At 40.7% G+C, this 244725-nt stretch overlaps 1 protein-coding gene, 1 long non-coding RNA gene, 1 other non-coding gene and 1 pseudogene across 3 annotated transcripts; 2 read left to right on the top strand and 2 right to left on the bottom strand.

Moving 5' to 3' along the window:
- Positions 1 to 48830: 48830 nt before the first annotated feature.
- On the bottom strand, positions 48831 to 53924 carry LOC134485549 (ubiquitin-conjugating enzyme E2 variant 1-like; annotated as a pseudogene).
- An 11850-nt stretch (positions 53925 to 65774) lies between these two features.
- On the bottom strand, positions 65775 to 170644 carry LOC134485555 (uncharacterized). The gene is made up of 3 exons (XR_010063677.1): positions 170509 to 170644; positions 68971 to 69185; positions 65775 to 66722 (listed from the first exon to the last, which is right to left on the bottom strand). It is a non-coding gene; the product is annotated as an uncharacterized LOC134485555 (long non-coding RNA).
- On the top strand, positions 93259 to 96669 carry Eif4g2l1 (eukaryotic translation initiation factor 4, gamma 2 like 1). Its single transcript, XM_017595372.3, has one exon. It carries the CDS (start codon positions 93827 to 93829, stop codon positions 95927 to 95929), a length of 2103 nt encoding a protein of 700 aa, XP_017450861.3. The 5' UTR covers positions 93259 to 93826; the 3' UTR covers positions 95930 to 96669.
- Positions 120160 to 120313, top strand: LOC134486015 (5.8S ribosomal RNA). The gene has a single exon (XR_010064544.1). It is a non-coding gene; the product is annotated as a 5.8S ribosomal RNA (ribosomal RNA).
- Positions 170645 to 244725: the final 74081 nt, after the last annotated feature.

Raw genomic sequence — 244725 nt, forward strand, 5'->3', positions numbered from 1 at the left:
ACGGCAGTGGGGGTGCATGGCCCACACTCAGTGGTCAAAGATGAACTTTGCATAATTTCCAAGTGAGACTCTTCTTTTAAAAGTCTATAAAATATAAAGGTTATGTAACTTCCTTTTAAAGCTTAACTCATGGTTGTAACTTTGGAATATAATATATCATGGCTGTTGTCTTTGATTAGTGGCATTTTCTGTTGGTTTGTTATAGAAGACCCTTAAATTCTTGCAGATTAAATAGTGGACTGTGGTGAAAACACTGGATAATCTGCTCAGCTTGTCTTGAGTTTATAAGAATGGGACATGTACTTACATTTTACCAGAAGCCATAGCTATGGGTGCTTGGATCTGAAAATATCTGTATGGGCTGTATATTAGGTAAAGATGTTGATGGTTATTGGTCAGATAAGGAAAAGTTATTGGTGGGGTTGGTGTGGTGCTGCTTGTATTTAAATGCTCCCTACATACTGGCTCCCAAGATCTGGAAGCCGTGAGGAGCAGGTCCTCAGGTACCCCAAGTGATGCTTTGTAAAGTTTGCTTCTTAGTTTAACTCATCAAAAATGGATAGAGTCTGTGATTAGGCAATAGAAGAAGAAAGGTGGGACTTGAGGATGGAGTGGAGGGTCTCAAGAGGGAGGAGAAAGGGGAACAAGAGAGGAGACCAAGGGAGGAGGAAGCCACCATGTGAGGAGATGGACACTGAGCATATGGCCTGGAAAAACAGCAAGGAACAAGGGACATTGTGGCATGGAAATAGGTTAGTATAGCTGTAAACCTGCCCAATTAGGCTTATGACCTGTAAATAAAGTACCTGGATTGTGTGTCTTTTATTTGAACTAGTTAGAGTGTTTAATTCCTTTTATAATTGGTGCCCTTGACCCTGAGATTAAGTCTCATGCTCTATTGAAATGAAGTTAGATATTATACTGTGTATTTCTGGTGGTGCAATAACTTTGCTGTTTTTCATAGAGCATTGAGGTGTTTCAATATGTGTGAAAAAGAGGCACTGGGTAGTATTTTTAACTATGTGCTATTGCAGTGTACACAGAATAGCTTTGTTTGGAATTAGCTAAAGTGATAGATTTGGGTCTTGCTTTACTAACAGTGTTGTTTGTAGCAGAAAAAGTTCTATAACAGCACACATCATGCTTAACCTAATAGTATTATCCAGAGCAATGACCAATTTCTTTAATATACTTATCCATTATTAATTGACTTCTTTATGGTTCAGGTGCCGGGCACATTTATACATCTGGGTGAGATTGCAAATTTGGTTTGCATATTACAAATGCTGGTAAGCTGTTTTTCTATCGATACTGGAATTATGTTCTGTAAAGCAGTTACTACTGACAAAAATTGAGCTCAGGTTTTTTAGTTGAAGGTGCACTTGTTTCATGACAAGTAGAAAATAATGCTGTTAGACTGTTTTTACCTGTGCATAAAAGAAATACTTTAATGTTTAAGATAAAGTGTCATTATAGTATATAAAAATGTTTATATAATGTGCATATATTTGTGTGTGTGTGTGTGTGTGTGTGTGCACGCATGTATGGATGGATGTACTGTATAGATGAGATCATCTAGTTACACTGACTTAGTTTCTGGATATGGGAAACAGGAAACAAAACTTTCTAAAAATGATTAGTAAGTTTTTGTTTAATCAAATGGCTGGCAGAAACTTGAAATTTCTTTAACATATTAGCTGTAAGTTCTATAGAAAGTTCTTTAAGGAAAGAAAAAATAACCATTCCAAGAAACTTCTTTTCTGTTTTTCCTATTATAGTGAGCTGCATAGTTCTCCTAAGCAAGGGGGTAGACTTCATCCTCCTTACCACTTTCACCCTTGCCTACCCCAGGGACTGCCTGACAAGGTAACAGAATGGATTACATTTATTAAAACATGATACCGTGAGTTTACTGTGACGCGTTTTTCTCTGAACACTGCTGAAGAATAAAAAAACAATTATACTAATTTTTGTACTAAGTATAGAAATAATGGCCATTCGTGCAGGAGTTTGGAACCTAAATATTTGCACCTGAAAATAATAGAAACCATATTTCCTTAATAAAATTTAAGGAAAATATATTTTAACATAATGATTAAATCTTATTTTAATGCAGACCTAATATCAGATTCATCAGTGAGTAAGAATCCCGATTCTACGCAAAGAAATTGAATTGATTCTGTTTTTTTCAAGAGATGAAATTGCTTCTTGTGGTTATGAAAGCAGGTATGGAGAAGCTAAGTGAGTTCTATTTCTTAATGGATAGTTGATTTTTTTTTATATTTTTAGAAAGATTAAGCCTCGCAAGTCAGTTCTACAATTTCCACTTATGAAATATATATTACAAAGGAAATATTTTAGTCTGAGTCCTTCATCTATACTACCATGTAAAGAATTTTAAATAAAATAATAGTCCCTAGTGATCCTCCAGTTAAAACAAAAATAATAATAATAATAATAATAATAATAATAGTAATAGGCATTGTCATGTTTAGCTTCCTTCAGTTATAAAATGACAAGGGATTGAAAGCTACATTTTTCTTTTTCTTTTTCTTTTTTTATTTGAATGGCATTGGCACGGCCTTATTAGTCAGTCTTTACAAATAAGAAAAACTTGCCTCACATCTGTTCATACCTGTCCTTCTGGGCAGTATGTCTCTTCACGGACACAGTCACATACATTCACGAAACACACAGAAAACTCGATTTCCTTCTAAATTAAAAGTAAACGATTTTCTACCATTGCTGATGACCAATGTTGGCATCTGTGTGGTGGGTAAAATGAGTCCGGCAGCCTTTGGGGGTCAGTGCTTAAAGCTATTGATCGGGGTGGATCCAGATACCTATGGGGATGCTGCCACAGGCAGCCAGCGACTAGAGATGTTACTCAACAGACAGTTTTCTGAGGGAGCAAAGCTTAAGTCACTGGGGGCTTGGCACTCTCTCTGATTAGCGAAAAACCTATGAACTCTTAAGTCCTTGGGGTCAATGAGAAAGACCAGGGAAGAGAGAAAATTCACACACACACACACACACACACACACGCACGCACGCAAGCATGCACACACAGAGTTGATGGTAGAAGGAACAGTGTTCCAGCCCATCATACACAAGCCTTAACAGATACACATAGTTGATGGATGCCCTAACCCTTGTGCTTTATTCTTTGTTCCATCATTTATATATCCCAGCCAAATCTTTCAAGCATCATTAAATCGCAAGGTAATTGTTTTAGTTTTCTTCTAGACAAAGACAGGAGTAATTATTTCATTATTTATCCTTAAAAAGTATTCTTAAAAGACTCACAGATCTAACCACTTATATAAAAATCAGTCATATCTACTTTAAATCCTCAGAATGAGTATCTACTCAAGAGCAATTCTTAATAAATCTCATCAGGAAGCTGAGGGCAAAAATGTGTATAAGAAATCAATTGTTAGTGCCAGAGATGTTGGCCAGTGAGTGATTTGAGGCACCTTGAAGTTTTCCCATAATTCTTAGATTATGAGGAACATGCTGGTAGTGAACAGAGCAGAACTCCATAACAGCACAACAGCATCAAGTCCTCAGGACACATAGCTCTCAGGACACATAGTCCTTGGAGCTGTCACACTGAGTAACACCCACACGACTGTGTTAATGGGGGGGGGGAGAAGGTGCGGGGGGGAGGGAGGGTGCATACTACATCCTATCTCCATTTTAAACTTGATACTTAAATGGTTTATTTTATTTACATGAAAAATGCATGGAGCTTGGGATTTGCTTCTCAATAAGTTAAGAGGTTTCTTATTTGTTTGTAGTTCTCTGTGGTGACATGAATGTTAAGAAAATCCCAGAAGCCACTGAGTACTAACAGAGTATTATTTATTCTTCTGCTCTTAGCAAAAGGGCAAGAAACACCTGTAGCTGTTTCTTAAGCAGGAATATGTTCAGTGAATTTCTTTAGTGTTTTACAGTTTTCATGGCACACATTCCTTTGTCATATTTATTTCAAGTATTTTGTTGTTGTTCTGTTTTCTTTTAGTTTCTTGAAAATAGTATTGTCCCCATGCTTTCTGTGTTTGTCTTTTGTATATTAAAAAGGATACTGATTCCTGTGCTTTAACTCTGTGTTTTTCAACTTTTATCAATATTTATCAGTTCTAGGAGTTTTTTTTATGATTTAGTTTTTATGTATAGAATCTTAAAACCTGAAAATAAACATATATTGATTTCTTCCCTTCTCATTTGTATTTGCTTCATTAACTTGACTTGTTTAATTGCTTCACCTAACACTGTAAGAAGTTTGTTGAGAAGTGAGAAGAGTGAACATCCTTGTCTTGGTCCTGATTCCAACACAAGTACTTTGAATTATTCTCTCTTTTGGATGACTTTTGCTGTATATTGCCTTTATCAAGTTGAGATAAATCCCTTGTATCCTTATTCTCTGCAAGACTTTCATCACAAATGAAGGCTGTAATTTATCAAAGATCTTTTATGTTTGCCATAGGGTGGTACTTGTACTTATGTGGTAGATTATGTTAATTCTCATGTATTGACGCTTTCCTCCATCTCTGGGATGAAGTTGCCTTACGCCTAATCGGAAATCTGTTTGTGATACTGCATTTGGTTTACACATATTTTATTAATGCCTTGTGCCCCTATGGTCTTCAGAGATGTTGGTGTATGACTTTCTTCTCCGGTTCTTTGGTTTCAGCATCAGGATTAGACTCACAGTAAATGTTTTCTAACTGTTTTTGGAATATCTTACCTTTTCAACTTTGAGAATGTGGTGGCCGCCCTTTTCATACTTTTCTTCCCCTACCTTTATATCAGCTCAAATAGGATTCAGGAAGTAATATTGACCTATTGTCAACACAGATTACAATACTGTGCACACTGAAAAGGTATACTTCTTGGTTCTGAACCATGTATGATCTTGGTTCCATTACTATAGGCAGAAATATTTTCAGAACAAAATCTGCTTCCTAAATGTCATAGTTTAGGGCTCACCTGCTTTGTTTTGCAACATACCCTGTTTTTGCTTTTTGTTTGTTTGTTTTGTTTTGTTTTTTGAAAAACTGCTTTTATTTGTTGTAGCAAAAAACTGTTATTTAGCCTATTAATTTAAAATTAATATTTTGTAATTATATCCTTGATTTATATGAAAACAAGTCACTATACCATTTATTTCACTTCTTAGTGTGTTTTTGTTGAATTTCACCAGGTCCATTAATGAAGGAAGGACCATGGAAAGGAGTATATCTCTTACATATTCACAGAAGATGATGCCAAGCAGGAATACTGTGTATCAGACCTAAATTTCATTGGAAGAACCTGACTGAGGAAGTGAAAAGGAAAGGATGGGAAATAGGAAAACATTTGAAAATAAGGCTGTTGACAGGCTGGAGAGGAAGGAGGAGATTGAAAATTTAAATTGTGCTACCTGAAACAATGTATTTTCATGGATACAAATATGTCTTTGCCTATTTAAAAAAGTACTAGTTACTATGAGGTAGGATTTATCCATGTCAGTTATGGCACAATATGCTTTAGGAATTTAATTCCTGGGGACTTAAATTGAAAGTTAGTGGTATGGTTATTTAAAAACTCATTAAAAACAATTTAAAAAGAGATAATTTCTCTCTGTAATTGTGTACTTTTCTCCATTTCCATTGCTTATATAGATACGTATTACTTCTTACCATCTTTTAAATGATGTTTAGTTACTTATAATAGTTTTTCTTTATGTGAGCATAGTGATAAACACACATGATAGGATAAAATAATACAAAGAATAGTGTACTCTATCTTACTTATTTGTTTGTAAATACTCATGTGTGTGTGTGTGTGTGTGTGTGTGTGAGTGTGTGTATGTGTATTTTTAATGTGAGTGAGGCATGTGCTTTGAGAGTGTGGCAGTTGCCATGGCAACAGAAGCAAGCAGGTCTTTGTTACCTAAGGATGATGTCATTGCTGGATTCAGAGGCTAGCTGTAAATCACTTCTGATGACAACATACCTCCCTTTTTCTTATCATAGAGAGAAGAAAAAAAGGGGAAAATTGGAAGCCGATGCTAAAAGGGAAATAGGGGCTTTAGACCTCTTAAACTGCTCCCTGCTGTCTTGGAGCATTATCAGTTTTGGGATGTAGCTGACTTTCACCATCCAGGCCCACTTGATAGTTGTATAAAAGGAACTGTTTGACTTTTTGGTTAGAAAATTTTGAATTTGTCTTTGAAGGAATGTGGAAACAAGATTAATGAGGCAGGGAGGAAATAGTATCTCCAGGAAAATGGGGAGAAGAGGCATTAAGAAGGGCAATATCCTATTTCCATGTAGGGTTTTGAAAAACCCAGGAATTGGAGGCCTCATGCTGTTCCCTGCATTTCTGGATGTCTGATTGCAGCTGATGGAATGTATTTCTTACTGGCCCAGATTCGTTGACATAGAAACAGCATTCTTCCTGGTGAAACAGACAAAGACCACCTTCTTTAGCTGTCAGAACTCCTAGTCCCTGTCAGTTCTGAAGCAGAACTGATGCCAACAAATCAATCTTTTTCTGGATGATGAGCATGGTTTCATACATTCCTTGGAAATGGTTGCAAGCTGGGATAGGAACTTCTGGTATAGGGTTAGAGAAGTCTTCGGCCCTGCTGTTCCATTGCCAGCACCTGTAGCTACACATGCAACAACCAGCAATGGCACAACCTGCAGTGCCCTCTTATGCTGGACAGGAATGTCAAAAACTGGAATTGGTAGAGATTCTTTGCCATGTATTACTCCTAGTTCAGGGAAGGAACACCAGTGTGCAAACTCTTCCTGACCAGCTGGCAGGTAGGTGATGATATATACCAGTGACACAGAGAATTGACGTGTTTTGGACTGCAGGGCACTGCAGCAGAGATGGGGCATCAAGGATGGTGGATCTATTGCAGTCTAGGGAACTGAGTTTCCCTTCAGAACATGTCTTGGATGTCATAAAACTGTCAAACCAATAAGAGGGGTATAAAAAAGTATGGGGCGATGGCAGCATCAGAGACAGGGCAGCTGATAAAAGCTGAGGTAAGGTTTTTGGGCAGTATCACTGGAGACGCTGTAATTGGCAATTGTGAATTAGTTTCAGGGGGGTACTGCGTAGCTAGCAGTCTTTAAAGTGACCAGGTTGGGTGCCATAAGGAGTTGGTACACCAAGGTCAGGGTCTGAATCAAAAGGCTAAATGACAAGTTAGTACCATTTGTGAGGGGGGATGTCAAGGACGTAAGGACCCTGGAGGAGTGTTTGATTATTTCTCCTATTTTTCCAATATCTAGACTTTGGGAAATTGAACAAAATTTCTCTGGATGTGGATAGTACTCAATGGAGACCCTGCTTGGTTTTTACATTAGAGCTTACCAACAACTCCCGTTTTCTACCTGGGATTCCATGGGTCTGGTATATAGAAGAACAGGGTCTTGCATTGCTGACAGAAGTGATTGGTCCTTGATCCTAACGTATGTATCTGGAATGACCAATATGGGCAGCCCCCATATTTGTCTGGCCATTTTTTGCAATCATCTTTTGTCTGGTCAAAGAGGAAGCAGACAAAGAGAACATAATATGTAGAAGGAATGACAGATATAGGGATGACAGCAATTTGGATTGGCTCCCAGCATGGAGTGGTTTCCTGATCCTATTGGGAAAGTCTGTTTGTTATCAGTGGGGATTCCTTGAACCTCGAATCTCTAGATGTAAGTGATACCATGGATGGAAACGATCAGATGAGAAGCCCAGGTCTAATCCAGTGGAGTGGAGCGCAGATGCTAGAGTGGAGTCTCATTCTTCTGGGATTGGGGACAAGGTGGGTGATCTCAACATCTTGTGGAGCTTAAGAGAGCAGGGTCCATGAAGGACCCTACCATTTAGGAGAGACATCTAAGAGCTGCTGATCTGGAGGGGACAGAAGAACTTGGTCTCAAATGTTGATAGGTAGTGGACAGGAGACAGCGTGTGGCCTTAGTCAGTGGTGGTCAGTAAAGTCCCATAGGAGAGAAAGGGGGTGACAAAGTAATGGGGTAAGTCAATGGTCTAGGAGGGGAGTGCATTTACTTGAAAGACCAGGAATTAGTACTGACATCCATACATAAGTTTGAAAGGTGAGACAAAGAGAGGTCACTTGGGGATAGCTTGTAGCCTTAAATGAGCCAGAGGTAGGAGTTTTGCCCAATCGAAGATCCTGTGACAGTTTGACAAGAGTGGTTTTTAGGGAGCAGTTAGTTCTTTCTACCTTACCTGAAGATTGAGGGTGGTATGGAATATGAAAATCCCAGGTGATGTCTAGGGCCTTAGACAGAATTTGAGAAATTTGGGAAGTAAATTCGGGACCATTGTCTCACTGAAGGGAGGCTGACACCAAATTGAGGATGATCTCTTGGAAGAGGAGCTCAGAAACGGTATGAACCCTTTTGTTAGTTGTGGGATATGCCTCCACCCACCCCGAGAATGTGTCAATCAAAAGTAGGAGGTACTTGGCACATTTGGCATGTGGGTAAGACAAGTTGCCAGTCAGTTCCAGGAAGGGAACCTCTGGCCTGATGGGTAGAAAAAGGGGTGCTACAATACCAGAGGTTGAAGTCTGACATTTGACAGACTTTGGAAGAGGAAGTGATGGATTTTAAGAAACTTAAGTCATTAGGAATAGGCTTCAGGTGGGTTTAAACAAAATAAGACAATGCCTTGCTGTTAGGATGAAAGACGTGGTGAAGATAGGACAGAGTTTGACGAGTGTTAGGGAGTGAAGGTGGGGATGTGGGTTGCAGTGTAAAAATGTCCTGGGGAGGTTGAGACAAGTGTAGGCCCCTAAGGGCCGCAGCTCTGACTGCCTCTTCAGCTCTGTTGTTTCCCTTGGAGACAATAGAGTCATTCGTCAGGTGGGATCTGCAGTGGACAAATCCAATAGCTGTGTGTAGATTGGAGGCCTTTAGCATGGCCATAATTTGGTTTGCATTAGTTACTGATCCTCCTTTAGTCACAAGTACCCCATGCTCCTTCCAGTTAATAGCACGGGTCAGGATGATATGGAAAGCATGTTTAGAATCTGTGTAGATGTTGAGGGTTTGTCCCTCTGCCAGTTGAAAGGCATGGGTAAGGACTACTACTTCAGCCTGTTGATTGGTGGTATGAGCAGGAAGGGCCTGTGCCTCAGTGTCTGACACTATGGGGTAGCTGGCTCTTATGGCTCCTTCATGTAGAAAGGAGCTTCCATCTGTATACCAGGTATAGATGGTCTGAGGCAAATTGCCCTCCTGTATTTGTGAAGAGCGAGGTAATAATTCCTCTAAGGTTTTAGTGCAGGGGTGAGATAAGGAGTGGTTAGTATATGGTGGAGAAAAAAGATTGGAAAGGTGGGTGTGATTGAAAGGGTAGTGTGGAGTCTTCTATTAGTGCTACCTGAAGAGAAAGAACCTTGGAGGGAGGTAGATTCTGTAAACCTTTGAGGGTAGGAGCTGTGACATGTTATAAGAGGAGAAGACCATTATAGGCAACCCAAATGTTAGGTTTTCTTATTCTTGAATAAGGAGTTCAGCAGCTGCTAAGGTACAAACACAAGGTGCCATCCCTGCATGGTTAGATCTAATTTTTTTGACAGGTATGCTACAGGTACAAAGGAGGGTCCCAGTTGGTGACCTAAATTTCCAAATGTTGGTATCAGGAACTGCTTTTGCCTCCAGCAATGATGTCATCTGGTCACCTGAGCATCTTTTGTCAAGGCAACGGTCATCCATTTCCAGCATACATTTCATGTTACAGTTACACCACATTTCACATAAAAGACAGATCCTTTCTGCCCTCTTCCACTTGTCTCTCCTCTCTTCCCTTTTTCTCCTCTCTTTCTCTCCTACCTCTCTTCACCCCTTGGCCTTTGTCTCTACCATTCCAATAAACCTCTCCACGTGGAGCCCTGTTGGCCTGGTGTGGTTTGTCCAGACATGAGCCATAGAGCCTCTCTGTAAAAGACAATGTAACAAGTGGTATGTGTATGGCTACTTAAAAAGACAACCAAAAGCCATCAGTGACTGAACAAAGAAGAAAGTGAAAGGAAATGGATTCATGGTATTTCAGTCAACCTGATAACAATTTACAATTTAAGCCCAGGTTTCGTGCCATAGGAGAACAGCCTATAGTATAGTTGGTGACCTCCAAAGGAGCTGGGAGTTGGGTTGAATCTTGTGAAAAGATCAAATACAGAGAACTCATTCTGAAGCGTACAGATCCCATAGGATGCTTTATGCTAAGAAATATAATGTCAGTGCTGGAATATTGTTATTGGTTAAAACTTGGGCTTTAATACCAAAGTACTCATTTTGGTTCAAACTGAATTTGAACACCTGCAGCGTGAAATACCGAAGAGGGCACCATCCCATATTACCCCATGTATCAGCAGGTCACATGGCACCAATGGGTCATTTGGCCCTGGTGGGCTGTTCTCATCTTGACAGGCTTTCTGGCCTGTAGCTCCATAAATCTCTCTACCCAATTAGCTATGTCACTTTAGAAAGTCACTACCATGACAAACCTCAGATTCGATCATCCAAATTTATTGGCTGGCTGGGGGGTGGGGGTGGGAGAGGGGCTGTACCTATCTCTGGAAAACAGTTGAGAAGCTGTGTGAAGGCAAACACAAGGCAAACTTAGTTTAGAATCAACAGGTAATTCAATCACTGAGTACAACTACTAACATCCTTATTAGTAAGCCATAGTAAATGAAATCCTTCAGTGGCTGATCCTGACTGATCAGAAATCTAAGTGGGAGGCTCTAGTCCATTATATCACCTACCCCAGTTCTCCCACAATCCAACAATCCATAGGTCACTTTTCTCATCCTCTCTTTCTCCCTCCAACCTGGAAGTCTAACCTGGAAGTATATGTCCAGTGATTGGTGCCCTGAAATCTTTATTCATTAAGGAAAAGACCTTGCCACAAACACCCACCATATCAAAAACTAATCCAGATGAAATAAGCATGGGCATGGTTGATGTGGATACCACAGGTCACATGGTAAGGTGGAAAGAGAAAAGAAGATAAGTCTTGGATGCTTCTGATCAAGGTAGCCTTGACTACTCAGTGGTAGTAGCAATAGAGGTTACCCAGGACAAGGTAAGGGGTGAGAACCTACACATGAACTTTTCCTCTGACTTTCACATGTGTTTCCACACAAAAGGGTGTGCATTCACACATAAATATGTACACATCACACACATGCCACACACACACACACACAAACACACACACACACACACACAGAGACCACACACATTTATAAAGACAGATGTGCAAAAAAGACACCTAACACGTGAGTATATACCAGCCACACTTGTATATGTGTATATATGTAGGCATGTGTGTACATATGTCTACTTGAATATTATAAAATGTTTTTGAGTAATTTAGTAAATATGTAACTTATTTACATGTGTATATGGATGTCTGTCTGACACACAGTTAGATACACGTAATAAATGCATAGGTTCTTTGTATATTTGGTTTTGTCATGGAGTATATTGGTTTCTCCATCTTTGTTAATTGACAGTGTTGCTGGGTAGAGTAGCCTGGATTTGTGTTCTCTTAGGGTCTGTATGACATCTGCCAAGGATCTTCTGGCTTTAACAGTCTCTGGTGACAAGTCTGATGTCATTCTGATAGGTCTGCCTTTATATGTTACTTGATATTTTCCCTTACTGCTTTAATATTCTTTCTTTTTTTGTGCATTTGGTATTTTGACTGTTATGTGATGGCACAGATTTCCTTTCTGGTCAATCTATTTGGAGTTCGGGAAACTTCTTGTATGTTTATGGGCATGTCTTTCTTTTCTTTAGGGAAGTATCCTTCTAAAATTTAGTTGAAGATATTTATTGGACATTTATGTTGGAAATCTTAGCTCTCTTCTATACATACTATCCTTATGGTTGATCTTTTCATTGTGTCTTGGATTTCCTCAATGTTTTGGGTTAGGAGGCTTTTTGCGTTTTACATTATCTTTGATGGTTGTGTCAGTGTTTTCTGTTATCTTCTGCCGATGAGATTCTCTCCTCTATCTCTTGATTTCTGATTGAAAATACTTGTGTTTCTGACACCTGATCTCCTTCCTTCTTTTTCCATCTCCAGGGTTGTCACCCTTTGTGCTTTCTTTATTGTTTCTATTTCCATTTTTAATTCCTGGATGACTTTGTTCAATTCCTTTACCTGTTAGTTTGTGCTTTCCTGTAGTTCTTCAGGAGATTTCTGTGTTTCTTTCTTAAGGGCTTCTATTCCTTACTTGTGTTGTGCTGTATTTTGTTAAGATAGGTATTTATGTCCTACAAAGAATAATAGATTGAAAACTCAAACACAAGGAGGAAAACTAACCCAAGAAAAAGCACAGAAAAGGCAACAAAACCAAAGCAAGAGAAATATAATTCCAAATATAATTCCACCTCTAACAACAAAAAATAACAGGAAACAACAATCCTATTCTTTAATATCTCTTAATATCAATGGACTCACTTCTCTAATAAAAAGACATGGACAAACAGAGTGGATACTTAAAGTGGACTCAGCATTTGCTGCAAACAGGAAACCCGCATAAGTGACAGTGACAGACATTACCTCAGAGTAAATTGCTGGAAAGTAATTTCCCAAGCAAATGGTCCAAAGAAAAAAGCTGGAGTAGCCATTCTCATATCGAATAAAATCAACTTTCAACTAAAAGTTTTCAGAAAAGATAAGGAAGGACACTTCATATTCATCGAAGGAAAAGTCCAACAAGATGAACTCTCAGTCCTGAATATCTATGCTCCAAATGCAAGGGCACTTGCATTCATAAAAGAAACCTTACTAAAGCTCAAAGCATATATTGCATGTCACACAATAACAGTGGGAGATTTCAACACCCCACTCTCATCAATGGACAGCTCATAGAAACAGAAATTAAACAGAGACATAGAGAAACTAACCTAAGTTACGAACCAAATGGACTTATCAGATATTAATAGAACATTTCATCCCAAAACAAAAGAATATACCTTCTTACAACCTCATGGTACCTTCTCCAGAACTGACCATATAATTGATCACAAAACAGACCTCAACAGATATAAGATTGAAATAATTGCATCCTATCACATTACATGGACTAAGGCTTGTTTTCAATAACAATAGTGACAGAAAGCTCACGTATACATGGAAGCTGAATAACAATCTACTCAATGATAACTTGGTCATGGAAAAAATAAAGAAATAAATTAAAGACTTTTTTGGATTTAATGAAAATAAAGGTACAATGTACCCAAACTTATGGAACACAATGAAAGCAGTGCTAAGAGGAAAACTCACACCTCAAAAAGAAATTGGAGAGAGAGCATACATTAGCACCTTGACAGAACACCTAAAACCTCTAGAACTAAAGGAAGCAAATGCACCCAAGAAGAGTAGAAGGCAGGAAATTGTATTAAACTCAGGGCTGAAATCAAGCAAGTAGAAACTAAAAAAGGAATATACAAAGAATCCACAAAAGTGGGAGCTGGTTTTTTGAGAAAATCAACAAGATAGATAATAAACCCTTAGCCTGGCTAACCAGAGGGCACAGGATATCCAAATTAACAAATCAGAAATGAAAAGTAAGACATAACAAGAGAATCTGAGGATATTCAGAAAATAATCAGATCCTACTACAAAAGCTTATATTCAACAATACAGGAAAATCTGTATTGAATGGATAGTTTTCTAGACAGATACCAGGTACCAAAGTTAAGTCAGAATCACACAAAGCATCTAAACAGTCCCATAACTACTAAAGAAATAGAAGCGGTTATTAAAAGTCTCCCAACCAAATAAAGCCCAGGACCAGATGTGTTTAGTGCAGAATTCTATGAGACCTTCATAGAAGATGTCATACCAATATGGTGCAAACTATTCCACAAAATAGAAAAAGAAGGAACACTAGCCAATTCCTTCTATGAAACCATAATTATGCTTGTTGCTATTAAATACTGGCTGCGCCCGACCAGAAAGAGCACACCAAACCAATACCAACACAGTTCCATGTGGTGAGATTTAATAATTCCCTTATTAAATACAAGGGGAAGGGGCCAGAGAAAGAACAGAAAGGAGAGTGAGGGTGGAGGGAGTCTGCTTTTATTTGTACTGTGAGGTAAAGATGCCCAGGTGGAGGTGAGACTTGAGCCAAAATGTCTTCTGGGAATGTATGGTGTTACTGCTAAAGGCAACACTTGATACCAACAATGCTTATACCTAAACCACACAAAAAACCAAGAAAGAAAGAGAACTTCAGAGCAATTTCCCTTATGAATATCAAAGCATAAATACTCAATAAAATTCTTACAAACCAAATCCAAGCAACCATCAAAATGATAATCCATCATGATGAAGTAGATTTCATCCCAAGGATGCAGAGATGGTTCAATATATGGAAATCCATCAATGTAATTCACTAGAGGGGCAAGCAGTGAAAGGTACCCTGATTCCTGCCAGAGATAGGTTGAATCCCCAGGACACTTAAAGGGGACTGCCAGTGCCTTCCCAATTTCCCAGGATATCAGTTCCCCCCAAAGACCCCTTTATAGAGGTTTGAGACAGACCAGTCATGTAGGGCAATGCTGCAAGCCCCTTCTCCACAGGTCATGTAGGCTCAAGACAGATCAGAGGTAGAAGCAGGATCACACCTACAAATAAGTATATGAGGAGGTCTTCCCAAGCTCTCAGGACAAACCAATAGGAAGTACCTTCTGTCAGACACTGACCCATTCACAAAACTATTTAAGCACAAGGAAAGGCATGCAGGAATTATTCCATTGTCTACGAGCTTCTGTTATAAGAGTCACTTGGAGATGAGATCTGCTCTCTGGAAATCATCACAGCCAGAATCTCCCTTGCACTCCTCACTGCCTAGTCAGTCCCCTGCTGGTTCAGTCCAAAGTGGCAGGCAGTTGGGGTGGCAAAAAAATGTTCCCTCTCCCTGCCTGAGATCTTTCTCCCTTTACCTGTACCCACACATCTAGCCAGCCTGGTCAGAGATCACTCGGGCACCAGAGCCCTAAAATGTAGTGCTCGAACAATGATCAACAAAACTGCAGTGCTGGAAGGTGAGTCACCTCCCCCAACTCTGGAGACTAGCAACCTATCTTTTCCTGCTGAGTTTTCATCTCAAGCTTAGGTCAAGCTGAAGGGGAAACTGAAGGCTCCTGGCTAGAGCTACTCTCTGGGGTTGGCTGAAGGTCCCTCTAGCCCCTGTCTAAATCCTGACAGCCTGCAAAAAACCTGCAATTGGTTTTGGCAGACTCCCTATCTAACCTGGTAAAGCAGCAGACACTTAAAACCACAGGGCACCTGCTCTTTCTTTAATCTTCAGGAAGGCTTAACCTTTTGGACTTCTGTGGAATCCCCCAAGGCTGATAGGAAAAGGGAATGTTCCATTGGACAAACTGTTTCTCCTCTTTTCTGTAACAGACAGTTCACCCACACACACAAAAACACAACATTAAAAAAAAAATTCCTCAGTTCCAGCACCACCACCGCCCCCCCCCCCCCCCCCGCCGCCGGCAGTGTTCTTGCAGCTTTCCACAGCCCAACACCCACCCTGTGGAAGTGTGGGGTAAGTGTGGTCAAACTTTTAAGTCCTGTATCACCTAGGGGATGTGCCCTGTGGCTGAGCTGATGCAAAAAACCCACAAGGCTTCAAAGGAGACACTAAACAGACTGTCTGCTCCTCCCTCTCCCCCCATGGCCGGACTCCATTAAGAAAACTAAGGAGCTTCCACCTGCCTCTCCCCTTACTCCACCTCCTCCCATCCAACTAAGGAGATCTCTCCTTAGAGGTAGTGGTTAAAACAGCCAACCAGGTCCCCAGCTCCGAAAAAAAGAACCAAAAAAAAAACCAAACCAAAACAAAACAAAACAAAAACAAATCAAACAAACAAAAAAAACCAGCCAACCAGATAAAGACCACATTAGGACAGAAGATATCACCTATAAAGACAATGGAGTACCCAAAGAGACCAAGAACCCCCCCCCTCCAAATCAGCCCCAATTCTAAGGGCCACTGTTGACAGCACACCTAAAAGTTCTAGAACAAAAAGAAATAAATAAACTCAAGAGGAGTAGAAGGCAGGAAATAATCAAAATCAGAGCTGAATTCAACCAAGTACAAACAAAAATGTGTATACAAAGAATCAGCAAAACCAGGAGCTGGTTCTTTGAGAAAATCAACATGATAGATAAACCCTTAGACTAACCAGAGGTCACAGACAGTGTATCCAAATTAACAAAATCAGAAATGAATAGGGAGGCATAACAGCACCATCTGAAGAAATTTTAAAAAAAAAATTAGATCCTACTATAAAACCCTATATTCAAGAAAACTGGAAAATCTGGAGGAAACGGACAGTTTTCTAGACAGATTCAAAATCAGGAACAAATAAACCATCTAAACACCCCCATAACTCCTAAAGAAATAGAAGCAGTTATTGTTATTAAGAGTCTCCCAACCAAAAAGAGCCCAGGTCCAGATGGATTCAGGTCTGAATTCTACCAGAGCTTCACAGAAGACCTCATACTAAGATGTTCAAACTATTCTACAGAATTGAAACAGATGGAACACACCTAAATTCCTTCTATGAACTAATAATTGAATAATAAGATTATACAATTAATCTTATTCTGAAACCACACAAAGACCCAACCAAGAAAAAGAAGTTCAGACCAATTTCCCTTATGATTATTGATGCAAAAATACTCACAAATGTCTTACAAACGGAATCCAAGAACACATCGAAATGATCATCCATCATAATCAAGTAGGCTTCATTCCAGGGATGCAAGGATTGTTTAATATAGGAAAATCCATCAATGTAATCCACTATATAAACTAACCCAAAGATAAGAATGACATGGTCATTTGATTAGATGCTGAAAAAGCATTTGACAAAGTTCAACACCCCTTCATGATAAAAGTCCTGGAAAAATCAGAATTTCAAGGCCCATATCTGTGCATAGTAAAAGCAATATACAGCAAACCAGTAGCTAAGTTCAAACTAAATGGAGAGAAAATTGAAGCAACCCAACTAAAATCAGGAACTAAACAAGACTGCCCACTCTCTCCCTACTTATTCAATCTAATAGTCGAAGTCATAGCCAGAGCAATCAGACAGTGAAAAGAGGTCAAAGGGATACAAATTTGAAAGGAAGGAATCAAATTATCACTATTTGCAGATGATATAATAGTTTAGTTAAGTGACCCCAAAAGTTCCACCAGAGAACTACTTAACCTGATAAACAACTTCAGCAAAGTGCCGGGGTATAAAATTAACTCAAACAATTCAGTACTCAAAGGATAAACAGGCTGAGAAAAAAATTAAGGAAATGACACCCTTCACAATATTCCCACGTAATATAAAATATCTTGGTGTGACTTTAACCAAGCAAACGAAAGATCTGCATGACAAGAACTTCAGTCTCTTAAGAAAAAAATTGAGGAAGAACTGAGAAGATGGAAAGGTCTTCGATGCTCATGGATTAATATAGTAAAGATGGCCATTTTGCCAAAAGCAATCTATAGATTCAATACAATCTCCATCAATATCCCTACTCAATTCTTTATAGAGATAAAAAGAGCAATTTGCAAAACCCAGGATAGTGAAAACTATACTCAATATTAAAAGATCTTCTGTGAGAATCACCATCCCTGACTTCAAGCAGTATTACCGAGGAATCGTCATAAAAACTGTATGGGATTGGTACAGAGACAAACAGATAGATCAGTGGAATAGAATTGAAGACCCAGAAATGAACCCACACACCTATAGTCACTTGATCTTTGACAAAGGAGCTAAAACCATCCAATGGCAGAAAGATAACATTTTCAACAAATGGTGTTTGTACAATTGGAGGTCAGCATGTAGAAGAATGCAAATTGATCATTCTTATTACCATGTACAAAGCTTAAGTCCAAGTGGATCAAGGCCCTCCACATCAAACCAGATAGACCCACACTAAGAGAAGAAAAAAATGAGGAAGTGTCTCGAACACATGGGCACTGGGCAAAATTTCCTGAACAAAACGCCAGTGGCTCATGCTCTAATATCAAGAATCGACAAATGGGAAAGCTGCAAAGCTTTTGTGAAGGAAAAGACACTGTCAATAGGATGAAATAGCAACCAACAGATTGGGAAAAGATCTTTACCAATCCTACATCAGATACAGGGCTAATATCTAAAACATACAAAGAACTCAAGAAGTTAGAACCCAGAGAGTGAAATAACCCTATTAAAAATGGGGTACAGAGCTAACCAAATCATTCTCAGCTGAGGATTATCGAATGGCCAAAAAACAGCTAAAGAAATGTTCAACATCCTTAGTCATCAGGGAAATGCAAATCAAAACAACCCTGAAATTTTACCTCACACCATTCAGAAAAGCTAAAATAAAAAACTCAGTTGACAGCAGATGCTGGGGAGGATGTGGAGAAAGATGAACACTCTTCCATTGTTGGTGGGATTGCAAACTGGTACAACCACTTTGGAAATCAGTCTGGAGTTTCCTCAGAAAATTGGAGATTGCACTACCTGAGAACCCAGCTATACCTCTCTTGGGCATATACCCAAAAGATGCTGCAACATACAACAATGACACATGCTCCACTATGTTCATATCAGGCTTATTTATAATAATCAGAAGCTGGAATGAACCGATATGCCCTTCAACAGAGGAATGGGTTCAAAAAACTGGTACATCTACACAGTGGAGTACTACTCAGCTATCAAAAACAATGACTTCATGTAATTCATAGGGAAATGGAATGAACTAGAAAATATCATCCTGAGTGATGTTACTCAATCACAGGAAAACACACTTGGTAAGTGGATATTCATTGCTACCTATGAGGTCAGAGTCCAGGGTCAGTCCAGTCTTTAGGTAGTGGCTTAGTCCCTGGAAGCTCTGGATGCTTGGCATTGTTGTACATATGGGGTCTCGAGCCCCTTCAAGCTCTTCCAGTTCTTTCTCTGATTCCTTCAACGGGGGTTCTATTCTCAGTTCAGTGGTTTGCTGCTGGCATTCGCCTCTGTACTTGCTGTATTCTGGCTGTGTCTCTCAGGAGCAATCTACATCTGATTCCTGTTGGTCTGCACTTCTTTGCTTCATCCATCTTGTCTAATTGGGTGGCTGTATATGTATGGGCCACATGTGGGGCAGGCTCTGAATGGGTGTTCCTTCAGTCTCTGTTTTAATCTTTGCCTCTTTCTTCCCTGCCAAGGGTATTCTTGTTCCCCTTTTAAAGAAGGAGTGAAGCATTCACATTTTGATCATCCGTCTTGAGTTTCATTTGTTCTAGGCATCTAGGGTAATTCACGCATTTGGGCTAATAGCCACTTATCAATGAGTGCATACCATGTATGTCTTTCTGTGATTGGGTTAGCTCACTCAGGATGATATTTTCCAGTTCCAACCATTTGCCTACGAGTTTCATAAACTCGTTGTTTTTGATAGCTGAGTAATATTCCACTGTGTAGATGTACCACATTTTCTGTATCCATTCCTCTGTTGAAGGGCATCTGGGTCCTTTCCAGCTTCTGGCTATTATAAATAAGGCCACAATGAACATAGTGGAGCACGTGCCTTTTTTATATGTTGGGGCATCTTTTGGGTATATGCCCAAGAGAGGTATAGCTGGATCCTCAGGCAGTTCAATGTCCAATTTTCTGAGGATCCTCCAGACTGATTTCCAGAATGGTTGTACCAGTCTGCAATCCCACCAACAATAGAGGAGTGTTCCTCTTTCTCCACATCCTCGCCAGCATCTGCTGTCACCTGAGTTTTTGATCTTAGCCATTCTCACTGGTGTGAGATGAAATCTCACGGTTGTTTTGATTTGCATTTCCCTTATGACTAAAGATGTTGAACATTTCTTTAGGTGTTTCTCAGCCATTCGGCATTCCTCAGCTGTGAATTCTTTGTTTAGCTCTGAACCCCAATTTTAATAGGGTTATTTGTTTCCCTGCGGTCTAACTTCTTGAGTTCTTTGTATATTTTGGATATGAGGCCTCTATCTGTTGTAGGATTGGTAAAGATCTTTTCCCAATCTGTTGGTTGCCATTTTGTCCTAACCACAGTGTCCTTTGCCTTACAGAAGCTTTGCAGTTTTATGAGATCCCATTTGTCGATTCTTGATCTTAGAGCATAGGCCATTGGTGTTTTGTTCAGGAAATTTTTTCCAGTGCCCATGTGTTCCAGATGTTTCCCTAGTTTTTCTTCTATTAGTTTGAGTGTGTCTCGTTTGATGTGTAGGTCCTTGATCCACTTGGACTTAAGCTTTGTACAGGGTGATAAGCATGGATCTATCTGCATTCTTCTACATGTTGCCCTCCAGTTGAACCAGCACCATTTGCTGAAAATGCTATCTTTTTTCCATTGGATGGTTTTGGCTCCTTTGTCAAAAATCAAGTGACCATAGCTGTGTGGGTTCATTTCTGGGTCTTCAATTCTATTCCATTGGTCTATCTGTCTGTCTCTGTACCAATACCATGCAGTTTTTATCACTATTGCTCTGTAATACTGCTTGAGTTCAGGGATAGTGATTCCCCCTGAAGTCCTTTTATTGTTGAGGATAGCTTTAGCTATCCTGGGTTTTTTGTTATTCCAGATGAATTTGCAAATTGTTCTGTCTAACTCTTTGAAGAATTGGATTGGTATTTTGATGGGGATTGCATTGAATCTGTAGATTGCTTTTGGTAAAATGGCCATTTTTACTATATTAATCCTGCCAATCCATGAGCATGGGAGATCTTTCCATCTTCTGAGGTCTTCTTCAATTTCCTTCTTCAGTGTCTTGAAGTTCTTATTGTACAGATCTTTAATTGCTTAAAATCACACTGAGGTACTTTATATTATTTGGGTCTATTATGAATGGTGTCGTTTCCCTAATTTCTTTCTCAGCTTGTTTCTCTTTTGTATAGAGGAAGGCGACTGATTTATTTGAGTTACTTTTATACCCAGCCACTTTGCTGAAGTTGTTTATCAGCTTTAGTAGTTCTCTGGTGGAACTTTTGGGATCACTTAAATATACTATCATATCCTCTGCAAATAGTGATATTTTGACTTCTTCTTTTCCGATCTGTATCCACTTGACCTCCTTTTGTTGTCTGATTGCTCTGGCTAGAACTTCAAGAACTATATTGAATAAGTAGGGAGAGAGTGGGCAGCCTTGTCTAGTCCCTGATTTTAGTGGGATTGCTTCAAGTTTCTCTCCATTTAGTTTAATGTTAGCAACTGGTTTGCTGTATATGGCTTTTACTATGTTTAGGTATGGGCCTTGAATACCTATCCTTTCCAGGACTTTTATCATGAAGGGGTGTTGAATTTTGTCAAATGATTTCTCAGCGTCTAATGAAATGATCATGTGGTTTTGTTCTTTCAGTTTGTTTTTGTAATGGATCACGTTTATAGTTTTCCGTATATTAAACCATCCCTGCATGCCTGGGATGAAGCCTACTTGGTCATGGTGGATGATTGTTTTGATGTGCTCTTGGATTCGGTTTGCCAGAATTTTGTTGAGTATTTTTGCGTCGATATTCATAAGGGAAATTAGTCTGAAATTCTTTTTCTTTGTTGTGTCTTTGTGTGGTTTAGGTATAAGAGTAATTGTGGCTTCGTAGAAGGTATTCGGTATACACTTGACATTTTTAACTAACATATTAGCCTAAACCCAGGTTGTTGGGGTATTTTCTTTCATCCTCTACCTCATATCTCAGAAAGAATGAAGAATATTGGAACAAGGTCACTTGATTCTATTTCACGATGTGACTAAGAAACCTGGAATCTCCTAGTCGTATTCCTGATTTGGTTATAAAGGAGAACATTTTGTTTTATTTCTCTAGTTACATATAGTACATTTCAGTGTAGATGCCTATTCCTCCACCATGCAAGGAAAGGTCCCTATAAATCTAAGTGATACAAATACAAGTGCTACATTCTGGTCACCCTGGTTACACAATACCACTGTGGAAAAGTCTCTGGAATCTACATGCCCCATATTTAAGTTTTTTGATTCATCAATCTGAGTAATACATGTTCATGAGTCTGAACTTATAGTATCCAGTAGTTGTTTAGCTTATCTCTGCAAGACCAAGTTGCCTTCCTATGAACTATATACGTATTCTTCTTTTAATTCTCAATATTATGTTCTGTTGCTCTGTAATACTAAGCAGAAATTCCATGTATGTAATTTTTTCTTGCTTCAGAAAGGGGTGAAACAGAAGACACATATATATGGGATACTTTCTCTAAGTCTGGGTATGTATCAGCTTTACAGAATTCTTACCATATCTCATGTCAACCTATTTCCTTACTTTAATTTATGCATATTTTTAAGTCCTATATTTATAGAATTCTAATTTTCTGATTCTTTTAGGTGAGTATTTGCTTGGTTCTGCATGTGATTGCACACATGTGGATGACAGAGTACAATTTATGGCATTCATTTCCTCCTTCCATTGTGTATGTCCCAAGGACCAAATCAAGGTTAACTGCCCTGGCAACAAATATCTTTACCTACTGAGCTATTTCACTCTTCCTAGTATATTTCACAATTTATTGTTGCAAGACCAATTGCTACCCCATGCCAAAAAAGGAATGTTTTCTTGCTGGTGTGTGCTACAATCTAAAGCATTTCTTCAGATTAAGACATTGTCCTCTTTAATACCCTATTATGATACATATAATATCTGTGGGCATGCAGAAACACATATACACACATAATTTCACTGACATACACTGTCAGTGCCCAATGCCCGCACCGACATGGTCCCGAGAATCAGGTGAAAGCCTGCGGGATTAAAGAAAGACGCACACACAGGTTATTATTAGCCATTCTATTGTAAAATTTTTAATGATATCACTTCAATACATAAGTTTAGAGATATCCACCCACAAACTCTCACCTACAAACTATATAAGAAGGTTTTTTATCAACGTGATATAAAACTAGAGATAACTTGGAAGAAGAAATCTTAACTGAGTAAAAACTCTTCATAAGATTGTCCAACGAAAAAGCCTGTGGGCACTTTCTTGATCAATAATTTTCTTGGAGGGCCCAGCTCACTGTAGGTTGTCCCACTCCTGGGTTTATTGTTCTAGCTTCTAAAAAACACAGGCTGAGCAAGCCATAAATGTAGACCAATAAACAATCTTCTTCCCACGTCTCTCTAACATTTCCTGCCTGCTTAATCACTGGGATATCTTCCCACCCTACCTTATGCAACTAGGATTTGTTTTAGTGATTTTGTGTTTTGGACTGATGGCTGCTAATGGGATCATAAAATAAGATGTAAGTTGAATCTTTCAACCTCCTAGAAAATGTGTAGAATAATTTTATTCTAATACCCTCATCTTTGAGACACAGGACATCATATATGAAATGTCAGAAAGATTCTGCCATAAATATAGGCATCCTGAAAGGTTAATTCTTTACATCCAATAGGTCCAGGTAGATAAATATTAGCAAAATGATTGTACATTGTAAGATTAGTTTATATAAGGAAGTAGCCATGTTTGTAAATGTCATATAATTGAGGGCTAGATAAAGTAGTAATTCAAAGAAAAAAATGACAGAATGTATCACAGATAAAATATGCCCAATTCACATGAGAACAGCTTAGGAATAAGAGAATACACAGGAGTAGAGAAAGAGAGACAAAAATAGACAAAAAAAGACAGAGAGAAGTAGAGCAAGAAAGAGAAGTTGTGCTGTGTGGCATTGTCCCTGCCAGCGGGGACCCAGTTATTCAGGGTCCCGAAGAGGCTTTCTACCTGTGGGCCAAAATGGGGGTGAAGAGAAGAAGGAGACCAAGCAAAAGTTCTGTTGTCAAGGTCTCGTTTATTGAGAGAAATGTACAGCATTTAAAGCTCTGAGGCAGGAATAGAAGCAGGAACTGAAGCTTAGGGTGGGGGAGTTTGGGAAATGCCCAGGGATATAAGGTGAATCACTACACTGCAAGATATCCTCCTATAACAAAGAGGCAACAGTCTTCCGGGGACCACTGTGCTTGCCTAACAATAGATTTGGGGGCAGGTAACTCCAGACACTGCAGACACAATGGCTGCAGCAGTAATGGCTGCTACAATAGCAGTGAAAGTGCCAAGGTCTTTCCCAGGACAGTTCAGGATCTCTGGAACAACCAGCAGACAATGGGACCATGTCTGAGATCTGCAAAACCAGGGCAGAGTTCCCCAGTCCACAGCAGCTTCCAGCAAGCAGCAGTGCACAGAGGGTCGGAGCTCAGGCCGCGGTGGGACGGGACACAATGACTGCAGCAACGCCAGAATTTCTGTGATGACAAAAGATGAGTGGGAATCCTCCATATTCCTCCAAGGACACAGGAATGACTCCAGGGGCCCGAACCAGGAGAGCTGAATCTTCATGCTCCCAGGATCAGCAAGTCTCACCAGCCACTCAGGCAGCTGGCACACTCCTGTAGCATCCTGTAGAAAAAACACAAAGATTCCCTCTTCCCCATATAAGATATCTGAACAGGATCATGCCAATATGTGGATCTTTCTATTTCACCTAGGCAGAAGTCTGCCTAGTTGTAGGGTGCCATAAACTCAGAGTGTTCCTTGGCATCCAAATTTTAAAATTGAAATAAAAGGAGCATATTTTAGCATACAGGGATAACTCCCCTTTTTATTTATTAAAATATTGTTAAAATATTATTTATTAAGATAGGTCCTTGAGGATTAAATTGAGGACACTGAGCACTTGTATTTATAAATTGACTTTTATACCAAATTATTGTCTCCAGTATTATTGTTTTGGATATATAAAGAATGAGATTTTTTTGACTAACTGTTCCTATGTAAGGCCTATAATCTGCCTGGCACGTGATATAGTCACCCAATGCCAACAGTGCTGCCAGTTTCTCCCCGTTCCTCACATCAGGGTCAACCCGAGAGGAATACAGCCATTGCAAATCTGGCAAATGGATGTTACTCATAATTCTACTTTTGGAAAATTACAGTATGTGCATGTATCTATAGACACATGTTCTGGCATTCTACATGCCACCCCACTTACAGGAGAAAAAACAACACATGTCATTCAGCACTGCCTTGAAGCATGGAGTGCTTGGGAAAAGCCAAAATGTGTAAAAACTGACAATGGCCCCGCCTACACATCTCAAAAATCCCGTCAGTTTTGTGCTCAGCTGCAGGTTACCCACCTGACGGGCCTGCCCTACAACCCTCAAGGACAGGGAATCATAGAGCGTGCTCATCGGACGCTCAAATCATATTTAATAAAACAAAGAGGGGGAATTATGATAGAACTTCCCCCAACACCCCGAGTGGCCACTGCTCTGGCCCTTTTTTTTTTTTTTCATAAACAGAAATGTTATTTTATTTTATTTATTTTTTTTATTAACTTGAGTATTTCTTATATACATTTCGAGTGTTATTCCCTTTCCCGGTTTCCGGGCAAACATCCCCCTCCTCCCTCCCCTTCCTTATGGGTGTTCCCCTCCCAACCCTCCCCCCATTGCCGCCCTCCCCCCACCAGTCTAGTTCACTGGGGGTTCAGTCTTAGCAGGACCCAGGGCTTCCCCTTCCACTGGTGCTCTTACTAGGATATTCATTGCTACCTATGGGGTCAGAGTCCAGGGTCAGTCCATGTATAGTCTTTAGGTAGTGGCTTAGTCCCTGGAAGCTCTGGTTGCTTGGCATTGTTGTACTTTTGGGGTCTCGAGCCCCTTCAAGCTCTTCCAGTTCTTTCTCTGATTCCTTCATAGGGGACCTATTCTCAGTTCAGTGGTTTGCTGCTGGCATTCGCCTCTGTATTTTCTGTATTCTGGCTGTGTCTCTCAGGAGCGATCTATATCCGGCTCCTGTCGGTCTGCACTTCTTTGCTTCATCCATCTTGTCTAATTGGGTGGCTGTATATGTATGGGCCACATGTGGGGCAGGCTCTGAATGGGTGTTCCTTCAGTCTCTGATTTAATCTTTGCCTCTCCCTTCCCTGCCAAGGGTATTCTTTTTCCTCATTTAAAGAAGGAGTGAAGCATTCACATTTTGATCATCCGTCTTGAGTTTCATTTGTTCTAGGGATCTAGGGTAATTCAAGCATTTGGGCTAATAGCCACTTATCAATGAGTGCATACCATGTATGTCTTTCTGTGATTGGGTTAGCTCACTCAGGATGATATTTTCCAGTTCCAACCATTTGCCTACGAATTTCATAAACTCGTTGTTTTTGATAGCTGAGTAATATTCCATTGTGTAGATGTACCACATTTTCTGTATCCATTCCTCTGTTGAAGGGCATCTGGGTTCTTTCCATTTTCTGGCTATTATAAATAAGGCTGCGATGAACATAGTGGAGCACGTGTCTCTTTTATATGTTGAGGCATCTTTTGGGTATATGCCCAAGAGAGGTATAGCTGGATCCTCAGGCAGTTCAATGTCCAATTTTCTGAGGATCCTCCAGACTGGTTTCCAGAATGGTTTTACCAGTCTGCAATCCCACCAACAATGGAGGAGTGTTCCTCTTTCTCCACATCCTCGCCAGCATCTGCTGTCACCTGAGTTTTTGATCTTAGCCATTCTCACTGGTGTGAGATGATCAAATCTCAGGGTTGTTTTGATTTGCATTTCCCTTATGACTAAAGATGTTGAACATTTCTTTAGGTGTTTCTCAGCCATTCGGCATTCCTCAGCTGTGAATTCTTTGTTTAGCTCTGAACCCCATTTTTTAATAGGGTTATTTGTTTCCCTGCGGTCTAACTTCTTGAGTTCTTTGTATATTTTGGATATAAGGCCTCTATCTGTTGTAGAATTGGTAAAGATCTTTTCCCAATCTGTTGGTTGCCGTTTTGTCCTAACCACAGTGTCCTTTGCCTTACAGAAGCTTTGCAGTTTTATGAGATCCCATTTGTCGATTCTTGATCTTAGAGCATAAGCCATTGGTGTTTTGTTCAGGAAATTTTTTCCAGTGCCCATGTGTTCCAGATGTTTCCCTAGTTTTTCTTCTATTAGTTTGAGTGTGTCTGGTTTGATGTGGAGGTCCTTGATCCACTTGGACTTAAGCTTTGTACAGGGTGATAAGCATGGATCGATCTGCATTCTTCTACATGTTGCCCTCCAGTTGAACCAGCACCATTTGCTGAAAATGCTATCTTTTTTCCATTGGATGGTTTTGGCTCCTTCGTCAAAAATCAAGTGACCATAGCTGTGTGGGTTCATTTCTGGGTCTTCAATTCTATTCCATTGGTCTATCTGTCTGTCTCTGTACCAATACCATGCAGTTTTTATCACTATTGCTCTGTAATACTGCTTGAGTTCAGGGATAGTGATTCCCCCTGAAGTCCTTTTATTGTTGAGGATAGCTTTAGCTATCCTGGGTTTTTTGTTATTCCAGATGAATTTGCAAATTGTTCTGTCTAACTCTTTGAAGAATTGGATTGGTATTTTGATGGGGATTGCATTGAATCTGTAGATTGCTTTTGGTAAAATGGCCATTTTTACTATATTAATCCTGCCAATCCATGAGCATGGGAGATCTTTCCATCTTCTGAGGTCTTCTTCAATTTCTTTCCTCAGTGTCTTGAAGTTCTTATTGTACAGATCTTTTACTTACTTGGTTAAAGTCACACCGAGGTACTTTATATTATTTGGGTCTATTATGAAGAGTGTCGTTTCCCTAATTTCTTTCTCGGCTTGTTTCTCTTTTGTATAGAGGAAGGCAACTGATTTATTTGAGTTAATTTTATACCCAGTCACTTTGCTGAAGTTGTTTATCAGCTTTAGTAGTTCTCTGGTGGAACTTTTGGGATCACTGAAATATACTATCATGTCATCTACAAATAGTGATATTTTGACCTCTTCTTTTCCGATCTGTATCCCTTTGATCTCCTTTTGTTGTCTGATTGCTCTGGCCAGAACTTCAAGAACTATATTGAATAAGTAGGGAGAGAGTGGGCAGCCCTGTCCAGTCCCCGATTCTAGTAGGATTGCTTCAAGTCTCTCTCCATTTAGTTTAATGTTAGCAACTGTTTTGCTGTATATGGCCTCTACCATGTTTAGGTATGGGCCTTGAATTCCAATTCTTTCCAGGACCTCTATCATGAAGTGGTGCCGAACCTTGCCAAATGCTTTCCCAGCATCCAATGAAATGATCATGTGGTTCTGTCCTCTCAGTTTGTCCATACAATGGATCACGTTGATGGCCTTCCGTATACCAAACCATCCCTGCATGCCTGGGACGAAGCCCACCCGATCATGGTGGATGATTGTCTTGATGTGCTCCTGAATTCGGTCTGCCAGAATTTTATTGAGTATTTTTGCGTCGATATTCATAAGGGAAACCGGTCCGAAGTTCTCCCTCTTTGCTGTGTCTTTGTGTGGTTTAGGTATAAGAGTAATTGTGGCTTCGTAGAAGGAATTCGGTAGGGCTCCATCTGTTTCAATTTTGTGGAATAGTTTGGATAATATTGGTATGAGGTCTTCTATGAAGGCCTGACAGAATTCTGCACTAAACCCGTCTGGACCCGGGCTCTCCTTGGCTGGGAGACCTCCAATGACTGCCTCCATTTCCCTAGGAGTCATGGGGCTGTTCAACTGGTCCATCTGTTCCTGATTTAACTCCGATACCCAGCATCTGTCCAGGAAATTGTCCATTTCCTGAAGACCCCGAAACTTTGTTGAACACAGGCTTCCATAGCAAGATCCAATGATCCCCTGAACCTCCTCCGAATCTGCAGCCATGTCTCCCTCCTCATTTCCGATCCTGCCAATTTGGACGCACTATCTGTGTCCTCTCGCTAGTCTGGCCAAGGGTCCATCCATCTTGTTGATTTTCTCAAAGAACCAACCCTTGGTTCTGTTGATTCTTTCCATGGTCCTTTCCGTCTCCACTTGGTTGACTTCAGCCCTGAGTTTGATTATTTCCTGCCTTCTACTCCTCCTGGGTGTACTTGCTTCTCTTTGTTCTAGAGCTTTTAGGTGTGCTGTCAAGCTGCTGACACATGCTCCCTCCTGTTTCTTTCCGCAGGCACTCAGCGCCATGAGTTCTCCTCCTAGCACAGCCCTCATTGCGTCCCATAAGTTTGAGTATGTTGTATCTTCATCCTCATTAAATTCTAAAAAGTTTTTAATTTCTCTCTTTATTTCTTCCTTGACCAGGTTATCACTGAGTAGAGCATTGTCCAACCTCCACGTATATGTGGGCATTCCTCCCTCATTGTCATTGAAGACCAGCTTCAGGCCATGGTGGTCCGATAGCACGCATGGGATTATTTCCATCTTTCTGTACCTGTTGAGGCCCGCCCTTTGACCAATTATATGGTCAATTTTGGAGAAAGTACCATGAGGAGCCGAGAAGAAGGTACATCCCTTTGCCTCAGGATAGAATGTTCCACAAATATCCGTTAAGTCCATTTGGCTCATGACCTCTCTTAGTCTGTCGACATCACTGTTTAATTTCTGTTTCCATGATCTGTCCATTGATGAGAGTGGGGCGTTGAAATCTCCCACTATTATTGTGTGAGGTGCAATGTGTGTTTTGAGCCTCAGCAAGGTTTCTTCTACGTATGTAGGTGCCCTTGTATTTGGGGCATAGACACCCAGGATTGAGAGTTCATCTTGGTGGATTCCTCCCTTGATGAACATGAAGTGTCCTTCCCCATCTTCTTCGATGACCTTTAGTTGGAAATTGATTTTATTTGATATTAGAATGGCTACTCCAGCTTGCTTCCTCTGACCATCCGCTTGGAAAGTTGTTTTCCAGCCCTTCACTCCGAGGCAGTGTCCGCCCTTGTCTCTGAGGTGTGCTTCCTGTAGGCAGCAGAATGCAGGGTCCTCGTTGCACATCCAGTTTGTCAATCCATGTCTTTTTATTGGGGAGTTGAGGCCATTGATATTGAGAGATACCAAGGAATAGTGATCACTGTCTCCCTTTATATTCATATTTGGATGTGAGGTTATGTTTGTGTGCTTTCATTCTCTTTGTTTTGTTGCCAAGACGATTAGTTTCTTGCCTCTTCTAGGGTATAGCTTGCCTCCTCATGTTGGGCTTCACCATCTATTATCCTTTGTAGTGCTGGATCTGTAGAAAGACATTGTGCAAATCTGGTTCTGTCATGGAATATCTTGGTCTCTCCATCAATGTTAACCGAGAGTCCCGCTGGATACAGTAACCTGGGCTGGCATCTGTGCTCTCCTAGGGTCTGCATGACATCAGTCCAGGATCCTCTGGCCTTCATAGTCTCAGGCGAGAAGTCTGGTGTGATTCTGATAGGTCTCCCTCTACATGTTACTTGACCTTTTTCCCTTACTGCTTTCAACGCTCTCCCTTTATTTTGCGCGTTTGGTGTTCCGACAATTATGTTACGGGAGGTGTTTCTTTTCTGGTCCAATCCACCTGGAGCTCTGTAGGCCTCTTGCATGTCCATGGGCATCTCTTTTTCTAGGCCAGGGAAGTCCTCTTCCATGATTTTGTTGAAGACATTTACTGGTCCTTTGAGCTGGGAGTCTTCACTCTCCTCTATACCTATTATCCTTAGGTTTGATCTTCTCATTGAGTCCTGGATTTCCTGTATGTTTTGGACCAGTAGCTTTTTCCGCTTTACATTATCTTTGACAGTTGAGTCAATGATTTCTATGGAATCTTCTGCTCCTGAGATTCTCTCCTCCATCTCCTGTATTCTGTTGGTGAAGCTTGTATCCACAGCTCCTTGTCTCTTCTTTTGGTTTTCTATATCCAGGGTTGTTTCCATGTGTTCTTCCTTGACTGCCTCCACTTCCATTTTTAATTCCTTCAACTGTTTGATTGTGTCCTCCCGGAATTCTTTCAGGGATTCTTGCGATTCCTCTCTGTAGGCCTCTACCTGTTTATTAATGTTTTCCTGTGTTTCCCTAAGTGTGTTCATGTCTTTCCTGAAGTCCTCCAGCATCATGATCAAACATGATCCCGAAACCAGATCTTGCTTCTCTGGCGTGCCTGGACACTCCATGTTTGTTTTGGTGGGAGAATTGGGCCCCGACGATGGCATGCAGTCCTGGTTTCCGCTGCCTGGGCTCCTGCGCTTGCCTCTCGCCATCAGACTATCCCCAGTGTTACTTTGTTCTGCCATTTCTGACAGTGGCTAGACTGCCCTACAAGCCTGTGCGTCAGGAGTGCCACAGACCTGCCTTCCTCTCCTTCAGTCAGTTATGGGGACAGAGCGCTCTGCCCTCGGGCGTGCAGTCCCTCCTCTCTACAGGTCCTCAGCTGCTCCAGCGGGCCTGTGTCCCGAGTTCACCAGGCAGCTTTCTTGCAGCAGAAAATTTGGTCTTACCTGTGGTCCCGAGGCTCAAGTTCGCTCGTGGGGTGCTGCCCAGGGGCTCCCTGCAGCGGCAGCAACCAGGAAGACCCGCGCCGCCCCCTCCGGGAGCCTCAGTGCACCAGGGCCCCAGATGGTCTCTGGCCCCTTCCTCTGGCGTCCAAGATGTGCGCGCAGGGAGCAGTCTCCTCCGGTTTCCCAGGCTTGCCTGCCTCTCCGAAGGTCCAGCTCTCCCTCCCACGGGATTCGGGTCCAGAGAACTGTCCATCCGGTCTGTTTCCTTCAGGTTCTGGCGGTGTCCCAGGCAGGTGTCCTGCCGCTCCTGGGCCCTCCCCCACGGGAGCCCAGAGGCCCCATACAGTTTCCTCTTGGGCCAGAGAAGTGGGCAGGGGTGAGCAGTGTTGGTGGTCCCTTCCGCTCTGCAGCCTCAGGAGTGCCCACCTGACCAGGCGGTTGGGTCTCTCTCTCACCGAGTCTGGGAGCAGAGAGCTGCTGCGGGCCGGGATCCGCGGGTGTGGGACTTCCGGTAAACACAGAACGTGCCCGGTCCTAGAGAAATTCTGCTTCCGTGTGTCCCAAGCTCACCAGGCAGCTTTCTTGCGGCAGAAAATTTGGTCTTACCTGTGGTCCCGAGACTCAGTTTCGCTCGTGGGGTGCTGCCCAGGGGCTCTCTGCAGCGGCAGCAACCAGGAAGACCTGTGCTGCCCCTTCCGGGAGCTTCTGTTCACCAGGGTTCCAGATGGTCTTTGGCTTTTTCCACTGGCGTCCGAGATGTGTGTGCAGGGAGCAGTCTCTTCTGGTTTCCCAGGCCCGTCCGCCCCTCCGAAGGTCCAGCTCTCCCTCCCACGGGATTCGGGTGCAGAGAACTGTCCATCCGGTCTGTTTCCTTCAGGTTCTGGCGGTGTCCCAGGCAGGTGTCCTGCCGCTCCTGGGCCCTCCCCCACGGGAGCCCAGAGGCCCCATACAGTTTCCTCTTGGGCCAGAGAAGTGGGCAGGGGTGAGCAGTGTTGGTGGTCCCTTCCGCTCTGCAGCCCCAGGAGTGCCCACCCGACCAGGCGGCCGGGTCTCTCTCCCACCGGGTCTGGGAGCAGAGATGCTCTGGCCCTTTTTACCTTAAATTTTTTAAATCTCGATGAAGCTGGACAAACAGCGGCTGAGCGACATTGCTCAGAGCCCAAGAGGACAAAAGAATTAGTCAAATGGAAGGATGTATTAACAAATGAATGGAAAGGCCCAGATCCTGTTTTAATAAGATCCAGGGGAGCTGTCTGTGTTTTTCCACAGGACAATGAAAATCCCATATGGATCCCAGGACGACTTACTCAGAGCATCACAGCAAGTGATCAAGAAGGGACTGGGACTCCTGCACCTCCTCACTCTTCTTCCATGGATGCCAGCAACAGTGCAGGACGAGCTACAATGGGGAATAATGTCAACTTTTCCACTCCCGATGCCGGTGATGTACCACTAACAGGGATTTAGGGTTGGCCTATTTACCTAAGGATCCACAGGTTGAACGACTAAAAGAAAATAGGACTATTCCCCTTAAGGGCAGCCTTTGTTTTGGCATATTCAACAAAACATCTTTTGATCTCCCTTGCATTATGTTATATAATCAATCTTCTGCTTGGTTAAGGGAGGCCACATGGGGAACTGGTGAGGAGGACATTGTGGCTAACACCACAGTTCTCTATGGTGGTGGCCTTACATTGCGTTAATGGTAGCTGCACTGATCTTATGCCCATGGCGATGCTACTTGGAGGAAAGGGTGAAAAGGGACGGTTGTCATTTTCCTGGATGGGGAACATCAAACCTGCTGCCTCTGTCTGGACAGCTACTCATATAAAATATCGCAGTAGTTACCCGCATGCCTTGCTTTATCCCGATCCCTGTTGATGCCCCGGGGACCATGACATTATTTAGAGGAAAAAGAGATTTTGGTACTTCTGCAATTATTGCTGGCATTATTGCTACGACAGCAGTCGCTGCCTCGGTTACTGCCTCGGCATTGGATTGTCAAATTCAGTACAGACAACCCAAACTATCAATGATTTATCGGCCACCATCTCTGTGGCTCGGGACAGACAGGCCTCAGCCAATACTCAGATATAGGGAGGCCTTATGCTTGTCAACCAACGTATAGATCTGGTCCGAGAGCAATTAGACATTCTATGGCAACTGGCCCAGCTTGGCTGTGAGCAAAAACTCCCAGGCCTTTGTGTCATCTCCATATAATATGACAAATTTACCCGAGCTGCTAATCTGTCTAAGAGTCTTTCACAGCATCTGTTACAGAATTGGACCTCAGAGTTTGAACAGACACTTTGAGAGCTGAGAGCGACCATCATTCAAGTAAATTCTACCCGACTGGACCTGTCTTTGACGGAGGGATTGTCATCCTGGATCACCTCAGCAGTCTCTTATTTCAAGGAATGGGTGGGAGTGGGACTTTTTGGAGTGATCCTCTGCTGTGGATTAGTGTTACTCCTCTGGTTGCTTTGCAAATTGAGATCTCAAACAAGAAAGGACAAAGTAGTGATCGCCCAGGCGCTTGTAGCCCTTGAACAAGGAGCGTCAGCCGATATCTGGTTGACCATGCTCAAGCAACAGGTCGCCGGCTGGACAGCTCTTGCACTCCTAGAACCTCGGTTCATTGCACAGGATTAGAGTGTCCGGCTTGAGCAGCCCATGAGGGGTGACGAGCTTAGCATCGCACAGGGAAGTTCTACCAAATACGCTCCCTGGAAGGCATGTCATATTACATGAGGGTTTCTGCCCCAGTTTTCCCTCCCTAGAAAAATGGCAGTGCGACGGGTCGGGAGTGCCCTGGGTCCCAACAACAGCCTAAGGGTATCTCTCTTGTACAGGTTCACCAACTTTGTATGAGGATATGACCTCTGTCTTCACCCTCCTATATCTGGGTGTCCTGTTTGCTTAAAAAAACAGAAAAGGGGGAGATGTGAGGAGCTGTCCGAGGAGCTGTCCTCACGTATTTGAGGAGCTGTCCTCACAAACTCCATTACAAGATGGTACTGGCATCCGGCAAAACGCGCCTAGTAAAAAGGGCAATACGCAGGCGCCTGGTAACTTCCCTACTCAAAGGGACACGTACGTTTTGGTACGTCATCTGGCATAATTGGCAGCGACCAGTCAGAGAGTGACACGTCCTAGGCGAGGATAGTTTCCTATATAAGGGACGGTTATTCCTCACTCGGCGTCTCCACATTGTAAGCTTATGCTCTCCCTCTCAAGACGCATTAAAGCTTTTCTTCAGTAGGATTCTGTGTGTGCCGCGTCGTTCCTGCTGGCGAGACGTAGCGCGGGACACCTTGCTAAGGGGTCTAGGCAATCCAGTTTGAGTTCTTAAATGGCCTATAATGGAACAGTACTTAGTGCTCTTAACCACTAAGCCATCACTCCAGCCCCTCACCAGCTTTATTTACCTAAACATAAGCATTAATTAGAAATGCCAAATCCTGTAAATATTGTCCAGATTCAGTCGTACTAGAAATCCCTGAGCTGGCAGGGCGAGGCTGGGAATTGAAAGTAAGCAAATGGAGTCTTCCTCTTTTCAAGAGGGTGTGTTATCAACTCCATTACCATTTTCAAAGAGCTGGGTCTATGGTTTTGTTTAGTTGTCTGAGCCAGAGCACTGAAAGGACAGTGAGTTGTCAGACATTCACACTGAAATCATCACTCACTGATTTCAAGTAGAAAACCTTCCTCTAATGTAGCATTAAGTAATTGTAAAATTTGAGGGCTAGTAGTATCTAAAAAGGGAAACTTTTTAATCAACTGTAAACCATATGCCATACATTGGCTATCAGTATATGAATTAAAAGCTTGAATTTTTTTTTAATTTTAAAAACAGTGGCTACAGCATGTAATTTAATAATCTGTGCTGAAGCAGGAGAAACTCAAGAGAATAAACAAGTGATCCAATCATACATGTAGCCTTTTCATTAGATGAACCACCTATAAATAGAGTAAGCTCATTTCCTATGGGTTGCATGCACAAATTTATAGGAAATACAAAAGCATGCAAGGAGTAAAATTACCAACTTTGCCTGAAAAATTTGTATATGTGATAGGCCAAATATCAGTATTTTGCAATAGCCAATTTAATTGCTGTTTGGAATAACATATGTTTTACCAGGTTTCTCTCTTTTTTTTTTTTTTTTAAATACTTTCAAGACTCTAGCCTACAATTCTGTATTAACACAATTGAAGCTTTATCTCCATAAGCCTTGTGTTGCAGCGCAACAGCAGATGCCCTTGCAGCACCTAGCTGGACTCCGCCTTAAGATAGCCCTAAGTAATTCTCAACTCTCTTTTGTGTCTTACTAAGTCTTTAGAATCAGGATTCCAATCTGGACACTATCTGAACCTACACACAAAGGTCATGACTGCCTTTTAGAACTTCTAAACTTATACAGTTTGTGATCCCAGAGGCACAGTCCCAAGAAGTGTTAGGAGTAGTAACATAGGCAATGTTACATCATTTGCAATGGAAATCAAGCCTATCCCAAAGGAACCCAGGGCAAACCTGAAATTCTAGTTTCTCGAGCACACTCAAGTGAGCATTATAGATTTCCTGTAACAGCCACTAACAAGCATCCCAAGTGGGATGGTGAGAAAACAAGTAGAGAGTCCAGAAAATAGAGGTCTGCTGAAGAGAGCAAAAGCATTTAGTCACATAGAAAGACAACCAAAACATTAACAGACAAAAAAAACAAAAGTGTGCACAAAACAAAAAAGAAGCGGCCGCCACAAGATTGCCACAAAACTGAGCTGATTAAGATGGGAGCTTCCATGAGCTCAGCAAAGACAGATGAACAGGAGCAGATTCCACATTACTCCTCCTTCCCAACCAGAATCTTCCCATTGTCAAAGTCACAAGTAACACAAAACAAAGACCTAAGACACACAGACAAAGACCACTCTGGAAATACAGACAGCCGGAAAGGCGGGTCTTTTCTCCAATCCATGAGAATGGCTGAATCCTCACCGGCACCCAGATGGGAATCTCCCAGGCATCCCTGGGGTCCCTTCTTACCTCCTGGGACATCTCCCAGGACAGCGCAATCAGTGAGTCCCTGGCACATCTACCGCTCACATTTGCGTCTCTCCTGAGACACGATCCTCCCTCTCAGCCTGAGATGGGAGCAGCTGCAAAACCAGAACTCCAGAACTCGGGAGCAAATACAGATCCAGAGTTTAGCCAGCACAAAACACAAAGACACAAAGACACAGACACTACCTCCTGACTCAGAACCGCCTAGGATCCTTTTTCTTACAATAAGACATTTAAACACTTTCCAACCTTATTCCAACTATAGGAATTAATTTCTGCTCCTTCAATAATAAACCAAGGACAAGTTTCTCACACAAAGAGAAAAAAAATTCACTTAAAATTAACCAGAGACACCTTTCATCAATAAAACAAAAAAACTTGATTAAATCCTTTTTCTTAACTCTTAATCTTCTCTCCCTGAGTGAGCGCTTGATCTCTCCTATGAAACAAGCCTCCTAAATCCATACCTTCCCCATGGCAATTAGACAACAATTATTCGACTGGTCCTTACCTCCCTCTCCAGCGGACGCACGAGCTATACGGCCTGAAGAGTCCTCAATTCCCACTGCAGCTCTTATCTCCATCGTCCTGTAGTCGGTCTTGCTTTGGGGTCCCTGTTCAGGCCCCACTTGTCCCCGCCAGCGGGGACCCAGTTATTCAGGGTCCCGAAGAGGCTTTCTACCTGTGGGCCAAAATGGGGGTGAAGAGAAGAAGGAGACCAAGCAAAAGTTTTGTTGTCAAGGTCTCGTTTATTGAGAGAAATGCACAGCATTTAAAGCTCTGAGGCAGGAATAGAAGCAGGAACTGAAGCTTAGGGTGGGGGAGTTTGGGAAATGCCCAAGGATATAAGGTGAATCACTACACTGCAAGATATCCTCCTATAACAAAGAGGCAACAGTCTTCCGGGGACCTGTTCTTTGAAAAGGTCGAACCCTTCTTAGGAATCCGCTCAGGGACATCCGGTGTTTTGCTCAGGCTGAAACATCCTGTCATTGCTCCCAGGGTCTTCCTGGGAGAGGCTCTTAGTTCAACAATCTCAAGTCTGTATGGCAGTCATTTCAAGGTTAAACCTCTGTGGCCATGCAGCCCAGAATCAAGTAGCCACCTTGAGCTAAGCAGTCACAAAGCGGCTAGGCCCAAATCCAATACGGCTCACTGCACGGCATGTGTATACGGAAGTTTTCTGGACATGATTTTACAGATTCAGGTTCTGAGAGAACAAACTATTCACTGGGGAGAAGAGAAAAAGCTGGAGAATTAAAAGGATCCAGAAGATTGTAACACATTGTCCAGGTTAATGTGAGTCCAAGTAGAACAACTCATGAAGATGCCAAGAGAAACCATATTGAATCAGTCAGATTGGAAGGTTGGATTACATGGAGGCTAGAAGCTCCTAGTATTAGGTCTATAAATAGTAGAACAGAGGGAAAAAATGCTCTGGCCTCAGCCTAAAGGACGTATTTGCATAGCTTGGGTAAGACTCTTATCTCATCACTTTATCTAAGAAAAGAAAAGTGACATTCACTTAGAAAGACATACAGACAGACACACAGACAGACACACACACATACACAGAATCACACAAACACACAAACATACAAACATAGAGCAGCGTGGGGAGGGAGGGAAGAAGAGAGGGAAGGAAGAAGGGAGAGAGAATGCTTGCAGTCAACCATTGAGCTGAGAACAAGGTTCCAAAAAGAGGAGTTACAGAAAGAACTGAAGTAGTTGAAGGGGTTTGCCACCCCATAAGAACAATATCAACCAACCAAACCCCTGCCCTCGATCTTCCATGGACTAAACAACCATCCCAAGAATACACAAGTATGAGCCTATGGCTCCATCTGCATATGAAGCAGAGGATGTCCTTTTCAGGAACCAATGGGAGCAAATGCCCTTGGTCCTGTCAAGGCTTGATGCCCCAGTGTAGGGAACTGTCAGAATGGGCAGGTTGGAAGGAGTGAGTGGGTGAGTGAGGAACTGCCCTCAGAACAGGAGGCATGAGGGGAAATAATAGCCGGTTTCTAGAGGGCAAATCAGGAAAATCATATTTAAAATGTGAATTAAAAAAATCCCCTCCCCCAATGAAAGAAAAAGAAAGAGAAATGGAGAAAGAAAAAGAAAAACAAATGGGGGTACATAATTAAACAGATGCAGACTGGTGATGCAGCAGCGTTATTCCCATGATAGTCAAGCAGCTTCTGGGAAACCAAAGTCTTTGGGTTCCGGGGGAGTATGGTTGCAAAGCTGAAACTTAACGGAATTGACGGAAGGGCACCACCAGGAGTGGAGCCTGCAGCTTAATTTCACTCAACACAGGAATCCTCACCCGGCCCGGACACACGCAGGATTGACAGATTGATAGCTCTTTCTGGATTCCGCATGGCCGTTCATAGATGGTGGAGCGATATGTCTGGTTAGTTCCGATAACGAACTAGACCCTGGCATGGTAACTAGTTACGCGACCCCCTGAGCGGTCGGCGTCCCTCAACTTCTTTTTTTTTTTTTTTTTTTTGGTTCTTTTTTTCGGAGCTGGGGACCGAACCCAGGGCCTTGTGCTTCCTAGGTAAGCGCTCTACCACTGAGCTAAATCCTCAGCCCCGTCCCTCAACTTCTTAGAGGGACAAGTGGTGTTCAGCCACCCGAGATTGAGTAATAACAGGTCTGTGATTCCCTTAGATGTCCGGGGCTGCATTAGCGCCACACTGACTGGCTCAGCATGTGCCTACCCTACAAAGGCAGTCGCAGGTTAACCCATTGAACCTCATTTGTGATGGACATCGGGGATTGCAATTATTCTCCATGAACGAGGAATTCCCAGTATGTGCCGGTCATAAGCTTGCGTTGATTAAGGCCCTGCCCTTTGTACACACCACCCTTCGCTACTTCCAATTGGATGGTTTAGTGAGGCCTGATCAGCCCATGGCCCTGTCGGAGGGCTGAGAAGAAAGTCGAACTTGACTATCTAGAGGAAGTAAAAATCATAACAAGGTTTCTGTAGGTGAACCGGTGGAAGGATCATTAACGGAGAAGGCCGAAGGGGTGTTTGGTCCTTTCTCGGGCCTGTGTGAGTCCCTCTTCTCACCAGGAGAGGCATCCCCGGGTCCTGGTCACATTTCTCGCGTGTGCCTAGACCGTCGGCCAAGTGAGCATCTCGGGAAAGGCAGGGGTCGTTAAGGAGTGGTGCGGGGAGGGTGTCAGGTCTGGTTCGTCGAGGGACCTCCTCCATTCTCTCTCTCTCCCTTGCTCTTCTGCCTATGTCCTTGCCTCTGTGTGTCCACCTCTGCCTCCACTGCTGATGTCTCCGCCGCTGGCACCTCCCTTACCCGCTGGCCAGCCAAGGCCCTCGGCATACCGAGGTCATTCTGGCTCTTTCTGGACCGGCTCCGTGATCTCATCTCGTGTGCACGGGGGGGGGGGGGTGGGGGGTGGTTGGGGAACGGTAGGCGGTGGCCGGGACCCGCTCCCTCTCCTCATGGCACCTGCTGCCCCTCCGCCACAGCTGTCCGGCTCTGAAGGTGCCCGGGAGTCTCTGTCGCGTGCAGGGTGTGCCTGTGCCACGGGGAGGGGGGGCTCTCGCAGCCCGCCCCGCCTTCTGGGCCTCGCGTGTCTGCCCCGCTCCTGTCCGGGTACCTAGCTGTCCTGTTCAGGTGCGGAAGTTTAAAGACCTCCGGGGGGGGGTCGCCCTACTGCCCATCGGTCATCCGCAGGAGGGATTCCCGTTTCCTCCCTCCACCTGGTGCTCCCTGAAACTCAGTGGGCCCCCCTCTGGCCGCGGGCGCTTCCAGAGGCGGCGGTCAGGGGCCATGTCGCGGGCCCCCTCTGGGCGCCCTTGGGGTCCCGGCCCGAGCGCCCGACTTGCCCGCCCATTGGCTGGCCGCTGCCGGGTGCTGGGTGCGCGGCGTCCCGTGTACCGTGTGTTCCGCCTTTCTGTTCCAGACCCTGTCTTTTTCTTTTCACATGTATCCTTTAGTTTCCCGCTGACCGCACCAGCCGGGGCTGGTCTCAGGTACCTCTCCTCCCCCCATCCCTCTTATGGGGGCCGTCCGCTCAGCCGCCAGCTGGCGTGACGATGTGGTGTCCGTGTGCTGACGAGACTTGTCCCCGGGATGTGGGAGCTGGAAGGGATAGAGAGGTCGCCGCCCCCGGCCTGGGACCCCGGCACCCTCTCGCTCTCCTCTCCGTCCGTCCGCCGGCGGCCACGCGCGCCCTCCTTTCCTCCTTCCCCTGTCAACCGCGACCTCAGATCAGACGTGGCGACCCGCTGAATTTAAGCATATTACTCAGCAGAGGAAAAGAAACTAACCAGGATTCCCTCAGTAATGGCGAGTGAACAGGGAAGAGCCCAGTGCCGAATCCCTGCCGCGTGCCGTGGCGCGTGAAATGTGGCGTACGGAAGACCCACTCCCCGGCGCCGCTCATGGGGGCCTAACTCCTTCTGATTGAGGCCCAGCCCTTGGATGGTGTGAGGCCAATAGCGGGCCCAGGCGTGCCAGGCCTGGATCTTCCAGGAGTCGGGTTGCTTCGTAATGCAGAACACATCCCAATTCTTTGGTAGGCCCATGCATCTGGCCACCATACACTCTTTTAAACTCAATTAAGTTGCCTTATGAAAGAAAACATCAAATAATATTTTCTGATGCAATTGATAAGATACAATTTGCCAATCTAGATGGCACAAAATCCTGTACACACCCATCCCTTGAGAATATATCCTACCCAAAAATATCCTATGATTGAGAAACACCAAAATCCTATAATTTCTTGGAAATTAAAAATCCTCACTCTCCTATCTTTGTCTTTAGTATCCCATAATGGTTATATGTGGCCATGATGCAATAAATCACTTCATACTCAAGGACTTAAGCATGTTTTCCCTTCAGGACACTCGACGCACAATGTATGTGCTGCAGTAAAAATAAAAACAACAAAACAAAACAAAAAACCGGACAGAACTTGGTTCCCAGGTATACCCTAGCTGGCTCACTCCCTTAATATTTGTAGTGCCATTGGAAATAGCAATAATTTATCTCAGTTACTCCATGCTGCCCCCATCTGCTTTCTGACACACTAATCTTCCCAACAGGGCACCCTTTCAGGCTCTTCCTCCCACATCCACAGCCCTCTTGGTTGGCTTTCCACCACGCCAGGCAAACACATCCCAATTCTTTGGTAGGCCCATGCATCTGGCCACCATACACTCTTTTAAACTCAATTAAGTTGCCTTATGAAAGAAAACATCAAATAATATTTTCTGATGCAATTGATAAGATACAATTTGCCAATCTAGATGGCACAAAATCCTGTACACACCCATCCCTTGAGAATAGTCATAACAACCTATAATATGTACAGAGAAGGATCCAAACATCTACTGCCATGTTCTCTGTGCTCTCACATTCTCACTCTGGCTTCCTCTGCCTCTCTAAAACTTTTCTCCCACCCATCCTTCCTTTTTATCCAATGACAGGCCTGGTTCTATTCTGTACCTCCCTTCACCTTAATAATGACATCAATCTACTCTTTTACCCTTTTAATTAAAAAAAAACACAGAAACTTTTTTCTCAAATATAAGTTGAGCACAACTATAATCATTCTGTAATTTAAAAGTATAAGATGTACCTAACACCCAGCCCAACTTGTATCAGTTAAACAGAACATTTAGATATATTTTAGCTTTTAAAAGGCTTAAAATCTTTTATATCCTGGCTAGCTTATGTATTATCTAATAACTAGCTAATGAAATATGTATTCTCGGATTCAGTTTGCCAGAATTTTATTGAGTATTTTTGCGTTGATATTCAAGGGAAATTGGTCTGAAGTTCTCTTTCTTTGTTGGGTCTTTGTGTGGTTTAGGTATAAGAGTAGTTGTGGCTATATAGAAGGAATTCGGGAGTGCTCCATCTGTTTCAATTTTGTGGAATAGTTTGGATAATATTTGTATGAGGTCTTCTATGAAGGTCTGATAGAATTCTGCACTAAACCCGTCTGGACTTGGGCTCTTTTTGGTTGGGAGACCTTTAATGACTGCTTCTATTTCCTTAGGAGTTATGGGGCTGTTTAACTGGTTTATCTGTTCCTGATTTAACTTTGGTACCTGGTATCTGTCTAGGAAATTGTCCATTTCCTGCAGATTTTCAAGTTTTGTTGAATATAGGCTTTTATAGTAAGATCTGATGATTTTTTGAATTTCCTCTGATTCTGTAGTTATGTCTCCCTTTTCATTTCTGATTTTGTTAATTTGGACACACTCTCTGTGTCCTCTAGTTAGTCTGGCTAAGTTATCTATCTTGTTGATTTTCTCAAAGAACCAACTTTTGGTTCTGTTGATTCTTTCTATGGTCCTTTTTTGTTTCTACTTGGTTGATTTCAGCTCTGAGTTTGATTATTTCCTGCCTTCTACTCCTCCTGGGTGTATTTGCTGCTTTTTGTTCTAGAGCTTTTAGGTGTGTTGTCTGGCAAACCAAATCCAAGAGCACATCAAAACAATCATCAACCATGATCAAGTAGGCTTCATCCCAAGCATGCAGGGATGGTTTAATATATGGAAAACCACCAACGTGATCCATTATATAAACAAACTGAAAGAACAAAACCACATGATCATTTCATTAGATGCTGAGAAAGCATTTGACAAAATTCAACACCCCTTCATGATAAAAGTCCTGGAAAGAATAGGAATTCAAGGCCCATACCTAAACATAGTAAAAGCCATATACAGCAAACCAGTTGCTAACTAAATGGAGAGCAACTTGAAGCATTCCCACTAAAATCAGGGACTAGACAAGGCTGCCCACTCTCTCCCTACTTATTCAATATAGTTCTTGAAGTTCTAGTCAGAGCAATCAGACAGCAAAAGGAGATCAAGGGGATACAGATTGGAAAAGAAGAAGTCAAAATATCACTATTTGCAGATGATATGATAGTATATTTAAGTGATCCCAAAAGTTCCACCAGAGAACTACTAAAGCTGATAAACATCTTCAGCAAAGTGGCTGGGTATAAAATTAACTCAAATAAATCAGTAGCCTTCCTCTACACAAAAGAGAAACAAGCCAAGAAAGAAATTAGGGAAACTACACCCTTCATAATAGACCCAAATAATATAAAGTACCTTGGTGTGACTTTAACCAAGCAAGTAAAGATCTGTACAATAAGAACTTTAGGACTCTCAAAAAAGAAATTGAAGAAGACCTCAGAAGATGGAAAGATCTCCCATGCTCATGGATTGGCAGGATTAATATAATAAAAATGGCCATTCTACCAAAAGCAATCTACAGATTCAATGCAATCCCCATCAAAATACCAATCCAATTCTTCAAAGAATTAGACAGAACAATTTGTAAATTCATCTGGAATAACAAAAAACCCAGGATACCTAAAAGTATCCTCAACAATAAAAGGACTTCAGGGGGAATAACTATCCCTGAACTCAAGCAGTATTACAGAGCAATAGTGATAAAAACTGCATGGTATTGGTACAGAGACAGATAGATAGACAAATGGAACAGAATTGAAGACCTAGAAATGAACCCACACACCTATGGGCACTTGATTTTTGACAAAGGAGCCAAAACCATCCAATGGAAAAAAGATAACATTTTCAGCAAATGGCTCTGGTTCAACAGGAGGTCAACATGTAGAAGAATACAGATCGATCCATGCTTATCACCCTGTACAAAGCTTAATTCCAAGTGGATCAAGGACCTACACATCAAACCAGATACACACAAACTAATAGAAGAAAAACTAGGACAGCATCTCAAACACATGGGCACTGGAAAAAATTTCCTGAACAAAACACCAATGGCTTATGCTCTAAGATCAAGAATCGACAAATGGGATCTCATAAAACTGCAAAGCTTCTGTAAGGCAAAGGACACTGTGGTTAGGACAAAACGGCAACCAACAGATTGGGAAAAGATCTTTACTAATCCTACAACAGATAGAGGCCTTATATCCAAAATATACAAAGAACTCAAGAAGTTAGACCGCAGGGAGACAAATAACCCTATTAAAAAGTGGGGTTCAGAGCTAAATAAAGAATTCACAGCTGAGGAATGCCAAATGCCTGAGAAACACCTAAAGAAATGTTCAACATCTTTAGCCATAAGGGAAATGCAAATCAAAACAACCCTGAGATTTCACCTCACACCAGTGAGCATGGCTAATATCAAAAAGTCAGGTGACAGCAGATGCTGGTGAGGATGTGGAGAAAGAGGAACACTCCTCCATTGTTGGTGGGATTGCAGACTGGTACAACCATTCTGGAAATCAGTCTGGAGGTTCCTCAGAAAATTGGACATTGAACTGCCTGAGGTTCCAGCTATAGCACATACCCAAAAGATGCCCCAACATATAACAAAGACACATGCTCCACTATGTTCATAGCAGCCTTATTTATAATAGCCAGAAGCTGGAAAGAACCCAGATGCCCTTCAACAGAGGAATGGATACAGAAAATGTGGTACAACTACACAATGGAATATTACTCAGGTATCAAAAACAATGACTTTATGAAATTCGTAGGCAAATGGTCGGAACTGGAAAATATCATCCTGAGTGAGGTAACCCAATCACAGAAAAACACGCATGGTATGCACTCATTGATAATTGGCTATTAGCCCAAATGCTTGAATTACCCTAGATGCGTAGAACACATGAAACTCAAGATGGATGATCAAAATGTGAATGCTTCACTCCTTCTTTAAAAGGGGAACAAGAATACCCTTGGCAGGGAATAGAGAGGCAAAGAATAAAACAGACACAGAAGGAACTCCCATTCAGAGCCTGCCCCACATGTGTCCCATACATATACAGCCATCCAATTAGACAAGATGGATGAAGCAAAGAAGTGCAGGCCTACAGGAGCCGGATGTAGATCGCTCCTGAGAGACACAGCGAGAACACAGCAAATATGTTCTGCAGCAAACCACTGAACTGAGAACGGGACCCCCATTAAAGGAATCAGAGACAGAACTGGAAGAGCTTGAAGGAGCTCGAGACCTCTTATGAACAACAATGCCAAGCAACCAGAGCTTCCAGGGACTAAGCCAATACCTAAAGACTATACATGGACTGACCCTGGACTCTGACCTCATAGGTAGCAATGAATATTCTAGTAAGATCACCAGTGGAAGGGGAAGCCCTTGGTCTTGCTAAGTCTGAACCCCCAGTGAACTAGATTGTTGGGGGGAGGGCGGCAATGGGGGGAGGATGGGGAGGGGAACACCCATAAAGAAGGGGAGTGGGAGGGATTAGGGGGATGTTTGCCCGGAAACCGGGAAAGGGAATAACACTCGAAATGTAAATAAGAAATACTCAAGTTAATAAAAAAAATATGTATTCTCAAAGTTAAATAGTCTGAGTGGGTTATAAGATTATACTAAGTTTTCAACCCTGCCAGTAATCTGAGAATGATCCATATATCTCTAAATATAGGAAGCCTAGCATGGCTTCTAGAACTGAGACAGGTTATAGAGACAATTTTCTATTTGCACAGTCCCTTGTGAGCAACACGTGAGAGCAAGTCTTCAGCCTTCTGGCCTAGGATCGTCAGACAGACTTTTGAAACACTGAATTTTGAAGGGCTAATCATTCTGGCTTGGCAGAAATTTTCAGCCAACTTATTCTGCAATGTTTCCTTTTCTGGACAGTAATTAGTCTGTAGAAGAATTGGAGCAATTTTTGCATAGTGCCTGTCTGCCACAATAAATCACCTCACATGGAGGTGGAGATTTTCAATTTCTGCTTTGAATATACCAAAGGGGAGCTGGTGCGAGTGGACATGTCTCAATAAAAGTTAAAGAACATTAAATGTCATATTTTGTGGACTTCTGGTATTTTTTAGAAACCATCTAACTATATAAGTAATCTGAACTGTTGTCGATTAATTATCTTAATAAATTATCTTGAAAGCATTCTAACAATAAACTTAGAGACATGAATTTGCTATTTGGCCTTAAACTCACGTGCTTAATCAGCTCTGCTTCGTTTTTTAATAGCAGAAAAGGACTGGGTATAAGCCATCTATGCTGAAATGTGTTGTATAGGCACAATACGTGTACATCAGAGTAACAATATTAATTTTAAATCAATGAGAAATTTATATTAAAGAAAATCTTAAAAATCTAAATTTGTATCAAATAAATTCTGTGCCAATGTAAAAGATCATAATTTTAGTTTAGTAATAAATATAAAAATAATTATGTACAGCTTAAAGAAACCATTGAAGAGTTTTTGCCCCAATTTCCTGGACTTTGGGGGACTAAAAGTAGTTATTCTGAGGTGGTTTTCTGAGGAATTTAGAAATGCGTATAATTTAACAGGGAGGAATTAGGTCAAACTGATTATACATAATCTAAGTCAGTGAAAAACCTTGTATTTATTAGTAAGCTAAAGTTATGATCTTTTACATTTGAAAGTATATTATAATACATTACATTCTTTCCCATGATCTCTTACGATGATCTCTTAAACAGTGAAGAAAATTTGTACATCTTTTAAACTCATCTATTATTTCTAGCTTTATGTATATAAGCTATTTAGAATTTGTCTATAGAGATATTCTATCTTCTGTTAATTAAGTAACCATTTGTCCTTTCATACTTTTCTTTATTTTTATATAAAGAAATATACTTGCATGCACTCTACATTCTCTTTACCAAATCTCACCATATTTCCTATAATACATCTCCTGACACCATGTCTTCATCTGTTTACCTTTTAGATCTCATCAAAGAATCAGAATCTAGTGTCACTCGTGAAGGGAATCTATTGAAGCACAAGCAAATTACCAAGGCAATACCCCCCCCCAAAATGAATGATTCTTCATTCACCAGTAGCCATCAAATGCCAAAAGCCCCTCAATATGGCATTGGCAAGGGTTGGTCACCCCATCTAAGCCCTGACTCTAGCTGGCTTGATCATGTGAAAGTATTGTGTTAACACAGGTGCTGTGGGTTCATGAGTGTGATAACCATGAGCTGTCCAGAGGACAGCTTTTCATTCTCTGTACCGAACAGCTATCACAATTTTCTTGATACAATAGAGATCAATTCAATGTTCATTGCAAGAAGGCAGGAACATTCTCATCTAATTATGATGTAGATGTTATTAAAAATTTTAGTTTCTAAATGCCTTTTATTTATGTAAAATTCCAGAAAATTTTATTTCTGTTTATGGTCTGAAACATCTTCCTTTCATTCATAACAAACACAATGATAGTTCTAACTTTTGAAATGACATTATAATATAATGTATATGTATCAAACTTTTCTAAATTTGTGTGCATGTGTATCCCATTTTTAAGAGTATTAAGTTTTTTCATTCAGAGCCTGCCCCACATGTGGCCCATACATATACAGCCACCCAATTAGACAAGATGGATGAAGCAAAGAAGTGCAGACCGACAGGAGCCGGATGTAGATCGCTCCTGAGAGACACAGCCAGAATACAGCAAATACAGAGGCGAATGCCAGCAGCAAACCACTGAACTGAGAATAGGACCCCCGTTGAAGGAATCAGAGAAAGAACTGGAAGATCTTGAAGGGGCTCGAGACCCCATATGTACAACAATGCTAAGCAACCAGAGCTTCCAGGGACTAAGCCACTACCTAAAGACTATACATGGACTGACCCTGGATTCTGACCTCATAGGTAGCAATGAATATCCTAGTAAGAGCACCAGTGGAAGGAGAAGCCCTGGGTCCTGCTAAGACTGAACCCCCAGTGAACTAGACTGGTGGGGGGAGGGCGGCAATGGGGGGAGGGTTGGGAGGGGAACACCCATAAGGAAGGGGAGGGGGGGGATGTTTGCCCGGATACCGGGAAAGGGAATAACACTCGAAATGTATATAAGAAGTATTCAAGTTAATAAAAAAAAAAGAGTATTAAGTTTTTTCTTAATGTTTTCTAGCTGTATTAATACAATCATAAGATTTTCTTTTTAAGTAAAATAACTTATGCATTATTTTACTAACATAAGTCTTAATTTTATATCTCAAATATTATTTTCTATTGCATACATAGATGAATTTTAGTTGTTAACATTTGGTTGATCAATTAGTTCCTTGTTTATTAAATTGTAAATTTATACTTTTGTGTTGAAACTAACTTTTGTAAAGTTTGCATACATAATTTTCATATTTATTCAGTGGATATCATGTGATTCATAAAATTCTTTCTCTTCAAATAACTACAACATAGATTTTGATTAGTTTAATGAACAAAGACTATTAAATGCACCTGTAGAAATTATTGATTTGAATATTGATTTGAATAACTCTAGATAATAATTTGATATTAAATACTGAGTAGGAGTGTGGGACTGCATTTTAACTATCTGAATTATGCTGTTTCTAGGTTATGTTAAATGACTTTTTTTATAGATATGTACAGCATTAACATGATGTATATTCAAATCATTGTTCTTTATCCTTCATTTTCTTTTTGACTTTTTTTAGTTTTTCATATTTAAAAGCAGTTTTAACTATTTGCTTCATGCATCTGTACATGTGTGTACAAATGAGTACAGGTACTTGCAAAATGTAGGAGAGGGTACCCAATTTCCAGAGCTCGATTGACAAGTAGTAATGACCCACCAAGTATAGATACTGGACACTGAACTTAGGTTCTCTATGAAGGAAAACCCATGAGCCTTTTCTATAGGTCCTGATTTTAATTTTTCTTAAGGGTTTAGTTCTGTGTACCTTTCTTATTCACGAAAAAAACTTTGTCGAATTTGATACAAACAATTTTGTGTAAATATTCATCTTTAATTAATTGGGATTCAAAAATTTGGACTATATTTCCTAGTAAGATGATATCATACTGATATATACTATCACAAAATCCTGCATGAAGTCACCATGACTGAAAATAGGAATAGAGAAGGCTTAAAAAATTGTACTTCATTAAAGGTTGACATGTCCACGATTCCTCTCATTAAAGTAAACTCATATGTGGGAAAAGATACTTCAAATCAATCAGTTGAGGATTTGCATTATTCTTTTTTTTTTTTTTTTTTTTGGTTCTTTTTTTCGGAGCTGGGGACCGAACCAGGGCCTTGCGCTTCCTAGGTAAGCGCTCTACCACTGAGCTAAATCCCCAGCCCCTGCATTATTCTTATACTATCAACTCAGCTCATTTACATTCTACCACTGTGAGCAAATTCCCTCCCCAGGTGAATGCCATGTGGTTATTATCATTGTCTTTTTGAATTTTGCTGTACATATGGCTAGTTTGAAAAATTTGAAACTTAATGAGGCTTGAATGAACTAAGAAAGAATCACCAGTGTTTCATTTGCTCAGTCCTTTTTTTTCTTCGTTTGCAACACCTCAAATTGCCTTTATTTCAGTATGCATCCACATATCAATATTTAGTGGTCCTGAGCAGAGTGGGGAGCTTGTCAATGAGCCAGGAGCCAGGCCAACCTATATGCAAAGGATCTGTGAACATGGTGACACAGAGCTCCTCTGTGTCCCTGCCCAGGATCTGAGGAGCAACACTGAAACCCGAGTTGGCAGAGTCAGGGCCTCGTGCTCCAGCTGTCAGACTCTACTCCAGACCCGATGGGTGATCAGAGTGACTGAGAGCGCTGTTCAAACCTCTTCATCGTGTAAAAACAAAGCAATTATGGGAAAAGGAACCAACTCAGAACCATGTGCACCCAGGACTCTCCACGTGGCCTTTCTCTAGGCATATATCCAAGGACCCTGAGTGGTGGCCCGTCTGAGTCGCCCTGTGACTGCTCTGTTCACCTCTAGACCTGAGCTCAAAGCTCAAGAGCTGATGGTGGTGGCAGGGCCGCAGACCCAGCGCTCCCTTCCCAGGCTGGTGGCAGGTGAACAAGTGTGGTCCAGAGCTAAGGGAGGGAGGCCAGGCTTTTTCAAACTCATCTGATGGCTTCTGGCCACAGCAAGTGTTGGGTGATGATGGGCAACAAGGGACTTGAGGAGGGGAATGCAGCACCCCTTGATAAAGGTGGGGAGACTGGAAGCTCTGAATTCCTCACCCGAGGCCAATTTCAGGGGAGGGGAGGTTACAATCTAAGCTTTGACTAAGGGTGGGAGTGGAGGAGAGGGGACCATGGCTTGGATGGAGCAATCACTTAAGACTTAAGAAAGCATGGGTACACCCAGAGCACCCCAAGCCTAGTGGTGGTCAGTCCCACAGCTGCTACCTGAAACCTCCCCATCTATTCTAAGGGCCACCACATAGCTGTGGCAGAGGGCGGGTCGGGCAAAGGCATACCCAGGCCAAGTTCCAGCAGCAGGTGATTGTGTGAGACGTGTCTGTCCACAGTTGCGTTAGCTGTGCCCACTGCTCCCAAAGGAAACCAATTTCAACACATCTTATGGATCCCATAAGTTCAACCAGGCAGACAGCAGTTGTACTCGACAGATGATGTTACACAGCACAAATTAGGTATTTAAAATTGAAAAGAAGTTAGTATCAGAGCAGTGTCTCAGGATGAAGTGTAAGTGGGGCTTCCTCTCCAGTACTTTGAGGTCTACAGATGGATCTAGAAAATTCACTACTTTGGAAAATGAAGACTTGGTTTGGATGGGGAAGGGAGGCCGGGGCCTTGGTGACTAATGGCTGTAACACTGTCCTTCTGGTGGCTGTGGCAGCTTCATGTTCTCTTTTGACATCATCAGGCGCCAAGTTCCTGCAGGATGACTTTGATGCTGTGGGAATTCTGTCACTTTGCCAGCACTGCCATGGCTCGTGGATCCACCACTCCATTGGAACTGCTCACGCCGTTCATATTGACTCTTGTTACAAATCTCACAGACTGGGATGCTTCTGGATACTAGAGTGGCCCACACTCTATCTTAAGGCTGCATATTCGGTTTTCATAAATTGTTCGTGGAGGCCCAATTATCATGCCTGTCCATCTTGTGAGTGTCATGTCCTCATTGTCCTCCAGACCCTAGCTAACTGTGCTGTCGCCTACTCCTTTCTGGCCTTCTTCCAGCCCTTCCAACAGTCAGAAATCTCGAAGGACTTTTACTCCCGAGCCTGTGGTGGCTGCCATCTTGCATCGCTATCGCTCGAAGTCAGTCCTTCCTTTCTTCCTCTACCCCTAGGTCCCTAGCTCCCTCTCTCTCTCTCTCTCTCTCTCTCTCTCTCTCTCTCTCTCTCTCTCTCTCTCTCTCTTTTTACCACAGGGTCTCATAAACCCCAGACTTGCCTGAAGCTCACTCTATATCCAGTGATGACCTTGAATGTCTGATATTCACCAATAAATTATAGATACGAACAACCATACCTGATCTTGTACAGTTTTGGAACTCATCCAAGGGTGTCTTCAATACTTGCATGTAGCTTGTCAAATGAGCAACTTACCAAATCTCTTCCTGTTTCTTCCTTGTTCCCTTAGTTCCTTCGTTCCTTCCTTCCTTCCTTCTTTCCTTCCTTCCTTTGTTCATTCCTTCCTTCGTTCCTTCCTTCCATGCTTTCTTTCTTCTCTTCTTTTATTTTCCTTCTGTTCTTTCTGTTCATGCATTTTGTTTTCATTTTGATTTTGAAGTTAAAAGCTATTACTGAAATTTTCACTTCTTGAAACCAGAAAGCATGAGCTGTAGAGCATTTAGACTTTCATATGTAGAAATCATTGTGTACCTATAGCAAAAACTATATACATTAAAGGTGACAGAAGCATTATTGTCTCAAAGTACTGGCTCTGTTCTTCAATTATTGTTAGAAACTTTTATTATTATTAATAGTCCACATAATCTAATATGTATACTATGAACATCTGCATTTTGAAAATGACAAAGGGGTATAAATTTCATTTTCAATGCAGTAACACAGAAACAAGCATTTTTCTAATATTCTCATTCTAGAGTTAATATTTTATCTATCATGCAAATGTATTTTAGAGAAATTCATTAAGGATTCTCCTCTTGCTTAATTGTAGGTGACATTATCAAAACTTCTGAGAAAAAAGAAATTCCAATGTGATTGTACTTAATATCTTAAAGTTGAAATTGGTACAAAAAACAACACTAGGATGAATTTTCTTGTAACTTCTGATTTCATTGAATAGGCATGAGATTAGACATGGCTTGTGTCATTCTTAGAAGTTCTTACAAGAAAGTAACAGGAGAATTATTTTGGAGCTTCCATAATTCGTGTCATTATTTGAAGAAGATGCTTATCAGTTTTATCTGAGGTTACTGTCTAGGTGAGGTGTTTCCAGGATGTTTTCATCTTATTACAAGAAGTCACAGAGAGCAAGGTGACAAAGAAACTTTATTCAAAAGCAAAGTGAGAAACACTGGTATTCAGTGTAGCTTTAATTTGTGGACCTCTCGAGAAGGAGGAATTGTTTACTCAGAGTTCAGTGTGGATATTTCTGTTTTGATTGGCTTTTTTTGATTAAGCAAGCCTTAATTAACTGTGAACATCAATTTCCATGATGCATTTGATTTAATCAAATGCATATTCATTATCACTATGTATATGACATTAAACAGGATGTTTCCCTTGAAAGTTGTTCCAGAGGATTCAATACGACTTACTGAGTATATATTCTAAACTGTCTCAGGCCAGTTGAAACAGATTTCTCCCTCCATTATGTGGATATGCTCTTGAATACTTTTGAATGGAAGTTGATCATGAAAGAGAAGTTTATAAACAATTTATGCGCAGGGAGTCTTAGTCCATTGTTTGATACGTATACAGCTTCATGCAGGTGAGATGAGGTGAGCAACTTCATTGTTAGGTATATTTCTGGAAGGTAGATTTTTATGCAGCCTAAGTCAAGTGAAGTCCCAGGTTGAAGTGCTTTTCCCATACCTGTATGCCTCATTCAAGGAATTTTAGTGCTTTTGCTTGTATCGTTACTTAGGCTACAGTACAGCTCACTGTTTCTTTGATGTTTGCTCAGACTCAGCTCAGTCAGTGACTGCATCTTAGTAGCTGCTGGACTTATGTGGCTCTTGTTCTTTGTCTTCCAATTTAATGGTAACTTCTTCAAGGATCAAAAAATTTGGTCATTCTATGAATATTAATATAACTAGTCATAAGCCCTTATCAAATGATATCCAAGTCTCCTATGCTGACATAAAATGGAATTGTCACTCCAGAGGCTTGCTGAGCTTCAATATGAACTTCTAACTTCATGATGAGTAAATAACCTTCATCAATTGCTTATAAGAAATTCATTTAAATTTTGACAATTATGTTGGGCCAGCAAGAGGGAAAAAGGACTTGCAGAACAAGCTTAACACCCTCACTTTAAACATAGGAATCCATAGATAATGACCCATTACAGAAATTGGCCATCTGGCCTATAAACATGCTTTGGAATCAGAAGACCTACGTGAACACACACACATGCAACACACACACACACACACATACACACACACACACACCCCAAAATAATAAACTAATGTTTTTTAAAAATTCTAATATTAATATGTCATGCCCTTTCTTTATTCTGACAACTGATTTATTTTACATATGTGGATTCATGGTTCACAAAATAGTATTCATGATCAATGGCAATTATAAAGGTCAAGTGGACATATCCATGAGTTCAAGGTTATAATTTTTTAATTTAATATTCCTCAGTACATGACCACCAAGAATTAGTGTGTGTGATATGGTGTGCGTGTGCATGTGTGTGTGTGTGTGTGTCTGTCTGTCTGTCTGTCTGTCTGTCTATGTCTTCATGCCTATGTGTTCAAGCAGAAGACAGAGAAAGTAAATAGTATTCTCTTTTATAACTTTCTACACAATTTTCTCAATTCAAAGCTTTTCACTTATACTGATGCTATCTTGCCGTGCACAAGCTCCAGAAATCCTTTCCCTGTCATCGTAGCACTGGGGTTATACCTGTATACAACCATGACTGTTTTAAAGTGCGGGCACAGAATTTTTTTTTTCCGGAGCTGGGGAGCGAACCCAGGACCTTGTGCTTGCTAGGCAAGCGCTCTACCACTAAGCTAAATCCCCAACACCGGGCACAGAAATTTGAATTCTTCTTCTCTTCTTTCTGCAGCAAATTCTTTCCCACACTAGGTTATCTCTTATCATCACTTCTGAGTAATTCTGAAGACTGCTGTTTTCACTCTCTGTAAACTTGGTAAATTATATTTACAGTCAGGATTTGGAATTTCTGAGGTCTGACAATAAAACCTACCCCATGTCGACTAAGAGCTTTTAGAATGTGGCCATTGCTATTTACTTTTCATAATTTCAAATGTCTCCTCCTAAACAGAAATCAATGTGTTTTGATAATCATAATCTAGAATGTTTCCAACTGATTTAAAATGTTACTTCAAATTGTTAATTCATTTCTTTTTTTTTTGTATCATGACATGACTTGGGCTTCTGGAAGTTCAAGGAGAAATAAAAGTTTAGGCACACTGTATCTACACAGCTAAGGCTTAAGCAGCCAACAAGCATTTCTCTAACTGACATGTTTACAAAGGTGTCCTGTGAAAAAATAAACTAAAAAAGTCAGAAATTTTGCTAGTTCTGGGTACAAGTAGTTGAAATGACGGATCTTCTCTGTCAGACTGAGGATTTCCTCCCGATGTACTGCAGTGTCAGCAATCAGTGTTGTCTCTTTTCTCTTGATCCATCTGACTACTTCCAGATACCTGATCTAACTGAAGCGGTGATTTGAAATATTGCTGCATTCACTGGCCATTTCAGTATAGAAAGGACTGGAAATGATATTTAAAAGGAGAAGACTCAAACTGAGCAAAGCATACTCTAGCTAATGCTGCAAGGTAACATGGTGATCAACATAGTTGGTTTCGGACAGACCTGTGTTTCATCTGTGGATGTCTAAAAGTTATAACACTGTGAAAATCTACATATTTTTAGAGATGTAACATTCCTCCTCTGTTCACTGTGAGGATAAAATTAAATTGATCATGCAATAGTCGTAGTGGGAACTATGTCAAACTAATAACCATACATGATAGCAATTGTTATTTGGACTCTCTTCTTGATGCTGTTCTTTCACAGAAAGTCTGTTGTCAATTAGTATTCAAAATATAACTGAAAAGAATGCCTCTACTGAAAACAGTTGCTTATCTAAAACCTCATAGAATACATATTCTATGAAACTCCACATGACTTTTCCTCTTTTTCTTCTTCTTCTTCTTCTTCTTCTTCTTCTTCTTCTTCTTCTTCTTCTTCTTCTTCTTCTTCTTCTTCTTCTTCTTCTTCCTCTTCCTCTTCCTCTTCCTCTTCTTCTTCTTTTTCTTCTCCTCCTCCTTCTTCTTCATTCTTCCTCTTCCTCCGACTCCCTCCTCCCCTCCTCCTCTTCTTGCTCTCTCTCTCTCTCTCTCTCTCTCTCTCTCTCTCTCTCTCACACACACACACACACACACACACACATTCATATCACAGCTCTACTTGTTCAGTTTTCACAGGTAAAGACACTGTGTGTCATGTACAAAATCCCCATGCAAATTAATTTTAGCTAACAAACCAGTCAAGCATTTTGCTCCTTCCCTTTCTAATTTGTTTGGCATGCTAATCACTATACCACACTTCCTTGACAACTGTTTTGTCTTGCAAATTCACAGATGCACACTCAGTGTAATAGCAGTTGACCAGGAGAGATTTTGCTAAAGTGTGTGTTGTTTTGTTATATCCAGGTTCCTTTAATTAAAATTTCAGACCTATGATATATCCTTATGGAAAGCTGCACTTTGTTTACACTGAAAATACTATCTTTTAGAAATATTAAGGGTTGATGCTGAAAAGATGGTTTAGTCAACAAAGGGCTTGCCACACTACATCAAGACCTGAGTTTGAGCACCAGAAACCATGTGCTGCAGCTTGATTTCTATTACTAGGGCAAAACATCATAACCAATTACAACTTAATACAGAAACACTTTGTCTTAAGATTAGATCATCATAAGGGAAAGTGAAGGCAGAAACTTGAAGATAGAAACCAAAGCTGCCACAAAGAAACACTGCTTAATTGTCTGTTATCCATGGCATTCTCAGCCTGCTATCTTCTACAACCGAAGACAAACTGCCAAGGTGAGGCCCCACAATATTCCTAACATTAAAAAATGTATTCACTTAATAGTGGTATAAATGTGTGAATAAACAACCTCTTTTCTTTTACATTGTATTTGAGCCCCACTCTGTGAGACAGAATTCATATCTGACACTGATAAAGTAGCCACAAACCTGATAATATATATATATATGTATATGTATATATGTATATATATATGTATATATATGAATGTGTTTGCGTGTGTGCGTATTTTCACATACATTAAGAGAAAAGCAATAATTGTATTATTGTAAAGGAACATAGCAATAAAGTGATGGCTCCTGCTAATGTACTGTTGTTATACGTGTAGATCTGTGCCATGTTCAGCCTTCGTAAGAGAAGCTTTCTTTCAGTTGAAGGGGACTAATATAGAGTTCGGATAGTGATGGAATTTTGAGCTCTCTATCATAAGTGAGATTTTTTTATCATACCCCTTACCTAAAATGTCAGGCATCTGTATGGAAGAGGAGGCAGAAAGAATGAAAGAGCCAGAGGTAGGTGATGACTTCAAAGAAACCGTATTTTCAAAACACAATCATACAGATACACATATGAAGTCATAGGAACTCTGACAGCTTGCACAAGTTCTGCGCAAGCTCAAACCACATTAAAAAGCTAGCACTGAGAAGGAAACATATATACAAAGTCTCATCCCCAGGCAAGAAGCTGTTGGTGATTGAAACTTGCTGACAAAGTGAAAACCAATTTTCTCCAAAGGAGTATCATGGTATACCAACTTCACTCACTATAAAGGAAAAAAAAAAACATGCCCTGGAGTGTTGGGCAGCACATTGTTGACTCTACAATTCTTTGTGTGTCTCTGTGTATACCTTGTCTTATTTTGTTTGTTTGGGTATTATTTTGTCTTATTACTTTTGTGTTTATTTTTAGTTGATTTTTGGGTAGGCTTTATATTCTTAAGAAAGGGAAAGATAGAGTTCTAGAAAAAGCATAAACACGGATTTGTAGATAGGTTTGGAGTATTTGTGTAGATTTCAATGAGAAGAAAAAATATAACCAAAATGTATTTTCTGTAATTTTATTTTTTAATTAAAGAAGTAAAACTTTAAATAAATAAATAACAAATAAGGTAGGAAAGAAATGAAGAAGACTTTGGATGGCAACCTCTAGTTTCTACAGTCACCTATACCAAAAGGAATGCACACTAAGTAAACACTAAAATTCTACAAATAACAGTGGATAATAAAAACACTACACTCACAAAAATAGAAAAAAATTAGGGTCTATCAAGTAACATGGAGAAAGTATCATTGTATTGCCATAAAAATTTACTTAAAAATATGATAGTTTAATCGTGTATGTTTTAGAAAAGTTGGAAGGCATAAAAGGTTTGGCCTTTCAGGCCTTTTTTTATTTTTCGAAAAGAGTTTAATTTAAGAAACACGTCTATCTGGGTTGGGGATTTAGCTCAGTGGTAGAGTGCTTGCCTAGCAAGCCCAAGGCTCTGGGTTCGGTTCCCGACTCCCCAAAAAAAAAAAAAAAAAAAAAAAAAAGAAACTCATCTATCTGCAGCATGGTCTTTATACTGAAAGCACAAATTCTTATTTTATTCTTTTCATGGCTATTTATACTCATCACGGTGATTAATTTTGTTGTCAACTTGACAGGATCTAAAATCACCTAGGAGACAAACTTCAGGAAATATCTGTAATGTGGGTTCTGAATTTAATTGATTAATGGGGAAAGACTCCACCTATGTATAGGCAACATCAGCATTCACCTCTTTCTGCTTGCTGACAATAGAGGGTGGGTTACTAGCTGTGTATTATTACTTCTCCTGTGCACTGTATCATGAACTCTAATCTCAAATAAGCCATTTATTTATTAAGTAGTCTTTTTCAGATATTTTGGCATAAGAACAGGCAAAGGGAAAAAGATATTTCATGTATAATTTGTCATAATTATACAGATAGGATGTTAGAACGAAAAATGGTCCTTTGTCCTCATGTCCAGTGAAGACATTGGCAAGTTGGATCCTTAGATAATCCCAATTTGGTCCTAACAAATATTCCTTGGCCATAAGGTAAAAACTAACTTTAATCTATTTCTAGATTATATTTGATATTAAAAACTATATTGGACCCACAGATAAGTTTACATACATCTATTTCTTGCCCTTGGTTTTATCTTCTCTGTAAAGTATGGCATGGGTATGTCTGAATATATGTTTCCTCTTTATGTGGTAGAATCTTTAAATAGAAGAACCTAGCTTTATGATAACACATACTGCTCTTCTTTTTTTTATCTTTATTAACTTGAGTACTTCTTATTTACATTTCGATTGTTATTCTCCTTCCCGGTTTCTGGGTCCAAATCCCCCTAAACCCTCCCTGCCCCTTCTATATGGGCTTCCCCTCCCCATCCTCCACCCAGTACCACCCTCCCCCCAACAATCACGTTCACTAGGTGTCCAGTCTTGGCAGGACCAAGGGCTTCCCCTGCCACTGGTGCTCGTACAAGGCTATTCACTGCTACCTATGAGGTTGGAGCCCAGGGTCAATTCATGTATAGTCTTTGGGTAATGGCTTAGTCCCTGAAAGCTCTGGTTGGTTGGCATTGTTGTTCATATGGGGTCTCGAGCCCTTTCAAGTTCTTCCAGTCCTTTCTAAGATTCCTTCAACGGGGGTCCTGTTCTCATTTCAGTGGTTTGCTGCTGGCATTTGCCTATGTATTTGCTTTTTTCTGGCTGTGTCTCTCAGGAGCGATCTACATCCGGCTCCTGTCGGCCTGCACTTTTTGCTTCATCCATCTTATCTAGTTTGGTTGGTGTATATGTATGGGCCACATGTGGGGCAGGCTCTGAATGGGTGTTCCTTCTGCCCCTGTTCTAAACTTTGCCTCCCTATTCCCTGCCAAGGGTATACCTGTTCCCCTTTTAAAGAAGGAGTGAACACATACTGCTCTTATTTTGTGTGTGTGTGTGTGTGTGTGTGTGTGTGTGTGTGTGTGTTTGTGTGTGTTGTGTGTGTGAGTGTGTGTGTGTGTGTGTGTGTGTGATATACATGATAATGTCTGGGTATGTTTGGTGACAGAGGACAGAGGAAGTCCCCTCTGAGGACTGCAATTGGTTCCTAGAAGTAGGCAGCCTTGAACGATTTGAAGTGGGGAGTCTGACGTTTATGTTGTTCCTTTTGTTTTGCTTTTGATCCCCCCCACCCCCCATGCATCTCAGGTTGGCCTCAAACCTCATAATGGAGGATGATCTTGAATCTCTGATCCTTTTGACCTGACTGACCTGTGCTGAGATAGTGGGTGTGCAGCGTCACACCCTACCCATTTGTTGGGAACTGAACCGAGAGTGCAGGCTGACCAGGCACTCTACTAGCTGAGCCACAGTCTTTCTGGTGACCTTAGTTAGTAAGGATCGAAGGGCAAACTACTTAGACAACTGTTAAATAGTCTGTTTGTTCACACCATCAGACTTCTCTTTAAATTTTTAAAATTGTGTTTATGCACATGGGTCATATGCCTACACACGGTTGCATGCAGTGCCCATCGAATACCCTGGACCGGAGTACCTGCAGTTGTGAGCTGTCATGTGAGTGCTGGGAAATGAACATGGGTCCTCTGGAAGAAGAGCCAATGATCTCAACCAGGGAGCCATCCCTCTGCCCCCCTCTCCGTACCTTCTTGCAGGACTGTTTTATACTGTCTTCTCGACACAGTCCCACAGGATAAGTACAGTAATAACTTTATATCACAGAAGAGAAAATAATTTCCAAATCTGCCTTAAGTGAGGCAAAGTCACCTTAGAAGACATACTTTTCCCCTTTCTTACACTTTTCATGCAAGACACATTTTCTTTTTTTTTTAATTAACTTGAGTATTTCTTTTTTTTTTAATATTTATTTATTTAATGTGCATGAGTACACTGTAGCTGTCTTCAGACACACCAGAAGAGGACATCAGATTCTATTACAGATGGTTGTGAGCCACCATGTGGTTGCTGGGATTTGAACTCAGGACCTCTGGAAGAGCAGTCAGTGATCTTAACCACTGAGCCATCTCTCCAGCCCCAACTTGAGTATTTCTTATATACATTTCGAGTGTTATTCCCTTTCCCGGTTTCCAGGCAAACATCCCCTCCCCCCTCCCCTTCTTTATGGGTGTTCCCCTCCCTACCCTCCCCCCATTGCTGCCCTCCCCTCAACAATCGAGTTCACTGGGAGTTCAGTCTTAGCAGGACCCAGGGCTTCCCCTTCCACTGGTGCTCTTACTAGGATATTCATTGCTACAAGACCCATTTTCTGTACACGAATCATATAAGTAGTTACAGTTACAATCGCTGCGCTTTTTCTGAAGACATCTAATAAATAAGGTTAGCGTTTTAGTGTTCATTGTGGCTTTGGTGCTAGGTCAGTTCTTGGAGCCATATTCAAAGGAACTGTGAACTGGAGTGAAGTTGCTGTGAAGGATGTTTCTGATGATAACCTCACTATGAAATTACTGTTCTGCTGCTCCCAAGGAAAATTCAGCTGAATTAGCTAGCCTCTTGCAACAGAAAAAACAAACAAACAAACAAAACAATTAGAGCAAGAAGCATTTGCACTGAGGCTCCGAGGTCTTGAGGCTGCGGTGGGTCCCAAGTGTTTTAGTGTTTATTTGACATGAAGGTTACAGCCCCAAAGTGATGAGTTTACTACTTAGGATTCTCATTTCATTAGCATCATTTCATTAGAAACAGTCTTTGACAGTTTCCTTTTGGTGTCCATGCATGCGATACCTCTGTCTCTGTGTGTACCTGCACATGTGTGAGCACGTGCAGGCACACACAGACATTCATGCATGGCTCACATTTGTGTGGAGATGCATGTGTGTGCAGACCAGAGAAGAACTTTGAGTGTCATTCCTTAGTCACTATCCACCTTTTAAAAATTATGTATTTGTTCTGCGTTCGTGTGCATGGTTTGACACTGTGGTAGTCACAGCACAACTTCAGAGTCAGCTCTCTGCTAATCCCCCTTGATGGGGTCTGGGAATTGAGCTCTGGTCATCAGGCTTCTGAGGTAAGTGCCTTTAATCTGCTGAGCACTCTATCCAGCTCCCTTTCAAATCATTTCCAGGCACACCTCCCTCTGACCCAGTACTCAGCAGCTAAGCCAGGATTGATTGCTGGGTGACAAGGCTTGTAGAGTTGCCTTCCTTCTTATGGGACTACAGATCTGGGACTGACGGACACCATGACTGTTTTTGTTCAGTGTGTATTCATTCTAGGGATCAAACTCAGGTGCTTATGCTTGAATAGCAACTCCTCACACAACCATATTCCCAGCTCTTCCTTCAATTTTGCAGTTCTGGGACTTGAACACAAGTCCTCACGAAGGTTAGCTAAGTAAGTCCTTCATGAATGAGCAACACCTATAGGCACAGTAATTCTTTCATTACACATTCCAATTACCTGTGAAGTCAGGAACAAGGCAGAAAACACTTGAAGCAGTGGTCTTGGAAAACACAATCCCTCAGTCTTCATTTTCTAAGCTGTAGATTGACATGGTAGTGCTGACTTTTTAGGGTTGTCATGAGAAATAACCAAGGCGATGTGTTGTTCCTGCCATGTAACAATCTTGTGGTAGAACTCCTTTATGTAAGGACTTGGTTGTTTTATTTCATTTTATTCTCTCTCTGTGTGTGCATGTATGTGTATGTATTTGTTTACATGCTACATGTGAATATGTATGTCTACGTATGGTGTGTGTGTATGTAAATAATCTATGTTTATGCTGTATATGAAATTGTGTGTCTGCATGTTCATGATGTGTATGTATGTCTGCATTTGTGCATTATGTGTGTGTTTGTACATGTTTGTATGTGATGTGTGTGTCTGTGTATGGTTTATGTGTATGATGTGTGTATATGCATGATGTGTGTGATTGTATATGTGTATAAATATGTGTGTGTGACGTGTTTGTCTGTGTATGGTATGTGTGTGTGATGTGTGTATATGCATGATGTATGTGCTTGTGTGTGTCTGTATGGTGTGTTTATATGCATATGGTGTGCGCATGTTGTGTGTGAGTATGTGTGTTTGTATGGTATGTGAATACTGCATTGAGGCCACTTGTGTGTGCATGATATATATGTGGGGTGTGTGTATGGTATGTGTGTAGGACATGTATGGTATGTGGTTTTGTATGATTTATGTGTGCACGTAGCAGGGTGCACTTGCAGAGATTGGGAGAAGATCCTTCCACTACCAGTTCTCTCCTTTTACATGGGTTCCTGGAACTGAACTCAGATTTCAAGGCAAGGGATTTATTTACCTTTCGAGCCTTCTCTGGCCCTCTTTATAAGTACTTTTTAAATGCAGGGTTTTCCAAATTACTGTTTTTGGTTTTTTCCCCTTTGTTTTTCTTATCTTTTTGTAGGGGAATTCGGTAGGGAAAATTTTGTAGCTTTCTTGTTTTTTAACTTTCCCAAACAACCATATTGTTCTTCAGATATTGCCATAGGCTGAATGGGCTTCAGGACTTGTTCCATTCGATGAAGTTTTGAGCACAAGATGTGTTTTCAATTACTCCAGTGGAAGGCTCTTCTGAATACTTTGAAGACCCTGGGATTGAACTCTTGCTTTGATAGATTTTATTTTATTTTTGAGGTAGATTTTGGCACACACCAATCTCCTTTGCCTGGAAGATTCTGTGATCTCTACATAGTTTTCTTACATCTGTTATAGTAATATTAATATTAGTCACTGGAAATGATATCAGAGGAATAATATCTTTACAGTGTGAAATATTTCTGCTCTCTTCATTCCCTCCAGGATGTTCACATTGGGTGTGACAGAGTGTTCTACCTGGCATGCAAGAATGGCATGGTGCAACTGCATTACTAAAATGAACAAATGTACATTTAGTTAACATGAGATTTCTTAAACTGTCACTTCATAGAGCAAAGAGGTTATGGCCGGAAGATCTGAGTAAGGATGGGTACCGTTTTTTGTTGTTGTTTGTGTTGTTAGGGTTGTTGTTGTTGTCGTCGTCGTCGTCGTTGCTCTGTGTGTTTTTGGTGTCAGGGGAAGGCTGTTGTGTTCTCACTGGGGAGGAGGGTGTTATCCAGAACTCAGTTAGATAGTATGTTGAACGTTTTTGTTGATGAGGAATTTCATTTGGGTTGGAAGGACCACAGGAATGGAAACTGAGTGTGAGTGGTAGGAGAGCTTGCCCTAGTCTGGGCTGCATCCTGGGAGAGGGATGGCAGCGTGGAAGTTGCTTCAGAAAAGGATGGAAACATTGTATCTGTAGCCAGGAAGCAGAGAAAAATGGGTGTTGTTTCTAAGCTTTCTTTCTTCTTTGTATGCAGTGCAAGCCTGAGCCCAGGGAATGGTGGTGTCTATATTTAGAGTGGGTCTTCCCTCCTTAATTAATCTAATCAAGATACTTTATCAGAGACATGCCTGGTGACTGTTTCCTGGGTGGTTGTAGATAGAGTCAGATTGACAGCTAATAGTATGCATCACAGCTGGTCCCTGAATGCTTTAACATGGAATGGTGTGTGTTGAGTTGGTGCAGAGGTGACAGTTGTTGAGCAAGAACTTTGGATTTAGCGGGAGCTTTTAATTTAGGGATCTAGAGTCCACAGAAACAATACGTGTGTAATTTACCACATGTCAGTGAAGACAGAGAGGATAGAAAATAACTAGATATATGAAAATGGGTTGAAGAAAACTGCTTAGGTGTCCTTGAAGACTACATATGAAGGAGGATACACTATGCCATCGTGAAAGCATTAGGCATTCTCTTAACTCTGCAGTACAGGGGTGAATTTGGAATACCCCAAGCCCATCAGTGTCCCCATGGGAATGGGGAAAAAGTAACATACAACCAAACATTGGAGGCCAGAATCAGTGGCCTTACACCTCCAGAGAATGTGTCCTTAAGGAAGACTGAGCATTGAACTTTGTCCCCCAGGAAGGAATCACCTCATTTCTTATTTTGTTATCATTTTGGTAAGGCTGAATAGACAAATCCCTTGTTTAAAGATGTCATTCTGCTGGTTGATGTTTTACCCTTGTTGGATGATATGTTTGAGAAGCCTTTTGGTTTTCTGTCTGAACAGGAAACTGGAGAACTTTCAGCTGGGCAACTGTGACCTGATCCTCTTTGTACTGCTCCCCAACCTGTGGAGAGCTCCTCTCCTAGCTGGCAACTCTCTCTTTCTCTTTGGGGAGGTTGCGAGGCCATGACTCTTGTACAGGTTTTGGCAGTGCAACTGAGGGCTTACCTTCAGAAACGGTGTGGAGGACTCTTGGAAAACTTGTCTCTGGGAATGTGAGGGCCTTTCCCTTTGGAAGAGTCAGACAGAGGGGGTCTCTAAGGAGGGGCTTTTCAGGGCCTATGAAGTGGCCTCTTAGCGATTCTGTGTGGAAGTCTGTAGCCCTTACAAGGGGTTCATGTGTGGCAGATTTCAAGCAGCTCAACTCTTCCTTAATGTACTTTGGGATCATAAACTATATTAAAAGGAAGTTTTTGTTGTTTTCTCCTCTGTTATTTGCCTCTTTTAGTGGGGATGAGGAAATTAAAAACTCCCCATCTGAAGTGAGTGCTTCGCCAAAAGGTGACACAGAAAAGACATAGAGCAAGTAAGGCACTACATGTGCAGATCTCCAGGTTAAAAGTCAGGCTCTCCCATCACAGCCTCCTCACTTCTTACCAGACCTCCTCCCCACTGCCTTCTGATCTCCACATGTAGACAGCCCTTATCATATGGAATTTCTCAAATTTAGTACCTTGGTTCTCTCGTATCTTGTGAAGTTGATTGTGGCCACCATACCAGGAGCCTCCACAGTTGGTTATTTAAGGATGGGATTATTAGTTCGGCTTTTTATCTCCTACTTGAACTTTGTTGTGACTGAAATAAAGCTTTGGCAGCCTCTGGCCCTACCCTGACTGATGATGGATGATGCATGTTCCTTGTGTACCTGAGTTGGAAACTTAGAGGTTTTGACCTTTCTGGGGAGGGTCAAGCCCCGAAGATGACACACTTGAGGACTACAGCTGCAACAAATGTAGAATGTGGGGACTGAATTCATGAACTTTGTTTTGAAAAACAAGGAAGGTAAGCAGACTCTTCCATTTAGAGAATACAGAGGATCTACAGAGTTTTTTTTTCTTGAAGCCATATTAATATCTGCATTTCTTTGTCTTATTACCCAAACCTCAAAGCTGTACTTTAGCATTAACTGTCAGAAAGTTAAAAGTAACATTTGAGATGTTCTAGAACAAGGCAGAAAAAAACACAAGGACACATTCCTTCCTTGTATTCAGTTTTGAGGTTCTTGTTGTGTCAGTTTGTCTTGTTTAGCAAAATGAAGAGGTAATGATACCAATAAGTGATTTCTTTTTATTCTTGTCATCCACCTTCTTTATAAAGCGAGTATTCGTAAGAGAAATGTCTCCCCAGTTCCCTATTAAATTGTAAAGCATATATGATCTAGTGAGAAAAGCCAACTACAGAGTCTAAGACAGTGGAGCATCCCTTAACTAATTCTTTGGTGGAAGAAGGTGGTAGTGGCAGAAAAGGTCCCTTTGAAACTCAGTAAATGAAATATCAGGAAGTAATTGCACAGTCACCCTGGTGTTAATTCAGACTCCAACTCTCATCTAGGTCTGCTTTGGCTCCCACAGTGTTTCTCTTCATTCATTGGCTGCCACTGTGATGCTACCCTACCCAACTCTGATGTCTTGGACACTCTCCTTTTTCTGTGGCCTCTGCCACCATGTCTGTCCCCAGTCACTCTCCTAAAATTCCAGTCCAGGCTGTTTCTCTCTCCTATAATTCAGGCTCTTGGGGCCTAGTTTTTTGGCTCTGTCCTGACTGCAGCATCAAACATAATGTGGTTTAGCAGGTACCCAACCCCGATGAATTAATATTCAGATGAATTAGTGAGTGGAGGCCAAAGCCAAATCAGACAACCAACAGGAGCCAAATACATTACTGGAAAACCAACATAGTGGATGCCGAAGGATGGAAGGGGTTCCACAGGGAATCATAGTCCTCGATCCCCAGGAGGCAGTGCTTGTTGGTTAGGATTTTCTTGGTGCAGGGAAATATGGACACAGCATCAAAGCACTTAGTAGGAGTGGGGACCCTTAAACACTGTGTAGAGGGCTTAGTGGAGCTGATCCTGGGAAGGGAGATTGGGTCAGAGCAGGTGTCCAGGTATGGCTTGTTTGGTAGAGTTCAGATGACTGTCTATTGCAGCTGATGAACTGTTGGGTCTGGCTGGCTTCCACCATTAATCATTCAGTCCCTGGGTCTCTTTCTTCATCTGCAATGTGACAAGATAATTCTCATTGTAAAGAGATTGAAAGGGAAAGGGAGTTTGGCTGTGAAATAAGTATGGACGCCTTTTGATCAGCTGCTTCCTGACTGAGTATTGCCTGCAGTAGGCAATGGGTGGATGCATAGATGGATGGATGCATGTCTTGCTGGATGCACGGATGTTGGATTCATGGATGGATGGATGGATGGATGCATGGCTGGCTGACTGGATGCATGCTGGATGGATTCATAGGTGGATGGATAGATGCATGCTGGATGGTTGCTTAGATGGATGGATGGATGCATGCATAGATGGATGGATGCATGGCTTGCTGGATGCATGCTGGATGGATGCATAGATGGATGCATACATGGATGGATGCATGGATGTTGGATGCATGGATGCATAGATGGATGCATAGATGGATGCATGGCTTGCTGGATGCATGGCTTGCTGGATGCATGGATGGATGGATGCATAGATTGGATGGATGCATGGGTGGGTGCATGCATGGATGCTAATATGATATATGGATGTGAAAGCTGTTCAGACACAAAATAAAAACTGAGGGTATAGGAATGAGCAAGTCAATTTTGTTCCTTGTCCAGAACTCTCAAAAGAGTTTGGACTGGAGAAGCTTACAACCTTACCATTTTTAAATACACTGTTTTAATGTTATTTGTTGAGAATTTCATACATTGATATAGTATATTTCATTATATCCACTTGAATAATCCCTTGAATACAGGGAAGCCTACTCATGAGTGAGGGGCCACCACTGCAGCATGGTCCACTCACTAGGGACCATACCCCTAAAGAAACCCCACCCCTAGCAGTTCTCAAGTGACAGAATCTTCTCAGCTGCAGGCAGGGGCTTCAGTGCCCTACCACATCCATGCGGGAATGTTGAGTGCTTTGTTCTCCTGCTGGACAACAACTGCACTGAGTTTGTGAGTTCAACGACCATATCATGAGAACATGTCATTGTTTGGATCCAACTCCTTCTGACCTTTGGCTCTTAAACTCTTTCCACCTCTTTTCTTTCCAATATTCCCTGAGCCTTGAGGGAACTTGATATGGTGGGAGCTTCTGTGGCTGAGCTCTCCACAGAGAGTTCATTCTCAATACTCGGACTAGTTATGAATGTATATTAACTACCATCCACTGTATGAAGATGCTCCCCCAATGACCACCGAGAGTTGTGTTAATCTATGAGCTTGTAACTGGTATAGTTTGATAATATATATCCATTTAAGAAAATAGTAGTTATGGTTCACTCCCAGGGCTTATGAGCCTCTCTGCCATGGTTTCCTGACCAGATTTACAATGCCAGGTAAAAGTTTCCTCTTGTAGTGCAGACCTTGAATCCACCCAGAAAATGATTGGTGATCCTCATTACATTCCTGCCATTTATGGCCCACCCATGAGTACATCTTGCCAGGGCTTTTGTTATGTAGCCCTGAGTAGTCACAGTGGAGTGAGAATAGTCTGCATAGCATCTTCTAGCATCATAAAGGGTGGCTATCAGGGGTGGAAGCTTCCTGCTAAGTACTGTCCAGGCAGGTCTGTGTGATGTCTTCAAGTTCTTTGACCTACATGTGTGGTGTCATCAGCTATAGGATCTTACCATCACATTCTGATGGGTAGCCCTGAGCAATGAGAATTGACAACTCTGGTATCGACCAACAACTTGAGAGCAAGGTGTCCTACATCTAGCTCTGGACTTTCTGAGAACTTGTAGCCAATGGAAGGAGAATTACCCACCTTGTAACTTTTGTTGTAAGTTGGCAAGTAGCTTTTCATATGGCTTTTGTATTTTAATGTTCATGGACGTTTTACCTACTTGTATGTCTGTGTGAGGCTGTCAGAAATCCTGCAACTGAAGTTACAAGCAGGGGTGAGTTACCATGGGTGAGTAGGTGCTGGGAATTAAACCCAGGACCTCTGGAAGAGCAGCCTGTGCCCTTAACTGTCCGTCTCTCTGGCCCTTTATATGGCTTTTTCAAATATCTTTAGTGTTAGTTAGTTCTTCTTCATCCTCTTCCCTGCAATCCTAAAGATTTTAAACCAGTGTTTCATTTATGCATTATTTAACTATTGATCTAAATTGGTAGAAAAGATTAAGAAAAACACATGGTTTACAAAATTATATTTGTAATTTGAAGAGGGGATTCTAAAGGCGATTATGTTCAAAACCAACATGGGGAAATCCTAAAAAGGATCTGGCCTCTGCCCCCTTGTTGGAACACCTTACCTGTGTTCTGATTTTCTTCTTTTGTTTATTTCTTTGTTTAAGGGTGTCTGCAATTCCTTTTTGTCCACAGGTGAACACTTTCCAGGCCGTTCTGGCATCCGATGAATGTGATTCCTATGCCCTCTTTCTCTATCCTCCCAATGGTCTTCAGTTTTTGGAACTCACCCCAAAGAATCCTACATTGTCCAGCCGCAGCTTCCTGTTAAGGTGGGATTCTGCCAAGGGGAAGCAGATGATGTGAAGAGAAAAGCCCTGTATTTCAGCCTGACTAACAGTGAGCAGTCGGTGAAGAATCTCTACCAGTGAGTAATGTGGAGTGTGTGACTGTGGTATGCACTGGAAGGACATTTAGTAGGGACACTATCTCTACTGCCCAGAATCCATTTGATAATAACATTTAGTGGCTTCTAAGAAAGGCGCTGGTTGAAATCCAAGAGCTAAGCTGGACCTCTGGAGCTTCAGGCTGTCCAAGATTTAAAGATTCTTTCTTTTTCCTGCACTATCTGTCAGGCATAGAAACCAGAAACAGCAGTGATTATATGTTTTTGCAGAACTACTGGGGCTTGCTGTGAAAAACATTGTTCTTGGGGCTACATAAAAATATCCAGTCATAACTAACTGCCTCAGTGGATGCTTTTCTGGAGAGGAGGCATCATGATTCAGTCTTTCAAACAGGTATTGTTAAGGATTAAATTATGAGTAGTATAATGGGGCGGAGGTAGATGAGGCTTTTATTCGTCTCAGGTTTCTCCTGGCACCATCACCAGAAATCATGCTGACTGGTTTACCCACAGCGTTGCCAGAGACAAATCCATTTCTTAGACTCCCCAGTGGGTTATTCTGCTAGTGCTGCAATAGGCTATTCCGCAGGTATCTGTCCAGTTGGTGCTCCTAAGAGACTATAGACTTCAGGTGGGCTCTTTTGTCTTTGTATTTTGCAATACTAGCTTAGCTCACAGTAGTTACATTGTGGCTTCCCATAGTTGCTTCTCAGTCAAACTAGATCATGGGCAGATAGAGTGACAGATCAAAAATTTGCCAATCACTTTATCTGCAGAGCATTGTGATAAAACCCTTGCAGATATTATCTTAATTAAAACTCTCTCAACTTATAGGCGGTAAGTATAACTATCTTCCCAGTTTTACCAATAGTCTTACCAAAATTATGAAAGGTGCTTATGTCAGAGTCAAATGGCCGAGCCATAGTCAATACAGCTCTGACGTATGGATACAGGGGTAATCTCTTATGCAGAGTATATAGGGTGTTTCTTATTTGGATTTCATGTTACCTGGTTGTGTGTATTTTGGTTATTTTTATCAGTCACTCGGTTACAGCTCACTCTGCCCCTCTCCTGCAATTTTGATATTTCTGGAAAGCATCAAAGGAGACAGTGAAGAACCGGAGTGAATGGATGACAGTGTTTGTGTGTGTGTGTGTGTGTGTGTGTGTGTGTGTGTGTGTGTGTGTGTGCAAGCGCGCGTGTGTCCATGTGCGTGCATGTGTGTGTGAGCACGTGTATGAAGGCCTTTATGGCTCCAGTAGGGAAACACGACTTTCTCCTCACATGCTTTTTGCACACACACACACGTACAGGCACAGACACACGGGCATACACATGCACACACACATCAACTTCTTATGGCTATGCAGGTACCAATTCTCATTCTAATACTCTGTGATTCTTGGTCCTTCCCAGATTCTGTTTGTGTCCAGGGGCTTTGCCTTTAAAAATCATAGTATTTCAAGCACTCAGCCTTATTTCCAAGGGTTCTACATACAAGTGTTCCCTCCTGTTCTGTGATCCATACCGGGTCTTGGTCTCCATCTCACCCTAGTCTGTGTAGTCTAGACTCTAGAACAGACTTAGCAGTTGGCCTCTATCCTTTCTCCTCTAACCTCTTACCCTCTAGCTTAAACACTCTCTCTCCCCAGGTTGTACCTAGAGCCCCTTGGAAGGAGGGCTGAGTGCTTGAAATACTACAATTTTTAAGACACGGGCGTGTGCCAGAAAGGAGCAGCATGAGACATGTCCAGAGTGATTGACAGATTTGGTGTGCCTCACACTTAATAAAATGAGACAAACTACAGATAATGGAATAACATAAAATGCAAGTCAGAATTATCCTACCACTACTCTGAGTGACAACTCTGCTACCTCCCCTTTCAGCGTGGGCTTTGCCTCCCATTCAGTGTTTCCATACTTAACACTGTCTCCTACGCTTCTTTCCTCCAGAATCTGTCAGTTTCGTTGTCTTACGGGTTGAAACTGCATCACACATGCCCAGCATTGAGGACAACATTTGTAAACGAAAGTAGCTCAGGATCATGGTCCTAGCTCCCTCTGGATGCTTTGCTGTACCCCTCCAAGTAGAAGAACATTTTCCTAGTCCTGGAATCTCTTCCTCCAACAGAGGTCATACATTATTCATGTTTGCAGGCCTCTTCTGAAACATATGCATATTCAGGAAGGGAAGAGAGTAGTTCCTGGAAAGGGATTAGTCACAGGCAGGCCAGCATGTCTGTTCTGTTTTGTGATACAGTTTTTCTCTCTAGGAGACAAATTCTATCTGTGAGCATTCATAAACGACCTCAGTGTGGAGGGTAAATTAACTGTTTAGATTCCCACCAGGCACTGTGGCAAATGCCAGGATATTGATTTATGTCTCATTAGAAGGCATTTATTTAGATCCACTCTTGCATGATTTGTATTTCCTTACTCTTTGAAGCTTTGAAGCTGTCCACTTCCAAACTCAAGAGGTTTCCCAGCTGCAATACCCTGCTGTGGGATGGGCTGGGGCTCCAGGGTCTCTTCTTACTGATTGGGTTCAGTTTTTAAAATTACATTACTGTGTAGGAGTTGGGGGTTGGAGGCAGCTGGTGGGGAGGTGTCTGGGTCGGAATCCAGTTTGTCAGAGTTTGTGCTCTCCCCCTACCTCATGGATTCTGGGTATAGCTCTAAGCTCTCTAGGTTAGTGGCTTTCCCTGCTAAGTCATTTTTTCAGCCTGGAGTTTTGTCTTCTGTGGTGTGTTTTATTTGCAACCCTAATTTCTATAAGCACCAACTGAGGGCAAGAGTTGAAGCTCTGCTGATAGAACATTGCCTTGCAGACACAAAGCCCAGAGTTTTGACCTTGGTGCCACACAAACAAGGTTTATTATCACTCCTGGTATCCCAGTGTTTGGGAGGTGGAGGCAGGAGGAATAGAAGCTCAAGGTTATCATCAGCTACATGAGACTGTGTCTCAAAAAATGAAAAGAAACCTTAGCAATTGAATACAACAAATCTCAGAAGGGACGAACACTGACCTGATTGGAGAGGAGAGGGTTTATTTGGTTTACTGTCCTGGGTCACACAGTGCATTAGGGGAGCCAAGGCAGGAACTAAAGCAAGACAGGAACCTAGAAGGAGGTAGGAACTGGAGCAGAAGCCATGGAGGAACATTATTATTGGCTTGGTTCCTCTGTCTTACTCAGCCTGATTTCTTACAACCAGAGATGGTACCCTAGGGTGGTATCACCCATAGTGAACTGCTCTTCCTCCCACCAATCATTAACCAAGAAGACAGCCCTCCCCCAGACTTGCCTTCAGGCCTCTGTGATTGAGGCAATCTCTTCTCAGGTCTGCATCAGGTACTGTCCAGCCAGTACAGCAGAGTATCATGAATACACTTGGGTACAGGTAGTGGCTAGTGGACAGTGCACAGAATGAGATAGAGATAGAGAACTGAAGAAAACCTCAACTCTCTTCATCATTGCAGTAGAAACCTAGACTAGAATGATGAATACTTTCCCCAGTGAACAAAGATCTTGTTATATGATTCAGTGAATCTTAGTACCTCTTTTTAGCCATTCTCTGTTATTCTTGATTGTTGACTTTTGAGGAAATTACATAGTCTGGGATAATTTGAGTTTTGGTATTTTGTGCAATGTCGGCGCCAGCACCAACACAGTACCGAGAATCGGGCTAAAGCCTACGGGATGAAAGAAACACACATACACACACACAGTTTATCGTGTCAAGCCAGAAGAGGAAGAGAGGGAGACGGAGAGGGAGAGAGAGAGAGAGAGAGAGAGAGAGAGAGAGAGAGAGGAAGAGCGGAAGGAAGAGTGAGAGTGAGCAAGAAGAGTGAGTGTGAGGAAGAAGAGTGAGAGTGAGGAAGAAGAGTGAGAGACTCCTGTAGCTTTATTCACCACTTATATACCCAAGTCTCCAGGTAGAAAATAACTGGGAAGCACAGTGGGAAACCCTGTCTCCTGACTACCTGGCTCATGACTTCAGTAACAAAAGACCTACCAGGAGACCTGAATTAATTAGGGAGAAATCCCAGAAGACCAGCCTAAATCTCAAGGATAAATGCTGAGGAAGTAAAAGGCAGAAGTAAATTGACCACCACCCAGGTGTGGTCCAGGTGTGTCCGTTCCACATGCATCAGCCGGGCTCAGCAGAGGTCATGCAGTGGAGACACTGGGTGTTTACTACTTGGTCTTTTCTTCCTGTGCCATAAATACATGGGAGAGGCCTCTGTCCAACAATCCCATGACTTCTTAACTGTGGCCATGCAGTTACAAAGCGGTCAGGCCCAAATCCAATATGGCACTACATCTCCCCTGTTACTCTTTTATAAAAGACCATTAGGTGGAAGTAGTGGTCTGAGAGAGATCAGACACGCCTCACAGACTGCCCACCTCGGCCATGGCGAGCCACTCTTGCAGTTAGGACAGCACCCAAATGGCTAGGAATGAACTTATGCTGTAACACACCGTTCTGTGCTATAAGTGTGTGTTTACTGGGGGAGAAATCTGGTTCTACTGGGACATTTTCTGCAGGTTCAGGAGTTGTTTAGAGAAATAGTTCAGGAGGGAAGAAAACACTTTGTGTTTAACAGAGTATAGAGTAATAGTTAGGGTAGGACCGGTGTTGTCAAGTTTGAATCTTGGCCATGCTAAGGCAACTTATTTCAACCTCAGGTCTTTGATTTTCATTTATAAACGTATTGCCAGGATTTGTTATTAGTATATGTTATGTTTTGAGTGCCTGCATTAGTCTGTTCCTCAGAAGACAATTAAGACCATCATTACTAATCTTTAGAGGATTTAAAACATAGCAAACTGGAGGATGGGGGGGGGGAGTGAACAGCTGGGCTGGAAAACAGAGAAACTGAAAACAGAAAGTCTCATTAAAAAGCTTTTGCCTCCTGGCTCCTTTTCTGCTTGATGAAGTTTGATGAGCATTTGTTTTTGTTAAAGCCAAAGGCATGGATTTCTTTTAAACGTTCTAGAACTTTCAAATTCTTCTAACAATCTCCTAAAATATTCAGTGTGAGTTCTTTCTATCTAAAGAGATTTAAAGGCACGAATCAAAAGTTTCCTCAAAGGGATTTTGTGTTACAGATGTGTTTTTGAGTGGCCTTTTGTTGGGGGTTGTATTTTCCTGGCCCAGGAAGAGCACACAGTTATTGGAAAGTGGGTGTATGTACAGTTGTCTGAAACCTGAGGAGCGGGCTATGGCCCAGCACAAAACTGTAAACTGATCTAAAACCTTCAGAGAGTTTTCTTTTGCAATCGGTCATGGTTCTTGAATCGTGAACTTTGTAGATGACAATGTGTCACAGTGTCAAAGGTTGTACGTGGCTGTTTAAGAGCTCAGAAAGGCATGAAATGGAACCAGTCACTGGGAACTGAGGGTAACAGCATAACCCAGGAGGGACATGATCTGTGGTATTTAATCAGCTGCCAAATGTAGTCAATGCTGACATCTAAATGCTAGAATGCTTATGAAAAAGACATTCAGGGGGAGATTGTCCAACTGGAAGCTTTTAAGTCTTAGAGGAGAAAAATACTTTTAAATTTTATTTAAAAAAATATTTATGTGTGTTCATGTGTACAAGTTCATGTGTGGGAAAGCCTAGCCCTTAAGAAAGAATGTTTGGTGAGCTGTGTGAAGCATAGAAACATGTAATTGTTATTATTTATGTTCAGAGGAAACACTGGTGTCCCAGAGGTTTATCCAGCAGCTGTGGGCTTACTCTGGGCAGCTGTTGACATGGGGCTGAGACCTTCTAGTACCAGCTCAAGGTACGAAATGCGCGGCTTCTGGTAGTGGATGGACTTGAGTTCCCCCGCAGCTCTGTTGTGTAGTTTGAAGACAGATGCTGTTTGAACCTTATTTTCTGAATAGAGAGCACCCTTCTCAGTAAGTTTTAACTTCCCCTTTAAGCATATAGGATTTGGTTTCCTGAGTCAGGGAATTAGGATTTTGTTAAAGGCTCAGAAAATTTCTCTTCTTTTTAGTATTGTTTTCATTAGGGTGTGTGTGTGTGTGTGTGTGTGTGTGTGTGTGTGTGTGTGTGTCTGTGCATGCCTGCCTACCTGCCTGCCTGTGCATATGTATATGTGTTGTATCCACCCCATAGAAATAGGAATAGGAGAGGTGCTCTGAAGTGGCCTCAGGGCAGCTTATGCAGCATGATGGTATAGACAGGTTCCATGATGCCACCCTGAGCAGTGTTTCTTTGTCCTGAGAGCTGGCTGCAGCCCTGCTCATATTGGGAGCTTTCAATTCCAGGCTGCAGTAGGTTTTTGGTTGTCACAGCAGAGAGTATCTACATTCTCACCGCCAGGGAGTAGGACTCCATTTGCAGCGAGAGAGATTCATGGGGAAAGACTGCAGTGCACTTGTTAGTCTCAGTAGATTGAGCAGCTGTGAACTTTCCCTTCACTAAGGCCATCCCTAACTCAAGCCTCGGGAACTGTTCCCTACAGCTTTTACTCTGGACTGAGCTCACCCTCCCTGTTGCCTGCCCTGATCCTCAGCTTCTACCTGGTTCCAGGCAGCTACACACACAGACCAGTTCTTTTAGTCTGGGGCAGGGATTTTGTTGCAGCTTTCAACCTGGAGTAGCAAGCGCTGCTGAGGTGCTGGGGTCCTTGCAGCTGGGAGAACTGAAGTAGAGGAGGAAGGTGCGGCCCAAGGTCGCAAGCTCTGGGCCAGGGTGTGGTGGTCTCACAGGTGGCCATTTCTGAGTACCATCTCCATTGCTGTTTCTCACCCCCTGGCTTCTGATACTCGCAGGCCGCTTCTGACATTCCCATAGCGATGCAGGATGGGGAGGGTTCTGTGGGCAACAAGTAGACACACCACCCAATCCGGATCAGGCGACCCAAGGGTGTGTGTTAGCCCCGCCTTCGCCCTCTCCCCCATGTCCCACACCCAGACTGCTGCCAAGTTGCTCAAATGGTTCTAGCTGTTGGTGGGGTCCTACAGCTGTGATAGGCTCCCCCTCTCCGGCCCCTCCTCCCCACCCACCTCTCAGGCCCTCCTGGAATAGCTGTCCTCCTTTGGGGCCCTGCACTTGCTCCCAGCCATGGTGGCTAGGCTCACTGCTCTCCTCCTTTACCTAGTTTTCTCCTTCGCCATCCAGGTCCAGACATGTAAGGTGAGTGAGGGCTGGGGCACCCGGGCACCCCAACCTGGTGCCTGGGGGTCACTCTGTGCGTGAGCGACTTTGTCTCTACCTGGCTGGCCTGAGGTGTGGCGTCGGGGTAGGAATAGGGAGACCTGGCTGCTCTGGGCCTAGGGGTGAGGGTCTAAGATTTTCTGGAACTGAACCAACTCTGAATTGAAGATGAGGGATGGGACCTTCTTAGGGCTGGAATGCAAACACTAGGATGTTAAAATCCTAGCCATGTATTAGTGATAACAGCTGTCCCCAGTAGTGTACCTTGGGAAAAACCTTGGAAAAAGCAGTCATTTTGAAAATTGACCGTGAGGACACCTGCAGCAAAAGCATCTGGAGAGCATCCCAGGAGACTCTCTGGCCATTTTCATTGGGAACTCGGAGGGTTAGTAGAGAGACAAAGGGAAATTAGGGTGGGGGCGACTTGGACCTCTTAACAGCATCCTACATGCTTGTGGTGTCTGTCCCTACACTTCTAGAGACTCTGGTCATATTTTGTGGAGGAGGTGGACACAGAAATTGTGCTGATTCAAGGGAAAACGTTTCTTTCACCTTGTGCAACTCAATTTGTAGACCAGGCCTAAGTGGCTTTTGCAGTTCTCTGGTGGAACTTTTGGGATCACTTAAGTATACAATCATATGGTCTGCAAATCATGATATTTTGACTTCTTCCTTTCCAATCTGTATCCCTTTGATCTCCTTTTGTTGTCTGATTGCTCTGGAACTATATTGAACTCTCAAGAACTATATTGAATAAGTAGGGAGAGAGTGGGCAGCCTTATCTAGTCCCTGATTTTAGTGGGATTGCTTCAAGTTGCTCTCCGTTTAGTTTAATACTAGCTACTGGTTTGCTGTATTTGGCTTTTACTATCTTTAGGTATGGGCCTTGAATTCCTGTTCTTTCCAAGAACTTTATCACGAAGGGGTGTTGTATTTTGTCAAAGTCTTTCTCAGCCTCTAATGAAATGATCATGTGGTTTTCATCTTTCAGTTTGTTTATATAGTAGATTACGTTGATGGTTTTTTGTGTGTTAAACCATCCCTGCATCCCTGGGATGAAGCCTACTTGATGATGATGGGTGATTGTTTTGATATGCTCCTGTATTCGGTTTGGAAGAATTTTATTGAGTATTTTCTGTTGATATTCATAAGGGAAATTGGTCTGAAGTTCTCTTTCCTTGTTGGGTCTTTGTATGGTTTAGGAATAAGAGTAATTGTGGCTTCATAGAAGGAATTCGGGAGTGCTCCACCTTTTTCAATTTCATGGAATAGTTTGGGTACTATTGGTATGAGGTCTTCTATGAAGGTCTGATAGAATTCTGCACTGAACCAATCTGGACCTGGGCTCTTGTTCGTTGGGAGACTTTTAATGACTGCTTCAGATTCAATGCAATCCCCATCAAAATTCCAAGCCAATTCTTCATAGAGTTAGACAGAACAACTTGCAAATTCATCCGGAATAACAAAAAAGCCCAGGGTAGCTAAAACTATCCTCAACAATAAAAAGACTTCCGGGGAAATCATTATCCCTGAATTCAAGCAGTATTACAGAGCAATAGTGATAAAAATTGTATGGTATTGGTATAGAGACAGACAGATAGACCAGTAGAATAGAATTGAAGACACAGAAATGAACCCACACACCTATGGTCACTTAATTTTTGACAAAGGAACCAAAGAAAAAAGATAGCATTTTCAGAAAATGGTGCTGTTTCAAATGGAGGTAAGCATGTAGAAGAATGCAGATCTATCCATTCTTATCACCTTGTACAAAGCTTAAGTCCAAGTGGATCAAGGACCTCCACATCAAACCAGATACACTCAAACTTATAGAAGAAGAAGTGGGGAAAAACCTCGAACACATAGGCACTGGAGAAAATTTCCTGAAGAAAACACCAATGACTTATGCTCTAAGATCAAGAATCAACAAATGGGATCTCATAAATCTGCAAAGCTTCTATAAGGCAAAGAACACAGTTGTAAGGACAAAATGGCAACCAACAGATTGGGAAAAGTTCTCAGACTCAGGAAACCCCAACTATGTTGTGGCATTGGAGCGACCTTGTGTCCCAGCTCACGGCTGGTGTGGTACCTCTGGTTGCCTAGGTGTGCTTGGGGCTTGGGCAGGGAGCATCTCAGTTAGCTCTCTGTACACCCTTTAGACTCATGCTTAATTTCCACCCTGAAGCAGGTTTAGAGTGAAGCCCTAGTTGTTAATATTCAGTGGATGGGGGTGGATTTCCATATCGGGTTACTTTGGTTCTAAGCCAGGAATGGGTTTGTCAATTTGTTACTAAAATTTCCAACCCTAACAGCCCATGTAAAAGATACACAATCCAAATATTTTAATTATAAGTTATGTGCCTAGATTGGGCATATCTAATATAATGCTAACTTATTTCCCAATTCTAAGACACCTTATTACTTCTGGTTTCTCCCAGCCACATGATTCTGGTGCATAGTGGCTTCCTTCTCTCTTCTTCCTTCATTCTTTTTCTCCTTCTACTTGCCACTGCCTCCTGAGACTCCAGTCCCACCTTTCCTATCCACTACGCAATCATAGGCTCTAACCTTTTATTGACCTATTAAAGTGGAGAGAAAGTTCACATTGCATCACCTAAGTACATGATGCTCTGCTGGTGGGGTTGGGGCAACCCCTCTTGATGAACCAATATGAACAACAATATACAAGCAGCATCAAGCCAAACCACTACAGTTTACTCGTAAGATCTCAGTTTTTAGTACAAAATCCTATTGGATTATTATGTTAGTTGTTTAAATGTGTATCTTACTATATTTCTTACACAGCTGTTTTCCAAATGTGGGTTTGTCTGGTGTTCTGTACCAGCATAGAGTATTCATAGTTAACAGTGTACTTTCTTGCCACCAATACATGAATTTTTGTTGGATATGCTAAAGAGTCATAATGGATTTACACAGGAAAGCTAATTGTCAGAATTTTGTTTTGTTTTTGAGTCAGGGTTTTCTGTATAGCCCTGGCTGTCCTGGAACTCACTTTGTAGACCAGGCTGCCTTCAGACTTACACAGATGTGCCTGCCCTCTGTCTCTCAATGCTAGGGTTTAAGTCCTGTGCCGAGCTTGATACTTTTCTTTGTCATATTCTCTCTCTCCCTCTCTCTCTCTCTTTTTTTTTGCCCCAGGCAATGGATTTTATTTGGTCACAAGGTCACAGGCCAGGTATGGCCCCAGCCTTATTTGACCTTCTTCTTTGGGGCTCAGTTTGTTGGACTGGTCGAACTTCTTGTACCTGTAGACTACACTGTGTGCAGGCATGAGTAGCACTTGTGGCAGATCATCTTGTCACAATTGTAATTCTGGACAAGGTGACAAAGGGATGACTCAATGATGCCACTGTGCAGACGCAGCACCAGGTGCAAGGTGGACTCTTTCTGGATGTTGTAGTTGGACAGGGTGTGGCTCTCCTCCAAATGTTTGCCAGCGAATATCAGCTCTGCTGGTAGGTGGGATGCCTTCCTTGTCTCGGATCATTATTGATGGTGTCACTGGACTCAATCTCAAGAGTAATGGTCTTGCCCATTAGGGTCTTCATGAAGATCTGCATGTTGGCATCTGCTACTTGACCACCTTGTTGACGAGAAAGAGTGGTTTGGGGTTTTTGGGTTTTTTTGTTTCTTTGTTTTGTTTTTTCTTTTTATTACTTAGATCATTTTGTTGACTTCTCGGTGTTTGTTGAGGGATGTTATAAAATGCATTTTAAATATATTTACCTAGATATTCAGTGCTTGCTCTGTCTTTTATCTTAACAGGCAGGTGTACTTTGATTTGGGACTGAATAGACTTTTTTTAAATTGTTTCCAGTCTGTGTTCTTCTTTCATTGGCCTTTCATGAGTCAGTTTTTCACAGAATTGGCTGTCACAGTGCACGAAAGATTCGGCCAGAGCTTGAGACAAGAAGAAATGGGTGGCAGTTTTAGGACCTGTACTATCATATTTTGGAACACCAGGGGGATTATTAGAAGTACTATTATTAGAATGTAGTATTATCCTAATAGTTGGGTTATAATAATCCTTATTAACAATCTCTGGTTATTCTACGTCAGTAATTTTCCTTATGAGATAATATTTGCTTTCATCTCCATAAATATAATAGTAATGTGGCAGAACTAGTAACAGCTAATAATGAAAGAACAATTCCCTGTGTATATAGACTTTGTTTTTTTTATGAACTACTTTTTGAAATATGTCGAATTATAACAGCAATATTGTCGGTATCAGGAATTGCCTTGAGCAGCGACACCATTTGGTAACTGTTGACATGGAAACAGCCCTACATTCCCAGTATTCCTTTGGTCCAAATCCCAACTCCACATGGGAGTAGTTATGTCATATTCCAAATGAAAGGCAGACTTCTTCTACCCTCATGCTCTCTCTTCTCTTCATTATTTTCTCTTCTTTCTCTCGCCCCTTTCCCTTGTCTTGTTCGCCCATTAAATCTCACCAAGTGGAACTGTGTTAGTTTTTTGTGCTCTATTTGGATGGGTGTGGTGGGTACTTTATTACAACGAGATTTTAATAACAACAAGTATGATAATTTAAGAGCTTGGAAATCAGACTGACTGGAAATAAATTCCAATTTGGGCACTCACCAGCTGTTGAACTTATATTACTAATATAAAAGTTGTGGGTGATAGTAATTTTTCCTTATAGTGTTGTGAGAATTAATCTAACTCCTTGTAAACCTCTTGTGTTTTATTACTTATCAACAACATTGGGTAATAGTAGCCATTGTAATTGTTTCATTAAATAAAATTTGCAGAGTTGTGCAGAATGGAGTTTATCAAAGCTAAATAGGTGAAACTACACATAACTAAATTGTATAATAAGATTTATCTTATAAAATTATACTCTTAAAGGAAGAAGGTTAGAATGTAGAATAGGAAATAATGCTATGCTATTGTTAGAAGTGATTTAACATTCTATCAGAAAACTGAAGAAATGAAAATTCATCTATTAAGGTGGTGTGCAGTCCATAATATATTCTACATTATGTCAACATTATTCCTAAATGTGATTTTTTAAAGTTGACTAAATATGTTTTTAGTGAGAAGAATTAGTTTGGGTTTGAATGCTCTTTTTTTCCGTTTAGGCAATATGTCAGTATTGAGGGCACCCAGACATCAGACCTCTGGAAGGCATGTTGATACTGTTTTCTTCTTTGTCTCTTGGGTGTAAGAAGTATAACAGATCTTAAAGATCTGTATTCTTGTTTGTTTAAAAAAATTGATACATGAGAGAGAGAGAGAGAGAGAGGGAGAGAGAGAGAGAGAGACAGTCTGTGTGTCTGTGTGTGTGTGTGTGTGTGTGTGTGTGTGTGTGTGTGTATCTGAAATGATAGCAATATATTCTTTGGAAAGTATTTTGTTTTTTCTCAATTAAATTTATTCATTTGTTCAAATTGGCTACCCTTTATTATCACAGATATAGTGAAATTAGAATAGTAGTGCTTTAGTGTACGTTGAAATATACAGAGAAGAGTATCTTAAATTGAGGACTCTGTTATCTCACATAGATGAGAGGTTCTGGATATTTTCTATATCTTTTTATTGCTCATTAAGGGGACTTTTCTGCGATACTGTGTCTTCAGACTTTCTCTTCTGTTCAAATAACTCCTCCCTTAATGTAGGTAAACATACTAACTTCTGGGTTTTGGATAATTCTGTATCATTGAGTTGAGTCAACTAGGCAGTTTGTTTTGCAAATGAAATTTCAGGTTTATGTGTGTACTACTTACTCGTATTAGAAGCATTTATTTAGCATTTTTCTTTAGTTCTTTCTGGACAATATAGCTACATTTGCAGTTTCGTTTGAAAGTCAGTTTTTCTCTTATGTGAAAATACTAGAGAATTCTAGATACCCAACAAGGCTTTATTTTTGTTCTAGGTAGTTTTGACTCAGCTCTGAAAGGGATTTTTTGAATGTAAAGGAATTGATTTTAGGCCAGGGACACCTACCTTCTGGTCTACTGTTCTTTTGTCTGGCTTATGTGGTGAGGCAGGAGAGTTTGTGTGTTATATGTCGCTTTGTTCTGAGCCCCCTGCTCTTTAAACCTATTTATACCTACTTATACCAGAATTACAAAATTCTGATTGTAGTTTTTTGTCTCATTTTCTTCTCCTACAATCTGAACCTGGAATCTGAGTTGCCTGTTTTTCATTGTAAGAAATCAAAGGCCACAGAAAACTGACTCTGCTGCTGTTAGATTGAGTCAGTTCATCAGAGCCATGTTTGGTGGAGCAAGCTTTTAATCCTAGCAGGTGAACCTCTATGAGTTCCCGGCCAGCCTGGTCTACATAGAACACCTTTTCATCCTGATGCTAACCCCCAGCTGGAGTGGCATTATTACCAGAATAAACTGAAAGGAAAAGCAGGTGCACATAAGTTCTTTAAAGCAATAGTCCTCCCATGGATGGCATCTGAATGTTGGTGTTGGTGTTGGTGCGTTAGAAGTAAAAGTAGAATTGGAATAATTAGCTCTTTGAAGGCTTTAAGAATGCTAGTGACTGTAGAGAGAGTATCTTCTGTATTTGTATGGATATATCACCTTTCAGTTAAAAAAATTATGGTCTATAGGAAAGGATAGAATAGAAGGTGGGACATCCAGGAGGCAGAAAGAATTCTGGGATAGAGCCAGGTTGGAGAGATTTGACCTGGAACATGTGACCAGACAGCCTCGTGGTTCCTGAGCACAGGTAATGAGCCACATGGCAGAATGTTGATTTGAGTAAGTGCACGGAGCCATATTGGATTTGGGCCTAGCCGCTTTTTGACTGCAGGGTTCAAAGTGACTAGGTAACTCTGGGCTCTTTGGCCACAGAGACTCACCCCTAAGATGACTGCATTAAGTCTTAAGATTGTTGAATGAAAGCCTCTCCCATGAATTTACGGCACAGGAAGATAACATTCAAGGGATGCCTCAGCTCCCTTAGCAGATACCTGTTACCTCCTGAATCAACACCCAGTGTCTCCACCGCCTGACGTCATCGTCTACCGCCTGACCTCTTTGCCTCCAGCTATCACTGCCTATACCCTCATCTCCCCCCTCCTTCATATTTCACAAAGGTCACTCCCCCTCCCTGAAAGCCTCAAAAGCTGTAATGTTCATCCCAATAAACGAGACCTTGACAACAGAACTTTTGCTTGGTCTCCTTCTTCTCTTCACCCCCATTTTGGCCCACAGGTAGAAAGCCTCTTCGGGACCCTGAATAACTGGGTCCCCACTGGCGGGGAAAAGTGGCGCCCGAACAGGGACCCGGAAGCGAGGCCGACTACAGGACGACGGAGATAAGAGAGCTGCAGCAGGAATCAAGGACTCTTCAGGCCGCATTGCTAGTGCATTGCTGGAGAGGGAGGTAAGGACCGGTCGAATAATTGTCGTCTAATTGCCATGGGGAAGGTATGGATTTAGGAGGCTTGTTTCATAGGAGAGATCAAGCGCTCACTCAGGGAGAGAGGATTAAGAGTTAAGAAAAAGGATTTAATCAAGTTTTTTTGTTTTATTGATGAAAGGTGTCCCTGGTTAATTTTAAGCAGTGTGGGGCTAGCTTAAGTAAAACTTGTAATAAAAAAGGGACAAGGTAATGGTAAAGTGTTTTTGCATATGCTTTCTTTTAGAGTTATATTTTAGTCTTTGGAACCTGACTAGAGATAGTTTACACCCTAGACATGAGAGAGAATGGGTTTGGGAAAAACAGTCCTCCCGGACTCTCCACGGATGCTTTGGAGAAATAGAAAAACTTTTCGGGGCTCTCCTGGGAACAGAAGAAAGGCAGGAGATGCCCTGCCTCTCTGCTGGCTCCTATTGGAGAAATGCTTATTTCTGGTTCTGGGTTCCATAGGTAGGATATGTGGGTCCCTTTGGGTGGGACACCATCTAGTTTTTTCCCTCTATGTCTATTGTGTGTCCTTAGTGCACCAAGCTATTCATGTCTGTCAGTTTATGTCTGTGATTTTTGTTTCTCGTTGTTTAAATGTTTTATGTTTCGTGTTCAAAAGAAAAAATGGTAAAAACTTTATCTGCCAGTCGTTCACACCTTGACTTGGTTTTACCTCGTTTCAAGAAGAGAACAATAAATAAAAAACAGTTTCAATTGGCTTTTGGAACCTACATCTGTAGCTAGAAGCCTAAGTCTGCTGGACATGTATAGCCACTTCAATTTTGTTTCTGATTGGTTTTAAATGTATAAATATGCTCTACATGCCTTGGTTATGTACTATTGGCTTTTAAGTTATTAGATATGGTTAAAAAGGTGTAACATTGGTAACAGAAAGTTGGCTTAAAATTATAATTTAGATGAAGTCATTCTAGATAACATGTGACATGGGCCTGGTTGCCTTGTCACTGTTTGGCCTTAGCCTTAGATTGTAGGATCAAAAACCTCTCCCTGTAATTTACCTCACAAGAAGTTTACATTCATGGAATGTTTTCAGCCACAACAAGACGCTTCTGGGTCTCCAACAAGGTTTGACCCCTGCTGAGCCCTGCCCTTGCATGTGGAAGCTTTTTGTTCCCAACTGGCAGTCTGGCCAGGTACTTCTCACCTGAGTCAGAATTAGGCTGGCCTTCCTGGTTATTTCCCTAATTTATTCAGGCCCTTTGTTACCGAAGTCTCAGCCAGGGTTCCCCACTGTGCTTAGCAGATACCTGCTAAGTGCTGTACTTTAGATATATAGTTTGGTCCATAAAGAAACCAGAGGCCTTTTCCTCTTCTGGCTTGACAGGAAGAAAAAAAAAAAGAAAAAAAAAATCAAACAGGTAGAGATTGTTACAAGACTTACGAAAGATTGATGAGGTTTTAGAACTTGTGAGAGCATTACAGCCAGTTTGCTTACTCCAACTGCCATTTCAAGATAGATTTAGAGGACTGATTTTATACAATTTGTTTACGTCCTGGCCATTGTGAGTTTTCATTTCGTGAGCTTGCTTATAATTTTAGAGAGCCCACAAAGTGATATCATTAAAAATTTTACAAAAGAATGGCTAATAGCCTTATATTATGTAATTTTGTCGCTTCTTCAATGTAAGAAGTTAGAACTTTAAATCTTTAAGTGTATATAGAAATTTTTACTACAAACTTTTGCTCTCTAAATGAGCTTTAATATTTGGGGAGTAGCTGTTAGACTACTCCAGAAAAGAGTATTTAAAACTAATTTTAAGCTACTAAGGATATGTTAGTTGGCTATGTACCTCACCTTACCAGAGGACTTAGGTCTTTGTTTGTTATCCTTATTGGAGATAAAGCTTCAGTTGTGTTAATACAGAATTGTAGGCTACAGTCATGGAAGTATTTTAAAAAGCCAAACAACAGTTAATTGGTTATTACAAAATACTTATATTTGGCCTATTACATATACAAATTTTTCAGGCAAAATTGATAATTTTACTCTTTACATGCTTTTGTATTTCCTATAAATTTGTACATGCAACCCATAGGAAATGAGCTTCCTATATTTATAGGTTTAGGGTTAGAGGTGGTTCATCTAATGAAAAGGCTACATGTATGATTGGATCACTTGTTTATTCTCTTGAGTTTCTGCTGCTTCAGCACAGATTATTAAATTCCTGGCTTTAGCCACTGTTTTTATAATGTTAAAAAAAAAAACAAGCTTTCAATTCATATACTGATAGCCAATGTGCTGCTTGTGGTTTACAATTGATTTCAATTACTTAATGCTTTATTAAAGGCAGGTTTTCTACATAAAATCAGTGAGTGATTTCAGTGTGACTGTCTGACAACTCACTGTCCTTTCAGTGCTCTGGCTCAGACAACTAAACAAAACCATAGACCCAGCTCTTTGAAAATGATAATGGAGTTGATAACACTCCCTCACAAATAGAGGAAGACTCCATTTGCTTAATTTCAACTCCCAGCCTCACCTTGCCGGCTCAGGGATTTCTAGTACAGTATTTATAGGATTTGGCATCTCTAATTAATTCTTATGTTTAGGTAAATAAAGCTGGTGAGGGGCTGGAGAGATGGCTTAGTGGTTAAGAGCACTAAGTACTGTTCCTTTATAGGCCATTTAAGAGCTCAGACTGGATTGCCTAGACCCCTTAACAAGGGAGGACAATGATACCAGACAGATTATAGGCCTTACATAGGAACAGTTAGTCAAAAAATCTCATTCTTTATATATCCAAAACAGTAATGCTGGAGACAATAATTTGGTATAAAAGTCAATTTATAAATACAAGTGCTCAGAGTCCTCAATTTAATCCTCAAGGACTTATCTTAATAAATAATATTTTAACAATATTTTAGTAAATAAAAAGGGGGAGTTATCCCTGTATGCTAAAATATGCTCCTTTTATTTCAATTTTAAAATTTGGATGCCAAGAAACACTCTGAGTTTATGGCACCCTACAACTAAGCATACTTCTGCCAAGGTGAAATAGAAAGATCCACATATTGGCATGATCCTGTTCAGATATTTTATATGGGGAAGAGGGAATCTTTGTGTTTTTTCTACAGGATGCTACAGGAGTGTGCCAGCTGCCCGAGTGGCTGGTGAGACTTACTGATCCTGGGAGCATGAAGATTCAGCTCTCCTGGTTCGGGTCCCTGGAGTCATTCCTGTGTCCTTGGAGGAATATGGAGGATTCCCACTCATCTTTTGTCATCACAGAAATTCTGGCGTTGCTGCAGTCATTGTGTCCCGTCCCACCACAGCCTGCGCTCCGACCCTCTGTGCACTGTTGCTTGGTGGAAGCTGCTGTGGACTGGGGAACTCTGCCCTGGTTTTGCAGATCTCAGACATCGTTCCATTGCCTGCTGGTTGTTCCAGAGAAGAATGACCGATCCTGAACTGAACTGGGAAAGACCTTGGCATTTCTGCTGCTATTGTAGCAGCCATTACTGCTGCAGCCATTGTGTCTGCAGTGTCTGGAGCTACCCTCCCCCAATCTATTGTTAGGCAAGCACAGTGGGTGAACTTTCTGGAGTAGTTGCTAACAATTGGGAATTCTAAATTTTATTACAGGAGAGGCTTGACTAGGTCCTTGGTGGTATGGCCATAGCAGCTGAGGAGAACCAGATGAGGTGCCCACTACTTATCGGGAGAGGCTCAATTTCCACAATCTTTTATATTAATGCCATCTGGCTCCTGCTCCTTTGCCCCTGGGCTCAATCAAGTAAGAGGAATGAGAAGATGATACAATGTAGCTTTCCTCAGTGACGGGCAACTTCCTCTGACCCTTGACCAATCTAGACATGGAGCGTTGAGGGCGACAAGGTGGTCCTATGACAGAGAGGCTGGGGTTTGAGAGGTCGATCCTAAGACAGAGGTGGCTACACCCCGTTTAAACGTGCGGGCCGGTCAAAAGCTCCTCTGCCCAGTTTCTCCCCCAATAACACACACGTATAGCCCAGAATGGTGTGTTACAGCATAAGTTCATTCCTAGCCATTGGGGTGCAGTCCTAACTGCAAGAGTGGCTCACCATGGCCGGGCTGGGCACTCTGTGAGGCATGTCTGATCTCTCTCAGACCACTATTTCCACCTAATGGTTTTTTTAAAAGAAAAATGGGGGAGATGCACGGAGCCATATTGGATTTGGGCCTAGCTGCTTTTTGACTGCATGGTTCAAAGTGACTAGGTAACTCTGGGCTGTTTGGCCACAGAGACTCACCCCTAAGATGACTGCATTAAGTCTTAAGATTGTTGAATGAAAGCCTCTCCCATGAATTTACGGCACAGGAAGATAACATTCAAGGGATGCCTCAGCTCCCTTAGCAGATACCTGTTACCTCCTGAATCAACACCCAGTGTCTCCACCGCCTGACCTCATCGTCTACCGCCTGACCTCTTTGCCTGCAGCTATCACTGCCTATACCCTCATCTCCCCCCCTCCTTCATATTTCACAAAGGTCACTCCCCCTACCTGAAAGCCTTAAAAGCTGTAATGTTCATCCCAATAAACGAGACCTTGACAACAGAACTTTTGCTTGGTCTCCTTCTTCTCTTCACCCCCATTTTGGCCCACAGGTAGAAAGCCTCTTCGGGACCCTGAATAACTGGGTCCCCGCTGGCGGGGATAAGTAAGCAGGTTAGAATTTGTCAGAGAAGAGTCTAGCTCTATGGCCAAGGTATTTGTTAATATATTTTGAGTCTCTGTCTTATTTCTGGAAGCATGGGGCTGGGAGGAAGAACCAGGTCCAAACTTCTACAAGTGACAACATGAATCCAAACAAAATCTAAATCTGAGCAATGACCAGTGTATAGTTTTGGTTTCTGGAACTGGAGGATGATGTTCACCTGGAACTCAATCCCAACTTAGGTTGGGAGTGAAAGCATGATTTTTTCATATTAACTAGATGAGCTATTAGTGATGTGGCTTATGTCACTGTGCAGACACTGAAGTCTATGTTTTTCAGTATTTTTTAGAACTTAAAAGCAGACACCATGGTACCTAACCTCGGCTTTCAGGAGATGACACCAAGAGAACAGAACTTTCAAGGGAAGGCTACAGAGCAGGGAACCCCGACTCAAGGAAGGACACAACCACTTGTAACCAGAGTCTATGTGCCTCATTTGAGTGAGTTGGTTTCTTAGAAAAAATATTTCCCTAACTGTCTTGGAAAATTAGTCTCTTTACAATCACAAGATCTTCATTTGTTTTACTACCCTGCATTATAGTTCCAAAGAAATTGGCAAGTCTTTCCCATTGGTTTCCTTGTAGAATAAATTGTAAAACCACAAATATTAAAAAAAAAAATCATTGTTATAGGAACACATTAATGAGAAGAAAGACATATAGCACAGTAGAAAGGTTCTAGACTTTGGTTCTATCCCAGTTTCTTCTGTTTCCTGTTTTTGTCAGATTTAAAAAAAAAAAAAACAATGGTTATTTTCGAAACGACCCTGTTGAGGCAAAACAGAATCTGGTCATCTGGATTTCTTTTCTGAAATTAGTCTTTCTTAGTTGCCATCATCTGCTTACACGGTGCACTAGGAAGGGTGATTGTAGACGCACATTTATAATTCATATGTGTATCAGTTTTTCAAGTTTTTTAGGGTTCTTATTAGCTGTTAAATGTTTTCAGAAAATTTTGAGATTAGTGATTTGTGTCAGTAGATCTTGGGATAACTTCCTGAGCTTGTTGAGTCTTTGTTTCATTGCTTGTGGTCAGTTTCTTCAGCATACTTGTGTACCATGTTGCTTTTTCTTTCTGAATTTCCTACTTTGTATTATTAAATAGATAACAATTTAAGTTCTAGAAAGCAAGGGATGTGTAACTGAAGGAAGTACACGGTACGTGCCCCATGCTGAACACTAAGAAAATACTTAGTGATCATCTGTCAAAATGAGGGAAAAAAAAGTGTTGTGCATGTTTGGTGGTGTTTCTAAGTTCCTTTGTCGCTCAGTCTGGTGGGTAGACTCCAAGTCAGCTGCTTGTTTTAGTAGTCTGCATCTAGATTTTGACCTGGGTAGGTGCTTGTTCTTTGAAAGTAACAGGAAACTAATCTTCTTTTGTCTTGCTTTCCCTCACTGGCTGGCCAAGCATGGTTTGGCAGCAGAATATTTTCTTTGCTTACTTAATTAGCTGCATCTTATTAGCCACTGGATTTTCAAAATATTTAACATCCTTTTATAATTCATATCTTTTTCATTTCTTTTGGATGGGCCACCAGAAGTCAAATATTAGAGGAAATGTTTAAGTTGCACAAAATGAAATATTCTTTTCCTTTAAAAAAGTGGTCATAATACCTTGATACTATATTCTTGTTTTAACTTTATGACATTCATTTTTGTATCTTAAGGTCTTTGACCCATTTGGAGCCTGTAAAAGTATTTGCTAGATATAGAAGGACTAGATTGTCTTTTACTAAATTTACAGCCAAACCTGTGCCTAAAACTCCTTTTCCAATGCCTTTCTTCTACTTTTTTCCAATATCACATTCTCTGAGTCATTATTAGACATTGCACAAAAATTAAACGTAGTAAGAGTCATTTAAGAAGTTAGTATTTTTGACTTCTACACATTAGCTCTATAAAAATTAAGTCTAATATTGACTTGTATTGTTAGATGAAGCATCTTTCGTGTTTTTTGGAAACTGATTTCTTGTTCCTTATATTAAGAAATTAGGCCAATGTAACCAGAGCATTTGATCCATCTGTGACTTCCTTTGTGTGCTATTTCCTGAATCATCTCTTTGATGATTCTGTTTAGAGCTATTTAATCTCTGCACATGTTTCGGGCCTTTTACAAACCCTTCCTGGATTCCGAGGATGCAGATGTTTTCTATCCTGGTAGCAACTTTACTTTTCATTCTACAGGAGCAACAATTTAAATTCTATTAGTCACAGACTGTCTCTCAGCGATTTCTCTTTCACTATCTTGTGTCCTGGTCTTTGATTTCTCCAACTATTCCTCCACATCCTTTCGCCATGTGCTTGTCTAGTTTGCCCTCCAGTGAAGACCGTGTATCTTTGCATTTCCACAAATCTCACATAGAGTAGCTCACTCTGTTTGTGGAGAGGCCCATGTATTCTGCTGCACTTTGGAACAGGTCAGCTAGCCCAGTGAAGAGGAACTCTGGTGTTGCCTCTCAGGCCAGGGCAGTGGGGGTGCATGGCCCACACTCAGTATTCAAAGATGAACTTTGCATAAGTTCCAAGTGAGACTCTTATTTTAAAGTCTTTAAAATATAAAGGTTATGTAACTTCCTTTTAAAGCTTAATTCATGGTTGTAACTTTGGAATATAATATATCATGGCTGTTGTCTTTGTTTAGTGGCATTTTCTGTTGGTTTGTTATTGATGACCCTTAAATTCTTGCAGATTAAATAGTGGACTGTTGTGAAAACACTGGATGATTTGCTCAGTTTCTCTTGAGTTTGTAAGAATGTGACATGTACTTACATTTTACCAGAAGCCATAGCTATGGGTGCTAGGATACGAAAATATCTGTATGGGCTGCGTATTAGGTAAAGATGTTGATGGTTATTGGTCAGATAAGGAAAAGTTATTGGTGGGGTTGGTGTGGTGCTGCTTGTATTTAAATGCTCCCTACATACTGGCTCCCAAGATCTGGAAGCCCTGAGGAGCAGATCCTCAAGTACCCCAAGTGATGCTTTGTAAAGTTTGCTTCTTAGTTTAACTCATCAAAAATGGATAGAGTCTGTGATTAGGCAATAGAAGAAGAAAGGTGGGATTGAGGATGGATTGGAGGGTCTCAAGAGAGAGGAGACCAAGGGAGGAGGAAGCCATCATGTGAGGAGATGGACCCTGAGCATATGGCCTGGAAAAACAGCAAGTAACAAGGGACATTATGGCATGGAAATAGGTTAGTATAGCTGTAAACCTGCCCAATTAGGCTTATGACTTGTAAATAAAGTACCTGGATTGTGTGTCTTTTATTTGGACTAGTTAGAGTGTTTAATTCCTTTTATACTTGGTGCCTTTGACCCAGAGATTAAGTCTCATGCTCTACTGAAATGAAGTTAGATATTGTACTGTGTATTTCTGGTGGTGCAATAACTTTGCTGTTTTTCATAGAGCATTGAGGTGTTTCAATATTTGTGAAAAAGAGGCAGTGAGTAGTATTTTTAACTATGTGCTACTGCAGTGTACACAGAATAGCTTTGTCTGAAATTAGCTAAAGTGATAGGTTTGGGTCTTGCTTTACTAACAGTGTTGTTTGTAGCAGAAAAAGTTCTATAAAAACACACATCATACTTAACCATGTATTATCCAGAGACAATGACCAATTTCTTTAATATACTTATCCATTATTAATGGACTTCATTATGGTTCAGGTGCCAGGCACATTTATACATCTGGGTGAGATTGCAAATTTGGTCTGGATATTACAAATGCTGGTAAGCTGTTTTTCTATCGATACTGGAATTATGTTTTGTAAAGCAGTTACTACTGACAAAAATTGAGCCCAGGTTTTTTAGTTGAAGGTCCACTTGTTTCATGACAAGTAGAAAATAATGCTGTTAGACTGTTTTTACCTGTGCGTAAAAGAAAAACTTTAATGTTTAAGATAAAGTGTCATTATAGTATATAAAAATGTTTATATAATGTGCATATATTTGTGTGTGTGTGTGTGTGTGTGTGCGCGCGCGCGCGTGCACGCATGTGTGTATGGATGTAGTGTATAGATGAGATCATCAAGCTACACTGACTTAGTTTCTGATTATGGGAAACAGGAAACCAAACTTTCTAAAAATGATTAGTAAGTTTTTGTTTAATCAAATGGCTGGCAGAAACTTGAAATTTCTTTAACATATTAGCTGTAAGTTCTATAGAAAGTTCTTTTAGGAAAGAAAAAATAACCATTCCAAGAAACTTCTTTTCTGTTTTTTCTATTATAGTGAGCTGCATAGTTCTCCTAAGCAAGGAGGTGGACTTCATCCTCCTTACCTCTTTCACCCTTGCCTACCCCAGGGACTGTCTGACAAGGTAACAGAATGGATTACATTTATTAAAACATGATACCGTGGCCAGCAGCGAGCTGGAGCTCTATGGAGGTGGAGGCGGGTACCAGGTGGTGGCTGCAGCAGCTTCTCCTCTGAGCTGAGTTTCAAGCCGTCCCTGTCTCCTTCCTCCCCCTTCCCTCCCCCTTTTTTGTTTTCCGTTCTCCTTCCCCCTCCCTTCCCCGTCCCCGACGACCGGATCCAGAGGAGGCAGCTGAGGTAGCAGCTGCTGAGTTCTTGGTGAAGGCTTTTCATTTCTACCATCCCCTCCCCTCCCCACCCCATCCATTAATATTATTCTTTTGAAGATTCTTTGTTGTCAAGCCGCCAAAGTGGAGAGTGCGATTGCAGAAGGGGGTGCTTCTTCGGGCTGAGGAGGAAGTAGGGGTGCACCTCAGCACTATCCCAAGACTGCTGGCAACAGCGAGTTCCTGGGGAAAACCCCAGGGCAAAACGCTCAGAAATGGATTCCTGCAGGAAGCACTAGATGAGATGACAACTCCGCAGCAAACAACTCCGCAAATGAAAAAGAACGACATGATGCAATCTTCAGGAAAGTAAGAGGCATACTAAATAAGCTTACTCCTGAAAAGTTTGACAAGCTATGCCTTGAGCTCCTCAATGTGGGTGTAGAGTCTAAACTCATCCTTAAAGGGGTCATACTGCTGTTTGTGGACAAAGCCCTAGAAGAGCCAAAGTATAGCTCACTGCATGCTCAGCTATGTCTGCGATTGGCAGAAGATGCACCAAACTTTGATGGCCCAGCAGCAGAGGGTCAACCAGGACAGAAGCAAAGCACAACATTCAGACGCCTCTTGATTTCCAAATTGCAAGATGAATTTGAAAACCGAACCAGAAATGTTGATGTCTATGATAAGCGTGAAAATCCCCTCCTCCCTGAGGAGGAGGAACAGAGAGCCATTGCTAAGATCAAGATGCTGGGGAACATCAAATTCATTGGAGAACTTGGCAAGCTTGATCTTATTCATGAATCTATCCTTCATAAGTGCATCAAAACACTTTTGGAAAAGAAGAAGAGAGTCCAACTCAAAGATATGGGAGAGGATTTGGAGTGCCTCTGTCAGATAATGAGGACAGTGGGACCTCGATTAGACCATGAACGAGCCAAGTCCTTAATGGATCAGTACTTTGCCAGAATGTGTTCCTTAATGTTAAGTAAGGAATTGCCAGCCAGGATTCGTTTCCTACTGCAGGATACCGTAGAGTTGCGAGAGCACCATTGGGTTCCTCGCAAGGCTTTTCTTGACAATGGACCAAAGACGATCAATCAAATCCGTCAAGATGCAGTAAAAGATCTAGGAGTGTTTATTCCTGCGCCTATGGCTCAAGGGAGGAATGACTTCTTCCTGGAGGGACCGTTCATGCCGCCAAGGATGAAAATGGATAGGGACCCACTTGGGGGACTCGCTGATATGTTTGGACAAATGCCAGGTTGTGGAATTGGTACTGGTCCAGGAGTTATCCAGGATAGATTTTCACCCACAATGGGACGTCATCGTTCAAATCAGCTCTTCAATGGCCATGGGGGACACATCATGCCTCCCACGCAATCGCAGTTTGGAGAGATGGGGGGCAAGTTTATGAAAAGCCAGGGGCTAAGCCAGCTCTACCATAACCAGAGTCAGGGACTCTTATCCCAGCTGCAAGGACAGTCGAAGGATATGCCACCTCGGTTTTCTAAGAAAGGACAGCTTAATGCAGATGAGATTAGTTTGAGGCCTGCTCAGTCGTTTCTAATGAATAAAAATCAGGTGCCAAAGCTTCAGCCCCAGATAACTATGATTCCTCCCAGTGCACAGCCACCACGCACTCAAACACCACCTCTGGGACAGACACCTCAACTTGGTCTCAAAACTAATCCACCACTTATTCAGGAAAAGCCTGCCAAGACTAGCAAAAAGCCACCACCATCAAAGGAAGAACTACTTAAACTGACCGAAGCTGTTGTAACTGAGTATCTGAACAGTGGAAATGCCAACGACGCTGTCAGTGGTGTGAGAGAAATGAGAGCTCCAAAACACTTTCTTCCTGAGATGTTAAGCAAAGTGATCATCCTGTCACTTGATAGAAGTGATGAAGATAAAGAAAAAGCAAGCTCTTTGATCAGTTTACTCAAACAGGAAGGGATAGCCACAAGTGACAACTTTATGCAGGCTTTCCTGAATGTATTGGAGCAGTGCCCCAAACTGGAGGTTGACATCCCCTTGGTGAAATCTTACTTGGCACAGTTTGCGGCTCGTGCTATAATTTCAGAGTTGGTGAGCATTTCAGAACTAGCTCAACCACTGGAGAGTGGCACCCACTTCCCTCTCTTCTTACTTTGTCTTCAACAATTAGCTAACTTACAAGACCAAGAATGGTTAACCGAACTTTTTCAACAAAGCAAGGTCAATATGCAGAAAATGCTGCCAGAAATTGATCAGAATAAGGATCGAATGTTGGAGATTTTGGAAGGAAAGGGACTGAGTTTCTTATTCCCACTCCTTAAATTGGAGAAGGAACTATTGAAGCAAATTAAGCTGGATCCATCCCCTCAAACTATATATAAATGGATAAAAGATAACATCTCTCCCAAACTTCATGTAGATAAAGGATTTGTGAACATCTTAATGACCAGCTTCTTACAGTACATTTCTAGTGAAGTTAGCCCACCCAGCGATGAAACAGATTCTTCCTCTGCTCCTTCCAAAGAACAGTTAGAGCAGGAAAAACAGCTGCTGCTCTCTTTTAAGCCAGTGATGCAGAAGTTTCTTCATAATCATGTGGATCTACAGGTCAGTGCCCTGTATGCTTTGCAGGTGCACTGTTACAACAGCAGATTCCCAAAAGGCATGTTACTTCGATTTTTTGTTCATTTCTATGACATGGAAATTATTGAAGAGGAAGCTTTCTTAGCTTGGAAGGAAGACATAACTCAAGAGTTTCCAGGAAAAGGCAAGGCTTTGTTCCAGGTGAATCAGTGGCTAACTTGGCTAGAAACTGCTGAAGAAGAAGAATCAGAGGAAGAAGCTGACTAAAGAACCAGCCAAAGCCTTAAATTGTGCAAAACATACTGTTGCTATGATGTAACTGCATTTGACCTAACCACTGCGAAAATTCATTCCGCTGTAACGTTTTTCACAATATTTAAAGCAGAAGCATGTCAGTAAGGTTTCCTTCTGCATAAGGTTTTTGTAGTATGATGTCTTAATCATAGTCTACCATCAAATACTTTAGGAGTATCCATAATGTTTAGATAGAATATTAGCAACATGCAATAATTACATCCTAAGCTCTCAAGCAGAGGCAGTCTATTGCAAGGACCTTCTTTGCTGCCAGTTACCATAGGCTGTTTTAAGTTAGAAAACTGAATAGCAACACTGAATACTGTGGAGATGCACTTTGATCAGTAATACTTGAGTTGTTGCAATATTTGATTATCCATTTGGTTGTTACAGAAAAATTCTTAACTGTAATTGATGGTTGTTGCCGTAATAGTATATTGCCTGTATTTCTACCTCTAGTAATGGGCATTATGTGCTAGATTTTAATATCCTTGAGCCTGGGCAAGTGCACAAGTCTTTTTAAAAGAAACATGGTTTACTTGCACAAAACTGATCAGTTTGAGAGATCATTAATGCCCTTGAAGTGGTTTTTGTGGGTGTGAAACAAATGGTGAGAATTTGAATTGGTCCCTCTTATTATAGTATTGAAATTAAGTCTACTTAATTTATCAAGTCATGTTCATGCCCTGATTTTATATTTTATATACTTGTATCTATCAATAAACATTGTGATACTTGAAAAAAAAAACATGATACCGTGAGTTTAGTGTGACGCGTTTTTTTCTGAACACTGCTGAAGAATAAAAAAACAATTTTACTAGTCTTTGTACTAAGTATAGAAATAATGGCCATTCGTGCAGGTGTTTGGAACCTAAATATTTGCACCTGAAAATAATAGAAACCATATTTCCTTAATAAAATTTAAGGAAAATATATTTTAACATACTGATTAAATCTTATTTTAATGCAGACCTAATATCAGATTCATCAGTGAGTAAGAATCCCGATTCTACACAAAGAAATTGAATTGATTCTGTTTTTTTCAAGAGATGAAATTGCTTCTTGTGGTTATAAAGGCAGGTAAGGAGAAACTAAGTGAGTTCTATTTCTTAATGGATAGTTGATTTTTTTTTATATTTTTAGAAAGATAAAGCCTCACAAGTCAGTTCTACAATTTCCACTTATGAAATATATATTACAAAGGAAATATTTTAGTCTGAGTCCTTCATCTATACTACCATGTAAAGAAGTTTAAATAACATAATAGTCCCTAGTGATCCTCCAGTGAAACCCAAAATAATAATAATAATAATAATAATAATAATAAGAAGAAGAAGAAGAAGAAGAAGAATAGGCATTGTCATGTTTATCTTCCATCCGGTATAAAATGGTAAGAAATTGAAAGCTACATTTGTCTTTTTCTTTTTCTTTTTTTATTTGAATGGCATTGGCGGGGCCTTATTAGTCAGTCTTTACAAATAAGCAAAACTCGCCACACAACTGTTCATAACTGTCCTTCTGGACAGTCTGTCTTTTCACAGACACAGTCACATACATTCAAGAAAACACACAGAAAATTAAGCTGAAACTCGATTTCCTTATAAATTAAAAGTAAACGATTTTCTACCATTGCTGATGACCACTGTTGGCATCTGTGTGGTGGGTAAAATGAAGCAGGGAGCCTTCCGATGGGCGTCAGTGCTTAAAGTTACTGATGGGGGTGGATCCAGACACCTATGGGGATGCTGCAACAGGCAGCCAGCGACTAGAGATGTTACTCAACAGACAGTTTTCTGAGGGAGCAAAGCTTAAGTTACTGGGGGGTTGGCACTCTCTATGATCAGCGAAAAACCTATGAACTCTTAACTCCTTGGGGTCAGTGAGAAAGACCAGGGAAGAGAGAAAATTCACACACACACACACACACACACACACACACACACACACACACTCACACACTCACAGGCACACACAGAGTTGATGGTAGAAGGAACAGTGTTCCAGCCCATCATACACAAGCCTTAACAGATACACATAGTTGATGGATGCCCTAACCCTTGTGCTTTATTCTTTGTTCCATCACTTATATGTCCCAGCCAAGTCTTTGAAGCATCATTAAATCGCAAGGTAATTGTTTTAGTTTTCTTCTAGACAAAGACAGGAGTAATTATTTCATTATTTATCCTTAAAAAGTATTCTTAAAAGACTCACAGATCTAACCACTTATTTTAAAAATCAGTCATATCTACTTTAAATCCTCAGAATGAGTATCTACTCAAGAACAATTCTTAATAAATCTCATCAGGAAGCTGAGGGCAAAAATGTGTATAAGAAATCAATTGTTAGTGCCAGAGATGTTGGCCAGTGAGTGATTTGAGGCACCTTGAAGTTTTCCCATAATTCTTAGATTATGAGGAACATGCTGGCAGTGAACAGAGCAGAACTCCATAAAAGCATCAAGTCCTCAGGACACACAGCTCTCAGGACACATAGTCCTTGGAGCTGTCACACTGAGGTCGCACCCACAGGACTATGGTAATGGGGGAGGGGATGCGGGGGGGGGAGGACGGTGCATACTACATCCTATCTCCATTTTAAAGTTGATAAATAGTTTATTTCATTTACATGAAAAATGCATGGAGCTTGGGATTTGCTTCTCAATAACTTAAGAGGTTTCTTATTTGTTTGTGGTTCTCTGTGGTGATGTGAATGTTAAGAAAATCCCAGAAGCCACTGAGTACTAACAGAGTATTATTTATTCTTCTGCTCTTAGCAAGAGGGCAAGAAACACCTGTAGCTGTTTCTTAAGCAGGAATATGTTCAGTGAATTTCTTTAGTGTTTTACAGTTTTCATGGCACACATTCCTTTGTCATATTTATTTCAAGTATTTTGTTGTTTTGTTTTGTTTTAGTTTATTGAGAATAGTATTGTCCCCTTGCTTTCTGTGTTTGTCTTTGTATATAAAAAGGATAATGATTCCTGTGCTTTAACTCTGTGTTTTTCAACTTTTATCAACATTTATCAGCTCTAGGAGTTTTTTTTTTATGATTTAGTTTTTATGTATAGAATCTTAAAACCTGAAAATAAACATATATTGATTTCTTCCCTTCTCATTTGTATTTGCTTCATTACCTTGACTTGTTTAATTGCTTGACCTAAAACTGTAAGAAGGATGTTGAGAAGTGAGAAGAGGGAACATCCTTGTCTTGGTCCTGATTCCAACACAAGTACTTTGAATTCTTCTCTCTTTTGGATGACTTTTGCTGTATATTGCCTTTATCAAGTTGAGATAAATCCCTTGTATCCCTATTCTCTACAAGACTTTCCTCACAAATGGAGGCTGTATTTTATCAAAGGTCTTTTATGTATGCAATAGGGTGGTATGTGTACTTATGTGGTAGATTATGCTAATTCTCATGTATTGACACTTTCTTCCATCTCTGGGATGAAGTTGCCTTACGCCTAATCGGAAATCTGTGTTACTGCATTTGGTTTACACGTATTTTATTAATGCCTTGTGCACCTATGGTCATCAGAGATATTGGTGTATGACTTTCTTTTCTGGTTTCGTTTCAGCATCAGGATTAGACTCCCAGTAAATGTTTTCTAACTGTTTTTGGAATATCTTACCTTTTCAACTTTGAGAATGTGGTGGCCGCCCTTTTCATACTTTTCTTCCCCTACCTTTATATTGGCTCAAATAGTTTTCAGGAAGTAATATTGACCTATTGTCAATACATATTACAATACTGTGCACACTCAAAAGGTATACTTCTTGGTTCTGAACCATGTATGATCTTGGTTCCATTAATATAGGCGGAAATATTTTCAGAACAAAATCTGCTTCCTAAATGTCATAGTTAAGGGCTCACCTGCTGTGTTTTGCAACATACCCTGTTTTTGCTTTTTGTTTGTTTGTTTTGTTTTGTTTTTTGAAAAACTGCTTTTATTTGTTGTAACACAAAATTGTTATTTAGAATATTAATTTAAAATTAATATTTTGTAATTACATCCTTGATTTATATGAAAACAAGTCACTATACCATTTATTTCACTTCTTAGTGTGTTTTTATTGAATTTCACCAGGTCCATTAATGAACATAAGAGGAAGGACCATGGAAAGGAGTATATCTCTCACATATTCACAGAAGATTATGCCAAGCAGGAATACTGTGTATCAGACCTAAATTTCATTGGAAGAACCTGACTGAGGAAGTGAAAAGGAAAGGATGAAAAATAGGAAAACATTTGAAAATAAGGCTGTTGACAGGCTGGAGAGGAAGAAGGAGATTGAAAATTTAAATTGTGCTACCTGAAACAATGTATTTTCATGGATACAAATATGTCTTTGCCTATTTAAAAAAGTACTAGTTACTATGAGGTAGGATTTATCCATGTCAGTTATGTTAAATTGGCTTTAGGAATTTAATTCCTAAGGACTTAAATTGAAAGTTAGTAGTATGGTTATTTAAAAACTCATTAAAAACAATTTAAAAAGAGATAATTTCTCTCTGTAATTTTGTACTTTTCTCCATTTCCATTGCTTATATAGATACATATTACTTCTTACCATCTTGTAAATGATGTTTAGTTACTTATAATAGTTTTTCTTTATGTGAGCATAGTTATAAATACATATGATAGTATAAAATAATACAAAGAATAGTGTACTCTACCTTACTTATCTGTTTGTAAATACTCATTTGTGTGTGTGTGTGTGTGAATATATATGTGTGTGTGTATGTGTGTGTGTGTGTGTGTGAGTGTGTGTGTATGTGTACTTTTAATGTGAGTGAGACATGTGCCTTGAAAGTGTGGCGGTTGCTGTGGCAACAGAAGCAAGCAGGTCTTTGTTACCTAAGGATGATGTCATTGCTGGATTCAGAGGCTATCTGTAAACCACTTCTGATGATAACATACCTCCCTTTTTCTTATCATAGAGAGAAGAAAAAAGGGAAACAGGGGAAGCCAATGCTAAAAGGGAAATAGGGGCTTTAGACCTCTTAAACTGCTCCCTGCTGTCTAGGGGCATTATCAGTTTTGGGATGTAGCTGACTTTCACCATCCAGGCCCACTTGATAGTTGTGTAAAAGGAACTGTTTTGCTTTTTGGTTAGAATATTTTGAATTTGTCTTTGAAGGAATGTGGAAACAAGATTAATGAGGCAGGGAGGAAATAGTAGGTCCAGGAAAATGGGGAGAAGAGGAATTAAGAAGGGCAGTATGCTATTTCCATGTAGGGTTTTGAAAAACCCAGGAATTGGAGGCCTCATGCTGTTCCCTGCATTTCTGGATGTCTGATTGCAGCTGATGGAATGTATTTCTTACTGCCCCATATTTGTTGACATAGAAACAGCATTCTTCCTGGAGAAACAGACAGAGACCACCTTCTTTAGCTGTCAGGACATCTAGTCCCTGTCAGTTCTAAAGCACAACTGCTTCCAACGTATCGATCTTTTTCTGGATGATGAGCATGGTTTCATACATTCCTTGGAAACCGTTGTCAAGCTAGGATAAGAACTTCCTGTATAGGGTTAGAGAAGTCTTCGGTCCTGCTGTTCCAGTGCCAGCACCTGTAGCTACTCCTGCAGCAACCAGGAATGGCACAACTTGCAGTGCCCTCTTATGCTGGACAGGAATGTCAAAAACTGGAATTGGTAGAGAATCTTTGCCATGTATTACTCCTAGTTCAGGGAAGGAACACCAGTGTGCAAATTCTTCCTGACCAGCTGGCAGGTAGGTGATGATATATACCAGTGCCACAGAGAATTGACGTGTTTTGGACTGCAGGGCACTGCAGCAGAGATGGGGTATCAAGGATGGTGGATCTATTGCAGTCTAGGGAACTGAGTTTCCCTTCAGAACATGTCCTGGATGTCATAAAACTGTCAAACCAATAAGAGGTATATAAAAAAGTATGGGATGATGGCAGCATCGGAGTCAGGGCAGCTGATAAAAGCTGAGGTAATGTCATTGGGCAGTATCACTAGAGAGGCTGTAATTGGCAATTGTAAATTAGTTTCAGGGGGGTACTGTGTAGCTAGCAGTCTTTAAAGTGACCAGGTTGGGTGCCATAAGGAGTTGGTACACCAAGGTCAGGGTCTGAATCAAAAGGCTAAATGACAAGTTAGTACCATTTGTGAGGGGGGATGTCAAGGACGTAAGGATCCTGGAGGAGTGTTTGATTATTTCTCCTATTTTTCCAATATCTAGAATTTGGGAAATTGGACAAAATTTCTCTGGATGTGGATAGTAATCACTGGAGACCCTGCTTGGTTTTTACATTAGAGCTTACCAACAACTCCTGTTTTCTACCTGGGATTCCATGGGTCTGGTATATAGAAGAAGAGGGTCTTGCATTGCTGACGGAAGTGATTGGTCCTTGATACTAACATATGTATCTGGAATGACCAATATGGGCAGTCCCCATATTTGTCTGACCATTTTTTGCAATCATCTTTTGTCTGGTCAAAGAGGAAGCAGACAAAGAGAACATAATATGTAGAAGGAATGACAGATATAGGGATGATAGCAATTTGGATTGGCTCCAAGAGGAGAAGACCATTATAGGCAACCCAAAGGTTAGGTGTTCTTATTCTTGAATAAGGAGTTGAGCAGCTGCTAAGATAGAAACACAAGGTGCCATCCCTGCAAGGTTAGATCTAGTATTTTTGACAGGTATGCTACAGTTACAAAGGAGGGTCCCAGTTGGTGACATAAATTTCCAAATGTTGGTATCAGGAACTGCTTTTGCCTCCAGCAATGATGTCATCTGGTCACCTGAGCATCTGTTGTCAAGGCAACGGTCATCCATTTCCAGCATACATTTCATGTTACAGTTACACCACATTTCACATAAAAGACAGATGCTTTCTGCTCTCTTCCACTTGTATCTCCTCTCTTCCCTTTTTCTCCTCTCTTTCTCTCCTACCTCTCTTCACCCCTTGACCTTTGTCTCTACCATTCCAATAAACCTCTCCACATGGAGCCCTGTTGGCCTGGTGTGGTTTGTCCAGACGTGAGCCATAGAGCCTCTCTGTAAAAGACAATGTAAAAGGTGGTATGTGTATGTCTACTTAAAAAGAAAACCAAAAGCCATCAGTGGATGAACAAAGAAGAAAGTGAAAGGAAATGGATTCATGGGAATTCAATCAACCTGATAACATTTTACATTTTATACCCAGGGTTCGTGCCATAGGAGAACAGGCTATAGTATAGTTGGTGAGCTCCAAAGGAGATGGGAGTTGAGTTGAATCTTGTGAAAAAATCAAATACAGAGAACTCATTCTGAACTGTACAGACCATAGGATGCTTTATGCTATGAAATATAATGTCAGTGCTGGAATATTGCTATTGGTTAAAACTTAGGCTTTAATACCAAAGTACACATTTTGGTTCAAACTGAATTTGAACACCTGCAGCATGAAATACCGAAGAGGGCAGCATCCCATATTACCCCATGTACCAGCAGGTCACATGGCACCAATGGGTCATTTGGCCCTGGTGGGCTGTTCTCATCTTGACAGACTTTCTGGCCTGTAGCTCCAGAAATCTCTTTACCCAATTAGCTATGTGTCCTTAGAAAGTCACTACCATGACAAACCACAGATTTGATCATCCAAATTTATCCCCTGGCTGGGGGATGGGGGTGGGAGTGGGGCTGTACCTATCTCTGGAAAACAGTTGAGAAGCTGTGTGAAGGCAAACGCAACGCAAACTTAGTTTAGAATCAACAGGTAATTCAGTCACTGAGTACAACTACTAACATTCTTTATTGGTTAGCCATAATAAATGAAATCCTTCAGTGGCTGATCCTGACTGATCAGAAATCTAAGTGGGAGGCTCTAGTTCATTATATCACCTACCCCAAGTTCTCCCACAATCCAACAATCCACAGGTCCCTTTTCTCATCCTCTATTTCTCCCTCCAAACTGGAAGTCTAACCTGGAAGTATATATCCAGTGATTGGTGCCCTGAAATCTTTATTCATTAAGGAAAAGACCTTGCCGCAAACAGCCACCATATCAAAAACTAATCCAGATGAAATAAGCATGGGCATGGTTGATGTGGATACCACAGGTCACATGGTAAGGTGGAAAGAGAAAAGAAGATAAGTCTTGGATGCTTCTGATCAAGGTAGCCTTGACTACTCAGTGGTAGTAGCAATAGAGGCTACCCAGGACAAGGTAAGGGGTGAGAACCTACACATGACCTTTTCCTCTGACTTTCACATGTGTTTCCACACAAAAGGGTGTGCATTCACACATAAATATGTACACATCACACACATGCCACACACACACACACACACAAACACACACACACACACACACAGAGACCACACACATTTATAAAGACAGATGTGCAAAAAAGACACCTAACACGTGAGTATATACCAGCCACACTTGTATATGTGTATATATGTAGGCATGTGTGTACATATGTCTACTTGAATATTATAAAATGTTTTTGAGTAATTTAGTAAATATGTAACTTATTTACATGTGTATATGGATGTCTGTCTGACACACAGTTAGATACACGTAATAAATGCATAGGTTCTTTGTATATTTGGTTTTGTCATGGAGTATATTGGTTTCTCCATCTTTGTTAATTGACAGTTTTGCTGGATAGAGTAACCGGGATTTGTGTTCTCTTAGGGTCTGTATGACATCTGCCAAGGATCTTCTGCCTTTAATAGTCTCTGGTGAGAAGTCTGGTGTAATTCTGATAGGTCAGCCTTTATATGTTACTTGATATTTTCCCTTACTGATTTTAATATTCTTTCTTTGTTTTGTGCATTTGGTATTTTGACTATTATGTGATGGGACAGATTTCCTTTCTGGTCAATCTATTTGGAGTTCGGTAAACTTCTTGTATGTTTATGGGCATGTCTTTCTTTTCTCTAGGGAAGTTTCCTTCTATAATTTTGTTTAAGATATTTACTGGATATTTATGTTGGAAATCTTAGCTCTCTTCTATATCTCCTATCCTTAGGGTTGATCTTTTCATTGTGTCTTGGATTTCCTCAATGTTTTGGGTTAGGAGCTTTTTGCATTTTACATTATCTTTGATGGTTGTGTCAGTGTTTTCTGTTATCTTCTGCCGATGAGATTCTCTCCTCTATCTCTTGATTTCTGATTGAAAATACTTGTGTTTCTGACACCTGATCTCCTTCCTTCTTTTCCATCTCCAGGGTTGTCACCCTTTGTGCTTTCTTTATTGTTTCTATTTCCATTTTTAATTCCTGGATGACTTTGTTCAATTCCTTTACCTGTTAGTTTGTGCTTTCCTGTAGTTCTTCAGGAGATTTCTGTGTTTCCTTCTTAAGGGCTTCTATTCCTTATCTGTGTTGTGCTGTATTTCTTTAAGATAGGTATTTATGTCCTACAAAGAATAATAGATTGAAAACTCAAACACAAGGAGGAAAACTAACCCTAGAAAAAGCACTTAAGTAATCCTCTTGTAACAAAACCAAAGGAAGAGAAATACACAAATATAATTCCACCTCTAACAACAAAAAATATCAGGAAACAACAATCCTATTCTTTAATATCTCTTAATATCAATGGACTCACTTCTCTAGTAAAAAGACATGGAAAAACAGAGTGGATACTTAAAGAGGACTCAGCATTTGCTGCAAACAGGAAAACCGCATAATTGACAATGACAGACATTACCTCAGAGTAAATTGCTGGAAAATAATTTCCCAAGCAAATGGTCCAAAGAAAAAAGCTGGAGTAGCCATTCTCATATTGAATAAAATCAACTTTCAACTAAAAGTTTTCAGAAAAGATAAGGAAAGACACTTCATATTCATTGAAGGAAAAGTCCAACAAGATGAACTCTCAGTCCCGAATATCTATGCTCCAAATGCAAGGGCAATTGCATTCATAAAAGAAACCTTACTAAAGCTCAAAGCATATATTGCATGTCACACAATAACAGTGGGAGATTTCAAAACCCCACTCTCATCAATGGACAGCTCATAGAAACAGAAATTAAACAGAGACATAGAGAAACTAACCTAAGTTATGAACCAAATGGACTTAACAGTTATTAATAGAACATTTCATCCTAAAACAAAAGAATATACCTTCTTACAACCTCATGGTACATTCTCCAGAACTGACCATATAATTGATCACAAAACAGACCTCAACAGATATAAGATTGAAATAATTGCATGCATCCTATCACATTACCATCGACTAAGGCTTGTTTTCAATAACAATAGTGACAGAAAGCTCACGTATACATGGAAGCTGAATAACAATCTACTCAATGATAACTTGGTCATGGAAAAAATAAAGAAATAAATTAAAGACTTTTTTGGATTTAATGAAAATAAAGGTACAATGTACCCAAACTTATGGAACACAATGAAAGCAGTGCTAAGAGGAAAACTCACAGCTCAAAAAGAAATTGGAGAGAGACCATACATTAGCACCTTGACAGAACACCTAAAACCTCTAGAACTAAAAGAAGCAAATGCACCCATGAAGAGTAGAAGGCAGGAAATTGTATTAAACTCAGGGCTGAAATCAAGCAAGTAGAAACAAAAAAGGAATATACAAAGAATCCACAAAAGTGGGAGCTGGTTTTTTGAGAAAATCAACAAGATAGATAATAAACCCTTAGCCTGACTAACCGGACGGCACAGGGTATCCAAATTAACAAATCAGAAATGAAAAGTAAGACATGACAAGAGAATCTGAGGATATTCAGAAAATAATCAGATCCTACTACAAAAGCTTATATTCAACAATACAGGAAGATCTCTATTGAATGGATAATTTTCTAGACAGATACCAGGTACCAAAGTTAAGTCAGGATCACACAAAGAATCTAAACAGTCCCATAACTACTAAAGAAATAGAAGCGGTTATTAAAAGTCTCCCAACCAAATAAAGCCCAGGACCAGATGTATTTAGTGCAGAATTCTATGAGACCTTTATAGAAGATGTCATACCAATATGGTGCAAACTATTCCACAAAATAGAAAAAGAAGGAACACTAGCCAATTCCTTCTGTGAAACCATAATTATGCTTGTTGCTATTAAATATTGGCTCCGCCTGACCAGAAAGAACACAGCAAACCAATACCAACACGGTTCCATGTGGTGAGATTTAACAATTCCCTTATTAAATACAAGGGGAAGGGGCCAGAGAAAGAACAGAAAGGAGAGTGAGGGTGGAGGGAGTCTGCTTTTATTTGTACTGTGAGGTAAAGGTGCCCAGGTGGAGGTGAGACTTGAGCCAAAAGGTCTTCTGGGAATGTATGGTGTTACAGCTAAAGGCAACACTTGATACCAACAATGCTTATACCTAAACCACACAAAAAAACAAGAAAGAAAGAGAACTTCAGAGCAATTTCCCTTATGAATATCAAAGCAAAAATACTCAATAAAATTCTTACAATCCAAATCCAAGCAACCATCAAAATGATAATCCATCATGATGAAGTAGATTTCATCCCAAGGATGCAGAAATGGTTCAATATATGGAAATCCATCAATGTAATTCACTAGAGGGGCAGGCAGTGAAAGGTACCCTGATTCCTGCTGGAGATAGGTTGAATCCCCAGGACACTTAAAGGGGACTGCCGGTGCCTTCCCAATTTCCCAGGATATCAGTTCCCCCCAAAGACCCCTTTATAGAGGTTTAAGACAGACCAGTCATGTAGGGCAATGCTGCAAGCCCCTTCACCACAGGTCATGTAGGCTCAAGACAGATCAGAGGTAGAAGCAGGATCACACCTACAAATAAGTATATGAGGAGGTCTTCCCAAGCTCTCAGGACAAACCAATAGGAAGTACCTTCTGTCAGACACTGACCCATTCACTAAACTATTTAAGCACAAGGAAAGGCGTGTAGGAATTATTCCATTGTCTACAAGCTTCTGTTATAAGAGCCACTTGGAGATGAGATCTGCTCTCTTTAAATCATCACAGCCAGAATCTCCCTCGCACTCCTCACGGGCTAGTCAGTCCCCTGCTGGTTCAGCCCAAAGTGGCAGGCAGTCTGGGTAAGGAGAAGGACAGGCAGTTGGGGTGGCAAAAAAATGTTCCCCCTCCCTGCCTGAGATCTTTCTCCCTTTACCTGTAGCCACACAACTAGCCAGCCTGGTCAGAGTTCACTGCGGAGAGCACTCGGGCACCAGAGCCCTAAAATGTAGTGCTCGAACAATGATCAACAAAACTATAGTGCGGGAAGGTGAGTCACCTCCCCCAACTCTGGAGACTAGCAACCTATCTTTTCCTGCTGAGTTTTCAGTCAGCACCATCTCAAGCTTAGGTCAAGCTGAAGGGGCAACTGAAGGCTCCTGGCCAGAGCTACTCTCTGGAGTTGGCTGAAGGTCCCTCAAGCCCCTGTCTAAATCCTGACAGCCTGCAAAACAGCCTGCAATTGGTTTTGGCAGACTCCCTATCCAACCTGGTAAAGCAGCAGGCACTTATTGCCACAGGGCATGACCTTTTGGACTTCTGTGGAATCCCCCAAGGCTGATAGGCCAAGGGAATGTCCCCATTGGACAAACTGTTTCTCCTCTTTTCTGTAACAAACAGTTCACCCACACACACAAAAACACAACATTAAAAAAAAATTCCTCAGTTCCAGCACCACCACCACCAACCCCCACCCCGGCAGTGTTCTTGCAGCTTTCCACAGCCCAACACCCACCTGTGTGGGGTAAGTGTGCTCAAACTTCTAAGTCCGGTTTCACCTAGGGGATGTGCCCTGTGGCTGAGTTGATGCAGAAAACCCCCTAGGCTTCAAAGGAGACACTAAACAGACTGTCTGCTCCTCCCTCTCCCCCCAGGGCAGGACTCCATTAAAAAACAAAGGAGCTTCCACCTGCCTCTCCCCTTACTCCACCTCCCCCCATCCAACTAAGGTGATCTCTCCTTAGAGGTAGTTGTTAAAATAGCCAACCAGATAAAGACCACATTAGGACAGAAGATATCACCTATAAAGACAATGGAATAGCCAAGAAGACCCAAAACGCACCGTCCAAATCACCCCCAATTCTAAGGGCCACTGTTGAAAGCGCAGCTAAAACCTCTAGAACAAAAAGAAATAAATAAACCCAAGAGGAGTAGAAGGCAGGAAATAATCAAAATCAGAACTGAAATCAACCAAGTACAAACAAAAATGAGTATACAAAGATTCAGCAAAACCAGGAGCTGGTTCTTTGAGAAAATCAACATGACAGATAAACCCTTAGACTAAGCAGAGGTCACAGACAGTGTATCCAAATTAACAAAATCAGAAATATATAGGGAGGCATAACAGCAGCATCTGAAGAAATTAAAAAAAAAATTACATCCTACTACAAAATCCTATATTCAAAAAAAACTGGAAAATCTGGAGGAAATAGACAGTTTTCTAGACAGATACCAGGTACCAAAGCTAAATCAGGAACAAATAAACCATCTAAATACCCCCATAACTCCTAAAGAAATAGAAGCAGTTATTGTTATTAAGAGTCTCCCAACCAAAAAGAGCCCAGGTCCAGATGGATTCAGGTCTGAATTCTACCAGAGCTTCACAGAAGACCTCATACTAATACTGTTCAAACTATTCTACAGAATTGAAACAGATGGAACACACCTAAATTCCTTCTATGAATTAATAATTGTATAATAAGATTATACAATTAATCTTATACTGAAACCACACGAAGACCCAACAAAGAAAAAGAAGTTCAGACCAATTTCCCTTATGATTATTGATGCAAAAATACTCATAAATATCTTACAAACAGAATCCAAGAACACATCAAAATGATCATCCATCATAATCAAGTACGCTTCATTCCAGGGTTGCAGGGATTGTTTAATGTATGAAAATCCATCAATGTAATCCACTATACAAACTAACCCAAAGATAAGAATGACATGGTCATTTGATTAGATGCAGAAAAGGCATTTGACAAAGTTCAACACCCCTTCATGATAAAAGTCCTGGAAAAATCAGAATTTCAAGGCCCATATCTGTACATAGTAAAAGCAATATACAGCAAACCAGTAGCTAAGATCAAACTAAATGGAGAGAAAATTGAAGCAACCCAACTAAAATCAGGAACTAAACAAGACTGCCCACTCTCTCCCTACTTATTCAATCTAATAGTCGAAGTCATAGCCAGAGCAATCAGACAGTGAAAAGAGGTTAAAGGGATACAAATTTGAAAGGAAGAAATCAAATTATCACTATTTGCAGATGATATAATAGTATAGTTAAGTGACCCCAAAAGTTCCACCAGAGAACTACTTAACCTGATAAACAACTTCAGCAAAGTACCGGGGTATAAAATTAACTCAAACAATTCAGTACTCAAAGGATAAACAGGCTGAGAAAAAAATTAAGGAAATGACACCCTTCACAATATTCCCAAGTAATATAAAATATCTTGGTGTGACTTTAACCAAGCAAACGAAAGATCTGCATGACAAGAACTTCAAGTCTCTTAAGAAAAAAATTGAGGAAGAACTGAGAAGATGGAAAGGTCTTCAATGCTCATGGATTGGCAGGATTAATATAGTAAAGATGGCCATTTTGCCAAAAGCAATCTATAGATTCCATACAGTCTCCGTCAATATCCCTACTCAATTCTTTATAGAGATAAAGAAAGCAATTTGCAAAACCCAGGATAGCGAAAACTATACACAACATGAAAAGAACTTCTGTGAGAATCACCATCCCTGACTTCAAGCAGTATTACCGAGGAATCGTCATAAAAACTGTATGGGATTGGTACAGAGACAGACAGATAGATCAGTGGAATAGAATTGAAGACCCAGAAATAAACCCACACACCTATAGTCACTTGATCTTTGACAAAGGAGCTAAAACCATCCAATGGCAGAAAGATAACATTTTCAACAAATGGTGTTGGTACAATTGGAGGTCAGCATGTAGAAGAATGCAAATTGATCCATTCTTATTACTATGTACAAAGCTTAAGTCCAAGTGGATCAAGGCCCTCCACATCAAACCAGATACACTCACACTAAGAGCAGAAAAAATGGGGAAGTGTCTCGAACACATGGGCACTGGGCAAAATTTCCTGAACAAAATGCCAATAGCTCATGCTCTAATATCAAGAATCGACAAATGGGACTCATAAAGCTGCAAAGCTTTTGTAAAGGAAAAGACACTGTCAATAGGATGAAATGGCAACGAACAGATTGGGAAAAGATCTTTACCAATCCTACATCAGATACAGGGCTAATATCTAAAACATACAAAGAACTCAAGAAGTTAGAACCCAGAGAGTGAAATAACCCTATTAAAAATGGGGTACAGAGCTAAACAAATCATTCTCAGCTGAGGATTATCGAATGGCCAAAAAACAGCTAAAGAAATGTTCAACATCCTTAGTCATCAGGGAAATGCAAATCAAAACAACCCTGAAATTTTACCTCACACCATTCAGAAAAGCTAATATAAAAAACTCAGTTGACAGCAGATGCTGGGGAGGATGTGGAGAAAGAGGAACACTCTTCCATTGTTGGTGGGATTGCAAACTGGTACAACCACTTTGGAAATCAGTCTGGAGTTTCCTCAGAAAATTGGAGATTACACTACCTGAGAACCCAGCTATACCTCTCTTGGGCATATACCCAAAAGATGCTCCAACATACACCAAAGACACATGCTCCACTACGTTCATATCAGCCTTATTTATGATAGTCAGAAGCTGGAATGAACCCATATGCCCTTCAACAGAGGAATGGATTAAAAAGACTGGTACATCTACACAGTGGAGTACTACTCAGATATCAAAAACAATGACTTCATGAAATTCATAGGCAAATGGAATGAACTAGAAAATATCATCCTGAGTGAGGTTACTCAATCACAGGAAAACACACTTGGTATGCACCCATTGATAAGTGGATATTATCCAAAAAGCTCAAATTACCCAAGATACAATCCACACACCACAGGATGCTCAAGAAGAAGGATGACCAAAGTTCAGATGCTCCCACTCCTTCTTAAAAGGGGATATATGTGTGTGTGTGTGTGTGTGTGTGTGTGTGTGTGTGTGTGTATGTATGTGTGTGTATGTATATATGTGTATATATGTGTATATATTTGTATATGTATGTGTATATATATGTATACTAGATAAGATTGATGAAGTTATAAAATGCATCTTGAAAGGAGCCAGATATAGATCTCTCCTGAGAGACACATCCAGAGGATGTCCAATACAGAAGTCAATGCTAGCAGCAAACCACTGATCTGAGAACAACACCCTTGGAAGGAATTAGACGAAATATTGAAAGAGTTGAAGGAGCATGCAACCCCATCAAAACAACAATGCCAACCAAACAGAGCTTCCAGGGCCTAAACCAGTACCGAAACACTATACATGGAATAATCCAGGGCTGCAACCACATATATAGCAGAGAATAGACTTGTTGGGGCACCAGGGGAAGGGGAAGCCCCTGGCCTTGCCAAGGTTGGAACGCCAGTGCAGGGGAATATGGGAGAGGGATAAAGTGGATGTATAGGGGGAATACCTGTATGGGGAGGGGGATAGGAGGGAATGGGGGCTTATATACTGGAAATTGGGAAGGGGAATTATGTTTGAAATGGAAGTAAAGAAATATATCTAATACAAATTTTTAAAAAATTAAAATTTAGGAAACAAGAAGATGTCAATGCCAGTTCTAGCTATAATGTTTAGGTCCTGAGTTGGAGAAGGGGAGTTAACAAAAGTGAAGACACTGACCACCTTTTGATTTTCAGAAAAGTGGCCACAAATAACTTGAGCCTTCTATATTTATACAATGACAGTTGGGCTTACCCAAGCAGTGATAACATTGCTTACATTATTAAAAGAAATAATAATATCCACATTTCAAAAGCTCTATCTATACATAGATCCCCCAATAGTTTCCCTTCTCCTTCTCCCATTCCTTGGATCAGTCACCACCTAAACTTATTTTGCATTAAAAAGCACAATTTCAGCAAGACAAAAGAGATGTCTGGGCAGGCTGTCCTGTAAACAGGAAGACATACCAGTCTGGTAGCAAACATGGTTACATAGTTATGCATGGTGAGAGGCCGAATTAAACATTTGTTGGTAAACTATCTCTAGTTATTATCTCCTATCATAATTCCCTTTTAATTGCAGACAGACAAGTCCATTTTACAAAGCAGATCTTCTAGGCATCTTTCTAATATATAGATCTTTGTAAGATGTAATCATTCTAAGAGCCATTTTCAAGTCTCTATCAATCCCACATAATCTCTGCATTGTCCATGTCTCTACTTATCAGATATAGCTTCTTAAAAACAGTTATGTAAGCAGGACCTACCTCTCTCCACAACTGACACAGACTTGCTCAGTGTGACTGGGTACTTCTCAAAAGATCTGATTATAAGTCTCAAATTCCCAGGATTTATGGTAACATTTGGAGGATTGATAGATACAAAAAGAGGTGAAGAACATTTTATCCCTTGAAAGAGTTTTGAGAAAGATGTAGAATCGTCCACAGTGACTTAGACTGTGTGACTCCAGATGGCCTTGTCCATGACTGATGAAGTGATACAATTTTGATAATGACTATATGCAGTACAATGAAGGAAAGGAGAGCTTGTAGGGAATGCCAACTTGGTACTAAATATAAAGGCCACCAAATTTCCCTTGTCCACTGAGAAGTGGTTTCCATTGACTTGCCACAGTAGAATCCTGTCACTGAAGCACTCATATGCTATTCCTTGCAGCAGCTACATGGCCACTGCCAGAAAGAGGTAGCACCTCTGCTAAATTATTTCTGATATATGCATGAGGATCTGAGTGCAGTCTCCAGAGAACATGTAAAAAGTCATGGGACTGTGTTCCAAGCTAATCATCCTGGTGCCTGTGAAATGGAGAAGAAAGAAACCCTGTGGCTTGACAGAGCCCCAGTCTAGCTATATTGGTAATTCCATGGTCAGCTTGAGACCATGTCACAAAATCAATACAGTAGAGAGTGACTGAGAATGATACCCAGTATTGATCTTTGATCACCTTATTCACACCTGAGGACATGCACCTGCAGACATATGTACCCCCACATAAACATGTACACACAAAGTACTGCGACCTTATAAGCAGACTCAAGCCTCTTTAGAAAGTTTCATGTCATTTTTTACCCTGCAACATCTCTCATACATCACACTGTTCCTTATTTTTTGCACTTTATCTTTTTTTAGTTTTACATATATTATGCCCAATTGTCTATCATAATGAATTTCATCTTTAAAAATAACCTCAGAATCATTATATTCATTCAGCCTCCTTGTCTTTAGGCAACAGAAATCATTTTTTTAACTTATTTTTACAGGAGACTGGAGAGATGACAGAGAAGGTAAGAACATGTACTACTTTTGAAGAAGACCCATGTTAGATTCAAAGAACAAGATGACTCATAATCACTGGTAATTTCAGTTTCAGGGACCTAATACTCTTACTTTTCTAGTCTCTGCAGGCAACCCTAGACACGCAAATACTCACACATAATTTAATAAAGACACAGCACCCACATACACACGTTTACAATTTAATTTATTTTCTGGCCTTATTTTTTTTTTTTTACTAGGACAAAGAGGGTAAAATTATACAATCTACTTCAAATTTCTGAAGGGGAACATTTTGCCTTCTCGATAGGAGACAAACCCCTCCAGATTTAGAGGCATCTAAATCCAAGTTGACACAAGTGTCCATCATATACATTAATGTGCCTTTTGCATTGTCTTTTACTTTTCCATAATGGGTATTGCTTACAATTGTGTTGCTGCAGATTTGGTTTTACCACAGGCTTCTTTGATGCTCTGAGCTGCTTTGATTTTAATTTCTGCTCCTCTCTCTATTAGCTTCTCACCCTACATTGTTATTCTATCTTATCATTCATTTTATAACATCCATGCTCCAAAAATTTGAAGAAGATAACAATGGCTGCTTAAAGTGTACTTCTTTTCCTTATAGTCACTCTATTGAAAAACATAGACTTTTGCCTTTAATTGTTGTTTTGTTTCTTTGACACAAGCTTTTTCCTTGAGTATAATAATATTGTTTTACTCTTTTAAATTTATCCTTTCCAAGTAAGACAATAGAAAACTTGTGGGGGTGCTTTGTAAATGAATATGAGGATGATCCCTCTTGTCTATATTTTGATGTCTTCTACATTTGAAAAATGAGTGCTGATTCAGCAACTAAATCCTACACAGGCAACCACTGTGGAGAGTCCAGTGGAAGTATTCCAGGACTCCTGATGGATGTCAGCTCCCCTTGGACTCATACACTTGACATTTTTAACTAATATATTACCCTAAACCCAGGTTTTGGGGTATTTTCTTTCATCCTCTACCTCATATCTCAGAAAGAATGAAGAATATCATATTGGAACAAGGTCACTTGATTCTATTTCACGATGTGACTAAGAAACCTGGAATCTCCTAGTAGTATTCATGGTTTGGTTATAAAGGAGAACATTTTGTTTTATTTCCCTAGTTACATATAGTACATTTCAGTGTAGATGCCTATTCCTCCACCATGCAAGGAAAGGTCCCTATAAATCTAAGTGATACAAATACAAGTGCTATTGCCTGGTCACCCTGGTTACACAATACAATTGTGGAAAAGTCTCTGGAATCTACATGCCCCATATTTAAGTTTTTTGATTCATCAATCTGAGTAATACGTGTTCATGAGTCTGAACTTATAGTATCCAGGAGTTGTTTAGCTTATCTCTGCAAGACCAAGTTGCTTTCATATGAACTATATATGTATTCTTCTTTTAATTCTCAATATTATGTTCTGTTGCTGTGTAATACTATGCAGAAATTCCATGTATGTAATTTTTTTTCTTGCTTCAGAAAGGGGTGAAACGGAACACACATATGTATAGGGATACTTTCTCTAAGTCTGAGTATGTATCAGCTTTACAGAATTCTTACCATATCTCATGTCAACCTATTTCCTTACTTTAATTTATGCATATATTTTAAGTCCTATATTTATGGAATTCTAATTTTCTGATTCTTTTAGTTGAGTATTTGCTTGTTTCTGCATGTGATTGCACACAAGTAGATGACGGAGTCCAATTTATGGCATTCATTTCCTCCTTCCATTGTGTATGTCCCAAGGACCAAACCAAGGTTAACTGCCCTGGCAACAAATATCTTTACCTACTGAGCTATTTCACTCTTCCTAGTATGTTCATAATTTATTGTTGCAAGCCGAATTGCTACTCCATGCCAAAAAAGGAATGTTTTCATGCTGGTGTGTGCTACAATCTAAAACATTTCTTTAGATTAAGACATTGTTCTCTTTAATACCCTATTATGATACATATAATATCTGTGGGCATGCAGAAACACATATACACACATAATTTCACTGACATACACTGTCGGTGCCCAATGCCAGCACCGACACGGTACCGATAATCGGGTGAAAACCTGCGGAATTAAAGAAACACACACACAGGTTATTATTAGCCATTCTTTTGTAAAATTTTTAATGATATCACTTCAATACATAAGCTTAGAGATATCCACCCACAAACTCTCACCTACAAACTATATAAGAAGGTTTTTTATCAACATGATATAAAACTAGAGATAACTTGGAAGAAGAAATCTTAACTGAGAAAAAACTCTTCATAAGATTGTCCAACGAAAAAGCCTGTGGGCACTTTCTTGATCAATAATTTTGTTGGATGGCCCAGCTCACTGTAGGTTGTCCCACTCCTGGGCTTATTGTTCTAGCTTTTATAAAAACACAGGCTGAGCAAGCCATAAATATATACCAATAAACAATCTTCTTCCCATGTCTCTCTAACATTTCCTGCCTGCTTAATCACTGGGATATCTTCCCACCCTACCTGATGCAACTAGGATTTGTTTTAGTGATTTTGTGTTTTGGACTGATGGCTGCTAATGGGATCATAAAATAAGACTCAAGTTGAATCTTTCAACCTTCTAGAAAATGTGTACAATAATTTTATTCTAATACCCTCATCTTTGAGACAGAGGACGTCATATATGACAGGTCAGAAAGTTACTGCCATAAATATAGGCATCCTGAAAGGTTAATTCTTTACAACCAATAGGTCCAGGTAAGAACTAGGTAGATAAATATTAGCAAAATGATTGTACATTGTAAGGTTAGTTTATATATGGAAGTAGCCATGTTTGAAAGTGTCATATAATTGAGGGCTTGATAAAGTAGTAATTCAAAGAAAAAAGTGACAGAATGTATCACAGATAAAATATGCCCAATTCACATGAGAACAGCTTAGGAATCAGAGAATACACAAGAGTAGAGAAAGAGAGAAAAAAATAGACAAAAGAAAGACAGAGAGAAGTAAAGCAAAAAAGAGAAGTTGTGCTGTGTGGCATGTGGTTACGGAAGCTTTCTGGACATGATTTTACAGATTCAGCTTCTGAGAGAACAAACTATTCACTGGGGAAAACAGAAAAAGCTGGAGAATTAGAAGGATCCAGAAGATTGTAACACATTGTCCAAGTTAATGTGAGTCCAAGCAGAACAACTCATGAAGATGCCAAGAGAAACCTTATTGAATTAGTCAGCTTGGAAGGTTGGATTACATGGAGGCTAGAAGGTCCTAGTATTAGGTCTATAAATAGTTGAACGGAGGGAAAAAATACTCTGGCCTCAGCCTAAAGGACGTATTTGCATAGTTTGGGTAAGACTCTTATCTCATCACTTTATCTAAGAAAAGAAAAGTGACATTCACTTAGAAAGAATACAGACAGAGATGGAGACAGACAGACAGACAGACAGACACACATACACAGAGACACACAAACACACAAACATACAAACATAGAGCGGTGTGGGGAGAGAGGGAAGAAGAGAGGGAGGGAAGAAGGGAGAATGCTTGCAGTCAACCATTGAGCTGAGAACAAGGTTCCAAAAAGTGGAGTTAGAGAAAGAACTGAAGTAGTTGAAGGGGTTTGCCACCCCATAAGAAGAACAATATCAACCAACCAAATCCCTGCCCTCGATCTTCCATGGACTAAACAACCATCCAAAGAATACACAAGGATGAGCCTATGGCTCCATCTGCATATGAAGCAGAGGATATCCTTTTCAGGCACCAATGGGAGCAAATGCCCAAGGCTTGATGCCCCAGTGTAGGGAACTGTCAGAATGGGCAGGTTGGAAGGAGTGAGTGGGTGAGTGAGGAACTGCCCTCAGAACAGGAGGCATGAGGGGACATAATAGCCGGTTTCTAGAGGGCAAATCAGGAAAATCATATTTAAAATGTGAATTAAAAAATCCCCTCCCCCAATGAAAGGAAAAGTAAGAGAAATGGAGAAAGAAAAAGAAAAACAAATGGGGGTACATAACTAAACAGATACCAACTGGTGATGCGGCGGTGTTATTCCCAAGATAGTCAAGCAGCTTCTGGGAAAGCAAAGTCTTTGGGTTCCGGGGGGGAGTATGGTTGCAAAGCTGAAACTTAACGGAATTGACTGAAGGGCATGACCAGGAGTGGAGCCTGCAGCTTAATTTCACTCAACACAGGAATCCTAACCAGGCCTGGACACAGACAGGATTGACAGATTGATAGCTCTTTCTCGATTCTGTGGGTGGTGGTGCATGGCCATTCTTAGATGGTGGAGCGATATGTCTGGTTAATTCCGATAACGAACTAGACTCTGGCATGCTAACTAGTTACGCGACCCCCTGAGCATTCGGCGTCCCCCAACTTCTTAGAGGGACAAGTGGCATTCAGCCACCAGAGGTTGAGCAATAACAGGTCTGTGATGCCCTTAGATGTCTGGGGCTGCATTAGGGCCACACTGACTGGCTCAGTGCGTGCCTACCCTACAAAGGCAGGCGCGGGTAACCCATTGAACCTCATTCATGATGGACATCGGGGATTGCAATTATTCTCCATGAACGAGGAATTCCCAGTAAGTGCCGGTCATAAGCCCTGCCCTTTGTACACACCACCCTTCCCTACTACAGATTGAATGGTTTATTGAGGCCTGATCAGCCCATGGCCCTGTCGGAGGGCTGAGAAGAAGGTCGAACTTGACTATCTAGAGGAAGTAAAAATCATAACAAGGTTTCTGTAGGTGAACCGGTGGAAGGATCATTAATGGAGAAGGCCGAGGGGGTGTCTGGTCCTTTCTCGGGCCTGTGTAAGTCCCTCCTCTCACCAGGAGACGCGTCCCCGGGTCCTGGTCGCATTCGTGGCATGTGCCGTGGCCGCCGGCCAAGTGAGCATTTTGGGAAAGCCGGGGATCGTTAAGGAGAGGTGTGGGGAGGGTGTCAGGTGTGGTCCGTCAAGGGACCTCCTCAATTCTCTCTCTCTCCCTTGCTCTTCTGCCTATGTCCTTGCCTCCGTGCACCCGCCTCTGCCTCCACCACTGCTGCCTCCTCAGCCGGCACCTCCCTTGCCTGCTGGCCAGCCAAGGCCCTCGACATACCGAGGTCATTCTGCCTCTTTCTGAACCGGCCCGTGATCTCATCTCGTGTGCACGGGGTGGTGGGGGTGGGGGGGCGCAGTACAGGGTGGCCGGGACCCGGTCCCTCTCCTCACAGCACCTGCCGCACCTCTGCCACAGCTCTCCAGCTCTGAAGGTGCCGGGGTGTCTCTGTCACATGCAGGGGGTGCCTGTGCCACGGGTGGGCTCTCGCAGCCCGCCCCGCCTTCTGGACCTCGCGTGTCCACCCCGCTCCTGTCCGGGTACCTAGCTGTCCTGTTCCGGCTCAAGAGTTTAAAGACCCCGGGGGAGGGGGTCGCCCTACTGCCCATCGGTCGTCCGCAGGAGGGATTCCCGTTTCCTCCCTCCACCTGGTGCTCCCTGAGACTCAGCGGGCCCCCTCCGGTCGCCCTCCCTTCCAGAGGCGGCGGTCGGGGGGCCGTGTCGCGGTCCCCCTCTGGGCGCCCGTGGGGTCCGGGCCCGAGAGCCCGACTTGCCCGCCCATTGGATGGCCGCTGCCGGATGCTGGGTTCACGGCGTCCCTTGTCCAGTGTGTCCCTCCTTTCCGTTCCCGACCCTGTCTTTTTTTTCTTTTCACATGTATTCTTTAGTTTCCCACTGGCCGGCCTGAGGTGGAGCCGCCTCGCCATTGGCCCCTCTCTTCCGGTTCAGCAGGGGGTGCGGGGGAGCTGGTGCTGTTGTTAGCACCCATACGAGTCCGCTCACACCCCAGATACTGATACAACTCTTAGCGGTGGATCACTTTGGCCCGTGCGTCGATGAAGAACGCAGCTAGCTGCGAGAATTAATGTGAATTGCAGGACACGTTGATCATGGACACTATGAACGCACTTGAGGCCCCGGGTTCCTCCTGGGGCTACAGCTATCTGAGAGGCCTTTGAGGATCAATCGCTGCCACGCCCCCTGTAGTTTGGTTGCCTTGGTGGGGGGCGTCGCACGGCTGGGACTCTGCTCGCAGAGCCTCTCCCCTCGGCCCTCCGTCTCCTGAAGTTCAGACTGGGCGGCGTCCGGCGGTCGTCCACACCCGGTGGGTCTCCGTGGGCCTAGGTCTCCCTGTCCATCGGCGCCGCGGGCTGGCCACCCTTCTCGTGGCTCATTCCTGCTTGTTCCGGCGCTCTCGCTCCCGTCCTCGCCTGCTCTCCCCACCGTGGGGACACATCAGCGGGGGCTGGTCGGGTGCCTGGGCGCGAGAGGGGCCATGTTGCCCGGGTCGGTCATCCTGCCTCCTGTCTGGTGGGAGGCGGGCCCCGCCCACTGGGTCCGTGCATTCGCCGCTGCCAGGCACCCACCATTGCGCTCAGAGAGAGCAACCTGCCAGAGTCAGATTGGGGATGGGGGATAACGCACCCGCCTGGGCTGGTCTCAGGTACCTCTCCTCCCCACCTCCCTGTTGTGGGGCCTGTCCGCTCGGGCACCAGCTGGCGTGACGCTGTGGCGTCCCTGCGCTGACGGGACTTGTCCCCGGGATGTGGGAGCTGGCCGGGGTAGAGAGGTCGCAGGCCCCGGCCTGGGACCCCGGCACCCTCTCGCTCTCCTCTCTGTCTGTCCGCCGGCGGCCACGCGCGCCCTCCTTTCCTCCTTCCCCTGTCAACTGCGACCTCAGATCAGACGTGGCGACCCGCTGAATTTAAGCATATTACTCAGCAGAGGAAAAGAAACTAACCAGGATTCCCTCAGTAATGGCGAGTGAACAGGGAAGAGCCCAGTGCCGAATCCCTGCCGCGTGCCGTGGCGCGTGAAATGTGGCGTATGGAAGACCCACTCCCCGGCAACGCTCCTGGGGTCCCAAGTCCTTCTGATCAAGACCGAGCCCTTGGATGGTGTGAGGCCGGTAGCGGGCCCAGGAATGCCAGGCCCAGATTTTCCTGGAGTTGGGTTGCTTGGGAATGCAGCCCAAAGTGGGACTGTCCAGGAAATACTGCTGCTGCCCTAGCATGCTTTGCTTCAGCGCTGAGCCAAGCGGTGCCTCTTTAGGGGGGGCAAGTTTTCTGCCTGAAATCAGTGAGTGATGATTTCAGTTGTGAATGTCTGATCCCTTGCTGTCCTTTCAGTGCTCTGGCTCATGGCAAATGACTGAAGAAAACCTTAGTTAGACTCACACCCAGCTGTTTGGAAATGGTAATGGAATTGATAGCACACCCTCAGGGAAAGAGGAAGACTCCTTTTGCTCACTCCCAGCCTCGCCCTGCCAGCTCTGGATTTCTAAGTAAGGCTGAATCTGGACCATATTTACAAGATTTGGCATTCCTGATTCATGTTTAATGTTTAGTTAAATAAAGCTTGTGAAGGGCTGGAGAGATGGCTCCAAGGTTAAGAGCACTCACTGCTCTGTTCTTCCAGAGGTCCTGAGTTTCATTGCACAGAAACCATATAGTGGCTCACAACCCTCTGCAAAGGGATATCCCATGTACTCTACTGCCGTGTGTATATGAAAAGGGCTTTAGTATACTCATATAAATGAAAATAAATAAACAAACCTTTAAAAGAATGAAATAAAATGAAGCTTGCAAAGAAATTGAGCATCTTAAAATGCCAGGCACACCTATCCACTCCTTTTATTTTATTTCGTGTGTGTAAAACATAACCACAGAGGTGGTTCCCCTTTTATTAATCTCGATAGCACAATTGGGACAGAAGTGCAAACTATCATCTACCTATCTGGGAGTGGAGTGGTTGGATACAGGGAGATGGAACATTAGTAGTTAGTAAAGTTCTGCTGTCAGTTTTTTTTCCTTTCCTTTTTGGATAGATATCGGGAGCTTTTTTTTTTTAAAGTACAAATTTTGTTTTCTGTGCGACATTCTGATCATAGTTTCCCATCGCAGAGCTCTTGCCAGATCCTTCCTCCCCATCCACCACCCTGTTCTACCCCAGGCCTGCCCTTATATGTGATTGATGCATACCCAGGTGAATCTCCATTGGAGAAAGCACAATAGTCCCATCTCCTATGACTGTCAATGGCAGATGACTTAAATGCCAGTGACTTCGGACTTGACTCCATTTTTCCCTTGGAGAACTGGGTTTGGATCTGTTGAACGAAGGCAGGCCCTGGGTTTTGAAACAAACAAACAAACAAACAAACACACCAAAAAATATTTAAAGAAGGCAACAACTGCCTGCACTCCAAGACACTGTTGACTCCTCTTTGGAGCTAGTAAGATGTGAAAATTGCTTAATAAAGTAGAATCCACACAGCACAAAGGAACACTTTAACAAATTATGAGGGGGAGAGAGAGAGGAGAGAGAGAGAGAGAGAGAGAGAGAGAGAGAGAGAGAGAGAGAGAGAGATCTGTTTATCTCCCTCCTCTAGTTTTTCAGACTAGAGATTTCATCTTCCTCTGTCTATGGTGCTGGTGGCTGTACTACTGGTTTGGGGGGATTTGGATAGGGATATGAAGAAAAACAGTCTTGAGTGCTGATTTTAAACTCTCTCTCTCTCTCTCTCTCTCTCTCTCTCTCTCTCTCTAGCACTCTCTCTCTCTCTCCCTCTGCCCCTCTCCCTCTCCTTCTCCCTCTCCCTCTCTCTATCTACACACACACACACACACACACACACACACACACACACACACACACACACATACACACTTCCTAGGATGAAAGAAAAAAATGAAAAGGAAGGCACCCATTGTGATGCATGAGTTTGATCTCACTTTGGTCTCAGCACTGGAGAGGAAGATAGGAAGGCCTATCTAGATGCAATGTGAAGAAGGCCTATGTCAGATTAGTTAATGGCTAGGTAACTGTTACCTAGCTAGTCTGCCATTTTGTTGCAGTTACTAATATTATAAGGACACTTTCTCATTAGTTGTTTCTGCTGTTACTGCCGGAATTCATTACATATCCTGTTAGGTTCTTCTGTGTGATAACACACTCAGAAACCATACACTGTAGAAGTCAGTCTAACTGCTTTCTTTGTTGTGTAGTTACCCGCAATATTCTTGGACCTGTACCGAACACCCAGCAGCATTTCCCAAAACCATCCATGTATAAGCTTTTATAAGCTGGACCTCCAACTCTAGAGCAACAGTGCAGACAGAGACTATTTGGAACCGGACTTCCATTTTGAGTTTTTGTTTGTGTTCTTGTTTTTTTTCTCCTGTCCTGTCCTGTTCTGTCTTGTCCGTCCTGTCTGTCTGTCTGTCTGTCTCTCTGTCTCTCTGTCTTTCTGTCTGTAAATCCACACATATAGTTCTTTCCACGTCTTATATTTCAAAACAAATAATGCTTGTTGTGCTTCTCATTTCATTCAATGGTACTACTCTCTAGATCAGAGGAGCCCCCTTACAATTCTCCACAGGTAGTGATGACTGGGGTGTTCAGTGCGACTAAGCAGGAGTTATATGGTTGCTGCCATTATGCTTGATCTTACCCAAGGTAGGGTTTCGGGGCATGGTTGCCAAGATGGCTAACAACAGACAGTGATTGAAGTGATGGAAAAATAACCTACAATTCTCCCTCTCTGTCACTGTTTCTCTGTCACTCTCTGTCTCTCTTCCCTCTTTCCCTCCCTCCTCTCTCAGACCTGAATGAACATTGGAACTAAAGTAAATGTACAGTGAAAAGAAGCCAGGTGCGGTGCTGCATGTCTTTTATTGCATCACTTGAGTGGTGGAGGTGGGTAGAACCCTGTGAGCAGGCTGCAGACCTGATCCAAGTACTGATTTCCAGGGCTTATGTGCAAAGACCCCTGACTCAACTAAAGAAATGAAGAGGAAATTAAAGAAACAGATACAATTAACTTGGAATAAACCAAACAAACTAAGGAAAAGGAAAAGCAGTATTGGGGTGGCCTGGCTTACAGAGGAGGGGCAAACATTTATTTGCCAGTGCCTCCTCAGTTGAATACACACACACACACACATACACACACACACACACACACACACAAACACACACACAGAGAGAGAGAGAGAGAGAGAGAGAGAGAGAGAGAGAGAAAGAGAGAGAGAGCAATCAATCTGTTAATCTGTTTGTCTCCCTCCCCTAGTTTTTCAGACAGGGTTCTCTATGAATTCCTCTGTAGACTGATGGCTCAGAGGGCAAAGCTGCTGTCTGTTAAAAGACTAGGGAAAACATGAAGGCCTAGATGCAATGTGTAGGCCTGAGGGAAGTGTTAAGGCCTAGATGCCCTGTGAAGGAGGCCTACATCATGTATACATATATACACACATATTCATACATATGAATATGTATGTGAATGTGTATACACTCAGGTATCCTTTATTTTATTAGCTTATTTTGAATATAATTTCCATGCTAATGAAAAAGAGGAAATTTTCTTTGGCATCGGATTCTTCTTGAACAAAAAATGGATATAAATACTCACATATTCAGATGTTATGTCTAATATTGAGAAGATATTCCCAGATATGGTGTTAATCCATCATTGTCCATGTGTGAACACAAAACAGACTTAGTAAGAATTTTGGCAAGTGGATTTTAAAAACTTATATAGGGTTATTAAGAGCAGTAGTAACATTTTTTAACTTGATATTTTATATATTTACACTGCAAATGTTATTCCCTTGCCCAGTTACCCACTAGCCAACAACCCATCCCCTGCTTCCATGAGGATGCTTTTCCTCCCATCCACCCACTCGCACCTCCATAGCATACCATTCCCCTGCACTGGAGAAAGGAACATTCATAGGACCAAGGGCTTCTCCTCCTATTGATGCCAGACAATGCCATCCTCTGCGCCATATGCAACTGAAGCATTAGGCTTTTTCATGAGTACTATTTGGTTAGTAGTTTAATCCCTGGGAGCACTGGTGAGTCTAGTTGGTTGATACTGTTGTTCTTCCTATGGGTTTGCAAGCCGTTTCAGTCTTCCTTCACTCTTTCATTGGAGTCCTAATGGAGTCCGATGGTTAGCTTCAAGCATGCTTGTCTATATCAGTGAGGTTCTGGCAGAGTCTCTCAGGAGACATCCACATCAAGCTCCCATCAATAAGGATTTCTTGGCATCAGCAATACTGACTAGGTTTGGTGGCTGCATATGTGATAGATCCCCAGATGGGGCAGCATCTAGATGGCCTTTCCTTTAGTCTCTGCTCCACTCTGTGTCCCGATATTCCTCTCCCTCTTGAGTATTTTGTTCCCCCTTCTAGGAAGGACTGAAGTGTACACATTTTGTTCTTCCTCCTTCTTGAGCATCATATAGTCTATGAATTGTATCTTGGGTATTCCAAGCTTTGGACTAGTATCTACTAACTGTGTTAATTCACTCAGCATGGTATTTCCTAGTTCTATCCATTTGCCTAGGAATTTCATGAAGTCATTGTTTTGGAAAGTTGAGTAGTACTTCATGGTGTAAATATGCCACATTTTCTGTATCCATTCCTCTGTTGAAGGGCATCTGGGTTCCAGCTTCTGGCTGGAGGGCCTTTGCACTAGAACTCTTCCAGTCTGATGTCTCTCAGACATGCTCAAAAGTTTTTGTCCTGGGTGATTCTACAATCCCATAAATCTGGATATAATATTTTGTGTAAAATTACGAAAGCATTTAATTAAATTAACATATAGCAAAAGTTAAAAATATAGATAAACTCTCTTCCAGCTTAATCTTATCTTGGTTATTATCAGTATCTAAGATACATACTGGTTGACAACAGCAAATTAAGAATTATCCTGCAGTCCCTTAACCATTTTCTATGTATCTGTGGTGTTGTGTGTTGTAAGAATGTTGGTGGATATGAGTGTGTGGTGCATGCCTGTAACTGTGTGGCTTTACCCATCTGTGCATGTGTTTTTGGAGTTCTGAGAAGGATTTCAAGCGTCTTCTTTAGTGCTGTTCACTGTTCTTGACATAAGTTCTCTTGTTGAACTAGAAATTCAGTGTGGGATTGGAGAACTGGTCAGTGAGCCCTCAGGATTCAGAGGTAATAGTTATGTGTAGCTATCCCCTATGCCTGGCATTATGTATACATGCTGAATATTCACACCCAGGTCCATATGTTTCTACCCTCTGAGCAATTCCCCAGTCCTAGAGTGATGAATATTTGCTTAAGATTTGATAACAGACCTGAATTGTTTTCTTTTTTTGCTTTTGTTTGTAATTTTCCATCGGTAACAAGCAGGTGGATATTATAAAAGACACGTGAATAGACCAGAAAATAAAAATAGGAGTAGATGCATTTCAAGGGATTCTATAAAACCGTATTTTGCATACTTACCTTGTGAAGCACAGTTGATATTTCGAGGATTGCCTGTTATATAAACAGCATAGTTTGATATAAGGACAGTTTAGACTCTTTAAATAGAAAAGAATAAGAGAGATACATGTCTTGAAATAGTATAGAGAATGTGATACTTTATCACATGAGAATTAAAACTAAGCCACATAGCCTTCAGCAGAGGAAATGAGGGAGAAGTGTGTATATACCTTTTGTAGCAGTCTCTGGAATAAAACAAACAGGGACATTTAAATAAATATATAGCAGTATTTAAGACTTCATTTCTCTTCCAATATTTGCAATTACATAGTCAAACATTATATCTTGGAGTCATAGATCACTGTGCTATCTAGGATTGCACGATGAGGATGGCATAGTGGCAGCATAGCAAAATAACTGATAGGAAAAGCAGAGCAGTCAGAGGATTCATTCATATGAATTGCTGGGATTCCCTGCTGGGAACTAAGCAACAATGGGTGAAACTGTACAAGTACCTCTGTAGTAATTTGGTGTCTTGGGGTTATGTTCACAGGATATACAGCTGGAGCACATGGTGTTCAATTTATTTTTTGTTTGTCTGATTTGAATGTGATTGCTGTTAGTAAACATTTTTGTGATGATTGCTTGAAATTTATTTGCTCTTTATTAGAAATTGTAGAATCATATTTATAATTTGCAGTCCTGGGGTACAGGTGGTTGTACATGGGGAACAACTAAGTCAGCAAATGATTAAGTCAGACTTTAAGTAAAATAACTTATGCATTATTTTACTAACACAAGTCTTAATTTTATATATCAAATATTATTTTCTATTGCATACATAGATGAATTTTAGTTATTAACATTTGGTTGATCAATTAGTTCCTTGTTTATTAAATTGTAAATTTATACTTTCGTGTTGAAACTAAGTTCTTTAAAGTTTGCATACATAATTTTCATATTTATTCAGTTGATATCACGTGATTCATAAAATTTTTCTCTTCAAATAACTACAACATAGATTTTGATTAGTTTAATGAAAAAAGACTATTAAATGCACCTGTAGAAATTATTGATTTGAATATTGATTTGAATAACTATAGAGAATAATTTGATATTAAATACTCTGTAGGAGTGTGGGACTGCATTTTAACTATCTGAATTATTATGTTTCAAGGTTATGTTAAATGACTGTTTTTTATAGATATGTGCAGTATTAACATGACTTATATTCAAATCATTGTTCTTTGTCCTTCATTTTCTTTTTGACTTTTTTTAGTTTTTCATATTAAAAATGGTTTTAAATATTTGCTTCATGCATCTGTACATGTGTGCACAAATGAGTACAGGTACTTGCAAAATGTAGGAGAGGGTACCCAATTTCCAGAGCTCGATTGACAAGTAGTAATGACCCACCAAGTATAGATACTGGACACTGAACTTAGATTCTCTACTAGAGACCAAGGAAAACCCATGAGCCTTTTCTATAGGTCCTGATTTAAATTTTTGTTAAGGGTTTAGTTCTGTGTACCTTTCTTATTCACGAAAACAACTTTGTCGAATTTGATACAAACAATTTTGTGTAAATATTCATCTTTAATTAATTGGGATTCAAAAATTTGGACTATTGATTTTAGTAAGATGATATCATACTGATATATACTATCACAAAATCCTTCATGAAGTCACCATGACTGAAAATAGGAATAGAGAAGGCTTAAAAAATTGTACTTCATTAAAGGTTGACATGTCCACCATTCCTCTCATTAAAGTAAGCTCATATGTGGGAAAAGATACTTCAAATCAATCAGTTGAGAATTTGCGTTATTCTTATACTATCAACTCAGCTCATTTACATTCTACCACTGTGAGCAAATTCCCTCCCCAGGTGACTGCCATGTGGTTATTATCATTGTCTTTTTGAATTTTTCTGTACATATGGCTAGTTTGAAAAATTTGAAACTTAATGAGGCTTGAATGAACTAAGAAAGAATCACCAGTGTTTCATTTGCTCAGTCTTTTTTTTTCCTTTGCAACACCTCCAATTACCTTTATTTCAGTATGCATCCACATTTCAACATTTAGTGGTCGTGAACAGAGTGGGGAGCTTGTCAATGAGCCAGGAGCCAGGCCCACCTATCTGCAAACGATCTGTGAACATAGTGACACAGAGCTCCTCTGGGTCCCTGCCCAGGGTCTGAGGAGCAACACTGAAACCCGAGTTGGCAGAGTCAGGGCCTCATCTTCAGCTGTCAGACTCCACTCCAGACCCGATGGGTGGTCAGGGTGACTGAGAGCCCTGTTCAAACCTCTTCATCGTGTAAAAACAAAGCAATTATGGGAAAAGGAACCAACTCAGAACCTGTGCACCGAGGACTCTCCACATGGCCTTTCTCTAGGCATATATCCAAGGACCCTGAGTGGAGGCCCGTCTGAGTCGCCCTGTGACTGCTCTGTTCACCTCTAGACCTGAGCTCAAAACTCAAGAGCTGATGGTGGTGGCAGGGCCTCGGACCCAGAGCTCCCTTCCCAGGCTGGTGGCAGGTGAACAAGTGTGGTCCAGAGCTAAGGGAGGGAGGCCAGGCTTTTTCAACCTCATCTGATGGCTTCTGGCCACAGCAATTGTTGGGTGGTGATGGGCAACAAGGGACTTGAGGAGGGGAAAGCAGCACCCCTTGATAAAGGTAGGGAGACTGGAAGCTCTGAATTCCTCACCCGAGGCCAATTTCAGGGGAGGGGAGGTTACAATTTAAGCTTTGACCAAGGGTGGGAGTGGAGGAGTGGGGACCATGGCTTGGATGGGGCAATCACTTAAGACTTAAGAAAGCATGGGTACAGCCAGAGCACCCCAAGCCTAGTGGTGGTCAGTCCCACAGCTGCTACCTGAAACCTCCCCATCTATTCTATGGGCCACCACACAGCTGTGGCAGAGGGCGGGGCAGGCAAATGCATACCCAGGCCAAGTGCCAGCAGCAGGTGATTGTGTGAGACGTGTCTGTCCACAGTTGCGTTAGCTGTGCCCACCACTCCCAAAGGAAACCGATTTCAACACACCTTATTGATCCCATAAGTTCAACCAGGCAGACAGCAGTTATACTCGACAGATGATGTTACACAGCACAAATTAGGTACTTAAAATTGAAAAGAAGTTAGTATCAGAGCAGTGTCTCAGGATGAAGTGTAAGTGGGGCTTCCTCTCCAGTACTTTGAGGTCTACAGATGGATCTAGAAAATTCACTACTGTGGAAAATGAAGACTTGGTTTGGATGGGGAAGGGAGGCCGGGGCCTTGGTGACTAATGGCTGTAACACTGTCCTTCTGGTGGCTGTGGCAGCTTCATGTTCTCTTTTGACATCATCAGGCGCCAAGTTCCTGCAGGATGACTTTGATGCTGTGGGAATTCTGTCACTTTGCCAGCACTGCCATGGCTCGTGGATCCACCACTCCATTGGAACTGCTCACGCCGTTCATATTGACTCTTGTTACAAATCTCACAGACTGGGATGCTTCTGGATACTAGTGTGGCCCACACTCTATCTTAAGGCTGCATATTCGGTTTTCATAAATTGTTCGTGGAGGCCCAATTATCATGCCTGTCTATCTTGTGAGTGTCATGTCCTCATCGTCCTCCAGACCCTAGCTAACTGTGCTGTCGCCTACTCCTTTCTGGCCTTCTTCCAGCTATTCCAACAGTCGGAAATCTCGAAGGACTTTTACTCCCGAGCCTGTGGTGGCTGCCATCTTGCGTCGCTATCGCTCGAAGTCAGTCCTTCCTTTCTTCCTCTACCTCTATGTCCCTAGCTCCTTCTCTCTCTCTCTCTCTCTCTCTCTCTCTCTCTCTCTCTCTCTTTTTACCACAGGGTCTCATAAACCCCAGACTTGACTGAAGCTCACTATATATCCAGTGATGACTTTGAATGTCTGATATTCACCAATAAATTGTAGATACGAACAACCATGCCTGATCTGGTACAGTTTTGGAACTCATCCAAGGGTGTCTTACATACTGGAATGTAGCCTGTCAAATGAGCAACTTACCAAATCTCTTCCTGTTTCTTCCTTGTTCCCTTCCTTCCTTCCTTCCTTCCTTCCTTCTTCCTTCCTTCCTTTCTTCCTTCTTTCCATGCTTTCTTTCTTCCCTTCCTTTATTTTCCTTCTGTTCTTTCTGTTCATGCATTTTGTTTTCATTTTGATTTTGAAGTTAAAACTATTACTCAAGTTTTCACTTCTTGAAACCAGAAAGCATGAGCTGTAGAGCATTTAGACTTTCATATGTAGGAATCATTGTGTACCTATAGCAAAAACTTTATACATTAAATGTGACAGAAGCATTATTGTCTCAAAGTACTGGCTCTGTTCTTCAATTATTGTTAGAAACTTTTATTATTATTAATAGTCCACATAATCTAATATGTATACTATGAACATCTGCATTTTGAAAATGACAAAGGGGTATAAATTACATTTTCAATGCAGTAACACAGAAACAAGCATTTTTCTAATATTCTCATTCTAGAGTTAATATTTTATCTATCATGCAAATGTATTTTAGAGAAATTCACTAAGGATTCTCCTCTTGCTTAATTGTAGGTGACATTATCAAAACTTCTGAGAAAAAAGAAATTCCAATGTGATTGTACTTAATATCTTAAAGTTGAAATTGGTACAAAAAGAACACTACGGTGAATTTTTTTATAACTTCTGATTTCTTTGAATAGGCATTAGATTAGACATGGCTTGTGTCATTCTTATAAGTTCTTACAAGAAAGTAACAGGAGAATTCTTTTGGAACTTCCATAATTCGTGTCATTATTTGAAGAAGATGCTTATCAGTTTTATCTGAGGTTACTGTCTAGGTGAGGTGTTTCCAGGATGTTTTCATCTTATTACAAGAAGTCACAGAGAGCAAGGTGACAAAGAAACTTTATTCAAAAGCAAAGTGAGAAACACTGGTATTCAGTGTAGCTTTAATTTGTGGACCTCTTGAGAAGGAGGAATTGTTTACTCAGAGTTCAGTGTCGATATTTCTGTTTTGATTGGCTTTTTTTTTTCTGATTAGGCAAGCCTTAATTAACTGTGAACATCAGTTACAATGATGCATTTGATTTAATCAAATGCATATTCATTATCACTAGGTATATGACATTAAACAGGATGTTTCCCTTGAAAGTTGTTCCAGAGGATTCAATACGACTTACTGAGTATATATTCTAAACTGTCTCAGGCCAGTTGAAACAGATTTCTCCCTCCATTATGTGGATATGCTCTTGAATACTTTTGAATGGAAGTTGATCATGAAAGAGAAGTTTATAAACAATGTTATGTGCAGGGAGTCTTAGTCCATTGTTTGATACGTATACAGCTTCATGCAGGTGAGATGAGGTGAGCAACTTCATTGTTAGGTATATTTCTGGAAGGTAGATTTTTATGCAGCCTAAATCAAGTGAAGTCCCAGGTTGAAGTGCTTTTCCCATACCTATATGCCTCATTCAAGGAATTTTAGTGCTTTTGCTTGTATCATTACTTAGGCTACAGTACACCTCACTGTTTCTTTGATGTTTGCTCAGACTCAGCTCAGTCAGTGAGTGCATCGCAGTAGCTGCTGGACTTATTTGGCTCTTGTTCTTTGTCTTCCAATTTAACGGTGACTTCTTCAAGGATCAAACAATTTGGTCATTCTATGAATATTAATATAACTAGTCATAAGCCCTTATCAAATGATATCCAAGTCTCCTATGCTGACATAAAATGGAATTGTCACTCCAGAGGCTTGCTGAGCTTCAATATGAACTTCTAACTTCATGATGAGTAAATAAATTTCATCAATTGCTTATAAGAAATTCATTTAAATTTTGACAATTATGTTGGGCCAGCAAGAGGGAAAAAGGACTTGCAGAACAAGCTTAACACCCTCACTTTAAACATAGGAATCCATAGATAATGACCCATTACAGAAATTGGCCATCTGGCATATAAACATGCTGTGGAATCAGAAGACCTACGTGAACACACACACATGCAGCACACACACACACACACCCCAAAAATAATAAACTAATGTTTTTTTAAAATTTTCTAATATTAATATGTCATGCCCTTTCTTTATTCTAACAACTTATTTATTTTACATATGTGGATTCATGGTTCACAAAATAGTATTCATGATCAATGGCAATTATAAAGGTCAAGTGGACATTTTCATGAGTTCAAGGTTATAAATTTTGAATTTAATATTCCTCAGTACATGACCACCAAGAATTAGTGTGTGTGATATGGTGTGCATGTGTGTGTGTGTGTCTGTCTGTCTGTCTATGCCTTCATTCCTATGTGTTCAAGCAGAAGACAGAGAAATAAATAGTAACCTCTTTTATAACTTTCTACACAATTTTATCAATTCAAAGCCTTTCACTTATACTGATGCTGTCTTGCTGTGCACAAGCTCCAGAAATTCTTTCCCTGTCATCATAGCACTGGAGTTATAGCTGTATACAACCATGACTGTTTTAAAGTATGGGCACAGAAATTTGAATTCTCTTCTTTCTGCAGCAAATTCTTTCCCACACTAGGTTATCTCTTATCATCACTTCTGAGTAATTCTGAAGACTGCTGTTTTCACTCTCTGTAAACTTGGTAAATTATATTTACAGTCAGGATTTGGAATTTCTAAGGTCTGATAATAAAACCTACCCCATGTCGACTAAGAGCTTTTAGAATGTGGCCATTTCTATTTACTTTTCATAATTTCAAATGTCTCCTCCTAAACAGAAATCAATGTTTTGATAATCATAATCTAGAATGTTTCTAACTGATTTAAAATGTTACTTCAAATTGTTAATTCATTTCTTTTTTTGTACCATGACATGATTTGGGCTTCTGGAAATAGTAAGTTCAAGCAGAAATAAAAGTTTAGACATACTGTATCTACACAGCTAAGGCTTAAACAGCCAACAAGCATTTCTCTAACTGACATGTTTACAAAGGTGTCCTGTGAAAAAATAAACTAAAAAGTCAGAAATTTTGCTAGTTCAACACTCTGGGTACAAGTAGTTGAAATGACTGATCTTCTCTGTCAGACTGAGGATTTCCTCCCGATGCACTGCAGTATCAGCAATCAATGTTGTCACTTTTCTCTTGATCCATCTGACTAATTCCAGATACCTGATCTAACTGAAGCGGTGATTTGAAATATTACTGCATTCACTGGCCATTTCAGTATAGAAAGAACTGGAAATGATATCTAAAAGGAGAAGACCAAACTGAGCAAAGCATACTCTAGCTAATGCTGCAAGGTAACATGGTGATCAACATAGTTGGTTCCTGACAGACCTGTGTTTCATCTGTGGATGTCTAAAAGATATAAGACTGTGAAAATCTACTTATTCTTAGAGATGTAACATTCCTCTTCTGTTCATTGTGAGGAGAAAATTAAATTGATCATGCAATAGTCGTAGTGGGAACTATGTCAAACTAATAACCATACATGATAGCAATTGTTATTTGGACTCTCTTCTTGATGCTGTTCTTTCACAGCAAGTCTGTTATCAATTAGTATTCAAAATATAACTGAAAAGAATGCCTCTACTGAAAACAGTTGCTTATCTAAAACCTAATAGAATACATATTCTATGAAACTCCACATGACTTTTCCTCTTCTTCTCCTTCTTCCTCTTCCTCTTCCTCATTTCTTCTTCTTCCTCTTCCTCTAATTCTTCCTCTTCCTCTTCCTCTTCTTCTTCTTTTTCTTCTCCTCCTCCTTCTTAATTCTTCCTCTTCCTCCGCCTCCCTCCTCCCCTCCTCCTCTTCTTGTTCTCTCTCTCTCTCTCTCTCTCTCTCTCTCTCTCTCTCTCTCTCTCTCACACACACACACATACACACACACACACACACTTGCCCTTTCTTAGAAGATCTAGGGAAAGGCAAGCCTCAAATTCCTTATGTATGATAAAATCTTATCCTGATACCTGGGATGAACAGCTCAAGTCATTATATCTGGTTAAGTTATAGAAGAATGTATATCAGTGCCTTGTACATGCTAGGGATGCATTGTTCTGAAGTTTATCTCCAGCCCCCATCCACTTCCTAAAGCACAACATTTTCTAGCTTTAAATTTTTGAGGCAGCATCTCATGAACATTATGCTGGTTTTAATTTTACTGTGTAATTGAAAATGACCTTGAATTTCTGTTCTTTGCGTCCCTACTTCTCGAATGCTGGAAGTACAGCTGTGTGCTGCCACACTGAGTTTTTCTTTCTTCCTTGCCAGAAAAATAATAATGAACAATTCATCTAATGTACAAGACATGTGGAGGAGGAGCTGTGACTCAAGATATTTGAGACACACACACACACACACACACACACGCACACATTCATATCACAGCTCTGTCTATTTGTTCAATTTTCACAGGTAAAGACACTGTATGTCATGTACAAAATCCCCATGCAAATTAATTTTAGCTAACAAACCAGTCAAGCATTTTGCTCCTTCCCTTTCTAATTTGTTTGGCATGCTAATCACTATACCACACCTCCTTGACAACTGTTTTGTCTTGCAAATTCACAGATGCACACTCAGTGTAATGGCAGTTGACCAGGAGAGATTTTGCTAAAGTGTGTGTTGTTTTGTTATATCCAGGTTCCTTTAATTAAAATTTCAGACCTATGATATATCCTTATGGAAAGCTGCACTTTGTTTACACTGAAAATACTATCTTTTAGAAATATTAAGGGTTGATGCTGAAAAGATGGTTTAGTCAACAAAGGGCTTGCCACACTACATCAAGACCTGAGTTTGAGCACCAGAATCCATGTGCTGCAGCTTGATTTCTATTACTAGGATAAAACATCATAACCAATTACAACTTAATACAGAAACACTTTGTCTTAAGATTAGATCATCATAAGGGAAAGTGAAGGCAGAAACTTGAAGATAGAAACCAAAGCTGCCACGAAGAAACACTGCTTAATTCTTTGTTATCCATGTCATTCTCAGCCTGCTATCTTCTACAACCCAAAACAAACTGCCAAGGTGAGGCCCCACAATATTCCTAACTCCAATACTCATTCTTTACAAGGAAAAGACCCAGGAACCAGTCTTTTGGAAACATTTTTGTCAGAATCATAGTAGGAGGTATGCTTCAGATTATAGTCTGCAACAGTTTTGCTTTATAGGCGAAGCCCAAGAGAATTCATTTTAGGAAAGATTCCTGATATTAATATATGTTTCTTGTTATTATTAAACATATATAGCAATCATTAGGTACTAGCCCACCCCTTTTGAGCAGATAGCTGCAGATCTACAAAGATGTACTCTCTTGCAGTGATTCTATATAGACAAATAGATGACTTCTTAATTCTTAAGGATGATCCTACAAGAATTACTGAAATATCAGTGATTATTAAGCTCTCTTAATAGTAGTACTGCTAGTAGATCCCTTTCTGATAGTCAAAACTGCAATGAGAATTCTGTCAGTCTCCCATGTGTCACCAAGTAATTGATTGCTAGACAGTAACCATACTTTCTATTACTCAAAACACATTCCAAGAGATTGTCAAAACAATTAACTAAGGTCACGTAAAGGGAACTAACAATTTATTATAGGTAAAAGAAGATAAAATATTGTCTGGGTTAATCTATACAAAACTTCACTAATAGCTTAGTTATGGTTTTCAACTCTCTAAGAACCTGCGAACATGTCACAGGTGGTGGATGTTTAACTAGATAATTACTCCTAATGGCTATGCATGTAAACACTCTCAGTTGTAAACTTCTATGTCATTTATGATTTGCTTTTATGTGTGAACGTGTGGTGAACTTTTTAACATGTGATCATGTATTCTGAAAATTGTATATGTACTGAGGACAAAAAGATGCGAAAGAGAATTTTTCCCTTTTCCCATTCAGGATCTTTCTGCTTTCCCCCTTAGATAGCTTTCATAAGAAATGTTTTACAACTTAGTAATAAATATTATAATCACTTCTCAAAGTACCCTCCTTTTCCTGTAACTTCTGACTACCTGGTGGAAAGTTCTATCTGTGCAGTTCCTGCTGAGATAGCACAAAGTCTACTTACTTAATCCTTTGCTGTTTTAGGAAGAGGTGTTAAGTGCCAGAAACTTGCAGTTTCTAGGCAGTTCAGCTACAGTAGCAAGGTAATTTAGTCTCAGATAAGTAAATTTTTTTATTATTACACAGCAACCCTAAATATGTCATAAGACAAAGTCTTATCCCTGTATCTTGTAAGGAACAGTCGTATCCTCTCCCGATGCTCTTTCCTTTCTCCTCCTTATGAAAAACTAACAAGAAAGAAGACCCTGCCAAAGTTGGCACTGGGCACATTCTTTTTTCAGTTGAAGATTCCTCTTCCCAAATGACCCTAGTTTGTTTCAAGTTGACAAAAGAAAGTAGTCAAGCAGTATGCAATGTAAAAAGGAGGACAACTAAAAAATGTCTAATTCTACCAGTGAGAAAATAAGGAAGTTAAGCAGAAATAGCTCTTGTGTGCTAGGAATAGTCAGGTTAACCAATTTTCAAGATACAGCTTCTGTTATGAAAACTTATCTCAAGAAGAAGATATTTAAAGGAGATAAAGAGGAACCTTAATAAGAGGATTAAAGGGGGACAGGGATGAGGTGGTAGGCTATTATAGGGACTACTGTGACAGACAAGTAACTATAAACACCCCTTGAATATACATTTGGGACACTACCACTGTAGAACCTTCCTAAGCTACACACACACACACACACACACACACACAAACACACACACACACACATTATATGAAAGGAAGATAGATGGAGTCATCAAAGATGAAGTTCTAAATAGATATCATATGTCACCATGTAAAACGTTCGGCCAGGAATACCTTGCATATTGTTAAATCATTGATGAAAGACGATACCATAGATCACCCCTCCCATCACAGGCCATTCTTCTGGGTATTATTTACTCTCTATAACATGATCATAAATGTATAGTGCTGAGGATAACATACAATGTCAAACATGGAGAAGTAGATCCAGAGCCCAGATAAATGTTTCATTCCTACTGACTAGAGTTTATGATGCTGGAAGGGAAAAATATTTAGATATAAGCCCTATAATCTATAACAGTCAGTTGATTAAAAAATGTACTCACTTAATAGTGGTATAAATGTATGAATAAACAACCTCTTTTCTTTTACATTGTATTTGAGCCCCACTCTGTGAGACAGAATTCATATCTGACACTGATAAAGTAGCCACAAACCTGATAATATATGTATATGTATATGTGTATATACATATTTATATATATGAGTGTGTGTGTCTGTGTGTATTTTCACATACATTTAGAGAAAAGCAATACTTTTATTATTCTAAAGGAACATAGCAATAAAATGAATGGCTCCTGCTAATGTACTGTTGTTATAGGTGTAGATCAGTGCCATGTTCTGCCTTCGTAAGAGAAGCTTTCTTGAAGGGAACTAATATAGAGTTCGGATAGTGATGGAATTTTGAGCTCTCTATCATAAGTGAGATTTTTTTATCATACCCCTTACCTAAAATATCAGGCATCTGTATGGAAGAGGAGGCAGAAAGAATGAAAGAGCCAGAGGTAAGTGATGACTTCAAAGAAACCGTATTTTCAAAACACAATCATACAGATACACATATGAAGTCATAGGAACTCTGACAGCTTGCACAAGTTCTGAGCAAGCTCAAACCAGATTAAAAAGCTAGCACTGAGAAGGAAACATATATACAAAGTCTCATCCCCAGGCAAGAAGCTGTTGGTGATTTAAACTTGCTGACAAAGCGAAAACCAATTTTCTCCAAAGGAGTATGATGATATACAAACTTCACTCACTAGAAAGGAAAAAAAAAAACCTGCCCTGGAGTGTTGGGCAGCACTTATTGCCTCTAAAATTCTTTGTGTGTCTCTGTGTATACCTTGTCTTATTTTGGTTGTTTGGGTATTATTTTGTCTTATTACTTTTGTGTTTATTTTTAATTGATTTTTGGGTAGGCTTTATATTCTTAAGAAAGGGAAAGATAGAGTTCTAGAAAAAGCATAAACACGGATTTGTAGATAGGTTTGGAGTATTTGTGTAGATTTCAATGAGAAGAAAAATATAACCAAAATGTATTTTCTGTAATTTTATTTTTTAATTAAAGAAGTAAAACTTTAAATAGATAAATAACAAATAAGGTAGGAAAGAAATGAAGAAGACTTTGGATGGCAACCTCTAGTTTCTACAGTCACCTATACCAAAAGGAATGCACACTAAGTAAACACTAAATTTCTACAAATAACAGTGGATAAGAAAAACACTACACTCACAAAAATAGAAAAAAATTAGGGTTTATCAAGTAACAATTAGAAAGTATCATTGTATTGCAATAAAAATTTACTTAAAAATATGATAGTTTAATCTTGTATGTTTTAGAAAAGTTGGAAGGCATAAAAGGTCTGACTTTTCAGGCCTCTTTTGGTTTTAGAAAAGAGTTTAATTTAAGAAACATGTCTATCTGCAGCATGGTCTTTATACTGGAAGAACAAATTCTTATTTTATTCTTTTCATGGCTATTTATACTCATCACGGTGATTAATTTTGTTGTCAACTTGACAGGATCTAAAATCACCTAGGAGACAAACTTCAGGAAATATCTGTAATGTGGGTTCTGAATTTAATTGATTAATGGGGAAAGACTCCACCTATGTATAGGCAACATCAGCATTCACCTCTTTCTATTTGCTGACAATAGAGGGTGGGTTACTAGCTGTGTATTATTACTTTTCCTGTGCACTGTATCATGAACTCTAATCTCAAATAAGCCATTTATTTGTAAGTAGTCTTTTTCAGATATTTTGGCATAAGAACAGGCAAAGGAAAAAAGATATTTCATGTGTAATTTGTCATAATTATACAGGTAGGATGTTAGAAAGAAAAATGGTCCTTTGTCCTCATGTCCAAGGATAGTGGCAAGCTGGATCCTTAGATAATCCCAATCTGGTCCTAACAAATATTCCTTGGCCCTAAGGTAAAAAGTATGTTTAATCTATTTCTAGATTATATTTGATATTAAAAACTATATTGGACCCACAGATAAGTTTACATACATCTATTTCTTGCCCTTGGTTTTATCTTCTCTGTAAAGTATGGCATGGGTATGTCTGAATATGTTTCCTCCTTATGTGGTAGAATCTTTAAATAGAAGAACCTAGCTTTATGATAACACATACTGCTCTTCTTTTTTTATCTTTATTAACTTGAGTACCTCTTATTTACATTTCGATTGTTAGTCCCCTTGCCAGTTTCTGGGTCCAAATCCCCCTAACCCCTCCCCGCCCCTTATATATGGGCTTCCCTCCCCATCCTTCCCCCAGTACCACCCTCCCCCCACAATCACGTTCACTGGGAGTTCAGTCTTGGCAGGACCAAGGGCTTCCCCTTCCACTGGTGCTCTTACAAGGCTATTCATTGCTACCTATGAGGTGGGAGCCCAGGGTCAATTCATGTATAGTCTTAGGGTAATGGCTTAGTCCCTGGAAGCTCTGGTTGGTTGGCATTGTTGTTCATATGGGGACATGAGCCCCTTCAAGCTCTTCCGGTCCTTTCTCTGATTCCTTCAACGGGGGTCCTGTTCTCAGTTCAGTGGTTTGCTGCTGGCATTCGCCTATGTATTTGCTGTATTCTGGCTGTGTCTCTCAGGAGAGATCTACATCGGGTTCCTGTCAGTCTCCACTTCTTTGCGTCATCCATCTTATCTAATTGGGTGGCTGTATATGTATGGGCCACATGTGGGGCAGGCTCTGAATGGGTGTTCCTTCTGCCTCTGTTCTAAATTTTGCCTCCCTATTCCCTCCCAAGGGTATTCTTGTTCCCCTTTTAAAGAAGGAGTGAACACATACTGCTCTTATTTTGTGTGTGTGTGTGTGTCTGTGTGTGTGTCTGTGTGTCTGTGTGTGTGTCTGTGTGTGTGTGTGTGTGTGTGTGTGTGTGTGTGTGTGTGTGATATACATGATAATGTATGGGTATGTTTGCTGACAGAGGGGAGTGGAAGACATAATGCATCTTTCTCTACCATTCTTTCTTTTTCCCCTGATACAGGGATACTCTGTCCCAACTTTTACAGACATATTAATAAATCTTTTTCCATAGCTACTCAATTTGAACACATTGCTTGTACGGGAATTTCCCTTAATTAATTGATTGGCTAATAAAGATGAAAAGAAGCCAATCATTGAATGAGAAGGAGGAGGTGAGTCTTCCAGGTCCTAGAAAGGAAAAGGGGACTAAGGAAGAAGAAAGAGGCTTTAAACAGGGAGGCAAGAGGGAGAGGAGGAAGGATATAGACTGGGAACTGTTAGCCCTGGTAGCAGCCTCCACCACAAGAATTTCTAACATAGAATAATTGGTGAGTTTAGAAGGATAGATTTCACACCTAGTGGTTGTGTCATCTGTTTATTTTAAACAAAGAGTACTGGTGTTTTCCATTCTAAGTGACCTAGATGAGCATGAGGGAAAGAACATAGCCAGGCGGCATTCAGCTAGGGTTTTGAATGGAAAGACTGTACAAAAGTCCAAGATCCAGAGGAGAGGAAACCACTGGAGAGCCCAGGCTGGCAAGAATGTCCCCAGAACTGCCTATGGGGTGGTGAATTGGCAAGAGAGTGATCTTGGAGATTAGGAGAGGTAGAGCTGGCATTTGTGAGTGAGGCGTTGGCTAGGAAAAACACACAGTCATGGATCTCAGACTCTGTACCAGGATAGGAACAGACACCGCCAATGCCAATACATAGCTGACTTTAGCATGGGTTCATTTTTAAAGCTACATGGCTACAATAACTCATAACATCCAAAGCATGTGAATAGTGCAATGGACATAGTAAGGTTTTTCAAAATTTGGCTTAACATGTGTACCTCAGCTATACTATAAAGAGTGTGTAAAAAACAAATCTAGCTATAATCCCAGTAAGGAAAATATATATTATTTATTTGTTTTGATGAGCATTCATTTTTTTCTATGTCTTTTACATGTTTTGGTATTTCTTGACAGAAATTCATATTAAAAAATGTTCATACAACAACTTTTGGTATCAATTTCTCTTCTAGTTTTCTTTATGTGCTATGAAAAACATTAGAACTAAAAGCAACTTGGGAAAGAAAGAGTATATTTAGCTTACACATTTAAGGCAAACCCCATCATTTAGGGAAAGGTTGAAGTGGGCTCTTAAAACAGTAACAATGGAGGCAGGCTGCTTGGGGACTCAATCTGGTTTGCTCAGGCTCATACTTAACAACATTATAATACATCATGAGTGAACCTTCAGAGGGATTGGTGTCACCAATAATAGACTGAGTCTTTCTAAATCAATTAGCCAAGCAGTCTCTTACAGACAGGATGTTGAAGACAGATTATTTCATTGAGATATCTTTTTTGGATGAATCTAGGTCATGTCAAATTGACAAGGCTAGGGAGGTCATATACTTCCTCTATGTCCACGAATGTACATTCATCTGTTTTATAAATGGTAGGATTTTTCAGGAATACATGTTTAATAAATTTAGAAGAAAACTATGAATAACTTTATAGAACTGTTAACCTACTTAGAAAATCTCATCATTAGCAATTTTCTGAAGAACCAACACAAGACAAGGGAATTATGGCATTTGAACACACACACACACACACACACACACACACACACACACACACATGACTTGATAATAAAGAGACAAAGTTCTGATTTTTCTCTAAGAAGACACCACTGGATTATATAGAGCTGATTATTATATTTTATAAGCACAGTCAAATAAATTGGTTTTCCTGAAACTCATAAAGTTACAGTCTGAACTTACTTATCAAATAGTTTAAATACATGCTAGTTGTGTATCTGTGAGAATTGGCTACTGAAAAATGTCTAGGTTTTTTTGGAGATCCTATCTGACATCAGTGTTGTTAGTGAGCTAATGATCATTAAGCCAATTTCAGCAACTATCCCAAATATTATAATATTTGAGATTTCAGAGTACTCAGGATATGTACCAGAGACAAAAATAAGTTTAATTTATTTAATATTTGTATGAAACAAGATTTAATAAGTTTTATTTTTTTTACATTTATGGATACATATATATGGATATGGACAGATGAGAGCCATTGCTGAAAAAGTTCAAAAGTAGGCATTGGATTTTTCACAGTTGAAGTTACAAACTGTTGCTATCCACTAAGTGTGTTTGCTACAAACTGAACTAGAGCCCAGTGAAAAGCTGCAAGCACTGTCAACTACCAAGTGATCTCTCCACTTCTTATATAGTATACTTTCAATTATGACCTGAGGCATTATTAAATCTTTCACTGAAAATAGCATGAGCATCTTTATTACAAGAGGAATCTTTGCTTAAATTTGTTTTTGACAAACTGTGTAAGAAAAGCTATTAACGTTTACACAGTCCCCAAAATAGCCGAAAAGAAACAACACAAGAAAGAGCTTAAACACCACGCATGTGCGCGCACGCAAACACAGACACACCCTGTTTCCCTCCCTTATACATTCAACCAATGTTGTGTTGAGACCATTGAGTGCAACCATTGATTGTAAAGTTTAAATTCACAGAGGATGGAAGGAAGATGGAGGAAGACAAAGATGATCCAGATTCTGTGTGGCATTAAATAGCCCACAGGTAGCTCTGAATATCTTATAAGGGATGGATAATTACAGGATAATTTGTCTTATCTAGTTCCAGAGGGAGAAGACTTCATCATGGCTAGGAAGTATCAAAGCACGACGAAAACCTGCAAGATCACACCTTGTAACAGAAATCCAGAGCAGACAGAGAACCAGAAGTAAGCTGCCTCAGGCTCCTGTCACCATAGCCAGAGCTGCTCTGACTGCCCTGCCTTCCCCTCCTCCATGAGTCCGGTGTCCTAACTGGCCACTACACACAAACCATGGATAAGTTGATTTAGTCGAATATGTTGTCACAGCAATGAGAAGAATAACGAATACCATCATCTCTACCTTTTCACAAAGCATTCATTCACAAGAAAGAAGTGAGTCTCTGCTATCATCAAAGACCAAAGCTGTTAAAAGTCACTATTTGTGCAGTTTCCAGGGATGACAAGTTCAGGTTGAAAAGAGAGCATCAAAGTTATTCAAAAGCTCTTAATGTTGCACAAAGCCGATTTCACTACAAAGCCTTAATTAAAAGTCACCCCTTAATTATTTATGTGCCACCCAGTGCTTCCAATGATTTCCCTAGAAGTGGCAGCTAACCTTCTGCAGAGTAGGGAGCATTGCATACAGTGACTCTGTGACATTCATTCAGACTACTCCCTGGTTCTTCCAGTCTGCCTTCAATAACAGAGAAAGGTGAGAGCTCATGAGGACTCTGATGAGATTAAAAGCTATGAAAGTGCTGGTATTTGGGGATACTCATTTAAGGCCCAGAGAAATGTAAAACTCTAAGGTTTTTGTTTATTTGTATTGTTTTGTTTTTGTTTTTTGATGTTTTAAAAAGTCAGCTCACAGGAGAACAATCAGGCTGAGACTCGAACAGATTTTAAAGAACTAATAACAAAGCTGATGAAAGAAAAGTGATCAAGTTATCTAATGCAGCCTCCTGGTGAGCAGACTGACTCTGAGGTTGCAGGAGCAACTGTCTGGCAAACTCCAGCCCTGGGCAGGTAAGCTAAGAACACTTGAGAGAGAAGGATCCCAATCTGGGCCATCTCCATAGTCTCCAAAGCAAAGAGCAAGGATTCATGGGATTCTTATATTCCTAGCTCTTGGAGGGTGGAAGCAGGAGGAGCAAAGTGCTCAAGGTCATCTTTGGCTATATCAGTGTGTTTGAGGCCAGGCTGAGCTTTGTAACACCTTATCTCAGAAAAGGAAAATCACAGAAAACAAACAAATGAGCCGCATAGGCACTCACAACACCTCCAACATCCTGACAGGACAGGAGAAATGAGCCGCATAGACACTCACAACTCCTCCAGCATCCTGACAGAATGGGAGAAATGTCTTTCCACTTGGACATCTATGGCAGGAAAGCTACAGGCCGTGAACTTTCACATTTTGATGTGCAGAGGGAAAATTGAGGATGTATCCTGGTGTCCACGAAGCAGGTCAGCCAACATCTGTGCAGCTGCTGGTGGAAGGTGGTGGGAGAAGGTATTGTGGGAAGCTCTGTGACCAGTGAGACTCAGGATAGGAAAACATCCAGTCTGTTAAACTGAATTTTGGATTCACAAATCGGAGTCAAAAAAAAAAAAAAAAAAGGAAAAGGAAAAAAGAAAAAAAGAGGTCAGGTTCAGGGTTTTTGGTCTTTCAGTGATTTGAGTGCGTTCCTTGATCCATTTGGAGTTGAGTTGTGTTCTGGGTAAGAGATATGGATCTATTTTCATTTCTCTGTATGCTGCTATTCACACCATCTGTCTGTCAAGATGCTGACCTTTTCCCCAGTGTGTAATTTTGTTTGCTTTGTGAAAAACAAGGTGTTTTTACCTGTATGGAATTGCATCTGGATCTGAGTCTTCAATTCTATACATTGACCAATGTGTCTATTATTTCAATAATATGCTGTTTTTTATTACTGTAAGCTTTTTAATACAACTTGAAATCTGGGAAAAAAAGTTTAAATCCACTGTAATGACATGTATTCTGTGTTTTTCTACAGTTTACCATACAAAGTTATCCCTTCAACCATTTCCATGGACATAAATATCAATAATTTATCAATTAAATTCAAATACATTCATTTAATCAATTTCAGGTTAGTCTACCAAATCAACTGCAAGACCTCAACTCAAATATGAGGGATGATTCTACTACAAAAATCATAACTTTTGACAACTTATGGCCTCTATAATTTATTATTTGAGTATGTGCTTAGACAATATACCCTGTAAACTTAGCTTGGCTTAAAACTCATGAACAATATAATGTAGCAGTTTGATCCAGTTCTTCCACACAGTGCCATGCTCCGAGAACTAAGACTCAGACTCAAGATATATTTACAAATACCTTGACTATATAGTGAGGCTCTTCTCTAACTAGATCACAATTTAGAATAACTGACTTATTTTAACCTACATTCTGTAACATGCCCACTTAACCATGTTCAGGTACTGTGTGTCTCTCTCCTCACGTCTTCGAAGGTGAATCTCCTGCCGCATTCTATCTCAGAATTATGATTTCTCCCAGATTTCCCACTTCTTATTTACCACCTAAATAATAAGCCGTCAGATTTATTATTAACAAGTGCCACAGTCATATCGATATTAGATATTCTCTCAATAATCCCCCTTTGAAGTACAATAAATGTCTCTTTTTCAAATATAAATTGAATAAAATTATAAAAATTATAATAGTTATAAGGTGTGATATATATTTACAATGTCAAGTCCATAGTATGTGGTAATTAAGAAAAATATCCTACTATCTATCCTGTCCTGGTGAGTTCAGAGTTCTGGATCTAAATCACATTTTATCCTAACTTGCATTAACAACCTAAAACCATCTTTTTAGGTCTAATAAATCCTCTTAAATATACCAACTTAAGCTTTTATTGAGACTATGATTATCTTGTATTTAACCCCAAAAGACAACTAAGAAGAAATATTTCCTGATTAAATAGGAAGTGCAGACAAACACTTTCAAAGTTTTAAAAATGGCAGACAGTTGGCTGTCGAGACCACTTCAAAGTATTCTAAGACATTGGAGCACTGTCTTCAGCTCTCTTGTTCAAAGTATCTGACAAACCTTATGTGGAGAAGGAATTACCAAGGATTTGCTTACCCTGTATTGGCAAAGCTTGGCAATCAAGTTCAATGCATTTGTTTTCATTTTGTTTTGTTTTCTTTTCTGGATGGCATTCTGTCTGCCGATTAAGTTAGGGCACTTTCTTTACCCAGAGGCTAGCTTGCCACAAATGAAGACAGCTCTAAATGGAGTTTCTTTGGAGCTCATCATCTTCTTCTTCTAAGTTCAATGAGGTATAGCTGGGATCTGATATGTTTTGAAAGACCCTCAGACCGAGGAGACTCTTGCTCCAATCCTGAGGATACCCACCACCCCACAAACATGTGGGACTCAGTCTTGATGGAAAAACAAGAGGTTTACTTTGGGATACCAGTGCACTGGGGCTTGACACGGTCCTCACACAGGAGGTATGTGAAGAGCCCAGACCAGCAGAAATATACAGCTTATACAATCATTTAAGGTTACACAGTTTCATTAGCTCAGCTATTGTGGTGCCAAGGATATCTGACTAGGCAGATGTTCTTGTTCTGGAGTTTCTGAGAAAGGGATGCAACCATATCAATTCAGCCATTTCAGTCCCAAGGATGTCTGACTTGATATATGTTTTTCCATCCTGGGGTTCCCAGGACAAAGACCAAGGATATCTGACTTGGCAGATGTTTCTCACCTGGTGTTCCCAGGACAAGGCTATAGCTATGTCAGCACAACTATGTCAGTACCAAGGACATCTAACTTGATATATGTTTTTCATCCTGCAGCACAATCTATAGTGGTCAGTCAGCTTCCTGGAGATGTTTCTTGCCTTGTAATTGCCCTGCAGTAAATATGATCTATACCATCTGTTTTATGATTGGGTAACGGCCAAGAGAGTGGGTGGGAATGTGCTTTCTGTACTTTCTGGTCTATTGTCTAATGTCTAGGCTCTAAGCAAGTTACAGCTTTAAAGATTCTCATTCTTAACAAATGGCTGCACCTGATCCTTTCTTATCACCCTGGACAAAGCTTAAGTCCAAGTGGATCAAGGACCTCCACATCAAACCAGATACACTCAAACTAATAGAAGAAAAAGTGGGGAAAAATCTTGAACACATGGGCACTGGAGAAAATTTCCTGAATAAAACACCAATGGCTTATGCTCTAAGATCAAGAATCGACAAATGGGATCTAATAAAACTGCAAGGCTTCTGTAAGGCAAAGGACAGTGTTGTAAGGACAAAAATTCAAACAACAGATAGGGAAAATATGTATACCAATCCTACAACCGGTAGAGGGCTTATATCCAAAACATACAAAGAACTCAAGAAGTTAGACCACAGGGAGACAAATAAACCTATTAAAAAATGGGGTTCAGAGCTAAACAAAGAATTCACAGCTGAAGAATGCCGAATGAATGAGAAACACCTAAAGAAATGTTCAACATCTTTAGTCATAAGGGAAATGCAAATCAAAACAACCCTGAGATTCCACCTCACACCAGTGAGAATGGCGAAGATCAAAAACTCAAGTGAGAGCAGATGCTGGCAAGGGTGTGAAGGAAGAGGAACACTCCTCCATTGTTGGTGGGATTGCAGACTGGTACAACCATTTGGAGATCAGTCTGGAGGTTCCTCAGAAAATTGGAAACTACCTGAGGACCCAACTATACCTCTCTTGGGCATGTACCCAAAAGATGCCCCAACATATAACAAAGACATGTGCTCCACTATTTTCATAGCAGCCTTATTTATTATAACCAGAAGCTGGTAAGAACCCAGATGCCCTTCCACAGACGAATGGATATAGAAAATTTGGGATATCTACACAATGGAACACTACTCAGCTATTAAAAACAATGACTTTATGAAATTCATAGCAAAGGGATGGAACTGGAATATATCATCCTGAGTGAGGTAAGCCAATCACAGAAAAACACACATGGTATGTACTCATTGGTAAGTCAATATTAGCCCAAATGCTCGAATTACCCTAGATGCACAGAAGACATGAATTCAAGAGGGATGGCCAAATGCGAATATTTCACTCCTTAAAGGGGAACAAGAATACCCTTGGCAGGCAAAGTTTAGAATAGAGACTGAAGGAACACCCATTCTGAGCCTGCCCCACATGTTGCCCATACATATACAGCCACCAAACTAGATAAGATGGATGAGGCAAAGAAGTCCAGACTGACAGGAAACGGATGTGTATCTCTCCTGAGAGACACAGCCATAGTATGGCAAATACATAGGCGAATGTCAGCAGCAAACCACTGAACTGAGAACGGGACCACCATTGAAGGAATCAGAGAAAGGACTGGAAGAGCTTGAAGGGGCTCGTGACCCCATATGAACAACAATGCCAACCAACCAGAGCTTCCAGGGACTAAGCCACTACCCAAAGACTATACATGGACTGAACCTGGCCTCCAACCGCATAGGTAGCAATGAATAGACTTGTAAGAGCACCAGTGGAAGGGGAAGCCCTTGGTCCTGCCAAGATAGAACCTACAGGTAAAGTGATTGTTTGGGGGTTGGTAAAGGCTGGGAGATGGGGAGGGGAACACCCATATAGAAGGGAATTAGGAGTAGTTGGGGGATGTTGGCCCAGAAACCAGGAAAGGGAATGACAATTGAAATGTAAATAAGAAATACCCAAGTTAATAAAAATGGAGAGAAAAAAAAAAAGAAATGGCTACACTAATATCAAACAGGTATCTTTCAGTTTCAATATCAACAGAGTTCTTAAATTAATAAAATTATGTTTAAATGCCATATTCTCTGAGTGTTTGGTACTTTTGAAGGACTTCTATTTATAGCCTATTTCAACAATGAAACATTGTTAGGCCTTTTTATAAAGGCTTAACCTGTAGGATTGTAAACTTTATCTGGAATAGGCTTCATGCCATAATGCCCATGAAATTGTATTTTAATGAACCTATATTGCTAAGCATCATCAGTTTTAATCTGTAAAGGTATATCTAAGATAGCCTTCATTTCTAATAAATGTGTAATCTCAGCATTATCCTCCTCAGAACTGAAGGCAGAAAGCCATTGTAACATTTACCAATGTTACACTGTATCAAATTTTCCAAATAAAATTAAAACACAACCTATTGTATGGCATTGCTTTTATTTAGGATTAATAAGCAGAATCTGTATTCTTATTTCAATATATTATATGCCTATGAGCTGCCATCCTGATTTCTCAAGCTCCTGTGGAACCATTCTAACTGGAACTACATTTTTTGATTTTACTATAGTAAATTACAGATTGTATTCTTCTGAGGGTTTCCTGTTTTGATTTAAAGATGCTTTCAACCTCTGTTTTATGATCTTTAATCTAGTATTTAATTTCTCAATCTCCCACATCTTCCTTATTCTGATTTCTCCCAAAGAGGACATAGAGAACTATAATGATTGAAATATAGCCATTTGCATGCTTATAAACAAAGCAAGATCATATGAAATCCATATACCCTGTGTCATTGCGCTTTCCCTCATCCCAAATATAGAAAACATTTTTTGTTTTTAATCTCAAAACATCTCTCAAAGGACTTTGTTTTACCAATTTTAAGTTTAATGCCCTACAAGTTTAGCTGCCTATGGTTTTTATTTTGTGTATTGTGTTGTTTTTATCCCAGCACTAGTTTTGTAATGGCAGACCCGGCCAAGCCTTTTCAACCCTCTATGTTTCTGATCTGCCTAGGCTTCATGGCTACAAGACAAACTCTCTTCAGCACGTTTTCAAACTTGCTGGGAGAAGTTGTAGCTATTGTGCCCTCAGGCTTTGGCCACTTTTACTTCTTTTTTAAATAGAATAGGCTTCTTTTCCAGCTAACCTGAACCCTGCCCCAACCTCATCCTACCACCTGCCTTAAGCTTGGGTTCTAATTACTATAAATTGAGTGTCACTATATAGTAATTTGTCCCGCCAGCAGGAACGACGCAGCACACACAGGATCCTACTGCAGAAAAGTTTTAATGCGTCTTGAGAGGGAGAGCATAAGCTTACAATGTGGAGACGCTGAGTGAAGAATAACCGTCCCTTATATAAGAAACTATCCTCGCCTAGGACGTGTCACTCTCTGACTGGTCGCTGCCAATTATGCCAGATGACGTACCAAAACGTACGTGTCCCTTTGAGTAGGGAAGTTACCAGGCGCCTGCTTATTGCCCTTTTTACTAGGTGCGTTCTGCCGGATGCCGGTGCCGTCTTGTAATGGAGTATGTGAGGACAGCTCCTCACATATGTGAGGACAGCTCCTCGGACAGCTCCTCACAGTAATTAAGATAGGCTTCCTTTTGTCTGCCCTCTTCAAAAGCAGAGGCATTGCTCTGGCTCCACACAGGGGGTCGTGGGGTGGAGGAAGAGAATACTAACTGCTTTGACTCTGTTCAGGGACTGGAGAGTACAGGATTTGATGAGCAGAGATGGGGGCAGGTGTCCTGTGTTTCTTTACTAGACAAGATGAAAACTTGAGTTCAAAGCCCACATTAAATCAGACACCATCATACTCATGCCTATAACAATAATGCTAAGATAAATAGGAGGTAGAGAGAAGAGAATCTAATTTCAAGTTTACTGGTTAGCTGGCCTGTAGTATATCTGCCTCAAATACCAAAGAAATCAGTGTCCACATCTGAGGTCATTCTGTTATCTCAACACGTACACTTGCATGCATGTGAAAGAATAAAAAATGCAGCCAAAAAGTCAGAAGCTTAAAAATGCTACCTCACCCCTAAGGAGCCATAAATACCTCAAATTCCAGCTCTCTGCCTGTAAGTAAGAGGTCACATTTCTTGAGCCTGCTCTCCCAGGATCCAGATAAAAGGGCTTAAGGCCCTTAGATAGGTGATTCTATCTAAGAGAAGAGGAGGCTTCTTCCAGGAACCAGCTGAAAATAAAGTTAGATTACAATCTCAAAAGCAATCTTGAGAGATGGGAAGCTTCTCCTCGTGATTTTTCACTGGTATTCTCCACATTTTCCAATGACACCATCCCTGCCCCCTTGGGTTGTGACTTCTTCCTTTAAATAACCCTTCTCCCAGCTACTGGGGGTTGAACTCCTGTGCCCCTGCGTGGGATATGAGTCTCGACCCCAGTGCACTGGTTCCTATTGATAAGCCTCATGTGATTAAAGCAAAGACAGTCTTGTGTGAGTTCTTGGGGGGTTGTGTCATCCCGAGACTTGAATGAGGGTCTCCCATACAACAGAAATACACACACACACACACACACACACACACACACACACACACACACACACACGAATACTTTTAAGAAGAAAGAAAAGGGCAGTCTAATAAAATAAGAAAATACAGTAAAACTAGAAATAGATGAAAAGAAATTAGCTATTGTTTGTGAGCATCTTGATGGGAATGAATGAGTTATTTAACTGATCCCTATACACTGTACCATAGATGTTTGGGCCACCAGAGAAAAGAAAATGAATCCTACAACATTTAAGAACTTGTATTTGAACATAATAATTTATTGCAGGAGATAGAATAGTCATAACATTCTTTTTTAAATGTTTTGATATACTTTATTATGACAAATTAGATAGATAAGAACTTAGAAATGGATTAACACAAAATCAATTCCTTGTTAATGTAAACGAAGAAATTTTGTTTGATTTAACTTCTAGCGAATGTAGGCTCTTATTACTGTTACATTTCAAAAAATCTAAGGCTCCAGGTGAAATTCAAAGTGTTCATGTACTTTAAAAACTTCTAAAATTATTTTAATTGTTTAAACCTTGACATTTTAAGATGGCCTTCTCTTTCTAACCTTAACTTTGTGAGACTTAAAATTCTGAAAACTAATTCATATGAAGAAATGATGTTTATACAATTTACCAGATCAGGAATGTTGATTGATTTTAAATTTTAAATGTGGCAATCATGAACACTGGACTGAGAGAATGGGTTTTTAAACAAACAAATCATGTGGTACTAGCTTAATTGGGTTGGAGAGTCAGCTCTGACAGAGACAATCAAATTGTCAGCCACTGAGTACGAAAGACCCCCACAGTGGGGAGACCCTCACTCAAGTAAGGAGACCCTTACTAGGTCAGGATCTAAGGACCTTATCTTTCAGCCATTTTATCTAGGTTCTGGGAGAGCAGGCTCAAGAAATGTGACCTTCTACTTATTACAGGTGGAGAGCAGGGTCTGGAATTTGATGTATTTAATGATTCTTAGGGGTGAGATAGCATTTCTAAACTTCTGACTTTTTGGCTGTATTTTTTATTCTTTCAGTAAACAGAAAGTCTTATTTGATTTTGTCACTGGCAAGCCTCCGTCCAATTACAGGGACTGGGCTGACATAGTTCCAGAATCAAAGAGGATTAAAGGGAGATATTGTTAGGCAGATTTTGAGTCTGAACTCACCTCAGTCTCTTTCTAGCCCTGTGACTAAAGTGTTTGCAAGCTTCTTCACAACATGACTACCCAGAGCATTATCACAGAGAAGGAACTTTCATGAATCTCAAATTTTCATTTTGACTTCTTTATATGTGTGTGGAAGGGGCACATAATAGAGAAAGATGTCTGATGCTCCTGGAGTTAGCATTTCTGCAGAAATGAGCAGCATATTGGGTTAACCATTCAAAATGACAAGAACTTGACTGACATATAAGACCCTTTTTAATGCAGCGTTAGGGAATTTTCCATAAGGGTTAGATAACTTCTAATATAATTGGTAAGGACAAAGTAGTCACACTAGTACAATTTTGAGTGGCTGCTATGTTAGTTTCATTTTATATGGTGGGACCTTGAAGAATTTTAGAAACCAGCTAATTTTGGCCTTGTCATCTCTTCTAGCTAGGTGTCCCAGGAGCTGATACAGCTCCAGAGTTACGCTGCCTATGTCAGGGCTGTCACAGACTAAAGACCTATTGTCAGTGTCCCTCTCTAAGGAACCCAGTATACTTTTTGGGGAATTGAACATGTTTATTCCCTAGGTTTTTAGTCTTCTCACTATCACCTTCTATATGTAGTACCAAAAATGGTGCTGAACTTTTTAATTAAATTAACTTATATTAATACTTCATAAATGTAAAGAAGTTCTCCACCAGGCATTTGGAATAAAGTTTTAAGTGAAAATGACAAATGCAGAGTTAAAAATAAAAGACTTATTTTTATTTTTTTGTGTGTGACTGCTTGTACATATGTGTATTTGAGTCTGCCAAATGAGTACAGATGTCTCCAGAGTCTAAAGAAGTGGAATGATTCCTGCAGCAGTGCTCTTAACTGCTGAGTCATCCTTTGAGTTGACAAATATAGGCATTTAATGAACGTATAAACAAAACCAAAAAACAAAATGCCAACTCCTTCTTGTAAATTTTAAAAGTATAATTAGATCTTTATCAAGGAATCTCTGTTTTAATTTTTAAAATAAAAGTGTGAAATTGAATGGAGCCCCTGTCAGCTGTAAAGCAAGCACAGGGGAGTGAACAGCTCCACTTCTCTCCAAGTACCCTATACACTATCATCTTCCAAGTTCAGGATAATTGTTGAGGGGATGGGGATGGCAACAGAGTGTTTCTCTAATCATGTCAGCTCCTTGAATTCCCACTGAGCTCTAGCACAGGCAGAGGACAGTCTGCCCCTGTGCCTTGAATTTCTACCTGTATTACCTACACTATTGCATTTTGTGTTTTGCTTTTCTAAGGAATTCCTTTAAGACAATTTTTTTTCTTTTCCCTTTTAAATTAATTTCCCATGGCCTTATTTGATACTTTATATACTAATACATAATTTTCTTTTAAAATCATTGTTCTGCATCGTGCTATCTCCACTCCTGCCCTTAAGTTTGTTTAAACACATTTTTTTCAGAACTGGTGATGTGTCTCAGCACTAAAAAGCACTTGTGTTAAAAAAAGCTTAGAGTTAGTTCACCAGCTAGGTGGTTCCTAGCTGTACACAGCCCACTTCCCCAAAAATCTGAGGCCTGTTTTAGATCTGTGAGCACCTGAAAAAAATGTACAGAAGGAAAAACTTAAAAAAGAATTTTAAAAACCTTGTTAAAAAATCTTTCTTAAAACTATTTTAAACAGAGCAAATTCAACTATTTTATTACAAAAACAAAAGTATAGGTGATATAGCACAAATTCTTTCATTGGGTATATTATTAGGTCTCTCTGAGCTTTCAAATACCTTATTTTGTGAAAAAATTGTACAGAATTTTCATTATATTATCAAATTATGATGAATGGATATGTCTTGACTCTGTAGATCTATAGCAAGTTTTGATTAAAATGTTGAAATGACGGAAAGACTACACATGGACTGACCAAGGGTCCAACTGCATATGTAGTAGAGAATAGCCTTGTTGGGGCACCAGGGGATCGGGAAGACCTTGATCCTGCCAAGGTTGGACCCCCAGCGCAGGGGAATATGGGGGGGCAACAAGGGAGATGTATAAGGGAATAGCTGTATGGGGGAGGGAGAGGGGAGGGAATGAGGGCTTATGGACAGGAAACCGGGAAGGGAAATAAGGTTTGAAATTTAAGTAAAGAAATATAACTAATAAAAAATTTAAAAGATGTTGAATATATATTCTGGTTGATTAAAATGTATACTTACAAGACGCAATGGCAATAACTATGTAAATACGCTCCCAGGAGCAGAGGAATGCAAACATCCCTACAGAAAAGGAATCGTGCATATGCACCCTACAGAGTTTGTTCTGAGGTATAATAGAAGGTTTTGGGGGATGTAATCATAGTAGTTTCTCCAGGAGACTTCAAACTCAGCCTCTCTTATTTCTATTTGATTTATATAATTAAAGTATTAAACACTGCTTCCAGTTTCTGCATGCCACCAGAGATGACTCTGTCCCACAGTTCTCTGTACCCAGATTCATTAGGGGAGAGAGCTGGACTCTCAGAAAGGCAGACAGTCCTGAGAGGTCAGGGGAGACCACCACTTCTGCTCATAATCTGGACAAGAGGAACCTGTTTAGAGCCCTCTAGACACAGGAAGGTAGGAGCAACCAGGGACAGGATCCTTCCTAGCTTTGCCTGCACCTAGAGCTGAAAGCCAGTCACCAAGCATGGTGACACACTTGAGAGCAAAGGTAAGACCACCACTTCTGCTCCAAATGACACGCCTGGAACCCTCAGGACAGAGGAATCGAGGAAGAGTCTGGGAAAGGATCTTCCACTTTCTGCCTGAACCCAGACCTGACCAGGACCTACTGTTCTCTGTACCCAGATCCTGCTGGGAGAAAACAGGTCTGTGAGGGACATACAGGCTTATAGGAGGGTCAAGTCACTGTCAGAGATAGCAAGGCCAGCTGAAACCAGAGACAACCTGATGGTGAGAGGCAAGAGCAGAAACCTAAGCAACAGAAACCAGATGATACTGGGTAGATGTCATATAGACCTTCAGAGATCACAAATGCCAGCCCAGGCTGCTATATCCAGCAAAACTCTCAATTAACATAAATGGAGAAACCAAGATATTCTATGACAAAGCCAAATTTATACAATATCTTCCCCAAATCCAGACCTACAAAGGATAATAGATGGAAAACTCCAACACAAGGAGAGAAACTGCATCCTAAAAAATGCAAGAAAGTAATGTTTTTGCTATAAATCTGAAAGAATAGAGCCAAACAAATGTGATTACTCCTCTAACAACAAAAATAAAAGGAAACAATAATCACTACTGCTTAATATCTCTTAATATCATTGGAATCAATTCCCCAATAAAAAGCCATACACTAAGAGACTGGATACGTAAAGAGGACCTAGCATTTTGCTGCATACAGGAAACAGAAGTCAGTTAAAAAAGAAAAAGATTACCTCAGTGTAAAAGCCTGAAAACAATTTCCCAAGCAAATGGTCCCAAGAAACAAGCTGGAGTATATACTCCAATATCCAATAAAATTGACTACCAACCAAAAGTTTTCGAAAGTGTTAAGCAAGGACAGTTCATATTCATCAAAGAAAAATACACCAAGGTGAACTCTCAATCCTGAATATCTATGCTCCAGGTGCAAGGGAACCTACATTCATAAAAAAAAAAAAAACCTATCTGAAGCTCAAAGCACACATTGAACCTCCCACAATAATAGTGGAAGATTTCAACACCCCATTCTCATCAATGGACAGATCATGGAAAGAGAAACTAAACGGAGACATAGAGAAACTAACAGAAGTTATGAACCAAATCAACTTAACAGATATTTATAGAACATTTGATCCTAAAAAAATACCTTCTTCTCAACACTTATGGTAACTTCTCCAAAACAGACCTCAGCAGATAGAGGAAAGTTGAAATAATCCTCATGCATCCTATCATATCACCACGAAATAAGGCTGGTCTTCAATAACAAAAAAAGAAAAAAATATGACAGAAAGTCCACATACACATGGAAGTTCAACAATGTTCTACTCAATGATAACTTAACCAAGGAAAAAGTGAAGAAAGAAATTAAAGACTTTTTAGAATTTAATGAAAATGAGGGCAGAGCACACCCAATCTTATGGGACACAATGAAAGCAGTGCTAAGAGGAAAACTCACAGCTCTGAGTGCCTCCAAAAAGAAACTGCACAGAACATATATTAGCAGCTTGACAGCACACCTAAAAGTTCTACAAAAAAAAAAAAAGCAAATAACCCCAAGAAGGATAGACGGCAGGAAATAATCAAACTCAGGGCTAAAATCAACCAAATAGATAAAAGCAAAAACAAAAACAACCCCCCCCCAAAAAAAAAACCAAACAAACATAAAGAACCGGATAATCTTATTAGATGCTGAGAAACAATTTGACAAAATTTGAAACTCCTTCATGTTAAAAGTCTTAAAAAAGTTCAGAACCCATGGCTAAATATAATAAAAGCAATATACAAGAAACCAGTAGCCCCATCAAACTAGATGGAGAGAAACTTGAAGCAATCCCTCTAAAATCAGGGACTAGACAAGGTTGCGTACTCTTTCCTTACTTATTCAATGTAGTATTCAAAGTTTTAGCCAGAGCAATCAGAAAACAAAAGATGGTCAAAGGAATCCAAATTAGAAAGGAAGAAGTAAAAATATCTCTATTTGCAGATGATATGATATTATACTTAAGTGACCCCAAAAGTGCCACCAGAGAACTGCTAAGCCTGATAAAGAAATTCAGCAATGTGGGTGTGTATAAAACTAACTCAAACAAAATCAGTAGCCTTACTCTATTCAAAATCTGGGAAAGAAATTACGGAAATGACACCATTCAGAATAGTCACAAATAAAATAAAATATTTCAGTGTGACTCTAACTAAGCAAGTGAATTATTTATTTGATAAAAATTTCAAGTCTCTGAAGAAGAAATTGAAGACCTCAGGAGATGGAAAGACCTCCCAATGCTCATGGATTGACAGGATTAATATTTTAAAATTTCCATTTTGCCAAAGTCTATCTACAGAGGCAATGAAATACACATCAAAATTCCAACTCAATTCTTCATGGAATTTGAAAGAGCAATTTGCAAATCATTTGGAATAAGAAAAAACCCAGGATAGTGAAAACTATCCTCAATAATAAAAGACCTTCTGGAGGAATGAGCATCCCTAATCTAAAGCTGTTTTATAGAGCAATATTAATAAAAAAAAAGTATAGTATTGGTACAGAGACAGGCAGGTAGATCAATAGAATAGAATTGAAGAACCAGAAATGAACCCACACACCTATTGTCACTTGATATTTGACAAAGGGTATTTTCCATCCAGTGGAAAAAAGATAGCATTTTCAATGAATCTTTCTGCTTCAACTGGAGGTCAGCATGTAGATGAATGCAAATCGATCCATTCTTATCGCTGCAAACATTCCCGTGGAATAACAGATACCTATGGAAGATTTTCTCTCATTTTCAAGTTGCTGGATATTCTGAACTTTGGGGGATTTCATTTCAGAAAAAGAAACAATGATCATTCCAGGGGAGATATCACTGAAATTCCCAAACCCATAACCCACAGACAATGATGGGCCTCATGAGTTTTTCTACATCTAGGAATTGTTAGCTGCCTATCAACCCCATGGAAGAGGCCTAGGCTCATGAGACTCTTCTCTTTTTGTTCTGAATATCTTCCATCGCCCTTTATGAGTGAATGAGATTGTTTAAAGACTAAATCATCCTCTTTGCAGTCTTACAACTCAGAAATATCCAAACGAGAGGAGGAGGAGGAGGGGAAGGAGGAGGAGGAGGAAGAGGAGGAGGAGGTGGTGGAGGAAGAGGAGGAAGAGGAGGAAGAGGATGACGATGCCACAACAACAACAACAACAACAACAACAACAACAACAAAGCATGGATTAAGAGTAACATCTCTAGGTCAGTTGTCAGCATTCTCCGTCCATGGGATAACCAAAAGAGTTTGTCATGATCTCAGAAGTTACAGGACTGGCAACTACAGAGCATCCATTGTATGCCGTGTCCCATTACATATCAGAAGTTGAAGTTTCTTCCTATGTTTTTAGTCTCCGTAGTGGATTGCCCAAAATGATCATTTCACCCATGTCTGATCTGATGATTTTTAAATAATAATTCTCTTTTCTCGCTCTCTCTGAGAATAGTCTATAGGCTATTATAGTGGCTAGAGGAGGGAGAGATTTTCCTCAATGGTTTGCTACAGGTAAGTTGCACATGTTCCTGTGACTAACCCTAATTAAAATAATTAACCCCCCCCCAGAAAATGACAGAAAAGTAGAGGCGGAATAAAAGGAAAGGTGGAGAGAGAGAAAGAGTGTGACAGGAAGAATGGAGAGGAAGGGGAATGGATGGGATCAAATTATTAGCATGTATGAAATGTAAGATGATGAAATCTATTATTGTTTGACTCAATACGTAATAATAAAAATCGTTAAAAATATTCTAGGGCAGTCTTTTTTTTCCATTTTCAACTGTCAGAGCTAAGACTCTCATTTATAGTCCATGTTCCTATCCCCACTTCTATACATGGTGCTAGAAAGCACCATGGTCAGAAAGCAGCTTTGATCTCTTGTGGTTAATTTCAATTTCTTGAAGGATTATAACTTATGACATTCACTATTCTAAGACTGATGACTGATGGTCTTGTCTGTACTATTGACTTATCATCCCATGTGATCAATGAGACATGCTATAGTAGAATTCCCAATATTTTTCATGACACTAAATCATGTTGATTTCTCTCCTACCATCTTTCAAATGCATCTCCTATCTTAGCTATATTGTATCTATTAGTTTACATGATTATGATTTATATGTGATCATTAGGGACAAAGAAGTTTTTCCCTACTGTAGATCACCCTCCAGTTTTTTGTAAGAAGTTTGATGTGATATTGGTGCTACTACTTGACATACTCGGCCCACTTTCTGTTCACACTTGTGAATTTGGTTTCCAGTGATGGCCATGTAAGGCCTTGCTTGGACACATCTTGTGCTTTGTTATACTTTAGTATCTGTTGAGTAAACTATGTATATTCCATTCTCATTTCTGTGTTAACTGAAAGACTGCCTTGACTTCCGTGAGTATTGATGACACATGTATGGGCAAACCAGTAAAGTAAGTCGTTTCTGAAATCCAGTCTGTAAAGTATCTTCATGATTGTAAGTACATAGCAAGTAACCTACATGCTAATGTCAAGTTGATGGATAAAGCTACAGAAAAAGTGTAATGGAGATGATAAGAAAATGTCTGCCAACTTGAGAGAGGATGTTCCACTTTTGTACTTTGGAGAACCGAAGATACAAGAGTATACAGAGGGAACTGAACTGGACACAATGATAAAAGTCAAGCAATATTTTAAGAGCACAGTAGCAAGATTCATCATAATTATTACACATATATCCACTTAATCCAACACACGTGTTGCAAAATAGAACAGAGCATTTGACTATGAGACAGTAGGAGGGAACACTTACTTGAGCTGGGACATACAGATATCTACAGAAGGGAGGATATCTCTAAAGTGTGTTAATAGTATGAAACAAGTCATTTAGGAAATTAAAAAGACAAAAAGAAATGGTTCATTTGTGTGGCCTTTTGTTTGCTTTGAAATAATTATCAGAGATTCAAAAGTTCATTGGGAAGTGAAAAGGAGTGTGACTTGACAGGATGAGTGGATGAACCAGTGAGAGACAGCATTGACAATTGGCAGGGTTGAACACATAAAGGCCCTATCAGCTCTACAGATAGAGAGGAAAAGGAGCAAACAGGTTGTGTGGTTTAAATGGTAACTCCCTCATAGTCTTACCTATTTGAACATATGGACCACAACTACTGATGCTATACGGATGGTTGTGGAATTGCTAGGAGGTGGAGCATTGTTGGAAGTGGGTCACTAGGAAAGGGCCTCGAGGCTTTGTAATCAGGCTTAATTTTCATTTTTTGTTCTTGGATTCCTGAATATAGATACATTGTGACCAACTACTTCTTACTCTTGCTGAATTCTCTTCTATGTCTGCTGCCAGGCAGTTCCCAGTTTGATATATCATATCTTTCTGAAATAATGGACAAAATGAACTTTTTCTCTCCTAAGCTATTTGTTCAGGATACTTTTATCACATTTATCATAAGGTATCTAGGAATGGGACAAGGAGAAAGTGCTATGTAGGGAAGAGAAAGAAGTTGATGAGATGTAGAATTAAAGAACCAAAATAAAATTTTAGTATATTTTTAACATGTCTTAATTTTTTGCCTCAATGGGCTAAATGTTAGAGTATATGACTTTACAATTTCTCATGCCTTCGTTGGGTACTTCAGTGGTCTGATTAAATCTTTCTTACTGTGATGCTTAATCTCCAGTGAAAACTTAATGAGGTACAGATCATGGTGGTTGCACACCTTGGTTTGTGAGGGTATTTCAAGGATGGTTGGGTGAGCAAGGAACACCCAACCTGAATTTTGAAAAGACAATTCCTGGACTGACATCTCACATGAGTGAAAATGAGAAAGTGGGCTAAGGACCAGCATTCATCTCTCTGCTTCCTGACTGTGGATGTAGAGTAACATAGCAGCATCATGTGTGGGCAACTGTGACAGACATCCCTGAAGAGATGCACTGGATCATCAAAATGTGAAACAAAATAAACAATACTTTCTTTAGTTGCTTCTGTTATATGTTTTGTCACAAAAATTGGAAAAGTTAACTGGTATACTTAGTGTTCTCCCAAATTCAGAGTTGCTATATATGATACCTCTCTTTTATTCTTATATGTCTGTATCTTGAGCACCTGAAGTTCACTGCTACTCAGTTATTTAATTATAACCTCTTTGTTTCTAATATTTGCAAATATTTTCTTAATGATGCATGTCTTGCTGAATGCAAAATGCTACAAATACTTCTGTCCCTATGTAAGTAATAGATCTTAAAATAATCATAAGAATTTTACAAGTCCCCTGGGTTATAATATTTCTGACATGGAGTGGCTTCATGTTTAGTTAGCTGCTACATGCAGAAGATTAGCCAAGGAAAGATATCCATAAACAGTGAAAAGTCACACTGTACATTGAATGACATTTCTAGCATGGTCTTACAGACTTTGAGGAAAAATCATGAGCGGAATGCCCCAAGACTGGATTTTGCTTTTAGTTACATAGTCTGTTTTCAGACTGGGGCTAAGATTCCTAGCATTGTGATTTATAGGGCTATTTAAGTACTTAAATGACTTCATGAAATTCTTAGGCCAATAGATAGAACTAGAAAATGTCTTCCTGAGTGAGGTAACCTAATCACAAAATAACACACACGGTATGCACTTACTGATAAGTGGATATTAGCACAAAAGCTCAGAATACCCACGATACAATCCACAGACCACATGAAGCTCAAAATAATGGAAGACCAACGTGTGAATGCTTCTATCCTTCTTAGAAGGGGAAACAAAATACTCACAGGAGGAAGTGAGAAGACAAAATGTGGAACAGAGACTGAAAGAAAAGCCATTCAGAGTCTGCCCCACCTGGGGATCCATCCCATATACAGTCACCAAAATCAGACACTATTGTGGATGCCAAGAAGTGCATGCTGACAGGAGCCTGCTACAGCTGTCCTCTGAGAGGCTCTGATACAAATTAAGATTCTTGCAACTAATCATCAGACTGAGCGCTGGGATACCTAAGGGAGGAGTTAGAGAAAGGACTGAAGGAGCTCAAGATGTTTGCAACCCCATGGGAAGAATAAAAATATCAACTAACCAGACATCCCAGAGCTCCCATGGACAAAACCACCAATCAAAGAGTACCCATGGAGTGACTCCTGGCTCCAGCCACATCTGTAGCAAAGAATGGCCTTGTCAAGTATCAATGGGAGAAGAGGCTCTAGGTATTCTGAAGGCTTGATGCCCCAGTATTGGGGGATGCCAGGGAGGGGAGGCAGGAGGGAGCATATGGGTAGGTGGGGGGCACCCTAATTGAAGGAGGGGGATGGAGGATAAGATAGGGGTTCTTTGGAGGGAAAGAAGGAAAGGGGATAACATTTGAAATGTAAATAAAGAAAATATCCAACAAAAGAAAGGAAAATAGGAAAAAACTCTCTTTAAGTGCTGGTGTGTGCATGTATGCACATGTGTCTACCCAATTTATTTTGATATATAATGATATCAATAGAACAAAAGCAGAAGATCTAGTAGCAGTTTTATGTATAATTTTGGACATTATCATTTTAATTTAGGCCAAAAACACACTTACATTTTGTTGGGTTTTTGAGTAAATGAAATTTAATAAAATATATAGTTCTAATCCTTAAGTAACATGAATACTGCGTATACTAATTATTCCTACTTATTTTGTAAAGGTCTTTTCTTGGGGACATGCAATAAGTACACACATACAGAAGAGTGAGGGATAGAGTGAAATGAGAGAAGAGAGAAGAAAGGACTAGATGACTTATGAAAAAAGCCATGTCAAGCCAAAGTGACAACTGTATCAAAGTCCAACTTGGTGATGCAATGAGTTTTGGGGGGGGATGAGAAACAGGGGTTTGACTGGAGAGTACTTTAGAGCATTGCTGACACAAAAGCAGCTGCCTTACCAAAATACCCCACTTCAACATAGAAGGCGACTCACAAAAACAACACAAGTTGAATGAAACTCTACAAGTCCAAAGATTTATCTCCTGTCACTGCTTCTTGGTCATCATTGCCTCCCTCTTAGCTTCCCTAAAGCTTGTGGGGTGGGGAGTGTCTAGACTCAGTCAAGTTTCCACCTTTCAAGATATGTGATGTTTCTTCCCTCCTACAGTGCATGTTCAAGTTTGGGGAATCTGACATTCTACAACGAGAATGTGATCATTTCTACCAAAACCAACTTCATGAGGAACGTGTGGATTCCATCTCATACATCCAGGTTATAGTTCATCACCTAGGGAAGCATGGAAGGAATATAGCACGGGAAGGTGGAGGATTATGCTGAAGTAGCACATATAGATAAGTGTTGATTTTATGAGGATACACATTACATAATTGTAGTTGATGTAAAAACTATATAATGAGCAAACAGGAAGAGAAAACCGAACAGTTTACCTTGGGAACACAGATGAAAAATACTCAATAAAATATTTGCCAATCAAATGCAAGAATACATCCAAGAGATCACTCGCCATGAACAGGTAGGCTTCATCCCAGAGATGTAAGGATTGTTGAACATAAGAAAAACAGTAAAGCAATGCATTATGAAAATAAAGCAAAAAAAAAATCTAAGGATCATTTCATTAGATAGTGAAAAGTCTTTTTTTTTATTTTTTTCATCTTTATTAACTTGAGTATTTCTTATTTACATTTCGATTGTTATTCCCCTGCCCGGTTTCCTGGCCAACATGCCCCTAACCCCTCCCCTTCCCCTTCTCTATAGGTGTTCCCCTCCCCATCCTCCCCCCATTACCACCCTGCCCCCAACCATCACGTTCACTGGGGGTTCAGTCTTGGCAAGAACAAGCATTTGGGCTAATGACCAATTATCAATGAGTGCATACCATGTGTGTTTTTCTGTGAGTGTGTTACCCCTTCCACTGGTACTCTTACTAGGCTATTCATTGCTACCTATGCGGTTGGAGCACAGGGTCAGTCCATATATAGTCTTTGGGTAGTGGATTAGTCCCTGGAAGCTCTAATTGGTTGGCATTGTTGTTCATATGCTGTCTCGAGCGCCTTCAATCTCTTCCAGTCCTTTCTCTGATTCCTTCAATTGGGGTCCTGTTCTCAGTTCAGTGATTTGCTGCTGGCATTCGCCTCTGTATTTGCTATATTCTGGGTGTGTCTCTCAGGAGAGATCTACATCCGATTCCTGTCGGCCTGCATTTCTTTGCTTCATCCATCTTGTCTAATTGTATGGCTGTATATGTATGGGCCACATGTGGGGCAGGCTCTGAATGGGTGTTCCTTCTGCCTCTGTTCTAAACTTTGCCTCCCTATTCCCTCCCAAGGGTATTCTTGTCCCCTTTTGAAGAAGGAGTGAAGCATTTGCATTTTGGTCATCCTTCTTGAGCTTCATATGTTCTGTGCATCTAGGGTAAATCAAGCATTTGGGCTAATGACCAATTATCAATGAGTGCATACCATGTGTGTTTTTCTGTGAGTGTGTTACCTCACTCAGGATGATACTTTCCAGTTCCATCCATTTGTGTATGAATTTCATAAAGTCATTGCTATTGATAGCTGAGTAATATTCCATTTTGTAGATGTACCACATTTTCTGTATCCATTCCTCTGCTGAAGGGCACCTGGGTTTTTTCCAGCTCCTGGCTATTATAAATAAGACTGCTATGAACATAGTGGAGCATGTGTCTTTGTTATACGTTGGGACATCTTTTGGGTATATGCCCAAGAGAGGTATAGCTGGGTCCTCAGGTAGTTCAATGTCCAATTTTCAGAGGAACCTCCAGAGATATTTCCAGAATTGTTTTACCTGTCTGCAATCCCACCAACAATGGAGGAGTGTTCCTCTTCCTCCACATACTTGCCAGCATCTGCTGTCACCTGAGTTTTTGATCTTAGCCATTCTCACTGGTGTGAGGTGAAATCTCAGGGTTGTTTTGATTCGCATTTCCCTTATGACTTAGGTGTTTCTCAGCCATTTGGTATTCCTCAGCTGGGAATTCTTTGTTTAGCTCTGAACCCCATTTTTAATAGGGTTATTTGTCTCCCTGCGGTCTAACTTCTTGTGTTCTTTGTATACTTTGGATATAAGCCCTCTATCAGTTGTAGGATTGGCAAAGATCTTTTCCCAATCATTTGGTTGCCGTTTTGTCCTAACAACAGTGTTCTTTGCCTGAAAGAAGCTTTGCAGTTCTATGAGATCCCCTTTGTCGATTCTTGATCTTAGAGCATAAGCCATTGGTGTTTTACTCAGGAAATTTTCTTCAGTGCCCATGTGTTCGAGATGTCTCCCCAATTTTTCTTCTATTAGTTTGAGTGTATCTGGTTTGACGTGGAGGTCCTTGATCCACTTGGACTTAACCATTGTACAGGGTGATAAGAATGGATCGATCTGCATTCTTCTACATGTTGACCTCCAGTTGAACCAGCATCATTTGCTGAAAATGCTCTTTTTTCCATTGGATGGTTTAGGCTCCTTTGTCAAAAATCAAGTGACCAGAGGTATGTGAATTCATTTCTAGGTCGTCGATTGTATTCCACTGGTCTATCCGTCTGTCTCTGTACTGATATCATGCAGTTTTTATCACTATTGCTCTGTAATACTGCTTGACTTCAGGGATAGTGATTCCCTCAGAAGTCCTTTTATTGTTGAGGATAGTTTTAGCTATCTTGGGTTTTTTGTTATTCCAGATGAATTTGCAAATTGTTCTGTCTAACCCTCTGAAGAATTGGATTGGTATTTTGATGGGGATTGTATTGAATCTGTAGATCACTTTTGGTAAAATGGCCATTTTTAATATATTAATATTGCCAATCCTTGAACATGGGAGATTTTTCCATCTTCTGAGATCTTCTTCAAATTCTTTCTTCAGAGGCTTGAAGTTCTTATCATACAGATCTTTCACTTGCTTGGTTAAAGTCACACTGAGGTATTTTTTATTATTTGGGACTATTATGACGGGTGTCGTTTCCCTAATTTCTTTCTAGACTTGTTTCTCTTTTGTGTAGAGGAAGGCTACTGATTTATTTGAGTTAATTTTATACCCAGCCACTTTGCTGAAGGTGTTTATCAGGTTTAGTAGTTCCCTGCTGGAGCTTTAGGGATCACTTAAATATGCTATCATATCATCTGCAGATAGTGATATGTAAAAAGTCTTTAATAAATTCCACCACCCGTTCATGGTAAAACTATTCACAAGATTCGTGGAAAAGGAACATATCTCGATTTACTTCAAGTCGATAGCTAACACCAAATTGAATGGATAGAAATGGAAACTAATTCCACTAAAATAAGGAACCAGACATTCTACTTTGCTCATACTATTCAAGATAGCACTTGAAGTTTTATCTATAGCAATAAGAGAGCCAAATGAGATCAAGGGGACACAATTTGGAAAGGAAGAATTGAAAGTATCATTAACTTTGGATGAAATGAGAGTACATTAGTGACCTTAAAAATTATACTAGGTATCTCCCAGAGTTGATAAACACTTTTAGCACAGTAGTTGCATACAAGATTAACAGTAAGTACTCAGTAGCCTTTCTATAAAGAAATGATAAACAGACTGAGGAAGAAAATGAGGAAACAATCACTCTTCACATGAGCCTCAAGATATAGATAATGTCTATCCAAGTCAATGAAAGATTTCTAGCTTATAAGCTTATAATATTTGAAGGAAAAATTGAAGAAGATACCAGAAAATGAAAAGATCTCGATCCTCAGGGATTGGTAGGATTAACAATAAAAATGGTCGTTTTTATCAAAAAAGTCTACTGACTGAATGCAATCCCCATCAGAATTCCAACACAATTCTTTACAGACCAGGAAATGACAATTCTCAACTTCATAGAGAAAACCAAAATCCAAGAACCCAGGATATCTAGAACAATCCTGAATGTGAAAAACCAAACAAAAAAGAACAACAAAAAATGTTGGAGGTATTACTTTCACTGATTTTCAAGTCATACTTTAAAGCTACAGTGATAAAACCCACAAGGTATTGGCATAAAAACAGATACAACAACAAACAGAATTGAATTGTAGGCCCAGAGATAAATTCACACCTAAGGACAGGGAAGCCAGAAATTATCATCTGTAAAGAAAAATCTTCAAAAAATAGATTTTGTCAAACTGGGTGTCTCCAGGTGGAAGAATGCAAATGATGCCATATTTATTATCATGCTCAAATCTCAAGTACAAGTAGATCAATGACCTTACCATAAAACCAGAAACACTGAACTTGATAGAGGAGAAATTAGAAAATAGCCTTAAACACTTTGGCATATGAGACAACATTCTGAACAGAACAGCAATACTCTATGCTATAAGATCATCAATTAAAAATACAGGGCTATTTCCAGGGCAGCCAGAGCTAGTTATACCCAGTCTTGAAAAAAAATACAAATAAATAAATAAGTAAATGAGTAAATACCTCAAAACAGATTTTGCATTTTACGTCAGAATAGAAATAAATGTATTCTTAATTACAAATAGAAATCTTAACTTGCAAAGACTTAATACAGGACAAACAAACTTATTCTGTAAGTATTTCACAGATTTAACATTGTAAAAACTGGAACTTAATCTTCACTACAAAAAAACCCCTCAACCTGCAAGGTATATTTTTATTGTTTTGTTTTCTCATTAACTTGTAATGTATATTGTTCCTGTTTTAGTCTCACAGGAAGAGAGAGGGTAATCAAAGAGCATTATGTTTATGTAAATAATTGTCAAAGAATAAACTTATTAATAATAAGATGCTTTAAAACATCTCCAAATGAAGAAAAAAATCATTAAAACAAAATATAAAACAACAAATACTAAAGATGGTGTTAGCCATTTTCTAACCACATGATTGTGATTGCTGCGGAGTTTGTATGCTTTAGACACACAGCACCTTTATGTAGTGAAACTGCTTTTCTTTATTGTCTTTAATATCTTGTCCTTCATGCACTCAGACCTTTTCATGAAATAAACCAGGCTCACAGCACTTAATAAAATGTGGAACTGCACCACTAATGAATCCTGGCAGTCTTTTCTCATTATGTGCCTAATTTTCCTAAGAGAGCACAAACCTTCGGGTGGGGTCTTCTCATTCTTAAATCATCTTCAATTGGCAGTGAAAAGGAATATGCTCCTTCTTTGTCGAGTTCAGGGAGTCTAGTCTTGCTAACAGATAGAGAAAATATGAGCTCTTCATAGGCCACACTATCTAAAGTTACACTTGTCTTTATAGCCTGGTACTTTGAGTTTTTGCTTAGGTTTCTTTAAGACTAAAACTCAAACCAAACAAAAAAGAGAGATTAGGGATGGCTCCCTGGTTTTCCTTCTTTTGAGACAAAAATGGCATCAATAACACTCCATTTATTCAAGGTCATTCAATATTCAGTGTCTGCACAGCAAGATAAAAGAGTGGGCCCCTGGTTTTCTATTCCAGAATATATTAATATTAATAGTCTGAGTTAATAGGAATAAATGGCTGTCTGGAGCAGATCTGTAGCCTTGTTTCTCAAGCTCCTATTTGATTGGGGAGTGCTCACAAATATCTTTCTGGAGCTTTGTCCCCTCAATCATTCTACTGCTGTAATTGGAAATATGAGCCCAGAAACTCATTTTATTCATTATCAACTATTTTCCATGATGAATTTTTTTCCTCAGAGTGCCTCAAGTGGTAGTTTTGTAGAAATAACAAATTTTCCAATTTTGCCTTTTTTCTGAATCTGCATATACTATGCCTTTGGACAGGGGTTTACATGGAACACAGATGTTGACATCATGCATCCAGCTGTGTTACTTGCCACCTTATTTCCTTGAGATAATGTCACTCATTGAACTTGGAGCTAAGCTGGCAGTTAGCAAGCCTGTGATCCTCTTTTGTCTGTGCCCCAACTCTCATGCTTGGCTTTTTATATTGTTGCTAGGGATTAAATCAGATCTTTTTGCTGACACAACAAGAACTTTTCCATACTGAACTACTTTTCCATGCCTAAATCATACTATTTTATTAATATCTCTTTTGTGTAAAGGAAAATACAGAGAACTACATCAATGGCATAAATCATTTATTGAACTGAAGTCCCCATGTTCTATGGTAAAGCATCCAATAGAGTCAGTTTTGCTGACTATACTTGCCAGTCTTCTCCAGGAGCCAACAGCTCATAGTGAACTGTTTTTATGAAAAGTTAAAGAGATAAAGAAACATTTAGCCCATGTCTCCTGGATCTGTTGTTACCAGACTTTCTCCATACTTGATTCTTGGGTACTTTTTAATATTTTGTATTTGTTCCCTGTAAAACAAGATATTAAAAGGGTCTTCTTCAGGTCTGTTTCAGACCCTATACTTAGTACTGAAGTCAGTGAAATGCCAATATCCATCTTAGCTTCAATCATATGAAGTCACATGTGTGAGAGAGTTTTGAAATTCCAGGGATAGCAGTATGCGTCATGTTTTTTTTTCCTATCCGTTTCTGCTCAACAAAACCACGAGTAGTTCCAATGTCTTGAACTACAAACCTCTGAAGGCCTCCAATGGGACATGTTGCTCCATTTTGAGAACTAATCTTTGTGAAAGCAGCACTTACTACACCATTGTCTTAGTTAGGGTTTTCATTACTGTGAAGAGACACCATGACCTAGGTGAATATTTTAAAGGACAGCATTTAATTGGGGCTTGCTTTAAAGGTTCAGGGGTTCAATCCATTATCATCAAAGCAGAAATCATGGTCCTGGAGGAGTTGAAATTGTGGTATCTTATTTCAAAGGCAAGCAGGAGATGACTGGTTCCTACCTGGCTAGAGAGAGTGTCTCAAAGTCCATGCCCACAGTGACACATTTCCTCAAACAAGGCCACATCTCATGATAGTACCACTTCCAATTTGCCAAATATATTCAAACCACATTCTACTCCCAGGTTACAATAGGACAGTTCAAATACATGACTCTAGAGAGGTCATACATAGGCACAGCACAATGCAAAATACATTATTCCAACTTTACAGTTCCCATAGTCTATAAGAGTTTCTCCAATGTTAGGAGTTCAAAGTTCAATGTTTCTTCTGAGATTAGGTAATCTCTAAACTGTAATCCTTTAAAAATCAAAAACAAAAAGAAGACCACTTACCCCCAATATCATGCAGGATATACATTATCATTCCAAAATGTCATGGTAAGAAAACACTGGATGAAACAAGATGAAAATCAACCTGAGCAAACTCCAAAATCTGCATCTCCATGTCTGGTGTCAAAGCCAAAGCAATCGTCAGATTTCTGAGTCTTTCCATCCTTGTTCACTTCCATTGCCAGATCCTGCATTTAACAGCAAGAAACTTCTTCATTCTCTGTTCTTCCATTCCCTGTTGCAAACTTTCTTCAGCATTTTGCCTACAACTCTGGTATCTCTAACATCTTGTGGCATCCAAGACAACTTAACCTTTATAGCATCTTGTTTGAATGTCTAGGATCCACACATGATTTTCTGGTCTCCTCCAAAGGGTTTTACCACTTCTCTAGCTCTGTCCTCTGTAGCACTCTAAGCTCTTATTGACTCTAATTCCCTGATGCTTTTCTTGGTGATCATGGTTCTGGAATCGTCAATATGCTGGGGTCTTCACCTACAATCAGGTTTCACCAGTAGTCTCTCATAGACTTTCTTCATGATGCTAAGCCTCAACTTCTTTTCATGGTCCCTTCATTCCTGAGACCTCAACTGTTACTAAGGCTGTTCCTTCAACAGTGGCCATCCCTACACTCTCACAGTGCCAAGCCTCATGTGATCTTATGACCCCTTCATACCTTTAAAGCCAATACTATCTTGGTGATTCTTACACATTACAAGTCCAGCTGCAGCAGGAGATACAACCTTGAACATCTCTGGAACACAGCTTCTTTGTACTCCAATTAGATGGAAACAGCATGGAAATCTGGGGCAAGTTTCTTCACAAGGGAGTGTATGCTTTGAATCAGCATCCTAGATATGGTGCAGTTTCTCCCACAGACAGGATCTATGGGTCCAGGAATCAAGAGGTGGAAAAGCACATTCACTACCACTCCTAGTAGCCCACTAAATGTTGTCTCTGCAACCCTAAATTCTGCTGGGCAAGAAGTTTGGAGAGAATGATAGCAAGTAACTGCACGCAGTTGCATAGAAAAAGGAAACTTTCCTTCTTTCACTGACCTTATGTATGCCTCCAGCAGAAAATATTTCCCAGATTAAAGTGTGTACCACAACATCTGGATCAATGGTGTTCTTTACTTGAAACTTGATCTGTCTCAGGCTGACCTTGATCAGAGATCTGATTTCCTCTCTCTCCTGGGATTAAAGTCATGTACCACCTTTCTCTGACTAAGCTTTTCATGGGGACTATGTTTCAAGATTCATATCAAAAGCATGTGTTTTTCAGCCTCAAGATCTGAAAATCCACTATAAGATATGGGCAATATATCTTGATAGTGACAGACATATCTTCAGCAGAATATATTTTTGAAAAACTTTAAGCACTAAAGTTTCAATAACTGGAAACCAATTACACATTAAGTCAAAAATAGGTTATCATTGTGTTATTATCATCTGCAATACTCCCTATCAGTGTTTTTATACAACAAACTTATATTCAATACACTTCCAGACTAGAATGCAATCATTTTTGCTTGGTTGACTGCTGTATTTTCTATGATGAGAAACTTGAATGTAACAACATGTGAGTGCCAGGGAGCACTGGTAACTATATGGGGATTCCTAGACATTCTTTATTTGTCATTAGATATATCTGATTCTGAAATTTTAAAATACATTCCAGTTGCATTAGCTTTACTATGTATGACTTTTATTTCATCCTACTTCAAATCATCCAGCAAAGAAATGACACATGAATAAATAAGTAATAATGTATGCTTCAAATATGAATATGTCAATAGAATGTTTACAAATCCTAAAAGAATCTCATTGCTAGAACTTGAAATGTGGCAGAAAGCTCAATAGAGCAATAAGAGTTTTCCTTTAAGTTTCTATAAGAAAACATTCAGTACGTTTCTGCAAATGACAGAACAAAAGGAGAAAAGAGAAGACAAATGGAAAATGAGAGTAAAAAGGATTGGTAAGGAAAGAAATACAGAGGAGGCAGGTAGGTTTAGTCCTTGCCAGCTATGACACAGAAGAGTAAGCAGGAGGAGAGCCAATGGGATAATAGATGCATAGTGACACTAATATAGTCAAGAATGGATTGTGGTGTGTTTATTTGAGAGTGTTTGTGTGTATGTATATTGTGTACAGGCATACACACTTCTGTATGCAGGTTCAATCTACCAAATGTGTACTTGCAGAGGACAAAGGTTCATGTAAGTTTTCTTCTTCAATTATTTCTCCAGCTTATGTTTTTCAATACTTTGTTGGTTCTATTAATTTTTGAAATTCTGTTCATATATTGTCTGTGTAGACTTTTGTGAGTAAGTGTGTGTGTGTGTGTGTGTGTGTGTGTGTGTGTGTTTGTTTGTTCTCGTGCGTGCAAATTCTACAAAGCACATGTGAAAGTCTGGGAACAGCTAGCATGAGTTGGTTCTCTTCTGTCATCTGTCTGTCTAACAACTGACCTTTAACCTGGGTAATCTTTCCAGCTGTCTACCTTATTGTTTTGAATTTGTCTCTTGGGGGAGATTCTGGAGCTTAACTAAATCTGCTATACTGGCTAACCAGCAAGATTCAGAAATCCCGTTTGTGTGTCTTCTCAACCCTGTCTCTCATAAAATAGAAAAACAAAACCACAAGTTTAGCTTTTTCATATGGGTGATAAAGATAAGAACTCAGGTTCTTACATTTTCATATTACACTTTATCAAGTCATCTCTCAGTTTTTAAACAAGTTTCTTCTATAGTGAAATAATAGATCTATAGGAATACTAGGCTGAAGTCTATATGTTCTCTAGTAGGAGACATCTCAAGCTGCAGATAAAAAGGCAAAACCCAGGAATATAAAATGAATTGTCTTTATCAACATTTCTTGCATCTTTTTTATTATCACCTTTTCTCTTCCCTCATTCCAGCCCAGTATTAGTAGTTGAACTCTTGTCCATCTTCATGTTAACCTTTAAGACATTCTCAATGTAGAAATGAGTAAACCTAATTACTACCAATATTAGTTATTTTTTTAATGATGTAAGAAAATATCCGATGAAAGAAGCTGTTAGGACTGAGTGAGCCAGACTCAGGCTGACTCCATGACAGGCTGAAAACCAACAGTTTGGGAGAGTAGCCCTAAATGTATGTTTCCAAGAACTGGAAAAGACTGAACACAGTCAATTCCAGGAAAAAATACCACTTGCTGGCAGCCAATCAGGAAGATGCCTTACCACCTAGTCTGAGCCAACCTCATGGGCAACCAATCAGAAGCTGTAAAAGCTGACCCACCAGCTAGCCTGAGACAAGTATAATTAAGTAGCAAAAGTCCCCAAATCCCTCAGTGCTTTAACCAATCACAAAGGCAGCCATACTCCTGGAGATAGAGCTAATCAGTAATAGGGATGAAAGATAAAAGTCACCCATTCCTACCCTAACAGACTTAAAATTGACCCTGAAATTTCCACACCTTTGTCTTCCATTCTGATGAATGGTAGACCCCCCTCCCTGCTGGCAGGTTATCTACAAAATAAACACAATCTCCTGTTGCATATTATTTGAGTCTGGGGTATTCTTCCCAAATCATAGCCTCTTATAAAACTTGATGAATAAAAGGTTTATTTTGCCTCTCACTTTGAAGACACTATCTATTTAACAGGGAGGACATGACTACAAACTGTGTGAAACTCATCTTAACATTGCATTACAAGCAGAGAAATTGATGCTGTGCTCGGCTCAACTTTCTCCTTTTTATTCTATTCATGACTGCAGCCCATTGAATGGTGCAGTCCACATTCAGAGTATTCTCACCTTAGTTAGGACAGTCATAATTCTCCCTTAGAGTCATTGATGGGATTTGTTTCCTAAGTGAATCTAAATCCTGTCATACTGACAATTAATATTAATGAATACATTATCATTCTTCAGTATTTGTATATCTCAAATTTTACTAGCATAATTTCAACATGAATTAAAAATATTATGAAATGAGAAGAGCTGTTCTATACCATTTTGAGAATTAGAGAGCAGCCGAGTCACAGAGACAGATTTGATTTATTTTTTCACATCTTCATCACATTCTTTTGCCTTTCCTGTGTGGAGATATAGCAGAAGACATTCCTGAAGGAGAGGTATTGCCAAGGATCAGAGATTGTCATATACCAAGCAGTGTTTTAGGAATTTTGCTTTATAACACAGAAGTATGATCTCCATCTTGCCACCTGGTCACATCTGGTGTTAACTGGGCTGGGTGTCTGTGACTAGAGATGGCCTCCTTGGGAGCTGGAAAGCTCTGTGACATGGGTTAGAGCAGGCCTCCTGGAAGACAAGAAGTGCTGTCTCTCAATGAAGGGGAGGGGCTCCTTTGAACTTGGATAGTGCAAGCATCCTGTGTCCCTGGTTAGAGCAACCTTCCTGTATCACTGGCTAGGGCAGAATTCCTGGGAAATTTGTGGGATATGAGAGGGAGCAGGCTGGTCATCTGCCTGATCTTCTTCCTTAGATATGGATTAAGTCATTAGTCATTAATCATAAGTATTATAAGCTTTACTTAGCAAGACAAAATTATAAAGTCTTGAAATTTGGGTCAAATCTTCTATTCTTATTTTTTCCAGATGTGTTAGCTATGTAGGTTGTTAAATCTCAATAATTTACATTATATCCCATATAATGTGTTCATACAGTTACGAAACATTATTGATTTTTATTTCTGCATTTTATTTTCAACTTGTCGATATTATTTTGCCATTCACACTTTAAAAAAAATTTCTTTTAAAAAGGAATGCCTCTCACACTCGAGTGGCAGGTCCCCTGCAGGCCAGACACCACCCTGACCTGAAGGGACCCGGCCAACAGTTCTCTGCACCCAAATCCCGTGGGAGGGAGAGCTAAACCTTCAGAGGGGCAGACATGCCTGGGAAGCCAAACGTGTGTGCACTCTGCCCACATTTCTTACTCCAGAGGAAAACACCTAAATGCCATCTGGGACCCTGGTGCAGGGGGCCTCCTGGAAAAGGCAGTGCAGGCCCTCATGGTTGCTGCTGTCACGGAGAGCTCAAAGGCAACCACCCATGAGCAACTTCATCCACAGGACCACAGGTAAGACCAACTTTTCTGCTCCAAGTGACCTGCCTGATGAACTCAGGCCACAGGCCCACAGGAACAGCTGAAGACCAGTAGACAGGAGAGACTACAGACCAAAAAGCAGAACATTCTGTTCCCATAACTGGCTGAAAGAAAACAGGTCTACAGCACTCCTGACACGCAGGCCTTTAGGAGGGTATAGCCACTGTCAGAAATAGCAGAACAAGGTAACTCCAGAGACAACCTGATGGTGAGAGGCAAGCTCAGGAACTCAAGCAACAGAAATCAAGAATACATGGCATCATTGGAGCCCAATTCTCCCACCAAAGCAAACACTGAATATCCAAACACACCAGAAAAGCAAGATCTAGATTTAAAATCACATTTGATCATGATGCTGGAGGACTTCAAGAAAGGCATAAAGAACTCCCTTAGAGAAACACAGGAAAACATAAACAAACAAGTTCACGCCTATAGAGAAGAATCACAAAAATCCCCAAAAGAATGCCAGGAAAAGACAATCAAACAGGTGAAGGAATTAAAAATGGAAATAGAAGCAATAAAGAAAGCAAAAAGAGAAACAACCCTGGATATAGAAAACCAAAGGAAGAGACAAGGAGCCATAGATACAAGCATCACCAACAGAATACAAGAGATAGAAGAGAGAATCTAAGGAGCAGAAGATTCCATAGAAATCATCGACACAACTGTCAAAGATAATGTAAAAGAGAAAAATCTACTGGTCCAAAACATACAGGAAATCCAGGACTCAACGAGAAGATCAAACCTAAGGATAATAAGTATAGAAGAGAGTGAAGACTCCCAGCTCAAAGGATCAGCAAATATCTTCAACAAAATCACAGAAGAAAACTTCCCTAACCTATAGAAACAGATGCCCATAAACATACAAAAAGCCTACAGAACTCCAAATAGATTGGACCAGAAAAGAAAATCCTCCTGTCACATAATAGTCAAAACACCAAATACACAAAATAAAGAAAGAATATTAAAAGCAGTAAGGGAAAAAGGTCAAGTAACATATAAAGGCAGACCTATCAGAATCACACCAGATTTCTCACCAGAGAAAATGAAAGCAAAAAGATCCTGGACAGATGTCATACAGACCCTAAGAAAACCCAAATGCCAGCCCAGGTTACTGTATCCAGCAAAATTCTCAATTAACATAGATGGAGAAACCAAGATATTCCATGACAAAACCAAATTTACACAATATCTTTCTCCAAATCCAGCCCTACAAAGGAAAATAAATGGTAAAGCCCAACATAAGGAGGCAAGCTACACCCTAGGAAAAGCAAGAAACTAATCATCTTGGCAAAAAAACAAAGAGAAGAAAAGCACACAAACATAATCTCACATTGAAATATGAAAATAACAGGAAGCAATAATCACTATTTCTCTTTTATCTTAAACTTCTTTTTTTTTTTTATTAACTTGAGTATTTCTTATATACATTTCGAGCGTTATTCCCTTTCCCGGTTTCCGGGCAAACATCCCCCTCCCCCCTCCCCTTCGTTATGGGTGTTCCCCTCCCAACCCTCCCCACATTGCCGCCCTCCCCCCAACAGTCTAGTTCACTGGGGGTTCAGTCTTAGCAGGACCAAGGACTTCCCCATCCACTGGTGATCTTACTAGAATATTCATTACTACCTATGAAGTCAGAGTCTAGGGTCAGTCCATATATAGTCTTTAGGTAGTGGCTTAGTCCTTGGAAGCTCTGGTTGCTTGGCATTGTTGTTCATAAGGGGTCTTGAGCTCCTTCAAGCTCTTCCAGTTCTTTCTCTGATTCCTTCTACGGGGGTCCCGTTCTCAGTTCAGTGGTTTGCTGCTGGCATTCGCCTCTGTATTTGTTGTATTCTGGCTGTGTCTCTCAGGAGTGATCTACATCCGGCTCCTGTCGGTCGGCACTTCTTTGCTTCATCCATCTTGTCTAATTGGGTGGCTGTATATGTATGGGCCACATGTGGGGCAGGCTCTGAATGGGTGTTACTTCAGTCTCTGTTTCAATCTTTGCCTCTCTCTTCCCTGCGAAGGGTATTCTTGTTCCCCTTTTAAAGAAGGCGTGAAACATTAACATTTTGATCATTCATCTTGATTTTCATTTGTTCTAGGCATCTAGGGTAATTCAAGCATTTGGGCTAATAGCCACTTATCAATGAGTGCATACCATGTATGTCTTTCTGTGATTGGGTTAGCTCACTCAGAATGATATTTTCCAGTTCCAACCATTTGCATACGAATTTCATAAAGTCATTGTTTTTGATAGCTGAGTAATATTCCATTGTGTAGATGTACCACATTTTCTGTATCCATTCCTCTGCTGAAGGGCACCTGGGTTCTTTCCAGTTTCTGGCTATTATAAATAAGGCTGCTATGAACATAGTGGAGCACGTGTCTTTTTTATATGTTGGGGCATCTTTTGTGTATATGCCCAAGAGAGGTATAGCTGGATACTCAGGCAGTTCAATGTCCATATTTCTGAGGAACCTTCAGACTGATTTCCAGAATGGTTGTACCAGTCTGCAATCCCACCAACAATGGAGGAATGTTCATCTTTCTCCAATCCTCGCCAGCATTTGCTCTCACCTGATTTTTTGATCTTAGCCATTCTCACTGGTGTGAGGTGAAATCTCAGGGTTGTTTTGATTTGCATTTCCCTTGTTACTAAAGATGTTGAACATTTCTTTAGGTGTTTCTCAGCCATTTGGAATTCTTCAACTGTGAATTCTTTATTTAGCTCTGAACCCGATTTTTTAATAGTATTATTTGTCTCGCTGCGGTCTAACCTTGAGTTCTTTGTATATTTTGGATATAAGGCCTCTATCTGTTGTAGGATTGGTGAAGATCTTTTCCTAATCTGTTGGCTGCCGTTTTGTCCTAACCACAGTGTCCTTTGCCTTACAGAAGCTTTGAAGTTTTATGAGATCTCATTTGTCGATTCTTGATCTTAGAGCATAAGCCATTGGTGTTTTGTTCAGGAAACTTTTTCCAGTTCCCATGTGTTCGAGATGCTGCCCTAGTTTTTCTTCTATTAGTTTGAGTGTATCTGGTTTGATGTGGAGGTCCTTGATCCACTTGGACTTAAGCTCTGTACAGGGTGATAAGCATGGATCGATCTGCATTCTTCTACACGTTGACCTCCAGTTGAACCAGCACCATTTGCTGAAAATGCTATCTTTTTTCCATTGGATGGTTTTGGCTCCTTTGTCAAAAATCAAGTGCCCATAGGTGTGTGGGTTCATTTCTGGGTCTTCAATTCTGTTCCATTGGTCTATCTGTCTGTCTCTGTACCAATACCATGCAGTTTTTATCACTATTGCTCTGTAATACTGCTTGAGTTCAGGGATAGTTATTCCCCCTGAAGTCCTTTTATTGTTGACGATAGTTTTAGCTATCTTGGGTTTTTTGTTATTCCAGATGAATTAGAAAATTGTTCTGTCTAACTCTTTGAGGCATTGGATTGGTAGTTTGATGGGGATTGCATTGAATCTGTAGATTGCTTTTGGTAGAATGGCCATTTTTACTATATTAATCCTGCCAATCCATGAGGATGGGAGATCTTTCCATCTTCTGAGGTCTTCTTCATTTTCTTTCTTCAGAGTCTTGAAGTTCTTATTATATAGATCTTTTACTTGCTTGGTTAAAGTCACACCGAGGTACTTTATATTATTTGGGTCTTTTATGAAGGGTGTCATTTCCCTAATTTCTTTCTAGGCTTGTTTCTCTTTTGTGTAGAGGAAGGCTACTGATTCATTTTAGTTAATTTTATACCAAGCCACTTTGCTGAAGTTGTTTATCAACATTAGTAGTTCTCTGGTGGAACTTTTGGGATCACTTAAATATACTATCATATCATCTGCAAATAGTGATATTTTGACTTCTTCTTTTCCAATCTGTATCCCCTTGATCTCCTTTTGTTGTCTGATTGCTCTGGCTAGAACTTCAAGGACTATATTGAATAAGTAGGGAGAGAGTGGGCAGCCTTGTCTAGTCCCTGATTTTAGTGGGATTGCTTCAAGTTTCTCTCCATTTAGTTTAATGTTAGCAACTGGTTTGCTGTACATGGCTTTTACTATGTTTAGGTATGGGCCTTGAATTCCTATTCTTTCCAGGACTTTTATCATGAAGGGGTGTTGAATATTGTCAAATGCTTTCTCAGCATCTAATGAAATGATCATGTGGTTTTGTTCTTTCAGTTTGTTTATATAATGGATCATGTTGATGGTTTTCCATATATTAAAACTTCCCTGCATGCCTGGGATGAAGCCTACTTGATCATGGTGGATGATCGTTTTGATGTGCTCTTGGATTCAGTTTGCCAGACAACACACCTAAAAGCTCTAGAACAAAAAGAAGCAAATACACCCAGGAGGAGTAGAAGGCAGGAAAAAATCAAACTCAGAGCTGAAATCAACCAAGTAGAAACAAAAAGGACCATAGAAAGAATCAACAGAACCAAAAGTTGGTTCTTTGAGAAAATCAACAAGATAGATAAACCCTTAGGCAGACTAACGAGAGGACACAGTGTGTCCAAATTAACAAAATCAGAAATGAAAAGGGAGACATAACTACAGATTTAGAGGAAATTCAAAAAATCATCAGCTCTTACTATAAAAGCCTATATTCAACAAAACTTGAAAATCTGCAGGAAATGGACAATTTCCTAGACAGATACCAGGTACCGAAGTTAAATCAGGAACAGATAAACCAGTTAAACAACCCCATAACTCCTAAGGAAATAGAAGCAGTCATTAAAGGTCTCCCAACCAAAAAGAGCCCAGATCCAGATGAGTTTAGTGGAGAATTGTATCAGACCTTCATATAAGACCTCATACCAATATTATCCAAACTATTCCACAAAATTGAAACAGATGGAGCACTACCAAATTCCTTCTATGAAGCCACAATTGCTCTTATACCTAAACCACACAAAAAGCCAACAAAGAAAGAGAGCTTCAGACCAATTTCCCTTATGAATATCGACGCAAAAATACTCAATAAAATTCTGGCAAACTGAACCGGAGAATACATATTTAATTAGCTAGTTATCAGATAATACATAAGCTAACCAGGACATAACAGATTTTAAGCTTTTAAAAGCTAAAATATATCTACATGTTCTGTTTAACTGATAAAAGTTGGGCTGCGTGTTAGGTACATCTTATACTTTTAAATGACAGAATGATAATAGTTGTGCTCAACTTATATTTGAGAAAAAAGTTTCTGTTTTTTTTTTAATTAAAAGGGTAAAAGAGTAGATTGATGTCATTATTAAGGTGAAGGGAGGTACAGGATAGAACCAGGCCTGTCATTGGATAAGAAGGAAGGATGGGTTGGAGAAAAATTTTAGAGGGCCAGAGGAAGCCAGAGTGAGAATGTGAGAGCACAGAGAACATGGCAGTAGATGTTTAGATGCTTCTCTGTACATATTACAGGTTGTTATGCCTATTCTCAAGGGATGGGTATGTACAAGATTTTGTGCCATCTAGATTGGCAAATTATATCTTATCAATTGCATCAGAAAATATTGTCTGATGTGTTCTTTCATAAGGCAACTTAATTGAGTTTAAGAGAGTGTATGGAGGCCAGATGCGTGGGCCTACCAAAGAATTGGGATGTGTTTGCCTGGCATGGTGGAAACCCAACCAAGAGGGCTGTGGATGAGGGATGAGCGGCCTGACACGGTGCTGTGTTGGGAAGATTAGTGTGTCAGAAAGTAGATGGGGGCAGCATGGAGCCACTGAGATAAATTATTGCTATTTCCAATGGCACCAGAAATATTAAGGGAGTGAGACAGCTAGGGTATAACTGGGAACCAGTTCTGTCAGGTTTTTGTTTTGTTTTGTTGTTTTTATTTTTACTGCAGCACATGTATTGTGTGTCAAGTGTCCTGAAGGGAAAACATGCTTAAGTACTTGAGTATGAAGTGATTTATTGCATCATGGCCACATATAACCATGATGGGATACTAGACCCAAAGATAGGAGAGTGAGGATTTTTAATTTCCAAGAAATTATAGGATTTTGGTGTTTCTCAATCGTATGATTTTTTTGGGTAGGATATATACCTTATGATCTAGACTAATAGATGAATCACAGAAAGAAAAAAGGTGGAGACAGATTTACCATTAAAGGTTTTTGGGGCCTGGGAATCAGATGCAAGGGACAGAGAGACTACAAGGCCACAGAATATGTTGCTTATCAATTATATTCAGTGGTTACAAAGGGGATGGTAGGTTTGAGGAAAGCAGCCAGTTAGACAGGACTGTGATCTAACACTTCCCTGCTTATGAAAGAACATTCAAAAGTCACATCCAGCTGGAAAGTCTTATGAATACTACGAAGAACCTATTAATATGGGGAGCCAGGACTGCCCTAGGCTGTCTGAGAGACCTGGACAAAAGAATAACTGGAACACGTGTTCTATGCCCTTACCCAGGATCAATCTTGTCAAGGCCTGTCTGATGCTGAAGCCAATGTCTTAAAGGAGTCAAGGTTGAGGGAAGAGACTCTTCCCTTAGGTTGTGGATATCAGTTCTTAGGCAGCTGTAACTGTGGTATCCATGTTCTTTTCGTCAGCATTGTCTGACGTAATCATTTGCTGACTTAGTTGTTCCCCATGTACAACCACCTGTACCCCCAGGACTGCAAAGTATAAATATGATTCTACAATTTCTAATAAAGAGCAAATAAATTTCAAGCAATCATCACAAAAATGTTTACTAACAGCAATCACATTTTAAATCAGACAAACTAAAAATAAATTGAACACCATGTGCTCCAGCTGTATATCCTGTGAACATAACCCCAAGACACCAAATTACTACAGAGGTACTTGTACAGTTTCACCCATTGTTGCTTAGTTCCCAGCAGGGAGGAAATGCAATTCATATGAATCCTAATGGGGTGACTGCTCTGCTTTTCCTATCAGTTATTTTGCTATACTGCCACTATGCCATCCTCATCGTGCAATCCTAGATAGCACAGTGATCTATGACTCCAAGATATAATCTTTGACTATGTAATTGCAAATATTGGAAGAGAAATGAAGTTTTAAATACTGCTATATATTTATTTAAACGTCCCTGTTTGTTTTATTCCAGAGACTGTGCTGCAAAAGGTATATACACACTTCTCCCTCATTTCCTCTGTTGAAGGCTATGTAGCTCAGTTTTAATTCTCATGTGATAAAGTATCACATTCTCTACACTATTTCAAGACATGTATCTCTCTTATTCTTTTCTATTTAAAGAGTCTAAACTGTCCTTATATCAAACTATGCTGTTTATATAACAGGCAAACCTCGAAATATCAACTGTGCTTCACAAGTTAAGTATGCAAAATACGGTTTTATAGAATTGCTTGTAATGCATGTACTCCTATTTTTATTTTCTGGTCTTTTCAGGTGTCTTTTATAATATCCACCTGCTTGTTACCTATGGATAATTACAAACAAAAGCAGAAACAGAAAACAATTCAGGTCTGTTATCAAATCTTAAGCAAACATTCATCACTCTAGGACTGGGAAATTGCTCAGAGGGTAGAAACATATGGACCTGGGTGTGAATATTCAGCATGTATACATAATGCCAGGCATAGGGGATAGCTACACATAACTATTACCTCTGAATCCTGAGGGCTCACTGACCAGTTCTCCAATCCCACACTGAATTTCTAGTTCAACAAGAGAACTTATGTCAAGAACAGTGAACAGCACTAAAGAAGACGCTTGAAATCCTTCTCAGAACTCCAAAAACACATGCACAGATGGGTAAAGCCACATAGTTACAGGCATGCACCACACACTCACATCCACCAACATTCTTACAACACACAACACCACAGAAACATAGAAAATGGTTAAGGGACTGCAGGATAATTCTTAATTTGCTGTTGTCACCCAGTATGTATCTTAGATACTGATAATAACCAAGAAAAGATTAAGCTGGAAGAGAGTTTATCCATATTTTTAACTTTTGCTATATGTTAATTTAATTAAATGCTTTCGTAATTTTACACAAAATATTATATCCAGATTTATGGGATTGTAGAATCACCCAGGACAAAAACTTTTGAGCATGTCTGAGAGACATCAGACTGGAAGAGTTCTAGTGCAAAGGCCCTCCAGCCAGAAGCTGGAACCCAGATGCCCTTCAACAGAGGAATGGATAGAGAAAATGTGGCATATTTACACCATGAAGTACTACTCAACTTTCCAAAACAATGACTTCATGAAATTCCTAGGCAAATGGATAGAACTAGGAAATACCATCCTGAGTGAATTAACACAGTTAGTAGATAGTAGTCCAAAGCTTGGAATACCCAAGATACAATTCATAGACCATATGATGCTCAAGAAGGAGGAAGAACAAAATGTGTACACTTCAGTCCTTCCTAGAAGGGGGAACAAAATACTTTACCTATTTGGTAAAAAAGAGGATAAAAAAACCACAAAAACGTTCTGTCAGCCAACTTCCCTTTAAACAGGAAGACTGTTTTTTTTAAACATCATTTTAAATACTTAAATATGTATTTGTGTGTGTGTCGGTGTGTGTGTGTCTGTCAGTCTGTCTGTCAGTGTCTTCTGTATGGAGAGGAGGTGCTGTAACACTCGGGACGGGGTGGTCTGGGGCCCCCAGGTGATACCGCACCGCACCACCCTCCCCTCCAGTCACCTTCCCAGTAGGGCCTTCCCAGTGGTCCCTTAGCTGGTTTCTGCGCACCGCCTTGGTGGAAGGGCGCCTGGCTGCGGCCAGCCGCCGAACATGGGGGGAGGGGCGGTCACCCACCAATCCCCCCCCCTCCCGGAAGCACCTGCGCACCCGCCCCCACCGCCTGTGCGCCCGCCTACCACCCTGTTGGGAGAAACAGGGACAGCGAGGGCGGGACGCTTGGCGGGGGGGGGAGAAAAACGCGCGGGTGGAGGGGTCCGGAGGAACGGGAAGTGGGAAAGATCCCCCGGGATCACCTGCACAGTTGAACGCCCCTCTCTGGGTTGAATCCTCTGGGCGGACTGCGCTGACCACACCCGTTTACATCTTAACGGTTTCACGCCCTCTTGAACTCTCTTCAAAGTTCTTTTCAACTTTTCCTTACTGTACTTGTTGGCTTTCGGTCTCGTGCCGGTATTTGGCCTTAAATGGAATTTACCACCCACATTGGGCTGCATTCCCAAGCAACCCGACTCCAGGAAGATCTGGGCCGGCACGCCTGGGCCCGCTACTGGCCTCACACCGTCCAAGGGCTCGGCCTTGATCAGAAGGACTTGGGCCCCCACGAGCGTTTCCGGGGAGTGGGTCTTCCATACGCCACATTTCACGCGCCACGGCACGCGGCGGGGATTCGGCACTGGGCTCTTCCCTGTTCACTCGCCATTACTGAGGGAATCCTGGTTAGTTTCTTTTCCTCTGCTGAGAAATATGCTTAAATTCAGCAGGTCGCCACGTCTGATCTGAGGTCGCGGTTGACAGGGGAAGGAGGAAATGAGGGCGCGCGTGGCCGCGGGCGGACAGACAGAGAGGAGAGCGAGAGGGTGCCGGGGTCCCAGGCTGGGGCCTGCGACCTCTCTATCCCGGCCAGCTCCCACATCCCGGGGACAAGTCCCGTCTTCGCACGAACGCCACAGCGTCACGCCAGCTGGTGCCCGAGCGGACGGGCCCCACAAGAGGGAGGGGGGGAGGAGAGGTACCTGAGACCAGCCCCGGCGGGTGCGTTATCCGCCATCCCCAATCCGACTCTGGCAGGTTGCTCTCTCTGTGCGCAATGGTGGGTGCGTGGCAGCGGCGAATGCACGGACCCAGTGGGCGGGGCCCGCCTCCCACCAGACAGGAGGCGGGATGACCGACCGGGGCAACATGGCCCCTCTCCCGCCCAGGCAGGCACCTGACCAGCCCCCGCTGATGTGTCCCCACGGTGGGGAGAGCAGGCGAGGACGGGAGCGAGAGCGCTGGAACGAGCAGGAATGAGCCACGAGAAGGGTGGCCAGCCCGAGGCGCCGGTGGACAGGGAGACCTAGGCCCACGCAGACCACCGGGCGTGGACGACCGCCAGACGCCGCCCAGTCTGAACTTCAGGAGACGGAGGGCCGAGGGGTGAGAAGCTAATACAGAGAGGAGCAGAAATTAAAATCAAAGCAGCTCAGAGCATCAAAGAAGCCTGTGGTAAAACCAAATCTGCAGCAACACAATTGTAAGCAATACCCATTATGGAAAAGTAAAAGACAATGCAAAAGGTTCATTAATGTATATGATGGAAACTGTTCCTTCTACCATCAACTCTGTGTGTGTGTGTGTGTGTGTGTGTGTGTGTGTGTGTGTGTGTGTGTGTGTGAATTTTCTCTCTTCCCTGGTCTTTCTCACTGACCCCAAGGAGTAAAGAGTTCATAGGTTTTTCGCTGATCATAGAGAGTGCCAACCCCCAGTAACTTAAGCTTTGCTCCCTCAGAAAACTGTCTGTTGAGTAACATCTCTAGTCGCTGGCTGCCTGTTGCAGCATCCCCATAGGTGTCTGGATCCACCCCAATCAATAGCTTTAAGCACTGACTCCCAATGGCTGCCTGCCTCATTTTACCCACCACACAGATGCCAACATTGGTCATCAGCAATAGTAGAAAATCGTTTACTTTTAATTTAAAAGGAAATCGAGTTTCAGCTTAATTTTCTGTGTGTTTTCTTGAATATATGTGACTGTGTCCGTGAAGAGACAGACTGCCCAGAAGGGCAGTTATGAACAGTTGTGAGGCGAGTTTTTCTTATTTGTAAAGACTGACAAATAATGCCTCGCCAATGCCATACAAATAAAAAAAGAAAAAGAAAAAGAAAAAGAAAAATATAGCTTTCAATTTCTTATCATTTTATACCTCAAGTAAGCTATACATGACAATGCCTATTACTGTTATTATTATTATTATTATTATTATTATTATTATTGTTTTCACCGGAGGATCACTAGGGACTATTATGTTATTTAAAATTCTTTACATGGTAGTATAGATGAAGGACTCAGACTAAAATATTTCCTTTGTAATATATATTTCATAAGTGGAAATTGTAGAACTGACTTGCTAGGCTTAATCTTTCTAAAAATATAAAAAAAATCATCTATCCATTAAGAAATAGAACTCATTTAGCTTCTCCATACCTACCTTCATAGCCACAAGAAGCAATTTCATCTCTAGAAAAAAACAGAATCAATTCAATTTCTTTGCGTAGAATTGGGATTCTTACTCACTGATGAATCTGATATTAGGTCTGCATTAAAATAAGATTTAATCATTATGTTAAAATATATTTTCCTTAAAGGTTATTAAGGAAATATGGTTTCTATTATTTTCAGGTGCAAATATTTAGGTTCCAAACACCTGCATGAATGGCCATACTTAGTACAAAAACAAGTAAAATTGATTTTTTATTTTTCAGCAGTGTTCAGACAAAAACGCGTCACTATAAACTCACGGTATCATGTTTTAATAAATGTAAACCATTCTGTTTACCTTGTCAGACAGTCCCTGGGGTAGGCAAGGGTGGAAGTGGTAAGGAGGATGAAGTCTACCTCCTTGCTTAGGAGAACTATGCAGCTCACTATAATAGGAAAAACAGAAAAGAAGTTTCTTGGAATGGTTATTTTTTCTTTCCTAAAAGAACTTTCTATAGAACTTACAGCTAATATGTTAAAGAAATTTCAAGTTTCTGCCAGCCATTTGATTAAACAAAAACTTACTAATCATTTTTAGAAAGTTTGGTTTCCTGTTTCCCATATCCAGAAACTAAGTCAGTGTAACTAGATGATCTCATCTATACAGTACATCCATCCATACATGCGTGTGCACACACACACACACACACACACACACACACACACACACACAAATATATGCACATTATATAAACATTTTTATATACTATAATGACACTTTATCTTAAACATTAAAGTATTTCTTTTATACACAGGTAAAAACAGTCTAACAGCATTATTTTCTACTTGTCATGAAACAAGTGCACCTTCAACTAAAAAACCTGAGCTCAATTTTTGTCAGTAGTAAATGCTTTACAGAACATAATTCCAGTTTCGATAGAAAAACAGCTTACCGCTTCCTGGTTGCTGCCGCTGCAGAGAGCCCCTGGGCAGCACCCCACGAGCGAACCTGAGCCTCGGAACCACAGGTAAGACCAAATTTTCTGCTGCAAGAAAGCTGCCTGGTGAGCTTGGGACACACGGAAGCAGAATTTCTCCAGGACCGGGCACGTTCTGTGTTTACCGGAAGTCCCACACCCGCGGATCCCGGCCCGCAGCAGCTCTCTGCTCCCAGACCCGGTGACAGAGAGACCCAACCGCCTGGTTAGGTGGGCACTCCTGAGGCTGCAGAGCGGAAGAGACCACCAACACTGCTCACCCCTGCCCACATCCCTGGCCCAAGAGGAAACTGTATAAGGCCTCTGGGCTCCTGTGGGGGAGCGGCAGGACCCCTGCCAGAGACACCGCCGGACCCTGAAGGAAACAGACCGGATAAACAGTTCTCTGCACCCAAATCCCGTGGGAGGGAGAGCTAAACCCTCAGAGAGGCAGACAAGCCTGGGAAACCAGAAGAGACTGCTCCCTGCACACACATCTCGGACGCCAGAGGAAAAAGCCAAAGACCATCTGGAACCCTGGTGCACTGAAGCTCCCGGAAGGGGCGGCACAGGTCTTCCTGGTTGCTGCCGCTGCAGAGAGCCCCTGGGCAGCACCCCACGAGCAAACCTGAGCCTCGGGACCACAGGTAAGACCAAATTTTCTGCTGCAAGAAAGCTGCCTGGTGAACTCAAGACACAGGCCCACAGGAACAGCTGAAGACCTGTAGAGAGGAAAAACTACACGCCCGAAAGCAGAACACTCTGTCCCCATAACTGACTGAAAGAGAGGAAAACAGGTCTACAGCACTCCTGACACACAGGCTTATAGGACAGTCTAGCCACTGTCAGAAATAGCAGAACAAAGTAACACTAGAGATAATCTGATGGCGAGAGGCAAGCGCAGGAACCCAAGCAACAGAAACCAAGACTACATGCCATCATCGGAGCCCAATTCTCCCACCAAAACAAACATGGAATATCCAAACACACCAGAAAAGCAAGATCTAGTTTCAAAATCATATTTGATCATGATGCTGGAGGACTTCAAGAAAGACATGAACACACTTAGGGAAGCACAGGAAAACATAAATAAACAAGTAAAAGCCTACAGAGAGGAATCGCAAAAATCCCTGAAAGAATTCCAGGAAAACACAATCAAACAGTTGAAGGAATTAAAAATGGAAATAGAAGCAATCAAGAAAGAACACATGGAAACAACCCTGGATATAGAAAACCAAAAGAAGAGACAAGGAGCTGTAGATACAAGCTTCACCAACAGAATACAAGAGATGGAAGAGAGAATCTCAGGAGCAGAAGATTCCATAGAAATCATTGACTCAACTGTCAAAGATAATGTAAAGCGGAAAAAGCTACTGGTCCAAAACATACAGGAAATCCAGGACTCAATGAGAAGATCAAACCTAAGGATAATAGGTATAGAAGAGAGTGAAGACTCCCAGCTCAAAGGACCAGTAAATATCTTCAACAAAATCATAGAAGAAAACTTCCCTAACCTAAAAAAAGAGATACCCATAGACATACAAGAAGCCTACAGAACTTCAAATAGATTGGACCAGAAAAGAAACACCTCCCGTCACATAATTGTCAAAACACCAAACGCACAAAATAAAGAAAGAATATTAAAAGCAGTAAGGGAAAAATGTCAAGTAACATATAAAGGGAGACCTATCAGAATCACACCAGACTTCTCACCAGAAACTATGAAGGCCAGAAGATCCTGGACTGATGTCATACAGACCCTAAGAGAACACAAATGCCAGCCCAGGTTACTGTATCCAGCAAAACTCTCAATTAACATAGATGGAGAAACCAAGATATTCCATGACAAAACCAAATTTACACAATATCTTTCTACAAATCCAGCACTACAAAGGATAATAAATGGTAAAGCCCAACATAAGGAGGCAAGCTATATCCTAGAAGAAGCAAGAAACTAATCGTCTTGGCAACAAAACAAAGAGAATGAAAGCACACAAACATAACCTCACATCCAAATATGAATATAACGGGAAGCAATAATCATTATACCTTAATATCTCTCAATATCAATGGCCTCAACTCCCCAATAAAAAGACATAGATTAACAAACTGGATACGCAACGAGGACCCTGCATTCTGCTGCCTACAGGAAACACACCTCAGAGACAAAGACAGACACTACCTCAGAGTGAAAGGCTGGAAAACAACTTTCCAAGCAAATGGTCAGAAGAAGCAAGCTGGAGTAGCCATTCTAATATCAAATAAAATCAATTTCCAACCAAAAGTCATCAAAAAAGATAAGGAAGGACACTTCATATTCATCAAAGGAAAAATCAACCAAGATGAACTCTCAATCCTAAATATCTATGCCCCAAATACAAGGGCACCTACATACATAAAAGAAACCTTACTAAAGCTCAAAACATACATTGCACCTCACACAATAATAGTGGGAGATTTCAACACCCCACTCTCATCAATGGACAGTTCATGGAAACAGAAATTAAACAGTGATGTCGACAGACTAAGAGAAGTCATGAGCCAAATGGACTTAACGGATATTTATAGAACATTCTATCCTAAAGCAAAAGGATATACCTTCTTCTCAGCTCCTCATGGTACTTTCTCCAAAATTGACCATATAATTGGTCAAAAAACGGGCCTCAACAGGTACAGAAAGATAGAAATAATCCCATGCGTGCTATCGGACCACCACGGCCTAAAACTGGTCTTCAATAACAATAAGGGAAGAATGCCCACATATACGTGGAAATTGAACAATGCTCTACTCAATGATAACCTGGTCAAGGAAGAAATAAAGAAAGAAATTAAAAACTTTTTAGAATTTAATGAAAATGAAGATACAACATACTCAAACTTATGGGACACAATGAAAGCTGTGCTAAGAGGAAAACTCATAGCGCTGAGTGCCTGCAGAAAGAAACAGGAAAGAGCATATGTCAGCAGCTTGACAGCACACCTAAAAGCTCTAGAACAAAAAGAAGCAAATACACCCAGGAGGAGTAGAAGGCAGGAAATAATCAAACTCAGAGCTGAAATCAACCAAGAAGAAACAAAAAGGACCATAGAAAGAATCAACAGAACCAAAAGTTGGTTCTTTGAAAAAATCAACAAGATAGATAAACCCTTAGGCAGACTAACGAGAGGACACAGAGAGTGTGTCCAAATTAACAAAATCAGAAATGAAAAGGGAGACATAACTACAGATTCGGAGGAAATTCAAAAAATCATCAGATCTTACTATAAAAACCTATATTCAACAAAATTTGAAAATCTTCAGGAAATGGACAATTTCCTAGACAGATACCAGGTATCGAAGTTAAATCAGGAACAGATAAACCAGTTAAACAACCCCATAACTCCTAAGGAAATAGAAGCAGTCATTAAAGGTCTCCCAACCAAAAAGAGCCCAGGTCCAGACGGGTTTAGTGCAGAATTCTATCAAACCTTCATAGAAGACCTCATACCAATATTATCCAAACTATTCCACAAAATTGAAACAGATGGAGCCCTACCGAATTCCTTCTACGAAGCCACAATTACTCTTATACCTAAACCACACAAAGACACAACAAAGAAAGAGAACTTCAGACCAATTTCCCTTATGAATATCGACTCAAAAATACTCAATAAAATTCTGGCAAACCGAATCCAAGAGCACATCAAAACAATCATCCACCATGATCAAGTAGGATTCATCCCAGGCATGCAGGGATGGTTTATTATACAGAAAACCATCAACGTGATCCATTACATAAACAAACTGAAAGAACAGAACCACATGATCATTTCATTAGATGCTGAGAAAGCATTTGACAATATTCAACACCCCTTCATGATAAAAGTCCTGGAAAGAATAGGAATTCAAGGCCCATACCTAAACATAGTAAAAGCCATATACAGCAAACCAGTTGCTAACATTAAACTAAATGGAGAGAAACTTGAAGCAATCCCACTAAAATCAGGGACTAGACAAGGCTGCCCACTCTCTCCCTACTTATTCAATATAGTTCTTGAAGTTCTAGCCAGAGCAATCAGACAACAAAAGGAGATCAAAGGGATACAGATCGGAAAAGAAGAGGTCAAAATATCACTATTTGCAGATGACATGATAGTATATTTAAGTGATCCCAAAAGTTCCACCAGAGAACTACTAAAGCTGATAAACAACTTCAGCAAAGTGGCTGGGTATAAAATTAACTCAAATAAATCAGTTGCCTTCCCCTATACAAAAGAGAAACAAGCCGAGAAAGAAATTAGGGAAACGACACCCTTCATAATAGACCCAAATAATATAAAGTACCTCGGTGTGACTTTAACCAAGCAAGTAAAAGATCTGTACAATAAGAACTTCAAGACACTGAGGAAAGAAATTGAAGAAGACCTCAGAAGATGGAAAGATCTCCCATGCTCATGGATTGGCAGGATTAATATAGTAAAAATGGCCATTTTACCAAAAGCAATCTACAGATTCAATGCAATCCCCATCAAAATACCAATCCAATTCTTCAAAGAGTTAGACAGAACAATTTGCAAATTCATCTGGAATAACAAAAAACCCAAGATAGCTAAAGCTATCCTCATCAATAAAAGGACTTCAGGGGGAATCACTATCCCTGAACTCAAGCAGTATTACAGAGCAATAGTGATAAAAACTGCATGGTATTGGTACAGAGACAGACAGATAGACCAATGGAATAGAATTGAAGACCCAGAAATGAACCCACACACCTATGGTCACTTGATTTTTGACAAAGGAGCCAAAACCATCCAATGGAAAAAAGATAGCATTTTCAGCAAATGGTGCTGGTTCAACTGGAGGGCAACATGTAGAAGAATGCAGATCGATCCATGCTTATCACCCTGTACAAAGCTTAAGTCCAAGTGGATCAAGGACCTCCACATCAAACCAGACACACTCAAACTAATAGAAGAAAAACTAGGGAAGCATCTGGAACACATGGGCACTGGAAAAAATTTCCTGAACAAAACACCAATGGCTTATGCTCTAAGATCAAGAATCGACAAATGGGATCTCATAAAACTGCAAAGCTTCTGTAAGGCAAAGGACACTGTGGTTAGGACAAAACGGCAACCAACAGATTGGGAAAAGATCTTTACCAATCCTACAACAGATAGAGGCCTTATATCCAAAATATACATAGAACACAAGAAGTTAGACCGCAGGGAAACAAATAACCCTATTAAAAAATGGGGTTCAGAGCTAAACAAAGAATTCACAGCTGAGGAATGCCGAATGGCTGAGAAACACCTAAAGAAATGTTCAACATCTTTAGTCATAAGGGAAATGCAAATCAAAACAACCCTGAGATTTCACCTCACACCAGTGCGATTGGCTAAGATCAAAAACTCAGGTGACAGCAGATGCTGGCGAGGATGTGGAGAAAGAGGAACACTCCTCCATTGTTGGTGGGATTGCAGACTGGTAAAACCATTCTGAAAATCAGTCTGGAGGTTCCTCAGAAAATTGGACATTGAACTGCCTGAGGATCCAGCTATACCTCTCTTGGGCATATACCCAAAAGATGCCTCAACATATAAAAGAGACATGTGCTCCACTATGTTCATCGCAGCCTTATTTATAATAGCCAGAAAATGGAAAGAACCCAGATGCCCTTCAACAGAGGAATGGATACAGAAAATGTGGTACATCTACACAATGGAATATTACTCAGCTATCAAAAACAACGAGTTTATGAAATTCGTAGGCAAATGGTTGGAACTGGAAAATATCATCCTGAGTGAGCTAACCCAATCACAGAAAGACATACATGGTATGCACTCATTGATAAGTGGCTATTAGCCCAAATGCTTGAATTACCCTAGATCCCTAGAACAAACGAAACTCAAGACGGATGATCAAAATGTGAATGCTTCACTCCTTCTTTAAATGAGGAAAAAGAATACCCTTGGCAGGGAAGGGAGAGGCAAAGATTAAAACAGAGACTGAAGGAACACCCATTCAGAGCCTGCCCCACATGTGGCCCATACATATACAGCCACCCAATTAGACAAGATGGATGAAGCAAAGAAGTGCAGACCGACAGGAGCCGGATGTAGATCGCTCCTGAGAGACACAGCCAGAATACAGCAAATATAGAGGCGAGTGCCAGCAGCAAACCACTGAACTGAGAATAGGTCAGAATCAGAGAAAGAACTGGAAGAGCTTGAAGGGGCTCGAGACCACAAAAGTACAACAATGCCAAGCAACCAGAGCTTCCAGGGACTAAGCCACTACCTAAAGACTATACATGGACTGACCCTGGACTCTGACCCTATAGGTAGCAATGAATATCCTAGTAAGAGCACCAGTGGAAGGGGAAGCCCTGGGTCCTGCTAAGACTGAACCCCCAGTGAACTAGTCTATGGGGGGAGGGCGGCAATGGGGGGAGGGTTGGGAGGGGAACACCATAAGGAAGGGGAGGGGGGAGGGGGATGTTTGCCCGGAAACCGGGAAAGGGAATAACACTCGAAATGTATATAAGAAATACTCAAGTTAATAAAAAAAAAGAAAGAAAGAAAAACAGCTTACCAGCATTTGTAATATCCAAACCAAATTTGCAATCTCACCCAGATGTATAAATGTGCCCGGCACCTGAACCATAAAGAAGTCCATTAATAATGGATTAGTATATTAAAGAAATTGGTCATTGCTGTCGATAATACTATTAGGTTAAGCATGATGTGTGCTTTTATAGAACTTTTTCTGCTACAAACAACACTGTTTGTAAAGCAAGACCCAAATCTATCACTTTAGCTAATTCCAAACAAAGCTATTCTGTGTACACTGCAGTAGCACAGAGTTTAAAAAACTACTCACTGCCTCTTTTTCACACATATTGAAACACCTCAATGTTCTATGAAAAACAGCAAAGTTATTGCACCACCAGAAATACACAGTACAATATCTAACATCATTTCAGTAGAGCATGAGACTTAATCTCAGGGTCAAAGGCACCAATTAAAAAAGGAATTAAACACTCTAACTAGTCCAAATAAAAGACACACAATCCAGGTACTTTATTTAAAAGTCATAAGCCTAATTGGGCAGGTTTACAGCTATACTACCCTATTTCCATGCCATAATGTCCCTTGTTACTTGCTGTTTTTTCCAGGACATATGCTCAGGGTCCATCTCCTCACATGGTGGCTTTCTCCTCCCTTGGTCTCCTCTCTTGTTCCCCCTTCTCTTCTCTCTTGAGACCCTCCACTCCATCCTCAAGTCCCACCTTTCTTCTTCTATTGCCTAATCACAGACTCTATCCACTTTTGATGAGTTAAACTAAGAAGCAAAGTTTACAAAGCATCACTTGGGGTACCTGAGGATCTGTTCCTCAGGGCTTCCAGATCTTGGGAGCCAGTATGTAGGGAGCATTTAAATACAAGAAGCACCATGCCAACCCCACGAATAACTTTTCCTTATCTGACCAATAACCATCAACATCTTTACCTAATACACAGCCCATACAGATATTTTCAGATCCTAGCACCCATAGCTATGGCTTCTGGTAAAATGTAAGGATGTGTCACATTCTTACAAACTCAAGACAAACTGAGCAGATTATCCAGTGTTTTCACAACAGTCCACTATTTAATCTGCAAGAATTTAAGGGTCATCAATAACAAACCAACAGAAAATGCCACTAAGCAAAGACAACAGCCATGATATATTATATTCCAAAGTTACAACCATGAATTAAGCTTTAAAAGGAAGTTATTACATAACCGTTATATTTTAAAGACTTTTAAAATAAGAATCTCACTTGGAAATAATGCATAGTTCATCTTTGACTACTGAGTGTGGGCCATGCACCCCCACTGCCATGGCCTGAGAGGCAACACCAGAGTGTTCCTCTTCACTGGGCTAGCTGACCTGCTCCACAGTGCAGCAGAGTGCATGGGTCTCTCCACAAGCAGAGTGAGCTACTCTATGTGAGATTCGTGAAATTACAAGGATACACAGTCCTCTCTGGAGGGCAAACTAGACAAGCACATGGAGAAAGGATGTGGAGGAATAGTTGGAGAAATCAGAGACCATGACACAAAATTTTGAAAGAGTAATCACTGAGACTCAGTCTGTGACTAATAGAATTTAAATTGTTGCTCCTGTAGAATGAAAAGTAAAGTTGCTAACAGGGTAGAAAACATCTGCATCCTGGGAATCCAGGAAGGGTTTGTAAAAGACCCCAAACATGTGCAGAGATTAAATAGCTCTAAACAGAATCATCAAAGAGATGATTCAGGAAACAGCACACAAAGGAAGTCACAGAAGGATCAAATGCTCTGGTTACATTGACCTAATTTCTTAATATAAGGAACAAGAAATCAGTTTCCAAAAAACGCGAAAGATGCTTCATCTAACAATACAAGTCAATATTAGACCTAATTTTTATAGAGCTAATGTGTAGAAGTCAAAGATACTAACTTCTAAAATGACTCTTAGTACATTTAATTTTTGTGCAATGTCTAATAATGACTCAGAGAATGTGATATTGGAAATTGGCATTGGAAAAGGAGTTTTAGGCACAGGTTTGGTTGTAAATTTAGTAAAAGACAATCTAGTCCTTCTATATCTAGCAAATACTTTTACAGGCTCCAAATGGGTCAAAGACCTTAAGATACAAAAATGAATGTCATAAAGTTAAAACAAGGATATAGTATCAAGGTATTATGACCACTTTTTTAAAGGAAAGGAATATTTCATTTTGTGGAACTTAAACATTTCCTCTAATATTTGACATCTGGTGGCCCATCCAAAAGAAATGAAAAAAATATGAATTATAAAAGGATGTCAAATATTTTAAAAATCCAGTGGTTAATAAGATGCAGCTAATTAAGTAAGCAAAGAAAATATTCTGCTGCAAAACTATGCTTGGCCAGCCAGTGATGGAAAGCAAGACAAAAGAAGATTAGTTTCCTGCTATTTTCAAAGAACAAGCATCTACCCAGGTCAAAATCTAGATGGAGACTACTAAAACAAGCAGCTGACTTGGCGTCTACCCACCAGACTGAGCAACAAAGGAACTTAGAAACACCACCAAACATGCACAACACTTTTTTTTCCCTCATTTTGACAGATGATCACTAAGTATTTTCTTAGTGTTCAGCATGGGACACGTACTGTGTACTTCCTTCAGTTACACATCCCTGGCTTTCTAGAACTTAAATTTTTATCTATTTAATAATACAAAGAAGGAAATTCAGAAAGAAAAAGCAACATGGTACACAAGTATGCTGAAGAAACTGACCACAAGCAATAAAACAAAGTCTCAACAAGCTCAAGAAGTTATCCCAAGATCTACTGACACAAATCACTAATCTCAAAATTTTCTGAAAACATTTAACAGCTAATAAGAGCCCTAGAAAACTTGAAAAACTGAAACACATATAAATTTTAAATGTGTGTCTACAATCACCCTTCCCGGTGCACCGTGTAAGCAGATGATGGCAACTAAGAAAGACTAATTCCTGAAAAGAAATCCAGATGGACAGATTCTGTTTTGCCTCAACAGGGTCGTTTCTAAAATAACCATTGTTTTTTTTAAATCTGACAAAACAGGAAACAGAAGTAACTGGGATAAAACGAAAATCTAGATCCTTTCTACTGTGCTATATGTCTATCTTCTCGTTAATGTGTTCCTAAAACTATGATTTCTTTTAATGTTTGTGGTTTTACAATTTATTCTACAAGGAAACCAATAGGAAAGACTTGCCAATTTCTTTGGAACTGTAATGCAAGGTAGTAAAACAAATGAAGATCTTGTGATTGTAAAGAGACTAATTTTCCAAGACAGTTATGGAAATATGTTTTCTAAGAAACCAACTCACTCAAATGAGGCATTTAGACTCTGGTTACAATAGTGGTTGTGTCCTTCCTTGAGCGGGGTTCCCTGCTCTGTAGCCTTCCCTTGAAAGTTCTGTTCTCTTGGTGTCATCTCCTGAAAGCCGAGGTTAGGTACCATGGTGTCTGCTTTTAAGTTCTAAAAAATACTGAAGAACATAAACTTCAGTGTCTGCACGGTGACATAAGCCAAATCGCTAATAGCTCATGTAGTTAATGTGAAGAAATCATGCTTTCACTCCCAGCCTAAGTTGGGATTGAGTTCCAGGTGAACATCATCCTCCAGTTCCAGAAATCAAAATTATACACTGGTCATTGTTCAGATTTAGATTTTGTTTGGATTCATGTTGTCACTTGTGGAAGTTTGGACCTGGTTCTTCCTCCCAGCCCCATGCTCCCAGAAATAAGACGGAGACTCAAAATATATTAACAAATACCTTGGCCATAGAGCTAGACTCTTCTCTGACAAATTCTAACCCACTTACTCAAATCTACATTCCGCCATGTGGCTCATTACCTGTGCCCAGGAACCACGGGTCTGTATGGTCACATTTTCCAGGGCAAGTCTCTCCGACCTGGCTCTATCCCAGAATTCTTTCTGCCTCCCGGATGTCCCACCTTCTATTCTATCCTTTCCTATAGGCCATAATTTTTTTTAACTGAAAGGTGATATATCCATACAAATGCACAAGATACTCTCTCTACAGTCGCTAGCATTCTTAAAGCCTTCAAAGAGCTAATTATTCCAATTTTACTTTTACTTCTAATGCACCAACTCCAACACCAACATTCAGAGACCATCCATGGGAGGACTATTGTTTTAAAGAACTTATGTGCACCTGCTTTTCCTTTCAGTTTATTCTGGTAATAATGCCACTCCAGCAGGGTGTTAGCATCAGGATGAAAAGGTGTTCTATGTAGACCAGGCTGGCCGGGAATTCATAGAGGTTCACCTACTAGGATTAAAAGCTTGCTCCACAAACATGGCTCTGATGAACTGACTCAATCTAACAGCAGCAGAGTCAGTTTTCTGTAGCCTTTGATTTCTTAAAATGAAAAACAGGCAACTCGGATACCAGGTTCAGATTGTAGGAGAAGAAAATGAGACAAAAAACTACAATCAGACTTCTGTAATTGTGGTATAAGTAGGTATAAGTAGATTTAGAGAGCAGGGGGCTCAGAACAAAGAGACATATAACACACAAGCTCTCCTGCCTCACTACATAAGTCAGAAAAAAGAACAATAGACCAGAAGGTAAGTGTCCCTAGCCTAAAATCAATTCCTTTACATTCAAAAAATCCCTTTCAGAGCTGAGTCAAAACTACCTAGGTATAGGTACTATACCTAGGTATAGGTATAGTTACTTCCCAACTAAAGCCTTGTTGGGAATCTAGAATTTTCTAGTATTTTCACATAAGGGAAAAACTGACGTTCAAACGAAACTGCAAATGTAGCTATCTTGTCCAGAAAAAACTAAAGAAAAATGCTAAATAAATGCTTCTAATATGAGTAAGTAGTACACACATAAACCTGAAATTTCATTTGCAAAACAGACTGCCCAGTTGACACAACTCAATGATACAGAATTATCCAAAACCCAGAAGTTATTATGTTTACCTACATTAAGGGAGGAGAGTTATTTGAACAGAAGAGAAAGTCTGAAGACACAGTATAGCAGAAAATTCCCCTTAATGAGCAATAAAAAGATATAGAAAATATCCAGAAACTCTCATCTATGTGAGATAACAGAGTCCTCAATTTAACATACTCCTCTCTGTATATTTCAACGTACACTAAAGCAGTACTATTCTAATTTCTCAACACCTGTGATAATAAGGGGTAGCCAATTTGAACAAATGAATAAATTTAATTGAGAAAAAACAAAATACTTTCGAAAGAATATATTGTTATCATTTCAGACACACACACACACAGACACACAGACACATACACACACACACACACACTCTCTCTCTTATGTATCAATTTTTTTAAACAAACAAGAATACAGCTCTTTAAGATCTGTTATACTTCTTACACCCAGGAGACAAAGAAGAAAACAGTATCAACATGCCTTCCAGAGCTCTGATGTCTGGGTGCCCTCAATACTGACATATTGCCTAAACGGAAAAAAAGGAGCATTCAAACTCTAACTAATTCTTCTCATTAAAAACATATTTAGTCAATTTTAAAAAATCACATTTAAGAATAATGTTAACATAATGTAGAATATATTATGGACTGTACACCACCTTAATAGATGAATTTCCATTTCTTCAGTTTTTTGATAGAATGTTAAATCATTTCTAACAATAGCATAGCATTATTTCCTATTCTACATTCTAACCTTCTTCCTTTAAGAGTATAATTTTATAAGATAAATCTTATTATACAATTTAGTTATGTGTAGTTTCACCTATTTAGCTTTGATAAACTCCATTCTGCACAACTCTACAAATTTTATTTAATGAAGCAATTACAATGGCTACTACTACCCAATGTTGTTGATAAGTAATAAAACACAAGAGGATTACAAGGAGTTAGATTAATTCTCACAACACTATAGGGAAAAATTACTATCACCCACAACTTTTATATTAGTAATATAAGTTCAACAGCTGGTGAGTGCCCAAATTGGAGTTTATTTCCAGTCAGTCTGATTTCCAAGCTCTTAAATTATCATACTTGTTGTTATTGAAATCTCTTTTTAATAAAGTACCCACCACACCCATCAAAATAGAGCACACAAAACTAAAACAGTTCCACTTAGTGAGATTTAATGGGAGAACAAGACAAGGGAAAGGGGCGAGAGAAAAAGAGAAAAGAATGAAGAGAAGAGAGAGCATGAGGGCAGAAGTCTGCCTTTCATTTGGAATATGACATAACTACTCCCACGTGGAGTTGGGATTTGGACCAAAGGAATACTGGGAAAGTAGGGCTGTTTCCATGTCAACAGTTACCAAATAGTGTTGTTGTTCAAGGCAATTCCTGATACCAACACTACTGCTGTTATAATTCGACATATTTCAAAAAGTAGTTCACAAAAAAAACAAAGTCTATATACACAGGGAATTGTTCTTTCATTATTAGCTGTTACTAGTTCTGCCCCATGACAATTATATTTATGGAGATGAAAGTAAATATTATCTCATAAGGAAAATTACTGACTTACAATAACCAGAGATTGTTAATAAGGATTATTATAACCCAACTATTTGGATAAGACTACTTTATAATAACATTAATTCTAATAATCCCCCTGGTGTTCCAAAATATGATGGTACAGGTCCTAAAACTGCCACTCATTTCTACCTGTCTTAGGCTCTGGCTGAATCTTTCGTGCACTGTGACAGCCAATTCTGTGAAAAACTGACTCATAAGAGGCCAGTGAAAGAAGAACACAGACTGGAAACAATTTAAAAAAAGTCTATTCAGTCCCAAATCAAAGTACACCTGCCTGTTATGACAGAGCAAGCTGGGAAGTTCCAAGTAGATATATTTAAAATGCAAATCATACCAGCCCTCAATAAACACCGAGAAGTCAACAAAATGATCTAAGTATTAAAAAGAAAAAACAAAACAAACAAACAAACAAAAAAACCCAAAAGCCCCAAACCACTCTTTCCCTTCAACAACAAGGCCAAGTAGGAGATGCCAACATGCAGATCTTCATGAAGACCCTAATGGGCAAGACCATTACTCTTGAGATTGAGCCCTGTGACACCATCAATAATGATCCAAGACAAGGAAGGCATCCCACCCACCAGCAGGGCAGATATTCGATGGCAAACATTTGGAGGATGGCCACACCCTGTCCAACTACAACATCCAGAAAGAGTCCACCTTCCACCTGGTGCTGCGTCTGCACAGTGGCATCATCGAGTCATCCCTTTGTCACCTTGTCCAGAATTACAATTGTGACAAGATGATGTGCCACAAGTGCTACTCATGCCTGCACACAGTGTAGTCAACTGCTACAAGAAGTTCGGCCACTCGAACAATCTGAGCACCAAAGAAGGTCAAATAAGGCTGGGGCCATACCTGGCCTGTGACCCTGTGACCAAATAAAATCCATTGACTTGGGCAAAGAAAGAGAGAGAGAGAGAGAGAGAGAGAGAGAGAGAGAGAGAGAGAGAGAGAGAAAATGACAAAGAAAAATATCAAGCTGGGCACAGGACTTAAACCCTAGCATTCAGAGATAGAGGGCAGGCACATCTCTGTAAGTCTGAAGGCAGCCTGGTCTACAAAGTGAGTTCCAGGACAGCCAGGGCTATACAGAAAACCCTGACTCAAAAACAAAACAAAATTCTGACAATTAGCTTTCCTGTGTAAATCCATTATGACTCTTTAGCATATCCAACAAAAATTCCTGTATTGGTGGCAAGAAAATACACTGTTAACTATGAATACTATATGCTGGTACACAACACCAGACAAACCCACATTTGGAAAACAGCTGTGTAAGAAATATAGTAAAACACAGATTTAAACAACTAACATTATTGGATTTTGTACTAAAAACTGAGATCTTACAAGTAAACTGTAGTGGTTTGGCTTGATGCTGCTTGTATATTATTGTTCATATTGGTTCCTCAAGAGAGGTTGCTCCCACCCCACAAGCAGAGCATCATGTACTTAGGTGATACTATGTGAACCTTCTCTCCACTTTAATAGGTCAATAAAATGTTAGAACCTATGATTGGGTAGTGGATACGAAAGGTGGGACTGGAGTCTCAGGAGGCAGTGGCAGGTAGAAGGAGAAAAAGAATGAAGGAAGAGGAGTGAAGGAAGCCACTATGCACCAGAATCCTGTGGCTGGGAGAAACCAGAAGTAATAAGGAGTCTTAGAATTGGGAAATAAGTTAGTATTGTATTAGATATGCCCAATCTAGGCATATAACTTATTATTAAAATATTTGGATTGTGTGTCTTTTACATGGGCTATTACGGTTGGAAATTTTAGTAACAAATTGACAAAGCCATGTCTGGTTTAGAACCAAAGTAACCTGATACGTAAATCCACCCCCATCCACTGAATATTAACAACTAGGGCTTCACTCTAAAGCTGCTTCAGGATGGAAATTAAGCATGAATCTAAAGGGTTTAGATAGAGCTAACTGAGATGCTCCCTGCCCAAGCCCCAAGCAAACCTAGGCAACCAGAGGTACCACACCAGCCCTGAGCTGGGACACAAGGTGGTGCCATTGTCACAACATAGTTGGGGTTTCCTGAATCTGAGAGAAAAAAAAGGACAGGAAGTCAAGGTTGCCTGAGATGAGGCCTTCACAACTGAAAATTAGCAACTGAAAACACAGCAGGTATCTTTCCAAAGCTTTCTCACAGATAACAATGGGCTGATCTAGGGATCTCTCTCTCAAGTCAACCTTCCCATGCACACTTTGATTTCCAACATCCCTCCACTTCTAAACAGGGCACAGGACACAGGTAGCAAGACCAGCTATCTCAACTGCTTACACTGCAGGCTGTGTAACATCAATACACAGGCTGAAGGCTATACAGGACAGTCAAAAGAGCTAAAGGGCTCAAAACCAAAAAAGCCAAGGGTCTTTGTACAGTCAGCCCCTCCCTACTAGTGAAAGAATCCGAAAGGACCTTAATGTCCTAAAACAAACACCAGAAGGAAACAAAGATAAAAGAAACCAGACCAAATATAAGAATTAAAATAGTACCACTGCACTCTTTTCCTCCTTCGCTTTTTCCTACATAAGGTGCTATAGAGAATTGAGGAGTTTCTTAAGTAGTGAATATAAAAAGCAGTGATTTTGTTTTTAACATTCTTAGCATTTCAGAGTATATATGACCAAAGTCTAAGAAATTAAATTTGCCAAGGTATGTTGAACAAAATTTTTGCATTTTCAACAGGCTAACACTAAAAGCTGTACCAGAATCCACTCTGACATAACACTTTACCAGCAAAACTTGTAATTATAAACAGTGTGATCTGCTCTCGTTAAGCAAATATCTTGATTTATTAGTACTTAACTTTAACTCAACGAAAAGATAAAATAGTTAGATTCAGTCATCACAGAGACAACAACAGTACAATTAATACAGTAATGAAAATGTAACTCTACCTTATGTCTATATAACAAGGAACTATAGTAAGGACTAAAGAGGGCTAATATTGCAAATACCTTAAGAGGCATGGATCTGGGCAGGAGAAAGAGCTCAGTGGATAATAGGTCCTGAGTTCAATTCCCAACAACCACACAGTGGCTCACAACCATCTGTAATGGGATCTGATGCCCTATCCTGATGTGTCTGAAGACAGCTACAGTGTACTCATGTTAATTGATTAGTTAATTAATTAATTAATTAGCCATGGACCCAGAGAAACAAGGTGAAATCATCTAAACCAGTATGAAGACAACCAGGCAATCAAGCACAGTGATATATGAAGAGATCTTAAATGACAAATATGTATCTGTCAACTGCACGGGTTAAAAAAAATGACACTGACATACATATTGACAGCAATTTGCTGTCAATTGGGGGCAAACATACACAACTATGACCATCAAGAAGACTCAAAATTAAGAAAAATTTGGGTAGTAATACTCAATAAAGAAAGACAAGTGCTAAAATGACCAGAAAGGAATAAATCTAGATTGGGTAAATGAAAGCTCAGAAAGAATTTATTTGGAATAAAAAAAAAGAAAATAAAATTAATTAAGTAAATAAATAATTGGGGGCCAGAAACAGATGGAACAATCTCACTGGGCAAAAAAAATTAGGTGAATAGGTGTCTTACAGTTTTATTGCTGTGAAGAGACACTGTTACTGAGTCAACTTTGATAAGGAAAACTGATATTGGGCTGGCTTACACTCTCAGAAATTTAGTCCATTATCACCATGGCGGGAAGCACAGCAGCATTTAGGGAGGCATCGTGCTGGATAAGGAGCTGAGAGTTCTACATCTTCATCTGAAGGCAGGAGCAGGAGACTGTGTCGACACTGGTCATAGCTTGAATATAAAGACTTCACAGCCCACTTTCCCATTGACCCACTTCCTCCAACATGGCCACACATACTCCAACAAGGCCCCACCTCCTAATAGTGCCACTCCTTATACGACAAGGATTCAAGCATATGAGTCTATGGTGGTCATTCCTATTCAAATCACCACAGCAGATAAGTCTTCAGACAGGGAGTTCATAGCTAAAAGTATATAAAAATTAAAATTTCCAGATATCTTCACCAACCCACAGGGAAAACTACTTATTCATTCCAGAGACTAGACCCAGGAAGAGTAGATAGAGCTGGTAGAAGAGGCAACCAACACAAAGGAGTAACTCGGTGATACACTTTCTAGACTGACAATTATGGCCCTTTCCTGACCTTCTTTTAAAAATCTCCCCCCAGTAACTTACTCTGTATCTAAATTCTGGCCATTATATGGAATATACCTTTATCAAAGATTTAAAACCTAACATTCTTTTTTTTTCCGGGAACAGCTTTATTCTTTTTTTTCATAATTGCATTTATTTATTTTTTTTATTAACTTGAGTATTTCTTATATACATTTAGAGTGTTATTCCCTTTCCCAGTTTCCGGGCAAACATCCCCCCCCTCCCCTTCCTTATGGGTGTTCCCCTCCCAACCCTCCCCCCATTGCCGCCCTCCCCCCAACAATCACGTTCACTGGGGGTTCAGTCTTAGCAGGACCCAGGGCTTCCCCTTCCACTGGTGCTCTTACCAAGATATTCATTGCTACCTATGAGGTCAGAGTCCAGGGTCAGTCCATGTATAGTCTTTAGGTAGTGGCTTAGTCCCTGGAAGCTCTGGTTGCTTGGCATTGTTGTACATATGGGGTCTCGAGCCCCTTCAAGCTCTTCCAGTTCTTTCTCTGATTCCTTCAACGGGGGTCCTATTCTCAGTTCAGTGGTTTGCTGCTGGCATTCGCCTCTGTATTTGCTGTATTCTGACTGTGTCTCTCAGGAGCGATCTACATCCGGCTCCTGTTGGTCGGCACTTCTTTGCTTCATCCATCTTGTCTAATTGGGTGGCTGTATATGTATGGGCCACATGTGGGGCAGGCTCTGAATGAGTGTTCCTTCAGTCTCTGTTTTAGTCTTTGCCTCTTTCTTCCCTGCCAAGGGTATTCTTGTTCCCCTTTTAAAGAAGGAGTGAAGCATTCACATTTTGATCATCCGTCTTGAGTTTCATTTGTTCTAGGCATCTAGGGTAATTCAAGCATTTGGGCTAATAGCCACTTATCAATGAGTGCATACCATGTATGTCTTTCTGTGATTGGGTTAGCTCACTCAGGATGATATTTTCCAGTTCCAACCATTTGCCTATGAATTTCATAAACTCGTTGTTTTTGATAGCTGAGTAATATTCCATTGTGTAGATGTACCACATTTTCTGTATCCATTCCTCTGTTGAAGGGCATCTGGGTTCTTTCCAGCTTCTGGCTATTATAAATAAGGCTGCAATGAACATAGTGGAGCACGTGTCTTTTTTATATGTTGGGGCATCTTTTGGGTATATGCCCAAGAGAGGTATAGCTGGATCCTCAGGCAGTTCAATGTCCAATTTTCTGAGGATCCTCCAGACGGATTTCCAGAATGCTTGTACCATTATCAATCCCACCAACAATAGAGGAGTGTTCCTCTTTCTCCACATCCTGGCCAGCATCTGTTGTCCCCTGAGTTTTTGATATTAGCCATTCTCACTGGTGTGAGGTGAAATCTCAGGGTTGTTTTGATTTGCATTTCCCTTATGACTAAAGATGTTGAACATTTCTTTAGGTGTTTCTCAGCCATTCGGCATTCCTCAGCTGTGAATTCTTTGTTTAGCTCTGAACCCCATTTTTTAATTGGGTTATTTGTTTCCCTGCGGTCTAACTTCTTGAGTTCTTTGTATATTTTGGATATGAGGCCTCTATCTGTTGTAGGATTGGTAAAGGTCTTTTCCCAATCTGTTGTTTGCCATTTTGTCCTAACCACAGTGTCCTTTGCCTTACAGAAGCTTTGAAGTTTTATGAGATCCCATTTGTCGATTCTTGATCTTAGAGCATAAGCCATTGGTGTTTTGTTTAGGAAATTTTTTCCAGTGCCCATGTGTTCCAGATGCTGCCCTAGTTTTTCTTCTATTAGTTTGAGTGTGTCTGGTTTGATGTGGAGTTCCTTGATCCACTTGGACTTAAGCTTTGTACAGGGTGATAAGCATGGATCGATCTGCATTCTTCTACATGTTGACCTCCAGTTGAACCAGCACCATTTGCTGAAAATGCTATCTTTTTTCCATTGGATGGTTTTGGCTCCTTTGTCAAAAATCAAGATACCATAGGTGTGTGGGTTCATTTCTGGGTCTTCAATTCTATTCCATTGGTCTATCTGTCTGTCTCTGTACCAATACCATGCAGTTTTTATCACTATTGCTCTGTAATACTGCTTGAGTTCAGGGATAGTGATTCCCCCGAAGTCCTTTTATTGTTGAGGATAGTTTTAGCTATCCTGGGTTTTTGTTATTCCAGATGAATTTGCAAATTGTTCTGTCTAACTCTTTGAAGAATTGGATTGGTAGTTTGATGTGGATTGCATTGAATCTGTAGATTGCTTTTGGTAAAATGGCCATTTTTACTATATTAATCCTGCCAATCCATGAGCATGGGAGATCTTTCCATCTTCTGAGGTCTTCTTCATTTTCTTTCTTCAGAGTCTTGAAGTTCTTATTATACAGATCTTTTACTTGCTTGGTTAAAGTCACACCGAGGTACTTTATATTATTTGGGTCTATTATGAAGGGTGTCGTTTCCCTAATTTCTTTCTCAGCTTGTTTCTCTTTTGTATAGAGGAAGGCAACTGATTTATTTGCGTTAATTTTATACCCAGCCACTTTGCTGAAGTTGTTTATCAGCTTTAGTAGTTCTCTGGTGGAACTTTTGGGATCACTTAAATATACTATCATATCATCTGCAAATAGTGATATTTTGACTTCTTCTTTTCCGATCTGTATCCACTTGACCTCCTTTTGTTGTCTGATTGCTCTGGCTAGAACTTCAAGAACTATATTGAATAAGTAGGGAGAGAGTGGGCAGCCTTGCCTAGTCCCTGATTTTAGTGGGATTGCTTCAAGTTTCTCTCCATTTAGTTTAATGTTAGCAACTGGTTTGCTGTATATGGCTTTTACTATGTTTAGGTATGGGCCTTGAATTCCTATTCTTTCCAGGACTTTTATCATGAAGGGGTGTTGAATTTTGTCAAATGATTTCTCAGCGTCTAATGAAATGATCATGTGGTTTTGTTCTTTCAGTTTGTTTTTGTAATGGATCACGTTTATGGTTTTCCGTATATTAAACCATCCCTGCATGCCTGGGATGAAGCCTACTTGGTCATGGTGGATGATTGTTTTGATGTGCTCTTGGATTCGGTTTGCCAGAATTTTGTTGAGTATTTTTGCGTCGATATTCATAAGGGAAATTAGTCTGAAGTTCTCTTTCTTTGTTGTGTCTTTGTGTGGTTTAGGTATAAGAGTAATTGTGGCTTCGTAGAAGGTATTCGGTATACACTTGACATTTTTAACTAACATATTACCCTAAACCCAGGTTGTTGGGGTATTTTCTTTCATCCTCTACCTCATATCTCAGAAAGAATGAAGAATATTGGAACAAGGTCACTTGATTCTATTTCACGATGTGACTAAGAAACCTGGAATCTCCTAGTCGTATTCCTGATTTGGTTATAAAGGAGAACATTTTGTTTTATTTCTCTAGTTACATATAGTACATTTCAGTGTAGATGCCTATTCCTCCACCATGCAAGGAAAGGTCCCTATAAATCTAAGTGATACAAATACAAGTGCTACTCTCTGGTCACCCTGGTTACACAATACCACTGTGGAAAAGTCTCTGGAATCTACATGCCCCATATTTAAGTTTTTTGATTCATCAATCTGAGTAATACATGTTCATGAGTCTGAACTTATAGTATACAGGAGTTGTTTAGCTTATCTCTGCAAGACCAAGTTGCCTTCATATGAACTATATACGTATTCTTCTTTTAATTCTCAATATTATGTTCTGTTGCTCTGTAATACTAAGCAGAAATTCCATGTATGTAATTTTTTCTTGCTTCAGAAAGGGGTGAAACGGAAGACACATATGTATAGGGATACTTTCTCTAAGTCTGGGTATGTATCAGCTTTACAGAATTCTTACCATATCTCATGTCAACCTATTTCCTTACTTTAATTTATGCATATTTTTAAGTCCTATATTTATAGAATTCTAATTTTCTGATTCTTTTAGGTGAGTATTTGCTTGGTTCTGCATGTGATTGCACACATGTGGATGACAGAGTACAATTTATGGCATTCATTTCCTCCTTCCGTTGTATATGTCCCAAGGACCAAATCAAGGTTAACTGCCTTGGCAACAAATATCTTTACCTACTGAGCTATTTCACTCTTCCTAGTATATTTCATAATTTATTGTTGCAAGCCCAATTGCTACCCCATGCCAAAAAAGGAATGTTTTCTTGCTGGTGTGTGCTAGAATCTAAAGCATTTCTTCAGATTAACACATTGTCCTCTTTAATACCCTATTATGATACATATAATATCTGAGGGCATGCAGAAACACATATACACACATAATTTCACTGACATACACTGTCGGTGCCCAATGCCCACACCGACCTGGTCCCGAGAATCGGGTGAAAGCCTGCGGGATTAAAGAAAGACGCAGACAAAGGTTATTATTAGCCATTCTATTGTAAAATTTTTAATGATATCACTTCAATACATAAGCTTAGAGATATCCACCCACAAACTCTCACCTACAAACTATATAAGAAGGTTTTTTATCAACATGATATAAAACTAGAGATAACTTGGAAGAAGAAATCTTAACTGAGAAAAAACTCTTCATAAGATTGTCCAACGAAAAAGCCTGTGGGCACTTTCTTGATCAATAATTTTCTTGGAGGGCCCAGCTCACTGTAGGTTGTCCCACTCCTGGGTTTATTGTTCTAGCTTCTATAAAAACACAGGCTGAGCAAGCCATAAATGTAGACCAATAAACAATCTTCTTCCCACGTCTCTCTAACATTTCCTGCCTGCTTAATCACTGGGATATCTTCCCACCCTACCTTATGCAACTAGGATTTGTTTTAGTGATTTTGTGTTTTGGACTGATGGCTGCTAATGGGATCATAAAATAAGATGTAAGTTGAATCTTTCAACCTCCTAGAAAATGTGTAGAATAATTTTATTCTAATACCCTCATCTTTGAGACACAGGACATCATATATGAAATGTCAGAAAGATTCTGCCATAAATATAGGCATCCTGAAAGGTTAATACTTTACATCCAATAGGTCCAGGTAGATAAATATTAGCAAAATGATTGTACATTGTAAGGTTAGTTTATATAAGGAAGTAGCCATGTTTGTAAATGTCATATAATTGAGGGCCAGATAAAGTAGTAATTCAAAGAAAAAAATGACAGAATGTATCACAGATAAAATATGCCCAATTCACATGAGAACAGCTTAGGAATAAGAGAATACACAGGAGTAGAGAAAGAGAGACAAAAATAGAGAAAGAAAGACAGAGAGAAGTAGAGCAAGAAAGAGAAGTTGTGCTGTGTGGCATTGACCCAGTTATTCAGGGTCCCGAAGAGGCTTTCTACCTGTGGGCCAAAATGGGGGTGAAGAGAAGAAGGAGACCAAGCAAAAGTTCTGTTGTCAAGGTCTCGTTTATTGAGAGAAATGTACAGCATTTAAAGCTCTGAGGCAGGAATAGAAGCAGGAACTGAAGCCTAGGGTGGGGGATTTTGGGAAATGCCCAAGGATATAAGGTGAATCACTACACTGCAAGATATCCTCCTATAACAAAGAGGCAACAGTCTTCCGGGGACCACTGTGCTTGCCAAACAATAGACTTGGGGGCAGGTAACTCCAGACACTGCAGACACAATGGCTGCAGCAGTAATGGCTGCTACAATAGCAGCGAAAGTGCCAAGGTCTTTCCCAGGACAGTTCAGGATCTCTGGAACAACCAGCAGACAATGGGACCATGTCTGAGATCTGCAAAACCAGGGCAGAGTTCCCCAGTCCACAGCAGCTTCCAGCAAGCAGCAGTGCACAGAGGGTCGGAGCTCAGGCCGCGGTGGGACGGGACACAATGACTGCAGCAACGCCAGAATTTCTGTGATGACAAAAGATGAGTGGGAATCCTCCATATTCCTCCAAGGACACAGGAATGACTCCAGGGACCCGAACCAGGAGAGCTGAATCTTCATGCTCCCAGGATCAGCAAGTCTCACCAGCCACTCAGGCAGCTGGCACACTCCTGTAGCATCCTCTAGAAAAAACACAAAGATTCCCTCTTCCCCATATAAAATATCTGAACAGGGTCATGCCAATATGTGGATCTTTCTATTTCACCTAGGCAGAAGTATGCCTAGTTGTAGGGTGCCATAAACTCAGAGTGTTCCTTGGCATCCAAATTTTAAAATTGAAATAAAAGGAGCATATTTTAGCATACAGGGATAACTCCCCTTTTTTATTTATTAAAATATTGTTAAAATATTATTTATTAAGATAGGTCCTTGAGGATTAAATTGAGGACACTGAGCACTTGTATTTATCAATTGACTTTTATACCAAATTATTGTCTCCAGTATTATTGTTTTGGATATATAAAGAATGAGATTTTTTGACTAACTGTTCCTATGTAAGGCCTATAATCTGCCTGGCACGTGATATAGTCACCCAATGCCAACAGTGCTGCCAGTTCCTCCCAGTTCCTCACATCGTGGTCAACCCGAGAGGAATACAGCCATTGCAAATCTGGCAAATGGATGTTACTCATAATTCTACTTTTGGAAAATTACAGTATGTGCATGTATCTATAGACACATGTTCTGGCATTCTACATGCCACCCCACTTACAGGAGAAAAAACACATGTCATTCAGCACTGCCTTGAAGCATGGAGTGCTTGGGGAAAGCCAAAATGTGTAAAAACTGACAATGGCCCCGCCTACACATCTCAAAAATTCCGTCAGTTTTGTGCTCAGATGCAGGTTACCCACCTGACGGGCCTGCACTACAACCCTCAAGGACAGGGAATCATAGAGCGTGCTCATCGGACGCTCAAATCATATTTAATAAAACAAAGAAGGGGAATTATGATAGAACTCCCCCCAACACCCCGAGTGGCCACCGCTCTGGACCTTTTTACCTTAAATTTTTTAAATCTTGATGAAGCTGAACAAACAGCGGCTGAGCGACATTGCTCAGAGCCCAAGAGGACAAAAGAATTAGTCAAATGGAAGGATGTATTAACAAATGAATGGAAAGGCCCAGATCCTGTTTTAATAAGATCCAGGGGAGCTGTCTGTGCTTTTCCACAGGACAATGAAAATCCCATATGGATCCCAGGACGACTTACTCAGAGCATCACAGCAAGTGATCAAGAAGGGACTGGGACTCCTGCACCTCCTCATTCTTCTTACATGGATGCCAGTAACGGTGCAGGGCGAGCTACAATGGGGAATAATGTCAACCTTTCCACTCCCGATGCCGGTGATGTACCACTAACAGGGATTTACTAAAAGAAAATAGGACTATTCCCCTTAAGGGCAGCCTTTGTTTTGGCATATTCAACAAAACATCTTTTGATCTCCCTTGCATTATGTTATGTAATCAATCTTCTGCTTGGTTAAGGGAGGCCACATGGGGAACTGGTGAGGAGGACATTGTGGCTAACGCCACAGTTCTCTATGGTGGTGGCCTTACATTGCGTTAATGGTAGCTGCACTGATCTTACGCCCATGGCGATGCTACTTGGAGGAAAGGGCGAAAAGGGTCGGTTGTCATTTTCCTGGACGGGGAACATCAAACCTGCTGCCTCTGTCTGGACAGCTACTCATAAAAAATATCGCAGTAGTTACCCGCATGCCTCGCTTTATCCCGATACCTGTTGATACCTCGGGGACCATGACCTTATTTAGAGGAAAAAGAGATTTTGGTACTTCTGCAATTATTGCTGGCATTATTGCTACGACAGCAGTCGCTGCCTCGGTTACTGCCTCGGCATTGGCCTTGTCAAATTCAGTACAGACAACCCAAACTATCAATGATTTATCGGCCACCATCTCTGTGGCTCGGGACAGACAGGCCTCAGCCAATACTCAGATATAGGGAGGCCTTATGCTTGTCAACCAACGTATAGATCTGGTCCGAGAGCAATTAGACATTCTATGGCCACTGGCCCAGCTTGGCTGTGAGCAAAAACTCCCAGGCCTTTGTGTCACCTCCATATAATATGACAAATTTACCTGAGCTGCTAATCTGTCTAAGAGTCTTTCACAGCATCTGTTACAGAATTGGACCTCGGAGTTTGAACAGACACTTCGAGAGCTGAGAGCGACCATCATTCAAGTAAATTCTACCCAACTGGACCTGTCTTCGACGGAGGGATTGTCGTCCTGGATCACCTCAGCAGTCTCTTATTTCAAGGAATGGGTGGGAGTGGGACTTTTTGGAGTGATCCTCTGCTGTGGATTAGTGTTACTCCTCTGGTTGCTTTGCAAATTGAGATCTCAAACAAGAAAGGACAAAGTAGTGATCGCCCAGGCGCTTGTAGCCCTTGAACAAGGAGCGTCAGCCGATATCTGGTTGACCATGCTCAAGCAACAGGTCGCCGGCTGGACAGCTCTTGCACTCCTAGAACCTCGGTTCATTGCACAGGATTAGAGTGTCCGGCTTGAGCAGCCCATGAGGGGTGACGAGCTTAGCATCGCACAGGGAAGTTCTACCAAATACGCTCCCTGGAAGGCATGTCATATTACATGAGGGTTTCTGCCCCAGTTTTCCCTCCCTAGAAAAATGGCAGTGCGACGGGTCGGGAGTGCCCTGGGTCCCAACAACAGCCTAAGGGTATCTCTCTTGTACAGGTTCGCCAACTTTGTACGAGGATATGACCTCTGTCTTCACCCTCCTATATCTGGGTGTCCTGTTTGCTTAAAAAAAAAAACAGAAAAGGGGGAGATGTGAGGAGCTGTCCTCACAGAGATGTGAGGAGCTGTCCGAGGAGCTGTCCTCACAGAGATGTGAGGAGCTGTCCTCACAAACTCCATTAAAAGATGGCACCGGCATCCGGCAGAACGCACCTAGTAAAAAGGGCAATACGCAGGCGCCTGGTAACTTCCCTACTCAAAGGGACACTTACATTTTGGTACGTCATCTGGCATAATTGGCAGCGACCAGTCAGAGAGTGACACGTCCTAGGCGAGGATAGTTTCCTATATAAGGGACGGTTATTCCTCACTCGGCATCTCCGCATTGTAAGCTTATGCTCTCCCTCTCAAGACGCATAAAAGCTTTTCTGTAGTAGGATCCTGTGTGTGCCGCGTCGTTCCTGCTGGCGAGACGTAGCGCAGGACAGCCTATGAAGCCACGATATGGCTCACCTTCTCTGAACTTGCAAACCGAAATTTTTATTACACTTGGGAGGAGAGCTGGCTGTATAATCCAGGCTGGCCTAGAATTCTCTATATGGCCCAGGCTACTCTTGAACCTACACAATCTTTCTGTCTCAGCCTGCCCTTGCCTGCCCTAGCCTGCCCCAGCCTGTTCCAGCCTGCCCGGTACAGGGATGGGCCCAGGTGAATGACCATATCTAGTTTGTCAACTCTGCTATATTTTCTTTAAACAAAACCTCAAATGCCCAGTTTTTCAATGCACTTGCCTTGAGCTTTAGAACTCACGTGGTCATCCAGTCCTACCACATACCTCCCTCTACTCAGGGGTGGCATGTGTCAGAATCGGGGTAATTAGGAAGGATTTCTCCTTCCAAAGGAGCGACGGGAACATCTGGCTGTGAAACCATTGGCCATGCCTCTGGATAGGACCTGGTGTTTCTGTTCCCAAGGTATTTCCTGCCTGGAGTTAGGAAAGCTGGATCTGCCTGTGGAGGAGCTGGGGTTCTGGTGCCCATTGGATCCAAAACCAATGCTGTGTCCTTGAAATCCAGGACATCTACCTCTCCCACAGGTGGCCCCTGTTTGATTTGATGGACCGAAGAAGCCAATTCTGTTTCCCGGTAGGATGCCCAGTTACCAGGTGCTGGGTATGGCAAAGGAGAAGCGTGATCAGAATCTGGAGACGTGGTGCCAACATCCACAAAGCTCGAATTAGCCTTTAATTTGAAAGACACATCAATACATCGATTCTGCTGTGGTCTTCCAGGGCCTTCCCCGGTTCAATTGGTGGGTATTCTACATCCTCTCCATTCTCCTTCTGATAATTGCAACTGTCCTCAGTACAGATCTCCAGGGCTGCAGCATGGTTGAAGGAGTGCTCCAGCGCTGAGGAGCAGGCTGTGGAATGGTCACCTCTGACCGTGACTGGCCAGACATTGTCGAGGGCCAGCCTGCTGCTGATGTGAAAAGCCCACGCCCCAGGAATCCCCGGGTTGCTTAGTCTAAGAACAGAGGAAAGAGTGGATTGTAACCAGTCCATTCATCCTCCTTCAGAATTCATATTGAAGTCAAAAGACTTTAACGATCAAAGTCAAACTTTCCATGCTATGTCAAACAGAAGCAAAGCTTCTAAGTAACTGAGATAAATACCGTACAGGAACTTTGTTATAAGCTGCCTTTTGTCTGGCATTGTGTATGGAACACTAAGCCATCAGGTTATATGTCGGCTCCAGAAGCCCAAATCAAATATTCTGTCAAAAACCTGGCTGTCTTGAGAGCAAACATGGAATGCAAGAATATTTTATGCTTTCTCGACGTGAATGAAAACTTAAATCAGACTCAAGCTTACTTAAGCTTAAAATTCCTAAAACACTTAAATAGTACTGATTTCTACAAGCCAAGCCTACACCAGTGCTTATCAGTCTTCACTGTGCTCTGCAAGATAGGGGTGGTAGCTGTGCTAGTTCTTAGTGAGGAAAAAGTTGGTTTTGAGAGGTTAGCTAATCTTCAGATCATACAGCCAAAAGTTGGCAAAGCCACGGCAAGAATTTCATGCTAACACGAAACTTTGTCTTGCAAACATCTCTGTGTACTCTGATTCACATGGACTAATATATTAATGACAGAGGATGATAGATCTATCAGTACTTTTTAATGACCAAGTCTAAAACAATTTTTGAGCAAAAGTTCAACATAGGTAAGATACAAATGTATTAATCAAAATGAGGCTCAGTATTTGGGAACAGATCTTCATTTTCTCTGTAGAGTAGACCATGAAACCCTGTTAGTTCCCAAGAATCTCTTTTCTTAGAGGAGTCTCACCAGATAGTCCCAGCTATCCTGAAACTTAAGATCTTCTGCTGGGATGTGGCACTACTCTTGCCAGCTCAGTCACCTACTATCTCAGTGTCAAGGGTACGCTTGCTGTGAAGAGGACAGCCATGTGTAAGATGACTCCTAACCCTAAGAGAAAGCTCGGGTTAGGAAGGCTCTGGAAGGATGAAGGAACGCCCATTCAGAGCCTGCCCCACATGTGGCCCATATGTATACACCCACCGAACTAGATAAGATGGATGAAACAAAGAAGTGCAGGCTGACAGGAACTAGATGTAGATCTCTCCTGAGAGACACAGCCAGAATATGGCAAATGCATAGGTGAATGCCAGCAGCAAACCACTGAACCGAGAATGGGACCCCCATTGAAGGAATCAGAGAAAGGACTGAAAGAGCTTGAAGGGGCTTGAAACCCCATATGAACAACAATGCCAACCAAACAGAGCTTCAGGTGACTAAGTCACTACTCAAAGACTGGCCCTGGGCTCCAACCGCATAGGTAACAATGAATAGCCTAGTAAGGGCACCAGTGGAAGGGGAAGCCCTTCATCCTGCCAAGACTGAACCTCCAGTGATCGTGATTGTTGTGGGGAGGGTGGTAATGGGGGGAGGATGGGGAGGGGAACACACATATAGAGTGGGAGGGGAAAGGTGTTAGGGGGATATTGGCCTAGAAACCAGGAAAGGGAATAACAATTGAAATGTAAATAAAAAATACCCAATTTAATAAAGATGGAGAAAAAAAAATGACTCTGGAAAATGGGACCTAGCCAATGATATCAATCCTGTGTTTGCATGAAATACCAAAGCTCAAATTATTCCAGACTATGTAATTTCCTCAAAAGTCAACAATCAAGAATAAGAGGGAATTGCTAAAAAGAGGTATTAAGATTCACTGAATCATATAACGAGATCTTTGTTCACTGGGGCAAGTATTCATCATTCTAGTCTAGGTTTCTACTGCAATAATGAAGAGAGTTGAGGTTTTCTTCAGTTCTCTACCTCTCTTTCATTCTGTGCACTGTCTACTAGCCATTACCTGTACCCAAGTGTATTCATGATACTCTGCTGTACTGGCTGGATTCTGCTACCCTGATGCAGACCTGAGAAGAAATTGCCTCAATCACACAGGCCTGAAGGCAAGTCTGGGGGAGGGGCGTCTTCTTGGTTAATGATTGGTGGGAGGAAGAGCAGTTCACTATGGGTGATACCACCCTAGGGTATCATCTCTGGTTGTGTAAGAAATCAGGCTGAGTAAGACAGAGGAACCAAGTCAATAATAATGTTCCTCCATGGCTTCTGCTCCAGTTCCTGCCTCCTTCTAGGTTCCTGTCTTGCTTTAGTTCCTGCCTTGGCTCCCCTAATGCACTGTGTGACCCAGGACAGTAAACCAAATAAACCCTCTCCTCCCCAATCAGGTCAGTGTTCGTCCCTTCTGTGATTTGTTATATTCAGTTGCTAAGGTTTCTTTTCATTTTTTGAGACACACTCTCATGTAGCTGATGATAACCTTGAGCTTCTATTCCTCCTGCCTGCACCTCCCAAACACTGGGATACCAGGTGTGATACTAAACCCTGTTTGTGTGGCACCAAGGTCAAAACTCTGGTCTTTGTGTCCTCAAGGCAATGTTCTACCAGCAGAGCTTCAACTCTTGCCCTCAGTTGGTGCATATAGAAATTAGGGTTGCAAATAAAACACACCACAGAAGACAAAACTCCAGGCTGAAAAAATGACTTAGCAGGGAAAGCCACTTACCTACAAGAGCTTAGAGCTATACCCAGAATCCACGTGGTGGGGGAGAGCAGAAACTCTGACAAACTGGATTCCGACCCAGACACCTCCCCACCCACCAGCTGCCTCCAACCTCCAACTCCCACACAGTAATGTAATTTTAAAAACTGAAACCAATCAGTAAGAAGAGACCCTGGAGCCCCAGCCCATCCCACAGCAGGGTATTGCAGCTGGGAAACCTCTTGAGTTTGGAAGTGGACAGCTTCAAAGCTTCAAAGAGTAAGAAAATACAAAACATGCAAGAGTGGAGCAAAATAAATGCCTTCTAATGAGACATAAATCAATATCCTGGCATTTGCCACATCGCCTGGTGGGAATCTAAACAGTTAATTTACCCTCCACACTGAGGTCGTTTATGAATGCTCACAGATTGAATTTGTCTCCTAGAAAGAAAAACTGTATCACAAAACAGAACAGACATGCTGGCCTGCCTGTGACTAATCCCTTCACAGGAACTACTCTCTTCCCTACCTGAATATGCATATGTTTCAGAAGAGGCCTGCAAACTTGAATAATGTATGACCTCTGTTGGAGGAAGAGATTCCAGGACTAGGAAAATGTTCTTCTCCTTGGAGGGGCACAGCAAAGCATCCAGAGGGAGCTAGGACCATGATCCTGAGCTACTTTAGTTTACAAATGTTGTCCTCTGGGCATTGTGATGCAAAGTTTCAACCCTTAAGACAATGATACTGACAGGAAAAGAAGCCTAAGAGACAGTGATAAGTATGGAAACACTGAATGGGAGGCAAAGCCCACGCTGAAAGGGGAGGTAGCAGAGTTGTCACTCAGAGTAGTGGTAGGATAATTCTGACTTGCATTTTATGTTATTCCATTGTCTGTAGTTTGTCTCATTTTATTAAGGGTGAGGCACACCAAATCTGTCAATCACTCTGGTCATGTCTCACGCTGCTCCTTTCTGGCGCACGCCTGTGTCTTAAAAATTGTAGTATTTCAAGCACTCAGCCCTCCTTCCAAGGGCTCTAGGTACAACCTGGGGAGAAAGAGTCTTTAAGCTAGAGGGTAAGAGGTTAGAGGAGAAAGGATAGAGGCCAACTGCTAAGTCTGTTCTAGAGTCTACACTACAGAGCAGGTGAGATGGAAACCAAGAGTCAATACAGATCACAGAACAGGAGGGGACACTTGTATGTAGAGCCCTTGGAAATAGGGCTGAGTGCTTGAAATAATATGATTTTTAAAGGCAGAGCACCTGGACACCATCAGCATCTGGGAAGGACCAAGAATCACAGAGTATTAGAATGAGAATTGGTACCTGCATAGCCATAAGAAGCCGTGCGTGTGCATGTGTGTGCCCGTGTGTCTGTGCCTGTGTGTGTGTGTGTTTGCAAAAAGCATGTGAGGAGAAAGTTGTGTTTCCCTACTAGAGCCATAAAGGCCTTCATACACCTGCTCACACACACATGCATGCACATGCATGCACGTGCAAGCGCGCTTGCACACACACACACACACACACACACACACACACACACCACACACACAGATACTATCATCCATTCACTCTGGTTCTTCACTGCCTCCTTTGATGCTTTCCAGAAATATCAAAATTGCAGGAGAGGGGCAGAGTGAGTGTAACCGGAGTGACTGATAAAATGAACCAAAATACAAACAACCAGGTAACGTGAAATCCAAGTAAGAAACACCCTATCTACTCTGCATAAGAGATCACCCCTGTATCCGTACTTCAGAGATGTATTGACTATGGCTCGGCCATTTACTTCTGACATAAGCACCTTTCATAATTTACTTAAGACTATTCGTAAAACTGGGAAGATAGTTATACTTACCGCCTATAAGTTGAGAAAGTTTTAATTAAGATAATATCTGCAAGGGTTTTATCACAATGCTCTGCAGATAAAGTGATCGGCAAATTTTTGCTCTGTCACTCTATCTGCCCATGATCTAGTTTGACGGAGAAGCAACTATGGGAAGCCACAACGTAACTACTGTGGGCTAAGCTAGTATTGCAAACTACAAAGACAAAAGTGTCCACCTGAAGTCAATAGTCTCTTAGGAGCACCAACTGGACAGACACCTGCAGAATAACCTATTGCAGCACTAGCAGAATAACCTACTGGGGAGACTAAGAAATGGATTTGTCTCTGGCAACGCTGTGGGTAAACCAGTCAGCATGATTTCTGGTGATGGTGCCAAAAGAACGCTGAGACGAATAAAAGCCTCATCTACCTCCGCCCCATTATACTACTCATAATTTAATCCTTAACAATACCTGATTGAAAGACTGAATCATGATGCCTCCTCTCCAGAAATCATTAACCTGAAATGCGCCCACTGAGGCAGTTAGTTATGACTGGATATTTTTATGTAGCCCCAAGAACAATGTTTTTCACAGCAAGCCCTAGTAGTTCTGCAAAAACATATAATCACTGCTGGTTCTGGTTTCTATGCCTGACAGATAGTGCAGGAAAAAGAAGGAATCTTTTAAATATTGGACACCCTGAAGCTCCCGAGGTCCAGCTTAGCTCTTGGTTTTCAACCAGCGACTTTCTTAGAAGCCACCAGAGGTTATTATCAAATGGTTTCTGGCCACTAGAGATGGTGTCCCTCCTAAATGTCCTTCCAGTGCATAGCACAGTCACACACTCCACATTACTCACTGGTAGAGATTCTTCACCTACTGCTCACTGTTAGTCAGGCTGAAATACAGGGCTTTTCTCTTCACATCATCTGCTTCCCCTTGGCAGAATCCCACCATAGCAGGAAGCTGCGGCTGGACACTGTAGGATTCTTTGAGGTGACTTCCAAAAACGGAAGACCATTGGGAGGATAGAGAAAGAGGGCATAGTAATCACATTCATCGGATGCCAGAACGGCCTGGAAAGTGTTCAGCTGTGGACAAAAAGGAATTGCAGACACCCTTAAACAAAGAAATAAACAAAAGAAGAAAATCAGAACACAGGTAAGGTGTTCCAACAAGGGGGCGGAGGCCAGATCCTTTTTAGGATTTCCCCATGTTGGTTTTGAACATAATCGCCTTTAGAATTCCGTCTTCAAATTACAAATATAATTTTCTAAACCATGCTTTTTTTTAATCTTTTCTACCAATTTAGATCAATAGTTAAATAATGCATAAATGAAACACTGGTTTAAAATCTTTAGGATTGCTGGGAAGAGGATGAAGAAGAACTAACTAACACTAAGGATATTTGAAAAAGCCATATGAAGGGCCAGAGAGACGGACAGTTAAGGGCATAAGCTGCTCTTCCAGAGGTCCTGGGTTCAATTCCCAGCACCTACTCGCCCATGGAAACTCACCCCTGCTTGTAACTTCAGTTCCAGGACTTCTGACAGCCTCACACAGACATACAAGTAGGTAAAACGTCCACGAACATTAAAATACAAAAGCCATATGAAAAGCTACTTGCCAACTTACAACGAACGTTACAAGGTGGTTAATTCTCCTTCCACTGGCTACAAGTTCTCAAAAAGTCCAGAGGTAGATGTAGGACACCTTGCTCTCAAGTTGTTGGTCGAGGATATCACAGAGATGATACCAGAGTTGTCAATTCTCATTGCTCAGGGCTACCCATCAGAATGTGATGGTAAGATCCTATAGCTGATGACACCACACATGTAGGTCAAAGAACTTGAAGAAATCACACAGACCTGCCTGCACAGTACTTAGCAGGAAGCTTCCACCCCTGCTAGCTTTATGATGCTAGAAGATGCTATGCAGACTATTCTCACTCCACTGTGACTACTCAGGGCTACATAACAAAAGCCCTGGCAAGATGTACTCATGGGTGTGCCATAAATGGCAGGAATGTAATGAGGATCACCAATCATTTTCTGGGTGGATTCAAGGTCCGCACTAAAAGAGGAAACTATTGCCTGGCATTGTAAATCTGGTCAGTGAATAATCCCTTGAATACAGCGAAGCCTACTCATGAGTGAGGGGCCACCACTGCAGCATGGTCCACTCACTAGGGACCATACCCCTAAAGAAAACCCATCCCTAGCAGTTCTCAAGTGACAGAATCTTCTCAGCTGCAGGCAGGGGCTTCAGTGCCCTACGACATCCGTGCGGAAATGTTGAGTGGTTTGCTCTTCTGCTGGACACCAACTGCACTGAGTTTGTGAGTTCAACGACCATATCATGAGAACATGTCATTGTTTTGATCCAACTCCTTCCGACCTTTGGCTCTTAAACTCTTAAACTCTTTCCACCTCTTTTCTTTTCCCTTCCCAGGCTCAGCTCCACTAAGCCCTCTACACAGTGTTAAAGGGTCCCCACCCCTACTAAGTGCTTCTTCCACCAAAGAATTAGTTAAGGGATGATCCACTGTCTTAGACTCTGTAGTTGGCTTCCCTCACTAGATCATATATGCTTTACAATTTAATAGGGAACTGGGGAGACATTTCTCTTACAAATACTCGCTTTATAAAGAAGGTGGATGACAAGAAGGAAAAGAAATCACTTATTGGTATCATTACCTCTTCATTTTGCTAAACAAGACAAACTGCCACAGCAAGAACCTCAAAACTGAATACAAGGAACGAATGTGTCCCTGTGTTTTTTTCTGCCTTGTTCTAGAACATCTCAACTGTTACTTTTACCTTTCTGACACGTAATGCTAAAGTACAGCTTTGAGGTTTGTGTAATAAGACAAAGAAATGTAGATATTAATATGGTTTCAAGAAAAAAAAACTCTGTAGCTCCTCTGTATTCTCTAAATGGAAGAGTCTGCTTACCTTCCTTGTTTTTGAAAAAAAAGTTCATGAATTCAGTCCCCACATTCTACATTTGTTGCAGCTGTAGTCCTCAAGTACATTATCTGCAGGACTTGACCCTCCCCAGAAAAGTCAAAACATCTAAGTTTCCAACTCGGGTACACAAAGAACATGTGTCATCCATCATCAGTCAGGGTAGGGCCAGAGGCTGCCTAAGCTTTATTTCAGTCACAACAAAGTTCAAGTAGGAGATAAAAAGCTAAACAAATAATCCCATCCTTAAATAACGAACTGTAGAGGCTCCTGGTATGGTGGCCACAATCAACTTCACAAGATAAGGGAGAACAAAGGTTCTAAATTTACAGAAATTCCATATGATAAGGGCTGTCTACATGTGGAGATCTGAAGGCAGGAGGGAGGAGGTCTGGGAAGAAGTGAGGAGCCTGTGATGGGAGAGCCTGGCTTTTAACCTGGAGATCTGCACATGTAGTACCTTATTTGCTCTATGTCTTTTCTCTGTCACCTTTTGGCGAAGCACTCACATCAGATGGAGAGTTTTTAATTTCCTCATCCCCTATAAAAGAGGCAAATAACAGAGGAGAAAACAACAAAAACTTCCTATTAATATAGTTTATGATCCCAAAGTACATTCCAGAAGAGTTCAGCTGCTTGAAATCTGACACACATGAACCACTTGTCAGGGCTACAGACTTCCACACAGAATCACTAAGAGGCCACTTCATAGGCCCTGAAGAGCCCCTCCTTAGAGACTCCCTCTGTCTGACTCTTTTCCAAAGGGAAAGGCCCTCACATTCCCAGAGACAAGTTTTCCAAGAGTCCTCCACACCGGTTCTGAAGGTAAGCCCTCAGTTGCACTGCCAAAACCTGTATAAGATTCATAGCCTCCCAACCTCCCCAAAGAGAAAGAAAGAGTGCCAGCTAGGAGAGGAGCTCTCCACAGGTTGGGGAGCAGTACAAAGAGGATCAGGTCAGAGTTGCCCAGCTGCAAGGTCTCCAGTTTCCTGTTCAGACAGAAAACCAGAAGGCTTCTCAAACATACCATCCAACAAGGGTAAAACATCAACCAGCAGAATGACATCTTTACAACAAGGGATTTGTCTATTCAACCTTACCAAAATGATAACAAAATAAGAAATGAGGTGATTCCTTCCTGGGGGACAAAGTTCAATGCTCAGTCTTCCTTAAGGACACTTTCTCTGGAAGTGTAAGGCCACTGATTCTGGCCTCCGATGTTTGGTTGTATGTTACTTTTTCCCCATTCCCATGGGGACACTGATGTGCTTGGGGTATTCCAAATTCACCCCTGTACTGCAGAGTTAAGAGAATGCCTAATGCTTTCACGATGGCATAGTGTATCCTCCTTCATATGTAGTCTTCAAGGACACCTAAGCAGTTTTCTTCAACCCATTTTTATATATCTAGTTATTCTCTATCCTCTCTGTCTTCACTGACACGTGGTAAATTACACACGTACTGTTTCTGTGGACTCTAGCTCCATAAATTAAAAGCTCTAGTTAAATTCAAAGTTCTTGATCAAGAACTGTCACCTCTGCACCAACTCAACACCCACCGTTCCATGTTAAAGCGTCCAGGGACCAGCTGTGATGCATACTATTAGCTGTCAATCTGATGCTATCTACAACCATCCAGGAAACAGTCACCAGGCATGTTTCTGAAAAAGTATCTTGATTAGATTAATTAAGGAGGGAAGACCCACCCTAAATATAGATACCACCATTCCCTGGGCTCAGGCTTGCACTGCATACAAAGAAGAAAGAAAGCTTAGAAACAACACCCATCTTTCTCTGCTTCCTGGCTAGAGATACAATGTTTCCATCCTTTTCTGAAGCAATTTCCATGCTGCCATCCCTCTCCCAGGATGCAGCCCAGACTAGGGCAAGCTCTCCTACCACTCACACTCAGTTTCCATTCCTGTGGTCCTTCCAACCCAAAGGAAATTCCTCATCAACAAAAACCTTTGACATACTATCTAACTCAGTTCTAGATAACACCCTCCTCCCCAGTGAGAACACAACAGCCTTCCCCTGACACCAAAAATACACAGAGCAACAACGACGACGACGACAACAACAACAACCCTAACAACAGCAACAACAACAAAAAATGGTACCCATCATTACTCAGATCTTCCGGCCATAACCTCTTTGCTTTATGAAGTGACAGTTTAAGAAATCTCAGATTAACTAAATGTACATTTGTTCATTTTAGTAATGCAGTTGCACCATGCCATTCTTGCATGCCAGGTAGAACACTCTGTCACACCCAGTGTGAACATCCTGGAGTGAATGAAGAGAGCAGAAACATTTCACACTGTAAAGATATTATTCCTCTGATGTCATTTCCAGTGACTAATATTAATATTACTATAACAGATGTAAGAAAACTATGTAGAGATCACAGAATCTTCCAAGCAAAGGAGATTGGTGTGTGCCAAAATCTACGTCAAAAGTAAAATAAAATCTATCAAAGCCAGAGTTCAAACCCAGGGTCTTCAAAGTATTCAGAAGAGCCTTCCACAGGAATAATTGAAAACACATCTTGTGCTCAAAACCTAATCGACTGGAACATGTCCTGAAGCCCATTCAGCCTATGGCAATATCGGAAGAACAATATGGACGTTTGGAAAAGTTAAAAAAGAAGAAAGCTACAGAATTTTCCCCACCAAATTCCCCTAGAAAAAGATAAGAAAAACAAAGGGGAAAAAACCCAGAACAGTAATTTGGAAAACCCTCCATTTAAAAAGTACTTATAAAGAGGGCCAGAGAAGTCTCGAAAGGTAAATAAATCCCTTGCCTTGAAATCCGAGTTCAGTTTCAGGAACCCATGTAAAAGGAGAGAACTGGTACTGGGAGGATCTCCTCCCAATCTCTGCATGTGCACCCTGCTACGTGCACACATAAATCATACAAAACCACATACCATTCATGTCCTACACACATACCATACACAAACCCCACATATATATCGTGAACACACAAGTGGCCTCAATGCAGTATTCACATACCATACAAATACCACATACTCACACACAACATGCACACACCATATGCATAAAAACACACCATACAGACACACACAAGCACATACATCATGCACATACACACATCATACACACATACCATACACAGACAAACACGTCACACACACATATTTATACACATATACAATCACACACATCATGCACATACACACATCATACACATAAACCATACACAGACACACACATCACACACAAACATGTACAAACACACACATAATGCACAAATGCAAACATACATACACATCAGGAACATGCAGACACACAATTTCATATACAGCATAAACATAGATTATTTACATACACACTGACCATACGTAGACATACATATTCACATGTAGCATGTAAACATATACGTACACATACATGCACACAGAGAGAGAGAATAAAATGAAATAAAACAACAAAGTCCTTACATAAAGGAGTTCTACCACAAGATCGTTACATGGCAGGAACAACACATGGCCTTGGTTAATTCTCATGACAACCCTAAAAAGTCAGCACTACCATGTCAATCTACAGCTTAGAAAATGAAGACTGAGGGATTGTGTTTTCCAAGACCACTGCTTCAAGTGTTTTCTGCCTTGTTCCTGACTTCACAAGTACCTGGAAGGTGTAATGTAAGAATTACTGTGCCTATAGGTGTTACTCATTCATGAAGGACTTACTTAGCTAACCTTCATGAGGACTTGTGTTCAAGTCCCAGAACTGCAAAATTGAAGGAAGAGCTGGGAATATGGTTCAGTATGAGGAGTTGCTATTCAAGCATAAGCACCTGAGTTTGATCCCTAGAATGAATACACACTGAACAAAAACAGTCATGGTGTCTGTCAGTCCCAGATGTGTAGTCCCATAAGAAGGAAGGCAACTCTGCAAGCCTCGTCATCCAGCAATCAATCCTTGCTTAGCTGCTGAGTACTGGGTGAGAGGGAGGTGTGCCTGGAAATGATTTGAAAGGGAGCTGGATAGAGTGCTCAGCAGGTTAAAGGCACTTACCTTGGAAGCCTGATGAGCAGAGCTCAATTCCCAGGCCCCATCAAGGGGGATTAGCAGAGAGTTGACTCTGAAGTTGTGCTGTGACTACCACAGTGTCAAAGCATGCACACGTAAGCAGAACAAATAAATAATTTTTAAAAGGTGGATAGTGCCTAAGGAATGACCCTCAGAGTTCTTCTATGGTCTGCACACACGTGCATCTCCACACAAATGTGAGCCATGCATGAATGTCTTTGTGCGCCTGCACGTGCTCACACATGTGCAGGCACACACAGAGACACAGGTACCGCATGCATGGACACCAAAAGGAAACTGTCAATGACTGTTTCTAATGAAATGTTGCTACTGAAATGAGAATCCTAAGTAGTAAACTCATCTCTCTGGGGCTGTAACCTTCATATCAAATAAACACTAAAACACTTGGGACCCACCGCAGCCTCAAGACCCCGGAGCCTCAGTGCAAATGCTTCTTGCTCTAATTTTTCTTTTTGGTTTGTTTGTTTGTTTTTTCTGTTGCAAGAGGCTAGCTAATTCAGCTGAATTTTCCTTGGGAGCAGCAGAACAGTAATTTCATAGTGAGGTTATCATCAGAAGCATCCTTCACAGCAACTTCACTCCAGTTCACAGTTCCTTTGAATATGGCTCCAAGAACTGTCCTAGCACCAAAGCCACAATGAACGCTAAAACGCTAACCTTATTTATTAGATGTCTTCAGAAAAAGCGCAGCGATTGTTACTGTAACTACTTATATGATTCGTGTACAGAAAATGGGTCTTGTAGCAATGAATATGCTAATAAGAGCACCAGTGGAAGGGGAAGCCCTGGGTCCTGCTAAGACTGAACCCCCAGTGAACTAGATTGTTTGGGGGAGGGTGTCAATGGGGGGAGTGTGAGGAGGGGAACACCCAAAAAGAAGAGGAGGGGGGAGGGGATGTTTGCCTGGAAACCGGGAAAGGGAATAACACTCGAAATGTATATAAGAAATACTCAAGTTAATTAAAAAAAAAAAAAGAAAATGTGTCTTGCATGAAAAGTGTAAGAAAGGGGAAAAGTATGTCTTCTAAGGTGACTTTGCCTCATTTAAGTCAGATTTGGAAATTATTTTCTCTTCTGTGATATAAACAGTTATTACTGTACTTATCCTGTGGGACTGTGTCGAGAAGACAGTATAAAACACTCCTGCAAGAAGGTAAGGAGAGGGGGGCAGAGGGATGGCTCCCTGGTTGAGATCATTGGCTCTTCTTCCAGAGGACCCATGTTCATTTCCCAGCACTCACATGACAGCTCACAGCTGCAGGTACTCCGGTCCAGGGTATTCGATGGGCACTGCATGCAACCGTGTGTAGGCATATGACCCATGTGCATAAACACAATTTTAAAAATTTAAAGAGAAGTCTGATGGTGTGAACAAACAGACTATTTAACAGTTGTCTAAGTAGTTTGCCCTTCGACCCTTACTAACTAAGGTCACCAGAAAGACTGTGGCTCAGCTAGTAGAGTGCCTGGTCAGCCTGCACTCTCGGTTCAGTTCCCAACAAATGGGTAGGGTGTGATGTTGCACACCCACTATCTCAGCACAGGTCAGTCAGGTCAAAAGGATCAGAGATTCAAGATCATCCTCCATTATGAGGTTTGAGGCCAACCTGAGATGCATGGTGGGTGGGGGGATCAAAAGCAAAACAAAAGGAACAACATAAACGTCAGACCCCCCACTTCAAATCGTTCAAGGCTGCCTACTTCCAGGAACCAATTGCAGTCCTCAGAGGGGACAACGTCTCTACCCTTGAGTGCTCCTGCATCAGATCCCAGAACCCTGCTCTTCTGAAAGACACTGTGCCTGCCATGCCCCTAGTACATTAACCTCCAGCACACAGGCTGATACATGCTCTGCCTTCTATCCTGGAGAAATTGCTTGCTCACTGAAACCTACCCTAATGGAATCCATGAATCAAGATGGGTTAGGAGGAAGCTCTAGCTGGAGAGTCTACCATATTACCACAACAAAAGGTTATCAATAGTGTTCCTACTAAATGTAAGAGAGGCCATTCAGAGTAAGAGCATTCCGCTTAGAGTCTATGTCTATTTCAGTGCCGATATAAGGAAAATGTGTAAAAGTAGTTTCTGAATTAACAAATATCAACTATGTTCAGATAGAGATTATATATGATATATATGACTCTCTGCATATATAACCCTAACCCTAACCCCTTACTCCTAACCCTAAACCCTAGCTCCTAACCCTAACCCTGTGACATAGATTTTTTTTAACATCACAGGAGAAGCTGGGAAGGCAGCACAGCCTATGAAGTGCTTGCTGTGTGTGCATGAAGTCCTGATTTGAGTGGCAGCACCCAGATCAAAAGCAGGTCGTGGCAGCACACTTGTAATCTCTGCCCTGGAGAGAAAAACAAGCAGATCCCTAGGGCTCACTGGCCAGCAAGCCTAGCCTAACTGGGGAGCCCCAGGTCCCAGAGAGACCCTGAGTAGAAAGACAAGATGTCTCCCAAGCAAAGACATTTAAAGTTGACCTCTGGTTCACACATGCGTATGCACACATGTGCATGCACACCCACAGTCTCGCTCATAAATTAAAAAGTTTTAAAAAGACTGTAAGAAAATATAAATATTAGAATTGGCGACCTAGTTGCTTGTATTAGAAAAGTTTATTTTTTTCCACTATAAGCTTGATATTAGATAAACGTTTTAAAAAGAATGTATGAATGAATGACTGAGCGAATGAAACTTAACAGTAGGGACTGTCTTCTCTAGCCCTCTAGCTGAGCCTTCATGCTGGTCCTCAATTTTTATAATAGTTCTTCATGAGGAAAATGGACTTGACAAACAGATCTTATATTCCATACTATTCTTACTGTTGGCAAACTTTCCCATATTGATGTAAAAGGGTAAAAAAAAAACCCTCCTAAACATTAATGATTGAACAAGGTGAGCATTCAACTAAGTGCGTGGCTCCTGAGCTAGGCTTTGAGAAATTAGAAATCTACAGAAATAGCCAAGCCCAGGAGTTTAATGTAGACCTTGTAATGTCTGAGAACAGAATTTTGACTAGATGTTGACCATTCACATCATTGTGTTGAACATTGAGCGTCCTATTTACCCAGTCCATCCCTCTCCTGTATTCTGCTGAAATCTGTGGCACTGCTCTGTGTAAGGTGAGGCCATTATGGAGCAAGGCTAGTCCGGTATAAGGCATACCCTATCATTGGATGAGAAGGAAGGGCAGGTGGGGAAATCTCTAGGAAGGAGGGAGTAGAAAGAGAGGTGAGGAAAATCAAGATGGAAACAACAGAGCAGGATGATCCAGGTCCAGGTGGATAGTTTTCCAAAGCATTGTTTAAATTTGGCTTATGAGAAAAGAACAGACTTGTAGAGATAACAGTACTTGTTTGGTTCACATGGTATAAAAGAAACCAGTATGTTTACTTCCCTTTGACTCACTCTTTTCGTGAGCTACATCTTAAAAGGACAAAGTTTTGCATTTTGCCATATATTCATAAGTGTATGTTCATCCAAATTACTGGCAGTATTTCATTATTTTTTCCTACGAAGATGTTGTCTGATTCCTGGCAGCTGCAGTGACTGGTTTTTGCATGATGCTGGGATTCGGACTGCAGGCCTCCTGATCGCACAGCAAGTTCTTTCAACCTGGGAAGTATCTGTCTAATCACCAGAGCTATAGTTTATAAGGAGGCAAATATAGATTTAAACATGGACACTAAGGGAGGAGAAACACACATGAAAGCATGACAGGCATGAGAGAAGGGGAGGCAGATGTGGGGAGTTGAACTGTGTCAACCAAAGACAGAGTGAGCTGGGGCCAAGAACAAATAATTAGAAAAACTTTTAATTAATTAATGAATTAATTAACTCATTAATGTATTCTGTGTCCATATGTCTATAAATGTTAATGTGTGTATATGGAGACCAGAGGACAAATGAGTGGGGAGGTCATCCTCCTACCCCATGGATTGTAGTGATAGAATTTGGATCCTCATGGGTGATGACATGTTCATTTACCCCCTTTTAAAAGTGACAATTTTTATTTTTATTTTTTTGTCTGTGTCTGTGTATGGCAGGATTTGTATGTGTGAATGTTGTAGAAATTGTTTAATCCTCACACAGGGTTTCTCCCCTGCCTCTGACCACTTAGTTCCAAGATAAAAGACACCCACAAGCTTTATATTTACATTAATCAGCAAAAGAGCTGGGCAGATATGGATCCTCTTGCTGTTATGTCTGTTTCACAGCCAATAATCCCATTATAAAATTAAATTCCCTATGTCTGGGATTCTCTTAACACCAATTAGCCAACCTACCTGACCCATGGAGGCTTCCTCTTCCCTTCACATTCTTTTCCCCTCATGGTTCTTCTCTGATGCCAGAAGTCCTGGAATGCTAAAACCTGTCTCTGTGTCTTCTGCCCAGCTGTTGACTTTTGGCATCTTTATTCACTTATCAGAAATAATTTGGGAAAAGATCACATCTCATCACTTGGGTAACTTGTGGACTCTTGTCTCTGGTACAATCAGGCCTTGGGGGTCTGCAGTTAGCATTACAATGCAGAGCAACAGACTAATAGTCAAAACAAGGAGGTCAGGGGCATCTGGTAGAAGTCAGGTTTCAGTGTAGGTCCCAGGTATTGAACTAATTACATCAGGCTTGGTGACACAAGAACATTTACCTATTGAGCTATCTTATTGGCTCATGAAAAACCTTTTGCAAGCTCCTTTGTCCAGGTGGCTCTGCATATGTGAGCTTGCATGTGTGGAGGCCAGAGGACAACCTTGGGTGTTACTCTTCAGGTGACATCAATAGTACAGCTCGACTTGGCCATCTGGCTAGGGAGGATATGGAATTTCTGTCTCCCCAGCACAAGTGTGTGCCACCAAACCAGGTTGCTTTATTGTTGTTGTTATTTTACTTTGCTTCTTGTGTTTGGACTGAAGTTTATTATCTGAGTTTCTGGCCCCATGGCTTTCTATGTGTGCAGGAGAGGACAAAAAATGTCTGTGATAGATGCGTGTATTGTATATGATTGTTCTTGAGTCTAGCATAAAACTGAACAGAATGTTCCTTTCTGGCTTAGTCTTGTTTGATCACACTCAAGGTTTAAGAGGAACTTCTTTGTTGTTTTTTTTTTAATTTTTTATTAGGTATATTTTTATTTACATTTCCATGTTATTCCCCTTCCTGGTTTCCTGTCCATAAGCACCCCATTCACTCCCCCACCCTTCCAAGAGGGAGCATCTTTATATCCTCTCACCTATTTCATCTCTTGGGAGATGAAAGTAAGAGGCTCAGGTATTCTGGCTATTTGGGTTACATAGAGTGTGACTCAAGGGAAAAAAGTGCTGAGGAAAGAGTTAAGTGGTGGAGCACTTGCTTAGGGCACACATGACACTGGATTCAATACTTAGATTATGCCCAACACCCTGAACCCCAGTACCCATCCGTTTGGGTGTGAGGAGGCCTCTCCTAGGGGTTTTGTATGATTGGTGACTGAGAGCATATTTTCCTGTGCTTATTGGCCATCCATACATCAAACCTGTTAGATTACTTTTTCAGTGATGATAAAATTAGTTTTAAGTAGCCTATATCTTTATCTCTTATTGCATATAATTTCACATACTTTCTTCGATTTCGTAAGTTGCCTTTTCACTGCTGTGTGATTTGATGCAGTTTTAACTTAAATATTTATTTTCTTAATGTGTATGAGTGTTGTGGATTGGTTGTAATGCTATTTGTGTTCATTTGGCTCCCAAAAGCACATGGGAACCACGTGTCTGCCTGTAAGACTCTGAGGGTCCTTAAGCCCCAATTGGCTCTGATTGGTAATAAAGTTGCTGGTGGCCAATGTCTGGGCAGGGAGACAGAGGTGGGACTTGGGAATCACCATTGCCAGGGAAAGTGAAGGTCCTGGCCTGAGAAATGTAGGACAGGGAGACAATGACACAGAGACACTGACAACATGTAAGAGTTGGAGATCAAGGCGCATGAGGGCTGCAGGCTTGGGTCTGTGGCTGCCAGTATTGAAAATAGGCTTCAGTAAGAAATAATTAAAGCATATGGGAGGGGAGACTGTTTTAGTTGCAGGGATGTTTGGATGGGTCCAGACATTTCGATGTTTAAAGTATATTAAATAGAAGGCTCTGAGTGTGTGTGTGTGTGTGTGTGTGTGTGTGTGTGTGTGTGTGTGTGTGTGTGTCTGTGTCCGTGTCCGTGTCTGTGTGTGTTTCATTCTCGAATCCAGAACATTTTGGCGGGCGGTGAGGATTGTGATTGTGTGCTGTGACCGGCGGCAGCATCTGGTTTGCTGCTGGCATTCGCCTATGTATTTGCTGTATTCTGGGTTTGTCTCTCAGGAGAGATCTACATCCAGTTCCTGTCAGCCTGCACTTCTTTGCTTCATCCATCTTATCTAGTTCTGTGGCTGTATATGGATGGGCCACATGTGGGGCAGGCTCTGAATGGGTGTTTCTTCAGTTTCTATTCTCAACTTTGCCGCCCTATTCCCTCCCAAGGGTTATCTTGTGCCCCTTTTAAGAAGGAGTGAAGCATTCGTATTTTGGTCATCCTTCTTGGGTTTCATATGTTCTGTGCATCTAGGGTAATTCAAACATTTGGGTTAATATCCACTTATCAATGAGTACATACCATGTGTGTTTTTCTGTGATTGGCTTACCTCACTCAGGATGATATTTTCGAGTTCCACCCATTTGCCTATGAATTTCATAAAGTCATTGTTTTTGATAGCTGAGTAGTATTCCACTGAGTAGATGTACCACATTTTTTTGTATCCATTCCTCTGTTGAAGGGCATCTGGGTTATTTCCAGCTTCTGGCTATTATAAATGAGGCTGTTTAAACAGAGTGGAGCAAGTATCTTTGTTATGTGTTAGGGTCTCTTTTGGGTATCTGCCCAAGAGAGGTATAGCAGGATCCTCAGGTAGTTCAGTGTCCAATTTTCTGAGGAACCTCCAGACTGATTTCCAGAATGGTTATACCAGTCTGTAATCCCACCAACAATGGAGGAGTGTTCCTCTTTCTCCACATCCTCACCAGCATCTGCTGTCACTTGAGTTTTTGATCTTAGCCAGTCACTGGTGTGAGGTGGAATCTCAGGGTTGTTTTGATATCATTTCCCTTATGACTAAAGATGTTGAACATTTCTTTAGGTGTTTCTCAGTCATTTTGCATTCCTCAGGTGTGAATTCTTTGTTTAGCTCTGAGCCCTATTTTTTAATATGGTTATTTGTCTCCCTGCAGTCTAATTTCATCAATTCTTTGTATATTTTGGATATAAGCCCTCTATTGGTTGTAGGATTAGTAAAGATCTTTTCCCAATCTGTTGGTGGCCATTTTGTCCTTACAACTTTGTCCTTCGCCTTACAGAGGCTTTGCAGATTTATGAGATCCCATTTGTCGATTCTTGATCTTAGAGCATAAGCTATTGGTATTTTGTTCAGGAAATTTTCTCCAGTGCCCACATGTTCGAGGTTTTTCCCCACTCCTTCTTCTATAAGTTTGAGTGTATCTGGTTCGATCCACTTGGACTTAAGCTTTGTACAGGGTGATAAGAATGGATAGATCTACATTCTTCAACATGATTATCTCCCTTTGAACCAGCATCATGTGCTGAAAATGCTATCCTTTTTCCTTGGCTCCATTGTCAAAACTCAAGTGAACATAGGTGTGTGGGTTCATTTCTGGGTCTTCAATTCTATTCCACTGGTCTATCTGCCTGTCTCTATACCAATACCATACAGTTTTTATCACTATTAATCTCTAATACTGTTTGAGGTCAGGGATAATGATTTCCCCGGAAGGCTTTTTATTGTTAAGGATAGTTTTAGCTACCCTGGGATTTTTTTTGTTATTCCAGATGAATTTGCAAATTGTTCTGTCTAACTCTATGAAGAATTGGCTTGGAATTTTCATGGGGACTGCATTGAATCTGAAGCAGTCATTACAAGTCTCCCAACCAAAAAGAACCCAGGTCCAGATTGGTTCAGTGCAGAATTCTATCAGACCTTCATAGAAGACCTCATACCAATACTATCCAAACTATTCCATGAAATTGAAACAGGTGAAGCACTACCGAATTCCTTCTCGGAAGCCACAATTACTCTTATACCTAAACCATACAATGACTCAACAAAAAAGAGAACTTCAGACCAATTTCCCTTATGAATATCAACAGAAAATACTCAATAAAATTCTTGCAAACTGAATCCAGGAGCATATCAAAACAATCGTCCATCATCATCAAGTAGGCTTCATTCCAGTGATTCAGGGATGGTTTAACACACAGAAAACCATCGACGTAATCCACTATATAAACAAACTGAAAGATAAAAACCACATGATCATTTCAGTAGAGGCTGAGAAAGACTTTGACAAAATACAACACCCCTTCGTGATAAAGTTCCTGGAAAGAACAGGAATTCAAGGCCCATACCTAAAGATAGTAAAAGGCATATACAGCAAACCAGTAGCTAGTATTAAACTAAACGGAGAGCAACTTGAAGCAATCCCACTAAAATCGGGGACTAGACAAGGCTGCCCACTCTCTCCCTACTTATTCAATATAGTTCTTGAAGTTCTAGCCAGAGCAATCAGACAACAAAAGGAGATCAAACGGATACAGATTGGAAAGGAAGAAGTCAAAATATCATGATTTGGAGACGATATGATTGTATACTTAAGTGATCCCAAACGTTCCACCAGAGAACTACTAAAGCTGATAAACACCTTCAGCAAAGTGGCTGGGTATAAAATTAACTCAAACAAATCAGTAGCCTTCCTCTACACAAAAGAAAAACAATCAGAGAAAGAAATTAGGGAAATGACACCCTTCATAATAGTCCCAAATAATATAAAATACCTCGGTGTGACTTTAACCATGCAAGAGAAAGACCTATATGATAAGAACTTCAAGCCTCTGAAGAAAGAAATTGAAGAAGATCTCAGAAGATGGAAAGATCTCCCAAGTTCATGGATTGGCAAGATTAATACAGTAAAGATTAGTTTGCCTTTAAAGTGAAGCTATAGGTGACATCTACTGGTATACTTTGTCCAAACTGCAAACAATTACTTTTACTGATTAGTAAATTTTTTTATATTCTTGGTATTTTTCAAAAATTAGAAACATAAAAAGAAAATGTTTTGCTATATAGAGATGATTAACTAACTTTAAAGGTTAGAATTTTTGAGCAGTGAAAAGGTATTCTACCTGAAGCCATATTGTAAACTAAAATGAACAAAAATTATCTAGATATGTAAATACCTTTATTCATTAAAACATAGCCTTTTTCCCAGCCATGATTTTCAGATTTTGTCCTCCAACAACACCTCCTCATGGTAGGCAGAGATTCTGTATGGAGAGAAAAAAAATAAGTCAGTTTTATACCATAACCAACTCTTCATTGATATTTTATCAAGGGAAACGGGAAAGTTGAAAACTCAAATGTCCAATTAACAAAAGACAAATGTATAATCGCAAGTAAACCTTATCAAAATGTGTTATTTTCAGGTTGCTTTATCAGTGCAGTCTGTCCAGAGAACATCCTCCCTACACTTTTAGTCTCATATTTAAACACGTTCCAACTTTCTACTTGTAAGAGGGGTCAATGGGGAATCTATGCGCTCCTGAATAACACTTAATATCCTCTTTGCATAAAACATCAATAAATCCAACTGTCACTTACTCGTTACAATTAATTAGTTAAACAATCTATTAAAATATTTCCTTCATCATCTGACCTAAAATGACTCTTAAACTGTGTCATACAAACAACTCAAGAAAACACACATAGAATAATACATCTACTAAGCAAAATGCACCCCCAAGAACTTCATTAAAAGATCTACATAAGGGACTTCATAGTGTGATAACAAATTTAATACATGAGGTTGCAACGAAATACATTAAAGGAGTATTACTTATTGCAGATCCATGCCAAGATGTGCTCTTGAGAAATGATTACATGCAAGAGATCAGGGGTAAGAAGGTTTGGGGGCGGTGAGGGCCTGGAGACTGGGTAGAATCAGGCAGACAAGAGCAGAGCCATGAGGGCAGAGAAGGGAAGACAAGGTCAGAGGACAGAAAACACTGGCATTCTTAATGCAACACTTAACTGTACTATACAACACCAAGTTTACCAGATCCTGGCATGTCTCAAGCCTCCAGCCTAGGGACTAACTAGTTAAGTCATTGTTGAATCAAAAGAGGCACAAAGTTAAATTTTCCAGGTACAAGTTAGGCCACCACTGTATTAACTTTCATAAATTAATGCAATATTTATATTGCTTTCTGTAATTCTCTAAGATTATATCAAAGACTATTATATGAAGCCTTCACTATCAAATCAAACTAGCTTTGGTAAGATTTGTAAGAATCTTTAATCTTAAAACATATTTTTTCCACACACATGATTCTTAGTTTTTGAAATGCCTTTTGATTTGGTTTCTCTTTCTGACATTTGTATTAACAACATATTATATACATGAAAAATGGCTAAAGACACACGGACGTTTTCAGCTAAGTCCCTAGAGTGAGAAAGAAAATTTAAATGTTTTAGGGGCCTATGTAAAAGGCCCTAAAAATAAATTTCTAATTCTGTGGTCTTTGCTCTTAAATTTGCTCTAGGCGGGTACCAGGGTGTTCCATGGCGTGTTACATATCAAGCCCAGAATTGCCAGATGTATCTCATAAATTCTCCTTAAGAGGCTTATTTGCTAGTCTTCATCCCTTAAGAGCCAAAGAAATTCCTATTGCATAATGACTGGTTCAAAGAAACTCTGAATCTATACACATACTTTTAACAGCAAATGATCTGAACATTCTGCAAATGTGTATGTGGCAGTCATTAAATGTAACAACATGTAGTCATATGCATGAGAATGTCCTCACAGACTCTGATATTTAGACACCTAGCTGGTGGTGCTGTTTGGAAGGGATTAAGTGGTATGGCCTTGCTGGAAGAAGCATGTCCCAGGAGGGAAGCTTTGAGAGGTAAAGAATGTTGTTTATCCAGTTTGCTCTCTCTGCTTCTGCTCACCACCATGCTTCCCATCAAGATGTCTATTAAACTATAAACAAAGTTACTTTCTCATGGGAAAAGCAACAGGAAGGTATCTTCCTCAGGTTTGCATCTTAATTGGCAGAGCACCAGGATTCTCTGCTTGAGAAAGTCTGCTTCCTTGGTCTCAGTTTGCTTAGAATGAGAAACACTCTAGGTTGCCTGCAAGCTGGCAAGCTGGGAACAGTGTCCTCTTGCCATTTCTCTACAAATAATAAAATATATCTTCAAACTTAAAGCCAGGTATGGTGTATTACACCTTTAATTTCAGTGTCTGGGAGGTGCAATGAGGAGAATCAGAAGTTCAAGGCCAGCCCTATCTATATAATGAACTCAGGACCAGCCTCAACTACAGAAGCCTAGTCACAGTTCTTAAAAAAAATGAACAAATAAAAGAAAAATAAATGAGAAATAAAAAATAATAACAATTCATTTGATTATTCATTTAAGAGCACGGTATGCTCACAAACATTTCTGCTGTGAAAAGCCAGTGAGAAAATCATTATTGATGGTGTAACAAGGAGGGTATCAAGTCTGACACTGAGAAAGATATGGATATGCATGAGGGGTGCAGCATTCGCCTGTCATTGAAGAGGCTGTTGGTTTGGTGTCAATAATTAAGGAAAAACACAAAACCAAGCAACCCGCACAAGCAGCTAACACTGTGTTTTCTATAAAACATTGTCCCAAGGCAAAGTCACTTCCCAAGTAGTGGAAATTAGTGAAATAAATATCTGAAGAGAACAAAATTTACAAATACCTGCTACTTCTCCCCAATCGGATTCTTTCCTCTCTGAAAATAATCTGTCAACTCCAGCGGAGTGGCTGAAGAGCAGCCATAATTTTAACAAACCCCACATGGAAGGAATGAGAACTGGAGTTGAAGAATCTTCCAAATGTACTGATCTCTATATTACCAATAAGAACTGAGGTTGGAGAGAAGTCTCAGTGGGTAAGAGCCCTGACTGCTCTTCCAGAGGTCCTGAGTTCAATTTCCAGCAACCACATGGTAGCTCAGATCAGCTCTGTAATGAGATCTGATGCCCTCTTCTGGTGTGTCTGAAGAGAGTGACAGTATACTCATATACATAAGATAAATAAATTAATTTAAAAAAAAGAAATAAGAACAAACTAGAAGTAAACAAATCAAGTTTTCCGGAAATTAAACCCCCGACAACTTCTACTGAAAGGCCAAATACAAGACAAGTGATACATTTCTCCACACTTGCATTGATACTCATTGCCCTAGTTAGGGTTATTATCACTGTGATGAAACACTGAAGGAAGTTGCAGAGGAAAGAGTGTATTTGCCTTACACTTCCACTTGGTAATCCATCACTGAAGGAACTTGGGACAGGAACCCAAACATGGTAACAACCTAGAAGCAGGAACTGGTACAGTGGTCAACCAGTGGTGCTGCTTATTGGCTTCCTCAGCTTGCCTTCTTATACAGCCCAGGACCAACAGGCCAGGGGTGGCCACACCCACAACAGCCTGGGCCCTCCTGTATTAATCACTGAAATAACACCCTATAAGCTTGATTACAACCTGATCTTAGGGGAAGCATTTTTCTCAATTGAGGCTCCCTCCTTTATGATGACTATAGCCTAGATTGAGCTGACATAAACATGGAGAGCATATTCATATGTACACATTCATATTTCACTGAAACCAACAAGAATCTTGTTTCACATACTCAAATAGTATCATGAAAATATATTAAATTGCCATTAACTGCACATGTGATTGGGTAGCAAAGAGTGTTTCAGTCCAGCTAGGACTACATAATGTTGGGGTAGAAATCTCATTTCGCATCCAGACAAACCAAAATGGGACAACACGGTTCCATATGGAAATGTTTAATGAGAGAAGAGTAGAAGAGGAGAGGAGTGAAGACCGGCCATGAGCATGTGGAAGGACGGGGGAAGGAGAATGGGGAGAGAAGGGACAAAGGGGAAGAGGGGAAGCATGGCAAGAACAAGAAGCAAGAAAGGAAGAGAGTAAGGGAATGAGGAGGGGACAAGCATCCCCTTTTACAGTGCCAGGCATACCTGGCTGTTACCAAGTAACTTAACTGTGGGAGTGGAGCTTAGACATATAGTGAGAACCTGTTTCCAAGAAAAAAAAAACAAAAACAAAAAACAAACAAGGAAAATGAACAAAAAAGTTTTTTCCAGGACTGAAGAGATGCTTCAGTAGAGAAGAGAATATAATACTCTTGCAGAGGATCAGAGATTCGCCAAAGCAAAAACATCTAGCAGCTCACAACCACCTGACTCAGCTACAAGAGCTCAGACACACTCTCTGGATGCCAGCACCTTCATTCCCATGTGTGCATACCCACCATCACCACCAAGCAGCTACTACATACACATGCATATTATTAAAATAAAATAAAACATTTTTAATAGAAAAAATTCTGAAAATTCAGACTCAAACTCTGAACATATATATCACAAATTCTCTCCTAAAAGTAGTATATGGAAAAACTCCAGCATTTGGACCTCATTGATAGCAACAAGAACCATGTAGTATGTGGAAAATTACTACAAATCATTTATAGGATTATACTGTATGAGGTGTCATGGTATAAAAGCATAAATTTCTGCTAATCCATAACGATCACCAGAAAAGAAATAGTTTATCGATGTCTCTGTGGTCTTATCTATAGAGAGGTACCCTGCTCCACAAGACTTGTCTGTTTATTTAAATAAGACTTTGTCTAAAGGGAAGAGGGCAATGGATTAGGATACAAATAACATGCTGAGGCATAGTTCAAAAATGAGGTTTTTCTTCCTGTTCCAAGCAACTTTTGCAATTACAATGTGTCCTCTTTACTATGTTGACTCATTAGGAAGCAATGGTTCTGTATTGGCAAGTCATCAATTATAAACTAGACTCGTAGGTAAAAACCACCTTGTTGAAATGCAAATCAAAACAACCCTGAGATTTCACCTCACACCAGTGCGATTGGCTAAGATCAAAAACTCAGGTGACAGCAGATGCTGGCGAGGATGTGGAGAAAGAGGAACACTCCTCCATTGTTGGTGGGGTTGCAGACTGGTAAAACCATTCTGGAAATCAGTCTGGGGGTTCCTCAGAAAATTGGACATTGAACTGCCTGAGGATCCAGCTATACCTCTCTTGGGCATATACCCAAAAGATGCCTCAACATATAAAAGAGACACGTGCTCCACTATTTCATCGCAGCCTTATTTATAATAGCCAGAAAATGGAAAGAACCCAGATGCCCTTCAACAGAGGAATGGATACAGAAAATGTGGTACATCTACACAATGGAATATTACTCAGCTATCAAAAACAACGAGTTTATGAAATTCGTAGGCAAATGGTTGGAACTGGAAAATATCATCCTGAGTGAGCTAACCCAATCACAGAAAGACATACATGGTATGCACTCATTGATAAGTGGCTATTAGCCCAAATGCTTGAATTACCCTAGATCCCTAGAACAAACGAAACTCAAGACGGATGATCAAAATGTGAATGCTTCACTCCTTCTTTAAATGAGGAAAAAGAATACCCTTGGCAGGGAAGGGAGAGGCAACGATTAAAACAGAGACTGAAGGAACACCCATTCAGAGCCTGCCCCACATGTGGCCCATACATATACAGCCACCCAATTAGACAAGATGGATGAAGCAAAGAAGTGCAGACCGACAGGAGCCGGATGTAGATAGCTCCTGAGAGACACAGCCAGAATACAGCAAATACAGAGGCGAATGCCAGCAGCAAACCATTGAACTGAGAATAGGTCCCCTATTGAAGGAATCAGAGAAAGAACTGGAAGAGCTTGAAGGGGCTCGAGACCCCAAAAGTACAACAGTGCCAAGCAACCAGAGCTTCCAGAGACTAAGCCACTACCTAAAGACTATACATGGACTGACCCTGGACTCTGACCCCATAGGTAGCAATGAATATCCTAGTAAGAGCACCAGTGGAAGGGGAAGATCTGGGTCCTGCTAAGACTGAACCCCCAGTGAACTAGTCTATGGGGGGAGGGAGGTAATGGGGGGAGGGTTGGGAGGGGAACACCCATAAGGAAGGGGAGGGGGGAGGGGTATGTTTGCCCGGAAACCGGGAAAGGGAATAACACTCGAAATGTATATAAGAAATACTCAAGTTAATATAAAAAAAAAAAAAGGAAAAAACCACCTTGTTTGAGGTGATAGGGTTTCCAAAGCTAATTGTATGGTGTTTGCTCATCTCAGGTGAGCATCAGTGATAAACAGTATCTAAAATACAATGCACAAAATAAATCAGCCCACAACTTCTCTATATTCCACAACATTAACAGAGAAACTATCAATGATGATGTCAAAAACTTAAGCTTAAAAGTAAATTAGACATGAACTCATAAATCTACAACACATTATGCCCATCATTTGGGGAATGTCCTCAAAACACTTTAGTGATTTATCACAGGATTCTATCCTGCCAGTGCAGAGCAAAAAGCATATTGGAACAGACTTAGAATCCCTTTGAAAACGATACAAAACATAAAGTTACTTAAAGGCACCATCCAACCGCTACAGAGAGACAAAATGGAAAGGATTTACTGATGAAAGACCTCAGCTCAGATCTTAGTCAAAGGACTGCCACCTTAGCTATTATACAGGGTATATTCAAGAGCAGTGAGCCTCAGATCTCTTCACCTATTAACAAGAAATGTGACTGACTCGTGATCAGAAAATCTCCATGTGGGCCATATGTGGATATTAGGTAGAGATGTGACCAGAGTATAGAGAACTGAACGTAAATATGTCAAGCAAGGAAGGTTCCATTGTTTAATCCTGTCTTTAGCAGTCTTTTCCTTCTTTAAGTTTTAGATTTAAGTTCTGAATAGAGTCTCCCCAAGGTTTAAAAGTAAAAGAGTTTTGAACAGATGAGACTGATTTAAACCAGTCAGATAAAAATAGTGTAAAATTCCTCAGTGTAGGGTTGCGTGAGTCCCATGTCCATTCTGCCACAGGGCAAGGCTACAATAGGCGGGATGTGGGAGATGACTGCACTTACGCCATGGACCAGTGGTTGTATGGGAAGTCAAGGGACACTGCTCTGGGGATGATGAAATGTAGTCTGAGGCACAGGACCACTGGAGCTGCCTGAGGGATTGGGGAGGTTCCTTGGGCCTGCAACAAGGCAGGGGCTGTCTGGTTCTTATGCTCTTAGGCATCCAGGTGCCCCTGAATGCCACAGAAGAGTTGAGAATGGAGTTGGGGACCATGGAACTGGATCTAGTCCAGGGCTGAAGGGGAAAGAAGGGGGCCTCTAGCTGGTCCTTTGAGGGGAGGCTTTGGCTTGGTGAGGGGGTGCTTGGTTTGGCTTGGTTGTGGTGGTTGCTGTGGTTGGGAGAGCAGGGAGGCCTTCTGCAGGAGATTAGATGCTGGCTCTGTAGTCTAAGGCCTTCTCTGTGGCTCACCATGGCGAATCCCAATAAAATGAGACAGTCCATGGTTTTACGATATTTATCGGCATGGTGAAAAGTGAATGATTAAAACCGTACCCCACTTCTTAAGGTGGACTTGCGATTAAGTACCTTTTGACGGGTGAAATATCTAGGAAGGAAAGGTTATTGGCTAAGACTCCAGGCCTTTGGTAACTCATTAAAATGGAGATCTGCCTTGAGTCTATGAGACCACAGGCCATGTCCTCTACCTGTGGAGGGACTTGAAGCATTACCCTTCTGTGACTGATGGCCATGAATCTATAGAAGGCTGTGGGCTTGTGATCTGCCTAGTTTCCCAGGAGTCAGGCGAAATGCCTACTGTCTCTTCAGTGTCACCGGGATTTCTAGCCTTAGTTCAAGGAGGAACCAGGCTCTCAGGTACCACACAGTTCTTACTTCTTGTTTTCATATGACTCTATGAAAGTTGCCCAAAGTGCCTCAACCACTGAAAGATTCTGTAAGCTAAAACTATAAAGAAATATTAAGGCAAAAATATTAAATGTCAGTCAATCAGTGACTATAAAGTATAACACTGCCCTCTTCCATTCAACATACCAGAACAGTCAGCCAGCTGGCTTCCCTTCAATGGAAGGGGAATGGTAGAGCAGCATGGATTTAGAATGTTTACAATAGGCTTCTTGACTTACAGGATTACTAAAGCATGTGTTCTTCTTGATGGGCACAGCAATAAGCAGCTCATTCTGGACTTCCATGTACATGTTAAGAGGCCTCTCACACCCCATCAAAAAACTTCCTTTTGTCTCCTTACGTGGGCATTGGTAAGCTTTACTTAATTTTGCTTATTTTTTGGTTTTTCTGACATAGGGTCTCTATCGCCAAGGATGGCCTAGAACACAAAGTTATCCTACTGACTCAGATTGGGTCATGGCATACACTACCACATTTGATTCTTTATTTTAATATTTGTCAAAGGAACTATCTTCATTAGGAACAATCAGGTTTTCCAAAAGTGGCATTTTACATATTTACAAAGAAAATTACTTATACAATAAATAATAAAGAGCTCCTTTATCACACCCTGACAAAATGCTCCCAAATACAGCTAATGGCATTTGTAACTCCTAAAAATATGAAGTATTACTGAAAGAAACTGAAGCTTGCCTGCCCCCCCATACCCCCATAATTTCAACATTCAGAAGACTGAGGCTGAACAGTTATAGCTGGTTTGGGCTACCTAGGAATGGTAATGGCAGTGTTGTGGGGAGGAGACATAAGAAGAACAAGCCAGATACAGTAAGTCACACCTGTAATCCCAGAACACAGGAAGAAGTTAAGGCAAGAGCATTCTGAGTTCAAGCCAACAGAGGCTAGATAGCTATGTAGTTAGATCCTATCTCAAACAATCCAATAACCAAAAACAAGTAAGTGCAACTGCTTTGAGTGACTTTATTCAGTCTCATTGCTGTGGTCATATACAGATACAAAGTGCTACCTTACCCTCACTTAATAGTTACAAGAAATATTTGTTAACTAAAACAAATGTACAATGAGTTCACTGTTGTGCCCATTTTAGTTGTATGACATAACATATAATGTGCCACAAATGTAGAGAAAGCAACCTGGGGCCACTCTTAGACAAGGAGAGATAAGCTGGGTTTGGACCCATACTTATCTCTCTTCTCAGTACCTTTCCCCCTTACCTTAGCCATCAGTTTCCTACTTAGCAGTTACTTACAACTG

Source organism: Rattus norvegicus, chromosome 2 (assembly GCF_036323735.1).
Source record: "Rattus norvegicus strain BN/NHsdMcwi chromosome 2, GRCr8, whole genome shotgun sequence".
Classification (NCBI taxonomy): Eukaryota; Metazoa; Chordata; class Mammalia; order Rodentia; family Muridae; genus Rattus; species Rattus norvegicus.

What these genes read in the sequence shown, in the direction of transcription:
- Eif4g2l1 (XM_017595372.3), top strand. Translation starts at nt 93,827, where the DNA reads ATGCTGGGGAACATCAAATTCATTGGAGAACTTGGCAAGCTTGATCTT.